The sequence below is a fragment of the Pristiophorus japonicus genome, chromosome 8 (genome assembly GCF_044704955.1).
Source record: "Pristiophorus japonicus isolate sPriJap1 chromosome 8, sPriJap1.hap1, whole genome shotgun sequence".
Classification (NCBI taxonomy): domain Eukaryota; kingdom Metazoa; phylum Chordata; class Chondrichthyes; family Pristiophoridae; genus Pristiophorus; species Pristiophorus japonicus.
Window position 1 is genome coordinate 187,112,936 of NC_091984.1, and position 288,358 is coordinate 187,401,293.

Consider the following 288,358-nt stretch of genomic DNA (forward strand, 5'->3'; position numbering starts at 1 on the left):
GTACAGCAGGCGGTGAAGAAGGCAAATGGCATGTTTGCCTTCATAGCGAGAGGATTTGAGTATAGGAGCAAGGAGGTCTTACTGCAGTTGTACAGGGCCTTGGTGAGGCCACACCTTGAATATTGTGTGCAGTTTTGGTCTCCTAATCTGAGGAAGGACATTCTTGCTATTGAGGGAGTGCAGCGAAGGTTCACCAGACTGATTCCCGGGATGGCAGGACTGACATATGAAGAAAGACTGGATCAACTAGACTTATACTCACTGGAATTTAGAAGAATGAGAGGGGATCTCAGAGAAACATATAAAATTCTGACGGGATTGGACAGGTTAGATGCAGGAAGAATGTTCCCGATTTTGGGGAAGTCTAGAACCAGGGGTCACAATCTAAGGATAAGGGGTAAGCCATTTAGGACCAAGATGAGAAAAAACTTCTTCACTCAGAGAATTGTGAACCTGTGGAATTCTCTACCACAGAATGTTGTTGAGGCCAGTTCGTTTGATATATTCAAAAGGGAGTTAGATGTGGCCCTTACACTAAATGGATCAAGGGGTATGGAGAGAAAGCAGGAATGGGGTACTGAAGTTACATGATCAACCATGATCATATTAACTGGTGGTGCAGGCTCGAAGGGCCAAATGGCCTATTCCTGCACCTATTTTCTATGTTTCTATGTTTAATGCCTGAGGAATCTTACCCCAGCAAGGGAGTCAAAGTCTTCATGACAGGAGAGGAGAGGGGAGAAAGCAGCAGGTTCAAATTTAAGATGAAAGGCACCCCCCTAAGGTCGAAAGAGTAAAAGAATAGATAAGGAAAATGAAGAAGTAAATGAGGAAAGCATGACTGCACATCATGCATCACTATATAGCTAACAACATGTGCATTAAAACCGTACTGGGCACAATGTAAATGGAGCTATCGCAGTATATTTATTACTGCATGATTCAGCATTGTGTTATTGCTTCGTGACTGCCTTATAATTAAACATTCATAACTTGATGATGACTTTTTTGTTTGCCAAATAGAAAGTAAAGCATTTACATATAACTATAATGGATTTGTGCTGTATTATTTATAAAGATTCCATTGCCCTGAGAGTTTTTAGATTAAATGGCTGTCCACATAAAGTAAGAGATCGGCAGGCACTACAGGCAAACACTTGGAATGCTGCTCTTTGTTCTGATTGATGATTACTTCCTGTGATAACCTTGATACCGTTGACAACACAATGATCATCCATTTTGTACAGGCTTATAAAACCCAAGCACGGCATTGTATTTATCATATCTTTTCAGCCTTAACAGTGTCTACTGGTAATTTCACATAGCTTTCTCATTTTTACAAATAAATGATTCAAATCATTGAAACAATAATTTGGGTTTATTGTCAGGGGGAGGCCCTTATTATACACCTCATGGTGTCAGGTGAGTTGCTACTCAACTGTCTCTGGATGACTTGTAACCATCTTGAAAACGCTCTTGGGAGAAATATTTCCTTCTCTGTGTCATGTGCAACAATATCATAAACCCATTCCTTATGAACTTCATACATGGGACTCAGAGAAAATCTTCCCCTTAGTAGAGAATTCAAACATGATATAAAAAGAACATGACATGCACAGAAGGTTGAAGAAAGACGACTGCGATGGTTTGGCCATGTTTCAAAAATGGAAACAGCTGGAATAGTTTTCGTGGCCCTGCAAACAGAGGTAGATGAAACAAGAGACCAAGGAAGACCAAGGAAGTGCTGGAGAGACAATGTCAAGAGGTGATTTGTCACAGAAAGGGATACAGATGACTGAGGCAGCTAGGCTCAATCAGAACCGGCCCCATTGTCACTGCTGAGCTGCAATAGCACTTGTCGTAAAAGTAAAGCATTCAGTTCAAAACGATTGAGGGAAACCAGAGTCCCAGTAACATTACATTTCACCCATTTGCTACAAAGGAATGTGACTTGCTGCCACTTCAAATATTATTATTTTGGGGAAAAACCTCAGTGGAAAATAGCTAAAAAAGCAAGAGAAATTAATTGTTTTGTTATGTTGCTGGCAAATGGAACATTTTTTTTATTGTATTAATCAAGCAAGAGTCAAGACCAAGTGCAGTATTCAGGTCAAATTGGGTTAAAGGGCATGGGGATAATTGGATCAAAGGGGAAGACACAAAGGGGATAAGAGGCGGATGGGATGGGAAGGACAAGCAGTGAGGGGGAGGGGAGGAATTAAATAAATTGCATTTAAATATCACCTTTCACGACCTCAGGATATCCCAAAGAGGGTAGCACACTCACCTCTGAGTCAAAGTAACAGTGACCTCAGTCTTTAATAAGACACTCCAGAGTGAGGAACAGGCCTTAGGGGCTGGCTTATATACAGTGCTCCCAAGGGATTCTGGGATCCCTTGGGACCTCAGGCGATGAGCTCCCTGATGGTGGAACATGGGAGTGCATGCTTTACAGATACACAACATCACTCCCCCCCAAAGTCAAAGTGAAAACTATTTACAAGGTGAGGTGGTTGGGAGCCTTTCTTTCCCTGGTGGACCGCCTCGGTACAAATGTCTGTTCTGGTGTGTTGGCTGTGCCCTCACTGGGCTGGTGTGTTGTTGGCCCTGCAGGGCTGCTAGGTGAGCCTGGCCTTGCTGAGCTGTTGGGCATGATGGGTTCGATATCCTGGTCCAGCGTGCTGTCGTTGATCCTTTGGGTGTGCGTTGTGGGCTCGAAAAAGGTGATGTCTGCTGCGGGTTGCTCAGGGCAGTCTGTGAACTGCAGCCTCGTTTGGTCCAGGTGCTTTCTGCAAATTTGTCCATTGTCTAGTTTGACTACAAACACCCTATTCCCTTCTTGAGCTATCACCGTGCCCGCGATCCACTTGGGAGCATGTTCATAGTTTAGCACATACACAAGGTCATTCAGATCAATTTCCTGTGACACAGTGGCGCGACCATCGTTTACATTTTGTTGCTGCCGCCTGCTCTCTACCTGATCATGCAGGTTGGGGTGAACCAGCGAGAGTCTGGTTTTAAGTGTCCTTTTCATGAGTAGCTCAGCCGGGGGCACCCCTGTGAGCGAGTGGGGTCTCGTGCGGTAGCTGAGCAGTACTCGGGACAGGTGGATTTGGAGTGAGCCTTCTGTGACTTGTTTAAGGCTCTGTTTGATGGCTTGTACTGCCCGCTCTGCCTGCCCATTGGAGGCTGGTTTAAACGGGGCTGAGGTGACATGTTTGATCCCATTGCGGGTCATAAGTTCTTTAAATTTGTCACTGGTGAAACATGGCCCGTTGTCACTGACCAGTATGTCAGGCAGGCCATGGGTGGCAAACATGGCCCTCAGGCTTTCAATGGTGGTGGTGGCGGTGCTTCCCGACATTATTTCACATTCAATCCATTTTGAAAAAGCATCCACCACCACCAGGAACATTTTACCGAGAAACGGGCCCACATAGTCGACATGGATCCTCGACCATGGTCTGGAGGGCAAGGACCACAAACTTAGTGGTGCCTCTTTAGGCGCGTTGCTCAACTGAGCACATACGCTGCATTGCCGTACACAGGACTCTAAGTCAGAGTCAATAACAGGCCAACACACGTGGGATCTGGCTATCACTTTCATCATTACTATACCCGGGTGTGTGCTGTGGAGATCCGAGATGAATGTCTCCCTGTCCTTTTTTGGGTAGCACAACACGGTTACCCCACAACAGGCAGTCTGCCTGAATGGACAGCTTGTCCTTTCGCCGCTGGAACGGTTAGCTCTTGCACTTCAACGGGGATGCTGGCCCAGATCCCATGCAGTACACAGTTTTTTAATAGGGACAGCAGAGGATCTTGGCTGGTCCAAGTCCTAATCTGGCGGGCCGTGACAGGTGATTTATCATTTTCAAACGCTTTCATGACCATCAACAAATCTGCGGGCTGCGCCACCATCAACAGGTTTGCAGGCTGCGCCATTTACACTCCCGTGGTGGGCAATGGTAGCCGACTGAGAGCATCCGCACAGTTCTCGGTGCCTGGCCTGTGGCAGATTGTATAGTTATATGCTGATAGCGTGAGTGCCCATCTTTGTATGTGGGCTGAGGCATTGGTATTTATCCCCTTCTTTTCAGCGAATAGGGATGTGAGGGGCTTGTGATCGGTTTCCAGCTCAGATTTGAGGCCAAACAGGTACTGATGCATTTTCTTTACCCCGAACACACACACTAATGCCTCTTTCTCAATCATGCTGTAGGCCCTCTCAGCCTTAGACAAGCTCCTGGAAGCAAAGGCGACAGGTTGCAACTTCCCCGCAACGTTAGCTTGTTGTAATACACACCCGACTCCGTACGATGACGTGTCACGTGCTAGCACAAGTTTTTTTACACGGGTTATACAATACAAGCAGCTTGTTGGAGCATAAAATGTTTCTGGCTTTCTCAAAAGCAATTGCTTGGTTTTTTCCCACACCCAGTTCTCATCTTTGCGCAATAACACATAGGGGCTCTAAGATGGTGCTTAACCCTGGTAGGAAGTTACCAAAATAGTTGAGGAGTCCCAGGAATGACCACAGCTCCGTGACGTTCTGTGGCTGAGCGCATTCCTGATAGTCTCTGTCTTGGCGTCTGTGGTCCGAATGCCGTCCGCCGCGATCTTTCTCCCCAAAAACTCTACTTCTGTTGCCATGAAGACGCATTTCAACCTCTTCAGCCGCAGCCCTACACGATCCAGTCACTGGAGGACCTCCTCCAGGTTTTGTAGGTGCTTGGCAGTGTCCCGACCCGTGACCAATATGTCGTCCTGAAAGACCACCGTGTGTGGTACCGACTTGAGTAGGCTCTCCATGTTTCTCTGGAAGATTGCTGCAGCCGACTGAATTCCAAACAGGCATCTGTTGTAGATGAACAGTCCATTGTGCATGTTGATGCAGGTGAGGCCCTTCGAAGACTCCTCCAGCTCCTGCGTCATGTGGGTCGAAGTCAGGTCGAGCTTGGTGAACGTCTTGCCTCCTGCCAGCATCGCAAATAGATCGTCTGCCTTAGGTAGCGGGTATTGGTCTTGTAGCGAAAAACAATTAATAGTTGCTTTATAATCGCCGCAAATCCTGACCGTGCCATCACTTTTGAGTACTGGAACAATCGGGTTGGCCCACTCGCTGAATTCCACTGTGGAGATGATGCCCTCGCGTTGCAGCCTGTCTAGCTCGATTTCCACTCTCTCCCTCATCATGTGAGGTACCGCTCGCGCCTTGTGGTGAATGGGTCGTGCCTCTGGGACCAAGTGGATCCGCACCTTCGCCCTGGAAAAGTTTCCAATGCCTAGCTCAAAAATGGAAGGAAATTTGTTAAGAACCTGGGTACATGAGACCTCATCGACATGTGATAGCGCTCGGATGTCATCCCAGTTCCAGCGGATTTTGCCCATCCAGCTCCTACCAAGCAGTGTGGGGCCATCGCCGAGGACAATCCAGAATGGCAGTTCATGCACCATGCCCTCGTAGGTGACCTTGACCATGGCACTGCCCAGGACAGTGATAAGCTCTTTGGTATACATTTTCAGTTTCGTGTGGATGGGGCTCAGGGCTAGTCTGAATGCTTTATTGCACCACAGTCTCTCAAACATCGTTTTACTCATGATGGATTGGCTAGCACCAGTGTCCAGTTCCATGGCTACGGGTAAGCCATTCAATTTTACGTTTAGCATTATAGGTGGACATTTCGTCGAAAATGTGTGCACCCGGTGTACTTCAGCATCTGCTTCCTATCTCTGAGGCTCGAAATTGCTTTGATCCACCATGGACCGATCTTTCTCTGCCACGTGGTGGTTAGCAGGTTTTGCAGAACTTGCAGCTCATTTGCAAGCTTGTTGGAGGTGCCCCATTGCTCCACAGCTCTTGCATACATACCCTTTGAAGCGGCATGAATAGGCTGAATGGAAGCCTCCACAATGCCAACAAGGTGTGAATTACCTTGCATTCATCCTTTGTTGGGGACTCTGAGTCATCTGGGTCACCTGAGGCCTGCTGGCAGTTGCAGACTCATGGTTTCTGCCCTGTACATTTCTGCTCGCAAACACAGTTCCAGTTAATTTATGAACATTGATAGCACTTGTGTGCTGAGAGATTTGTTTGGTGTTATCACTGATGGACATAAACGCCTGTGCTATCACAATGGCCTTACTGAGGGTCGGTGTCTCTACAGTCAAAAGTTTTCATAGGGTGGTCTCGTGGCCAATGCCCAGTACAAAAAAGTCTCTGCGCATTTGCTCCAGGTAGCCATCAAACTCACATTGTCCTGCAAGTCACCTTAGCTCGGCGACATAGCTCGCCACTTACTGACCTTCAGCTCGCAGGCACGTGTAGAACCGATACCTCGCCATCAGCACGCTCTCCCTCGGGTTAAGATGCTCCCGAACCAGTGTACACAGCTCCTCATACGACTTATCTGTGGGTTTCACCGGAGCCAGAAGATTCTTCATGAGGCTGTAGGTCAGTGCCCCGCAGACTGTGAGGAGGACCGCTCTCCTTTTTGCAGCGCTTCCTTCTCCATCCAGCTCATTGGCTACAAGGTACTGGTCTAGCCGTTCGACATAGGCTTCCCAGTCCTCACCCTCTGAGAACTTCTCCAAGATGCCAACAGTTTGCTGCATCTTTGCGTTGGATTTGTATACTCGTCGCCAGTTATTGTGTTCCTAACACAGATGAGACTGCACACAGGGAGGTTAAAGTAACAGTGACTTCAGTCTTTAATAAGACACTCCAGAGTGAGGAACAGGCCTTAGGGGCCGGCTAATATACAGTGCTCCCAAGGGATGCTGGGATCCCTTGGGACTTCAGGGGATGAGCTCCCTGGTGGCGGAACATGGGAGTGCATGCTTTACAGATACACAACAGGTTCAAGTCTCACTCCAGGGGCTTGAACACATGAATCTAGGCTGACACTCCAGTGCAGTGCAGAGGGAGTGCTGCACTGTCGGAGGTACTGTCTTTCAGATGAGACGTTAAACCGAGGCCCCGTCTGCTCTCTCAAGTGACGTAAAAGATCCCATGGCACTTTTTCGAAGAAGAGCAGGGGAGTTATCCCCGGTGTCCTGGCTAATATTTATCCCTCAATCAACATAACAAAAACAGATCACTGTTTGTGGGAGCTTGCTGTGTACAAATAGTCTGCCACGTTTCCCACATTACAACAGTGGCTACACTCCAAAAGTACTTTAAGGACAATCAGCATGGATTTGTTGAGGGGAAGTTGTGTCTGACTAACTTGATTGAATTTTTTGAGGAGGTAACAAGGAGGGACAATGAGGGTAGTGCATTTGATGTAGTGTATATGGATTTCAGCAAGGCTTTTGATAAGGTCCCACATGGCAGACTGGTCACAAAAGTAAAAGCCCATGGGATCCAGGGCAAAGTGGCAAGTTGGATCTAAAATTGGCTCAAAGGCAGGAAGCACAGGATAATGGATGATGGGTGTTTTTGTGACTAGAAGGCTGTTTCCACTGGGATTCCGCAGTGCTCATTACTAGGTGCCTTGCTTTTTGTGGTATATATCAATGATCTAGACTTAAATATAGGGAGTATGATTAAGAAGTTTTCAGATGATACTAAAATCGGTTCTGTGGTGGATAATGAAGAAGAAAGCTGTAGACTGTAGGACGATATCAATCAACTGGTCAGTGGAATTTAATCCAGAGAAGTGTAAAGTAATGCATTTGGGGAGGGCTAACAAAAAAAGGGGATACACATTAAATGGTAGGACACTGAGAAGTCTAGAGGAACAAAGGGACCTTGGAGTGCATGTCCACAGATCCTTGAAGGTAGCAGGCCAGGTAGATAAGGTGGTTAAGATGCCATACGGAATGCTTGCCTTCATTAGCTGGGGCATGGAATACAAGAACAGGGGGGTTATGCTTGAACTGTATAAAACACTAGTTAGGCCACAGCTAGAGTACTGCATGCAGTTCTGGTCATTGCATTACAAGAAAGATGTGATTGCACTGGAAAGAGTACAGAGGAGATTTATGAGGATGTTGCCGGGAATGGAGAATCATAGCTATGAGGACAGATTGGATAGGCTGGGTTTGTTATTCTTGGAACAGAGGAGGCTGAGGGGAAACATTGAGATGTATAAAATTATGAGAGGACTGGATATAATGGATAGAAAGGACTTATTTCCCTTAGCAAAGGGGTCAACAACCAGGGGGGCATAAATTTAAAGTCATTGGTAGAAGGCTTAGAGGGGATTTGACAGGAAATTTCTTCACGCAGAGGGTGGTGGGGGTCTGGAATTCACTGCCTGAAAAGGTGGCAGAGGCAGAAACCCTCACCACATTTAAAAAGTACTTGGATGTGCACTTGAACTGCTGTAACCTGCAGGGCTACGGACCTAGAGCTGGAAAGTGGGATTAGGCTGGATAGTCACTTGTAGGCCGGTGGGGACATGATGGGCCGAAATGGCCTCCTTCCGTGCTTTAAACTTCTATGATTCTATGATTGGCTGTAAAGCACTTTGATACGTGTGGTGGTCGTGAAAGGTGCTATATAAATGTAAGTCTTTTTTTCTTCAAAGTGCTTTACTACAAATTAAGTATTTTTGAAGTGTAGTCACTGTTGTTCAATAGGAAACATGGCAGCCAATTCGAGCACAGGAAGGTGCCACAAATAGTACTGTGATAATGACCAGATAATCTGTTCTAGTGATGTTGGTTGAAGGCTAAATATTGGCCAGGACACTGGGGAAAACTCCTCTGCTGTTCCTCCAATAGTGCAATTGGAGCTTTTACATCCCTCTGAGAGGGCAGACTGGGCCTCAGTTTAACATCTCATCGAAAGGGGAAATAGGGAAAGAGGAGAACAAAAGGAAGGGGGAGAGGGAAGAGAAGGTATGGTAGAAGAGGGGATAGGGAGAGGGAGATATAGTATGCAAGGAATGAAGGGAAAGGATGGGGAAGGGAGCTGCGGAAAATGGTAAGGGATGTTTGTACAAATGTAGAAAATGCTTCCACTAATTATGGTATAAAGGTATATAACCTGACCATTGATGGTTCTTCATACCCTTATTCACACTTGGGTTACAAACAGAATCATTCTCAGCGTTTCTCGCGCATAAATATTTTTCTTTTATCTCTGAGGTTGATGTCAGAATCAGTTTGGAGGCTGTGCAGGATAATTTCCAGCAGAGTTACTGGCAAGTTATTAACATCCATTCTTGAATTATTGATTTGAAATAAGGCAAAACAAATAGAGTTTGTAAAGAGTATTGTGTTGTGTTGTATTATTTTCTGCTATTGGACAGTGCATTGTGTGTCATTCATATTTCATTGATGTGGGCTGGACACTACAATCAGGAAAATGTTCTGTAAACTTGAAGAACAGATTTGATAAGCAGGGTGCCGTGTGCACACAGAATGACAACCAGGATCGAGAGGAAAAAATAAAATAGATATTTAAAAACATTAAAAATATATATTGACCCTGAAATTGTGCTGTTGGATAATACTGTATTAAAGCATTCATCTGAAATTGTTCTCTTATTTTTAAAATAAAATAACTCCACACTGAAATAGCAGAGAAAGGAATTCAGATAAACACGATGATGGGTGAATTTCCACAGAAGTTCTCTTTGTTTGCCAGAGAAATCCCAGCAAAAACAGTGCTAAATGGCGTTTACATCGTGCTTTCAGCAGCCCTTCTGCTGAAGCTACGGGGGATGAGCATGAGAACCTCAGCGGAAATTCAGTCCTGTTAAGCTTCTGTACACCGATATCGTGCAATGCAATTTCAGGACCATTGAAAAAGCTATCTAATAATCAGACAAGGAGATGCTGCACTGTAAGTTCACACTACTGCCAAGGACGGGTCCGCTCTATTCAAGGTTAACAACTCCCAGTTGGATGAATGAATTTTAAGAACATAAAACACAGCATTACAGGCCCTGCCTGCACAGGAGTCTGGTATACATAGATAGCCATGTCGGATCATTGCAGAGTCAATCATATTCAAAGTGTAAATCGGGGATGAAATATGCTGTCTTCACTGACTGACATTGCTTGTTCTCTTCAGAAGCAAGTTTACTCTTTTAATGTGACTGCAAAGATTGTTGAAATAAATTCTATGGCCCTGAGTTTCCTTGGTAGTAGAGGGATTTCCATGCAAGTTTCCTGGGTAAGTTCATTTGCATATAAAATGGTGTAGGTGCTGGTATAACTGTGTTCTTCAAAGCACTATGAGCAGCTTAGGCCCCAGGAAACTTCAGTGCAGAAGTGGTGCAGCCTATAGTTGTAACGGTTTCAGTCTTCATGAGAGCGCTTGGGGACAGTAAGGGAAAGCGGCAGAGACTTTTGCCTAGTCCCCTTTGTATTTTATCCACTCAGGGCATCTCCCAGCCTCAACTGTAGTGCCCCTTGCCAGAGCCAGCTGTGCCTACGGTGCATCATGACATGGCAGCCTCTCGCTCAAAGGCTGTGAATTTTTCACAGGAAGACCTCTTGGAAGAGGTGGAAGGCTGGAGGAACAAACCCTTGGATGTGCCAGGCAACATACTATCCAGGGCATCAGACTTGCCATCTGAAAGGAGACGGCCCTGGTGTTCACTGTCAACGTCTTCCGCCATTCTCGAATCCATGTGCGGCTGTTTCTCCTCTTCCCCATAAGGATGGCATAGAGAGGTATGCCCGTTGGGAATGCCATACCATCTTCAGAGTCGTTCTGAGTATGTGAGGATGGGGGGGGGGAGGGGGATTGGGTCGAAAAATGTATCGGTGGCCGATACTGTAGCACTGTGGGGGGAGGGGTTGAAGCCTCAGTGAACAAAACTGACAAAACTCTCAACCTCCTTAGTTCCATCTGAAGCAGGTGACTAAGGGAGCAGCAGCACCGGTTTCTATGGGTCATGATAAGGGAGTCAAGGGTTATGGGGAGCGGGCAGGGAAGTGGAGTTGAGGCCAGGATCAGATCAGCCATGATCTTATAGAATGGTGGAGCAGGTTGAAGGGGACAAATGTCCTATTCCTGCTCCTATTTCTCATGTTCATATGTTTCATATGGGTCTAACTTTCCCACAGCGCAGTAGTGGCATAACAACAACAACAACTTGTATTTATATAGCACCTTTAACATAGTGAAATGTCGCAAGGCGCTTCACAGGAGTATTGCAAGACAAAAAAAAATTTACACCGAGTCACATAAGAAGAAATTACGGTAGATGACCAAAAGCTTGGTCAGAGGTAGGTTTTAAGGAGCATCTTAAAGGAGGAGAAAGAGGGAGGTAGAGAAGCGGTGATGTTTAGGAGGGAGCTCCAGAGCTTGGGACCTAGGCAACAGAAGGCATGGCCACCAATGGAGCAATGATTATAATCAGGGATTCTCAAAAGGGCAGAATTTGAGGAGCGCAGATATCTCAGGGGGTTGTGGAGCTGGATGAGATTACAGAGACAGGGAGGATCAAGGCCATGGAGGGATTTGTAAACAAGGATGAGAATTTTGAAATTGAGGCGTTGCTTAACTGGGAGCTAATCTAAGGCAGAAAGCACAGGGGTGATGGGTGAGCAGGACTTGGAAATCAGAAAAATTCCCGGGCACAGTATCGCCAGGTGAGTGGTGCTTTTACTACAAGTGAGCTCCACGGACTTGGGCAGATGGACTTTGAGGAAACTCACGTCTAGCCCATTAATGGCGCATAAGTGATGTAATTCACTTACTGTAAATTTACTCAATCTTTTTTACTGCAATAATGGCATATATTCTGAAGATTTTGATGAGATTCAGAGCTCTGTTTTCTTTTTAAACCTATGTTTGGTTGTTTTTAGAGCTATGCACCCCCTCTGTCTTTCTCCTCAGACCCTGCCCCCCTGTCCCGTCCCATGCCGCACTTACCAGCTGTGGCTAAGGAGGTGGGCTACTTGCACCCGGGCTCCTCCAACACTGCTCTCATGCAACCACTGGTAGGCGTGCAAGAGCAGATCTTGCTCTGAGTCCCTGCTCCTGCCTATGTGAGGAGGCACATGTTGCTCTTCACCCAATAGCAGTGAGGTAATGATCGGGAACAAAGGAAATCAAACCTGCATGACGACGTGAGGCTAAACTTCATGTCCAACTAACAATTTTGTTGAAGCCCACACTTTGATGCTTTATCAACTGGTGATAAAAGTCGACTTTATAAACTGGTGCAGTTGTACACGAGTTGGGCATACATTTCGGGGATTCAGATGCAGTGGTCAGTGCACCCTACGCAATATTCCTTCTATTAAAATTAAAATAAACAGGCCTAAAACCTGTATCCCTATAGTGTAAGAATGGCCTTAATGTCATCATAAACTTCTTGCTTGCAAAATGATCATTAGTAGGGAGTCAAGTCCCCGTCTGTTCAGTAACACTGCTCCGAGGCAGTGGTCAGTAGTCAGTTCAGGTCCATAGAGATGCAACATCAAGTGAAGCTGTGACTGGCTTTCACTGTGAGATCTCCACTGCAAACATATTGATGGAAAGGACCCTAGTGGTTTTCATGATAAAACTCTGCAGCTGTGATCTGTCCAGTGCAATGACAGGTATTCCACTACATACAGATATCCCATTACTTTGTCCGCCTTGATTTCAGTGATCGAGTACAGCTGTACACATTGTATTTTTTAGTTTGCAAGCAATAATCGCAGCTCGTCCTAGAAACACAGGAGCAGGCATAGTACATTCAGCCCCTCGAGTCTGTTCTGCCCAAAGTGAAGAAATGTGATGCTTGCGAAGCAGGTGTGGAACAGACTAGTCTGAGATCCATTCTCTTCATGTTGCTATTCACTGCCACCCTGCGCCATGATCGGATCCCTCCTTTTACCTGTGAACTGAAACCTGCTGCAGCCCTGGCCACAGCCTTCCTGTATCCATCACCCAAAGCTGGCTTGTAACCCTTGCCACATCCCTCCCTGAACCTGCCTTCTGCAATGTGTGGTTCAAATGTTGCCATAAAATCCACCACTGCAGAGCAAGCCTACAATCCTGGCTGGCCCCTTATTTCCTCGCGTGATCCAGCCTGACCAGGTCCCTATCCCCACTCTCAATCCGGGCTGACCAGGTCCCTGTCCCTGCTCTCAATCCGGCCTGACCAGGTCCCTATCCCCACTGTCAATCCAGCCTGACCAGGTCCCTATCCCCACTCTCAATCCAGCCTGACCAGGTCCCTATCCCCACTGTCAATCCAGCCTGACCAGGTCCCTGTCCCTGCTCTCAATCCGGCCTGACCAGGTCCCTATCCCCACTCTCAATCCAGCCTGACCAGGTCCCTGTCCCTGCTCTCAATCCAGCGTGACCAGGTCCCTATCCCCACTCTCAATCCAGCCTGACCAGGTCCCTGTCCCCACTCTCAATCCAGCCTGACCAGGTCCCTGTCCCCACTCTCAATCCGGCCTGACCAGGTCCCTGTCCCTGCTCTCAATCCAGCCTGACCAGGTCCGTGTCCCTGCTCTCAATCCAGCCTGACCAGGTCCCTGTCCCTGCTCTCAATCCGGCCTGACCAGGTCCCTGTCCCCACTCTCAATCCAGCCTGACCAGGTTCCTGTCCCTGCTCTCAATCCAGCCTGACCAGGTCCCTGTCCCCACTCTCAATCCGGCCTGACCAGGTCCCTGTCCCCACTCTCAATCCAGCTTGACCAGGTCCCTGTCCCTGCTCTCAATCCAGCCTGACCAGGTCCCTGTCCCCACTCTCAATCTGGCCTGACCAGGTCCATGTCCCCACTCTCAATCTGGCCTGACCAGGTCCCTGTCCCCACTCTCAATCCGGCCTGACCAGGTCCCTGTCCCTGCTCTCAATCCAGCCTGACCAGGTCCCTGTCCCCACTCTCAATCTGGCCTGACCAGGTCCATGTCCCCACTCTCAATCTGGCCTGACCAGGTCCCTGTCCCCACTCTCAATCCGGCCTGACTAGGTCCCTGTCCCTGCTCTCAATCCAGCCTGACCAGTTCCCTGTCCCCACTCTCAATCCGGCCTGACCAGGTCCCTGTCCCTGCTCTCAATCCAGCCTGACCAGGTCCCTGTCCCCACTCTCAATTCAGCCTGACCAGGTCCCTGTCCCTGTTCTCAATCCAGCCTGACCAGGTCCCTGTCCCCACTCTCAATCCAGCCTGGTCAGGTCCCTGTCCCTGCTCTGGATCCTGTCTGTCTGTGACTCTCTCCTAACTGGTACCCCACACCCTCCATCATAACAATATGCCCTATGGCCACAGCCCACTCTCTTCTCTGCCTGACGAGTGCCCGAATTTTGTGTTGGCACCTAGCCCTTGGCTGCTCCCTTCCAGGCCGTGTCACCCTCAGTCATACCAGCAAGAAGCAGAGAGGATAAAACAGCAAAGGAGGACAGAGAGAAAAACATACAATGTCAAAGAGAGAGAAAAGCAGAACAGGACACAGACATACAAAAAGAAGCAGCAATATGAAGAGAACAGACCCCAGTAACCAAAACCTCTTGCTCCGATTTCCTGTGAACAACGCTGCATTAGTGAATGGGATATAGCTTCAAACTACAGGTACCATCAAAATATAATACCATGCTCATCCCTCTGATTTGAAAAGTATAAACAAACAGATTAAGCAAATACTTGACCAAAAATATCTGGATTTGGATTTCTGTAAAACAAAACAATGCAATAAACAAATGAGAAGCACAATAGTGTGAGAATATTTGTGGTGCAGACTGTAATAAAATAAAGTTTCTACAATTTCACATCTGTAAGCTGGGAGATTCTGCAGAATGAAAGGGAGCTGGTGCTGGGTCTGTTTGAAGATGAAGGAAATATTTCTATTGATCGTTTGAAAAAGAACAAGGCTCCCGGCATCGATAATTGAACTGCAGTTGTTGCAAGCGGGTGATGGGCATACTGTGAGCAGGATGCAAAATTTATGAAGAACTACAGGTACCTGAAGACTGGGGAAAGGCAATAATAATGGCTCAGATTTTGCGGTCGGAATAATGAAGGCTATCAGTGCTCACCATTAATAAGCAGTAAATCGGACAGCAACTTCCAGATTCTGCACATGCGCAGTTAAAGGCGGAAATCAGGAAATTGCTGTCTGATTTGCCCTATTCCTCCACAAGCTTCGCTACACCGGTTCCTCGCCGAGAGACACTGCATTAAAATAGATGAAGTTGTGGTATTCACCCACTGGATAACCACTAAACACGCCAGGAAAAATTAGGGTTTGTCCATTCCAGTGTAAGTTCATTTTTAACAGCGTGATAAGTTAATTACTGCCGAACAACCTCTCCGGCACTGAAAATGTACTGTTCGAAGTATGGAATCTCATTCCTTCAGATTTTAATTATTGTTGGAGATTGTTTTTTAATTTAAAATTAAAATAAAATATTTTTTCTTTACTTTTTCTTTCTGTCTCTCTTAATCCCATCTTTATTTCCCTTTTTTTATTTTGCTTTCTGTACATGATTTTACATTAAATTAAATATTCTAACTTACACATCCTTTTTTAGACTCAGCGTGTCTCAGTAAGGATTCTTCAGTCTGATTGGTTGAAGAGACATGCCATTGCTTGTCTGGTTCGCACAGGTCCCAGTTCCCCTGTAGAGGGCACTGCGCTGAAATGTCTCTCTAATTATCATAAGTTGCTGCAATATAGCCCACTGAAAGTCTGTGGATAGCTGTAAGCGTAATGAACGGCGAGTGCCTTTCATTCACCGCTGACCGTAAAATACGGGCCATACGCATCTTTAAAAAAGGAGACAAGAGCGAAAGCAGCAATTAAAAAGAATCTGCTCACTGAATAAATAAAAACGTATCTTACCAAGACACTGCAGAGGAGAATGAAAAGATACGAAGAAGTGATACTGCATGAAGAACAAGCTGGTTTTAGATTGGGATGACGTAAGTTAGATCAACTGCTTGTGATGAGTCAGATTTTGGAGACATTTATAGAACACAACATCTATTGTTACAACAACTTCATATATTTTAAGAAGGCGTTTGACAGAATATGTTGAGAAGGGATATGGCATGTCTAGAGGATGTATGGTGTTCCTGAGAAAGTGTCGCACTGATAGCAAACCGCTATGACAAGTCCCTGAGCACCGTTACAGTGGATAATAAACTGACAGAATGGTTTAGATCAACAGTTGGGGTGAGACGAGAATGCACACTGTCGCCTGATTTATTTAATCTAGTACTGGAAACAATAATGAATCTTGCATTCAATGATATTGTTGCAGCAACATCCTGATGTGGCAACATTTTAAACAATCTCAGATTTGCTGATGACATTGATCTTATAGTAAACATTAAAAACAGATTTGCAGAGAGTAACGGAGGAGTGGGGAGTAAAACATTTAGATTACAGATTAAGAAAAAGAAAGTCTTGCATTTATATAGCACCTTTCATGACCACCAGACATCCAAAAGCACTTTACAGCCAATGAATAAATTCCCACGCCACTCACTCAATGGTCACTAATGAGTAAAAGAATGACTTGCATGCATATAGTGCTTTTCACAACCTCAGGATGTCCCAAAGCATTTTAAAGCTAATGACCTAACAAATATTTTTGAAGTATAGTCACTGTTGTAAGGTAGGAAATGCAGCAGCCAATTTTCACACAGCAGGGTCCCACAAACAGCTGTGTGATAATGACCAGATAATCTGTTTTAATGATGTTGATTGAGAGATAAATATTGGCCAGGACACCAGGGATAACTCCCCTGCTCTTCCTTGAAACCATGCAATGAGATCTTTTACATCGATCTGAGAGTAGGCGGGGCCTCAGTTTAATATCTCGTCTGAAAGACGGCACCTCCAACAGTGCAGCACTCCCTCAGTACTGCATTAGAGTGTTAGTCTAGATTTTATGCTCATGTCTTGGGAGTGGGACATGAACCCACAACCTTCTGACTCAGAGGCGAGAGTGCTACCCACTGAGCCACTGGCTGACACACAAGATGATAAAGATCATGTCATTTGGGAAGCATGAGGAAGATTGCAGTTGGAGGGGATGCAAAAGAGAGATGGAAAAGTTTGTGTACCTGGGTGGGTTAGTGTCAGAGAATGGGAGTTGTACAAAAAGGATTGGAATTGCTTCTGCTGCTTTTGGAAGATTCAGCACGATGTGGAAATCTATAGATATTTGGGGAAAAACTAAGGTAAGAGTTTATGAAGCAATGGTTATCTCCATATTCTTATGCAGATCTGAGTGCTGGAACATGAGAAAAGTTGCCAAGCAAAAGATACTAACAGCAGAGATGAGTCAGCTGAGAAGAATACTAAGAGTATGCATAGAATCAAGAATGATATAATAAGAACATGGCTTATACAGAAGGTGCAAGAAAGATGACTGCAATGGTTTGGTTAAGTTTCAAGAATGGAAACAGCTGGAATAGTTTTCATGGCCTTGCACACAGAGGTACATGGAACAAGAAGCTGAGGAAGACCAAGGAAGTGATGGATAGACAATGTCAAGAGTGTCTTGTCACAGAAAGGGATACAGATGACTGAAGTGGCCAGGCTCAATCAAAACCAGCAATAGTGGAGTGAATTCATTGGGCCCCATTGTTGCTGCTGAGCTGACGGACAGGAGTTTGTAAGTAGTAGGCTGGGAGGTGCGGGGGAAACCAAAGAGACTTTTGACTAAAAGAAGAAAATAATTGCAGGTATCCCCCTGTCTTGGAACTCTTTCTGCAGTGCCAGGTAGTCCAGAAAGTGTGAACTGTGTGATCCTCCTGAGCTCTATGTAGATCTGTGATGGACTGGGGGTAGGGAGAGACCTGGGACTGAAATTTCCCCCCGCTGGAAATGGGGCACACACATCCTGTTTCTGTTGTTTTCACTACCGTGGTAGATGAGGTGGCACCTTGAGCGAAATTTCCCTATTTGGCTTTTTTTTCCGGAAGTCGCTCATAATGGGGGCGGAAGTGGGGTGGTGAGTACAGTAGTGGGGCAGAAGTTGGGGGCGAGAGGCGTGTCCGCCACTGTCAGCCATCAGCGTAGCGCTGATGACATCATCATGGTGCCACGTCACCACAGCTCTCTCCTTCACTTAAAGGGGAGAGCCTTTGCGATTTTTAAAGTTCGATCCACTGGGCCACCAGGGATGGTTTCAGTCCGGCCGAACCCGGGGCATAATTATTGGCCCGAGATGCCAGTTGGCTGACAAGAAAAAACATGGCGGCAGTGCGTCCTCCCCTTTAATGGGAGCCGGACCTCCATTGTAGAAGGCCACAGCCTCGCTCCACCATCGGGAAAAGCAGATTTTGGCACCACCTAGTGGAAGGAAGATTTTCTTGGCGGAATTTTGCTATCGGGGAGACATTGGCGGTGCGCAGTCTGATGACGCACTTAGATTGGATCGGCAGCAGTGAGCAGAATGGTGGGGAGCGGGTCACCGCTGGGATAGCACATGAGCGGAATTTTGATAATGGCGGCCATTACACGAAAAGTCAACAGCCATTGCACTCTAGAGCGTGGCCGCCGATTTCCGGTGGTAACAGGACTTAAGGGAAGGGGCAATATTGGCCCCAGGGGCTCCTCGCACCTTCTGCAAGTCACAGTTTCAAGCACCGCTACAAAGCAGCCCCTGACAGACCCTTCCCTGGTCAGCTTCTGCACAGAGTGATCACAGACCAAGGCCTGTTCCTCCCTTTAAGAGAAATGTGCAAAAGCACTTGAAATATCACATTAATTACATTGTACACTACCATCCGCTGCCGGTTACTTTGTTAGGTATTTTTTGCAGTGGCTCAGTTGGTAACACTCTTATTCTGAGTCAGAAGGTTGTGGGTTCAAAATCTGGACAGCATTCCAGTGCAGTACTGAGGGAGTGTTGCACTGTCGGAGGTACCTTCTTTCAGATGAGACGTTAAACTGAGGCCCTGTCCGCCCTGTCAGATGGATGCAAAAGATCCCGCTGCATTATTTCAAAGAGTTGCGGAGTTCTCCCAGTGCCCTGGATAACATTTATCCTTCAGCCAGCACCACCTAAAACAGTTGATCTGGCCATTTATCACAATGCTGTTTGTGAGATCTTGCTGTGCGCGAATTGGCTGCAGCCTTTCCGATATTCACTTCATTGGCTGTAACGCGCTTTGGGACGTCCTGAGGACGTGAAAGACACTACATAAATGCGAGTCCTTTCTATCAAACCGCGCCAGTTACTATTACTTTTTATTCTGGAGGATCGAGTGTGACAATAATTGCTTTGAGTTCTGTAATTTTACTGCACAATTTATGTTTTTTCCCCCCAAGTGAAGAAATCAGGAGAAAACACATTACAAGGAAAAATAATTGCAAATAAAGCCTGATTTGAGAAGCAGCTCGCTGGCAGGTGCAAACAGAGTCTGCAGCCTGGCGGTGCTTGCGGCTGATTGTCTTTTTCAAGCAGGTTTAAAGCCAGGCTTCCTGTCACATGCTCCCAGTAATAGGATCCCTCTCTCTCGCTCGCTCGCTCTCTCCCTCCCACTCCTCGGGCTCTGTCTAGGTGCCGCTGTAGTTAGAGATCAGAGGGCTGGGAGGCGGCACTAAACAGCGAACCTGACTTCCCAGCTTTGGAGTTGCCGATTTGCCACCTGCCCCCGGTCACCTCTCCCCTTGTACCGCCGCTCTCTCTCTCACTCGGTCTTGCCGCCTTAGCGATGGGTTACTGGGCAAAGGCGCTCGCCCTTTACATAGGATTCGGATGTATAGTCACCCTCGGATGGGCAGAGTTGAACACCGGTGAGTTATTTCGCTGCCGTGTCTGCACTTTTAGTTCTACTCGCGAGCAGGCAATTTCTGAGGGAGGGGAGGGCTCGGGGGGCGGGTAAGTTTATGTCTTTGATCCGTGAAGCTCAGAACAGACAGCACGGGTCCCAGCACTTCCCCTTCGTCCGGCAGTAGCTTCTATATAGGAAGAAGCACCAAGTGTGTACTGTACAAACCCGGACAGAGAGAGAGGCGAGCGCTCCGAATCGATCAGTGTCACTTCATGTTTACACGCTAGTTTCCTTCATTGCTTTAAACTTTGATAAAACAGTCGCTCTTCTGTGACCTTTGATAGGTAAATAGTTAACTATATAGATGGATAAAAAGCCAAATGTAGATAGATAAATGGATAAATATATCGATTCATCGATAGCTAAATATATAACTGGATAAATATATAGATGTATGAATATATCGATACATAGATAGCTAAATGTATAAATAGCTAAATAGATAAATAGATATATGGATGGATAAATATATCGATACATAAATAGATAGCTAAATGTATAGATGGATAAATAGTTAAATATATAAATAAATACACTTGTAGCTAAATGTAGAAATAACTCGATAATTAATGATATACATAGGTACCTAACTTTATAGATACATAAATAGTTAAACCTATAAGTAGAGAATGATATATAGATAGATAGATAGCTGTATAAATAGTTCTCTCCACAGATGCTGCCTGACCTGCTGAGATTTCCAGCATTTTCTGTTTTTATTCCAAATTCCAGCATCCGCAATATTTTGCTTTTGTAAATAGGTAGAGATATCGGTTGGTAAATAGGTAGCTAAATATATAGACAGATGAAGTAAATGGTTAAGTAGATGGAATAGATCGTCAAGCCTGCGATAAATCTCGCAAGCAATCGATAAGTGTAGTTACAGTAAGTGGATAGATCAACACGGCTGGACACAGGCGGCCTGATAGAATGGGTAATGCTGATATATGCGGCTTGTTGAGTATATTGCCGATATGCCGGTAAATATGGTCGGTCCGGATCGATAACCTGGCAGCATTGCGCTGTCATACAGAAGTCAGGAAGTTTTAGCGCGAACCCATTCTGGTGTTTTCTCACATCTGTCTGATAATCGTTGGTCCACTTCTGTTTATATTTGGAAACAATGAGGTAAAACGGCCTAAATATGTCATAATAAATATCACAGAGTGCCTAACGATTCTGATCGAACCCCATTCCAAGTAGATGGGGCTTTAGTGATCTGCAGATCCACTGTTTATGTTCTCGGCAGTGCCGGGAAAGTGTCCGTTTATGCTCGAGTTAAACATCTTGAAGCAGCTTTTTTTGCTTTTCAAAGCGTAAAGGGAAGCAAGCGTCTGAGGACCTTCTGCTGAAATGGTGCGTGCGAGAGTTTAATAAGGCCCAGAAAATACAGTTCTTTTCTTCTCCTAATTAAAGCCCCTCGCACTTTTCAAAAGTAAAATCTGGAGTCCCAAGCTTCGGTCTCATTAAGAAAAAACGGGTTTATTTTCCCGCCAACTGTGCCGCTCGCAGTTAATTAAGAATCCGCTTTCCATAGATGGTAACAGGCTGTCAGTCCCTGAACACCACCATCTGTGGACCAGCACAAGTGCGGTGCTCGGCACCCCCAACTTCTGCTCCCTGACACGCTGCCTTCCACCCACAGCCTGTTGTATCGTCCGTTCATTGTAGGCAGGCTGTATCTCAGAGCAACTCCTTTATACTGTCCAGAAATACACTCTGCCCTGTATTTAAAAAAAAACTCCTCCCCGGGAGTAAATCTTTCACGTACATTGGATATATACTTGAAAAGGAAACAGTAGCAGGGCTATGGGGAAAGAGCAGGGAAGTGGGACTAATTGGATCGCTCAAAGAGCCGGTACGGGCACGATGGGCCGAATGGCCTCCTTCTGTGCTGTAAGATTCCTTGATATAGCAGTCTTTAAGAAATGGAAAGGCCACCTTCCTTCCCCCGTGTCTCAGTGGGTAGATATACTGCACAGCAGCTGAAGATCCCAGGTTCTATCCCCAGCCTGCGTTGCACTCGGTCATTGCAAATATCCGCGGTGCTCCTGGGTCAAGGGATGATGGGTGCTGAGGGTGGAAATCAGCCCAGAATTCCCAACACAGAGCGCGAGCTGGCGATCCTGGCTCGACAGTACAGACATGTGTATGTCTGTGAGAAAACATCTCGCGCTGTGGGCGTTGCCTCCCGCGGTCAAATAGCCGACCGGCACTCACTTCCCAGGCGCGCACATGAAGAATGGGCACTCGGGTGAAGCGCTGAAACATACCAGTAAGATTCACGGCCTTGCGAACAGGAAGGGGGGGACATATCCTTGGACATAAAACCGGAATATCGTCTGCTGCTATACAGGGTAGATTGCTACATTACAGATGTGTGTCAAGGAAACGGACCCTGGCTGCAAAGTATCATCTGTATAATGCAGGAACAATTAGCTTAAGACATGAAAATGAAGAAAATAACTGCTGGTTACACTTTGGAAGATTCCCTCTGTACTGCTTAAGTAATTATTGATCTGCTAATCACAGCAAGACTTCATACTTGAATGCTAATTATTTCTTAAAGCGGCAGTGTCACAATCATTAATCGGGGTACGGTAATGCAGTGTTAATGTTACTAGACCAGTAATCCAGAGGCTAGGACCAATAACCCAGGAAATATGTTTAAATCTCACCATGGCAGTTTGAGAATTTGAATTCCGTTTTTAAAAACAATCTGGAAATAAGAAGCTGATGTCATTAAAAGTGACAATGAAGCTGTCGGGTTGGCGTTAAACCCCCCAACTGGTTCACTAATGCCCTCTTAGGGAAGGAAATCTGCCGTCTTTACCTGGTCTGGTTTATATGTGACTCCAGTCCCACACCTATGTGGTGGACTCTCACCTACCCTGTGAAGTGGTCTAACAACCACTCACTTGTATCAAATCGTTATCAGCAGTTCAAGAGGAAGGCCCACTACTACCTTTTGTAGAACAAGGAGAGATGGACAAGAAATGCCGGCCTTGCCAGCGATGCCCACATCCCTGGAATATCCACCAAATGCAGCTGCAATTGGTTTCCATTCTGAGAGCCACTGCTGCCATTAAAACCACAACCAATGCTGAGTAAAAACACCTCATCAAACACAGAGAGAGAGAGAGAGAAAACCATCAGACAACTGGAATGATTTCAAGGCAGTAATCTAATCTTGTGACTTTAGATCGTGATTATAAACTGCTTAAGCTTTGCTAGTGAAATATGTCATGTCATTGTACCCTTCAATTAGACTAGTGCCTTGTAATCGTTCCCAGATAGCCATTATTTCCTACATACCGCACACATGAATAAGAAGGAATGAGTTATTTTTCATTTAACCCTCTCTTCTTATCAGTGACCCTATTAAAACTCTGGTTCAATGGCATAATAATCTTGTTAAATATTGTTACTTCCTGTCATTGCATATGTTTGGGCTCAGTAAGGGGACTGGAAGAAACATTGGCCATCGGAGATATGAGTGAGATATGAGCTCCAATTGTAAAAAAGGCAGTTATCTGTCTACAGTAATACTTGCATTTATATAGCGATAGTGCCTTACCATCAACAATATTTGAAAGCAACTGTTGTTAGATAGCCCTATGGCAGCCATTCTTTGGCAGCACACCCCACAAGAAACAATTAGAAGTTTGACCAGTGATGTTGGTTGAGAGAGGAATGTTGGCCAGGACACCAGGAGAAGTCCCATGGGGTCTTTAACATTCATTTGACTAGGCAAACTGTGCCCAGTTGAACATCTCGTTCAAAGGATGCAATGCAGAACTCCTCCAGTACTACATTGGGTGTCAGCCTAAATTATGAGCTGAAACCCTTGTTATGGAGCTGAAACTCTTCTGAACCAAACCTAGAGTGCTTGGAACAGAGCTAAGGCCACAGTAATGAACAAGATTCAGGAGCATGGTCAAGGTTGTAGCATGCTCTCCATGTTCGGGTACCATTTATAAAACCTTATAAAACACTCCTAGCCATCTATTACTTCCTATATAACATATACTTAGTTGCCAGATAACATGCTGAAATGGATGTCTATTAGAACATGATGTAACCTATGTTTGCTTACATCAACATTTGTAATATGCTTTTCCTTGGGGGAGTCAGTAGCTTAGTGGGTTAGAAGTTTGTTCTTTCCCTGCTGGTTCCTGGGCTCAAATCCAGACCAGACAGGGAGAACAAAAGTCTTCTTTTCCTGCCAGCTAAATATGAAATTAGTCTGGTCATTTGGGCACTGGCTCACAGCACAAAGGTGTCCCTGGGTTGGCCTGAAAGTTCACCCCCTGTGGCAGAATTTTTGATGGGGTGCCGAGACCATTTACTGAAATGTCACTACCGGCTATAGGAAAATTCTTATTAGTTTCCTCCAAATTCCACCAGCCCAGGACTAGAGGAGTTCAATTTAATTTAAAAAAATAGAATTAATGATCTGATTCATGTATTTGGATAAATAATATGATGAGATGTTTCTGGTTTAATGCCGAGGTACATTTATAACTGGTAAGATACCCAATGTTAATGCCTCGTCAAACAATTTACAAAAAAGTTGAGAATAGTGAATGGTGACAGCCAAGTTTCACACTGCAAGACCTCACAAACAGTAAATGAGATGAATAATCCTTTAAACTGTTTGTTTTGGCCACACACCAGGTGAACTCCCCAGGGCTTTTGGCAGTGCCTGAAAATGGGTAGGAGTGGATTGGCCACCAGTCATACATCCCACATGAAATTGGCGCCCAATCCTGCACCACCTGTTACACATCCCACGTGAAACATGCTCGATCCTCCATCGCCCATTATACACCCCACAACAGGTTCCCAATCCTCCATTATACAGTCTGCCTGAAATGGGTGCCCGATCCTACATCACCCATTATACATCCCATGTGAAGTGGGTGCTCAGTCCTCCACCAACCATTTTCTGCCATCTGTTCTTTAGCTAATGCCATGGGATTATTTGTGTCCACCTTAACAGGCAGGTGGGGCTTCAGTTTAGCATCTTATTTTAAGAATGGTGTCTGCAACAATGTAGCATTCCCTCAGCACTGGATTGAAGTGCAAGCCTAAACCATGCACTCAAGTCCTAGAATCAGGCTTGAACCTACAACCTCCTTACTTTAAAGCAAGAGTACTACCACTTGAGCCAAGATGATACTTGTGCATCATGATTGGCTGCTACTTCTCATTATCACTAACAGGGTCATATTTTTGCAAATCATGCCTCTAAAAGGGTATGTTCCTTCAGTTTAATTAACTGGTTAAAGAACAGTAAAAAAATGAACACTAGAGCAAAATTGGCCCATTGCTACAGACTGATTATTTACCCTGATATATTCATAAATCTACAAATTCAGGCAATAATTCATAGGAAAGTTGATGGCAAAAAATATAAATGTATGTTTTTATCACCACAGTGGTTGTATTAACGTAGAAAGGTATTTCAACCATGGCAAGCCCACTTCCTGGTTATTCCTTTTTTCCCTCTGTATAATCACATAAAAAATGATAACCACAAATCCCTCCAGATATCAGGAACTTGTTTGAAACCCTTAAAGTTTCCTGCTTGGCTACCGATACTGGAAATTTGTTCCATATGTTGATCACCCTTCTACTAATTATTTATTTGCTTTAGGTTTCCTTATCTTGAATCTATGCCTCTAGTTCTGGAAATTTCAGAAGAATCATACCTCTTTCCAGCATATTGAACCCTTTCATAATCCTAAAATAATCTATTATGTCTTCCCATAGACTTCTCTTCTCAAAATAGCAAAGTCGCAAGATACAGACTCTGCACATTAACAATGGAAGGTGAATCCACTGCCCCAAATCCAGCATAACTTTACATTCGTTTACATTCAGTTGGTAATTGCAGTCAAATAGACCACCACGGTAATTGATATAGGAAATTAGATCGGGGAATGTTAGAGCTTCAGAGTAATTGCATGTTGTTAGGACCGTATGTGCTGGGACACTGGATGGGTTACCTTTCTATCAGACCTGTGCTATAACTGACTTTGGAGTGCTTTGTGCCATCACTGAGTGAAATACATCCATTCCCCAGACTGATATTTTTCAAGTGATGTTCACTGAAATTCACTGATTAAACATAATAGGACAAAGTGATTCCAAGGCTGCCACCAAAGTTCGAGATTCAGATGAAATTCATAAAATGCGCAATCTTTGCTCTCATTGTTAATGATGGCATTTATTAGATTACAGCCTTGGAAATGCTCCCAGCTATCCATTACACTGCATGAACTGAAATTCGTTCTAAGTGTATTAGGCAATATTGTATTAATAGAGGGTGCAATGAGCCAAATGTTTTAAAGGAGAACCATGCCGCGTGTTGGCTACCATTGACTATCACGTTAATCACCATTGACTATCATGTTAACTACCATTGTCTATCATGTTAATTACCATTGTCTATCATGCTAACTACCATTGATTATCACGCTAACTTCCAGTGTCTATCACACTAATTACCATTGTCTATCACACTAACTGCCATTGATTATCACGCTAACTTCGGTTGTCTATCACACTAACTACCATTGACTGCAAGCAGTTGATGCTGTAGATTTTTCTCTGGGCAATGTTATCAGTTTGGCACCAATCTGGGATCTCTTTTTTAAGGGCTGTTCTTAGGCTAAGTATTGTCTCACCCCAACCTGAGCATAGCTACTCCCAAATTGTTCTAGGTATTTCCCAGTTTCATATTAAGGGATGTTGCAAAATGTTTCTTCCATCTTTATTCTGAAACAAGCAGTGCACCATTGAGGCATTCTTTTCCAAATCAAAGCCATGCCTTTCCAATCACTAATATAGAGCACTGGCCTAATAAGGTATACCAAATGTTTCCACCCCTACATCCTGATTTTTTTCTAAGGTGTGTATAGGCAGGGAAAGATGATGGCACATTCTACTCATTTAAAACAAAATGAAAGAAAGTGTGTATGATGTTTAAAAATGTTAAAAGGATTTGATAAGGCAGATAAGGAGAAACTATTTCCTCTGGTGGTGGATTCAAGAACAAAGGAACATAAACTTAAAATTAGAGCTTGGCCATTCAGGAGCAAAATTGGGAAGCACTTTTTCATACAAAGGGTAGTAAAAACCTGTGGGCGAAATTGCCTCCGGGAGGCGCCATTGGGGTGCAACAAGGTTATCGCCCAGGGGAAGGGGTCGATTGCAACTCCGGGGAAATTGCCCCGGAGGTTTGGGGGGCATTATGTCGTCAGCACTGTGCCCCGTGATTTGCACCCAGGGATGATACACACACACTGATGACGTCATCGCAGTGTGTGGCAACCCCTCAGCGCCCCTCGCCGACCCCATTGCGCCCGTGGGGGAAATTGCCTGGCAGGCAGCGAAGACGGCGCCGGACGATGTCACCACCAGCTTTGCGGGTCGCGAACATCCGCCACCAGGGCGCCCCTTAAAGCGGGGACCATTTGCGCCGTGGGCTACCATATATTTCTGTCCACCGACTCTTCTGTCGGTCCAACAATGGCGCCCTCACCATCCTGCAGCCCGGCACTCCATTATGGGTGCCGGGCTGTTGGCCCGGTCAAGGGTATCCCTGGTGGCGACCGACAAAGAGACAGCGGCCCTCCCCTCAGTACTACATGGAGCATCCACATAGCATGGACGTTGCCGGCGGGACACTGGGCTCAGCGCTACGCTACTGCCCCAGGATCGCCCCTCCACGGACGCGAAGCATCTCTGATAGCACTTTACCTCCATTGAGGGGCGAATGGGCCGAATTCCGCACCGGGGTGGAACTTTCGGGCCGGCAATAAACGTCCCAGCCCCGGAAGGTTACCGCCTCCAAACGGGGTGTGGGGCAATTTCATCCCCCTGGAATTCTCTCCCCTAAATGGCTGTGGTTGCTGGGTCAATTGAGCGTTCAAGACTGAGTTAGATAGATTTTTGTTAGGTAAGGGCATCAAGGGATATGGCACAAAGATGGAAAAATAGAGTTGAGGTGCAGATCAGCCATGATCTATTTGAATGGCAGAGCAGGCCTGAGGGGCTGAATGGCCTATTTCCTGTCCCTATGATGCAGCTGGTTAGAACAACGTTGCTTCGCTACTATGAGTAAGATTCAAATCCAGGCTAGTCTGATGAAACGATGTGTTTGTAAGGATTGTACAATTGGAACAGTTTTGTGAGTTTCAAAATGGGGCAGCATTGCCACAGTTTAACACAGATTGCACTAAAGTAGCAGTCTCACTCATAAGGATAGGAAAATGGAAACTTTCACACAAGTGCAGTGGGGTGGGGATGAGGCACGTTGCTGAGAAAATGTTTTGGGAGTTTTACTTTGCAATAAATGTACTTTTCTTGGCCTGAATGTGCTTGATACTATCATTTGGTGTTCAAAGTGAAAAAATATTCTGTTCTTCAGCGCTAACATCATTTGACTTTATACGCACAAAGGAACCGTCAAAAATATCAATAAAAAGTTTAAATCAAACATACCACAACAGTTTGTGTTGTGTGTTTTTCATGTTTGACTCAATATATAGACCTAATTGTTCTTACTTAGGAATAAGCAGGTAGTCAAATGGCCTATCAGCGCAAATTGAACAGTTCACAGTTCAGAACTGGTTACATTTTTTAAAGGAAATTCTTAGTTTATATGTCCCAATATTGTATTTATCTATTATATTTCTGTATGTATGCAGTCAAAATTGTAACTGCAAAAAAATTGTGCTTATGGGAACCTTTAAGAACAAAAGGAGTGAATCGTAGAGAACGTGAGGGTACGTACAGATTTAAAAGGGTTGGAGTGTGGGTGACATAAATTAGCAAATAATTGTTCGGTGGCACAGGACCTGGGTTCTACAGTCCTGTAGGTTGTAGGAAGAAGGGAAGATTGAGGGAATTCCTGAGTGGACCCTGCAAGTAGTTAATCCACCAGTAAATATTACCTGCAGGCAGAAGCTCAATCTGGGAGTCCAATTACGATTGTGTAAAATATATATTTTATTGCAGTTTTTTCTGTTGTTCCAGTGTGTCTCAGCTTTACCTTTTGGAACCTCTGCCTAAACCTCTCTGCATCTCTTCTCTCTCATCTCTTCTCTCTCCATCTGCATAAAACCCTTCTTTGCAGCCAATGTTTCGGTCACCTCTGTCATTGATCCTCCCCCTTTCCACTTTTCTCTCTGAAAGCCCCTTTGGATAGTTGATACATTAAAAGAGTCATATAAATCCAAATTGTTGATGAATTAATTGCTGACTTGCAGGATAGATAGTGCAGGCCCAAAGGCTGTGAGTCATATCACAAAAATATGTACTCCAAATATTTTCTGTTCACGTTTATGTTTCACATTCAGTGAAAGTTAATTAGGCAAAATATTTATTTTTTTCCCTCACCAATTTCTCCATTTCTCCTCATGCCCTAAAGTTGTTGACTCCTGACAATGCCAAAAATTTGGATTTATATAGTGCCTTTATCAAAGTAAAAACATCCCACAGGACATAAGAACATAAGAACATAAGAAATAGGAACAGGAGTAGCCTGCTCCGCCATTTAATACGATCATGGCTGATCCAATCATGGACTCAGGTCCACTTCCCTGCCCACTCCCCATAACCCCTTATTCCCTTTTCGTTTAAGAACCAGTCTATTTCTGTCTTAAATTTATTCAATGTCCCAGCTTCCACAGCTCTCTGAGGCAGCGAATTCCACAGATCCACAACCCTCTGAGAGAAGAAATTTCTCCTCATCTCAGTTTTAAATGAGTGGCCCCTTATTCTAAGATTATGCTCTCTAGTTCTAGCCTCCCCTATCAGTAGAAACATCCTCTCTGCATCCACCTTGTCAAGCCCCTTCATAATCTTATACATTTTGATAAGATGACCTCTCATTCTTCTGAATTCCAATGAGTAGAGGCCCAACCTACTCAACCTTTCCTCATAAGTCAACCCCCTCATCTCTGGAATCAACCTTGTGAACCATCTCTGAACTGCTTCCAAAGCAAGTATATCCTTTCGTAAATATGGAAACCAAAACTGCACGCAGTATTCCAAGTGTGGCCTCACCAACGGCAGGTGACAGGTGACAGGTGACAGGTGACATGTGACCAAAAGTTTGGTCAAAGAGTTAGGTTTTAAGGAGAGACTTAAAGGAGGGTAGAGAGTTTTAGAGGTGGAGAGGTTTATGGAGGGAATTCAGAGCTTAGGGCCTAAGCAGCTGAAAACATGGCCACCAATGATGGAGTGATGAAAATCTGAGACCAGAATTGAAGGAGTGCAGAGATCGCAGAGGGTTGTAGGGCTGGAGAAGATTACAGAGATCGGGAGGGGTGAGGCCATGAAGGGATTTGAACACAAGGATGAGAATTTTAAAATCTAGGCATTGCCGGACCGGGAGCCAATGTAGCTCAGTGAGAACAGGGGTGATGGGGAAAGTTTTGGATGAGCTTAAGTTTACGGAGGGTGAAGGTGCAGCCAGGAGAACATTAGAATAGTTGAGTCTGGAGATAACAAAGACATGGATGAGGGTTTCAGCAGTGGCTGAACTGAGGCAAGTGATCAGCTGACTGGTATAAAGTTCCACAGGTGTGGCTACACCTTCTGCTCCCTCGTCTAAGTGGCTTTTACTCACGGATAAGCCTGGTCAGACAGTATCGGCATGATGTTGGGCCATGGTGAACGTCACAGCTGATCCCAATCATTCCCTCTCCTGGTGACTACACCTACATGCTGCCAGTAGGGGTCGCTAGATAGTAACCGGGAGTCCTGACCTACTTCCTCTCCCTTTCTCACCCCTCTCCCCGATTATAGCCTCTCAACTGTTGTTTCAGAATCTTACTGGGTAACCTGGGTGATTTTGTATTATATTTATATATGTCTAATTGTGTACCAGATTCTCCTGCTGATTGTGTGAGTTCTAATTTTATTATTGCCATGGTATGTGGGTGGTATATGTTTCAAGAAAAACTTTCAAAGGAAAGAATGATTAGAACATGGTATTTACCTACATAACAGAACCTCTCCAGTTCCAAAGTATTTCATTGAGTGAAGCACTTTGCAACATTTGATGTGGCAGGGTGCAAAAATAAATGTAAGTATTTTATCATTTTATTTTATCACAGGATTTTATAGCACAGAAGGAGGCCAATTGGCCTGCCTCATCTGTGCCGGCTCTCTGAAAGAGGCATCCACTTAAACGTCTTCCTCTCTTCTTGGTATATTCATTCTGCATTTATCTTGCAACACTTATTTAAAACAATGTCTTAACAAGCAAAAGTTTCAATGGCCTAGAAATCTTTCCACGGGCATTCGACTAAAAATAGGACAGAAGATGCGCACCTACGTTTTGGTCAAATGCTCACTGGAGGTCCTGGAGTCGAGGCCTCCTCTTTTTGCGCAATGGAGCGCGTTCATGTTGGGACGTGCGCAGGCCTGGAGCTGGAGTCACATGGCTCTGGGCAGCCAATCAGGTATAGTATATTCTCATTCATAATAATGGGAACTCCGTAAGTTGGAGTTCCCATTATTATGAATGAGAAACAGCCCCAAAAACACTAATATACAATAATAAAAGATAGAAAAAATCCACAACACAACATATTTTTATTAATTTAAATTAAAGTTATTTACGTATTTAAAAAATATATATTTTTCCGATTTTTACAAAAGTTAAAAAAATTATGGTTTCAAATAAACTTCCCGTAGTAGGGAGGGTTTCTAACAATAACATGTGTTTTAAAAATTTTATTTTACAATGTTTTTGTGTGTTTTAAAACTCTTACGCCTGTAAAAGTAGGCTATGCTCCTGCTTTTATCAGGCGCAAGAGTTTTGAGGACCATTTGCTGGGCAAGATATTCGTAAATCCCGCAATCTTGCCCTTGCAAATGTCCTCGCTCCCGATATGCACGCGATCTGTCAAGCCGGAAACTTAACAGATCGGAAAAGCCGATTTTCAGCGCATGCGCATTGTGCACTAAAAACCGGCTTTTCCGATGCCTTCCAGGTCCGTAGAAGCTCCGTACGGACCCAGGGAGGCTGGGATTTCTGGGCCATTGATTGTGGACAAAAATGGTCACTGCCTAATGACATGAGGTCTGTAAAACTAGAGGGATAATTTTCAACTGCTGGCTCCCGTTTCTTGCCCACCCAGTTAATGCCCAAGGCCTGCCTGCTGCAATTTTCAGATTTTAGTTTGCCTGCGGAAGTTCTGAAATTAATTTCTTCTAATGTGGAATCTGAAGCTGCTTATTCAAAAGCGACCATCTTCTGGCACATTTTTGTCATCTGTTTGTAAACACGGGACACAATGTTACAAATCGTCTCAATACACATTGGCCTAGAAATCCCGGCCGAGGTCTTCCCACGGGCAAACGACAGAAAAAGGGAAAAAAGATGCGCACCTACCTGTTCCTGCTGTGCCCACCAGCGATCCCGGTCCTGAGGCCTCCTCTCCCTGCGCATCGGAGCGCATCGGGACGTCCGTAAGCTGGAGCTGGAGTCACATGGCACTGGTACAGTATTTTCACATTCACAATAATGGGAACTCCGTAAGTAGGAATTCCCATTATTATGATTCAGAAACAACCCCCAAACACCCAAAACACTAATAAAAAAATAGAAAAAATACACCACGTAATTAAGATTAATTTAAATTAAAGTTATTAATGTCTTATAAAATAAATATATTTTTCCGATTTTTTAAAAACGTTTTTTTAATTAGGTTTAAAATAAACTTACTGTAGTGGGCAGGGTTTTTAACAATGAAATGTGTTTTAAAAATGTTACTTTACTATGTTTTTGTATGTTTTAAAACTCTTATGCCTGTAAAAGTAGGCTATGCGCCTGCTTTTATCGGGTGCAAGAGTTTTCAGGACATCCGCTGGGCAAGATATGGGTAAATACTGCAATCTTGCCCATGTGAATGTCCTGGCTGTGGAGATACATTGGATCTGTCAGCTTGACAGATCGGAATAGCCGGTTTTCAGTGCATGCGCATTGTGCGCTGAAAACCGGCTTTTGTGATGCCTTTCCGTGTCCGTACACACTCCGTACAGACCCGGGGAGACCTGGATTTCTAGGCCAATATCTCGTCAGGTGCACATAATGTCATTGTGATGTGTCACTTGTATCTTGATATCTGGCTCATCTTCCACTCTAAACAATAAAAGGTACATCTTTTATACTGTGATTCTTAAATCACGTGGTTCTTGCCCATGATCCTTTGTGTTGGCAAAAGTGCTCTTCATTGCTATGAAATGGTTCAACCTGTGCTGAGGAGAATGACAACAACTGTCAATTTTATAGCATCTTTAATGCAGTAAAATGTCCCAAGGTACTTCACAGGAGCATCATTAGACCAAGTTTGACTGTGAGCCACATAAAGTGATATTAGGGCAGGTGACCAAAAGCCTGGTCAAAGAGTTAAGTTTTAAGGAGCGTCTTAAATGCGAACAGAGATATAAATGTGGCGACACATCGGGAGGGAATTCCCGAGCTTAAAATATGGCGCCAGTGGTGGAGTGATTAAAATAGGGGATGCACAAGAGGTCAGAATTGACAAGCGCAGAGATCTCAGAGGGTTCTGGGACTGGAGGAGGTTATAGAGGGTGGGGCGAGGCATGGAGGGATTTGAATACAAGGATAAAAATGTTTTAAATCGAGGCCAATGTAAGCCAACAAGAACAGTTTTGCCATGTGTGGCTGGGATAGAAGACATATCACACATGGCTGGCTGCATCTTCAATGCTGCGGCTCACTACGCTATTAGGGGTCACACAATGTATCGCTATAAGTCACCCGCCGGTTTAGACGACAAAGGTGGTGCATTCCATTGAAATCAAAAACAATTGGGATTTATAGGCCCCGATATTTTACCATTGTAGAATTAGGTGGGGTGGAGGGGGGGGTGGCAGGCGGCGTATCATCAGCCATCATTCCTGATCCCGGTTGATTTTCCTGCTCTGGGATCATTAGTATAATTATAGTGCGCTCATCAGCTCCGCTGGAGAATCTTCCGGCAGGGATGGGTGGGTGGGGGGGATGGGAGCATTGAAAATACTGAGGCAATGCCTGCTTACCCTCTACACTGGTGGGTGAATCTACCGTGGGCAATGCAAATCGGACCTTTTATTGTACATTACAGGCACTGGTGCAGATAATTCTTTTAAAAGGGACAGCAATAGCCTAAGTATGAAATACCAGCATTGGCTGATTTAATACAAACTGGCCCACTTCAGGTTACTTTGGATTTGATACAAGACCCACATTCATCGCTCCCTGTTGATTATACCAAGTTATGAATCAGAACAGGAGTATTTGCAATATCAACTCATACTCCAAACCCCCACAACTCAGGGTGACATTTATAAGCCCCTCCAGCTATGGCCTCTCAGTTTTTGATATTTTCAGACCGTCTTGATTGTGTTACAGCTTTGTAAAGCTCTCCCAGCTATCTGCTATCCTCTATCTTAAAACCCAGTAATAATAAGTATATAATATACACACACACAGACACACACACACACACACACACACACATATATATATATAAATATATATAATATATATAAAAAGTCAACTTTAATATTTAACAAAGAGAGAGATGGTTGCGAGACAGTTCAAGGCTGTCATCCCGTCACAGGTTTCAAGTGTCATTTATAAACTACTGAAACGACTGAAAGCCTTGATCAAATTCCAGTCACTCACTTCAACTATCCATTATTCTGGGTGCATTCGAAAAATAAGCCACAAGTAATGGAGTTAAATGCTGTAACTCAATCAAAGGCTCAGGATGACATCTATAAGCCCCTCCAGCATTGGCCTCATAGTGACATCTTCAGGACCCCTTGATTGTGTTACATCTTTATAGCTCCCTCGCAGCTATCTGTTATCCTATATGTTATAAATAAGACTGAGTGAGCAGTTTAGGTTTTGACTTGACCTTTTGATGTGACTGTTTGATCTACTTGTTTCTTTTACAGTGGGAGTATTTTGCAGAATTTTCGCCTGAGCTTTTTTTGCTATGAGGGTGAATCTCTGAAGGTACTCAAAGTAACATTGCTGTGTCACAGATTAAAACAATTTTCCCTTTTAAAGGAGCTAACCCTGCTTTCATAGTTCTCAGCTTGGTTCTCTTGGTATCACTCTTGCCTCTGAGTCCGAGGTTGTGGTTTCAAACCCCACTCAGGATTTGAGCACAAGGCCTAGGCTGGTACTCCAGTTCAGTATCGTGGGAGTGCTGCATTGTCAGAGATGGTGCCCTTCAGATGAGACATTAAACTGAAGGCCTCGTCTACCTGTCCTGTAGGTCATTAGAGCTTCAAAACACTATTTGAAGGAGAATAGTTCCCATAGTGCCCTCGTCAAAATTATTCCCTCAGTCAACATCAGGAAAAACAGATTAACCAGTGATTCTTCTCATTGTTGTTTGTGAGAACTATACAAAATGATGCCTTGCTCACTTACATAACAGCAGTGATTGTATTTCAATGGCATTCATCATATGTGAAATTCTTTGGTATGTTTCAGAGAGGAGTAGCAAGGTGTTACCCCATAAAATCAAGGTAATTCTTCTGTACAACAGAAATTAGTCACTCTTTCTTTTGATTACAAGTGACCCTGCGTCATTCCTGTTGAATTCTGTCAAATAATGACATTAAGGTTTTGCTTTCTCTTCAGTTTTCTCTCCTGAAGATACTTAGTTCCTCACGGGTAATGGTTGGACAAGCAGCAGTCACCCTTTGGTACCTCCCCCAAGGTTCATGTGTGAACCTTGACAGTGAGTGTCAATGGGCTTCCTGACTGAGGAAGACGGCATAGCCAATCACCATCCTATTTTCACCCAGCGAGCACACATACTCGCGTCCAGTAGGGGTCACTGTTTAGCTATCAGGTGTAGGAACCCATGGGTCCTGCCACCAATTGTAGTGCCCCTTATCACTGCCCCAGCTGTGATCAGCAGAATTCAGTGCAGAGCAGGGCTTGAACCTGAGTGGTACTTGGTCTGTACGGTTCAGAGCTGGAGACTTTTTTATTGGGAAAATGTTCAGGTTGAACTGCTTACAAAGTGGATATTGTATTTTGTGATACCACACATTAAAGTGCCAATGCATGCCATCAAAGGTTGTGGAACTCTATTATGTTTTGTGTTTTTGTTGCACCGCTGTAGGAAGGTGGTGTGATATGTCCCTGCAAAGGGGTGGAAAAATCAGGTGGGTCTTTACTGGCCTACTTTCTCAGACCTCCTGGGAATGAGTTAGGTGCCAGTGATATAGGAACAGGTTCCCCACCTGCCCTGTTGGACACAGAACATGTGGAATCTGGGTGGGAGGGGCTTTCCTTTTGGGTTTCATGGCTTTTCTTTAATTAAAAAAAGGGGGAAGGAAGAAATATTTCACAGTGAATTTGTGTGTCTTTTTACTTCTGAGCAGTTGACTAAAAGAGAGTTACGTTTTATAAAACTCAACTCCACCTACCTGGTGATCTGAATAAAACTAATGTAGGCAGTCTCAATCCTGATCCCCATTACATTTGAAAAGCAACCAGTGGAATTCAGTACTAATTGGCACTGATTTGTCATCCTCTCCAAATAGCAGTTCAGGGCAATGTGGCAGATAAATGATTTGATGCTGAGTACAATGTTGTATACTGTGCAGTGTTGCAAGCCTGGAGTGCCATGGTCCTATACAGTACTGTACCCATCCATGGTCAGTTAGAATACCAAGGCTCTGATGATTGCAGCAGGCTGTGGCCCATGTTAGTGTAATTTGGGGAGGCTCAGTGTGGCATACCAGAACCGTGTGCCAGATTTGACATAGCTTTTGTGAAAAAAAAAGGTTTTCCAACTGGATGAATGGACAAGCAGGCAAAAATCAAAGCCCTTGACTCACTCGCTGCCAGCCCAGGCCAGCACAATACAAAGAAAAGGAAGTCATCTCTTCAAAGGCCCAACACACACCTGCATGAAGTCCGAGAAATGTGTTGAGCATGATTTTACAATGCTAAGGGTCCTCCAGATAGCTCTACACAGACATCGGAGACAAGCAGAGGAATTTAATAGCAGCTGCTCTGAGGTAAATAGATGGTCTTTGCTTTAGTTTTCTATTGTGATCTGATGGTGCTTTGAAACACAGAAGAGATGTTTCTAGGTTTTCAAAGAGCAACCTGGGCCTGAGGAATGCCTGGTGCTGGTGCAGTGATCGCTATCTCTGCAATTACATACCGGCAGACATAACAACAAGGGATGGCAGGAGAGCCTGACTGAGTACCACAGGAGCTCTATTCATACAGCATGTAAAACTTGACTGAAAGTTGACTACCTTCCTATCTGTTGTTTCAGAACTATCACCCTTCTGAGACTGAATGCTCGATCTAATCTAAACAGATTTTATCTAGTGGATTAGACTGATGTTTGCTTGTAATCCGATGATACAAGAGAAGTAGGAACTTTAAGCTATTCACTATCCATTACCAAAAATCTAGAGGTAAAGCTGTGTGCAGAGGATTATCTCTGTATATTGGAATTCAATCTGCTTGACTTGAGGTTGTACTAAAAGGATCATATTTTCACTTTCAGAACAGGGGATTTGTTTTACCAGAAGTTTTATATATCCAGATAGAACAGGCCAATCAGCAGTGGGGGTCTGGAGTGGAGCCTCCTCTTTCGCCCCACACCCCCCACACCCCCTAACCCCACTTCCCCCCCCCCCCAAATGTGGCCCAGTACAGCTGAAATAATTAGGTCCTTCTCACTTGTGCAGTTAATATGTGGTTTACCTTTTGTAAATTGAGAAATAGGATTGCCAACCCTCCAGAATTGCCCTGGAGTCTCCAGGAATGATAGATTAATCTCCTGGACACTGCTGTAAGCAACCCGGGAGAAAAATCATAGGGGCAGTAAAAAAAAAAATTGCCTAATTTTTCCATTTTCTTTGAACATTTATTTATTAGTTTTAAAATATTGGAAATGAGAAAAAAGACTGTTTGACTGGGCGGGGCAGCTGGAAGTGAAAGGTCATGCGATGAAACCTCCAGGAATACGTCGAACCAGAGTTGGCAAGCCGATTGAGAAACCTTGGCGAAGGCTCAAGGCACACAGTGCTGGGCACGACCAAGGCTGAAAATGTCGAGGAGAAGATGAGGTAAGTCAGCAGCAGCTGGGTGATACAAATCTGAGTATTCAAAGCTTGTAGATTGTCGGAAAAAGGGAATGTCGGGGGAGCCCTGGGGTTCCACAGCTTTGTGATCCTGGGAAAGTTGGAGTAGGAGGGAGAGCGCGTGGCCTGGCATATTTGGAGCTGTCAAGGAGCAAATGAGGAATGTTTAGAGTAGTAAATGGGGGAGGGGGAAGGGGGGAATTGAGATTTTTCTGAGGAAATGTGGGCTAATAGATGGCAGTGAGTTAGCAACCAAAATAGTTCTGAATGCTTTAAATTGCAGGCATTCAGCTCAAGTGCTTAATGAATGTCAACGGAAACTATGAACATTCACGGATAGGAAAAGATTCCTCTGGTCCATCCGGCCTGTTCTTCACAACTGTGATATCTTCTGCATTACAATGTATACACACCCCACTCCACATAGAAACCATGTAATCTCCTGGGAGAGATGAAAAACCAGATATAAATCCCGGCCAACTAGAGGTGAAAAATCTCTCCGCACCCTTAGGCGTTCAAAACTAGCCCGGGCGACCACTCGAGCCCTGATCGTTCTATGTTACATCTCTCTTTTGGAGGGTGTGATCTCTGCCCCAGCCCCAGAAACAGGTCCAGCTCTCAACAAATCTGTTTTCACCGCACAAGGCAGCAGGCTGTTGCACAGGGCCACGATTCCACCTCGTGACATCTAACCTAGTGGAGGCTGGCAGTGAGTTTTGGGTTTTTTAGGTCATTTTTGCTCTTTATAATATGAAGCTAATGATTTATTTAACACTCAATCACCAGAATGCTGAGCACAATAATGGCCGTATATTGTAATGAAAATGATATGAGACCTGAAGGTCGGTGAAATGATGCAACAGATACTTCAGTACTATCAATACTTTGTGGCATTAGTATTACTTTATTATATAATCCCATACGGTGCACAGTAAAATAATACCCAATATCATCACAACTAAATCATCCTGTGCAATAATATCAGTTGATGTCATATAATATATTCACATCGTAGAACAGCACAGGCTTCAGTTTCCCAGTGGCTCAGGTGTGATTCTTAATGAAGACTTTGCATCTGTTTTCACAAAAGAGAGGGGTGATGCAGACTTTGCAATGAGGGAGGAGGAGTGTGAAATATTAGACGAGATAAACATAGTGAGAGAGGAAGTGTTAAGGGCCTTAGCAGTTTTGAAAGTAGATAAATCCCCAGGCCCGGATGAAATGTATCCCAGGTTGTTAAGTGAGGGAAAAGAGGAAATAACAGAGGCTCTGACCATCATTTTCCAATCCTCTCTGGCTACAGGTATGGTGCCAGAGGACTGGAGGACTGCCAATTTGTACCTTTGTTTAAAAAGGGAGAAAGGGATAGACCGAGTAATTACAAGCCAATCAGCCTAACCTCGGTGGTGGGAAAATTATTGGAAAAATTCCTGAGGGACAGGATAAATTTTCATTTGGAAAGGCACGGATTAATCAAGGACTGTCAGCATGGATTTATCAAGGGAAGGTCATGTCTGACTAACTTGATTGAATTTTTTGAGGAGGTAACAAGGAGGGTTGATGAGAGCAGTGCATATGATGTAGTGTATATGGATTTTAGCAAAGTTTTTGATAAGGTCCCACATGGTAGACTGGTCATGAAAGTAATAGCCCATGGGGTCCAGGGCAAAGTCGCAAGTTGGATCCAAAATTGTCTCAGAGGCAGAAAGGAAAGGGTAATGGTTGATGGGTGTTTTTGTGACTGGAAGGCTGTATCCAGTGGGGTTCCGCAGGGCTCAGTGCTGGGCCCCCTGCTTTTTGTAGTATATATCAATGACTTGGATTTGAATATTGGGGGTATGATTAAGAAGTTTACAGATAACACTAAAATAGGCTGTGTGGTTGATAATGAAGAAGAAAGCTGCAGACTGCAGGAAGATATCAATGTACTGGTCAGGGAGCAGAACAGTGGCAAATGGAATTCAATCTGGTTAAGTGTCAGGTAATGCATTTGGGGAGGTCTAACAAGGCAAGGGAATACACATTAAATGGTACGACACTGAAAAGTGTTGAGGAACAAAGGGACATTGGAGTGCAGGTCCACAGATCCCTGAAGGTAGCAGGCCAGGTAGATAAGATGGTTAAGAAGGCATATGGAATACTTGCCTTTATTAGTCGAGGCATGGAATACAAGAGCAAGGAGGTTATGCTTGAACTGTATAAAACAATTGTTAGGCCGCAGCTGGAATACTATGTTCAGTTCTGGTCACCACATTACAGGAAAGATGTGATTGCACTGGAAAGGGTGCAGAGGAGATTTAAAAGAATGTTGCCTGGACTGGAGAATTTTGGCTATGAGGAAAGATTGGAGATGCTGGGTCTGTTTTCTTTTGAGCAGGAGGCTGAGGGGATTTGGCCGGCTCAGCGCCGGCCCCGGAGTCCCTCCAGCCGGGTCAGTGCCGGTCCCGGAGTCCCTCCGGCCGGGTCAGTGCTGGTCCCGGAGTCCCTCCGGCCGAGTCAGCGCTGGTCCCGGAGTCCCTCTGGCCGGGTCAGCGCCGATCCCGGAGTCCCTTCGGCTGATTGAATGCCAGCTTGGAGTCCATTCGGCCGGTTCAACACCGACCCCGGAGTCCCTTTGGCCAGGTCAGCGCCGGACCCGGAGTCCCTTCGGCCAGGTCAGCGCTGGCCCCGGAGTCCCTTCGGCCGGTTCAACACCTACTCTGGAGTCCCTCCGGCCGGGTCAGCGCAGGCCCCGGAGTCCCTTCGGCCAGGTCAGCGCCAGTCCAGGAGTCCCTTCGGCCGGGCCAGCGTGACCCCGGAGTCCCTCCGGCCGGGTCAGCGCCGGTCCAGGAGTCCATTCGGCCGGGTCAGCGCCGGTCCAGGAGTCCGTTCAGCCGGGTCAGTGTGACCCCGGAGTCCCTTCGGCCAGGTCAGCGCCGGTCCAGGAGTCCGTTCGGCCGGGTCAGCGTGACCCCGGAGTCCCTTTGGCCGGGTCAGCGGCGGCCCTGGAGTCCCTTCGGCCGGGTCAGCGCCGGTCCCGGAGTCCCTTCGGCCGGTTCAACACCGACCCTGGAGTCCCTTTGGCCGGGTCAGCGCCGGCCCCGGAGTCCCTTCGGCCAGGTCAGCGCTGGCCCCGGAGTCCCTTCGGCCGGTTCAACACCTACTCTGGAGTCCCTTCGGCCGGGCCAGCGTGACCCTGGAGTCCCTCCGGCCGGGTCAGCGCCGGTCCAGGAGTCCATTCGGCCGGGTCAGCGTGACCCCGGAGTCCCTCCGGCCGGGTCAGCGCCGGTCCAGGAGTCCATTCGGCCGGGTTAGCGTGACCCCGGAGTCCCTTCGGCCAGGTCAGCGCCGGTCCAGGAGTCCGTTCGGCCGGGTCAGCGTGACCCCGGAGTCCCTTCGGCCGGGTCAGCGCCGGTCCCGGAGTCCCTTCGGCCGGTTCAACACCGACCCTGGAGTCCTTTTGGCCGGCTCAGCGCCGGCCCCGGAGTCCCTTCGGCCGGGTCAGCGCCGGCCCCGGAGTCCCTTCGGCCGGGTCAGCGCTGGTCCCAGAGTCCCTTCGGCCGGTTCAACACCGACCCTGGAGTCCATTTGGCCGGCTCAGCGCCGGCCCCGGAGTCCCTTCGGCCATTGAATGCCAGCTCGGTGTCCCTTCGGCCGGTTCAATGCCGACCCTGGGCAGAATGTTTCACAGTCGGAACATCCCTCAGAACCCCAGCTGACAGCTGACCTTCCTAATGCCTGCCCCCCAATCAAGCCTCGGGCCATCTACCATCAATGGCGCTACTCGGCGCCGAGCTTGCGGCCAACATCTCGCCGTAGGCAATTAGGCTTATACAGCAGTGCTTGGTCTCCAGTCGTCTTGGGCCCCCTTGCCACTGCAGCAAGACCTTGCTCAGCTAAGCCCGTGTGGTTGCCAGTGTGCAGCAGCCACCCCATGTTAAAAGAACTCACGCACAGGCATCTTCCACTTCACTAATATGAAGTTTGGGACCTGGAACGTCAGGACCCTCATGGACAATTCCAACAGCAACAGGCTGGAATGCCGCACAGCCATAGTTGCCCAGGAACTTAGACATTATGACATTGACATCGCCGCCCTAAGTGAGAGCCGGCGGGCAGGGGATGGCCAGCTCAAGGGACATGGTGGAGGTTACACCTTTTTCTGGAAAGGAAAACCAGAGGAAGAATGCCGCCTTCATAGAGTCGGCTTCACCGCCTCAAAGACTCCCGCTGTGGGGTTAACGAATGCCTCATGACTCTTCTCTTTACCCTATCCCGGAACCAATGCGCCACAGTCATCAGTGCGTACGCCCCAACACTCGATGCAACAGATGAGGCTAAAGAGGGTTTTTATTCCAACCTTAAGACATCCCTGATCCGCGTCCCCACGGGCGACAAATTGATCCTTCTAGGTGACCTTAATGCCAGGGTCGGCAAAGACACAGCCCTCTGGGGAGGCGTGATTGACCGAGAGCGGGTAGGGAAAGCCAACTCCAGTGGTACCCTACTCCTGACAAAATGTCTAGAACATGAACTCCTCATCAGCAACACCCTGTTCTGTCAGAGGGACAAATACAAGGCATCATGGCAACACCCTCACTCCAAACACTGGCACCTGCTCGACGATGTCATCGTCTGAGCCAGGGATTGCAAGGATGTGCACATCACCCCATGAGAGGAGCTGACGACTGCTGGATGGACCATCACCTAATCCGATCCATCATCGATATAAACATAGCCCCAATACAGAGGGGACAGCAGAAGGCTTAAATACCCAGCTAAGAGACCCCTATATAGCCAGCGCCTCACAGATAATCTGGCATGCCTTGATGACCCTGAGATGCTGAATACCCACAGCACTTGGTCTGCCCACCAGGTCTCCATAACCAGTGCCTGTGAAGAGACATTTGGTTACTCAACCTGAAAACACCAGGACTGGTTTGATGAAAATGATCAGGAGATTCAAGAACTAATAGACCGTAAGCGCAGAGCATTTCTGAGCCTCAAGCACCAACCCAACTCGGGAGCTGCAAAGTAACGTTACAGATGGCTCAAGGCTGAGGCCCAACAAAAAACCCAGGATCTAAAGAACAGGTGGTGGATGGAGAAATCACAGGAGATACAACAACTAGCCGACAGCCACGATATGCGAGGATTCTTCATTGCAGTCAAGGCCACCTACGGTCCAAACTCCTGAAGCCCCACCCCACTCCTGGCCAAGAACGGGGAAACACTCATCAAGGACACCGAGGCTGTCGGGGCCCGCTGGAAGGAGCACTTTGAAGATCTCCTCAATTGAGACTCTGCCTTTGACTTGAGTGTTCTCAACTCCATCCCGCAGATTGCGACCCGCCACCACCTCAGTGAAACCCCAACGCTGCACGAGGTAGGCAAAGCCATAAAACAGCTCAAGAATAACAAGGCTACAGGTGCGGATGGAATTCCTGCTGAGGCTCTAAAGTATGGCGGAGAGGTGCTGTTGGTGCAGATACATGAAATACATGGATCAGAGGCATGGCCGATGTACAGAAGACACCTCAAGTCGGTGGAGATATATCACCAACGATGTCTCTGCAAGATCCTGCAAATCCCCTGGGAGGACAGATGCACCAACATCAGTGTCCTCGCCCAGGCTAACATCCCCAGCATTGAAGCATTGACCATACTCGATCAACCTCACTGGGCAGGCCACATAGTTTGCATGCCAGACACGAGACTCCCTAAGCAATTGCTCTATGCAGAGCTCCGTCACGGCAAACGAGCCAAAGGTGGGCAGGGGAAACGTTACAAGGACACCCTCAAAGCCTCCCTGGTACAGTGCGACATCACCACTGCCACCTGGTAGTCCCTGGCCTAAGACCGCCCGAGGTGGAGAAAGTACACCTGGGAGGACGTTGAGCTCTTCAAATCTCAATGCTACGAGCGTGAAGAGGTCAGGCGCAGGCAGCGGAAGGAACGTGCGGCAAATCAGTCCCACTGCCCCCTTCCCCCGATGAATGTCTACCCCATCTGTGACAGGGTCTGTGGCTCTCACATTGGACTGTTCAACCACCAAAGGACTCACTTTAGGAGTGGAAGCAAGTGATGATGAATGTACAAGGCTCTGGACCAAGAGCTGGAAAGTGGGAATAGGCTGGATAGCTCTTGGTCAGCCGGTGGGGACACGATGGGCTATAAATTTCTATGATTGTATGATTCTATAACTAGTACTAACACTGCCCACAGTGCTACCGAGCTTTATAAATCAGAATGTCCCAGGTTCAATCGCTGTTCTCTGTTGAGATAGCTGATTTCAGCTATGACAGCAATTAGAGTGCTACAATTGGCCTGAATGTCTTGGGCTCGGGAGGGGAAATAAATCAGCCAGGGCACCTGTTTCTGCACATTATCCAGTGACCACTACACGTGTGGATATTGGGTGAGGACAGGATCAGGCTGAATCCCCTACCATTGAGTAGATCGGTGGCACTCACACGCAATAAAATGTTCACTTGAGTGAGATACTTGCGGGACGGAGACCAGCGCCTGGGTACCCTTGCTCATGATACATCAGAGCCTTCATGAGAGATGGGAAGAAAATCAACGAGGGGAAGGAGAAAATCTCCACTCTGCCCCAACAATAAAGGGGGAAACATCTCACACTGCCTCAACTATCCAATGGTTAAACCTAGCCCCATCAGGTATCCAAGTTTCCTTTTGTGGGTGGCGATGATTTGCTGACTTCATAGGCTTAATATATCAATGGAGATGGGTCACTGCAAATTGCTGTCTTAACAACATTTTCCCATTTAAGCTAATGACGTGATAAGGACAATACAGCAACATTTATATGTGCATCACCAAATCAAAATATCCTTTCTTAAAAAACCGGATCTTCCTTTCAAACAGTTAGAACATAAGAATTAGGAGCAGGAATAGGCCATTTGGCCTCTTGAGCCTGCTCCGCCATTCACTGAGATCATGGCTGATCTTCTACCTCAACTCCACTTTCCTGCACTATCCCCATATCCCTTGATTCCTTTACTTTCCAAAAATCTATCGATTTCTGTCTTGAATATACTCAAAGACTGAGCCCTCTGGGATAGAGAATTGAAAAGATTCACCACCCTCTGAGCGAAGAAGTTTCTCCTCATCTGAGTTCAAAATGATTGACCCCTTATTCTGAGACTGTGACCCTTGGTTTTAGACTCCTCAGCCAGAGGAAAAATCCTCCCTGCACCTACCCTGTCAAGCCCTGTAAGAATTTTGTATGTTCAATGAGATCACCTCATTCTTCTAAACTTCAGAGAATATAGGCCTAGTCTACTCAATCTCTCCTCATAGGACCAATCCCCCCATCCCAGGAATCAGTCTGGTGAACCTTCGTTGCACTCCATCAATGGCAAGTATATCTTTCCTTAGGTAAGAGGACCAAAATTGTACACAATACTCCAGGTGCGGTCTCACCAGGGCCCTATATAATTGCAATAAGACGTCTTTACTCTTACACTCAAATCCTCTTGTAATGCTGTACCTGCATGTTAACTTTCAGTGATTCATGTACAAGGACACCCAGGTCCCTCTGAACACCAACTTTTCCCAATCTCTCACCATTTAAAAAATATTCTGCTTTTCCATTTTTCCTACCAAAGTGGATAACTTCACATTTCTCCACATTACATTCCATCTACCATTTTCTTGCCCACTCACTTAGCCTGTCTATATCCCCCTGAAGTCTCATTGTATCCTCCTCACAACTTACATTCCTACCTAGCTTTGTATCATCTGCAAACTTGGATATATTACAATTGGTCCCCTCATCCAAATCATTGATATAGATTGTGAATAGCTGGGGCCCAAGCACCGATCCTAATGGCACCCTACTAATTACAGCCTGCCAACCTGAAAATGACCAGTTTATTCCTACTCGCTATTTTCTGTCCGTTAACCAATCCTCAGTCTATGCCAATATATTACCCTCAATTCCATGAGCCCGAATTTTGTTTAATAACCTCTTGTCTGACACCTTATCGAATGCCTTCTGAAAATCCAAATACACCACATCCATTGGTTTGCCACTTACCTATTCTGCTAGTTACAACCTCAAAAATCTCTAACAGATTTGTCAAACATGATTTCCTTTTCATACATCCATGTTGACTCTACCCAATCCTATTATTATTTTTTAAGTGCCCTGTTACAACTTCCTTAATATTGGATTCTAATATTTCCCCTATTACTGATGTCAGGCTAACTGGTCTGTACTTCCCTGTTTTCTCTCTCCCTCCTTTCTTAAACAGTGGGCTTACATTAACTACCTTCCAATCTGTGGGAACCATTCTAGAATCAATGGAATTTTGGAAGATGACAACCAATGCATCCAATATCTCTGTAGCCACCTCTTTCAAAACCCTAGGATGTAGGCCATCGGGGCCAGGGGATTTATTGGCTTTCAGTCCCAGTAATTTCTCCAGTACTATTTTTTTACTTTTACTAATTTCTTTCAGTTCTTCATTCTCGCTAGACCCTTGGTACTCCACTATTTCCGGGAGGTTTTTCGTGTCTTCTTTCATGCAGACAGACACAAAGTATTTGTTTAATTTCTCTGCCATTTCCTTCTTCCTCTTTATAATTTCTCCTGTCTCAGCCTGTAGGGGACCCACATTTGCTAATCTTTTCCTTTTTACATACCTATAGAAGCTTTTACAGTCTGTTTTTTTGTCTCTCACTCGTTTACTCTCATATGCTATTTTCCTTTTCTTTATCAATTTCTTGGTCCTCCTTTACTAAATTCTAAAATCCTCCCAATCCTCAGGCTTACTGCTCGTTTTGGCAACATTATAAACCTCCTCCTTTGATCTAATACTATCTTTAACTTCTCTTGTTAAGCCACTTTTCCTGTGGTGTTTTTGTGGCTTAAAGGAATGTATGTTTGTTATAAATCATGTATGAATTCATTAAATGCTAGCCATTGCTTGTCCACCGTCATAACTTTTAATGTAGTTTCCTAATCTACCTTAGCCCTCATACCTACGCAATTTCTTGTTTTGATTTAGCTTCGGATTTAACAAAAACACTTTCAAACTTAATGTAAAATTCTATCATATTATGGTTACTCCTCCCTAAGGGCCCCTTTATACAAGGTTTTCACCACAGAGATTCCGAGATCTCGGTGGGCAGCTTTTTTCGAGGTCAGATCGCCCTCGCATCATCACTGAACACAAATTACGGGCCATTGTGCAGTGGGAGCTAACAGACTGCTTGTGGGAGTGAATGACACTACTGAACGAGAGCAATTATTTATGGCAGACCTGAATTCGTAAGGCTGAACTTTAGTTGTGTCCTCAGTAGAGCAGGACTCCATCCAGCCCACTGATCTGACAGCATTTGGGGGACATTTTACATTTCTGTTTTAAATTGCTGTGTCCCATAATTCTTTGCTGGACCAGATGTCTCCTCAGCTCTTTCGGCTTGTAAATTCAATTCCTTGTTAATAATATCCAGTTTAACCACTGCCTCTTGCTGTCACTAGCACAAAAAAACTAGGTTGCAACCTTCGATGTTAAGAGCTCGATTTTAACTCTCGGACCGGAACTTGGCCTAGCGATTGGTCGGCCCGTCTGGGGGTGGTAGCAGGCTGGCTCATCGATTTTGACAGCTGGGCCTCATCAACATACTTCCAGACCAAAACAGCCCGGAAGTCGGCAGGATGCAGTTGCCAGGGTAAGTGCTGTGGGAGGTGGATCCCAGCAAAGGGGAAGCCCAGGGCAGGGGAGGCCCAAGGTTTGCTTGTTTGATCCAGAGGAGCACCTCTGCTCTTCCTGGCACACCAGGAAACATTAAAAAAAAATGTAAAAACTTGCCTTGCCCTCTCTGGCCCTGGCTGCTGTTCCCAGCAGGTTTTGCCTGGTGGGGAAGCCACCACTGCTCCGAATTGGCAGATCGAGTTCTGTTGGTGCCAGTCAGGGGTGTAAAAATAGTCCCCTTAGAGTCAGATTTCCTGACTGAAACATGTGAGCACTATAGCATAGAGTCAGTGCAGACCTTACTATTGATACTCTATTGTCTGCCCACCTCACCCCATTATCTGCCCATCTTACCCCATTATCTGCCCATCTTACCCTATTATCTGCCCAGCTTACCCTATTATCTGCCCATCTTACCCCATGATCTGCCCAGCTTACCCTATTATCTGCCCATCTTACCCCATGATCTGCCCAGCTTACCCCATTATCTGCCCATCTTACCCCATTATCTGCCCATCTTACCCTATTATCTGCCCAGCTTACCCTATTATCTGCCCAGCTTATCCCATTATCTGCCCAGCTTACCCTTTTATCTGCCCAGCTCACTTTATTATTTGCCCAGCTTACCCTTTTATCTGCCCAGCTCACTTTATTATTTGCCCAGCTTATCCTATTATCTGCCCAGCTTACCCTTTTATCTGCCCAACTCACTTTATTATCTGCCCAGCTTACCCTATTATCTGCCCATCTCACCCCATTATCTGCCTAGCTCAGTACGGCCAATTGTAGCATCACAATCCTAGAGGTGAGCTCACTCAGCACAGACCAGGAGGTGAGGTTGGGAATTTCCTGGTTCCGCACGGGCAGCGCATATGCCAATGCCATGTAGCGAGCTCATGATCTCTTTGTTCTAACTAAATGAGTGCAATCATGTTAACATTTCAGAGGTCGAGACAGATTTACTCATCACCAATCTGCTGTGTAACGAGGACAGTTACAACAGCAGTGAACTAAATCAGAAACAAATTGGGAGTTCAGCTACATCAAAGAAATGAAAGCTGCTTGCTTTGCATCTGTCCCAACATGCTGAAACTCGAGGCTGCTGCTCTCTGTCCTTATTAACATCTAAAATAGATTGAAAAAACAAGAAGGATGCTTTGATTTTTGAAGTGGTAGAATTATGTAATGTGGAGGGTGCTGAATTTTGGCACATTTATTTAAGCAACTGCAATAGCTGAGTGTAAGTACTGCCTGAATTACTTTGTTAAGCCCAATGTTACGACCCCTGATATTCTGTGCCACTATATATCTCTCAGCGCTCCATCAAATAACCGAGCCGTCATTACAGCTATTATTATTGAAGATGCTGTAGGGTAAGTTTCCATGGTGCATGCTTCAACATGGAGCCGCACCCACTGGGAAACTGTGTGGAGTCCGTGATTCACCATGGCATCTATACCTCGGGAGCCTATTATCAACAAGATCAGACATTGACGACGGGATTCAACACCGCCTCCACTGCGCCAGTGCAGCCTTTGGCTGCCTGAGGAAAAGAGTGTTTGAAGACCAGGCTCTCAAAACGGCCACCAAGCTCATGGTCTACAGGGCTGTAGTAATACCTGCCCTCCTGTATGGCTCAGAGACATGGACCATGTACAGTAGACACCTCAAGTCGCTGGAGAAATACCACCACCGATGTCTCCGCAAGATCCTACAAATCCCCTGGAAGGACAGACACACCAACAATAGCGTCCTCGACCAGGCCAACATCCCCAGCATCGAAGCACTGACCACATTTGATCAGCTCCACTGGGCAGGCTACATTGTTCGCATGCCAGACATGAGATTCCCAAAGCGAGCGCTCTACTCAGAACTCCTTCACGGCAAGCGAGCCAAAGGTGGGAAGTGGAAACGTTACAAGGACACCCTCAAAGCCTCCCTGATAAAGTGCGACATCCCCACTGACACCTGGGAGTCCTTGGCCAAAGTCCGCCCTACGTGGAGGAAGTGCATCCAGGAGGGCGCTGACCTCATGCATCGGTCATCGCCGAGAGCATGCAGAAATCAAGCACAGGCAGCAGAAAGAGCGTGCAGCAAACCTGTTCCACCCACCCCTTCCCTCAATGACTATCTGTCCCACCTGTGACAGGGGCTGTGGTTCTCGTATTGGACTGTTCAGCCACCTAAGGACTCATTTTAAGAGTGGAAGCAAGCCTTCCTCGATTCCGGGGGACTGCCTATGATGATGATGATAACAGATGGAAGACCATGAGCACGTGATGTTTCCTGATGGGTGAAGCTCCATGCCGGGAGCATGCAGTCAGAAAATATACCCACCCCTCAGTGTAGTACCTCAGTGAGGGAGTGCTGCACTGTTGGTGGTATCATCGTTCAGATGAATCGTTAAACCAAGACCCCGTCTGCTCGCTCAGGTGGATGATCTACATCCCTTGGCACTGTTCGACAAAGAGCAGAGGAGTTCTCCCCAGTATCCTGGCCAATATTTCTCAATCAACGCTGCCAAAACCCCCCCAGATTATCTGGTCATTATCTCATTGTTCTTTGTGGGGGCTTGCTGTGTGCAAATTGGCTGCTGCATCCGCCTGCATTGTAACAGTGACTACACTTCAAAAGTATTTAATTGGTTGTAAAACACCTTGGGATACCCTGAGGACATGAAAGGTGTGATATAAATGTAAGACTTTTGTTTACTTCCAATATAAAACAAAATGAAAAACTCCTTAAGTTCGATATTGTGTCATATAAATGGTACAGAAGAAAGAACTTGCATTTATGAATCTGGGTGGGGAGGGGCAGTAGATGCTGCCGCATTACAGGAAATGCAGTAACCGTTGCGTTTCAGTGAGCGGCGCTCAGATGATGTTTAAATGCAGCCAGCTATCAGTTGGAATAACAATAGGACGTGGCTGAGGATCTGGAGCAAGGACATGTGTCTCACAAAGTTGATCTTCATGGTTCCTAAGAACATAGAAAGAAAGGCCTGAAGAATTCACGCTGGGCACCAAGGGGCAGTTGACAGTGCCATATATCTTTGGTCTGCAGCCAGTGCCAGGCAATGGTTTCAGCAACCCAGCCACCTCCAGATATTGCCAACGGCTTTGGGCAGATGAGCCCCTGGAGAAGGGGAGCGGGACCCCCAATGGGCGAACTGCCATCAGCATGCGGTTGAGATAATCCTTGAGTTAGTCAAGGCTGCAGCCGTGACGCAGCTGCAGAACAGAACAAGCAAATAAAAGAGCGACCGTGGACAGTCAAAAAAACGCAACACCAGAGTTCAGGTTCCTGACTTCAAAGAGAAATGGAGGATGGTCAGAGGAGCTCCAATGATAGATGACCAATGATGATGGGACAGACTCCAAATAATACCCGGGACGATTGCATGCTCCAGCCTCCCGAGTTTAGAAGACAAATGCTTGACTCTGCTTTTAAATCCCTTCATTACAAGGGACGGGGAAAGGCCTGCACACTTCCGGAGGGAGGTGTGTGAAGCCATGGTGCTGGGATTCCGTGCCATCCTGTGTTATAATCGTGGGAAGAACTGCCAACTGCTGGCCCGAGTGTGAGAACCAACTCATTCAAACTCCAAACACGGTGGCCATAGTATCCCTCTCTTGTTTGTGAAGGGGGTGGGAATTACTCTCAGCGATGACCACGAAAAAACATCACAGCAATGGTGGCAATCACTGGTGGAAACTATGCTGCCGTTCACGGATATTACCAAGTGTGACCAAGGGGAAGCAAAGGACACTTTTTTGATTATTCAATCAATGATTACATTTGGGGAGGGCTTCCTGGTTCGTGGATGCTATTTTGCTGCCTCTCTCACACAGAAACAATGCCCATTTTGTCTGCCTGGATGTGAGCCTCTCCCCCTTGGCTAAATGAACTTTCAATTCCCCATTCTGTAGCCTTCCTCCTCCAGCTGGGAGCCTACGCACACAGGGTCCCAGAACTCTCTGCCGCCTTTGTTACAGGATTTGCTCGCTGCTTCAGACTGGCAGGGGGTGATGTGCACCCATGCAGCAAGATGGGCAGGATGCCACCATTTAAAAAGCAAAAAAAAACCTTGGAGCTCATTATGCAGATTAGAATGCATCAGCCTTCCACCATAACTCAAATGTGGGCAGTGAAGGCTTCTTTGGTCTGCGGCTCGCAACCCGCTACCCGCCCCGCCACCCCCCACCTCCCTCACCCCCATCTTGGAATGATTTTTGTAACTCGCCTTCTTAAAGGGGTAGTCTTTCAACCAGGCTCGGAGACGGGAACAGCCATCAAAAGCCAGCTACAGAGCTTTCATATTTGGCACTGTAGTAAGTTTGCTGTGCAGCCGATGCTATTAACTTCTCTGGCGTGAGGTTGTCAATGCAATTTTAATTTATTAATAATAAATATGTAGAAGCTGCTCTGTGTATAAATACAGAAAAGTTCTTGCCATGGTATGGTGATGCTGGCCCTTTAAATATATCATCCTTTCTTTCTATTTCTGCTGGGATTGGTGCTCAGGGGGCTGTCAGTGCTGGGAATGGTGTCATGTATTCAACTATCACTGTAACCCATGTGTAAGCTGACCTAAGTTGTACACCTTAAGAACATTGACCACAAGGGGTGAGCTTGTGGGAGACTCTCCTAACTTGGACTTTCAGGTATAAAAGGGGAAGCTCCACCCACCTTCATTACTTGAGGTCTTGGTAATAAAGGTAACTGGTCACAGAGTGACCTTCTCTCAAGTATGGGCCTCATGTGCATTTATACTGTATAGTAAGGACGTATCATTCGCGAGAGTGGCCACGAGCAGCACAGAAGAGAGGTACTGTGTTGGTGATGATTGGGACGACTTTATTGAGCGACTACAGCAAAGTTTCGTCACTAAGGAATGGTTGGAACAGGATTCGGCCGACAAACGCAGGGCTCATCTCCTGACGGTTTGTGGATCCAGAACGTACTCCCTGATGAAGGACCTTCTAGCGCCAGAGAGCCGGCGGACAAGACGTTCGAAGAGCTCAGTAAATTGATCGGGGAACACCTTAAACCGGTGAGCAGCATGCACATGGCGAGACACCGGTTTTACACGCACCGGCGGCGAGAAGGGCAAAGCGTTCCAGACTTCATGACCGATCTCTGGCGACTGGCGAGCCTATGAAAGTTCCCAGATGCATGCAGAGCGGAGATGCTGTGAGGGCATCGGGCATGCTGGGGTTTTCAGGAAACTGATCGAGACCAAAGACTTGACCTTGGAAGCGGCGGCTCTGATAGCCCAGACATTTATCTCAGGGGAGGAAGAGACCAGAATGATGTATAACAAAAATCTTGGCTCAAATGCGGCAAACGACCAGGGAGTCAACATTGTTAACACGGCACACAGTTCTCTAGGCAGACAAGGGCAATCGGACATGCCCCAGCATGTAGTCGAACCCAAAGGGGGAATTCAACAGAGACAATGGCTAGCTGAACGGCGATTCATGCCATCGCAATGGACAATGCAGCCAGTAACGGGGCCATCAACACCTGTTAATGATGCGCTTAAGGACAGTTACAGAGACAGTCAGAGACGATCGACTGGTAATGGACCTTTTGTTTCCAACAACGGAGTCTCCAGCTCATGCTGGAGGTGTGGAGGCAAACACCCAGCCAGAGCTTACAGGTATCAGCAATATACCTGCAGAAACTGCAACGTCAGTGGTCACTTGGCGCGTATGTGCAGGAAGCCTGCAGCCAGGTTGATGTACGAAGAGGACGGGCGCGATGTAAGCCCTACGAGGCCAAATGAATACTGGGGGAAATCGCTGGAAGCTGAAGTTCAGCGAGTTCATGTGGAGCACATATACAGTTCATACACCAGTTCGCCACCGATAATGATGAAAGTGCTCCTCAATGGCATCCCAGTATCAATGGAGCTAGACACGGGGGCCAGCCAGTCCCTGATGAGTATCAAACAGTTCGAATGTTTGTAGGTGTCCAAGGCCAGGAGGCCAAAATTATTGCTGATTGACGCACAGCTACGGACATATACAAAGGAGATCATTCTGTTGCTAGGCAGCGCCACGGTAGTCGTGACCCACAAAGATTCAGAGAACAGGTTGCCACTCTGGATTGTCCCGGGGGATGTTCCTGCATTACTGGGGTGGAGTTGGCTTGCTGTCATAAACTGGAAATGGGGCAATATCAATGCAATTTCTTCTGTGGAGTGAGTATCATGCTCACAGGTCCTGGACAAATTTGACTCATTATTTCAACCCGGCATTGGCACTTTCATGGGGGCCAAGGTAGTGATTCACATAAACCCAGATGCCAGGCCAGTACACCACAAGGCCAGAGCAGTGCTGTACGTGATGCGGGAAAAGATAGAATGCGAATTGGACCGCCTGCTGAGGAAAGGCATCATCTCACCAGTCGAATTCAGTGACTGGGCGAGCCCGATCGTGCCGGTGCTCAAGGCGGATGGGTCGGTCAGGATATGTGGCGATTACAAGGCCACCATCAATCGGGTGTCACTCCAAGACCAGTACCCGCTACCGAGAGCGGAGGACCTCTTCGCGACGCTAACCAGTGGCAAACTTTTTTCAAAATTGCACCTGACCTCAGCTTACATGACCCAGGAGCTGACGAGTGAGTCGAAGAAGCTGACCACCATCATGACACACAAGGGGTTGTTTGAGTATAACAGATGTCCATTCGGGATTCGTTCGGCCGCCGCGATCTTTCAGCAAAATATGGAAAGCCTCCTCAAGTCGATTCCAAGGATGGTGGTGTTTCAAGACGACATCCTCATCACGGGTTGTGATACTGAAGAACACCTCCACAACCTGGAGGAGGTGCTACGCAGACTAGACCGGGTAGGACTGCGACTGAAAAAGGCGAAGTGCGTCTTCTTAGCTCCAGCGGTAGAATTCCTGGGGAGGAGGGTAGCAGCAGATGGGATCAGACCTACTGCGTCCAAAATGGAAGCGATCCGGAGAGCACCCAGACCCCGTAACTCGACGGAGCTGCGTTCGTTCCTGGGGCTCCTGAACTATTTTGGTAACTTTCTTCCCAAATTGACCACGCTGTTAGAGCCGCTACCCATGCTCCTACGCAAAGGTCGCGATTGGGTGTGGGAGGACAGCCAGGAAAGGGCTTTTGATAGAGCACGCAATTGTTATGCTCCAACAAACTGTTAACATTATATGACCCATGTAAGAAACTTGTTTTAATGTGCGATGCGTCGTCCTATGGGGTCGGGTGTGTGTTGCAACATGTGAATGCCAATAGTCAGTTACAGCCGGTAGCTTATGCCTCCAGAAGTCTGTCCCAGGCAGAAAGGGGCTATGGGATGGTAGAAAAGGAAGCGCTAGCATGTGTATATGCAGTAAAAAAAATGCACCAGTACCTGTTTGGCAGGAAATTTGAGCTGGAGTCAGATCACAAATCCAGAACGTCCCTTTTGACCAACAACAAGGCCATAAATGCGAATGCATCGGCCCGCATACAGAGGTGGGCATTCACGTTAGCCGCCTACGACTACACAATTCAGCACAGACCGGGCACTGAAAACTGCGCCGATGCACTCAGCAGGCTCCCACTAGCCACCACTGAGGGGGCAACCGAGCATGATGCTGAGATGGTCATGGCTGTTGAAGCTTTCGAAAGCGAAGGCTCACCTGTGACAGCCCGTCAGATTAAAGTCTGGACAAATAAAGACCCGCTACTGTCTTTAGTCAAGAAATGTGTCCTGAATGGGGACTGGACAGCCACGTACGGGGCATGCCCTGAGGAATTCAAACCGTTTCATAGGCGCAAGGATGAATTCTCGATTCAGGCCGATTGACTACTGTGGGGAAACCGAGTAGTTATGCCCCAGATGGGCAGAGAGGTGTTTATCAGAGAACTTCACAATGAGCACCCGGGCATTGTCATGATGAAGGCAATTGCCAGGTCACACGTTTGATGGCCAGGGATAGATGCAGACCTGGAACTTTGTGTTCGCAGGTGCAACACGTGTGCTCAGCTGGGCAACGCACCCAGGGAAGCCTCCCTTAGCCCCTGGTCCTGGCCCACCAAGCCATGGTCATGCATCCATGTGGAATATGCAGGTCCTTTCATGGGAAAAATGTTTTTGGTTGTAGTTGATGCCTTCTCCAAATGGATTGAGTGTGCCATTTTAAATTCAAGCACATCCTCTGCCACGTTAGAAAGTCTATGGGCAATGTTTGCCGCCTATGGTCTACCGGATGTCTTGGTCAGCGACAATGGCCCGTACTTCACAAGCACTGAATTCCAGGACTTCATGGCAGGCAATGGAATCAACCATGAGAGAACGGCACTGTTCAAGCCGGCCTCAAACGGCCAAGCAGAACGAGCATAATCAAACAGGGGATGCTCAGAATCCAAGGGGGTTCCCTACAAAGCCGCTTATCACGCCTCCTGTTGGCCAATAGATCCCGACTACACTCGCTCACAGGGATTCCACCCACAGAGCTGCTAATGAAAAGGACACTCAAAACCAGGTTATCCCTCATACACCCTACTATGAAAGAAATTGTTGCGAGCAGGCGTCAGTCACAATGTGACTACCATGACAGGAATGCGAGGGCGCGATGTATTGATGTCAATGACCCTGTTTTTGTCCTTAATTATGCTGCAGGGCCTAAATGGCTTGCAAGCACTGTGATTGCCAAAGAGGGGAATAGGGTTTTTGTAGTTAAACTTACCAATGGACAAATCTGCCACAAACACGTGGATCAAACTAAAAGGAGGTTCAGCATTCCCATAGAAGAAGCAGAGGAAGAACATGACGTAGAGTTTACTCCACCACAGGTGACCGAACACCGGAACCAAGTGGAGGAGAGCCCAATCACTGTGGGCAGTCTGGACAGGCCTGAGACACTGCAAACAGCAGACACTCAGGCCAGCGCCCAGCAACCGGAGCCCCAACTCAGGCGCTCTACAAGGGAATGTAAACCACCAGAGAGACTTAACCTGTGATCCCAATAAGACTCTGGGGGGGGAGGTGATGTCATGTATTCAACTATCATTGTAAGCTGACCTAAGTTGTACACCTTGAGAACATTGACCTGTTGGGAGCTTGTGGGAGACTCTCCTAACCTGGACTTTCAGGTATAAAAGGGGAAGCTCCACCCACCTTCATCACTTGAGGTCTTGGTAATAAAGGTAACTGGTCACAGAGTGACCTTCTCTCAAGTATGGGCCTCGTGTGCATTTATTCTGTAGAGTAAGGACGTATCATTATAGTAAGGACGTATCAAATAGTTTTTCCAATTTTAACACTCATTCACAGTGCGCTTCTGCACTCAGCTCCGCAGAAAACTCGTCCTACTGCTCACGTGTGACATTTCTAGCACCAGGCGTCCTTCTTCCCTCGGAGCGAGACTGTCAGTTTAATGTCAATTAGTGTTGTATTATGAGCAGTTTTGAGCTTCAGACTTGCTCCGACTAGAAACTGGCTTGAGATTCCTTGTACTCATTTCACAGAGTATTTTAACAGCCAGCAGAGAGAGAAGACTTTAACCCCATCCGTCTGGGTTAGATTTGAATCGATAACACCCGTACCCTTTTTAAAGGTCACATGTCACAAAGAATTCTGATCAATTGTAACATGCATTTAAAAAATTTGGATTCTGTAAATGAATTGCATGTTTCCCTTTTGCAATGAAACAACTGGCACTTTCAAAACTGGGATCGTTAGATTTTTGTTGGGTCAGGGTATCAAGGGATATGGAACTAAGGCATTTAAATGGGATTGAACTACAGATCAGCCACGATCTAATTGAATGGCGCAACAGGTTTGAGGAGCTGAATGGCCTCCTCCTGTTCCTATGTTCCAGTGACCCTTGCTAATGTTGTTTGGAGAAGTGATTTAGAAAAGCTACTGAGCCATGCAACACGATGCAGGTTGTATTCCCCTGAGTATAGCAGATTGAGGGGTGATCAAATCGAGGTGTTTAAAATGATACAAGAGGGTAGGTACAAAGTAGCTATTTCCTCTGGTGAAGGAACCCAGAACAAGGGGGCACAGTCTTAAAATAAGATCCAGGCCATTCAGGAGCGAAATCAGCACTTTTTCACACAAGGGGTAATGTGGAATTCTCTACACCAAGGCTGTGGCTGCTGGGTCAAGACTGAGATTGACAGATTTTTATTCGGTCATCAACCGGGTGACAAAAGTAGTAGAACGGTCTGCATTTTTTTAAAGGGTCCCAAGAATTAGCTTTTGTTTTAGGAGTGAGCCCTTCACCCAGCGTGGCCCATTTTGACTTTTGTGCGATAGTGCAAAAGGGGTGATAGCGCATTGGCAACCCGCTTTACAAATCTCCCGATTTTTATATATCGGGAGAGATACAAAGAGACAAAAATGGGGAGAGATGTAAACGGGCTGGCGACTTGTTATCACCTGTTTTACACTATCACAAAAAGTTAAAATTACCCCCAAAGTGTGTCTGTGATTGGCGGCTCAGCGGGGAGTGAAGCTGGAAGAAGTGCATTGCGGGAAATTGCAGCTGTGCGGCCTCGATATCCTGGGACGGACTTCCTCCCAGCGCTGCTCCTCGCTGGAAGCTCTGCATGGTGTAATCGCCCCTATTTAAGGTCATGCTGTAACAGTCCAACCATGAGCCAGGAAAGAATGGCAATCCCTTCAGCATTATTGGCTCCTATATTTTATTCTTTGTTCGAAACAGGAGAGGCAGATGCGTGCAATTACATAGGGACTTAATTTCCTCTGAGAAGGTGGTGGTAAGCTGCCTTCATGAACCGCTGCAGTCCTTCATAGAAACATAGAAACATAGAAATTAGGTGCAGGAGCAGGTCATTCGGCCCTTCGAGCCTGCACTGCCATTCAATAAGATCATGGCTGATCATTCAACCTCAGTATCCCTTTCCTGCTTTCTCTCCATACCCCTTGATCCCTTTGGCCACAAGGGCCATATTTATCTCCCTTTTGAATATATCTAACAATTCCACAAGTTAACCACTCTCTGAGTGAAGAAGTTTCTCCTCACCTCCGTCCTAAATGGCCTCCCCTTATTCTTAGACTGTGATCCCTGGTGAAAGTACATTCCTTCACTGTGCTTAGGTAGGAAGTTCCAGGATTTTGACCCAGTGACAATGAAGAAACAGCTATATATTTCCAAGTCAGGATGGTATGTGACTTGGAGCGGAACTCGGAGGTGGTGATGTTCCCATGCGCCCGCTGCCCTTGTCTTCTGTGGTCAGAAAACTGCCTGACTCTACAGATGCTCCCAGTGCTAGCCCGGAAGGAGTCCAGGGGCTAACATTAAGGGCCATACTGACTTTCTTGGATGCTTACCAATCCTCTTCTCTCAAAGCCAGTGCTAGTGGAGCTTTGCATGAATTCCCAGAGTGCACGAGAAAATTTGCAGGAGCTCACATTTAAATTAAAACTCTAGCTTTTTACATTTCGGCCTCTCCAGTGAAGTGTTGTCCATTGAGTCACATGAATGCATGGAATGAGCAACTCATCACTACAGTAACAGGTTCATGTGGAGTATAGACCAGTTGGGCCATATGGCCTGTTTCTGTGCTGTAAATTCTAACTTCTATGTAGAAAAGGGACCTAGAGTATTAGATGCATCACTCTGCCTGGCCTAATTGGCACACCACACCAACTGAATGAATTAACACTCGGAGTAATTCATTCAGCTATCTTGTTTGTGTCGGGAAACGGATGGTAACTGAGTGCTGTACTACATTCCAAGCATTGTTAGTTACCCCACCACCCCCCCTCCCTCACCCAAAGTTTCCAGAATAATTGTCACCTGCTGCATGCTCCATTGTGCCAATGCTGGCTCTTTGAAAGAGCTACCCAATTGGTCCCACCCCTACTTGTTCCTCGTAGCCTTGTAAATTTTTTCATTTTCAAGTATATATTGAATTCCCTTCAGATAATCAGGATGGCAAAGTCAGGGCAGAGTAAGAGGGTGAAAATAGCAATGAGAGATTAGCAGTGTGATCAGCAATGCAGTACTAAAGCAAGTGCTCTACTCGGAACTTGTCCACGGCAAACGAGCCAAAGGCAGGCAGAGGAAACGTTACAAGGACACCCTCAAAGCCTCCCTGATAAAGTGCGACATCCCCACTGATACCTGGGAGTCCCTGGCCATAGACCGCCCTAAGTGGAGGAAGTGCATTCGGGAGGGCGCTGAGCTCCTCGAGTATCGCCGCTGAGAGCATGCAGAAATCAAGCGCAGGCAACGGAAGGAACGTGCGGCAAACCAGGCTCCCTGCCTACCCTTTCCTTCAATGACTATCTGTCCCACCTGTGACAGAAAATGTGGTTCTCGTATTGGACTATACAGCTACCTAAGAACTCATGCTAAGAGTGGAAGCAAGTCTTCCTCGATCCCATGGGACTGCCTATGATATGATGACTAATTCCTGATGCCTTCCAATGAGTGCCACAGTAACAAAGTATTTAAAAGGGGCAAACCACATGCGTGCAAGAAATTTACCACCGGCATTAAACTTAACGCCAACAGCAATATCTGGGCAGTCACCAGATGTTGGCTGCATTTAGCATTCTGACTCTCCAAGTCTACCAATCAGGCCTCTGTGAGAACAAAGTGCAAGGAAACATTAACTCCTTTAGGAATTGTTATTTGAAAAAATACATCGGAGTGAATTCAAATCAGAAATTCCATCATAGGCCTCATTTGACAGTTTTACCCAGCAGTGCTGTCAGGCAGGTATTAATGGTGCACTATCCTAAATAGATCGGGTTTCTATCTGGCTATTGAAATGTCGCCATGTAAAAATTTAGAAAAATAAATTGGACTTCTTCAAAAGCAAAATAAATTTGACATTATCTCTGCCACCAGAACTGGAGCAGGTCCCTTTCAAGCAGACACTTTAATGAACTTCTTTCTGTATCATTTATAGAGTGCTATACTGCTAATGGTGCTGACTACCGAGGCTGCCAGAATCGAACCTCACACCAAGGAGGAAAACCCTGCTTGTATTGGAATGAAACCTTCCAGCACCCTTACAACACCCTCAAGTACCCCAATGGAGAAGGAGGCCTTGGGAATCATAACTATTGCAGGTAACAGATGCTCTACGTTTACCCTTTGAGTTTCTTTACTCTTTGTAATTGGTGTGGCTTCCTTACAAAAATAGGAACATAGGAACAGGAGGAGGCCATTCAGCCTCTCATGCCTGTCCTGCCATTCAATTAGATCATGGTTGGTCTGTTTCTTAACTCCATCTACCCACCTTGGTTCCAAATCCCTTAATACCATTGCCTAATCTTCAATTCACCCCTAGCCTCAACAGCTTTTTGCTGGAAGAGAGTTCTAGATTTTCACTACCCTTTGTGTGAGGAAGTGCTTCCTGGCATCACCCGGGAAAGTATGTTTTGTTATCTTCGGCTTAGCAAGAAAAACAAAGTACTGGCAGATGCTGGAAATCTGAAACAAGTATGGAAAATGCTGAAACGCTCAGCAAGTCCGTCAGCATCAGTGGAGAGAAGTGACAAGTTAATGGGGATGAAATCGACCCACAAACCGATTAAGGGCGGTAACCTTTCCAGGGCCGTGACTTTTATCGTCCTGCCCAGAAGTCCTGCCCCCGACGCGGAATTGGGCCTTACGTCCCTCAACGCTGTTTCCGGTGCTCCGCTTCCTTTGAGGGGCGCTCCCGGGATGTGCTACAATGCCCCTCCACTTCCATTAAAGGGGAGGGCTGCTGCGCACTCTGCAGGCCCTTTGATGGCCACCATTGGGCCACCAGGGACGCGTGAGACCAGGCCAGCAGCCTGGCACCCAGACGGTGTGCCGGGCTGCACGATGGTGACCCGGTCCACGCTAGGGCCGCCATGGTCAGGCTGAACAAAGAGTCGGTTGGCCAACAAAGATCACGGCCCGGGGCGCTGCAGACCTCGCCTTTAAACAGCGCCCCGGGAGCGGATGTCCACCAGCCTTGCATTCTGTGGGGCGTTAAGGGGTTGGCGCGGGGTGGTGAGGGCTCGCCGACATGATGTCATTGGCGGTTACATGGCGGCCCGGGGCACTAACCGCTGGGTGCGGTGCTGTCGGCACGGCGCCTGCCAAACCTCTGGGGAGATTTCCCGGGAGGCAGTAGTGTCCCTCTCCCCCAGGCGAAAACTTACAACACCCATTAAATTAGCAATCTCAATCAGGGAGACCATAGGGTAACTGTTGTGAGTAATGGAAACTGCCTCACTGATACGGGTGCTATTCTGAGGTTGAGGTGGAGATATATTGGGGTAGATTTCCAACATTGCCACCATAAAACTGGCACCTGTTATTAAAAAAATCACCCAATTTTTATTTTCATTGAAAATCTAGCCAATTGTTAGGACTGAGCAGAGGAAGCTTTGCTCTGTATGTGCTATACCTGACTTTGGGTTGCTCGGTGCTGACACTGGGTGGGGTGAAATTGCCCTGTGCCCCGACTGGGGGAGATAACCTGCTCGGGGCGGGACTTCCTGAACCTGGCCTGGAATTCCCACCCCGGCTGCTGAATTGGGCTTACCCCCCCCCCCAAAGGAATTGGAGTGCAATCTCAGTGCTCCTTTCGGGGTGGCACCAGCGGCGCTAATGGGCGTGATTGGGATGGTTATGCGGATGCTCTGTGTAGTTCTGATGCACTTCATTGCCCCCCCTCTTTGCTTAAGGTGAGGGCCGCTGCGCACTCTGCAAGGCCTCTACTGGACCACCAGGTCAGCGTGTAGCACGGCACCTTAAATGAAGTACCAGGCTGCTGGATCATGGCCTGGACCACGCAAAAAAACAGATAGGTTAGTCGACCTGAGAGTCCGCAAAATGTCTAAGATGGCGGCGCGGGGCGTTGGCAACCTTCCTTTAACTTCCGCCCCGTGAGCAGATGTCTGCCAGCTTTGCGACCCGTGAAGTTGGCATTGTCACCTGCTCACGCCAACTTCGTGGTTCAATATCCCCCATGGGGAGGAAAGGGGTCATCGTTGGTTCCGTGATAGCCGGGGGCGCTACCTGCGGGGCGCAATTACCCGGGAGCCGGTAGAGGCGCCCCCCCCCCCCAATTTGCCTCTGAAAAAGGGGGATGTTGCCCCTGGGTGCTGAAAGGAGAGAGTGTTCCATTTCCCAGCAAGATTTTCCCTCAATTAGACCAAGATAACATTTCCTCAAGAATTGGACTTACAAAATACCCAAAGTCTACATGCTGTCCTGGTTATTAATACCAATAGATTGCTTTTCTTAAAGTAAAATTAACTCCTTTTCTTACCCAATAAAACAGGCAGGCACTTTATTTCACCTGATTGTGGCAGTGGCTCATGAATATTAATATGCTGATAAATTATGCGCATAGACTATAAATTCTGCAATCAGTGCAGTGTTGGATTCATGAGAAGAAGAAAACTTCAAAACAGAGGAAGCAATAAGCATTTTTATCACAATAATCTTAGGGGAACTGTTCACAGCACAGAGATCAATTAGCCAATAACGCTGACTATCAGAAAGTAGATTCAACAAAAAACTTATAAGCCAAGTGCGCATCTCATTCCCTGCTGTTCTCTGAATGGACTAATTTCTATTTATTGTACCTAATTTGGTGCAGAAATTTGAGCTCTCAAATTTTTACTGATAGCATTCACTAATAATAAAGTGATGGGAAAGAAAGAACTTGAATTTACAGAGTGCCTTTCACCTCATTACAATGACCCAATGTGCTTCCTGGCCAATGAACTGCTTTTGAAGTATAGTTACCGTTGTTATGCTTGCCTGTTTTATCGGGTAAGCAAAAGAGTTAATTTTACTTCAGAACAGATCTAGCAGCTCAAAACCGGGCATCCATGGGGCGCTGTGGGTCATCAGCAGCAGCAGAATTGTATTCGCCACAATTGGTAACCTCCTGGCCTGGCGTATCCCTCACTCTACCATTACCATCAAGCCAGGGGACCAACCTTGGTCCAATGAGAAATGTAGAAGAGCATTGCCAGGAGCATGCTTAGTGCTTGCTCTGTTTTGCTGTTTTCTTCTTCTGGTGAATCCAACACTGCATTGTTTGCAGAATTTTCAGTCTATGTGCATAATGTACCAGCTTATTAATATTCATAGAAATTCAAAAAACCTGGGGAAGCCTCAACACAGGACAACGTGCATTCCTAAAAGCAGAAGCAGCATGCCATAGACAGAGCTAAGCAATCCCACAATCGACGCATCAGATCAAAGCTCTGCAGTCCTGCCACATGCAATCATGAATGGTGGTGGACTATTAAACAACTAACGGGACAAGGAGGCTCTATGATGGTGGAGCCCAGCACGTGAGTGCAAAAGACAAGGCTGAAGCATTTGCAACCTTCTTCAGACAGACGTGTCGAGTGGATGATCAATATCAACCTCCTCCTGAGGTCCCCACCATCACAGAAGCCAGTCTTCAGCCAATTCAATTCACTCCACGTGATATCAAGAAACGGCTGAGTGCACTGGATACAGCAAAGGCTATGGGCCCCGACAACATCCCGGCTGTCATGTTGAAGACTTGTGCTCCAGAACTAGCCACACCTCTAGCCAAGCAGTTCCAGTACAGCTAAAACATTGGTATCTACCCATCAATGTGGAAAACTGCCCAGGTATGTCCTGTCCACAAAAAGCAGGACACATCTAATCCAGCCAATTACCGCCCCATCAGTCTACTCTCAATCATCAGCATGGTGATAGAAGGTGTCGTCAACAGTGCTATCAAGCGGCACTTACTCACCAGTAACCTGCTCACCGATGCCCAGTTTTGGTTCCACCAGGACCACTCAGCTCCAGACCTCTTAACAGCCTTGGTTCAAACATGGACAAAAGAGCTGGATTCCAGAGGTGAGGTGAGAGTGACTGCCCTTGATGTCAAGGCAGTATTTGACAGAGTGTGCCTTCAAGGAGCCCTAATAAAACTGAAGTCAACGGAAATCGGGGGAAAATTCTCCACTGGTTGGAGTCATACAAAGGAAGATGGTGTGGTGTTTGGAGGTCAATCATCACAGCCCCATGTCATCGCTGCAGGAGTTCCTCAGGGCTATGGCCTAGGCCCAACCATCTTCAGCTGCTTCATCAATGACCTTCCCTCCATCATAAGGTCAGAAGTGGGGATGTTCTCTGATGACTGCACAGTGTTCAATGCCATTTGCAATTCCTCAGATAATAAAGCAGTCCATGCCCGCATACAGCAAGACCTGGATGGTATTCAGGCTTGGGCTGATAAGTGGCAAGTAACATTCATGCCACACAAGTGCCAGGCAATGACTATCTCCAACAAGCAAGAGTCTAACCACCGCCACTTGATACACATCAGCATTGCCATCGCTAAATCCCCCACCATCAACATTCTGGGGTTACCATTGACCAGAAACTTAACTGGACCAGCCACATAAATACTGTGGCAACAAGAGCAGGTTAGAGGCCGGGTATTCTGTGGCAAGTGTCTCAACTTCTGAATCCCCAAACCCTTCCCACCATCTACAAGGCACAAGTCAGGATGTGATGGAATACAAAAGCAAAATACTGCAGATACTGGAATCTGAAATAAAAACAGAAAATGCTGGAAATCTCAGTGGGTCAGGCAGCATCTGTGGAGGGAAAAGCAGAGTTAACATTTCGGGTTGACGACCCTTCGTCAGAACACCCTTCGTGTGATGGAAATCTCTCCAGTTGCCTGGATGAGTGCAGCTCCAGCAACACTCAAGAAGCTCGACACCATTCAGGACAAAGCAGCCTGCTTGATTGGCACCCCATCCACCACCTTAAACATTCAAGCCCTCCATCACCAGCGTACCGTGGCTGCAGTGTGTACCATTTACAAAATGCATTGCAGCTACTCACCACAGCTTCTTCGGCAGCATCTCCCAAACCCACAGGGGTTGACTTATGAGGATAGGTTGAATAGGTTGGGCCTATATTCATTCGAGTTCAGAAGAATGAGAGGTGATCTTATTGAAACTCATAAGATAATGAGGAGGCTCGACAAGGTCGATGCAGAGAGTATATTTCCACTCATAGGTGAAACTAAAACTAGGGGACATAGTTTTAGAATAAGGGGCCACCCATTTAAAACTGATGAGGAGAAATTTCTTCTCTCAGAGGATTATAAATCTATGGAATTCTTTGCCCCAGAGAGCTGTGAAGGCTGGATCATTGAATATACTTAAGGTGGAGCTAGACAGATTTTTGAATGATGCGGGAGTGAAGGGTTATGGAGAGCTGAGTCCATGATCAGATCAGCCATGATCTTATTAAATGGTGGAGCAGCCTCGAGAGGTCAGGTGGCCTACTCCTGCTCTTATTTCTTATGTTCCTATGTTCCTACCACCTACAAGGACAAGGGCAGCAAGCGCATGGGAACACCACCACCTCCACTTTCCCCTCTAAGCCACACACCATCCTGACTTAGTAGTATATCGCCCTTCCTTCATCGTCACTGCGTCAAAATATTGGAACTCTCATCCCCAATATTTGAGGAGCATTTTGAGGAGGCAGCTCACCACCATCTTCTCAAGGGCAATTAGGGATGGGCAATAAATGTTGGCCATAAATTTTTAAAAAACACAGCAGCCAATTTGCACACAGCAAGGTCCCACAAATGGCAAATTAACTAAATGCGAATTAACCTGTTTTTGGTGGTGTTCGTTGAAGGATAAATGTTGAGCGGACTTCCCTGCTATTCTTCGAAAAAGAGCCGTAGGATTTTTTTATGCCCACTTGAACAGGTAAACAGAGCCTCTATTTAAGGCCTCATTCAAAATGTGGCACCTCCAGTAACAGGCTGGATTATGTGCTGAAGCCCTGGAGTGGGTCTTGAACCCATGACCTTGTGAAATACAGTGAAGAGCACTACCACCTGAGCTATGTTGCCACAAATGGATTAATGCTTCCTATGAAACTCTTCCATCTGATATTTTAGCAAAGAAGTTAATCCATTTATTTTAACACTTTCATTAAAGTACCAGAGAGCGAAATTTCCTACAAATACATCATGCCCTATGACAGCACATTATTCCAGTCCTCAGCTTTTATAAGATTGATTTTAGAAGTGTTCAAAAGGAATATTGCACTTGAGGCTCTATTTAAAAAAATATATATATCTCATCAAAAATACAAAGAAATATTCTCTTTTGTTTCAAATTGCTCTTGTCAATTTCAAAACAGTTTCATAAGTCAAATTTACCCGACTAATGACCTCTTTTCAGGGTCAGTTTCCTTAGTTTGTCTGTGAGTATATACATTAGTTAAATGAAGCAACAATCACTTTACAATTCAAAACACAAGGTTAGGGAAGTAATTACAGGGATCCCAAATGGGGGAAACTGATTGATTTTTCTGCAGTTTCTCAGGGTGTAGAGACTAACACCTGAGTTAGTCTTCATTTTGGATTGCTCCTAGTTTCGGGTGACCATATTTTCAAAACCAAATCCGGGGACATACAGGCAACGTCCCCTCGCAATTTTTTTCTGGGTGCACAGCCCCTTTAACAGTATATCCTTCCTACGGTGTGGTGCCCAGAACTGCTCACAGTACTCCAGGTGTGGTCTAACCAGAGTTTTGTATAGCTGCAGCATAACTTCTACCCTCTTGTATTCTAGTCCTCTAGATATAAGAACATAGAACATAAGAACATAAGAATTAGGAACAGGAGTAGGCCATTTAGCCCCTCGAGCCTGCCCCGCCACTCAACAAGATCATGACTGATCTGGCCGTGGACTCAGCTCCACTTACCCGCCCGTTCCCCATAACCCTTAATTTCCTTATTGGTTAAAAATCTATCTATCTATGATTTGAATACATTCAATGAGCTAGCCTCAGCTGCTTCCCTGGGCAGAGAATTCCACAGATTCACAACCCTCTGGGAGAAGAAATTCCTTCTCAACTCGGTTTTAAATTGGCTGCCCCCGTATTTTGAGGCTGTGCCCCCTAGTTCTAGTCTCCTCGACCAGTGGAAACAACCTCTCTGCCTCTATCTTGTCTATCCCTTTCATTATTTTAAATGTTTCTATAAGATCACCCCTCATCCTTCTGAACTCCGAGTAAAGACTCAGTCTACTCAATCTATCATCATAAAGTAACCCCCTCATCTCCGGAATCAGCCTAGTGAATCGTCTCTGTACCCCCTCCAAAGCTAGTATATCCTTCCTTAAGTAAGGTGACCAAAACTGCACGCAGTACTCCAGGTGTGGCCTCATCAATACCCTGTACAGTTGCAGAAGGACCTCCCTGCTTTTGTACTCCATCCCTCTCGCAATGAAGGCCAACATTCCATTCGCCTTCCTGATTACCTGCTGCACCTGCAAACTAACTTTTTGGGATTCATGCACAAGGACCCCCAGGTCCCTCTGCACCGCAGCATGTTGTAATTTCTCCCCATTCAAATAATATTCCCTTTTACTGTTTTTTTTTCCAAGGTGGATGACCTCACACTTTCCGACATTGTATTCCATCTGCTAAACCTTAGCCCAGTCGCTTAACCTATCTAAATCTCTTTGCAGCCTCTCTGTGTCTTTTACACAACCCGCTTTCCCACTAATCTTTGTGTCATCTGCAAATTTTGTTACACTACACTCTGTCCCCTCTTCCAGGTCATCTATGTATATTGTAAACAGTTGTGGTCCCAGCACTGATCCCTGTGGCACACCACTAACCACCGATTTCCAACCCGAAAAGGACCCATTTATCCCGACTCTCTGCTTTCTGTTAGCCAGCCAATTCTCTATCCATGCTAATACATTTCCTTTGACTCCGCGTACCTTTATCTTCTGCAGTAACCTTTTGTGTGGCACCTTATCGAATGTCTTTTGGAAATCTAAATACACCACATCCATCGGTACACCTCTATCCACCATGCTCGTTATATCTATTAGTCCTTTTGATTATTTTCCCTTTGATAATGTTCATGACATTTTAATGATCTATGTACCTGGACCCTCAAGTCTTTTTGGGCCTCCACTGTTTTTAGCTTTTCTCCATTTAGAAAGTGCCCTGTTCTATCCTTTTTAGGTCCAAAGTGGATGACCTTACATTTGCCTACATTGAAATCCATTTGCCACAGTTTTGCCCATTCAATTAATCTATCCATATCCCTTTGTAATTTTATGCTTTCATTTACACTGCCTGCAATGCCATCTATCTTTGTGTCATCGGCAAATTTGGATATGTGGCTTTCTATGCCATCATCTAAATCATTAATAAATACTGTGAATAGTTGAGACCCCAACACAGATCCCTGCAGGACACCACTAATCACATCTTGCCAATTAGAGTACCTGCCCATTATCCCTACTCTCTATCTCCTGCTGCTCAGCCAATTTCCTGACCAGGCCAATAATTTGCCTTCAATTCCATGGGCTTCTACTTTAGTTAACAGTGTCTTGTGAAGGACTTTATCACATGTCTTTTGGAAGTCCATATAAATAACATCCATAGACATTTCCCTGTCCACTACTTTAGTCACCTCCTCAAAAAATGCAATCAAGTTTGTCAGGCATGACCTACTTTCCACAAATCTTTGAGATGTTCACTCATCCTATCCTTAATTATAGACTCTAGTAATTTCCCGACAACAGATGTTAGGCTAACTGGTGTATAATTCCCTGGTTTTCCTCTCTTGCCATTTTAAAATAACGGAGTGACATGCGCAATTTTCCAATCTAAAGGAATGTTTGACATTCCCAAATCCGGGGACTGTCCCCGGAAAACGAGGACATCTGGTCAGCCTATCCTAGTTTTACAGTATTGCTGGCATATGCAAAGGTGAGCACTTTGCCATGATGCAGATTGACCTCAATGGAAGATCGTGCATGCGAGCAGAGCGACGTAACTTGAGTTACTTGCTCAAATGAAACAGTCCTCTTCGTGGCAAAGAGAAGAATGATTCTCTGGAATTGAGTTCATGGATTGAGATTTTGAAAGCTTGGGTGCCCATTTTTCAAGCAGGGGCACGTTAAGGGACCTTTCAATTTCATCCATGCAACCGAATCCAAGAAATTCAGATAAAGATGAATTGAATAGAAAGAGACTATTGGAGATTTCAGGTTGCAGAATCTCGTAGTTGTGCTACATTTTTCACTGCAGTATTGAACAATAGATTTAATTACATGTACAGGGATAATAGGAGAGACCTTGTGCAGGCCCAATAATCTCTTCACAAATTTTGCTTTCAATATTGGGTTATGAAGGCTTGAAAGGTAAGATTTATTAAGAAGGGATACTTATCCTTTTACCCCCTCCAGCATTGCTTGAGTAACCTTTGACTACCACTGCAACCTTTAGGATTTGACAACTACTTGGTTACACTCATATAAAGTTAAAGGGAAATGTATTAATTTGTTAAAAGAAGCACGTGTGTGTTGATTTTGCAATGTAATTGTTTACCAATAGCTTTCCAGATCTAAAAATTCTCCCATTGACATATGTCATGAAATATATGAGCCCCGAACGATATCCAATCCCATCCCCCCGTCACCAGGTGACTTCATCCAGTACAGAAATAAACAATCTGCTTTGACAAAACAAAGTAACCCCTGATTTAAATTCACTCTTGACTTAACCCTAATCCCAACCCTATTCCTAAATCCAACCCTAACCCTAAAAGCTACCCTCACCCTACACCCAGCTCTAACACTAAATTCAACACTAATCCTAAACCCGAGATGCCCAACCACAACCCAGGAAGATTTTATGGGAAGTTGGATTTCTCAATACCAGTGGAAAAATGGGTAAAGTTGGTGGCAACAATATTGGGAACAAAGCTGGTAGGATTTGCAAAAAGTGGGATCATGGAAGGAAGTGGGATCACGTTTGGTGTTCTGGCAGACGTCTCTGGTGGTAAGGCAGAAGAATTTAGTGCCATGGTGGGAGGATTTAGTGTTGCGGCTGTCGGGTTTGGCCGTGTGACAGGGGAGTTTGGCAGTATTCCAGGAGAAGTATGGCGGGAGGGTTCAGCAGCAAGATGACAAGAGGGTCCAGCAAGGACAGGCAGAAAGCTGAGATAAAAGGATAAAAAGATAAACTTAACCTGTACTTATATCAGGAAATCACTGGCCTGAGAGTGTGCGGCAGTAGGATTGAAGCTGGCATACAAAAGGCTTTCCCTAATCCAGGGAGATCCAGCTGCTAATGAAGAAAGGCCAAATTTGGGAATCTCCTGAGAATATCAAGAGTCAGTTCTATAAGTAGCCAGTGAGAAAATAACTGCTCTGGCTCACTTTAAACCCAGCGGGCAAGGCACAGTGACCAAGAAAAGGGGATTTTTTTTCTTCTAAAGGTGTAGTCTCAGTTCCAAGACAGTAAGGTTGAGAAGCTTTCACACTCCAAAGGTTCGATAGAATGGGCTGTGGAACTTTTCTGGCCTTGTTTTATCCTACATTGCTTTGTCCCTTATAAAAGTTAATCCTGATCCTATAATCACTAACTAACATTATACCACCTCTTATAGTGAACCAAGAATGAAAATAAGAAAAATAGTAAAAATTATGGATACAGAATTGTTTTAATTTCAGCCTAAAAAGTAGTTAATTGATCTGGTCTGTTATTTTTGATGTACATTTGCAGGGAGGAAGGAAGTTCGGTCTAGCTTAATATCACTTCCAATGATATCATCTGCAAAACGGCCCTTTAAAGCTGAATGGTTCAAAAAACTCGGAAATGTGGGGAAGGTTCCAGAAGCTTATCTATGAAGAATAATTGAACTGAAGGTAGTGGTGTAGTCAATACTATCACTTACTGCTCCAAGCCTTGTCATTGGAAGGCAGTTCTGCATCAATCCAATGTGTTCAATGATACAAGACTACAGTTGACTAGGCTTAGTGATATAACCATAAGATTCAGACACCTATAATTTATACCATGCACAATCACACAATGTCTTCAAAATATTATTGCTATTGTATACATACCATTTGAATTGTCTCAACTGAGCACGAATATACAGCATAGAACTTCTTGTGTTGTTGGCACTAAATTGTCAATTTCACAGAGCCACAAGGATGGTTGATATGGAAAGTTTACATTAGTGCTTTACTAGTAGTGTCAGCTGTGGCTCAGTGTGTAGCACACACACCTTTGAGTCAGAAGGTTGTGGGTTCACTCTAGGGACTTGAGTGCAAAAATCTAGGCTGACACACCAGTGCAGTGCTGATGGAGTGCTGCACTGTCGGAGGTGCTGTCTTTCAGATGAGATGTTAAACCGGGGCCCCGTCTGCTCTCAGGTGGATGTAATAGATCCCATGGCACTATTTCGAAGAAGAGCAGGGGACTTATATGGTCAATATTTATCCCACAATCAATATAACAAAACAAAACAGTTTATGTGGTTGCTATCACGTTGGGAATTGGCTGCTGCAATTCCTATGTTACAACAGTGACTGCTCTCCAAATGTACTTCATTGGCTGTAAAGTGCTTTGAGACTTCTGTGGTTGTGAAAGGCACCATATAAATGTAAGTCTTACTAGTATTTTCAACTGGCTTCACAGGTCATCAGGGTGTGGAAAAGGGCTGCCACTTCTGCACAGTCTCTCTCTCCTTTTTTCATTTATCTTACACCCCTCCCCCGACCACCACCAATGCCTACCTCGGTGTTGCAGTGGGAAGAAATCACCAAGCGGAATAGAGTACAGGTAAAAGACTTACTGCTCATGCCATTTGGGCGGCACTATGGTGTGGTTCTGAATGCATGCCAGACGAGTATGTAAATGGCTGTTCAGATCTTCACCCTTTCGTGCCTACTGCATTGACCAATTGGATTAAACACAAACTTTTGCAGCAGAACACATGAGATTCCAGCAACAAAGTCTAATACTAATATTAGCATTCTGCCAAATGTCATGGGTGACTTTGTTGTAATAAAGCTGGTTAACATTCAGCACATCGCCTTTTAGGCTATCTGCAAGGCCTGATGTTCTTGGAGCAAAAAAGCCACATATGTACCATGTAGATATCAAGCAACAGCGGGTGCTCTCATTAATATTCATAAGTTTTGCATTCATTAATGTGCTTAATTAATGAGATGCACGGTTGCTTCACCACCTGAATAACAATATTGGGTTTGTTTTGTTTTGTCCCATCCAAAGTGAGCATAACAGAACATGACAGCAACATAGTACTTGAAGTGTATTCAAGCATCTTTGTAATGGTTTATTAAATTGTTGTATTTGATCCACTTAAACTTAATTGCAGCCCACTTTTGTTGCTGGGTATTTTTATGATGTTATTGAAATAGTCAGCTTGTGCTGTGGAGTTTTGGTGCCAATGTTCCCTCCATGATGAATTTATTGGGCATAATTTTAAGGCAATTGACAAAAGAACCACAGGCATAGAAAAAATTATGCAGCATGTTGCCGTGATCTGGAATGTACTGCATTAAAGTGTGGTAGAAGCGCATTCAATAATAACTTTCAAAAGAGAATTGGATAAATACTTGAAGTGCAAACATTTGCAGGGCTATGGAGAAATAGCCGGAGTGTGGGACTAATTGGATAGCTCTTTCAAAGAGCTGGCATAGGTACGATAGGCTGAATGGCCTCCTTGTATGCTCTATCATTCTATGAGGTGCAGACTCCGATTGTCACCAGTGCATTTCTATACGAGATGGGAAGGAATATCGGAGACCCAGACACTCTTGGGCTGCTCCCGAGCACCTGGAAGTATCAAGTTCAAGGTCAGCACTGCAATAGTCTCCTGTCCACTCTCTCAGCCAGGGAACGGTTCTTCCCATAAAACACCTGAAGGGGGGGGAGAAAATAAAGAAGAAATTGGAATGGTCAAATTAGATAGGCCAGAATAGTGGATAAATGCGTTGTGACGCTGAACCTTGCCGAACAGGAACATCCGAGATAATATCCCATTGCCGTGCTCTGTGAGCAACTAACCGATCTTATTGTCTTCGGATTAAATCAGCCGAGGATCCTGATGGATAATTGTAGCTGTGCAAATTTTGGATGAAGACAAGTTGCCTTGGCTCTAATAACCCTCGAGGTTAGATAGGTCACCAGCATATAGTCAGGGCTCATGCATGAAGGATGGTCAACTTACATAAGAGAGGCTTCAGCGAACCAATGCGATCCATGGAATTGTATCCCAGTGGGAGTCAACACCTGCAGGAGAGGATGGGATAGAGTGGAGAAGAACAATATCGGTGGTAATAAGGTGACAGCACTTGCTTAAATCAGGAACAAAATGTTTGAGAGCCTGAATCCATTTCAATATAATGGGGTTGAGACATGAGGGAAGTTTAAAAAATCTCAATCTCTATAGCTGAGAGAGGATGGTTCAGGGGGGAGACTGATTAGAATATATAAAATACTAAATGGCTTAGATAAGGTAAATCCTGAATATTGGTTGGAGCAGAGCTCATACATGTAAACCAGTCAAAAGTAACTTTCGATCACATATCAGATTGTGTCACACAATTGCTGCTAAATGCTTGCAAAAATCTTCCCGCAGGAGAATAGAGACACTGGCAGGAATTTTAAGCCCCAAAAAAGATTGAGTTTGTTTCGGGTGGAAAGTTTAAAAAGTTGAAACAGGAACCCAACCCGCCTCGAACCCATTCACTTCTGGTTTTAACAGAGGTGGGACGAGGGGCGGGTGACCAATCCACTCGCATAAGGCGGGTTATTCATTTAAATATTTTAATGGAGTTACGTGCCTTCATTTTAGCAGGGATTCTATTTTTAACCACAGTCGGCCAGGTTGCCCGTTTTTTGAGAAACCCGGCAGGTACAAGGAGGTGCGAGGGGCTGGATCAAAGAGGAAAGTGCCTTTACAGCATTGCTTGTGGGCCAGGAGGAGCAGTAGTGTTTCCTCCAGGTACCCAGTAAAACCCCCCTCCCCACAATTTGTCTGCTCCACTCCTCCCCCCCCCCCCCCACCCTACGATCAGACCTCCCACCCATGATTGGGCACCTTCCCCCACCCCACGGTCTCTCCCAACCCCCACATCAGACCTACCTGCTCTCAGCCCAGCTCGGCTGCAGCCTTGTATTGCAGCCTATCAATCAGGCTGGCTGTGCAGGGGAAACCTACAGAAAAAAAATTAAAGATGTCCTTCAGTTAAAAACTGTTTTGAGGTTGGGAAACCAGAAGGACCCCCCTGCCTCTGAACTAATATACAGCCCACTGACTCTTGAGCTCGTTCAGTCACATTTGATGACAGGTTGGGTGAATTAGAACTCTGGATGCTATGAGCATTGATGAGCGAGTGGCGGATTAACTTTTCTTGTGTCCTTTTGTAAGCATTATATTGAAGATAGTGTCATTGCAAATGTTTTTTAAACTGGGTTTTGTAAAAAGGCTTCTTTGTACATGTTGGCCTCAATCTGAAGAAGACTATGGGATTATGAATAGCACCTTCCTGCATTGTTCAAAATAATTGTATAGAAAACAGCTCTTGGTGCCACATTCTCATATACCTGACACAGTTCTCAGCAAGTAAACTGGCTGACCTCTATACCTAAGAGTTTTTATACTGTACCAGCGATGCTGCCGAACAATTTCAAAGGTGTGATCTTCATAATGGAGCTTTTATTCTTGCAAATCAGCCATCGCTTCCAGCTACATAATGTAGGGCACCAGACAGGGCTGCATTGCTTGTGAGGGTTTATTAAACAATGACACTGTTGATGTCACCAACACTCAGCAGACCAATGATTTTATTGTAACTTCAACTGCAGGAGTGACTGTGCTGAATAACACTCACCGCACCTCATGATGAGCCTTTGCAGGACAGCTCTGCTACACGCTGTCTGCACTTGCCATTGTTCCTTTATGTCATTGTCCCTGACGAAAGCACAACACTCACTGGAATTGATGCACGAGTTTTGCACTGTTGGAGGTTGCATCTTTCAGATGCGATGTTAAACCGAGGCCCCATCTGCCCTCTCAGCTGGATGTACAAGATCCCATAGGACTATTTCGAGGAAGGAGCTAGGAATTCTCCCCTGTGTCCTGGTCAATATTTATCTCTCAACCAACACATATTACCTTGTCATCATCTCATTGCTGTTTATGGGAGCTTGCTGTACACCAATTGGCTGTCACATTTCCTATAGTACAACACAACAAAAATACTTCATTGGCTGTAAAGCACTTTGGGATGTCATGAAGTCAGGAAAGGCTCTATATAGATGCAAGTCTTCCATGTTTTACTCATTTTTTTTCCTTTTGTGATGTTCACCATTCCTTTGCTCAGATAAATGAAACCCGGGCCCTTTTCATTGAAACAATGAAGCTTAAAGGGAGATTTCAAAATTATGAGCAGCTTTGATCTGGTTGATCGGGTGCAACTAATGCTACTAGTTAATGAATCAATAGAATACAGAAATAGTCGAGTCTCGAGGTAACAAATGCATGGATGAGGGTTTCAGCAGCAGATGAGCTGAGGCAGGGACGGCGAAGGATAATGCTACGGAGGTGTAAGTAGGGGACCTTGGTGATGGAGGGGATACATAAGAACATAAAAACATAAGAAATAGGAGCAGGAGTAGGCCATAAGGCCCCTCGAGCCTGCTCCGCCATTCAATAAGGTCATGGCTGATCTGATCATGGATGCAGCTCCACTTCCCTGCCTGCTCCCCATAACCCCTTATCCCCTTATTGTTTAAGAAACTGTCTATTTCTGTTTTAAATTTATTTAGTGTCCCAGCTTCCACAGCTCTCTGAGGCAGTGAATTTCACAGATTCATAACCGTCTGAGAGAAGAAATTTCTTCTCATCTCAGTTCTAAATGGGTGGCCTCTTATTCTAAGATTATGCCCTCTAGTTCTAGTCACCCCAACAGTGGAAATATCCTCTCTGCATCCATCTTGTCAAGCCCACTCATAATCTTATACGTTTCGATAAGATCATCTCTCATTCTTCTGAATTCCAATGAGTAGAGGTCCAACCTACTCAACTTTTCCTCATAAGTCAACCCCCTCATCCCCAGGATCAACCTAGTGAACTTTCTCCACAGCAAGTATATCCTTTCGTAAATATGGAAACAAAAACTGCACGCAGTATTCCAGGTGTGGCCTCACCAATACCCTGTACAGCTGTAACAAGACTTCCCTGCTATTATACTCCATCCCCTTTGCCATAAAGGCCAAGATTTTATTGGCCTTCCTGATCACTTGCTGTATCTAGAAACATAGAAACATAGAAAATAGGTGCAGGAGTAGGCCATTCGGCCCTTTGAGCCTGCACCGCCATTCAATGAGTTCATGGCTGAACATGCAACTTCAGTACCCCATTCCTGCTTTCTCGCCATACCCCTTGATCCCCCTAGTAGTAAGGACTTCATCTAACTCCTTTTTGAATATATTTAGTGAATTGGCCTCAACAACTTTCTGTGGTAGAGAATTCCACAGGTTCACCACTCTCTGGGTGAAGAAGTTTCTCCTCATCTCGGACCTAAATGGCTTACCCCTTATCCTTAGACTGTGACCCCTGGTTCTGGACGTCCCCAACATTGGGAACATTCTTCCTGCATCTAACCTGTCTGAACCCATCAGAATTTTAAACGTTTCTATGAGGTCCCCTCTCATTCTTCTGAACTCCAGTGAATACAAGCCCAGTTGATCCAGTCTTTCTTGATATGTCAGTCCCGCCATCCCGGGAATCAGTCTGGTGAACCTTCGCTGCACTCCCTCAATAGCAAAAATGTCCTTCCTCAGGTTAGGAGACCAAAACTGTACACAATACTCCAGGTGTGGCCTCATCAAGGCGCTGTACAACTGTAGTAACACCTCCCTGTCCCTGTACTCAAATCCCCTCGCTATGAAGGCCAACATGCCATTTGCTTTCTTAACCGCCTGCTGTACCTGCATGCCAACCTTCAATGACTGATGTACCATGACTCCCAGGTCTCGTTGCACCTCCCCTTTTCCTAATCTGTCACCATTCAGATAATAGTCTGTCTCTCTGTTTTTACCACCAAAGTGGATAACCTCACATTTATCCACATTATACTTCATCTGCCATGCATTTTCCCAGTCAACTAACCTATCCAAGTCGCTCTGCAGCCTCATAGCATCCTCCTCGCAGCTCACACTGCCACCCAACTTAGTGTCATCTGCAAATTTGGAGATACTACATTTAATCCCCTCGTCTAAATCATTAATGTACAGTGTAAACAGCTGGGGCCCCAGCACAGAACCTTGCGGTACCCCACTAGTCACTGCCTGCCATTCTGAAAAGTCCCCATTTACTCCTACTCTTTGCTTCCTGTCTGACAACCAGTTCTCAATCCATGTCAGCACACTACCCCCAATCCCATGTGCTTTAACTTTGCACATTAATCTCTTGTGTGGGACCTTGTCGAAAGCCTTCTGAAAGTCCAAATATACCACATCAACTGGTTCTCCCTTGTCCACTCTACTGGAAACATCCTCAAAAAATTCCAGAAGATTTGTCAAGCATGATTTCCCTTTCACAAACCCATGCTGACTTGGACCTATCATGTCACCTCTTTCCAAATGCACTGCTATGACATCCTTAATAATTGATTCCATCATTTTACCCACACCGATGTCAGGCTGACCGGTCTATAATTCCCTGTTTTCTCTCTCCCTCCTTTTTTAAAAAGTGGGGTTACATTGGCTACCCTCCACTCGATAGGAACTGATCCAGAGTCAATGGAATGTTGGAAAATGACCGTCAATGCATCCGCTATTTCCAAGGCCACCTCCTTAAGTACTCTGGGATGCAGTCCATCAGGCCCTGGGGATTTATCGGCCTTCAATCGCATCAATTTCCCCAACACAATTTCCCGACTAATAAGGATTTCCCTCAGTTCCTCCTCCTTACTAGACCCTCCGACCCCTTTTATATCCGGAAGGTTGTTTGTGTCCTCCTTAGTGAATACCGAACCAAAGTACTTGTTCAATTGGTCCGCCATTTCTTTGTTCCCCGTTATGACTTCCCCTGATTCTGACTGCAGGGGACCTACGTTTGTCTTGACTAACCTTTTTCTCTTTAAATATCTATAGAAACTTTTGCAATCCATCTTAATGTTCCCTGCAAGCTTCTTCTCGTACTCCATTTTCCCTGCCCTAATCAAACCCTTTGTCCTCCTCTGCTGAGTTCTAAATTTCTCCCAGTCTCCGGGTTCGCTGCTATTTCTGGCCAATTTGTATGCCACTTCCTTGGCTTTAATACTATCCCTGATTTCCCTTGATAGCTACGGTTGAGCCCCCTTCCCTTTTTTATTTTTACGCCAGACAGGAATGTACAATTGTTGTAGTTCATCCATGTGGTCTCTAAATGTTTGCCATTGCCCATCCACAGTCAACCCCTTAAGTATCATTCGCCAATCTAGCCTAGCCAATTCACGCCTCATACCTTCAAAGTTAGCCTTCTTTAAGTTCTGGACCATGGTCTCTGAATTAACTGTTTCATTCTCCATCCTAATGCAGAATTCCACCATATTATGGTCACTCTACCCCAAGGGGCCTCGTACAACGAGATTGCTATTTAATCCTCTCTCATTACACAACACCCAGTCTAAGATGGCCTCCCCCCTAGTTGGTTCCTCGACATATTGGTCTAGAAAACCATCCCTTATGCACTCCAGGAAATCCTCCTCCACCGTATTGCTTCCAGTTTGGTTCGCCCAATCTATGTGCATATTAAAGTCACCCATTATAACTGCTGCACCTTTATTGCATGCACCCCTAATTTCCTGTTTGATGCCCTCCCCAACATCACTACTACTGTTTGGAGGTCTGTACACAACTCCCACTAACGCTTTTTGCCCTTTGGTGTTCTGCAGCTCTACCCATATAGATTCCACATCATCCAAGCTAATGTCCTTCCTAACTATTGCATTAATCTCCTCCTTAACCAGCAATGCTACCCACCTCCTTTTTCTTTTGTTCTATCTTTCCTGAATGTTGAATACCCCTGGATGTTGAGTTCCCAGCCCTGATCATCCTGGAGCCACGTCTCTGTAATCCCAATCACATCATATTTGTTAACATCTATTTGCACAGTTAATTCATCCACCTTATTACAGATACTCCTTGCATTAAGACACAAAGCCTTCAGGCTTGTTTTTTTAACACCCTTTGTCCTTTTAGAATTTTGCTGTATGGCCCTTTTTGTTCTTTGCCTTGGGTTTCTCTGCCCTCCACTTTTCCTCATCTCCTTTCTGTCTTTTGCTTTTGTCTCCTTTTTGTTTCCCTCTGTCTCCCTGCATTGGTTCCCATCCCCCTGCCATATTAGTTTAACTCCTCCCCAACAGCACTAGCAAACACTCCCCCTAGGACATTGGTTCCGGTCCTGCCCAGGTGCAGACCGTCCGGTTTGTACTAGTCCCACCTCCCCCAGAACCGGTTCCAATGCCCCAGGAATTTGAATCCCTCCCTGCTGCACCACTGCTCAAGCCACGTATTCATCTGCACTATCCTGCGATTCCTACTCTGACTAGCACGTGGCACTGGTAGCAATCCCGAGATTACTACTTTTGAGGTCCTACTTTTTAATTTAGCTCCTAGTTCCTTAAATTCGTTTCGTAGGACCTCATCCCTTTTTTTACCTATGTCGTTGGTACCAATGTGCACCACAACAACTGGCTGTTCTCCCTCCCTTTTTAGAATGTCCTGCACTCGCTCCGAGACATCCTTGACCCTTGCACCAGGGAGGCAACATACCATCCTGGAGTCTCGGTTGCGGCCGCAGAAACGCCTATCTATTCCCCTTACAATTGAATCCCCTATCACTGTCGCTCTCCCACTCTTTTTCCTGCCCTCCTGTGCAACAGAGCCAGCCATGGTGCCATGAACTTGGCTGCTGCTGCCCTCCCCTGATGAGTCATCCCCCCCAACAGTACCCAAAGCAGTGTATCTGTTTTGCAGGGGGATGACCACAGGGGACCCCTGCACTACCTTCCTTGCACTGCTCTTCCTGCTGGTCTTCCATTCCCTATCTGGCTGTGGACCCTTTCCCTGCGATACGACCAACTCGCTACACGTGCTACTCACGTCATTCTCAGCATCGTGGATGCTCCAGAGTGAATCCACCCTCAGCTCCAATTCCGCAACGCGGTCTGTCAGGAGCTGGAGGCGGATACACTTCCCGCACATGTAGTCGTCAGGAACACTGGTGTCGTCCCTGAGTTCTCACATGGTACAGGAGGAGCATAACATGTGACCGAGCTGTCCTGCCATGACTTAACCCTTTGATAAACAACAATGCTAAAGTTTACTCACTGTTATAGAAGAGAATAAAACTATACTATGCATACTATCCTTTTGTGTTTCATGCACAAGTACTCCCAGGTCCCGCTGTACTGCAGCACTTTGCAATCTTTCTCCATTTAAATAATAACTTGCTCTTTGATTTTTTTCTGACAAATTGCATGACCTCACACTTTCCAACATTATACTCCATCTGCCAAATTTTTGCCCACTCACTTCGCCTGTCTATATCCTCCTGCAGCCTCTTTATGTCTTCCTCACACATTGCCCTTCCTCCCATCTTTGTATCATCAGCAAACTTGGCTACGTTACACTCAGTCCCCTCTTCCAAGTTGTTAATATAGATTGTAAATAGTTGTAAATATGAAGAGGAAGCTCAGCTTCGCATCAAATAGGACGCCATGGTTGCGAACGGTCTGGTTCGGCCTCAGACAGCGGCCAGAGAACGGAACGGAGTTTGTGACAGGAACCAAAAACAATGGCTTTGGTCTTTCCAATTTATAATTGGAGGAAATTTCTGCTCATCCAATACTAGATGTCAGACAAACAAAGTGACAAATCAGAGACTGTGGAGGGGTCGAGAGAAGTGGTGGTGAGATAGGGCTGGGTGTCATCAGTTTACATGTGGAAACTGATGCTGTGTTTTCGGATGATGTCACCGAGGGGTAGCATGTAGATGAGAAATAGGATGGGCCCAAGGATAGATCCTTGGGGGGATTCCAGCCGTTGAAGGAGATTTTCTGGCTACAACTGGATAAATAGGAATGGAGCCAGCTGAGAGTAGCCCTACCCAGATGGACAATGGAGGAGAGGTGTTGGAGGAGGCGACAGTCAGGTCAAGAAGTATGGGGAGGGATAGTTTGCCATGGTCACAGTCACATAGGATGTCATTTGTGACTTTGATTAGAGCCGTTTCAGTGCTGTGTCAAAGGCAAAAACCTGATTCGAGAGGTTCAAATATGGAATTGCAAGAAAGGTGGGCACAGATTTGGGAGGTGGCAACATGTATACGGTCTGTTCCAGTTCACTGTATAAACAGCCTCTGCTGATCAGGAGGCGTGCACTGTACTTCTGTCTGCACGCTATTCACAAACTCTTCTCTAGACCCCTACGATTATCTAGCCAGACATGTGGAGCAGAGATTGGGCAAGTCCCAATCAGGAGCAAGACAGTGAGTCATCCTGGGTCAACCTTGTATGCCTTGGCAGCTAGAGAACTGAGAAACAATCAGTTAGGAGCAGGAAAACATCTAAACAAAGAAATAATGAATGCAGCAATCGAGGCTAAAGGGCAGCATAAAAAACAAGTATTGCTCTTGTCAAATCCAATGGGACAGGGGAAGATCGTGCAGTAGCATCTCCACTTTTGAATATTCAGAGGATTCGATTCAAGTTTTACAGACAGGAAATCCCACTGTAGCTGTCTGAGCAAGCACGTCGATGAATAAAGAACTACCCAATGTACAAAGAATCGATTTCAATCTACATAACTAGTTATGTAGCTGCTCAGCCCTGGGAATAAGTCAGGGTCACCATTTGTTAGTATACGATGCTCAGTCCAAAAGTTAATTTAAATCTCAGTGGGGGCAATTTTGACTTTTGGCAATAGTGTGAAGCAAGCAATATCTGATCGTCCACCTGTTATACATTCAATGGAAATGAAAATCGGAAGAGGTGTATAACGGGCAGCTGATCCAATATCGCCCAATTTTATACTATCCTCAAAGGTTAAAATTACCCTGAGTATGTGGGATTGATAACTTTTGTCAGTCCTGAAAAGAAAGAAAGAAAGACTTGCATTTATATAGCGCCTTTCACGACTATCAGACATCTCAAAGCGCTTTACAGCCAATGAAATACTTCTGGAGTGTAGTCACTGTTGTAATATGGGAAACACGGCAGCTAATTTGCACACAAACAAGCTCCCACAAACAGCAATGTGATAATGACCAGATAATCTGTTTTTGTTATGTTGATTGAGGGATAAATATTGGCCAGGACACCGGGGATAACTCCCCTACTCTTCTTCAAAATAGTGCCCTAGGATCTTTTACGTCCACTTGAGAGAGCAGACGGGCCCTCGGTTTAACGTCTTATCCATAAAGACGAGTAGATTGTCATGTTGCTTTGTGTGCAGCTAATGTCAGTTTGGTTTAGTTGGTAGCACTCTCACCTCTGCGTTCGAAGGTTGTGGGTTCAAGCCTACCTCCAACACTTGAATGGATAATTAAATGCAGCACTGCATTGTTGGAGCTGCTGTCCTTTGAATGAGATGTTAAACCACAGACCTGCTATCTGTTCAGCAGATCCAGTGAATGCAAAAGATCCCTTGTGACTATTTGATAGAAGAGCAGGGAGTTCTCTGGGTATCCAGCCCACAGGCCTCACCCAACTAAAGACAAGTGGTCATTCATCTCATTACTGATTGACTTTGAGAAATTCTGACGATAGGATAAGCAACTATACAAATGTAAATTATTTCTTGCTTCCAAGTATTTAGTTTCTCAGGTTTCTCACCCTGCTGTTAATAGGTCAGTAATGGCCTCAAAATGGAGTTGGTAGCCTTGTCACCCTGTTAGCACTGTACCCAGTTTCTCGCAAGACCTTAGACCTTAGACCTTAGAATGGAGTTGTGCGGGTGATCAGGACAACAGTTTTTGTTCATGTTATCACATGACTAAAATATCAACCAAAGCAGAAGGCACACCGTCATCAGGCACAAGGTGGCATTTGTGAGACAGAATTACAAGGCACGTAGAAAGTACCTAATTTTATTGTGGAATTTGGATTTCGCAAACCAATCATTTGGAAAACAAAGGGTTGGAAGTTATGCTAGAGTTGTATAAAGCTCTGGTTAGACTACATCTTGAGTACTGCGTTCAGCTCTGGGCACTGCACCTCAGGAAGGATATATTGATCTTGGAGAGGGTGCAGCGCAGATTCACCAGGGCCAAAATAATTAAATTATGAGGACAGATTGCATAGATTATTTATATACCCTGGGGTATAGAGCAATAAGGGGTGATCTAATTGAAGTATTTAAGATGATTAAAGTCGTTGATAGGGTAGATGGAGAGAATCTATTTCCTCTGGTGGGGGAGTCCAGAACAAGTGGGCATAAACTTAAATTTAGAGCCAGGCCATTCAGGGGGTGATGACAGAAAGCACTTCTTCACACAAAGGGTAGTGGAAATCTGGAACTCTCCCCCCAAGAAGCTGTTGAGGCTGGGAATCAATTGAAAATTTCAAAAGTGAGATTGATAGGTTTTTGTTAGGCGAGGGTATTAAGGGTTACGGAGCTAAGACAGATAGATGGAGTGGAGAGAAAGATCAGCCATGATCTTATTGAATGGTGGAACAGGCTCAAGGGGTTGAATGACCTACTCCTGCTCCTATTTTCCAATCATTCTAATTGGAGTAACACCAGCTGTTTTAAAAGCTATTTTGCCTTCTCCAGAGGTTTCTGTTAGAACTCAATTGCTTGAATATCTTCGGCTCCCAGGATCTGAATTCAAGCTTCAGAAAGCAAATTAAAAAAATCCGACATCTGTCTTTAAAATGTGCTTCAGGCCATTTAGTTGCAGTCAAAGCTGAACTTTTACTATTAATTCCAACCATTTAACGTGCCGTGCCAAACTACTGTTTGGCTGTACCTGTACCAGTATCAAAGTTTACTGTGTTCTGCTTCAGATGCTTGTACCCAACCTGTGGGTGCTTGATGATGACATCGAGGACAAGAAAGTATAAATGTGTTCCAATTTAGAAACATAGAAACATAGAAAATAGGTGCAGGAGTAGGCCATTCGGCCCTTCTAGCCTGCACCGCCATTCAATGAGTTCATGGCTGAACATGCAACTTCAGTACCCCTTTTCTGCTTTCTCGCCATACCCCTTGATCCCCCTAGTAGTAAGGACTTCATCTAACTCCCTTTTGAATATATTCAGTGAATTGGCCTCAACAACTTTCTGTGGTAGAGAATTTGGGTTGCCAACTCTGATTGGATGTGTTCCTGGAGATTTTGTCACATGACAGCTCAACGCCTAACCCCTCATCCAGTAAAACTGCCTTTTTTACAATCTCCCATATTGTTACAACTAATCAACAAATGTGGTCAAAGAAAATAAAGATGGCACAGAGTTTCCGTAATGCCCCATACGATCCATCTCCCGGGTTGTTCACAGCAGTGTCCAGGAGACTAATCCTTAATTCCAGGAGACTCCGGACCAATCCTGGAGGGTTGGCAACCATAGTTCCAATCATTAAGTGTACCATATAGGGTAGGGGTAGAGTTCCTTGGGGATTTCCCTGTTCCGCCCCCGCAGAAGTTCGGTAGTAACCCAGTTTACATGTGTAACTGAGGTTTCTCCCTAAGCTTCTGCCAAAACTGCCTTTGTGAACACAATAAGGTGATTCACCGACAAAATGAAAGCCGTAGGTATATCCTCTTCATGTCATTCAGCAGCAGACAGGATTTGTTTTGGTTGGAGTTTCCCAACATGCCGTTATTTGTAGCTGGATCCAAAAGGGGGCGCTGTTTACAATTTACCTGTGTTGGCAGGAAATTCTTTTGCATACTTTGATGGAGCAGTAAGTGGACTTTGTTTTTAAATGGATATATTTGCTGTCCCTCGTAAAACTCCTTATGCTGTGGTATTTGAATCTGCAAAAAGTTTTGTCAGATAACGAAATTTCGGAATTCAATAGGAGGAAAAGAGAACCATCCAGAAATATCACATGTTGCAAGAGATAGGAATCTTACATCTATGCATAACAGTCATGTAAAGCAACCACGACAAACTCACAAAACTTTGTTTTGTTTGTAGGCAGAGATCCTTATTAGGCTTGCCCACACCAAGGATTAATTTACTGGAAGAATGTAAATATTATCAGTCGCCTTGTAGTTTTCCAAGCGCCTATAAAGGCAGCCCTGTCATCATCTTAATCTAAAATGAATTCAGCACAGGCCTGGCGTTGTGAGTTTGTCGAGAAGGATTAATTGCACAGCAGTGGCAGGCTATCAAGTTTCACATCACCCTGTAGGAGTTCTGACTGTGTGCAGTGGGCAGCAGCCAATTTGACAACAGTTGGGACCCGCACAGTGCCCCATTCTCACTGCGTAAGGTAATCGGTGCTCCCACAAGCAGTTCGGCATTTCATTGCCGTCCAAAGCGCAGCTCAGATGTGCCGTGGAATAGGGCCCATCAGACTTCTCTCAACAAATGTAAGGAATATTTCGGTAAAATACTAATCTCCACCCAATGCACCGGGTAGAATGTGGGTCAGCCTGTCTTACTAAACAAAAAGACACAGTAGCCCTTTTGTTCGACTTACACAGAGTCAACGGAACCCTTAAGGGACAGCAGTGGTATCTATGCACCATGTGGAAAAATAATACAAGATTAGACTGTGCTTCCTTAAAGATGAAATAAGTAGGGGGTAAACAAAGCAGCAGTTAAACCTACCAGCAGACTTCTGAAATATTGTGGATGCCCAAAGGGGACATACATCCCAGATCACTGGTACCAACTGGTTCTGCACCTGTAGCTTTAAGTAAAGCCGAGAATTTTGTTTTGTGCTGAAGTGGGTGAATGGAACTGATGGGAAAACCCTAGCAGTATTGTTGCACGGCTGACTGCATCTGGAGGTAGTGTATCTCCAATCGTATATTGTTATGTAAGATGTGTGTTGTCAGCTGTATCCAATTCTGACGTGAGAAACGCTTCTTTCTGAAAAGCACAATTGAGAAGCACAACCTATTTCCACAAAGCAATTACATAGGCAGAGCAGAAGAATCCATTTGCAATATCATTCAGGTTCATTACATCAATTAAAACTTGTTGTGTCTGTAATACTCTTATGAATGACTCCACGAGGTCTAGTATTGTACTTTAGCTGTTGTGGCCTTGGTCCCATTAATTGTAACTCCAGAGTGAGGCACAAGTATGGTGGGTAGCCTTTTATACTGGGCCCTGCACACCTATGCAGGTGATCCTCAGGTCTCCCACTGCAGTGCACACCTTATGTGACCTTATGGTTAGTATACATGGTTTACATACATGACATCACTTCCCCCCAAATCTTTAATGCAAATTGACTCGTACATTGATGGTGACCTGGGCTTTGATCTCCCTGGTTGATCATTGGAGGGTTGCTTCTAGCTTGGGTGAGTTGGTAGTAAGATTTGTTGCCAGTGGAGGTCCCAGTGGTTTCTGGTTGTGAGTCCATAACTACTCCATTCTCCCCCCCCACACAGAGATCATGCGAATGGCCCGTTATATGCAAGTTGCACTCAAGTTCAGCACATGGGTTTTACATTTACATCTTGGTACATTTGTTGGGTGGATTACAGTTGCGTTTCTTATTGTGTGGTACATTTACATGATCAGTACAGGTTTATCAGTACAGGTACACAAGGACAGTCTAGTTCCAGCTCGGCCGGATGAGATCCGGGTCGTCTGGTGGCGACGCAGCGCCCCATGCTAGTGGGTCAGTGGGCGAGGTGAGTTAATTTTGCTCGAGTTACCGGAGCTCAGGGCTCTTGCTGTTACTCCTAGTGTCGGGCAGGCCCAAAGATAGCTGATGTGTCTGTGACCTCCCTGTCCTTTTCATTTGCACAGTGTCGCTGCTGCTCCCTGGGAAGCAGTCTGAGAGAGTGAGCGTTTCATCTAAGCGACGGTGGGGCTGCCTCGTCTTGTCTATCAGTTTGCAGGGGACTGCTGATTCACTTTCCTTGAGGGCACCGTTATGAGCACTCTCTAGTTTGGGATCCTGGATGGTCTAGGTCCCGTTCGGAGGAGCCGTTGCGGGTGACCCTTCGCTTTTGGGCATTGCTGTAGTGGCGAGTGGATTTGTGGGCTGCACCTTTCCCACCCGGGTGGTGGGTGATGGTAGCCGAGTGCGAGCATCGGCGCAGTTTATTGTTTCTGACCCGTGGCGGTTCATGCCATCGGGTGCCTGCAATGTTAAACTGATCCGAGGCAGGGTTTCATTACCAGTGCCTCTGCTCTCCAGGGATCGTTTAGTCTGTGGCTTGTCTACTTCTGTCAGCTGTGGGGACACTTTATGATACATTGTTCTGATCCTGGGGTCGCAGGCTTCAGCATTGGGTAGCCTGCTGGACTTGTAGGTGTTAGGTGTTCGCCTACTACATTGGATGATTGCAATTTGCATCCGACATTGCTCAACATTTTGCTCATTGCAGCTGGACTTTGACATTGGTTACCAATTTCAAGCAGTTCATTCAAAAATGGCAGGTTGCTGGCCTCCTTTAAAATGGCCTTACTACTTTTACCCCAAACACCCTCCTTGCGTGGAACCACATGTCATTGCTCCATTAGCGCTGCACCTCATGGTTTGGACGCCATCTTTTCCCTGTCCATGATGGCGACTGCTGCGATCTTCTTTCCCAGGGATTCTGCCACTGAAGCTGGGAAGGCGCCCTCGGATCCAATCTCCCTCCCCAGGAGTCCTGCCACTGAAACCGGGACGGTGCATTCGGGTCGTCTTGGCCGTATCATTGCCACGCAGTCGTGATGAGCGGTCTGTGCTTTGGGGGCTGCCCGATCTGCTCTCCGGTGCCTGGTCCAATCGAAGGTGGGGGTTTGCTCTGCCTCTGAGCACGGGGAACGTCGATCGCTGGAAGGATGAAGTCTTCCCAGTTCGAATGAATCTTCCCCATCCATCTTCTTTCAATTAGCATTGGTCCATCACCTGAAACAATCCACAATGGTAAATTGTGCACCGTGCCATCATGGGATACACTTACATCCGCACTACCAACAACTGATATCAGTTCCTTGGTGTAGGTGCGCAGCTTTGCCTGAACCAGGACCAGCTTGGGTCATTCAGCTTGATCGTTCCATAGCCTCTCAAAGGCTTCCTGGCTCATTACTGACTGACTCGCCCTCGTGTCCACTTCCATGAAGACTGGAATGTCATTTATCTCAACTTCCATTATCACTGGAGGACAATCTGTGGTGTAGGTATATACTCCATATACTTTGTCCTGGGACTGAGCTGCCTCTCCAGCCATCTCCTTGTAATCCACGCTGGGTTCACAGCCATCTGCTGACTTCTCTTCCACGCGGTGAGTCACAGCTCTTTTGCACATTCGCTGGAGGTGGCCCTTTGTGCTGCAGCCTTTGCACACGTAATCTCTGAACTGACACTGATGAGCCCTGTGATTACCTCTGCAACGCCAGCATGGTGCTAATCGACTTACGTTTGCACCCCTCGGCGGACTCTAAGTTAAAGGACTCGGGGGGGGCCTGTAAGCTCTGCCCTGGGCAGATTCATGTTCAACAGTTCTGCCTGTGAAAGGCGCCATTTTATTTACAGTACTTGCCGGGTTTGAGTACTGAGAGAGAGTCATCATCTGCTTGGAGCTGCAGCTTGAGGTCATGAACGCCTGGCTGATGCTGATGTCCTTCTGCAGAGTGCTGGTGGTTTCAGCAGACAGTAGCTTGTGAAGAAGGGCCTCATGACCAATGCCAATTACGAAGACATCCCGCAACGCATCGGCGAGGGATGCGCTGAATTCACACAGTCCTGCCAGCCTCCTGAGCATACTTCACGATTTCCTGATCCTCGGGGCGCCGGTGTGTATAAAATCGATGCCTGGCCGTGAAGATGCTCTCCTTCAGTTTGAGTTGGTCCCGAATTAGCACTTTCAGATCCTCGTAAGACTTGGTCGTTGTTTTCTCTGGTGCAAGCAAGTGAGGCCGTAGACCGCGGGCCCACAACTGGTCAACAGGATAGCTCTGCGCTTATCTGCCAGCGTGGCCAGATCATCGCCTACCAGGTCGTTTGCTACGAAATATTGGTCGAGCTGCTCCGTAAAGGTTTCCCAATCTTCACCCTCTGAGAACTTTTCTAGTGCACCAACATTAGTCATTTTTGTGTGAAAGTTCATAATCTCGTCGCCAGTTGTTGTGTCTGTAATACTCTTATGAATGACTCCATGAGGTCTAGTATTGTACTTGAGGTGTTATGACCTTAGTCCCATTTATTGTAACTCCAGAGTGAGGCACAAGCATGGTGGGCAGCCTTTTATACTGGGCTCTGCACACCTCAGGTCTCCCATCGCAGTGCCCTCTGGTGACACACCTTATGTGACTATACAGTTAGTATACATGGTCTACATACATGACTAAAATGATCTTCGGTGAAAGCAGAAAATGAGCGATGGTATATTACAGCCCATTTTACACCCAATGAAAATCGGGTGTGGTATTAAACAGGCTGCGATTTGCTATCACACTTGGCCAAAGTCAAATTTCCCCATGGCATAATTTCCAGATAGTGTCTGACTTTGAGGATATTGTTCAGATTGTATATTAAAGCTTTTTTTTATCCTGACGCAAGGTTTGGCTAAATGATTCTTTACAAAAATTTACATATTCTGTCATTTCTGCATTATATTGGCAGAAATGGAAAGGGCAGTCAATATGCAGGCCACAAACTGTAGTGTACCTACAACCATTAAAAGGCACAATTCACAGTATTTTATTTTCTCCCCCACCCCCCTCCTCATTCTCTCCTGATGGAGGTGTCTCTTGCTGAGTGCTGGCATCCCTCCGGTATCTTACCCAATTGACTACTCTTTATGTGTCAGCCCAGAAAGTAACTATTCGATATGGTGAGCAGGGTGGGAGGAAGCACATCCTGTTCTCACCCGAGGTCCCTACACATGCACTCTATAGCCAGGATGATCATTCAGTGACAATCCTGGTAACTGCACTGACAATTCAACCTGTCACTTTTGAAGCCAGTAGCTGACTCATCCTTCAGGGTTTTAAGATAGGACATCCGAATGTCACTCAGTAAAAGTATGTTTCCTGCATTTTTTTCTTTTGATTGATTATCCCATTATGATAAGAGACAGTATTTCACTACTGCCGAATGGAACCCCATTTGCACTCACCCTCTGCATCAAGCAGTGCCAGACCTGATGCAAGATAACAATGGCTCGAACAATGTGCCCTAACCTCAGCCTCTCAGAAGCACACATTGCTGCGCCAGTGTGAAATTTCCAGTTCCTGCATTTTACATCCTTATCTCTGAATGAAATTGCCAGTGTTATGCCAATTTATCCAGTACGTTTGGCCCCTTAGAGTGATTTAAATCCCATTGAGGCACAAATTGGTATGCGTTGCGCCTGTTTTTCGGGAGTAAACGGGTGCACAGTATAACAATGTAACAGTTGGATGGCCTGTGAGCATAGAGCACCTTTAGTGCAGCCTGGCCTGCCTGGCATCTCTCCATAGTCTCATTGCTAAATTTCTGGGGACCATTTTTGAAGTATCCCAGGCAAATGCCTAAAACAGGTATGTTAATGAAGGGCCTATTGCCTGTAAGAGGACTCCGTTGTAAAATGAGTTATCCTGCTCAGGATTCTTCAATGGCCGCCAATGAAAAGTAAGTGTTAGGGGCGAGAAATTGCCCTTCGCCACGATTGGGGTCGGTAACCTTCCGGGGCTGGGACTTCCTGCACCCGACCCGGAAGTCCCGCCCCTGATGCGGAATTGGTCCGTACGCCTTTCAAAGAAAGCGGAGCGGTAATGCGGCGCTGCGTCCAGCAGGCCAGCACTACGCGGATGTGCTACAATGCCCCGCCCCTTCCATTAAAGGGGAGGGCTGTTGCATACTCTGCAGGCCCTTTGGTAGCCGCCACTGGATCGAGCAGCCCGGCACCCAAAATGGAGTGACGGACTGCACGATGGCGGCCCAGTCGACGCGAGGGCTGCCATTGTCGGCCGACAAATAAAGATGGCGGCCCGGGGCACTAAAGGCCTCCCCTTTAAGGGGGCGCCCCACGAAGCTGACGTTAACATCCGCCTGTGCCAGCCTCATGGTCGGCACAGGGCAGTGAGGGGTCGCCGCACACCGCAATGACGTCACCACCAGTTGCATATTGGCCCAGGGCGCGAACTGTGGTTTGCGGCGCTGCTGGTACAGCATCCCTCAAACCTACGGGGCAATTTTCCGGGAGGCGGTAGGTGCTATTCACTTAAAAAAATTTAATTTTCCCTAAAACAGGCCCAGATTAACTTCTGCCCCATTTGAATCATATTTTCATGCGCCACTGCTGGCTGACAATTATCTGTTGCTACATGTTTGGAGAGACATTTTTATCTTTTAACAAGCATTGCATCTGGTGTTATTTTAGCAGTGGTGAGTCGTGCTTATTATTACTGAGTCTTTACTGAGGGGATTGTCGCAGATGCACAACAGCAGGACAATGGCATTAAATTGTTGGTAGTTTCTGCAGTAAAGCTGGGATGGAATTGAATTCTGGAAAGAATTCCTTCCAGGAACTAAAGTGTGACGTCTAATCATCTCCATTAAACATCCAAAACATTTCGTGGAATTTAAATGTGATGTAAAATAAAGGACCTTTAAATGGTCACTTGATCCCCAATTAAGGAAATCATCAACTTGTTAACCAAGCTTTAATAAACTTAACTTCACAGTGACAAGATGTTAACTACAATGAGCCAATGATGTAACCAGATTGCATATCATTTTAACAGTCATCAGTCTAGGTTCGGTTGACAAAAGGGAATGCTAAGTCCTTGAGGAAGGCCTGCTGGTTTGTTTCTTCAGGTGATATCCCACCACTGGAATTCTATTAGTTGATTGTTTTAAAAGAAAAATCTGATTGCTTGAGAGAGCAGGCTGTAATTTGTAGAACAGGGTCACAGCCCAGTGCAACTCATCAAAAATGGCATCACAGAACTGGCTCACAGTTACTTCTGTTCAACCTGTTCGCCTCACTATAAATATCCCAGTGTGTTTTATGTTGAATTAGAGGACCACAAGCTGATTAAAGCACTCATCTGACCCTTTGTGTAGTTATCCTGTGGTTAGATCCATTCTCACTTAAGTGCACACTTTCCAGCTGCTGACTTATTTTTAGCACATATTTCCCCGAATAAAATAACTTGATTAGGTAAAATTGAGTCTGTAGTTTGCTTTGGCTTTCTTATCTTCACGCTGCTTTTTCCTTCCGTTGAACTGCGTTCAGCTGTGTTTAGCAGACTTTTCACTGTATTTGATGTAAGTTGACTGAATTTAGCCGTGTTGATTTGATTTGATGGACCTTGGCACATTTCTACTTCAATTGTAACTCCTATCAATCATAATGTGTTCTCATCAGAAACACCAATAACACTGGGTAAATCCATGCCAAGTTGTTGATAAGTTATGTAACCCTCAGAGATATCCTACAGGTGAAAAGATAAAGCACTTCAAAACAGTAAGGCTCTTGTACACAGATCCAGAATCTTTAAAAAAATAGGAGCAATTGGGTGCACGTGCGCCTCCCATTAGTGTCCCCAATGAGGCGCAAATGAGTTAACGCCCGAGCACGGCGCTGTTAATAACTTACACCATATTGGGCAAGAGTTTAGCGGCGGTGCTATGGCTTTGCGCCCCGATCTCCTGCGCCCGGAGATTGTGATGTAATCGCGCACCTTTTCTTTTTTTTCCAACTGGCCATTGTGTCAGTTGTTCTAATTTTGTTCCATTCCCTACACCACCACCACCTTCACTGTGGGCCAATCCCACTACTTCATGTGTTTCGAAGAAGAGGAGGACCTATGGAGAGATGCCAGGCTGCACCAGAGGTGCTCTATGCCCACTGGCCGGTACCTGTGTCCAAACTGTCGCATTTACATACAGAGGTGAACAAGCCTTTGGCAGATAGTTAGAACAGACAGAGGCTCTTATTCCCAAAGGAAACTGCAAAGTTGGATGCTTCCTCGAGAGCACCTCAATCATAGCTTTGATGGCACGACATAAAAGATGATGTAGAATAGTCTGATTGGCACTACCCACCAAAGTGCCACCAACCCTCTGTGCAGGAAGTGATGATAACCATGGGAACCATCTTCACAGGGTCTAGGTCAACAAGAGAGGCAGATGCAAAGCTGGGCCATCTACATCTAGGACACCTGCAGCTACAATGCAGCATGGGCAGACATTGCTAATGACCGTATGGCAGTTATGGCCTTCCATCTGCTTCTATATTCCTGGGGGCTTGCTGCAACAATAACCAGAGGACATGGTGCCTTGGAGTAGCAAAGAGGGGCATCCTTCTTGTAACCAGCTCATGCAGCAACACCTCCACCTCACCAGTCAACAAACAGGGTCAGGTCCTGGGCTGCTCTGTCACTTGCCTGCCACCTCGTGCCTGCACCCTGGGTTTCCTTTCCCTTCAATTTTGCCTGTGGCGTCATAGTCCTCTTCCCCCTTCAGTTTTGGCAAGGGTGCTAATGGGTGGAGATGCCTTTTGAGCCTCACCCAAAGCTTTCAGAGTTGTTGCCATCGTATTCTGCCACCTATCTTTTAATTGCCCCAATCCCTTTAAATTTAATTTCTGCGCAGTTTTGCACTCCTTTAGAGGTCTGCACGTAGAGCTACAGCTACTAAGCTGCCTATGGAAAACTGGGTGCAAGCAGCACATTTGTATTTGAGTCTGTCAAAAGCCCACTTCGATTCATATCAGGAAACCAAGGGTTGGGTGCTCCCTCCACAGGAGAGGCGGGCCCAGAATTGACCCTTCAGCACCCAGGTGTAAGATCTCTACATGCTGGGAGCGCCTATCACAGCCCATGATTTTCCTTCCATTAAAGTCTCCAATGGGTTGTTTTCCCCTACATCTGGTCAGCTGACCAACTGTACCATGGGGGTGGTGGTGGGGAGGGCTGGCCTATGAATGTTTCCCTGATGTATTATGTCTCTTTCTCTGGCCTGCTGGCTGCCTTGCACATCAACAAATTGTGAAACAAAGAACTGGATGGTATCAAATGAAGGAGCATACCATCCAAAAATACATTTCTAATCTCTTGTCAATCAGTTTGCATTACTGGGAACTGGAAAGGCTTTTGAGTCTCTCATCAGAACTACAGTGTCTCTTCTCAGGTAGTAAATGGGAAGTTTAGTGCATCTTTGATTGCATTAACTCTCTCAATTTTGCCCATGTACATCTGTGCTTATTGACGTAGCTCCCTGAGTGGCTGGGTGACAGCCTGTCAGTTCTTGGAGCACAGTATTGGATTTGCTCCAATTCTTTAACAGGACATTGAGGCTGTGGTAAATTGTTGGCATCAATATCCAAGGATAGATTCAATAATTTCTGTTGACTCTTAAAACATTTGTTTGTAGATGCCAGAATATGTCAGCTGTTTTATAAAGTAAGTGCTTGTTGACCCTTTTCACCACTTGTTCACGATAAATTTCCAGGACATGTATCATATTTAAGCCTCAGCCGTGGCTCCCTGGTAGCTCTCTCTCCTCTGAACCTGCGTACAGTTTTGCTCTCCGTATTTAAGGAAGGATATACCGGTAATTGCATTGGAGACTGTTCAGAGAAGGTTCACGAGGTTGATTCTAGAGATGAGGGGTTTGACTTATGAAGAGAGGTTGAGTAAGTTAGGCCTATACTCATTGGAGTTCAGAAGAATGAGAGGTGATCTTATCGAAACATATAAGATAATGAGGGGGCTTGACAAGGTGGATGCAGAGAGGATATTTCCACTCATAGGGGAAACTAAAACTAGGGGGCATAGTCTCAGAATAGGGGCCGCCCATTTAAAACTGAGATGAGGAGGAATTTCTCCTCTCAGAGGGTTGTAAATCTGTAGAATTCTCTGCCCCAGATAGTATATTTAAGGCAGAATAGACATATTTTTGAGCAATAAGGGAGTAAAGGGTTATGGGGAGCAGGCAGGGAAGTGGAGCTGAGTCCATGATCAGATCAGCCATGATCTTATTAAATGGCAGAGCAGGCTCAAGGGGCCAAATGGCCTACTCTTGCTCCTATTTCTTAAGTTCTTATGTTCTTATGAGTCAGAAGGTCATGGGTTCAAGTCCTACTCCAGAGACATTACTCCGGAGACACTCCAGTGAATTATTTTGAGTGAGACAGTAAACCGAAGCCCCGTTAGTTCCCTCAGGTAAATGATCCTATAGCACGATTTGAAGAAGAGCAGGGGAGTTCTCCTCGGTGTCCTGGCCAATATTAAACAAAGGCCCCAAGTTTGTGGGAGCTTGCTGTGTGCAAATTGGCTGCCGAGTTTCCTACATTATACTGTAAAAGTTTCTATATAATGCAAAAAGGAAAAGATTAGAGAAAGTAAGTGTGGGTCCCTTACAGACTGAGACAGGAGAAATTATAATGGGGAATAAGGAAATGGCAGAGAAATTAAACAAATATTTTGTGTCTGTCTTCACAGAAGAAGACGCAAAAAACCTCCTGGAAATAGTGGCGAACCAAGGGTCTAGCGAGAATGAGGAACTGAAAGAAATCAGTATTAGTAATAAAATCGTACTGGAGAAATTAATGGGACTGAAAGCCGACACATCTCCTGGTCCTGGTGCCCTATATCCTAGGGTTTTGAAAAAAGTGGCTGTCGAGATAATGGATGCATTGGTTATCATCTTCTAAAATTCCATACATTCTAGAACAGTTCCTGCGAATTAGAAGGTAGCAAATGTAACCCCACTATTTAAGAAAGGAGGGAGAGAGAAAACGGGGAACTACAGAGCAGTTAGCCTGACATCAGTAGTAGGAAAAATGTTAGAATCTATTATTAAGGACACAGGCACTTAGAAAAGAGTAATAGAATTGGGCAGAGTCAACATGGATTTATGAAAGGGAAATCATATTTGACAAATCTTTTAGAGTTTTTTGAGGTTGTAACTAGCAGAATAGATAAGGGGGGGACCAGTGGATGTGGTGTATTTGGATTTTCAGAAGGCATTTGATAAGGTGCCATACAAGAGGTTATTAAACAAAATTATGGCTCTTGGGATTGGGGGTAATATATACTAGCATGGATTGAGAATTGGTTAATGGACAGAAAACAGAGAGTAGGGACAGAGAGAGGGTTGGCAGACTGCAACTAGTGCTTGGGCCTCAGCTATTCACAATCTATATCAATAATTTGGATGAAGGGACCAAATGTAATATATCCAAGTTTGCTGATGATACAAAGTTCGGTGGGAATGAATGTAAGTTGAGCGGAGGATGCAAAGAGGCTTCAAGAGGATATAGACAGGCTAAGAGAGTGGACAAGAACATGGAAAATGGAATATAATGTGAAGAAATGTGAAATTATCCACTTTGGTAGGAAAATAGAAAAGCAGAGTATTTTTTAAATAGTGAGAGATTGGAAGATGTTGATGTGCAGAGGGACCTGAATGTCCTTGTACATGAATCACGAAAAGTTAACATGCAGGTACACTACAGCAACTGATTAAGAAATAAAATGGCATGTTGGCCTTTTTTTACAAGAGGATTTGGGTATGAGATTTGAGTTAAGGGAATGGTAGCATAGTGGTAATGTCACTGGACTAGTAATGCAGAGGCCTGAACTAATGATCTAGAGACAGGAGTTCAAATCCCACCATGGCTGCTAGGGAATTGAAATTCAGTTAATTAAATAAATCTTGAATAAAAAGCTAGTATTATTAATAGTGACCATGAAACTACTGGATTTTGTCGTACAAACGCATCTTGTTCACTAATATCCTTCAGGGAAGGAAATCTGCCATCCTTACCTGGTCTGGGTTATATGTGACTCCAGTCTCTTATACTGCCCTCTCAAATGGCCTAGCAAGCCACTCAGTTGTACACAACCACTACGAAAAACAATAACAAGAATAAAACCAGACAGACCACTCGGCGCCGGCATCGGACACGACAACGTCACACCAAACCTGCAAAGTCCTTCTCACCAATATCTGGGGACTTGTGCCAAAATTGGGAGCGCTGTCCCTCAGACTAATCAAGCAACAGCCTGACATAGTCAAACTCACAGAGTCATACCTTTCAGCCAATGTCCCAGAATCCTCCGTCACCATCTCTGGGTATATCCTGTTCCACTGGTAGGCTAGACACGCCCGAGGTGGCGGTACAGTCGGGAGGGAGTGGCCTTGGGAGTCCTCAACATTGTCTCCGGACTCCATGAAGTATCATGGCTTCAGGTCAAGCATGGGTAAGGAAACCTCCTGCTGATTACCACCAACCGCCCTCTCTCAGCTGATGAACACCATTTGGAAGAAGCACTGAGAGTAGCAAGGGCACAAAATGTACTCTGGGTGGGGTACTTCAATGTCCATCATCAAGAGTGGCTGAGTCCTGAAGGACTTAGCTGCCAGACCGAGCAGGTGATGAGAGAACCAACATGAGGGAAAAACTAACTTGACCACCTCCTCACCAATCTACTTGTCGCAGATGCATCTGTCCATGACAGCATTGGTAGCAGTGACCACCGCACAGTCATTGTGGAGATGAAGTCCTATCTTCACACTGAGGACACCATCCATCGTATTGTGTGGCACTACCACCGTGCTAAATGGGATAGATTCAGAACAGATCTCGCAACTCAAAACTGGGCATCCATGAGGTGCAGTGGGGCAGCAGCAGAATTGTATTGACCACAGTCTGTAACCTCGTATATCCCTCACTCTACCATTACCATCAAGCCAGGGGACCAACCATGGTTCAATGAGGAGTGTAGAAAAGCATGCCAGGAGCAGCGCCAGGCATACATAAAAATAAGGTGTCAACCTGGGGAAGCTGCAACACCAGACTACATGCATGCTAAAAAACGGAAGCAGCATGCTATAGAGAAGGCTAAGCGATCCCACAACCAATGGATCAGATTAAAGCTCTGTAGTCCTGCCACATTCAGTAGTGAATGGTGGTGGACAATTAACTAACGGGAGGAGGAGGCTCCGTGAATATCCCCATCCTCAATGATGGTGGAGCCCAGTACATGAGTGCAAAAGACAAGGCTGAGGCATTTACAACCATCTTCAGCCACAAGTGCCAAGTGGAAAATCCATATGGGCCTCCTCTTGAGGCCCCCACCATCACAGAAGCCACTCCACCTAATATCAAAAAACAGCTGACCGCACTGGATACAGCAAAGGCTATGGGCCCCTGACAACATGCTGGCTGAAGACTTTTGCTCCAGAACTAGCCGTGCCTCTAGCCAAGCTGTTCCAGTACAGCTACAAAACTGGCAAAGTGATGGGAGGTGTCACTGACAGTGAGATCAAGCGGCCATTACTCACCAATAACCTGCTTACCGATTCTCAGTTTGGGTTCATTACAGCCTTGGTCCAAACATGGAAAAAGAGCTGAATTGCAGAGGTGAGGTGAGAGCGACTGTCCTTGACATCAAGGCAGCATTTGACCGAGTGTGGCATCAAGGAGCCCTGATAAAACTAAAGTTAATCAGGGGGAAAACTCTCCACTGGCTGGAGTCATACCTAGCACAAAGGAAGATGGTTGTGGTTGTTGGAGGTCAATCATCACAGCCGCAGGACATCGCTGCAGGAGTTTCTCAGGGCAGTGTCCTAGGCCCAACCACCTTCAGCTGCTTCATCAATGGCCTTCCCTCCATCATAAGGTCAGAAGTGGTGATATTTGCTGATGACTGCACAGTGTTCAGCGCCATTCGCAACTCCTCAAAGAATGGAGCAGTCCATGCTTGCATGCAGCAAGACTTGGACGACATTCAGGCTCGGGCTGATATGTGGCAAGTAACATTCAGACCACATTGGTGTCCAGCAATGACTGACTAATACGGGGGAATCTAACCACCACCCCTTGACATTCAACGGCATTACCATCGCCAATCCCCCAACATCAACATCCTGGGGGTCACCATTGACCAGAAACTTAACTGGACTGGCCACATAAATACTGTGGCAAAAGAGCAGGTCAGAAACTGGGTATTCTGTGGTGAGTGTCTCACCTCCTGATGCCCCAAAGCCTTTCAACCATCTACAAAGCACAAGTCAGGAGTGTGTTGGAATACTCTCCACTTGCCTGGATGAGTGCAGCTCCAACAACACTCAAGTCGCTCGACATCATCCAGGACAAAGTAGCCCGCTTGATTGGCACCCCATTTACCACCTTAAACATTCACTCCCTCCATCACTGATGTACCATGGCTGCAGTGTGTACCATCTACAAAATGCACTGCAGCAACTCGCCAAGGCTTCTTCGGCAGCATCTCCCAAACCCACAATCTCTACCCTAGAAGCACAAGGACAGCAGGTGCATGGGAACACCACCACCTCCATGTTCCTCTCCAAATCACACACTATCCTGACTTGAAAGTATATAGTCGTTCCTTCATCATCGCTGGGTCAAAATCCTGGAACTCCTCCCTAACTGCACTGTGGGAGTACCTTCACAACATGGGCTGCAGCGGTTCAAGAAGGCAGCTCATCATCATCTTCTCAAAGGCAATTAGGGATGGGTAATAAATACTGGTCTTGCCAGCGACAGCCACACCCCATGAAAGAAAAATAAGAGTAAAGATATCTTACTACAATTATATAGGGCCCACTTGGAGTATTGTGCACAGTTTGGTCTCCTTACCTAAGGAAGGATATACTTGCCATGGATGGAGTACAATGAAGATTCACCAGATGGATTCCTGGGATGGGGGGATTGCCCTATGAGGAGAGATTGAGCAGACTAGGCCTATATTCTCTAGAATTTAGAAGAATGAGAGGTGATCTCATTGAAACATACACAATTCTTACAGGGCTTGACAGGGTAGATGCAGGGAGGATGTTTCCTCTGGGTGGGGAGTCCAGAACCAGGGCTCACGATCTCAGAATAAGGGATTGGCCATTTAGGACTGAGATGAGGAGAAATATCTTCACTCAGAGGGTGGTGAATCTCTGGAATTCTCTATCCTTGAGGGCTATGGAGGCTCAGTCATTGAGTATATTCAAGATATAGATTGATAGATTTTTGGATATTAAGGGATATGGGGATAGTACAGTTAAGGTAGAAGATCAGTAATGATCTGACTGAATGGGGGAATAGGCTCGAGGGGCCGAATGGTCTAGTCCTGCTCCTACTTCTCATGTTCTTATTACAACAGTGACTACATTTCAAAAATACTTAATTGCCGGTAAAGCACTTTGAGACATCCTGAGGTTGTGAAAAGTATTACATAAATACAAGTTCTTTCTTTCCTTTAGGATCGATTTGTTTGGTCTCCAAAAGCCTTATCGCTTTTCTGCAGTGTATTATTTCCTCCAATGCTCATAGATGGTCTGCGATAGCTTTTTGATGTCACTTTGTGCATAGTGCAGGCCAGCGGTCCGCTCTTAAAGATATTAGATGATCAAAAGATAGGTGGGATATTGAGTGATATGCCTCCTGGAATCCATTTCCGATGAGAGTCAAGAGTCAGTCAGGAACTTCCCAGAATTTCTTTTCTCCTGAGGAAATAGTTTATCTTTACCTATCGAATTCTTTTATCATTTTAGACAACAAGATTAGATCACCTCTCAATCTTCTGTACTGAAGGGAATAAATGGCAAGTTTATCCAACCTATTCTCATACTTCATAGAAACATAGAAACATAGCAAATAGGTGCAGGAGTAGGCCATTCAGCCCTTCAAGCCTGCACCACCATTCAATATTATCATGGCTGATCATGCACGTCAGTACCCCATTCCTGCTTGCTCTCTATACCCTTTGATCCTTTTAGTCGTAAGGGCCACATCTAACTCCCTTTTGAATATATCTCACGAACTGACCTCAACAACTTTCTGTGGTAGAGAATTCCACATACTCACAACTCTTTGAGTGAAGAAGTTTCTCCTCATCTCGGTTCTAAATGGCTTACCCCTTATCCTTAGACTGTGACCCCTGGTTCTGGACTTCCCCAACATCGGGAACATTTTTCCAGCATTTAACCTGTCCAATCCCGTCAGAATTTTATATGTTTCTATGAGATCCCCTCTCATTCTTCTAAATTCCATTGAATATAAGCCTAGTCGATCCAGTCTTTCTTCATATGTCAGTCCTGTCACCCCGGGAATCAGTCTGGTGAAACTTCGCTGCACTCCCTCAATAGCAAGAATGTCCTTCCTCAGATTAGGAGACCAAAACTGTACACAATATTCAAGGTGTGGTCTCACCTGTACAACTGCAGTAAGACCTCGCTGCTCCTATACTCAAATCCTCTCGCTATGAAGGCCAACATGCCATTTGCCTTCTTCACCGCCTGCTGTACCTGCATGCCAACTTTCAATGACTGATGAACCATGACATCCAGGTCTCGTTGCACCTCCCCTTTTCCTAATCTGTCACCATTCAGATAATATTCTGCCTTCCTGTTTTTGCCACCAAAATGGATAACCTCACATTTATCTACATTATACTGCATCTGCCATGCATTTGCCCACTCACCTAACCTGTCCAAGTCACCCTGCAGCCTCTTAGCATCCTCCTCACAGCTCACACTGCCACCCAGCTTAGTGTCAGCTGCAAACTTGGAGATATTACACTCAATTCCTTTGTATAACTCATTAATGTATATTGTAAATAGCTGGGTGCCCAACACTGAACCTTGCAGTACCCCACTAGTCACTGCCTGCCATTCTGAAAAGGACCCGTTTATTCCTACTCTTTGCTTTCTGTCTGCCAACCAGTTCTCTATCCACGTCAATACATTATCCCTAATACCATGTGCTTTAATTTTGCACACTAATCTCTTGTGTGGGACCTTGTCAAAAGCCTTTTGAAAGTCTAAATACACCACATCCACTGGCTCCCCCTTGTCCACTCTACTAGTTTCATCCTCAAAAAATTCTAGAAGATTTGTCAAGCATGACTTCCCTTTCATAAAGGGTTCAACCCTTTTAACCTCGGTATCAGTCTGGTGAATCTACACTGCACCTCTTCCAAGGTCAATATTTCCTTCCTGACAAGTGGTGCCCAGAACTGAAGGCAGAACTCCAGAGGATGTCTGACCAAGGCTCTGTACAACTGAAACATAACTTCCTCACCTCTGTATTCTAACCCCATTGAGATAAAGACCAACATTCCATTAGCCTTTTGATTGCTTTTTGTACCTATTCACACAAATCTCTTTGCTCTTTTACAGTTCCTAGTTTCTCACCATTTAGAAAATAATCCAATTTATCTTTCTTGGATCCAAAGTGGATAAGCTCTCACTTCTCCATATTGAACACTAGTTCCTTTGTAACTTCCTGCTCCCGATTTAGTGGCTCTAGGCTAGAATTTCCCCAAAGCCTGCCAGCGTCCGATTGCCGCCCAAAAAACCGCTAAGGCTGGGAAGATAATTGCCGGCGAAAACTTCTCAAAAAACATTTTTTAAATCCACCTGGCGAAAAATATGGGCCTTGCACCCCAAATCTGGGCGGAGAAGTACAATTTTGGCTAGATTGGGCGGTGCCTAAAGAAAATGGGCAAAAAATGTAAAAATCTATGAAAAATTACCCTGAGGCTGCATGTTGGGCCCAACACCAAAAAAAAATAAAATAATTTTTTAAAAACCTAATTTAAAAAATCCAAAAAACATTCCCAAGATAGTTTTAAATTAAATCATCCCAACAGATTTTGAAAATAAATAGTAAAAAACTAATCACTTTACCTTTTTCTTGCAAACTTACTTACCTATCGCCCAGCTCCGCTGATTCTCGTGTGCGGTTTTAAAAATTTTTTTTAATACTTACCTACGGGTCCCCGCTCAGCCAAATACCGTGCCAGGGCATTCTGTGGACGATGCACGCTGATGGTCCGCTCCCCAGCGGTACTTCGAAACCACCGGCGTGCCTCAGCTGGGCAATGTTTCGCTGACCCGGTTTTCGCCCAAAACAGCCAACACCGCCGAAAAAAACGGGTGAAAGAGTGCAAATTCTAGCCCATAGAATCATAGTGTAGAAATGTGTCTCAGATGGTGGCGCAAAGGAGGCTGTATCAGATTAGCCGGCCGTTATATGCCACCGTTATACTCTCCGGGGTGAAATTGCCCCTTTATAGAGCCCCGTTAGTGCCTCCAGGGGGCGCTAAAGGGGTAGAAGAGACTTTTTGCCCGAGAAAGGGGGGTGCAACTGCCTCCTGGGAAATTACCCAGGAGTTTGCGGAGGCAAGCCCTGCAGTTATCGCCCCGGACCACCGTGCGACCGGTGATGACATCACCGCTGTGCACGACGACCCCTCACTGCTCCACACCTAACCCATAACGTCCTGTGGAGAAATTGCCCCGTGGGTCACGAAGCTGGCCGACATCTGCTCTTGGGGTGCTCCTTAAAAGTAAGGGCACCAGTGCCCCGGGCCGACATCTTTTTTTGATTTCCGACTCTCGGGTCGGCTCTACAACGGTGGCCCTAGCGTGGTCCGGGCCGCCATCGTGCAGCCCGGCACTCCCACACTGTCCTGGTGACCTGGTAGAGGGAAGCGGAATTGCAGCACGTCTCCGCAAAGCACATCCCTCAGTTCCCCAGTAGCACCCCAGTAACCGCCCCCAAAGGAAGTGGAGCGCGTGAGATTGCGCTCTGCTACCTTTGAGGGGTGTTAAGCCGAATTCAGCAGCGGGGGCGGGACCTCTGCACCGGGCACAGAAAGTTACGGCCCCAAATAGTTACTGCCCCCAATCGGGACGCAGGGCATTTTGCCCCCTCTGTCTCCTACCCCCCAACCAATTTCCTAACCATGTCATAAGGACGCTTCCAATTCCGTACGCGTTCATATTTACTAATAATCTCTTGTGCGGAACCTTATCAAATGTCTTCCTGAAATTCATTTGTATTCTGGAAATCCATATCTATCCCTTATCCACCATCCTAGTGACCTTCTCAAAAAAGTGCAGCTAAATTAATCAGGCATGCCATACCCTTCACAAATGCAAGCTGACTCTCTCAGATCAGCTCAAATGTGTCCAAGTGCTCAGTCACAATGACAGATTGTAGTAATTTCCCCACAACTGATGTTAGACTGACAGGGCTACCTGAGGGCACCTGCGGGACCCAACCTCAGTGAGCCTTTACTGCCTTCAGCAAAGGAGGCAAGAACATTGGGGAAAGAAAATCTTTAAACTACATGTTTAGTTATAGATCGAGTTAGTTCTTGGCTATATATGGGCACAATAAAGAATAAGATGAGTATAAACTATATTTTACTGACCATTTTTGTGTTGTGCCGAGTGAAACTTGACCACAGTGTGCTTCAGCACAGGCAGTGTCCTCACATTGCTCAAGTCTTGTCGCATTACTCATGCTGTATCAATTTTAATGCAGCCATTAACAGAGTGATGTATTGCACTTAATTCTGGCCCTGCTCTCAACTGGTTCTCACAGCTGGAATTTTAGCTTGCGATTGGGAAAGGGTCCAGCAACATTTCAGGGCAGATGTTGTGGTTTTAAATACATTGGGCTCAATTTTCCTGGGTTATTTGCAGCATGCTTTTGGCGTACGCAGATTTTTTTGGCGTAGGTATTTAAATCAAAGTTTCCCCCAGGAATCTGCACCGGCGTAATTGAGTTAGTTACGATTTTTTTTACGTTAGGTGTTTTTGACGTTCCCTCATGTCTGCGCCAGTTTTGATGATTTTTCACAGTTTGGACAAAAAAATATTCTGCCAGGTTGGCGTATCTGGCCACTCCCGAAAAAACTTCTGGTGAGTTAACAGAAGGCAGTGCACATTGAGAAATTGGCGCTGAAAGTTGCCATAGTTTTCCATCGAAGTTTTTGGAGGGAGTCAAAAACACTTTAAATATCCATAATAAAGATGACATTTTTTAATCTTTCAATTGAGTTTCATGGAATTCTGAAGTTTACATATTTTTTTACTCACACGCCACCATCGAACATCTTCAAACAGGGCAGGAGGGTCCTAGCATCGGCCGGCAGAATCGGCCCCGCGCCCGGACACAGGTACTTGGGGCTCGGCTGCAAAACAAGCCCGGGAGGGGAGGAAGTTGGCGATCGGAAGATTGCATTAGGCAGCAAATAAGCCCGGGAGAGAAGTCACAAGAACATAAGAACATAAGAAATAGGTACAGGAGTAGGCCATACGGCCCCTCGAGCCTGCTCCGCCATTCAATAAGATCATGGCTGATCTGATCATGGACTCAGCTCCACTTCCCTACCCGCTCCCCATAACCCTTTATCCCATTAACATTTAAGAAACTGTCTATTTCTGTCTGAAATTTATTCAGTGTCCCAGCTTCCAAAGCTCTCTGAGGCAGAGAATTCCATAGATTTACAACCATCTGAGAGAAGAAATTTCTCCTCATCGCTGTTTTAAATGGGTGGCCCCTTATTCTAAGATCATGCCCTCTAGTTCGAGTCTCCCCCATCAGTGGAAACATCCTCTCTGCATCCATCTTGTCAAGCCCCCTCATAATCTTATACGTTTTGATAAGATCACCTCTCATTCTTCTGAATTCCAATGAGTAGAGGCCCAACCTACTCAACCTTTCCTCATAAGTCAACCCTCTCATCCCTGGAATCAACCTAGTGAACCTTCTCTGAACTGCCTCCAAAGCAAGCATATCCTTTCGTAAATATGGAAACCAAAACTGCACGCAGTATTCCAGGTGTGGCCTCACCAATAGCTTATATAGCTGTAGCAAGACTTCCCTGCTTTTATACTCCATCCCCTATACAATAAAGGCCAAGATACCATTGTCCATCCTGATCACTTGCTGTACCTGCATACTATCCTTTTGCGTTTCATGCACAAGTACCCCCAGGTCCCGCTGTACTGCAGCACTTAGCAATCTTTCTCCATTTAAATAATAACTTGCTCTTTTGATTTTTTTCTGCCAAAGTGCATGATCTCACACTTTCCAACATTATACTCCATCTGCCAAATTTTTGCCCGCTCACTTAGCCTGTCTATGTCCTTTTGCAGATTTTTTGTGTCCTCCTCACACATTGTTTTTCTTCCCATCTTTGTATTGTCAGCAAACTTGGCTACGTTACACTCAGTCCCTTCTTCCAAGTCGTTAATATAGATTTTAAATAGTTGGGGCCCCAACTCTGATCCCTGCGGCACCCCACTAGTTACTGGTTGCCAACCAGAGAATGAGCCATTTATCCCGACTCTCTGTTTTCTGTTAGTTAGCCAATCCTCTATCCATGCTAATATATTTCCCCAACCCCGTGAACTTTTATCTTGTGCAGTAACCTTTTATGTGGCACCTTGTCAAATGCCTTGTCAACACTGCAATGAGCCCGGGGGGAGGGGTGCTGGGGGGGCGGGAAGAAGTCACAAGACTTCTGATACCTGGGTGTGGTCCATACAGACCTTGGGGAGAGACAACAAAGAACCTGTCCTGCCTTCCTGCTATTTTGAGCTTCTTGCAAAGGTAAAATTTAACCATGGGGGCAATATTGACAAAGCCACATTCCTTGTGCGAACCTTCTGCATCATGGTGCTACGGAGGTGACAATGATTCAACGTCATCGCATGAAGAACCTCAGAGCCCGTAGGGTGCTGGACACCGGAGGTCTTATCCACTTCGGGTATATCGAGACAGGCGTTCGTACCTCCACGTGACTGATGCAGACTGTATTAGAAGGCTGCGTTTCTGCAAAGAAGTTGTAACTGAGATCTGTGAGTTGGTGAAAGCAGACCTGCAACCTAGAAGCGTCAGGAGGACTGCTTTGTCAGTTGAAGTGAAGGTTACAGCTGCATTTTCATTCTATGCCTCCGGATCATTTCAAGCTACAACTGGGGAAGTGTGTACCATTTCTTAACATGCAACACATGTCTGCATTCGGCAGGTGACAGCTGCACTATATGCCCAGAGGAATGATTACATAAAGTTCCCCATGACCGCCCAGAGAATGCGTGACAGGGCTGTGGGCTTCTCCAGGATTGCTGGCTTCCCAAAAGTACAGGGTGTTATGTATGCATGTTAATGTATGTACTATAACACCTGACCACTGAATGTACCTTCACCCTGTACACACTATACCTGTACCACCAGAGGGTGCTGCTGCTGGAGACATAAGGGTCACTTGTACACTGTAGGTAACCAAGTATAAAAGGGAGCTCACCTCTTGGTGTCCTCACTCTAGGGGCTGCAATAAAGGGCTAAGGTCACTACTATTCAAGTACTATACCCTTACCTCGTGGAGTTATTTATTTGAGTGCTTGCATACCCAACAACTGGCGATCAGGTTACGAATTTCCACGCACAACATGTCTAACTTAAGCAATTTCCCACAATTCGCTGATGGGAAAGATTGGGATGTCTTTGTGGAAAGGCTAGAACATTTTTTCATTGAGAACGACCTGGCTGGGGACTCACCGACCTCGCTGGCGGACAAGCGCAGAGCCATCCTGCTCAGCAGCTGTGGGCCCACTATTCATGGCCTCATTAGGGACCTGCTAGCCCCAGCGAAGATGACAACCAAGACCTATGCGGAGCTCGTAACTTTAATACAAGACCAACTCAAACCCAAAGAGAGCATCCTCACAGACAGGCACTGGTTCTACACCCACTGGCGGCCCGAAGGCCAAGAAATTGCTAAATATGCTACAGATCTGAGAAGATTGGCTGCACCGTGTGATTTTGGTGACCACCTCACCGAAGCACTAAGGGACATCTTCGTTATTGGAATCGGCCACGAGGGCCTCCTCCATAAACTGTTCTCTGGGGATACTACGGTCACCCTGCAGAAGGCAATCAAAGTGAGCCAGGCCTTCATGATTTCAGTTTGCGACTCCAAACTCATGATGATTCACACCCAGGACTCTAACCCGGCGAGTACAGTGAACCAAATGGCAACTTTCAGAGGCAAGAATGCTGCCCCGAATCCTGCAACCCTGAGTCCGCCACATGGGGCCAACCGGCTAGCCCTGTGCTGGTGCTGTGGAGGAAACCACAGGGCTCACCAGTCTGATACAAAGCCTATACCTGCAAAGGCTGCAACACTAAAGGTCACCTTCAGTAGAAGAAGTTTTACTCACCGAGTCGCTGAAGAGTTGGCCGATCACCTGGGCTCCAGCGCTGATGAAGACGAAGCTGCTCAGTCCCTGGAAGAGGCATACAGAATATATAGCTGCTCCACCAAGAAAATGGAAGTGGAAATTAACGGGGTTCCATTCTCGATGGAGATCGACACAGGGGCGAGCCAGTTGTTGATGAATCAGATGGCCTTTGAGAAACTCTGGGACAACCCCGCCAAACGACCCAAAATGTCCCCAATCCAGGCAAAGCTGCTCACCTACACAAAAGGCACCATCCCAGTCGTTGGCAGCGTGGAGATCCAGGTGTCCCATGGCGGCGCGATGCTTGTGGATCGTTGCCGGTAATGGTCCAACGCTCCTGGGAAGAAGATGGATGAAGCAAGTCCAAATCTGTTGGAGCGACGAAGGCCTCCGGGCCCTGGCGATCGACATCCTCTGCGCCCCAAAGTTGGATCCAAAGCAGCACCGGAAAATCCTACCGTCCGACTCGACTGCGCAGCGATGACACAGACTGCACAACTCAACGGTGAGATGAACCAACCTGAACGACCAGACCTCACCTTTCGGGCTCCAGTGGCAGGGACTCCGAGGAAAGAAGATCGGCGCAGAAGGTAGATTCCCCGCGTCCGTGGCAGAACCTGGGGAGAGGAAGAAGATGGCGCCCGCACCACGAGGCGAAGCACCTGGAATCAAGATGGCCGCGACAAGACCACGAGGGGCAGCGCTGAGGGAGCAACATGTGTTACCGAGCGGTGAACTGGTTTGGGGTAAAGATTGCAAGGCCCTCTTAAAGGAGACTGGCAACCCAAAATAATTAAAAGGACAGTTCCACTCTTGGCACAGTGATATTAAAGATAAAAGTGTATTAATTAATGCAGGTATATAAATGTACTGTTGAATGATGATGCCGGCAATGTTAATGGGAGAAATGTAACAAACAAAGGCAGGTATCCAAATGTAACCTTGTACAGAGATACTGATAGCACACAAGAAAACGTTGTAAGTGACAAATGTGAAAGTGTAAAGAGATATAACAATGTCGAGTTGGCTAGTTGCGATCGGAGCCAATGTATCATGTATGCTAATGATAGAATGAGAAATGATACCGGGTTCTACATGTATACTGACAATGCCAAAGATAACCCCCCGTGGGAAACACTCAGGTCCAGCGGGCTACCCGATCATGGGACCAATGTGATGCCTCAGGAAGGGTTCACACACACCAAGTGGGGGCATACCCACTGTAGAGACAGTGGTCAATGGGCAGCACAGCCACCACCACTGGCAACCTGCCCCCGATCAGCCCTAACCACCCCCCCGCCCCCCGGCCACCAGGGCCAACACTGGGAGCAAGAGGCTAGTACCCTCCAGCTTTCCCGGCGGAACCTGGAATGACCAGACTTCCAACACCAATGGAGGACAAGGAGGCCACACCACCCTGTGGCCCTGCCCACCACTAAATGCCACCACCTACCCATTCAACAATGTATGTGCCTTACCCATAACAACAGGTACTTGCTCCACCACTGCGGAATCCTCCAACAGTGACACCCACATGGTCTATCTATGGGGGGGGGGGGAAATGGATGTGGCAGCCACGAACACATGGATCACACCCGGCACCCACACAACCCTCACCACAACCCCCCTCCGTCCACTACTGATCATCTCCCCATGTCATGGCGATAAGGACTTGGGAAAGTCTTAGAGGGGAGTGTTGTTATGTATGCATGTTAATGTATGTACTGTAATACCTGACCACTGAATGTACCTTCACCCTGTACACACTATACCTGTACCACGAGAAGGTGCTGCTGCTGGAGACCTAAGGGTCATCTGTACACTGTAGGTAACCAAGTATAAAAGAGAGCTCACCTCTTGGTGTCTGTCCTCACCTTAGGAGCTGCAATAAAGGACTAAGGTCACTACTGTTCAAGTACTATACCCTTACCTTGTGGAGTCGTTATTCGAGTGCTAGCATACCCAACACAGGGCTGCATTGATTGTATTCAGATCGTCTTGCGAGCACCTTTGGAGGATTCAAAGATGCAGAGGAACAGAAAAGGCTTCCACTCCATTAATGCATAGCTCGTGTGTGACGACATGCATCGCATCATGTCAGTCGATGCAAGATACCCTGGGAGCACCCATGATGCATTCATCCTATGCAAGAGCATTATATCAGCCATGCTTCAGCAGCAGCCAGAAGGGCAGAGCTGGCTACTGGGAGACAAGGGTATGGCCTTGCCACCTGGCTCATGATGCCCCTACGCGTAACCCGGACGGAAGCTGACCGGGAATACAACATGTCGCACATTGCGACGCGCAGTATCATAGAGAGGACCATTGGCATATTGAAACAGCGTTTCCGATGCCTGGACCATTCTGGAGGCTACTTGCTGTACTCCCCCAAGATTGTCGGTCAGTTCACTGTTGTGTGCTGCATGCTGCATAACTTAGTCATTATGAGGCAGCAGCAGCTGATAGGAGAAGATCCACCTGTGGTGAGAGACTGATGATAATGATGAAGAAGATACAGATGATGAGCAGGAGGAGGAGGATGAGGACGAGGAAGCCATGCAAGAACCTGAACCCGAAGCATGACGGCGGAGGAGGGCGAGCCATCGTGCCCCTTTAACGATTGCTCGAGTCTTGTGCCAGCAGCTCATCCGTGAACGCTTTGCTACCTGAAGGCTCAGTGACAACTATTCCACGTGGACCATGTTTACTGTTTGGACCTGTTCCGTAATGTTGTGTTGTTTTAATGGAACAAATGATGGAAATGATTCTTGTTTACTTCAAAAGTTGTGTTAATAATCAAACAAATAATGGAAATAATTCTTCTTGAGTTCCAAAAGTTGTCATAATGATGGAACAAATAATGTAAATGATTCAATTTTAATGAAAAATATATTTTATTCAAAAGTTTAACAAACAGTTCTTTGTACTTAACTTTAATAAAATTATTCTTGTATCAAACTTTGAAGCTTTCAGTTACATTTCAATTAATCACTTACAAATGTTAAGATTAATTACAAACTCTAAGATCACTTAAAAACTTCAAGATCACTTACTAACTTTTAAACTTGTAAATTTACATAACTTACAAAAAACTTTTAATTTGAGAGCAACAGTTACAACAGCAACAATAATAATAATAACAACAACAGCAGCAGCAATGAAAATCTGTACCCATCTCTCCTCCACTTTATTCTAAGACCGCCCACCGCGCTTGTTCTCGGTGATTCCACCACCCCTGCCCACAGGCGGTGGCACAGTGTTTCTGGGGTTGGTACCAAGCTTATTCTTTCTAACATCTCGGGTAATGCGCACCTGTTGAGGGGGGCGGAGCAGGCGGCAATGTGGTGGGCATGGTTGGTGTTATGTAATGATGTGTGTATCGTCCCAGTACCTTCAATGTAATGTAAGCACTATGCCACACCACAGAGGGCGCTGTGGTGGGAAACCCTGGTAGTACCTGCAACAAGGGCTATATAAGGCGACCACCACACCTGAGAGGCACTCTGGAGCTGTTCAATAAAGGACGAAGGTCACAGCAGTTAGATTTACACCAGACCGTGTGGAGTCAGCGATTTGTGTGCTACATACACCACATTGGCAACGAGGAAGCGGATGAACTCCACGCAACCATGGCTACTCTGGGCTCGCTAAAGATTTTACCGTGGGCAATGATTGGGAGGCCTTTACGGAAAGGCTCGAGTACTACTTCACAGCAAACGACCTGACGGAGGACACATACGCACTGAGAGAGAAGCGTAAGGCAATATTGCTCTCCAGTTGTGGAGATGAGGTTTACTGTCTCGTCAGGGATTTGCTGGCACCTGGGAGCACCAGGGACAAGTCATACGAGGAGCTGACTGAACTCATTCGTGACCAGTTGAAATCGAAGGAGAGCATCCTCACGGCCAGATACAAATTTTACCATCACTGCAGACCCGAGGGCCAGGATATCACCAAATATGCTGCAGACCTCAGGAGACTCGCGGCGCCTTGTGATTTTGACGCACACCTTGACGAGGCTTTGCGGGACGTTTTCGTTATGGGGCTTGGCCACGAGGGCCTCCTTCACAAGTTGCTAGCCACGGAACCCACAGTCACTCTGACAAAGGTCATCACCATCAGCCGGGCACATATGACCTCGACTTGCAGCACCAAGCAAATAATCCACACAGTCTCGAACCCGGCAGGCACTGTCCACAGGATAGCGCCCACCACGGACAAAACTGCAGAACGTGGCTCTGCCCGGGGCAGAGAGCACAGACCTCGGGATCCTGGAACTCAGAGTCCGCTGAGGGGGGCCAATCAAGTAGCACCATGCTGGCATTGTGGAGGAAGCCATGGGGCTCACACCGGTGCAGGTTTGCGGAATACATGTGCAATACCTGCCACACGAAAGGTCACCTTCATCGTATGTGTAAAAGAAATCAGACTCACCATGTGGCTGAGGAGATGGGGGATGATCCACTGTTCAGTGAGGAGCAGGTAGAAGATGATGAGGTGTTTGGACTGCACACGTGTACCGACGATTCGCCCCCAATGATAAGGGAAGTAAAAATCAACGGAGTCCCTGTGAGTATGGAAGTGGACACGGGCTCGGGTCCGTCGATGAGTCGGAGAACTTTTGATAAACTGTGGATTAACCCAGCTGCACGACCCAAGCTGGTCCCGGTCACGGCGAAGCTGCGTACCTACACCAGGGAACTGATACCTGCTCTTGGCAGAGCGATGGTGCAGGTATCTCACGGGGACGAGACGCACGGTTTACCTCTGTGGGTCATTGCAGGCGATGGGCCGACACTCCTCGGCCGGAGGTGGATGGGGACGGTCCGTGGGAGCTGGGAAGACTTCACCACTCTACAGGCTGCTGCTCCCTGGGGTGCTGCCATGCCCCGGGTCCCCAGAGAGCAGCGCCGACCGAGCTGGAGCTGCAGCCTCAATCCCCCCACAGGCAAGTCCCAGGCCTGGACCTCACACCGAGATCCTGCAGCCTCAATCCCCACAGGCAAGTCCCAGGCCCAGACCTCACACAGAGACCCTGCAGCCTCAATCCCCCCACAGGCAAGTCCCAGGCCCAGACCTCACACCGAGATCCTGCAGCCTCAATCCCCACAGGCAAGTCCCAGGCCCAGACCTCACACAGAGACCCTGCAGCCTCAATCCCCCCACAGGCAAGTCCCAGGCCTGGACCTCACACCGAGATCCTGCAGCCTCAATCCCCACAGGCAAGTCCCAGGCCCAGACCTCACACAGAGACCCTGCAGCCTCAATCCCCCCACAGGCAAGCCCCAGGCCCGGACCTCACACACAGATCCCGCAGCCTCAGCCCCCACAGGCAAGCAGCCCTGCACAGAGGGGCCTAGTGGGGGGAGTGAGCCGACGGGGTGCAAGGGATCCAGGATGGCCGGCAGTTCGGAAGAGCCCCGCCGAGGAGCTGTTAGCGTCGGGCGGCGGCAGCAGCTGGAGGTCGGCGGCCACGGCGGCCACAGGGGAGGCGGCTACGGAGGCCGCAGGGGAGGTGGCAAGTGCAGCCGCTGGAGAGACCACGACGGCCGCAGGAGAGGCGGCAAGTCAGGTGGCAGCGGAGGGGAGCGGAGGCTGCGACGGCGGAGGGCATCCGGAGCGACGGAGAAGAAGATGGCGGCGGCATCGTGTTGGAGCAGCAGAGCATCAAAGATGGCGGCGCCCAAGGCGAAGCCTCGTGGAATCCTCCTGCATCAAAGATGGCGCCTTAAAAAGGAAATGAACCCGGGAGTCTTAAAAGGGCCTTACCAAGAGGTGGTCCTCACAAAGGACTTCTGTAAGGCAGAGCGAGTCCAAAATGAGCTATGTTAATGTGAGATGGCGAATTTATAATAAGAATTAATTTTTTAATGCTGAATGGTCACTGTATTTGTGTAAAATAATGGATGAAGTACAATTAATGATAACGGCTAAAAAGGAAATCAAGGATCCATTACCAGTCAATAACTAGTTAATGTACCAGATAATATGTACCATACTAACGCACTGTCTATGCCTACCTACCTTTCGTTGGACAAGTGTGATGTTTTGTAATGATGTGTGTATCGTTGTCCTGCGTCCTGGTGGGTGGGGGGGGGGGGAGGTGATGTTATGTAATGATGTGTGTATCGTCCCAGTACCTTAAATGTACTGTAAGCACTATGCCACACCACAGAGGGCGCTGTGGTGGGAAACCTGGTAGTACCTGCAACAAGGGCTATATAAGGCTGACCACCACACCTGAGAGGCACTCTGGAGCTGAACAATAAAGGACGAAGGTCACAGCAGTTAGATTTACACCAGACCGTGTGGAGTCAGTGATTTGTGTGCTACATACACCACAGTTGGGGCTCTTCAGAGGCTGTTCTGGGCATTGGAGTGGAATGACAGTTGATTCTGTCAATGGGCACGGGGTCTGGGCTTGTTCCCTTATTGCAGCAGCTAACTCCAAAATACCATCCCTCATGCATTCTGACAGTGTCTCAACGACCTGCAACATTCCCTCCCTTATGTTCACTGACAGCGCATCAGCTACCTGTGACATTCCCTCCCTCATGGCCACTGACATGGTTTCAGCTGATTGAGATCTTCTCTCACTCATGGTCCCAGACATCGTTCCCATTTCTTGTGAGATTGCTGTTACCTCTCTTGACAGTCCCGCTACCTCATCATCCACCCCACTGATGGTGTCCAGGAGTGACCACATAAGGTCAATGCTCTCCTCATTCATTGCCATCATCTGATCTATTAGATCCTGCACCTCAGGGGAGCATGGCCAAGCTCTCCTTCCCCTCCTCCCCACGAGTGTTGCTCATTCCCCACCACTGGGACCCTCAGCCTCAGAAGGTGGGGCCCTGGGTGTGCCTTGCTGCACCCCACCACTGGAACATGCAGTCTCGGAAGGTGGGGCCCTGGGTGTGCCTCGCTGCACCACACCACTGGGATCCACAGCCTCGGACGGTGGGGCCCTGGGAGTGCCTTGCTGCACCCCACCACTGGAACATGCAGTCTCGGAAGGTGGGGCCCTGGGTGTGCCTCGCTGCACCACACCACTGGGATCCACAGCCTCGGACGGTGGGAAACCATGGAATGTCCCACAACACTCAAACCACTAGTCACGGAAGGGGCTTCACCTCAATGGGTAGCACCTGCACCTCCTCCAAAGTCAGTAAAACAGTGGGGGCTTCATCCATCTCCGTCCCCATCTCCTCCACCTCACTCCCATGGCCTTGGTCTGGAGGGTGGGATTGAAAGATGTTCCCCTCTTCAGGCTCGTCCACATCTGAATCTTCTTCTGCATCGTCATAGAGTTGGCCTCAAGTTCTGCAAAATATAAGAACACAGACAAATGGTTAGCAGCAGAGGAGGGGGCAGGGTGGGTGGCATGACTAGGCTCACACAGTGCAGGCAGCAGACTGATTTCAAGGACCACGATGAATGATAGCACATTGCATCAACTGAAGCGTAGCTGACGGAGACATCCCCATGAACCGAAGCATAGCTAGCCCGCGCAGTACTTAACATTTAGCAAAGCCAGACTGTGGAATTTTCAGGACTTACCCTCTCCCTCGAGTGTGGGCCCAGCTTGTGCCGTGGTAGTTGCTTTTCTCCAGGCAGGACCCATCAAAGCAGCAACCCTCTCTTCCAAGGATGTCAGTGGGTGCAGATTTGCCGGGCCTCTTGTTCGAGTTCTTTCCCTTTTATTATGTGCCACCTTCCTCTGCAAAGATGAAAATGCAACGTTTTAGAGAGGGTGTCTTTTTGCTGGGTGGGACATATACAGCTGGTCACATTTACAATTGCAATTCCATTGAATAAATGAAAATATTACTTACACGAACTGCTTGACCAAGGTCCTGCCACTTCTTTTTACTCTGGCTTCCAGATCTCGGGGTAGTCACCATTGCACAGTAATCTTCTGCAACTTGGTTCCAGCGTTTCATCATTTCTTTGGGTGGAACTTTTATGTGACCTCTGCTGGTGTCCAGTTCCTGCCATCTACCCTCAATCACAGTAACTAGTGCCTCCACTTCATCCTGTAAGAAATTTTTGGTCCTTGCACCACGTTGCATCTTGTATTGCAGCTCCGATTTTTCCAATGCTCTCACACAGCAATCAACATTCTCGCACACACAACTGGCTCTTTAAAAATGGCCAATTGCAGACCCATAGCTGTAATGCGCATGCTCGCCCATTGGGATCACGTCAAAAACTTTCTTTTTTTCCCCGCGCATGCGCAGAAGATGCATCATTGTTTTTTCGGCACAGACAGCAGGCTCCACCCTTCCGAGGCGACTGGACACGCTGCGCGGCCCCAAGTTTGAAAAATACATCGGGGCAACTTTGTACAAATACTTTTGGCGCATTTCTGACCTAGAAAAAGGGGGCGTAACTCTGGCAATATGTCAAAAAATGGGCTTGGGCAAAATTGATCCCATAGAGATCAACGGTGAAAAAGTTCAGCAAATGAGCAAAAAATGCAATAGCATGTTGGCCATTAAAAACAGGTAGTGCTGTGGTAGACCATGGGGGTTGGCCATATATGTGTTACCTATGTGTTACACATGTTACGTATGCGTGTAAAGGGGAACATGTTGTTGACTCCTTTTCTGTATGAGTCGTACAAGCCAAAGGATTACTGAATTCTGCAATCACCGAGGAAACCTCTTGCTCCACCACATGTTCCGGTCATGAAGATATGAAGACATCCTCAGGCTGGACCAGCTTGCCTTGCGCTGAAGGAAATCACAGAGGCGACAAGAAAAATTGGGGGTAGGGAAGTTGAGCAAGCCAGTCAATGAGTGAACCTCCTGAGAGATGCTCCCTCTTGACAGTGCTAGCGTAAGAAAGAACTTGCATTCATCTATCTCCCGTCATGTCCTTGGGAAATCCCAAAGCACTTTACAACCAATGTATTACTACTGAAGTGTGGACATTATTCTTGTGTATTCCAGTTAACTCTTTTCAGCACTTGTCTGTAGATCAGTTATAGACGGGAATTTTAACCTCCAACCATTGTTTGGTTTGTTTGGATCGGGTGGGATGTAAAAACATTTTATAAAACAAACCCAAATCCAACTCACCTCGAGCCCGCCCACTTCTGGTTTTAATGGAGGCGGAACAGGAGGCGGGAGGGTAGCCAACTTGCTCCCAGGAGGCAGGTCACTCATTTAAATATGTTAATGAGGCTGCGTGACTCAGAATGATATCTCCAGTTTAGGTTAAACCCTCTGGCCGGGTATCCCAGGCCTCGGGAAACCCAGCAGCTAATGGGAGACCAAGACTGCTGCACCGAAGAGGTAATTGACTTTCCAACAGTGCTTGTAGGCCAGGAGGAGCAGGAATGCTTCCCCCCAGCCCCTCATGCTAACCTGCTTCCCTCCCCATATTTGGACCCCACCCCCTTCTGCGATCAGACCCCTGCCACAGTCGGACTTCCCATCCCCCCCCCCCATCACCATCCCATGATCAGCGATCCCCCAATTCCCCATCTCTGCTCCCGATCTGTCTCCGACCCCCCACGATCAGCCCCGCCCCGACCTAACAAGCCACTCTGTACGCACTCCCCCCACCCCCCCGCCTCCATGTGCGATCTCTACCCCGGCAGCACAAACTTACCTGCTCCTGGACTGCGGCCTCTGCTGTAGAGTCCCTGCCTGATAGGGAGCTAAGCCTGTCAATCAGGCTAAGGGCGGGGACCCTGTTTCAAATCAAAGTATGCATGCTGTGCATTCAAAACTCCATGTGGCCGAAATTGCCCCTTCCCTTAAGTCCTGTTACTGCCGGAAATCGGTGGCCACGCTGCGGAGTGCAATGGCTGCCGATTTCTCGTGTAATGGCCGCCATTTTTTAAATTCAGCTCCTGCGGTATCCCGGCAGTGACCTACTCCCTCCACTACCGCTCCGTTGCTGCTGATCCATCTTAAATGCATCATAAGAGTGCGCACCGTGGATGTTCCCCCGACCGCCGATGTTCCCCCCCCCCGGTGGTGAAATTCCGCTGAAAAAATCTTGCTCCCGCTGCGCGGTGCCAAAAGCTGCTTTTTTTCTGCCAGTGCAGTGAGGCTGTAGTCCTTGTAAAATGGCGGTTCGGCTCCCATTAAAGGGGAGAGCGTACTGCTGTTGCCACCATGTTTTCTTTGTCGGCCGACTGACATCTTGGGCCGACAATTATGCCCTCAGGTTCAGCCGGACCGCCAACAGGCAGCCTGGCACCCCCTCTTGGGCCAGCCGAAACCCTCCCTGGACCGAACTTAAACAATCGCGCAGGCTCTCCCCTTTAAGTGAAGGGGAGAGCCATGGTGACGTGGTGTCGTGATGACATCATCAGCCCTACTCTGATGACTGACAGCGGCGGCCCCTCAGCCCGTCCCCAACCTCCGACCCCCTTGACTGCGAACTTCTGCTTACCGCTGCATATCCGCCCCCATTATGACTGACTTCCGGGAAAAAAAAGCCAAAGAGCAGAATTTCGCTCAAGAGGCACCGCATCCACCACGCCGGTAAAATCAGCAGAAACAGGGTAGGTGCGCTGCGTTTCCAGTGGTGGGCAATTTCAGCTCTTATTGATCAGGACTCCTTACCCCCAGATTGGAAATCTCGCCCCATTAAATATCGGGGCCACAGTAATTATATTTGTCCATACTCTCATTTCAGTTGCTAGGATTTTTTTACCAGGACTAGGAGTGAAACATTGATTTTTATTAATAAATGTCATTAAAATTGGTACTGACAACTAGTGCCGTTAAATAGGTAATGGCCTCTCTGAAATGTCACCGTATTCTTGAAATAACATACCAACATACAAAAATGACAGTCAGGAAAAGACCCAATGCTCCATCTAGCCCGTCCCATACAGTTGTGATGTCTTATGCATGAGGATGCAGACACTCCCCACCCACTTGAATCCAAGTGATCTCCTGGGAGAGGTGAAAAACCAGGTTAAAAAACCGGGCCAATTGGGGTGGAAAATATCTGGAACATTCCTCTCCGAACCCATCAGGCAATCAAAACTAGCCCAGGAGACCACATTGACCCTGAGTTATATTACATGGTACCTACCGCTTGTATGGGGTGATTCCCACCTCAGCCAGGAACAGGGCCAGTACTTGAAGGAATATAGAAAATGAGCATTCATTGCACGAGCCAGAAACTTGTTCCAGTATTCTATAGGAAATAGGGTTTTAATTAAAATATTTGCATGCTGTCCATTGCCAATGATAACATTATTTTAATTAAAAAAATGTGGAGAGTGTAAAATATGTTTTATTTCAGGCACCATTAGACAGTCATTTAATCCAATTACTGCAAAATACATTTTGGACCCTACTTAGAGGAGCTGTCAGTAGCTGTATTAATTAGTGCTTCACTCCTGGCACCATCATCTTTCCTGTTAACTCTGTTCATTCTTCCTCTCTGCTTCTTCTGAATTTTCTTGCGCCTAATTGTGGCACTTTTATGATACATGTCATTTTATTATTTTTTTTTAAGGACTTATTTTTTCTGTGTCTCTTTTTTCCTTCTCTGACTCCTTTTATTTTTCTGTCCTTATCCGACACTTTTGTTTCTTGCAGTTCAAAGCAACGGATCTGGTTATATGGTACATCCCATTCCATCAGGGATGGGAGGCCACCTGTTTAAAAAAAACAGAGCGCAGTACTACACGATGGTGGCTTTGAGATCGCATTGCATGGCGCTCCCAATGCTACAGGCCTAGTCACAATACCAATGTCTTATAGTGGCACAAAACAGAGGTTTGTCCGTGTGAGGTAGCAGGTGCCGATGGACCCAGTCCCTGGCATCGATCAGGAAAGGAGGTGAGAAAATTGGGCAAGCTCATGTAATGCTGCTTCAAAATCAGCAGTGGCCAGGGATATAAATATAAAGTTTGGCATTGATACAGAAAATGTTCAATCTAGCAGCAACTTTCTGGATTTGGCCCTATTTAATAACGGAACGCTTATGTCTATGCAGAGAAGGAAGTTACTTAAAGAGGTGCTCTGTAAATGTAGCTTTCAGGAGGTAATCTCAAAGGCCTTTGTTGTGCCAACTTATCTATACTCTTTGAGAGTGATTTGCGCTTATCTTCCTTGTGCACTGGGCTCACGTTGCCAGGCAATATTCGCAGCCTGTTACACAGAATGTGTCTCACAGCTTCATCAGTTGTACACTCTTAGTCAGTGAAGTCTCCATTCTCAATGCTGACTTTCTCACCTTGCCTTAACCTTCTAGCTGCAGCAAATTTCCATAAACCGCTCTCAGTTTCTTTTCTTCCTCTCACGCTGTCCCACAATCTCTCTCTCATGAATACAAAGCTCGGTGAAGGCCAAGAATTGCATTGGTTTTTTTTTCAGGATGGGCAAAAGTAAAAGTAGGGCTTCTTTTTCCTTTCCTGGCCCAAGTTGAAATGTGCACAGGGCAGATAGAATTTACAGAACGAACTTGGATTTATATAGGGCCTTTCATGATCTCAAGATGTCCTAAGGTGCTTCACAGCCAATTAAGTACTTTTTGAAGTGTACAAAAGCAAAATACTGCAGATGTTGGAAATCTGAAATAAAAACAGAAAATGCTGGAAATACTCAGCAAGTCAGGCAGTATCTGTGGTGAGAGAAACAAAGTTAACGTTTCAGGTTGATGACGTTTCATCAGAAGTCACTAATGTAGGAAACATGGCAGCCAATTTGCGCACAAACAGCAATGTGATAATGACCAGATAATCTGTTTTAATGAAGATGGTTGAGGGATAAATCTAGGTCAGGACACGTCCCCTGCTCTATTTTGAAATAGTGCCATGCGATCTTTTACATCCACCTGCGATGGCAGGTGGGGCCTTGGTTTAACATTGGCACCTCTGACAGTGCAGCACTCCCTCAGTACTGCACTGCCATGTCAGCCTAGATTTTAGCTCAAGACTTGAACCCACAACCTTCTAACTCAAAGGCGTGAGTGCTGCCAACTGAGCCACAGCTGACATCTTACTTTAGTACCACAGATTATCAGGAATCTCTCTACCTTCTATGTGCGGACATAAAGGGATAGTTTTTCAACTTGTTACTCAGGTGTAAAACTGGCTTCGCGGATCAGCCGCCCGTTATAAAAACCCGTCCAATTTTCATTTCCATTGATTTCTATGGTGCCAAAAACCGAGGTTTGATCCAGGTGGATGTTGAAGATCACATGGCACTAATTGATGAGGAGCAGGGAATTCTCCCTGATATCCTGGCCAACATTCTTCCCTCAGCTAAAATCAGCAAGTCAAACGAATTTATCATTCATCTCTTTGTGGGACATTGCTGACACAAAATGGCCACCAGATTTGCCTACACAACAAATCATTCCAAAAAAGAAATTCAACAACAGGAAGAAAGGGATATGGGAACAGGTCAGGCACATGAGATTAGGACTACTGCTCATGTGAAGGTTAAACACCCACACGGCTCTGTGACCTGTTTCCATGTTGTAATTTCTATGTTATAGACTATGCAAATTCAAATATTTATTTCCACTGTCAGATGGCCAATTTCCATTATCCATTAAGGGAGCTCAGCCGTTTTTTCAGGTTCCACCGCAATAAAAAATCTTGCAGAAAATTTCCTTCTGAATAAATACAGGAATGATCTTAGCACCATATGCTCGAGAGGAGAAATGTTGTGGTTTAAACGGGCACTGTCTTCATGAAAAAGCAATTGGGTAAATATATTTTGTTTGTTTGTAAGCACATGATGTGATGATAGGAATCTTGTTAAAATCATTATTGTGTCAATTGAGCATGAAAGCATTAACACTAAAAGAATTTTTGGTTTTATTTGGTTCTTGGGATGGGCGACACTGGCAAGGCTGCATTCATTGCCCCGTGCCTGGTTGGCCTGAGAAGCTGGTAACCCGACTCTGAGCTGTTGCAGACCTTGTGGTGATACTACTCTCACCATGGAGTCAGGTTGGGAATTCCAGGATTTTGACCCAGCTACAATGAAGGAAGGGCGACACTTGTCCAAGTCAGGATGGTGTGTGACTTGCAGGAGAACTTGGAGGTGATGGTGTTTCCACAACACCGCTGCCCTTGTCCTTCTCAGTGGTAAAGGTCACAGGGGAAGGAAGGGCTGTTGAGTTGATGCAGTGCATCCTATAGATCGTACACACGGCAATGTACCGGTGGAGGGGTGGATATTGGACCCAATGGTGGGGGTACTAATCAGGTATTTTTCAGCCTTTTAGCCCCCCATAGATTTTTTTTATGTCCCATTAAAGGAAATGACTCAGCGTTCAGACTAACAGGTTGCCCTCAAAACTGTTCTGTATAAGGAAACCACAATGAAAGCCACAGAGTGATTGACCATGACATACCCTAATGGATAGTCTCTTGCCTCTCCAGGAACCCAGACAATGATGTGAGGCCATGGTGTTACATTGCTGAGTATGAAGATGGCGTGTATTGGAAATACTGCGACATACCAACATGTCACAGTGAGTAGGAGGCACGTTTATTGGGAAGGCATTGCGACACCTCTGCAGCCTTGTTGTGTGTACAAATGTTTTAATGGTGTAGCTACCTCATGTACAAAGACATTCTGGGGTTGATTCTGCGTTAACGCTCTCCCAGCAAGGGGGGGGGTGGGGGCGGCACATTCACAGGGAGCGTGGGGCATGGAATCGGGGCTACAATGTTGTAGCCCTATCTCCCATCCATGCTACTGTGAGCACCCTTCCCTGCTGACCGTGTAGAATCATGGAATTACTCTTAATAAGTAGCTGTGGCTGAATTTTTTATTTTTAAAATGTATTTACGGGATGTGGGCATCGCCGGCAAGGTCGGCATTTAGAGCCCATCCTTAATTGCCCTTGAGAAGTGGTGGCGAGCTGCCTTCTTGGATTTCAGTTACGTGGATAGACTGGGGAAGCTGGGGTTGTTCTCCATAGAGCAGAGAAGGCTGAGAGGAGATTTGATAGAGGTGTTCAAAATCATGAGGGGCCTAGACAGAGTAACATAGAAACATAGAAAATAGGTGCAGGAGCAGGCCATTCAGCCCTTCTAGCCTGCACCGCCATTCAATGAGTTCATGGCTGAACATGAAACTTCAGTACCCCCTTCCTGCTTTCTCGCCATAACCCTTGATCCCCCGAGTAGTAAGGACTTCATCTAACTCCCTTTTGAATGTATTTAGTGAATTGGCCTCAACTACTTTCTGTGGTAGAGAATTCCACACGTTCACCACTCTCTGGGTGAAGAAGTTTCTCCTCATCTCGGTCCTAAATGGCTTACCCCTTATACTCAGACTGTGACCCCTGGTTCTGGACTTCCCCAACATTGGGAACATTCTTCCTGCATCTAACCGGTCTAAACCCGTCAGAATTTTAAACGTTTCCATGAGGTCCCCTCTCATTCTTCTGAACTCCAGTGAATACAAGCCCAGTTGATCCAGTCTTTCTTGATAGGTCAGTCCCGCCATCCCGGGAATCAGTCTGGTGAATCTTCGCTGCACTCCCTCAATAGCAAGAATGTCCTTCCTCAAGTTAGGAGACCAAAACTGTACACAATACTCCAGGTGTGGCCTCACCAAGGCCCTGTACAACTGTAGCAACACCTCCCTGCCCCTGTATTCAAATCCCCTCGCTATGAAGGCCAACATGCCATTTGCTTTCTTAACCGCCTGCTGTACCTGCATGCTAACCTTCAATGACTGATGTACCATGACACCCAGGTCTCGTTGCACCTTCCGTTTTCCTAATCTGTCACCATTCAGATAATAGTCTGTCTCTCTGTTTTTACCACCAAAGTGGATAACCTCACATTTATCCACATTATACTTCATCTGCCATGCATTTGCCCACTCACCTAACCTATCCAAGTCACTCTGCAGCCTAATAGCATCCTCCTCGCAGCTCACACTGCCACCCAACTTAGTGTCATCCGCAAATTTGGAGATACTGCATTTAATCCCCTCGTCTAAATCATTAATGTACAATGTAAACAGCTGGGGCCCCAGCACAGAACCTTGCGGCACCCCTCTAGTCACTGCCTGCCATTCTGAAAAGTACCCGTTTACTCCTACTCTTTGCTTCCTGTCTGACAACCAGTTCTCAATCCACGTCAGCACACTACCCCCAATCCCATGTGCTTTAACTTTGCACATTAATCTCTTGTGTGGGACCTTGTCAAAAGCCTTCTGAAAGTCCAAATATACCACATCAACTGGTTCTCCTTTGTCCACTTTACTGGAAACATCCTCAAAAAATTCCAGAAGATTTGTCAAGCATGATTTCCCTTTCACAAATCCATGCTGACTTGGACCTATCATGTCACCATTTTCCAGATGCACTGCTATGACATCCTTAATAATTGATTCCATCATTTTACCCACTACTGAGGTCAGGCTGACCGGTCTATAATTCCCTGTTTTCTCTCTCCCTCTTTTTTTAAAAAATGGGGTTACATTGGCTACCCTCCACTCCATAGGAACTGATCCAGAGTCAATGGAATGTTGGAAAATGACTGTCAATGCATCCGCTATTTCCAAGGCCACCTCCTTAAGTACCCTGGGATGCAGTCCATCAGGCCCTGGGGATTTATCGGCCTTCAATCCCATCAATTTCCCCAACACAATTTCCCGACTAATAAAGATTTCCCTCAGTTCCCCCTCCTTACTAGACTCTTTGACCCCTTTTATATCCGGAAGGTTGTTTGTATCCTCCTTAGTGAATACCGAACCAAAGTACTTGTTCAATTGGTCTGCCATTTCTTTGTTCCCCGTTATGACTTCCCCTGATTCTGACTGCAGGGGACCTACGTTTGTCTTTACTAACCTTTTTCTCTTTACATACCTATAGAAACTTTTGCAATCCGCCTTAATGTTCCCTGCAAGCTTCTTCTCGTACTCCATTTTCCCTGTCCTAATCAAACCCTTTGTCCTCCTCTGCTGAGTTCTAAATTTCTCCCAGTCCCCAGGTTCGCTGCTATTTCTGGCCAATTTGTATGCCACTTCCTTGGCTTTAATACTATCCCTGAATTCCCTTGATAGCCACGGTTGAGCCACCTTCTCTTTTTTATTTTTACGCCAGACAGGAATGTACAATTGTTGTAATTCATCCATGCGGTCTCTAAATGTCTGCCATTGCCCATCCACAGTCAACCCCCTAAGTATCATTCGCCAATCTATCCTAGCCAATTCACGCCTCATACCTTCAAAGTTACCCTTCTTTAAGTTCTGGACCATGGTCTCTGAATTAACTGTTTCCTTCTCCATCCTAATGCAGAATTCCACCATATTATGGTCACTCTTCCCCAAGGGGCCTCGCACAATGAGATTGCTAATTAATCCTCTCTCATTACACAACACCCAGTCTAAGATGGCCTCCCCCCGAGTTGGTTCCTCAACATATTGGTCTAGAAAACCATCCCTTATGCACTCCAGGAAATCCTCCTCCATCGTATTGCTTCCCGTTTGGCTAGCCCAATCTATGTGCATATTAAAGTCACCCATTATAACTGCTACACCTTTATTGCATGCACCCCTAATTTCCTGTTTGATGCCCTCCCCAACATCCCTATTACTGTTTGGAGGTCTGTACACAACTCCTACTAACGTTTTTTGCCCTTTGGTGTTCTGCAGCTCTACCCATATAGATTCCACATCATCCAAGCTAATGTCTTTCCTAACTATTGCATTAATCTCCTCTTTAAACAGCAATGCTACCCCACCTTCTTTTCCTTTTATTCTATCCTTCCTGAATGTTGAATACCCCTGAATGTTGAGTTCCCAGTCCTGATCATCCTGGAGCCACGTCTCCGTAATCCCAATCACATCATATTTGTTAACATCTATTTGCACAATTAATTCATCCACCTTATTGCGGATACTCCTTGCATAAAGATAAACATAGAAACATAGAAACATAGAAAATAGGTGCAGGAGCAGGCCATTCAGCCCTTCTAGCCTGCACCGCCATTCAATGAGTTCATGGCTGAACATGAAACTTCAGTACCCCCTTCCTGCTTTCTCGCCATAACCCTTGATCCCCCGAGTAGTAAGGACTTCATCTAACTCCCTTTTGAATATATTTAGTGAATTGGCCTCAACTACTTTCTGTGGTAGAGAATTCCACACGTTCACCACTCTCTGGGTGAAGAAGTTTCTCCTCATCTCGATCCTAAATGGCTTACCCCTTATCCTCAGACTGTGACCCCTGGTTCTGGACTTCCCCAACATTGGGAACATTCTTCCTGCATCTAACCTGTCTAAACCCGTCAGAATTTTAAACGTTTCTATGAGGTCCCCTCTCATTCTTCTGAACTCCAGTGAATACAAGCCCAGTTGATCCAGTCTTTCTTGATAGGTCAGTCCCGCCATCCCGGGAATCAGTCTGGTGAATCTTCGCTGCACTCCCTCAATAGCAAGAATGTCCTTCCTCAAGTTAGGAGACCAAAACTGTACACAATACTCCAGGTGTGGCCTCACCAAGGCCCTGTACAACTGTAGCAACACCTCCCTGCCCCTGTATTCAAATCCCCTCGCTATGAAGGCCAACATGCCATTTGCTTTCTTAACCGCCTGCTGTACCTGCATGCTAACCTTCAATGACTGATGTACCATGACACCCAGGTCTCGTTGCACCTTCCGTTTTCCTAATCTGTCACCATTCAGATAATAGTCTGTCTCTCTGTTTTTACCACCAAAGTGGATAACCTCACATTTATCCACATTATACTTCATCTGCCATGCATTTGCCCACTCACCTAACCTATCCAAGTCACTCTGCAGCCTAATAGCATCCTCCTCGCAGCTCACACTGCCACCCAACTTAGTGTCATCCGCAAATTTGGAGATACTGCATTTAATCCCCTCGTCTAAATCATTAATGTACAATGTAAACAGCTGGGGCCCCAGCACAGAACCTTGCGGCACCCCACTAGTCACTGCCTGCCATTCTGAAAAGTTTACTCGTACTCTTTGCTTCCTGTCTGACAACCAGTTCTCAATCCACGTCAGCACACTACCCCCAATCCCATGTGCTTTAACTTTGCACATTAATTTCTTGTGTGGGACCTTGTCAAAAGCCTTCTGAAAGTCCAAATATACCACATCAACTGGTTCTCCTTTGTCCACTTTACTGGAAACATCCTCAAAAAATTCCAGAAGATTTGTCAAGCATGATTTCCCTTTCACAAATCCATGCTGACTTGGACCTATCATGTCACCATTTTCCAGATGCACTGCTATGACATCCTTAATAATTGATTCCATCATTTTACCCACTACTGAGGTCAGACTGACCTGTCTATAATTCCCTGTTTTCTCTCTCCCTCCTTTTTTAAAAAGTGGGGTTACATTGGCTACCCTCCACTCCATAGGAACTGATCCAGAGTCAATGGAATGTTGGAAAATGACTGTCAATGCATCCACTATTTCCAAGGCCACCTCCTTAAGTACTCTGGGATGCAGTCCATCAGGCCCTGGGGATTTATTGGCAGAAGGGGCGAGAACCAGAGGACACAGATTTATGGTGATTGGCAGAAGAACCAAAGGCGACATGAGGAAAACGTTTTTATGCAGAGAGTGGTTATGATCTGGAATGCACTGCCTGAGAGCATGGTGGAGGAAGATTCAATCATTGCTTTCAAAAAGAAATTGGTTGCGTACCTGAAGGAAAAAATTTGCAGGACGGGGAGTGGGACGAGCTGATGTGCTCTTGCAGAGAGCCAGCGCGGGCTCAACAGGCCAAATTGTCTCCTTCTGTGCTGCAACTATTCTATGATTCTATGATTCTAACTGCTGAAGGTACTCCCACTGTGCTGTTAGGTCGGAAGTTTCTGGATTTGGACCCAGCGACAATAAAGGAACATGTTATATTTCCAAGTCAAGATGGTGTGTGATTTAGAGGTGAACTTGGAGGTAGTGGTGTGCCCATGCGCCTGCTGCCCGTGTCCTTCTAGTTGGTAGAGGTCACGGGTTTGGGAGTTGTTGTCGAAGAAGCCTTGGTGAATATGTGTAGAAGTATTGCTCTGTTAATCCTCTGATGGCTCAGTTGATCTGAGCACTGTCCAAAGTGGAATTGTGCGATGCAGAACAGCAAAGTTTCAGGTTCAATCCGCAGTCTGTGTTGCGTTACTGATCCTCAGCTGAGGTAGAAGTTGGGAGAGTAACAATTGGGTGCAGTACCATTGAGTCAGCCAGGTGACCCTTGCTGGAAAGTGCATGTGGGTAAACTTCAGATGAGGCCAGAATTGGGCTTGGCTTTGACGCTTCTACAGTAAAACCACCCGCTAGCACTCACTCATCAAATATAGCCACCTGAGTGGGGTACCTGATGTTGCCCGACGCCCATGGACGATCGTGTAAATTTCAAGATCCTGTTCCCCCAGTAGCAGCTGCACTCATAGGGAGTGCCAGTCAGTGAATCAAGACTACAGGATACAGCCTCATGTCAGACCAGTGTAGGATTGTGGAACCTACCCTTATATTCCAGCATGAATTGGCTAAGGTAGATTGGGAAATTAAGTTTAAAATGTATGACAATAGCTAAGCAGGGCGGGCATTGACATCGGCTCATGCCAGCCTTGCGTTCCGCGGGGCAATTTCCCCTGCAGGGCACAAAGGGGTCAGCGAGGGGTGGTGAGGGGTCGGCGCGCACGGCGATGACATCATCGTCAAGTGTGTGCCGGCCGGGCCACAAATCGCAGGGAGGGGGGGCGGGGGCAGGGGAGGGGGGGGGCGGGGCGGTGGCGCAAACTCCATATCGTCCCCCAAAATCTCAAGGGCAATTTCACCCCAGGCACCACCGTCGCCCGCCCCCGGGCGAAAGGCAATTGCGCCCATTAGTTTCTACCCTCGGTGCTAACGGGACCCAAAAAAAGAGACAATTTCAGCCCCAAGAAATTAATATTAGTAGAGAAAAAGCACTTGAGAAACTAATGGGACTGAAAGCCAACAAATCCCTTGGATCTGATGGCCTACATCCCCAAGGTTCTAAAAGAGGTGGCTGTGGAGACAGTGAGTACATTGGCTGGAATCTTCCAAAATTCCCTAGATTCTAGAACGGTTCCAGCAGATTGGAAGGTAGCAAATGTAATCCCACTATTCAAGAAAGGAGGGAAGAGAGAAATCAGGGAACTCCAGGTCAGTTAGCCTGACATCAGTCGTCGGGAAAATGCTGGAATCCATTATTAAGGAAGTGATAACAGGGTACTGAGAAAATCATATGGTTAAACAGAGTCAACATGGTTTTATGAAAGGGAAATCGTGTTTGACAAATTTACTAGAGTTTTTTGAGGATGTAACTGGCAAGATAGATAGATAAAGGGGAACCAGCGGATGTAGTATATTTGGATTTCCAAAAGGCATTCGATAAGGTGCCACATAAAAGGTCACTATGCAAGATAAAGGCACATGGGGTTGTGGGTAATGTATTAACATGGATAAAGCATTGGTTAACAGACAGAGAACAGAGAGTCGAGATAAATGGATAATTTTCAGATTGGCAGGCTGTAACTGGTGGAGTGCTTCAAGGATCAGTGCTGGGCCTCAGCTATTTACAATCTATATTAATGACTTAGATGAAGGGACCAAATGCAATGTATCCAAGTTTGCTGACGCTGCACTGCTAGGTGGAAAATAAGATGTGAGGAGGGCACAAAGAGCCTGCAAAGCGATATAGAAAGATTAAGTAAGTGGGCAATACGGTGACAGATGGAGTATAATGTGGGGAAATGGGAGGTTATTCACTTTGGCAGGAAGAATAGAAAAACAGAATATATTTTAAATTGGAAGAAACTATTAAATGTTGATGTTCAGAGAGATTTAGGTGTCCTAGTACAGGAAACACCATAGGTCAGAATTTTCCTTACCTTGGCAAGTCTGGTGCGGCCGGTGTTCTTGGTGGTTCCCGACCCCGCTGCTGACTCCATCCGACTGTAAAGAATGAACTTACGTTAATGGGGCCAATTAAGCCCGCCCAGCGTGTTACTTTGCCCAATTAGATGGACCGCGTCTGGTGATGTAATTCATGACACATTTTAAGCCGGGATCCAAACGGACCCTGGCCACATTAAATTTTAAGCTCAATATAACATAGTGGGTGTTGAATCTTTACTGTACAATAATATAATAAAAGTTATATATGAGTGACAAAGAAATGAGGTGACTCCATCAACAAATACGATCAAGAACATAATTTAAAAAGTACATTCATTGTGAAGTTATTGGGGCTTCAGTCACAACTCTAGAGACTTTGTATCAGTAGCTAGTACAAATAAAAGATGTGTGTGTATAGGGAATACATAAAATTAAGCAGATTATAAATATAATTGTAAAGGTGTGGATTTACAATCTTATGCAAGTTCAGAGCTGCGGAATCCTGGACAAACAGTGTAAGTGGTGCTTACAGTGTGTTTCTGGGATCTCTGCAGCTCTTTTGTTGAAGTTAACAATGGACAAGTGAGAGAACCTCTGCAGAAATTCACCCTAAAGTCTCGGACTGAAAATTAAATAAGTCATATTCAGGGACTGAAAGCAAATTGAACCAGTGGAATGAGTGATGAGAATGTAATTGTTGCGGTTGATGACTTGATTTAATGTTTAACTGGACAACCAAAGTACACTGTGAGAAAAAACCTGACCAGAAACAACACAAAAATGTATTTCAATAGTATATGCCATTTTTTTATAATGCAGAGCAATTCACTGTAATTACTGTTCAGTTGGAAGGCAACAGCTGAGAATAGCCAGTGAAAATTTTACGTTTACCAGTAGTTGTTCAAGTAGAACAATCTCCATCAATTTGTTAGCTGATGTAATCAACATGTTTTTATTTTGGTTTGTTTTCCATGCTGTCAAGTAATCAGCTGGAGTAATGGCCACAGAAATCACATCTTAGGTTGACAGATATGGTTCCCGCACTGTGTGAATCCCATGGCCATGCAGGGAAATGTAAAAAGTAGAGGGGAAAAGGCTGTTAAATGCCGGTATATTACCTCATAATGATTTCAGTTGGGTCCCCCGCCGCTGCAAGTCAGGTTGGCTCCATGCTGACAGATGCACCTGTAGGAAAGGCGTGTGGGAGTGAATTGACAGCAGGTTCCAGACCCAGTGGCAAAAAAAACAACTTTCCCACCTGACCTGCCATCGATCACGGCCACTACCAACATTGAAAATTCAGTCCAGAGAGTTAGTATGCAATTCGGAAGACAAATGGCGTGTTGGCTTTTATTGCTCGAGGGTTGGATTCAAAAGTATGGAAGTCTTGCTACAATTGTACAGGGCTCTGGTGAGACCACACCTGGAGTACTGTGCACAGTTTTGGTCTCCTTACATAAGAAAGGTTATACTTACCTTAGAGATGGTGCAAAGAAGTTTCACTAAATTGATTCCTGGTGTGAGAGGGCTGTGCTATGAGGAGAGATTGAGCAGATCGGGTCTATACTCCCTGGAGTTTAGAAGAATGAGAGATGATCTCATTGAAACATATAAGACTCTGAGAGGGATTGACAAGATAAATGCTGAGAGATTGTTTCCCCTGGCTGGAGAGTTGAGAACTAGGGGGCTTATTTTTAGAATAAGGGGCTGGCCTTTTAAGACGTAAGAGGAGGAATTTTTTTAACTCATAAGGTTGTGAATCTTTGAAAATCTCTGCCCACAGGGCTGTAGATGCTGAGTCGATGAGTATATTCAAGGTTGAGATAGATAGATTCTTGGACTTCAGAGGACTCAAAGGATTATGGGGATAGGGGAGGAAAGTGGAGTTGAGGTCGAAGATCAGTCATGATCTTATTGAATGGTGGAGCAGGCTTGAGAGGCCGTATGGCCTACTCCTGCTTCTAATTCTTATGTTCTTAACTTCTTCTGGAGAGAAGGGGAGAAAACAAGGGTTAAAGGAAAGCACTCCCGGATGCTCTTCCTCAATTTGTGTGGTCTTGGGCCAGGGCTTCCCAGGTGCCGGTGGGAATGTTTATCAAGGAGGCTTTGAGGGTGTCCTTGAAATGTTTCCTATGCCCACTTGGGGTTCGCTTGCCATGTCGAAGCTCCAAGTAGAGCGCTTGCTGAGGGAGTCTCGTGTCGGGCATGTGGACGATGTGACCCGCCCAACGAAGCTGGTCGAGTGTGGTCAGTGCTTCGATGCTAGGGATGTTGGCCTGAGCGAGAACACTGACATCGGTGCGGCGTCTCCCAGTGGATTTGCAGGATCTTGCAGTGGCAGCGCTGGTGGTACTTCTCCAGCACCTCGAGTCTCATCGCCAATAGCATGCAGAAATCAAGCATGGAAGGAAGGAGCATGCAGCAAACCAGGCTCCCCACCCACCCTTTCCTTCAACCACTGTCTGCCCCACCTGTAACAGAGACTGTAATTCCCGCATTGGACTGTACAGCCACCTGAGGACTCACTTTTAGAGTGGAAGCAAGTCTTGAGGAGGACACATAAAATCTGCAAAAGGACATAGACAGGCTAAGTGAGTGGGCAAAAATTTGGCAGATGGAGTACAATGTTGGAAAGTGTGAGGTCATGCACTTTGGCAGAAAAAAAATCAAAGAGCAAGTTATTATTTAAATGGAGAAAGATTGCAAAGTGCCGCAGTACAGTAGGACCTGGGGGTACTTGTGCATGAAACACAAAAGGATAGTATGCAGATACGACAAGTGATCAGAAAAGCCAAATAGCTTGGCCTTTATTGCAAAGGGGATGGATTATAAAAGCAAGGAAGTCTTGCTACAGCTATATAAGATATTGGTGAAGTCACACCTGGAATACTGCGTGCAGTTTTGGTTTCCATATTTACGAAAGGATATACTTGCTTTGGAGGTTCACTAGGTTGATTCCGGGGATGAGGGGGTTGACTTATGAGGAAAGGTTGAGTAGGTTGGGCCTCTACTCATTGGAGTTCAGAAGAATGGGAGGCGATCTTATCGAAATGTATAAGATTATGAGGGGGCTTGACAAGATGGATGCAGAGAGGATGTTTCCACTGATGGGGGATGTTGCGTATCTATAAAGCATGCACTCCCATGTTCCGCCACCAGGGAGCTCATCCCCTGAAGTCCCAAGGGATCCCAGCATTCCTTGGGAGCACTGTATATAAGCCAGCCCCTAAGGCCTGTTCCTCACTCTGGAGTGTCTTATTAAAGACTGAGGTCACTGTTACTTTAGCCTCCCTGTGTGCAGCCTCATCTGTGTTAGGAACACAATAACTGGCGACGAGAATACGAATCCAACGCAAAGATGCAGCAAACTGTGGGCATCCTGGAGAAGTTCTCGGAGGGTGAGGACCGGGAAGCCTATGTCGAATGGCTAGACCAATACTTTGTAGCCAACGAGCTGAACGGAGAATGAAGCACTGCAAAAAGGAGAACGGTCCTCCTCACTGTCTGCAGGGCACCGACCTGCAGCCTCATGAAGAATCTTCTGGCTCCGGTGCAACCCACATATAAATCGTATGAGGAGCTGTGTACATTGGTTCGGGAGCATCTTAACCCAAGAGAGAGTGTGCTGATGTCGAGGTATCAGTTCGACACGTGCCAGCGATCTGAAGGTCAGTAAGTGGCGAGCTATGTCGCCGAGCTAAGGCGACTTGCAGGACAATGTGAGTTTGATGGCTACCTGGAGCAAATGCTCAGAGACTTTTTTGTACTGGGCATTGGCCACGAGACCATCCTACAAAAACTTTTGACTGTAGAGACACCGACCCTCAGTAAGGCCATTGCGATAGCACAGGTGTTTATGTCCACTAGTGATAACACCAAACTAATCTCTCAGCTCACAAGTGCTAGCAATGTTCATAAATTAACTGGAACTGTGTTTGCGAGCAGAAATGTACAGGGCAGAACCCACGAGTCTGCAACTGCCAGCAGGCCTCAGGTGACCCAGATGACTCAGAGTCCCCAACAAAGAATGAATGCAAAGCAATTCACACCTTGTTGGCGTTGTGGAGGCTTCCATTCAGCCTATTCATGCCACTTCAAAGCGTATGTTTGCAAGAACTGTGGAACAATGGGGCACCTTCAACGAGCTTGCAAATGAGCTGCAAGCTCTGCAAAACCTGCTAATCACCACGTGGCAGAGGAAGATCGGTCCATGGTGGATCAAAGTAATTTCGAGCCTCAGAGACAGGAGGCAGATGCTGAAGTACACGGGGTGCACACATTTTTGACAAAATGACCACCTATAATGCTAAACGTAAAATTGAATGGCTTACCCATAGCCATGGAACTGGACACTGGTGTTAGCCAATCCATCATGAGTAAAAAGATGTTTGAGAGACTGTGGTGCAACAAGGCATTCAGACCAGAACTGAGCCCATCCACACGAAACTGAGAACGTACACCAAAGAGCTTATCACTCTCCTGGGCAGCGCCATGGTCAAGGTCACCTACGAGGGCACGGTGCATGAACTGCCACTCTGGATTGTCCCGGGCGATGGCCCCACACTGTTTGGAAGGAGCTGGCTCGGCAAAATCTGCTGGAACTGGGATGACATCTGAGCACTATCACATGTCGATGAGGCCTCATGTACCCAGGTTCTTAACAAATTTCCTTCCCTTTTTGAGCTAAGCATTGGAAACTTTTCGGGGGCGAAGGTGCGGATCCACTTGGTCCCAGAGGCACAACCCATTCACCACAAGGCGCGAGCGGTACCTCACATGATGAGGGAGAGAGTGGAAATCGAGCTGGACAGGCTGCAACACGAGGGCATCATCTCCCCAGTGGAATTCAGTGAGTGGGCCAGCCCAATTGTTCCAGTACTCAAAAGTGATGGCACGGTCAGGATTTGCGGCGATTATAAAGTAACTATTAATCGTTTCTTGCTACAGGACCAATACCCGCTACCGAAGGCAGATGACCTATTTGCTACGCTGGCAGGAGGCAAGACGTTCACCAAGCTTGACCTGACTTCGGCCTACATGACACAGGAGCTGGAGGAGTCTTCGAAGGACCGCACCTGGATCAACACACACAAGTGACTGTTCATCTACAACAGATGCCCTTTTGGAATTCAGTCGGCTGCAGCGATTTTCCAGAGAAACATGGAGAGTCTACTCAAGTCAGGACGACATATTGGTCACGGGTCGGGACACCGCCGAGCATCTACAAAACCTGGAGGAGGTCCTCCAGTGACTGGATCGCGTAGGGCTGTGGCTGAAGAAGTCGAAATGCGTCTTCATGGCAACAGAAGTAGAGTTTTTGGGGAGAAAGATCGCGGCGGACGGCATGTGGCCCACAGACGCCAAGACAGAGGCTATCAGGAACGCGCCCAGGCTACAGAATGTCACAGAGCTGCGGTCATTCCTGGGACTCCTCAACTATTTTGGTAACTTCCTACCAGGGTTAAGCACCCTCTTAGAGCCCCTACATGTGTTATTGCGCAAAGGTAAGAACTGGGTATGGGGAAAAAACCAAGTAATTGCTTTTGAGAAAGCCAGAAACATTTTATGCTCCAACAAGCTGCTTGTATTGTATAACCCGTGTAAAAGACTTGTGCTAGCATGTGATGTGTCGTCGTACGGAGTCGGGTGTGTATTACAACAAGCTAACGTTGCGGGGAAGTTGCAACCTGTCGCCTATGCCTCCAGGAGTTTGTCTAAGACCGAGAATGTCTACAGCATGATTGAGAAAGAGGCATTAGCGTGTTTGTTCGGGGTAAAGAAAATGCATCAGTATCTGTTTGGCCTCAAATTTGAGCTGGAAACCGATCACAAGCCCCTCACATCCCTGTTGGCTGAAAACAAGGGGATAAATACTAATGCCTCAGCCTGCATACAAAGGTGGGCACTCGTGCTATCAGCGTATACCTATACCATCCACCACAGGTCAGGCACCGAGAACTGTGCGGATGCTCTCAGTCGGCTACCATTGCCCACCACGGGGGTGGAAATGGCGCAGCCTGCAAACTTGTTGATGGTGGCGCAGCCCGCAGACTTGTTGATGGTCATGGAAGGATTTGAAAATGATAAATCACCTGTCACGGCCTGCCAGATTAGGACTTGGACCAGCCAAAATCCTCTGCTGTCTCTAGTAAAAAACTGTGTACTGCATGGGAGCTGGGCCAGCATTCCCGTTGAAATGCAAGAGCCAATCAAGCCGTTCCAGCGGTGAAAGGTGAAGCTGTCCATTCAGGCAGACTGCCTGTTGTGGGGTAACCGCGTAGTGCTACCAAAAAAGAGCAGGGAGACGTTCAGCTCGGATCTCCACAGCACATACCCGGATATAGTAATGATGAAAGCGATAACCAGATCCCACGTGTGGTGGCCCGGTATCGACTCTGACTTAGAGTCCTGTGTATAGCAATGCAGCGTATGTGCTCAGTTGTGCAACGCACCCAGAGAGGCACTACTAAGTTTGTGGTCCTGGCCCTCCAGATCATGGTCGAGGATCCATGTCGACTATGCCGGCCCGTTTCTCAGTAAAATGTTCCTGGTGGTGGTGGATGCTTTTTCAAAATGGATTGAATGTGAAATAATGTCGGGAAGCACCGCCACCGCCACCATTGAAAGCCTGAGGGCCATGTTTGCCACCCACGGCCTGCCTGACATACTGGTCAATGACAACGGACCATGTTTCACCAGTGCCGAATTTAAAGAATTCATGACCCGCAATGGGATCAAACATGTCACCTCGGCCCCGTTTAAACCAACCTCCAATGGGCAGGCAGAGCGGGCAGTGCAAACCATCAAACAGAGTCTTAAACGAGTCACAGAAGGCTCACTCCAAACCCGCTTGTCCCGAGTACTGCTCAGCTACCGCACGAGACCCCACTCGCTCACAGGGGTGCCCCCAGCTGAGCTACACATGAAAAGGACACTTAAAACCAGACTCTCGCTGGTTCACCCCAACCTACATGATCAGGTAGAGAGCAGGCGGCAGCAACAAAATGTAAACAATGGTCGCGCCACTGTGTCACGGGAATTTGATCTGAATGACCCTGTGTATGTGCTAAACTATGGACATGGTCCCAAGTGGATCACGGGCACGGTGATAGCTAAAAAAGGGAATCAGGTGTTTGTAGTCAAACTAGACAATGGACAAATTTGCAGAAAGCACCTGGACCAAACGAGGCTGTGGTTCACAGACTGCCCTGAACAACCCACAGCAGACACCACCTTTTTCGAGCTTGCAACACACACCCAAAGGATCAACGACACCACGCCGGACCAAGAAATCGAACCCATCACACCCAACAGCCCAGCAAGGCCAGGCAGCCCTGCAGGGCCAACAACACGCCAGCCCAGCGAGGGCACTGCCAACACACCAGAACAGACATTTGTACCGAGGCGGTCCACCAGGGAAAGAAAGGCCCCCGACCGCCTCACCTTGTAAATAGTTTTCACTTTGACTTTGTGCGGGGAGTGATGTTGTGTATCTGTAAAGCATGCACTCCCATGTTCCACCACCAGGGAGTGCATCCCCTGAAGTCCCAAGGGATCTCAGCATCCCTTGGGAGCACTGTTTCTAAGCCAGCCCCTAAGGCCTGTTCCTCACTCTGGAGTGTCTTATTAAAGACTGAGGTCACTGTTACTTTAACCTCCCTGTGTGCAGCCTCATCTGTGTTAGGAACACAGTAGGGGAGATTAGAACTAGAGGGCATGATCTTAGAATAAGGGGCCGCCCATTTAAAGCAGAGATGAAGAGAAATTTCTTCTGTCAGAGGGTTGTAAATCTGTGGAATTCGCTACCTCAGAGAGCTGTGGAAGCTGGGACATTGAATAAATTTAAGGCAGAAATAGACAGTTTCTTAAACGATAAGGGGATAAGGGTTATGGGGAGTAGGCGGGGAAGTGGAGCTGAGTCCATGATCAGATCACCCAAGATCTTATTGAATGGCAGAGCAGGCTCCAGGGGCTGTATGGCCTACTCCTGCTCCTATTTCTTATGTTCTTATGTTCCTCGATTCCGAGGGACTGCCTATGATGATGAAAGGAAAGCTTATTGTACACCTTCGACTTTTAAGTTCTGAATTGAACTCTTTATATCAAAGTAGGATTATCATTCAGTTGCAGCCAGTCAGGCTAACTCGGCTAACCAGAGTCACCATAGCACCTCTGCCCTCCCAGCTCCCACAGCTGTCTGCTCATTGTCATTTCTCCATGCAGGTCTTTCCCTATATATAGTCACACCATCTTATCTTTGGTCTTTCGTTTGTTTTTCCCATCTGGGACACATTCCATCACCTTCCAAGGGGTCTTCCTTGAGCGATGGAGCACTCTCATTCTCAGACCAACAAAGCCATCAGATCTACACACCTGCTCTGGCCTCTTTTGGCATGACTGTATTGTAACTGCATCAGTTGCAGAGAAGGATAAAGAAAGGTTCAAGGGCAGCTGGTGAAGACACATCGCAGTATGGTGGGCTGGCAGCAAATGGATTTATACCCAGTTTCCCAAACAGTGGGTTCTCAATATCAGCCTGGTCCACAGGGAGCAGAAGCAAAGTATTTCCCCGCAGGGGAGAATGGGAGTGAGACAAGCTGGGCTTCACATGCGCACCTCCTAGCAACTGCATAGCAACAGTCTTGGGAAAATCAAAAATAACCAATTAGACAGTGGAGTCAGAGCCAGCAAGAAACGTTATTGTAATGTTACACCACAGAATTAGTAGAAAGGGTTTTACTTACTTTTTTTGCTGACACTGGAGTGGGAATTGAACTGTGTCCCGCAACATTATAAATGCTTTTGTGAATATGTTCTCCCTTTCACATTCCTAGTGAGAGCATTAATGTGTTCTTTTAGAACCCGTCGATTCCTTTAGAAGTAACGACCAGGGAAAAATCATCACAAACGCATTCACAGCACTGCGTTTGTGTGGTCTCTGTAGATCACGGGCCAAAAATTGCGGTCGGAAGTTTCCCGCGGGCGGATGCCTCCGGCCCCAAAAAAATCCGACTGTACCTGGTGGTCCCACTCCAATGAACACTTTGGGTACGAGGCCTAACTACACAGCCCAGCGCAGAGGCCCACACATCCCCGGAGCGTAAGCGCTTCCTGGGGTCATGTGGGCCTAGACCACCAATCACAATATAGTATTCTCATTGAGAGCTCCCATTATCATCAATGAGAATACCCCTAAAATCAAATAAAACACAAACATAAATTTAAAAAGTACTTCACTGTTTTAAAATTAATAGAAATTACATTAAATTAAATGTTTTAGAGAAAAAAAAATTTGAAATTAAAAAAAATGTTTTAATAGTGTTAAAAATAAACTTACCTTCATAGACAGGGTTTTTAACTCTAAAAATAAATAACCAAAATAATTTTTTCTATATGTTAAATCTCTTACATTGGTAAAAGCAGGCCTTATGCCAGGCGTGAGAGTTTGAAGGACATTCGCTGGACAAGAGTTGGGCAAATAGCCCAAATCTCTGCCCGCGAAGGCCCTTCTCCTGGGGATGCGTGCATTCTGTCAAAAGACATTTCAGGCGCACACCCGAAGAGGCTGCAATTTCAGGGCCGATATATGATGACGTTCACACTAACTGGTTCATAATTCGAATACAATCACTACAAGTGCATGGAGTGATACTGCACAACTGGTAGGATGAAACAACCGGGCAGATTGTGCGGTCTGATCCTTCCAGCAGGAGGTGGCACTTGGAGAGAACAAATCTTGGCAAATCACAGGTGGGCAGCCCATAAAATCAATGGATAGAAAAATGACAGGCTGCGGGCCACTGTGAATGTCACTTCTTACTGGGGCACTGGATCATGGAGTCACCCATAACACAGTCAGTTCATATTAAAATGGGTTAAAAATCAATACCCTTTAGAGGGATAAGGGTGATTATTCGGATAACATTATATAGGCAACTCTTGATTATCTGTACACGATCCAACGGAAAACCGTTGTAACGGGATTTAAAATTCTGTTGCTAACAGAAAAGACAGCCCCAAATAATTTGGAAAAATCACCTTCCAAACACTGTGCTCATTTGTATTTGCTCATTCTTTCTCTCACACAATCTCTCTCTCGCTCTCACACTCGCACATTCTCTCTCTCTCACACACTCTTTCTCTCTCACTCACCATAAAAATCACCCTCCTCTGCCCTTGCTTTGCTGGTGTGTGTGTGTGTGTGCGTTGCTGCAGCCGCTGTCTCTTGCGGCCACCGCTGACGTTGGGAACAGGGGCAGAGCCGGCACCGGGTTCCAGGCACAGAATCTGTACATGCATGCTGATAATGTCCATCTTTTGTTACTGTTTGTAGCTGATTGTATAGATTCATTAAAGTTTTAACTTGTAAATGTAAACTCGCCCTAACAATTGAATTAATTCATTAAAGTTTTAACTTTAAAATGTAGATTCACCTTAACTGAATAATCGTTTACCCTGAATAGCCCAATCCCCGAGGGACCCGGATAATCGAGAGTTGCCTGTATAAGATATAGTGATCTTTAATTCATTAATATGGTTCTGCTTCTGCCAAAATGTATTGTATTTATATACAATTATGTTCTGTGTCTTATTATTGCAGTGAATTTTTTTGACATTGGTTTCATGGCCCAGTAATAAAATTATAGTTTCTGCAGCTATTTGGTGTAGCCTTTGTGATGAAAAGTTATTGTAAAAAGATGTTTTTTTTTAAATTCTCGTCCCAAAAATCTGATCGTGAAAACGTGGCTGGTAACCATTGCCTTTGTCATTTAACAAAAGCCGTTTAACTTGTCTTGCTGTGTTTTCACCTAGTTTCTTAAGGTATAATTAAATTGCTAGCTGGTAGCTTGTTGGGTCAGTGTGTTGAGCTAATAACACACTGCATTACCACGACCTCATGCACAGGATTCCAATGCACAACAACCTCCTGATCGCGACTGGCATTTTTCCCCCTCTATATTTTGTCCCTTTCTTTCCAGGTGCTGTGCATTGGGTGAGCGAGCAATTGAGAAATCTACTTCTGAGCCTTTGCCACCTTGTAGAAGTTTGGCCAGGAGTGAGCCTTTGGCTTAGTGGTAGCATCCCCGCCTCTGAGTCTGTAGCTGCAGGGTTCAAACCCCACTCCAGCAAGTGGAAAATGAAGCTCTGACTCTGAATATTGGGACATTCCACCCACCCCCCCCACCCCCCCCACCCCCCACTCCACCCACCTTCAACATATGGGTTGTGAAAATGTGCAAACCCTCCTGTACAGATCAATTATAAAGATGGCTGTGGTCTGTCAGACTGTTAATGAATGCTTCCACTACTCCATACTGAAAATACAACAACAATGGAGGGAGGGTTGTTACTTCACCCCCTCTCAGTGCCTGCTTCAGGCATGGTGCTGTGTCCCATTAATTCCTGGCAGTTACTGTTCACCATTGTGCCTGTAAAAAGATGTTCCGCATGTGTGCGAATTGAGATTTCTCTGCACAGTCAACATTCAATTCCACTAATTGTGATTGAGTCCTTGGCCATACTCATTTATATTGTTAGAGGGGTTTGAGCTCATAACCTAGACTAGCACACAACACCAGCAAAAACAGATTAACTGGTCATTCATCTTATTGCTGTTAAATGGTTTTTACATTTCACAGAATGGCTGCCACATTTGACTCCATAACAACAGTCACTGCATCTCAAAAGTAATTCATTGTATATGGAACACCTTGAGACGCTTCTGACAGAAATGATGATAATATATTAATGCAAGTCCCTCCATTTTTTTTGCTTTATCTCTCTCTCTGTCTCTCTTTCATTCTCTTTCTCTCTTTCTCGTACTCCCATTTCATGCTTCCCCATTTCTAGATTAAGTCACAATGGCTTTAGTTTGAATTAAAACAATCATGAGCTGTAACTGGCTGCTGCACCACTGAGGTGTTAGATTTGGCATATTCTTTTGTGATTTATTAGGTATGTTTCAGTTGCCAGATTAATACAAACTATGCATTGGCTAACAACAGGTTAAGGGTAAATTAAAATGGGCAACTACCTCCTCCAATATACTCCACATATCTACTGCTACTGTCTACGTTAGAAAAAATACTTTTTGAAAAATTCCCACCAATTTATTCCCTCTTGTACTGAAGCCACTTACTTGTCCTGAGGTACAGTCTTTGGTGTCAGTTCAGGCGTTAGAACCTGCTATCCTAATGGCAGTAAATGGCAGGGAAGTAGAGCTGAGCCCATGATCAGATCAGCCATGATCTTATTGAATGGTGGAGCAGGCTCGAGGGTCCAAATGGCCTACTCCTGTTCCTAGTTCTTATGTTCTTATGTGCTACATGTTGCTGGTCAATATCAAATGCTGGCTGATGGTTAAGTAATCCGGCTACCTCTAGAAAGTATCAATGGTTCCACCCCGTAATAAAAGTGATGGGATATGCCTGATAAGTTATGAGGAACCCATGAACCACTGCTGTTTCAGCTATCTCCTTGTCGTCACGTGACCCAAGGCCTATGTGTAAGGTTGTTTATCTCCTGTCTGCTTTATTGAAGCTCTGTCAGTTTATTTTAAGTCACTGGCCAACTTTTGCAGGTTTTACAGGTTGGTATGTATAGGAATAGGAGTAGGATATTCAGTCGCTCAAACGTGCTCTGCCTTGCCATTAGATCATGGCTGATTTGTACCTCAATTCCATTTACCCGCCTTAGCTCCGTATCCCTTGATACCCTTATCCAACAAAAAGCTATCGATCTCAGTCTTGAAACTTCCAACTTTCCCCACATCCACAACCTTTTAGGAAGAGTGTTCCAGATTTCTACTACCGATTGTATGAAAAACTGCTTCCTGATTTCCATCCTATTTGGTCTAGCTCTCATTTGAAGATTATGCCCCCTTGTTCTTGATTCCCCACCAGAGGAAATAATTCCTCTGTATCTACCCAATCGAATGCTTTTCACATTTGAAACACCTCAATCAGATCTCTCCTCAACCTTCTATACTAAAGGGGATACAAGCCAAGTTTCATAGAATCATAGAATGGTTACAACACAGAAGAAGGCCATCCATCCCATCGAGCCCTTGCCAGTGCTCAGCTAATCCCATTACCCGGCCTTTCCCCCAAGTTTATGCAACCTGTCCTCATAATTTAACCCTCTAAGCTTCGGTATCATTACAGTAAGTTTCAGGGGTGTCTTTAAAATACACCTTTAGAATCATAGAATGATACAGCACAGAAAGAGGCCATTTGGCCCATCGTGCCTGTTCCGGCTCTTTTGTAGAGCTGTCCAATTAATCTCACTCCTCTGCCCTTTCCCTATAGCCCTGTAATATTTTCTCTTCAGGTATTTATCCAATTCTCTTTTGAATGTTACTATTGAATCTGCTTCCACCATCCTTTCTGAAAGTGCATTCCAGATCACAACAACTCATTGTGTAAATAAAATGTTGCATGTCACCGCTGGTTCTTTTGCCAATCACCTTAAATCTGTGCCCTCTGGTAACTGACACTTCTTCCACTGGAAAAATAGCTCCTCCTTATTTACTCTTGTCAAAACCTTTCGTGATTTTGAACACCTCCATCAAATCTCCTCTTAACCTTCTCTGCTCTAAGGAGAAAACCCTCCACCTCCAGTCTCTCCAGTGTCTCCACATAACTGGAGTCCTTCATCCCTGGTAGCATTCTAATTAATCTCTTCTGCATCCTCTCCAAGACCTTTAGAACAACAAATCCACTGGACAGTGGAATCCATGTCTGAGGGAGTTGCTCAGGTAACGTTCACTATTGAAGACAGTAGGCTTTAGATAAAAGTGCATCACTCGATGTTGCTGAGTAAAATCCAACAGCTGCTTTGCAAGCTGAATCTACTCTATAATCTGTTAATCATTCGAATCTCAATCTTGCAGTGAAGTTGCCTGTCAAGTAATATGTGTATTTATTGATTGCTGTGTAGTGCAGGCATGTATTTAACTGTATCTAATCAGTCAGTCTGAGAAAGAAAGCAATCTGGGGATATTATGAAAGAGTTTAATTGAAGTTAAATGTGATAAGGCTCTGGAGTGATGTGGGTTTTAGAATATCTCTGACAAATTGAATCTATCACTTTGCCACTCAGTGGAGAAGGTTAACAATATGAACTAATTTTAGTACAAATGGCTACTTAAAATGTTTGGCCCATCTTGTGTGGATAGCAGAAACAGTGGGGTAGACCTTGACTCTGCGATTGTGTAAAACAGTGATAGTGAGTCGGCAGCCCATTTTACATCTTCCGATTTTTTAATATTTCCTTTGATTTCAACGACTAGGCTCATATTCCTTTGAGTGTAGAAGATTAGGATGTGATCTAATTGAGGTGTTTAGAAGATTAATGGATTTGACAGGGTAAACGGAGACAAACTATTTCTGCTGGTTGGGGAGTCCAGAACAAGGGGCATAACTTTAAAATTAGAGCTAGACCATTCAGGGGTGCTGCCAGGAAGCACTTCTTCACACAAAGGGTAGTGGGAATCTGGAACACTCTCCCCCAAAAGGCTGGGGTCAATTGAAAATTTCAAAACTGAGATTGATAGATTTTTATTTAATCTAAAATACAAAACATTTTTGTTAAAAATAATCTGAAACCTCTTACTTACTGGTTGTCTTCATTCTTGTGGCGTTCTCTGTTCATTTTGAAGGTGGGAGCAAGTTAGGAGAACCTGGTGTTTATTAGCTGAAAAACAGCATTAAGGATGCATTTTTAAGCCAATTGAAACAACACATTTGAAATATTGATCTGGTTGCATCATAAATTGAACCAGCTTGACCTTTGACTCTTTGTGACACATCAAGCTAGAAAGTTGGCTATCGTACAAGCAAAGCCATCAGAGGCCCTCGGATCCTGGCAACATGTAAACTCATTCATGGCTTTCAAAGGGTTAAACAAATACAACCAGGTTTTTAAAAAAACACAAATATTTCACATGCATAATGGGGTTTCAATTTCTCTGGTGCATACTGGTTAACATATACACAAAAAAAAATCACTGTTTTAACACAATTGTTTAAAAGAAAAGACAGATATAGCGCCTTTCATGGCCTCGGGACATCCCAAGGCGCATTACATCTAATGAAGTACTTTTGAAGTGTAGTCACTGCTGTAATGCAGGAAACGCAACAGCTAATTTGCTGTCCCAAAACAGCAATTTGATAACGACCAGATAATCTGTTTTAGTGATGTTGGCTGAGGGATAAATATTGGCCAGGACACTGGGGAGAACTCCCATGCTCTTCTTCAAAATAGTGCCATGGGATTTTTTACATCCACCTGAGAGGGCAGATGGGGCCTCGGTTTAATGCCTCATCCAAAAGATGCATCTCCCGCTCCATATGGAAGCCCAGGTTTTAACTTGCTTAGTACTGCACAAGTGCCAGCCGAGATTTTGTGCCCAAGTCTCTGGAGTAGGAATTGAAACCACCACTGTCTGACTCGCAGGCAAGAGTACTCACTGAGCCATAGCCAACACCTGCTCATGACTCACTCCAAATAATTTCAAAGCCAAGACTCTGGCTATTAAGTATTGAGAGGGTCTCACTCATCTCTTTTCATCAGCACACTCACCATTTGAAGTGTTTTATTTGGATGGGGCACACTTTATTAATTAAAACTAAGAAAAAAAATCAGTGTAATTATTGAGCCCTTTGGTAGCTAATTGCACCCATGAGACTGAAGTAATTGGAATTTCCCCTGTCAGATCTTTCTCAATCCATATAAAAAGATGAGAAATTATTTGAAAAATAGCCAACCCTTGAAAATCACTTTTAAATGTTTCTTTTCAACTATTTTATCATTTCTCTAAAAGCTATTAAAGATTCTGCTTCCAGCACTGTTTCTGGTAAATCATTCTCAGGGAATGTTAACTCCCCCCACCCCACCCCACCCGGTGGGAACGCTGTAGGCGAGAGGGATTAAGATACCGCAGAGGGGCGGGGTTGTGCCGTGTCCCAGCCCACCCACCCTTTTAACCAGCTGGAAATCAGGAAGGACGCCCACCTCAGAGGAGCAGGGGCCTAATTTAAATGGAAAACTCACGTCCCGATTACATCATCAGGATGTGTAAAACCATATTAACTGTGGGTCTGACTAAGGGCCACAAGGTTTCAAATCCACCTGTGAAAGAAAGGACCCTGGCTGCAGGAGGCCCAGGTAAGTTTAATTTGTTTAAAGGTTCCTTGTGGACCAGGAGGAACAGGAATGTCTTTGGATTGTGGACTTCCCCAATTCTCCTCCCATCCCTTATTTACCTTCCCATGGTACCCTGGCGGCAGCCAGACCCCAGGAATTTTGATGCCCACCCACTGGTGATGTCATTCCCACTGGCTTTGGAGGGGAGTCAGTATCGGGAGTGCCCAGGTGTTAAAATCTCCGGGAGGCCAGACAATTCTTCCACCCGAAAACCCCGATTTCCACCCGTTAAAATCGGGGCTTCTATATGCTAACTTTTCCATTTTTCAGATGAAACATTAAACTAAAGCTCTGTTTGCCCTGTCAGATGGATGTAAAAGATCCCATGGCACTATACAAAGAAACATAAGAAATAGGAGCATTTGGCCTCTTGAGCCTGCTCCGCCATTCAATAAGATTATGGCTGATCTGATCATGGACTCAGCTCCACTACCCTGCCCGCTGCCCATAACCCTTCACTCCCTTATCATTCAAAAATCTGTCTATCTCCACCTTAAATATATTCATTGACCCAGCCTCCACAGCTCTCTGGGGTAGAGAATTCCAAAGATTCATGACCCTCTGAGAGAAGAAGTTCCTCCTCATTTCTGTTTTAAATGGATGACCCCTTATTCTGAAACTCCTCTGCCCTTGCCCCGTAGTCCTGCAATTTTTTTCCGTCACATACTTATCCAACTCCCTTTTGAAAGGTAAGATTGAGTCTGCCTCCACCACCCTTTCAGGCAGTGCGTTCCAGATCATAATCACTCGCTGCGTAAAAAAGTTTTTTCTTACGTCACCCTCGGTTCTTTTACCAATCACCTTAAATCTGTGTCCTCTGGATCCCGGCCCTCCTGCCAATGGGAACAGTTTCTCTCTATCTACTATGTCTAGACCCCTCATGATTTTGAACACCTCTATCAAATCTCCTCTCAACCTTCTTTGCTTCAAGTCTATATTAGGATAGTTGAAGTCCCCCATTATTACTAGACTATAGTTCTTTCACCTCTCTGTAATTTCTCTGCAAGTTTGCTCCTCCATATCTTTCCCATTATTTGGTGATCTATAGAATACACCGAGTAGTGTAATGGTTCCTCTATTATTGCTTAACTCTAGCCATATAGATTCAGTCCTTGATCCCTCCAGGGTATCCTCTCTCTCCAGCACTGTAACACTCTCCTTAACCAATACTGCCATATCACCTCCTATCTTTCCTTCCCTATCTTTCCTGAACACCTGGAATACTTAATAACCAATCCTGCCCTTTTTTGAGCCAGTTCTCAATTATTGCTACAACATCATATTCCCATGAGGCTATTTGTGCCTGCAGCTCACTTACCTTGTTTATTACGCTTTGTGCGTTCACATACATACACTGTAAATCCATCTTAGACCATCCTGTATTCTCTCTTATAAAAACAAAAAATGTTGGAAATCTCAGCAGGTCAGGCAGCATGTGTGTGGAGAGAGAAACAGAGTTAATGTTTCAGGTCGATGACCCTTCAGAACTAGCAATAGTTCGAAATGTAACAGATTCTTAAGGAAGTACTGGGGTCCTGAAAGGGAGAAGAGGTGGGTGGGTGGGGGGCGGGGGAGGGAAGAACAAAAGGGAAGGTCTGTGATAGGGTGGAAGACAGAAGAGATTTGAGAGACAAAAGTGATGAGGGCCAAATTGAGATCGTAATAGTATGAGTTTGGAAACAAAAAATGAGTCGAGATAGGGTGTGAATGGTGGAATAATTACCAGCTGCCATGGAAAACAGAGAAACAAAATAAAAATAAAAATGGGAAGGAGGGGGAGTTTTTGTAAAAAAAAACGGGAGGAAAGGGAACAAAATAGGGGCAGAGGTTATGGTCTGAAATTGTTGAACTTGATGTTGAATCTAGAAGGCCTAAACAAAAGATGAGGTGCTGTTCCTCAAGCTTGCATTGAGCTTCATTGGAACAGTATAAGAGACCACGGATGGAGAGGTCAGAATGGGATTGGAATAGAGAATTAAAGTGACAGGCGACCGAAAGCCCTTGCGGACCGAATGGAGGTGTTCCGCAAAGAGGTCACCCAATCTGCGTTTGGTCTCCCCAATTTAGAGGAGATCACATCATGAGCAGCGAATACAGTATACTAAATTGAAAGAAGTACAAGTAAATCACTGTTTCACCTGGAAGGAGCATTTGGGGCCCAGGATAATGGGAAGGGAGGAGGTAAAACGGTAGGTGTTCCATCTCCTGCGCGGGAAGGTGCCATGGGAAGGGAGGGGATGTGGGGGTGACTGCGGAATGGACCAAGGTGTTGCGGTGGGAGTGGTCCCTTCAGAATGCTGAGAGGGGAGGGGAGGGGTAGATGTTATTGGTGGTGGGATCACGCTGGAGCTGGCGAAAATGGCGGAGGTCTCCACATTCAACGCTGGACCCCACCTAATACCTTACTATTTCTTACTTTAGTGCTCTCAACCTTTCCCAATTCTTTGAGCATTTTATTTCCCCTTTCTAATGTTACATCCTGGTGCCCAACACCCTGCCAAATTAGTATAAACCCTCCCCAATGTTGAGGTGCAACCTGTGCGGCCTGTATCGATCCCAATTCCCCCAGAGCCAGTCCCAATGCCCCAGGAATCTGAAGCCCTCCCTCCTGCACCATCTCTCCAGCCACGCATTCATCTGCTCTATCCTCCTATTTCTATACTCACTCGCGCATGGCACCAGGAGTAATCCAGAGATTGAGGTCCTGCTTTTTAATCTCTTTTCTAGCTTCCTAAAATCTGCCTGCAGGACCCCATCCCTTTTTCTACCGAAGTCGTTGGTACCAATATGGACCACGACCTCTGGCTTTTCACTCTCCCCCCTCTGAATGTTCTGCAGCCGCTGAGTGACATCCTTGATCCTGGCACCAGGGAGGCAACACACCATCCTGAAGTCACATCTGCGGCCGCAGAAATGCCTGTCTGCTCCCCTAACTATCGAACCACCTCCCACTATTACTCTTCTTCCTCCCCACCCCCCCCCACCGCCCCGTACAGCTGAGCCACCCATGGTGCCGCGGACTTGGCTTTGGCTGTACTCCCCAGAGGAACCATCGCCCTCACCAGTACTCAGAACTGAATATTGGTGGGAGAGTGAGATGCACTCAGAGGACACCTGCACTACCTGCCTAGCCCTCCTTTTCTGTCTGGCGATCACTCATTCCCTCTTTGCCAGTGCACCCCTTATTTGTGGGGTGACCATCTCCTGAAACGTGCTATCCATGAAGCTCTCAGCCTTGCGGATGCACCACAGTGATGCCAGCTCCTGCTCAAGCTCAATTGTCCCAGCATCCATTGAGGAAGAGAGTTTCAAATTTCCATGGCCTTTGTGTGAAAAAGAGCTGCCTGATTTCACTCCTGAATGACCTGGCTCTAATATCGTGCCCCTTTCTTCTTGATTCCCCCACCAAAGGAAATACTTTCTCTGTATCTACCCTATCGAATCCTTTTAACATTTTAAACACCTCAATCAGATCATCTCTTAATCTTCTATACTCAAGGGAATGCAAGCCTGGTTTCGCTAGTCACTCTTCAGCACAAATGCTCTTATTTCTGATATCATCTTTGTGAATCTCTTCCATACCCTCTCCATTCTCTTTCAGCACGTCCACTCTTAGCTCTGGGGTCAGTGGATTTTTACCAGTCCCTAATGTATATCCGTAACAGCACAGCGATGCTGGGTATGCGTCATTCCCAGCTCCTTCGCACTCATATGCTGCAGAAATGCTGCGCTGTTGCTAATTGGGGATTAAACTAACTGCACAGAGTTTTTTTGAATTTTAATTAAAATCTGCCTTCCATCTGTCTCTGTCTTACTGGGTGCGGGGCCAGTCAAACTGTGTGTCGTTTACTTACAGTGCCGTTCGAGCAAAGATCAATCTGGGGTGTGCTGTCGGAAATAAGAAACCATAAGGAGTGGGGTTTTATCAATGTTTCTGTGACTGTTTTGTTCACATGTGCACTTACAATCAAAGTTTAATGCATCTGTGCTTTCCCCAGTACCTCAGTGGGTAAATGCACTGCCTATGCAGAACTAGCCCGTACAGACCTGTAGGCCCAGCTCTGATCCCTAGTCTGTGTTGAGTTGACTGACCTTTGCTGGAGCAGTACTTGGGGTCACCCTTGGGCTAAAGACGGGAAAAAACAGCTCCAGGGTCCTTCTCCTCAGCACTGTGAAGATAGCTTTGTATGTATAAACACAGAGTGGGACCAGGATTGGGCTCTAATGGTGGATTAGCCTACATCACACATGACAGAAAGAAAGATTTGTATTTATATAGCATCTTTAATGACCTCAGGATGTCCCAAAGCACTTTGCAGCCAACAAAGTACTTTTGAAGTGTAGTCAGTGTTATAATGTAGCAAACTCAGCAGCTCATTTGCTCACAGCAAGGTGCCACAAACAGCAAGGTGATAATGACCAGATAATCTATTTTAGTGATGATGATTGAGGGATCATTATTGGCCAGGACTCTGTGGAGAACTCCCCTGCTCTTCTTTGAAATAGTGGCATGGGATCTTTTATGTTCACCTATGAGGGCAGATGGGGCCTCGGTTTAACGTCTCATCCAAAGGACAGCACCTCTGACAGGACAGCACTCCCTCAGTACTTCGCTGGGGTGTCAGCTTGGATTTTGTGCTCAAACCTTGGGAATGGGACTTGAACCCACAACCTTCTGACTCAGATCTGAGAGTATTACAAGCCTGCAAGTACTTGTGGAAGTGTGCTGAAGCATGAGTTATTGCCTTTGGGAAAGTGGGTGTTGGGAGTGGTGGGGTGGCAGTGGAATTGGGGACAGGGAAGGAAATTAAGAAAAGGAAAAGTTAAAAGGTTCTTTCTCCTCATGCCAGCAGAATCAGCTGTGTTCTATATTTCTGCCCCAGCAGTTTGTGCCAATAGTCTCGGACTCAGATTCACCAGAATGGGAATGATCACGGTGATTATGTTTATAAGGAGGATAACAGCATCCTTGGAATTTGTAGCGTGCGGGCCAAACAAAGGGATACTGAGTTTTAATCAAGGTGGAACATTAGGAAGAAGAGGAGGCCCTTCAGCCCCTTGAGCCTGCTGCGCCATTCAATTAGACCATGGCTGATTTGCACCTCAACTCCATTTTGCCGCCTTTGCTCCATGTCCCCGGATACCCTTACCTAACACAAATCCATCATCTCAAATGAAGGGATATCAGTTTTAATGAATGAAACACGAATGGACAACTCCTGTTGCTGTGTCTCGAATGTGTCGTACTTAGGGCTGATTTAATTTGTTGTGTTGTTCCGCAGTGCCGGGCTACCTGGGCTGTTTTAAAGACAATGGCGATCCGCCACCTTTATCGGGCAGCAGCGAAACCTCCAACAAGCTGACCATCCAGACCTGCATTACGTTTTGCAGGAGTAAGAGATTCAAGGTAAAGGGTGAACGGGTGATTTTTAAAAATGAATTTGAGTAGACTACTGAAGTGAAAATGTAAGAAAAGAAGTTTAAGGCGGAATAAAACATGTGACAGTGCGACAGAGTGGCATGTAAGCCTGAGACTCAAACCGATGCTGACACCATTGGGATTCTGGGTCACTCTGTATAACAAATTCATACCACACATGGCCTGAGAATAGGGGGTTGAGGGGGAGATGTTTATTTCCTTCTCCCTTCCTCCCAACGTTTTTGTAAAAAGGGACATTTGTTTTATAATTAGCATTTTGAACCTATGGTTTAAATGGAGCATTTTGTGAGCCGACGCTGTGAGGTGCACTCTAATCCATTTATCACCCGTTCCATTCTGCCCCACTTGTGGAAGATGATCGTCTGAAGGCAATGGTTCTCCATCTGTGTTGGTCACGACCTTCTGTGACAGGGCTTGCTGTTGCTGGGTTTTCCACAAAGCCGGTTTCCGACTCTCGCTCCTTCCTGACGCTGTCACTGATCCCAGGAATGAATTCTCTGCTGCATGTTTGGGGTGGAATCCCTGGCCTTGGGATGGGAGTTTGCCTGACCAGGAAATCCAGCCTGCAACATACGACAATGAGTCTGTTCCCGGGACAAGATGACGGCGATGAGGAGCTCGTCGGAGAGTGAGGCGCGCCTCAGGTTGATAGTGGGACCAAGAGGCACATCGGGGGAGGGGGAGAGGAACGCAGTGAGCCATTGGTGTTTAATTAGTCACTGATATATTTTGGTTAATGGTCCCAATGTAATAAGGCTGAAAACCATTGCTTTCAAGTAATGCATTAAAATAATGAGAATTCAGTCTGTGAGACTGGAGGCACATGGGCCATCGCATAATGAGGATGCTGGTTCATGGAGTGTTTTAAATGGGTGTTTGATTCCTCAGTGGTGAATCTTTGGACCACTTTCATCCTTAGAAGATTGAGGTGTAGTGCTCCCTGAAAGCTCAGTTAGGTGCCCTACCACATTGAACACCACGGGCACATTTGTAGGGGAGCATCCGTAATATCTGAAATAACATGAGTATTTCCGGAAAAAAAATTCCCTTCATTCAAGCAAGTTTACTTTTACCAGTTTTTATTAAGCAACATTCTATCAATCTGCTGCCAGTCAAGCCTGCCTCCTCTATACCAAACTGATTTCACTGTCACTCCCCTTTAATAGGGAATGGGGAGAGGAGGGAATTGAGAGAGGCAAAGAGATCAAGACAAAGAACAACTTGGATAGTAAGCAATTCTAAACAAAAAACATATTGGAAAAGATGAGTTGCTCAACATCTGGCTGCCTCACTGTTCTGCGAGAAATATCGTCTCTATGTTTGCCTAAAACGACTGCAGCTGTTATGTTTTATATCTGTATTAATTTGTTGTTGAAGCTTGCTGGCATGGAGTCCGGGTATGCTTGTTTCTGTGGGAACGATGCTGATTACTGGAGACACGGAGAGGCGAACAGCACGGAATGTAACCATGTGTGCTTTGGCGATCACACCCAGCCCTGTGGAGGAGATGGCAGGATAAATATCTTTGACGGTGAGTATCGTGGAATAAGGAAATGCATCTGTAGGGGTCCCGGGCCAGGGAATCAAGGCAACCATTCAGACCTCTTCCACACCCTCGATTTCCATCACCCCACCATTGGCGACCGTACTTCAGCGGCCTCAGCACTAAGTTGTGGAATTCCATCCCTAAACCTCTCCGCCTCGCTACCTCTCTTTCTGCCTTTATGATGCTCCTTAAAACCTACTTCTTTAACCAAGCTGTCTTAATATCTCCTTATGAGGTTCAGTGTAAAATCTTGTATTCATAGCACTCCTGTAAAGCACCTTGGGATGTTTTACTATGGTATTATTGTTGTTGCTGTTGTACCTCGATAGTAGTCCCTATCTCCAACTCATGCTCGCTGTCAGCATGGCTCCCCATTGTAAGAGCAGGAGCTACTGGTCTGTATCTGACAACAGGCCAGCGTGACAGGCAATGCCAAAATCAATCATGTTCCTCAAATCAAAAACAAATCCAGCCTAACATGCAATGAAGACTCAACTATTTAAAAAACAACTTCAATTCCCTTGCTTAACTCCAATTTTCATTTCCTCAAAAAAAGGAAGGCATGTCCCATTGTTGCTAGCTTGAAGAGATAGGAAATGGAAGCCTGTTAAGAAATTTGAGTAAGTGTTCCGAATAATGCACTGGATTTCCGAGTACATAAAGCGATCTTTCCATTTTTTTTCCTATTTTAAGTAAAGCAACTTTTAAATAAGCTACATTTATTTATTTCTGTTTTGTGCCTGGATGAGTGTCCTACTCAGTCTTGGAACTCCAAAGTTGCTGACTTGTTGGAGCATTGTTCCATGTGTCCCAATCATTCTCTGGTACCTCATCTATGTCACATGTGTATACATTGTTCCCTGGTATCTTGACCCAGTTCCATGGGCACTGCCCATGCTCAGGTACCTTGTTCCCGTTGCATGGCACTGCTGATTCTCTGGTACTCTGTCCCAGTTCCATGGGCACTGCCCATGCTCAGGTACCTTGTTCCCGTTGCATGGCACTGCTCATTCTCTGGTACTCTGTCCCAGTTCCATGGCTGCCGATGATTCTCTGGTACCTTGTCTTCGTTTCTTGGGTGCCAATCATCTCTTGAACCTTGTTTTGCTTCCACATGAGCTGCTGAACATTCTTCTTGTGTGAGCTTCGATTGTGACTGCTCGCAGACTCCTTAACCATGATAGCCTGGCTCTGTCCCCAGCCCTGTCCTCACCCAGTCTACACTCACGTCCCAGCCAGGGTCACTGGATAGAAATATTAGGCTAGAAATTCCCAGCCTGTCGTTATTTGATAAATAACGACATTTTTGAGAAGAAATAAAAATGTTGCCATTTATTAACGGGGTAAATTTGGCCACAAAATACGCCTATTGTTAAAAAACGGCAATAGGATTCGCGGTGGAAACCGCGATCTCATCAACTTTAGCCGGAGCCCTATCAATGCCAAAAATGCAGGCCTGGGGAGGGGAGAAAACACACACAAGAAAATTGCAAAAAACAAAAAATCAAAAATCACAAAACATTTACAAAACTAAGTAATCGCGGCAAAAAGAATTAAAAAATAAAAACTTTAACTTACTTTTTTTGTAGGTCTTCCTATTTATCGACGTTTCTGTGGCTGCAACGCCTGCTTTTCTCATGTGTTGTTTTGTCACCCGAGTCATTATCATAGGCAGTCGAGGAAGACTTGCTTGCAGTCTTAGCATGAGTTCTTAGGTGGCTGTACAGTCCAATACGAGAACCACAGTCTCTGTCACAGGTGGGACAGATAGTCATTGAAGGAAGGAGTGGGTGGGACTGGTTTGCCGCACGCACCTTCCGCTGCCTGTGCTTGATTTCTGCATGCTCTCGACGACGGGATTCGAGGTGCCCAGCGCCCTCCCGGATGTACTTCCTCCACTTAGGGCGGTCTTCGGCCAGGGTCTCCCAGGTGTCAGTGGGGATGTTGCGCTTTGTCAGGGAGGCTTTGAGTCACCCGAGTGCGGTCAAATTTAGGCAGTGCATTTTTTTTCCGTGTTGCACCTTGACGATCCGCTTTCTGCCGATATTTCAAAACCGCCATTCTTAGCCTTTGGGGAATTTTGTGAAGTTTGTTTTAACGACAAAATAAGCACTTTTAACACAAAAAAAATCGTGTTAAAATGTGCGTTAGGTTGGCGAAAATCTGGCCTGATAGTTTTTTTCTAGTTGCAATTTGGGAGTTTTTTTTAAATATCAGGACTGTTATTTCTTGACGCAATGCTCCATAAAACATTGTAAAGCCTTTAGTATTTGAATATTTGGGAAAAGTTAAAACTTACTGTGCAGTGGTTGGCCTTCTAGTGGTGATGGGGAAGAGGCAACATGTGTAGGGGCACCATGGGAATGGGTGCCATGGGAACAGGCACCATGGACTGCTGGGCAGCATTAATAAGGCTGGCACTAAAACACAAAACAGATGAAAAGAAAAATCATGAATGGCAGAGCTCTAAAATGAGAACAGAGAATGCTGAAAATACACAGCAGGGCAATCAGAATCTGAAAAAGAGTGAAACTGTGATGAAGAGTCCCAGCAGATAGGTCAAGCTATCTTTCTCCTTCAGATACAGACTAGCCTGATGTGCATATCTGGCCATTTCTGGGTTGCTTTAAACGACACATCTTGACTTGTCCTTGGCTTGCAGAGACCATCGTTGCTCCACACAAAACAATGAACATGATGTTCCAGCCTTGTGCTGCTTTCAATTATCTCCTTTCCCAAAGCAGAGCGCAGAGTGCTCCAAGAATCAAGTCTAAGCGTATGAAAAAACTCCAACACCAAGTTAAACGTGGAGAGAATACCTGGGAGCAATTACCGGCCAACAGACCAGTAACGAGTTTCAGATGATGTCATACACCGCAAAAAAAAACAAAGATTGTTGCCTGCAAACCACTCCGGGGTATCTGTTATTTTTTTTAATAGCGTATCTTGGAAACTTTATGAGACGGTTTTATTCAGCTTCGAGTCTGTTTTCTATTGCCAGTTGCACCAGTTACAAGTGCTAATACCAGCCATCAGCATGCTTTGTACCACTGATGCACATTAATAATGCCACTAGTGAAAGTTTAATGGCACTGGGCTAGAAATTGACCAGCCTTGTGCCTGTTTCTTTGCTGATATTTTGCCTTTTTTGATGCTAAAAGGTGCTCACCTAAATTGGCCAAATTTGTGCGCCGGCGGTTTTGAAATACCGCTGAAAAGCAGACCGCCGTCGTGCAACGCCAAAAAATGCGATACCGCTTTAAATTGGCCCGTTCGGCGCACCTGTATTGTGCGCAGAAAAACCGGCAGGTAAAAAGCTGTGTTGCAACCCCAGAAACAGTGGTAAGTACGAAATTGCAAAAAAGGTAAGTTAAAGTTTTTATTTTTTAATTCTTTTGCAAGTTAAGGGTCTTGCAGATGTTTTGTGATTTTTTATTATTTTTTGCTATTTTTTGGGAGGTTTCCCCCCTCCCAGGGCCTGTCTTTTTAGCGGTTACCGGCCTCGGGCTAAAGTTTCCGAGGACCGCGGTTTCCATCGCGAATCCTCGTGCGACGACAATTTTGTTGCCAATTTTAGCCCTTTAAAAAATTGCGGGATTTATAACGGTATTTTTGCACAAAAATGCCAAAAAAATACGGCTATCGGCAAAAGTTCAATTTTTAGCCCATTGAGTTCATTTGGCTACAAGTTTATCAATAAGTTATTTCTAGTTGACTATGAAGAATCTCTACGAGCAAGATTTATTAGGTTTTTTTGTGCCAATTTTGTGCTCATTCCTGTAAGGACTGTTCATGCTGGGGCACAGAAAATGATCCCATTTTGAGCATCAAGCTTTCCCAGGTCAGGGTACTGCACAGTTAGGTGCAAAATAAAGCCCCCTCTGCTCTATCCCAACAATGCGGCTCAGATCCAAACTCGGAAGACCATTGTGTGGCTCCACCAGAAATGAGTGTTATTGTGATTGGTGAGGGTGGGTCACAAGGTTACACCTCATGGATTGAGTATCGAGCTCCCTGATGGCCTTTCCTTGCCCTTTTTTTCATAAGTTCATATATACTCACTACACCAGCGAGATCTTTTTCCATTTCCTATAACCAGCTATCCTGTGGCTTCTCCGAATGAAGAGAAATATCTACCATCATATTTCTTTTGGAGACAGTTCAGGTACTAATACTTGGTGAGTATTTCTGCCTTGGGTATCTAAATAGGGTTATGCCCCAGCATTATTGGAATATTTATCTCTGCTTTCGGTGTCATGAGGGGTCTCTGAGTTAAAGCTAACTCTTTGGTTAATGGAACTTGCTATGTTATTTCTGCACGATTGAAATTTCTCCAGTAAGAAGTTATTTTTCTTTTGAATTGTCCCCCAACATCTCCTCTTGGACCAGACTCTTGCTGGAGTCTGGTTCCATAGGTGCTAGACATTCTTCTGGTACTTTACCCGAAAGGCTATTCTTCACATGTCAGCCTGGGCAGTGACTTGAGCACAGAATCGAGGCTGACACCAGTGCAGTGCTGAGGGAGTGCTGCAGTGTCTTTCAGATGAGACATTAAACCGAGGCCCCGTCTACTCTCTCAGGTGTACGTAAAAGATACCATGACACTATTTCGAAGAAAAGCAGGGGAGTTCTCCCCGGTGGCCTGGCCAATATTTATCCATCAACCAACATCTATAAAGCATATTATCTGGTCATTACCACATTGCCGTTTGTGGGAGTTTGCGTGCAAATTGGCTGCCGTGTTTACAACAGTGACTACACTCCAAAAATATTTGTGAGGTCATTGGCTGTAAAACGCATTGGGACATCATCAGGTTGTGAAAGCATGCAAGGTTTTTTTTACTCATCAGGCCATTGAGTGAATGGGAGTTTATTTATTTAATCACCCTTTTTCTGAAAGTTTTTCTGAAAAAAATTCAATTTGCAAGCAAAGTTATCAGCTGTTAAGAGTGTGGCACTAATCTTACCCTGGAGGACTCAAGCTCAAATTTCTCCATCCTTCCTATGAGTTACCCGATCTCTGCTCACTGTGCCTCTCTGATGCCAAGCCATTGCTGGTGGCTTGCCAGCTGGGGAACTGCGAAGGCGAACAAGCATCCTAGCATTCATTCCGTGTGCACCGCCATACAATGTGACTTCCGTTCACTTAGTTTTTCCCATATGGCAAGTTGTTAGGCAGGACGTGAAGCTGAGGGACCTGGAATTGGTTGGGAAATGCAGCTTGATACCAGCTGAACTAAGCCGCACATTAACTTTAGTCATATCGAAGCCACAGAGTCGCAGTTCCTTCAGAAACCAACAGCTCAATTCCAAGCACAGATTCTTTCATACTTTCAAGAAATACGACCAACAAATTTGCTTGTCCTGATGGAGTCATCCAAAAGATGTATTTATTTTCCCTCCTCCCTGTTCCTTGCCCCTAGATGTTTTGGATTTAATCCCTTCCCAATTTTCTTCTGTTTTTTTAAAACTATTTTGCCATTAAAAAACCGCTTCTTCTGACATTGTTCCAATCAATAAGTAATGAATGAATTAGAGACTTCGGAAGGCATCCTTAATTGACCTTATATTTTCTCTCTCTCTCTCCTGCAGCAATGATTGGGGCGTGTGGTGGGAATTATTCGACGGACGCGGGCATCATTTACTCTCCCGATTTCCCCGACAACTACGCCAGCGGCAGAGTGTGTTACTGGACCATCCAGGTGCCGGGCGCTTCTCTCATACGGTTTGACTTCACCCTGTTTGACATCAGGGACTCCAGTGACATGGTGGAGTTTCTGGATGGCCGCAGCAATGACGTCCTCGCCAGGTTTGATGGGAGAAACCGACCGTATGACAGCCTCAACGTGTCGGCCAGCTTCGTCATTTTGTACTTTTACTCCGACCGGGTTAACCAGGCCGAAGGATTTGCCGTCCTGTACAAGGGTAAGCAGGCATTGGATTTCATTTACCGTCTTTGTAGTTCATTGCTCCCCTTCTAAACACGTGTCCTCTCACCCTCCTTATTGTGAGCAGTTGTGAAATTACTGATTGAAGCAAAAGAAATTGTCAGCTTCAGGTTATTCATTGTCGCGGCTTTACATCTACTACCCTTCTGTCTAATGATGCTATCTCTGTAAAGTATGAACAACATGCTGTTGATCGAGAGGTTTCCATGTGAGAATAATTACACGTTTAAGGAGACAAGCTTTTCTGAACACAAGTGTTTGGCAAACCTTTTCTTACCTTTTAAACACACACACGCTCTCATTCACACACACGCACCCACACATGTGCACTCACCCACATGCATTACACACACGCACTCATACACATACACTCATTCACACCCACAAACACACTCATTCACACACACACACCCCTTCACACACACATTCACCCACACACATACTCATTCACACCCACACACACACACACTCATTCGCACACATACACACACCCCCACACACACACTCATTCACACACATTCATTCACACACACACACACATGCGCAATCACCCACACACACACCCACACGGAAACTCACCCACACACACTCACACACGGAAACTCACCCACACACACGCTCTCATTCACACACATGCACACACATGCATCCACACACACACGTACTCACCCACACACTCATTCACAGTCACTCACTCACCCACACACACACTCATTCACACTCACTCACCCACCCACACGCTCTCATTCACACGCACTCACCCACACACACGCTCTCAGTCACACGCACTCACCCACACTAGTACTCATTCACACACATGCACACACACACACACACCCACACACACGCATTCACCCACACATCCGCTCTCATTCACACACACGCACTCACACACACACTCATTCACACACACACACACACACACACTCATTCACACACACACACATACACATACACACTCATTCACACACACGCACGTACACAAACGCACTCCTTCACACGCACCCAGCCACACACACACACTCATTCACACACACACTCCCACACACACGCACTCATTCACACACACCCACCCACACACACACACTCATTCACACACACGCACCCACACGCATGCACCCACACACACAAACTCATTCACACACGTGCACTCGCACTCACACTCGCACACACACTCATACTCACACACGTGCGCACTCATTCACACACACGCACACCCGCACACATGTACTCATTCACAGACATACACCCACACACATGCACTCATTCACACACACACACACATACACTCATTCACACATACCCACCCACAAAGACACGTGCACAACTCAATGATGTCAATCATGCTATCTTGTGTAATGCCTCTTTGGTGAATATTATGTGCAGCATTTTTTATCAATGAGCAGTGTTTCCTTAAATTCTTCAAAAGTAGTGTTATTGAAGGGGTGGCCGTGCATTCAGGCAGGGCGCTGCTATTGGAATCGATAGTCGTTTCATTATTTGAAACTGCTGCAACAATAATTACCCATGCCACCGCCAAGCAGCAGAACAAAAACAGTTCCTTGTGTGCATCTCAAGCACTTAGGGGTTGAAATTCGGTTGATAACACATGCTGATAACGCTGGTGTTAACTGGGAATAGGTGTCTGGGAGTGGCGCTCGGTGCTGTTCACGCCTGATGCGAAATTAACTTGAAATTTTTTGGGGGCATAAAAACATAACGTCCCGCCAGCTAATGCCATGGAAACCATGACGTCAGTACGTGTACAATGCCTCCTTGGTGCCCTTCTCGCCACATTCACTTTTGCTGCCTCACTTAACGGCTGGTGTTGATGTCGCCTGAAAAAGTTGGATTGCACAAGGCGGAGAAAAAAATCAGGGGTATTATTTAAAGGGAGCTGCAGCCAGAGCTCAGTCATCGCGGTCAGTGCTGAGTTTGATGCTTGCACAGACGTAGGGTCGCACTGCTGCTGCCTCGCAGATTGACGACTAGTATCTGGGACACATTGGCTGCCATCTCGGCTACTTTGAAATCGCGCTGTGACCTGTGCCAAGTCATGGGGGCAGTGATCGCATGTCATGACGTCCTACGGCGCTGACTTGCAAGGCACCAGCTGCAGAGACAGTCCTCAGAGGAGACACCCCAGATGGGGCAGGAGGCCATACACATGCAGGATTTACCGTGCGCATTACTCTTACCTTGAGATGTCCGAGGAGCAGTGCTTACGAAAGCTGAGGTTCCGCAAAGAGGTGGTGATGGAGCTGTGCCACCTCCTGCAGACATACCTGGCAGCTGACACTGGCACCAGGACCTCGCTGTCATTGGCAGTGAAAGTGACAGCAGCACTGAACGTCTATGCTACCGGCTCCTTCCAGTCTTCTGTAGCCAATGTAAGCAACATCTCGCAGGTTGCAGTACATTGCTGCATTCGCCAGGTGACCAACATTCTCTATGGCAAACGATTGGACTACATCAAGTTCAGCATGTCAAGGGAAGACCAGGATGAGCGCACCTGTGGCTTTGCCAGGATAGCGGGCTTCCCCAGGGTTCAAGGGGCCATTGATTGTACTCATGTGGCATTGAGGGCCCCGCCCCACAATGGAGAGATCTTTTGGAATCGCAAGGGATTCCACTCCCCCAACGTACAGCTGGTCTGCGATCACAGGCAGGTGATCCTCGCTGTCGATGCCCGATACCCTGACAGCTGCCACGATGCCTTAATCCTGCGGGAGAGCAGTGTTCCCAGGCTCTTCCAGCCACTGCATGATGGCCATGGCTGGATCCTGGGTGACAGAGGATATGGTGTGGCCTCCTGGCTGATGACACCCCTCCACAAACCCACCACCCCTGCCGAGCAGCGCTCCAACACCAGCCATACCACAACCCGGGCCATTATCAAGCAAACTATCGGGATTCTGAAGCAGCGTTTCCGCAGTCTTGACTGCTCTGGAGGGGCATTGCAGTACTCACCTGACAGAGTCTCCATGATCACCGTTGTCTGCTGCATGCTGCACAACCTGGTCATGATGAGGGCCCAGCCATTACCAGCAGGGATGGATGAGTCACCTCAGGAGGAGGATGATGATGAGGAGGAAGACGAGGATCCTCACCGAAGAAGGAGGCAGCCTGACACTGCTGCAGCTGGAAGGGCTGCTCATCAGAGACTCATCGCTCAGCGATTCCAGTGAATGGGTCTTGATGTTCCAAATGGCCAGCCTATACACCTGGGCATCAACTCAACACATTGCTACACACCCTGCAGCCCTCCGTCTTAAATAATCAGTGCCTCATCATGTGAACAATCCAAACTTGCTTTATTGCAAACATAAATCATGTGTGGTGAAATCATCCACAAGACAATAACTTCATCCCCAACACATCACCATACCCACAAAACCTCTTCAAACATTCTCATAGACATCCATAAGGACCTATTGACATCAGTTCATTTTGTGACAAGGTAGCCATCTCTGGTGAGAACCAAACAATTGTTGGATCGTTCATCCAAGTGCAACAATTTACATGAGCTCACATTGCAACAACCTAGCCACCTCTGTTGACTATGAACCAAGTGTTTGGTGCGTCATCCAAGTACAACTAATGTTAAAAGCTCATATCTTCACAAGGTCAGCATATGTGGCCACCTTCAGAAAGGTATTTACTTTGTCTTAAAGAGGGCTTTACCATTCTTTCCCTTCTCCCCCCTCCCACGCCTACTGCTCGTCCTCAATGGGGTGTCAGGGCCTTCAGCAAAGCTGGTAGTAAGTTGCTGACCTTGATTCTCAGCCACACAAGATGGCCTAGCACAATGTCCACAACCTGCTCGGGCCCTGGAAGACCCGGCTGCGGACTGCATTACCTCAGCATGGCTGGAAGCACTCTGTGTGGATGGGGTGCGGAGAGTGGTAGCTGCGAAGGCGGAAAGATATCATTCTGAGAAAGGACATCATGGCCCAATTGGCCCAACAGGCTGCTACTCCCCCGGGTCAGAGCATCATCAGCAGCAGAAATCTGGGTGAGGTCAGACTCCTGCGGTGGGTCGGCAAGGTTAGGTCCCCGTCCAACTGATGGGGCCCCAGACCGGATAGCAGCGGTCAGTGCGTTCATTGAATTGATTTGCCTCTGCATCCAGAGTATCTGCGACTGCAGTACACCAGAGAGCTGACTGAGAACATCACGCACTGATGACATTTGCATATGGAGGGCTACAATAGCATCAGCCTGGTGCTCAATGGCCACTGCAACGTCAGCCATAGCCCATGCCACCATGTCTGGGACCCCATGGTCACTGTTTGCATCCAACTTCCATTGATATCTACCAAGGATGGGCTCAATAGGCTGCTGAGAGGCATGAGCAACAGTTGAGGCGGACTCCTCCATCCTCACAGCTAGTGCATCACTCTGTGGCACACTTACTAGTGCATCCAGCAGATCAACTATAGGGATTGTCTTGTGACAACCTCTAGGTCGGGCTCATCGTCTGAGTGCTGCTGAGCATCACTCAGGTACGCACTCACCCTCCGCCCCCGGACTTCCCCTCCTCCATGGCATTGCTGGAGGCCACTGGGTCCCGGAGCCTCACCTACCTCCGCCTCCCCCAACACTCCTTGGTCAGCACCGCTGCTGGCCCCGCTCTCCGATGGTGTATCCTCCTGCGTGAGTGAGGTCGAAGGAGCCAATGTCCGAGGGGGAGTGTTTGCTAGTGCTGTTGGGGAGGAGTTAAACTAATATGGCAGGGGGAAGGGAACCAATGCAGGGAGACAGAGGGAGACAAAAAGGAGGCAAAAGCAAAAGACAGAAAGGAGGTGAGGAAAAGTGGAGGGCAGAGAAACCCAAGGCAAAGAACAAAAAGGGCCACTGTACAGCAAAATTCTAAAAGGACAAAGGGTGTTAAAAAAACAAGCCTGAACGCTTTGTGTCTTAATGCAAGGAGTATCCGCAATAAGATGGATGAATTAACTGTGCAAATAGATGTTAATAAATATGATGTGATTGGGATTACGGAGATGTGGCTCCAGGATGATCAGGGCTGGGAACTCAACATCCAGGGGTATTCAACATTCAGGAAGGATAGAATAAAAGGAAAAGGAGGTGGGGTAGCATTGCTGGTTAAAAAGGAGATTAATGCAATAGTTAGGAAGGACATTAGCTTGGATGATGTGGAATCTATATGGGTAGAGCTGCAGAACACCAAAGGGCAAAAAACGTTAGTGGGAGTTGTGTACAGACCTCCAAACAGTAGTAGTGATGTTGGGGAGGGTATCAAACAGGAAATTAGGGGTGCATGCAATAAAAGTGCAGCAGTTATAATGGGTGACTTTAATATGCACATAGATTGGGCGAACCAAACTGGAAGCAATACGGTGGAGGAGGATTTCCTGGAGTGCATAAGGGATGGTTTTCTCGACCAATATGTTGAGGAACCAACTAGGGGGGAGGCCATCTTAGACTGGGTGTTGTGTAATGAGAGAGGATTAATTAGCAATCTCATTGTGCGAGGCCCCTTGGGGAAGAGTGACCATAATATGGTGGAATTCTGCATTAGGATGGAGAATGAAACAGTTAATTCAGAGACCATGGTCCAGAACTTAAAGAAGGGTAACTTTGAAGGTATGAGGCGTGAATTGGCTAGGATAGATTGGCGAATTATACTTAAGGGGTTGACTGTGGATGGGCAATGGCAGACATTTAGAGACCGCATGGATGAACTACAACAATTGTACATTCCTGTCTGGCGTAAAAATAAAAAAGGGAAGGGGGCTCAACCGTGGCTATCAAGGGAAATCAGGGATAGTATTAAAGCCAAGGAAGTGACATACAAATTGGCCAGAAATAGCAGCGAACCCGGGGACTGGGAGAAATTTAGAACTCAGCAGAGGAGGACAAAGGGTTTGATTAGGGCAGGGAAAATGGAGTACGAGAAGAAGCTAGCAGGGAACATTAAGGCGGATTGCAAAAGTTTCTATAGGTATGTAAAGAGAAAAAGGTTAGTAAAGACAAACGTAGGTCCCCTGCAGTCAGAGTCAGGGGAAGTCATAACGGGGAACAAAGAAATGGCAGACCAATTGAACAAGTACTTTGGTTCGGTATTCACTAAGGAGGACACCAACAACCTTCCGGATATAAAAGGGGTCAGAGGGTCTAGTAAGGAGGAGGAACTGAGGGAAATCTTTATTAGTCGGGAAATTGTGTTGGGGAAATTGATGGGATTGAAGGCCGATAAATCCCCAGGGCCTGATGGACTGCATCCCAGAGTACTTAAGGAGGTGGCCTTGGAAATAGTGGATGCATTGACAGTCATTTTCCAACATTCCATTGACTCTGGATCAGTTCCTATGGAGTGGAGGGTAGCCAATGTAACCCCACTTTTTAAAAAAGGAGGGAGAGAGAAAACAGGGAATTATAGACCGGTCAGCCTGACCTCAGTAGTGGGTAAAATGATGGAATCAATTATGAAGGATGTGATAGCAGTGCATTTGGAAAATGGTGACATGATAGGTCCAAGTCAGCATGGATTTGTGAAAGGGAAATCATGCTTAACAAACCTTCTGGAATTTTGTGAGGATGTTTCCAGTAAAGTGGACAAGGGAGAACCAGTTGATGTGGTATATTTGGACTTTCAGAAGGCTTTCGACAAGGTCCCACACAAGAGATTAATGTGCAAAGTTAAAGCACATGGGATTGGGGGTAGTGTGCTGACGTGGATTGAGAATTGGTTGTCAGACAGGAAGCAAAGAGTAGGAGTAAATGGGTACTTTTCAGAATGGCAGGCAGTGACTAGTGGGGTACCACAAGGTTCTGTGCTGGGGCCCCAGCTGTTTACATTGTACATTAATGATTTAGACGAGGGGATTAAATGTAGTATCTCCAAATTTGCGGATGACACTAAGTTGGGTGGCAGTGTGAGCTGCGAGGAGGATGCTATGAGGCTGCAGAGTGACTTGGATAGGTTAGGTGAGTGGGCAAATGCATGGCAGATGAAGTATAATGTGGATAAATGTGAGGTTATCCACTTTGGTGGTAAAAACAGAGAGACAGACTATTATCTGAATGGTGACAGATTAGGAAAAGGGGAGATGCAATGAGACCTGGTTGTCATGGTACATCAGTCATTGAAGGTTGGCATGCAGGTACAGCAGGCGGTTAAGAAAGCAAATGGCATGTTGGCCTTCATAGCGAGGGGATTTGAATACAGGGGCAGGGAGGTGTTGCTACAGTTGTACAGGGCCTTGGTGAGGCCACACCTGGAGTATTGTGTACAGTTTTGGACTCCTAACTTGAGGAAGGACATTCTTGCTATTGAGGGAGTGCAGCGAAGATTCACCAGAATGATTCCTGGGATGGTGGGACTGACCTATCAAGAAAGACTGGATCAACTGGGCTTGTATTCACTGGAGTTCAGAAGAATGAGAGGAGACCTCATAGAAACGTTTAAAATTCTGACGGGTTTAGACAGGTTAGATGCAGGAAGAATGTTCCCAATGTTGTTGAAGTCCAGAACCAGGGGTCACAGTCTAAGGATAAGGGGTAAGCCATTTAGGACCGAGATGAGGAGAAACTTCTTCACCCAGAGAGTGGTGAACGTGTGGAATTCTCTACCACAGAAAGTAGTTGAGGCCAATTCACTAAATATATTCAAAAGGGAGTTAGATGAAGTCCTTACTACTCGGGGGATCAAGGGGTATGGCGAGAAAGCAGGAAGGGGGTACTGAAGTTGCATGTTCAGCCATGAACTCATTGAATGGCGGTGCAGGCTAGAAGGGCTGAACGTCCTCTTGCTCCTCCTTGTCCTTTGGGTCATCACCACCAGCTGCACCCATGGAAGGCGCCCAAGAAGTCCCCGGTGGATCTCGCTGGTCATCTGAAAGCACAAACACAGAACAGCGGTCACCTGCAGGGGAGGGGGTCAAGATTGGGAAAGCACTTGTGAATGCCAGTCTCATGGAAATAGCTGGATATTGATATTGTCAGGGCTAAGTGTCCTGCAGGTTGCTGCAAAGGAACTCAACATACCGTCACTGTCCCGAGGGGGGTCGGCAGCACCCACTGCCATTTGAACTTGACAAGTGACACTGGAGGTAATCTACCCTGTTGACTACAGTAGCCAGTCTTAGGATGCACCTGTTCTAAGCTGAACATTCTTGGACCCGTTCCAATTACTAATCCCGAAATATCTTCGAAGTTGAACAAACTATATGAGCAGATACTTGGAAAGGGAAGTATTTTCTCTTCACTTCCACCAAGCTTTCTCCCCCCTTGCTCTGATGGCACAATGTCTTGCTGGAATACAGTTCGACAGTCACTGCCACCTGCTTGCTACCTTAACCAAGCGGTCAGTCTTCATTTGTGAACCTAGAGAGGGGTCGGAAATGTCCTCAGTCTGCTTCCGCTCCGCCGCTGTAACCTCGCCCGTTTGCGTGTGTAAACGGGGTTTCCGCTGCATTTCCACCAGCCTCTTCCATGATGTCACCTTGCGGGAGTTCTATACAAAATAGCTGCTTTTGAGACTGCCTCTAATTGGCATGTTTCACCATATAAAAGATTGAGACTGCAGTTATACTGCCACCGATGTGCACTAGCATGGAAGGGATGGAGTCTGGACCTGATCTGACTCCGGAATACAGAATGGTGTGAGGCCCCACTCACCCACCATGTGGAGTATAACTCCTGTGCAGCAGGGTGTGTAAGCACGCAGCAGTGCCCGTTCCTGGAGGGTGAGGCACAGCTGGCAGTGCAACATGGGACTTGTGTGCCAACACTACATACTATACAAAGACCAGCCTCGGACTGAGGTAGCCCCGATAATGGCACACCTCTCTCCCTTTGTAGCGCTTAGGATTCCCCTTTCTAATTTCAGTTTATACCTCAGAAAAGACTTGAGCCTTTGGCATTTGAGATCCATGATCGACTTGATAAAGTTCAAGAATAATTGAAAAATGACTAAAAGATCATTTCTCCGTCTGAGGTAATTGAAAGGATTGTTAGGGAGGAAGGTTTGAATTTAAAGTGCCCTATTGTGAGGGCGAATTAGACCTCGAGACAAAAGAAGAGAAGGCTTTCAAGTGGTTTATTACAGTTAATCTTTCGGAGGAGATGTTTAAAGAATGTTTATTGCGTGCTTAAAATGGATTGCAATTCTCCCTCTGCTGACTGCCACCATCTCCACAGCTATTAAAGACAATCCTCGCTCACAGCCTCCGGCAAGCAAGAATGCTCCGAACACATCGGATATGATGACGGAGAGGGTCGGTCCTGGCACCAACGCGGCACGGTCATCAAAGATCCTCTACTTCATCACGGCAAGCCCCAGCCAATCGAACCAGAACATGCCAGGTAGCTACCGCTCGTCCACCGGACAGTACCATTCTGTGTAACCTCCCCGCTCTCTACTAACCATCACTGCGCTTATTTACAGTGTGGACTATCTATGCCCTGGCAGCTCTGCTAACACTGACGGCGATAGCGATGGTTTCAAAGATTCTTCTTCATCTCACAGTAAAGTAAGTTTTGAGCAGCTTCCATCTTGTCGTAAAGCAGATGGTTTTTATTCCAAATAAATGTAATGGGGGCTCCTCTGTCCAGTGGCTCCATTGGTAAAAGCGCTGTGAGGCGAGGCATTGAGTCCTACAGCCCAGGAAGGTTGCAGACTCGGGGCCCAATCTGTGCTGAGTCAGCCTCGGTGTCCGATAACTGGACCAACTGGTGCAGAGTGTAAATCAGTGACTTGCAGTCAATTGACTCCTCTAGTGTAGACGTTGCCAATGACAATCCAATAATACATTCTGGATTCTTTCTGAGTCACCTGCTACTAGTTTTGTTCCATTTGCTTAGCACGTACATTGTGCATTATTATGTCCAAGGTACAACACTTTGCATCTGCCAGTATTATATTTCATCTGCCATCTGGCTTACCATTTGCATAAATGATCCAGAATCTGCCTCAGTTCTTTAGTTGCATCTGCAGTCGTTACTGGGCTCCCATTCTTTCTGTGATCCGAAAATTTGTCATTCTCCAGAATCCAAGTTATTTACATAAACGGGGAAATGTGGAGCCAATCTGTGTGTAGTTCATCAAGTGTTACCATGCAGTTTATGTCTAATCACACTATGTTACCACTGGTAGTAATGCAGTACTTAAACAGTAATTACCACTGCTCTGCATTCTCTGTGATATCTTTGTACAAGTCGTATCGGAATACCACACATTGGCCAAAATACCAATTGTTGGAGAATCGATAGAGCATAAGAACATAAAAATTAGGAGCAGGATTAGGGTATGAGACCCCTCGAGCCTGCTCCGCTATTTAATAAGATCATGGCTGATTTTCGATCTCAACTCCACTCTCTTGCCTGATCCCCATATCCCTCGATTCTCCTAGAGTCCAAAAATCTGTCTATCTCAGCCTTTAATATACGTAGTGACTCAGCATCCACAACCCTTTGGGCTGGAGAATACCGAAGATTCACAACCCTCTGAGTGAAGAAATTCTTTCTCATCTCAGTCTTAAATGGCCGACCGCTTATCCTGAGATTATGCCCCCTATGTTTCTCCAGCCAGAGGGAACAGCCTCTCAGCATCTACCCTGCCAATCCCCCTCAGAATCTTATATGATTCAATTAGATCACCTCTGATCCCTCCTCAGTTTAGGAGAGCAAAATTGTGCACAGTACTCCAGGTGTGGACTCACCAAGGCTCTGTACAATTGTAGCAAGACTTCATCACTCTTGTATTCCAACCACCTTGCAATAAAGGCAAACATGCCATTTGCCTTCCTAATGGCTTGCTGTACCTGCATGCTAACTCTCTGTATTTCCTAAATGAGGACACCGAAATCTCTCTGAACACCAACATTTAATAGTTTCTTCCCATTTAAAAAATATTCAGGTTTCCTATTCTTCCTACCAAAGTGAATAACCTCACATTTCCCCACATTATACTCCATTTCCCATCTTATTGCCCACTCACTTAACCTGTTTATATACCTTTGCAGGCTCTTTGGTCCCAAAGTTGGTGAACTGTAAGGCCCGCCCATTTTTTGGCGGTCCCCGGGCGGCACCTACCTGTTTGAGGCCCGCTGCCGCTGGGGCCAGGCAGGCGCGATTTTCATCGCAGTTGCGTCGGTGACAGCGGCAGCGGCAGGCAGCAGGGGTCGGCAGGTGCAGGCCTCACGAATCGGAAAACTTCGGAGGCCGTGCCCCGCACATGCGCGAGACTTTTTTTTTTGTAGTTTTATTAAGCAGCTGACATCAGATTTGCCGTGATTGGACCTGCCGGGACATCTGCGCCTGCACTTAAATTCTGCTCACTGCCTTGCAATTGCCAGTTGGAGAGGGGAGAGTGTTGGAATTAGAAAGGCCCAAATTTATCATCATTCATCCATCAAGAGAATTAAAATGAGTGGACAAGAGGCTTCAAAGAAGACTATTAAAACCAAGGCCAGAGCTCCCTGGTTTAATGATGAAGAACTGGAGAGGCTTGTATCAGAGGTCGAGCGCAGGTATAAAGACCTCGGCCGGGATAGTCGTGGCAAGCCTCCGCCACCACAATACAGACGGATTTGGAGTGACATTGGCGAGGCCGTGTCCTCAATGGCCAACATTGTGCGGAATGGAGACCAGTGTAGCAAACGTTGGAACGCTGTCTTGGTGTCAGCAAGAGTGAGTAACCATTTATTGACGGCCTCCCATAGAACACCAAAAGGTTCTGTGCCAGGTGTAGCTCTTTGTGTGTGTGTATGGGGCATGAGCAAAAGGGGTCAAGGCTGGCACTTTTCTTTCTGCAGAAGAAAAATACATCCAAGGTAGCAAGCTTGAGTGCCACGGGAGGGGGCCCAACAGAGGTGATTGAGTTGAGCAGCCTGGAGGAGTGTGCCTTGGCATTGGTGGGTGACCACCAGCATGCAACCACAAAGGATGATGCAGATCCCGTGCTAGAGCATGGTAAGGTTATACTAATCTCTGCTGTGCATAACGCTGATGGCATGAAAGCTCATGCAATGTTAAGTCAAATGGGATTTCTCGCACATTTTGTCGGCCATTAATGGTGTGCCCATGTAGAGCTGGAACTCCTTGATGGCACAATGTGAGATGGGATGCCTCAATGTCAGTGTCACCAATCCCACCCCCACACCCCCACACCCCCTATAGCTTGAAATGTTGGCCTCTACTTGCAGATGGTGATTCGGACAGCACCGAACAATGTTACCTCTGGCACACAAAGGAGGAGTGTGGCACCAACTTCTCCCACCCTGACGTTGTCCCCAGCCCAAGACAGCGGCTCCTTCTTCCATCCCACCGCCCCCCCCCAAGATCACCCATATCCACCACACCCAACTCCGCCACCCAGAGTCCGGACGAACAAGAGAGATGAGGTAGAAGGGCCCGTGGTTGTGCCACTTGAGTTAGAGGAGCTGGAAGAGGAGGATAGCAGCCTCCTGACTTGTGTGGCACTTGTCCGGAGTTCCTCGGCGTCGGGGTCCGAATTCATGGGCTTTGAACCGGAAGAACCAGGAACAAGTGCTGGCAGGCGCAGAGGCCGTGGCTCTAAATCAGCCAAGGTGCGTGAACCCACAACCACCCTTCAACCACCTGAGGATGCAGGACGGCTCGCAGCTATTCACGAGATGGTGCAGCTATCGAGGGTGAGCATGGAGATAGGTCGCGACCTGCTGCAGACCATGGCTGGGGTAGCTGCCACCATCGAGACTTTTGCTCAGCACCATACTGACAGGATGGAGCAGCTCATTAGTGCGTTGGAATGCACCAGCGAGTCTGTTGAGGCGATGAGGCAAGCAATGGCTTCTGGCCAGGTCGTGCAAGCTCCCGAGCCCACACCCTCAAGGCAGACGGATCCTGAGGAGCCGGAGATGCCGGCGCCTTCAGTCACATCACCTACCTTCTCACCAAAACGGACACGTCTGCAGAGATCCGGCTGCCCTCCTGCACAACCTGCTCAAGCAGAGACGCTGAGGGGCAGGGGCACGGCACACCGTGTTGAAGGCGGGGCAAAGAAGAGGACCATGAGCCGCACATTAAGCGGGGGGGGGGGGAAAGAGAGGTGGTGGTAGCAGGTAGAGGGTTGGGTGTTGGTGGTGCAAATGTTTTTCATGTTATTAGCCTAGAAATCCCGGCCTCCCAGAGTCCGTACGGAGTGTGTACGGACCGGGGAAGGCATCGCAAAAGCCGGTTTTCAGTGCACAATGCGCATGCGCTGAAAACCGGCTTTTCCGATCTGTCACGCTGGAGCTTGACAGATCCTCCGTATCTCGGGAGTGAGGACATTTGCATGGGCAAGATTGCAGGATTTAGCCATATCTTGCCCAGCAAATGTCCTCAAAACTCTTGCGCCCAATAAAAGCAGGGGCATAGCCTACTTTTACAGGCGGAAGAGTTTAATACATACAAAAAATAATAAAATTAAATTAAAGAAACACATTTAATTGTTAAAAACCCTACCCACCATGGTAAGTTTATTTTAAACCATAATTTAAAAAACTTTTTTAAAAATCGGGAAAAAAGAATTTTTCGAAGACATTTATTAACTTTAATTTCAATTAATTTTAATTATGTGTGAGGTGTGTTTTTTATTTTTTATTATGGTGTTTAGTGCATTTGGGTTTTTTTTCTCATTAAAAGCTATGAGAACTTGTAGATACGTAGAGTTCTCATTGCTATTAATGAGAAAGCTGTGGAATACTGTACCAGATTGGCTGAGCAGTTTATATTAATTGGCCGACCGGAATTTCAGGGCCAATATGTTCTGTCACTTTTGGTATGCTGGGATTTTCAATACAGTCACATTGTTCATCCTCTCTTGGTCAGTGTCTCATTTTTACATAATGTGTGGTGCCTTCTGAGAAAAACACAGCTCTCCCTCAGGTGTTCTGCTCTAAGAGGAATATCTTGCCCTACACATATGACTGCACTTTTGAATGGGTCCTGTCATCAGGCCATAACGAAACGACAAGTAAGGGTTACCAATACTGGAAGACTACCATTTAATGCCAGTCAGTTGAACTACTTGTAGGGCACACATTAAGGCTTACACTTCAATCCACTTTTTATTATGACATACATCGTGGAGTGCCAGCCCTGAGATGATATGGTCATCAGTGACATTGCAATCCATTATATGTATTTTTCCGTCTTCCAAACCTCATGTCATGCTGTTTCCACTATCACTTGCAGTGTGCTGCTATAGCTTTACATCTTCTAACTTTTTTTAGAGAGGAAGCAAGTCTGAGGGACTGCCTATGAATGGAATGGACATATTCTAACAGTTGCTTATTCACTCTGACAAAAACTCATACCATCTGCGCAGTCACTAAATATGGTCCGCCTGAAATGGTGTCAACACTTTTGTAGGGCATCTCCATTGAGCCTTTAACATCTCTCGATAGTTATTGCCACTTCCCCTACCACACCTTCCCTTCAACGGAGTCACATGGATTTACATTCCTCAACTGTCTGTGTGCAGGTTAAGGTCCATCCCATCAAGATTTCAGAGCCACTTATAATTCCCCAGCACCTGGATAATACCCGGGATGTGGAGCGCTACAGGACTCTCAGCGTTTCTCCCTGCCGCCTGACTCACAGCCAGCTCAGACCAGCTTTTTTCCAGCGGTCCTTCTGGCGGGCAACAGGGCGATCTTAGTGGATCGTGCCTGAGGAAAATGCCAGATTTCCCGCCTCCGGCATGGATGGGCAGCAATACATCGCTCTGGTGGAACCTCCACGGCCAATCTTCCGCCGGCCGGCAAGTGGCTGGCAGATGGGCAGTTCCAGAGGAATCTTTGAAAAAATGTTTATTTCCGGCGAAACCTCGGTGGCTGTGGGCGGCCCCACTGTGAACTCCTCACAGCTTACTGTCCCACCTAGCTTTGTATCGTCAGCAAATTTTGATACATTGCACTCGGTCCCTTCATCTAAGTCATTAATATAAATTGTGAATAGCTGAGGCCCAAGCACTGATCCTTGTGGCATCCCACTAGTTACAGCCTGCCAACCAGAAAATGACCCATTTATCCCTACTCTCTGTTTTCTGTCCATTAACCAATCCTCTATCCATGTTAATATAGTACCCCCAACCCCATGAGTCCTTCTCGAATGTCTTTTGGAAATCCAAATATACTACATCCACTGGTTCCCCTTTATCTGCTAGTTACATCCTTGAAAAACTCTATTAAATTTGTTAAACGCAATTTCCCTTTCATAAAACCATGCTGATTTTGCTTAATCATATTACGTTTTTCTAAGTGTCCTGTTACCACTTCCTTAATAATGGATTCCAGCGTTTTCCTGATGACTGATGTCTGGCTAATTGGCCATAGCTCCTGGTTTTCTCTTGAATAATGGGGTTACATTAGCTACCTTCCAATCTGCTGGGACTGTTCTAGAATCTAAAGAATTTTGGAAGATCACAAGCAATGCATCCACTATCTTTTAGAACCCCAGGATCTAGGCTATCAGGTCCATGGGATTTGTCAGCTTTTAGTCCCATTAATTTCTCAAGTACTTATTCTCTATTGATATAAATTACTTTAAGTTCCTCACTCTTATTAGCCCCTTGGATTCCCACTATTTTGGTATGGTTTTTTGTGTCTTCTACTGTGAAGACAGATACAAAATATTTGTTTGAAGTCATTTCCTTATTCCCCATTATAATATCACCTGTCTCAGCCAATAAGAGACCAAAGTTTACGTTTGATACTCTCTTTCTTTTGACATACTTGTAGAGGCTCTTAAAATCTGTTTTTATATTTCTTGCTAGTTTACTCTAATTCTATTTTCTCCCTTTTTTACCAATTAGTTGGTCAACCTTTGCTGGTTTCTTAAGCTCTCCCAATCCTCAGGCTTACTATTCTTCGCAACATTAGGAGCTCTTTTTTAATCTAATATGTGTTTCTGCTCCAAGGTGGAATGCAATGACATCATTAGGGTCTCCATTTCACTCTGAATGTTTTCATTGGGCTGCTATCAATGCTCTTGACATCATGGCGGCAGATGCATGAAACTGGCTCTGGATGCATAGTGGGCCACAAACAAAGCCAGTGAATCTGGCAGCAGCTCACCGGACCCACAAATGCATTCTGCTGCTGCCGGAGCACTGAACGGCGGATCAATTATATTGCTTGCATGCTGCTGATGGTGAGAGAAGCGCTAGTTTGCTGCTGGTTGGGCTCTGGTAAAGCCGAAGCTCCTTGTGTAATTATCGTAACATAGGAACAGAGGTAGTCTCTTCAGCCCCTCGTGCCTGCTCCGCCATTCAGTTAGATCATGACTGATCTGTACCTCAACTCCATTTTCCCTCCTTTGTTCCAAATCCCTTCATACCCCTACCCAACAACAATCTGTTGATCTCAGTCTTGAAAGCTCTAATTGTCCCAGCATCTACAGCCTTTTGGAGGGGAGAACTCTAAATTTCTTCTACCCTTCGCGCGAAAAGGTGCTCCCTATTTTACTCCTAAATGGTCGTGCTCTAATTCTAAGGTTATGTCCCCTTTTTCTTGATCCCCCACCAGAAGAAATAGTTTCTCTGTATCTAATCTATCAAATTCGTTTATCATTTTAAATACCTTGATCAGATCAGACCTTAATTTTCTGTATTTGAGAATACAAGCCAAGTTTATGCAACCTGTCCTCATATTTTAATCCTCTGAGCCTCAGTATCATTTTGGTGAATCTGCTCTGAACGCCTTCCAATGTTAGTATATCCTTCCTGAGATGTAGTGCCTGTGATATCTTTATACAGAGACCTCTAACAAGCACACATTACACAAGGTGGCTCCTGAACAGAAATTGTCATCATGTAACTTTGCCACATGACCTTTTATTATTAATATATCAGTAGTTGCATTACATTAGTAGTCCACTAGGTGGAACTCTATTACACTTCTCCTTCCTTATTGAAGAAGTAACCATAACAAAATAATTATTGTACATAACTTGCATGGTATACACAGCAAAAGATATGGACTTATTTTGCCATATTTGCAAATCAAACTTAGCCAGTGGTTTTCTGTTTCGAAGAGGATACCTTCATTCTTGAACAGAACTTTCCAATCTTGTTTTAGGGCTTAGACTCATTCTAGGCTGAGTCTGAGGAGAGTTTTTCTTCAAGGGCTGACCTTGATCTACGTTTGGACTCTCTACAACTTCGGACTGTTTGCCTGACTGACTCATACTCAGACTTAAATTCTTGGACTTGTTTCTAGTACATCTGATGAAGGATTTGCTACTGATACTCTACCTGTAACAAGACTATCTGACTCATCAGAAAGAATCAAATCATTCCAACTTTCAACTCTTCCACATCTGTAGGTAAAATATGTTCAATGTGAACAAACCTAACCTTTCCATTGATTAAACATCTTGACCAAATATGGGCGAGGGCCACATATCTTCACCACTCTTCCTGGTAACCACTTTAACCATTTAAAGTGATGGTTCTTCCCCCTAACCTTCTGATTCAATGTCACACTTCTCTCTCTTACTCTATCTCTATCATGACTCTCTTTCTGTCTTGATTGTTTCTCTTCTACTGACTGTGCCAAGTTTGGCTTTAACAATGAGAACTTGGTTCGTAGCTGTCTTTTGAGAAACAACTCTGCTGGTATTCTACCAGTAGTTGTATGAGGAGTATTCCAATAAGTAATCAGAATATTTGTCAGTTTATGGTCCAACGTCAACTGCCATTTCTTTGGATTTGGATCCAACATTTGCTTGATGAGGGCAAGTTTTACAATTTGTATGTGCGCTCTGCTGCACCATTTGAAGCAGGGTGCTGTAGTGGAACATTGGTATGTTTCACACCGGTTCTGTTCTGAACAAAATTGTGGCCCATTATCAGACACAATTTCTTCTAGGAGACCATATGAAGAAAACAATCTCCGCAAATTGTTTAGTGTTTTATTTGTTGTTATTTTCTGCATTGAAAATACCTCTACCCACTTCAAAATGTCTTTCAATCACTATGAACAACTGTTGTCCTTCTAGCTCAGCAAAATCTACATGTGACCTTTGCCACACCCTTGGAGGCCATTTCCATGGCAGTAATGGTACTGATGGTGGTTTCCTGCTCACTGATTGACATGTTGTACACTGACTGACTAAGCACTCTATATATTTATCTAAACCTGGCCACCATAAGTAACTGCATGCAAAACTTTTGGTCAAGCACATTCCCAGGTGCTGGTCATGAAGTTCTCTTAACAATTTGGACCTGAACTTATTTGGGATAATTACTCTTGCACCCCACATGATACAATCTTTATCCACTGACAATTCATTCCTATGAACGAAGTATGGATGATTATCTTCCTCTGATACCTGGTTTGCCAGTCATTTGCTATGTAATCAAAATACACCTTTGACATAACTGGGTCACGTTTGGTTGCTCTACCAATCTCTTCAGCTGTGGCTGTTAGTTCATCAATGTATGAAAAATAAAACACTTCTTCCCTATTGGGTGTAACTTGTGATAGGGATGGCTACCTGGACATAGCATCAGCATTACTGTGATCAGCATTACTTAGATCTACCTTAAAGATAATGTTCTCAGTTTCTAGTCTTTTGAGTTCTTGCTCAACTTTCTGCTTGAGTGCGTATAGTACGAGACGTGGCTTGCAGTAAACTGGTCTAGCATCCTTCTGCATTTTGACATTCGCCTTGAAGTCTTGGATCGGACTGCCGGTTTCACAGAACACCTTACATACTGCTTGATGATGTCATGTTTCAATGCAAATTTTGTTTCCTCATGAAAAATCTCATTCCAATCCAGCTTCAGTGATCCCAACTAATTCCTACCTATCAAGGCAGGCTTGTCTCCTGCCATTACTATGAAAGGCAAGCTCTGAAACGGATCCTTATATTTCACCGGTATGGTGATACTTGCTACAACAGGGATTTGCTCTTCCGAGTAGCCTTATAGCTCTATCTTCGATTTTGCCAGTCAAAAATCACGCAACTTGACGCAATAAAGTGATTCCAGTACTACGCTCATGGATGCACCAGTGTCGATTTTCATGGATGACGATACTTCACGAATCGCTGTTAGATACCCTCATGCTCCTGATGACGTGTATCTCCAGAACCTTCTCATCCTGTTGCTTCTCTTCAATGCTATGTAATGTCTGCCGATTTCTACTTCTAACCTTGAAAGTCGGTTTACTCTTTAGTTAGCACGCCATCACAAGATGGCCAGTTTTCTTGCAGCAGAAACACATTGCTCAAAGCTGTCACTATGTAAAGGCAATGTGTTTTCTCAGGCACCGATAGCACGATTTCAACGTACTTTTGCCTTGGCCAGTTGCTGAGGCCTTGGGACCCAACTGCGTTTTACTTTTAACCTGCAGGCGATTCACTTCAATTGTCTGATGACTAGAAATGGCACGAAACGTTCGGGAATATTGGTCGTCCATATCCATTGACATAGCTGTTTGACAAGCTAAATCAATAGTCATTTTAGTGGTTGTCAACAACTTCCTTCTAATTGCTTCATTTTTCATCCCACAAACAAAGCGGTCACGTAATGCTCGGTCCTGAAAGTTTCCAAAATGACAGTGAATGGATAGCTTTTTTAAAGCTACAATGTATTTACTGATACCCTCGTCAGTTAATTGATTTTGTGTTCCAAAACGATAACTTTCAGCAATTTCCAGGGGCTTGGACTGTAATGCTGTTCCATCAGTGGTGTGTCCTTTGACTTGACGGGAACAAACAAGATTTTCAGGGTTTCGTACAGCTCGGGGCCTGCTTCAGTCAAGAAAATAGCCCGCTTCCTGTATAAAATTGCCCGGTTATGGTTTTCATCATTGGGGACTTCGGCGATACTATTTGCGGTGAAAAATATTTCTATCTGCTCCACATATGCTCCAAAAGTCTTGCGGTCATGATGGAACTCACCCGAGCGCCTTATTATTCCCATAAGTGCAGCCATCTGGACTCTGGCAATGTTCACAGTTCAGCCAAGTGTGCTTGAAATTTACCTTGGACTATTAGTTATTCTGCAAAACAAAGAACCTCTCAAAGTCTGTCTTTCAGTTGCAGGTTTATCCGCCGACAAAAATATCAGCTAGGGAATCCAAGTATCCTATCCTCATGGCCAGTATCTGATATCTTTATACAGAGACCACTAGCAAGCACACACTACACAAGATGGCTCCTTAACAGAAACTGTCATCATGTATCTTTGCCACATGACCTTTTAATATTAATACGTCAGTAGTTGCATTACATCAGTAGTCCACTAGATGGAGCTCTATTAGAGTGCCCATAACTGAATATAGTACTCCAGATGGGGCTGACCAAGGCTCTATGCAACTGAGGCACAACTTCCAGAGATGAGGGGGTTGACTTATGAAGAAAGGTTGAGCAGGTTGGGCCCATACTCATTGGAGTTTAGAAGAATGAGAGGTGATCTTATTGAAACATATAAAATACTGAGGGGGCTCGACAAGGTAGATGCAGAGATGATGTTTCCCCTCATGGGGGAATCTAGAACTAGGGGGCATAGTTCCAGAATAAGGATTCGCCCATTTAGAACTGAGATGACGAGGAATTTCTTCACTCAGAGGGTCATAAATCTGTGAAATTCTCTACCTCAGAGAGCTGTGGAGGCTGGGTCATTTAAGGTGGAGATAGACAGATGTTTGAGTGATAAGGGAGTTAAGGGTTATGGGGAGAGGGCAGGGAAGTGGAGCTGAGCCGAAGATCAGATCAGCCATGATCTTATTGAATGGTGGAACATGCTCGAGGGGCCAAATGGCCTACACCTGCTCCTATTTCTTATGTTCTTATGTTCTTCCCCATCTCCCTAACCTCCTCCAGCTCTCCAACCCTCCTAGAACTCTGCCTTCCTCTAATTCTGGCCTCTTGTTCATCCCCCACTCCCTTTGCTCCACCATTGAGGTCGTGCCTTCAGCCCCAAGCACTGAAATGAGGACACCTCACCAACTCTTCTTCTCTCTCTCCTTTGCTAAGCTGCTCCTTAAAATCTACCTCTTTGAACAAGGCTTTGGTCATCTGTGTTAATGTCTGCTTTGGCTTGGTGTCAATTTTATTTTGCTCTGATTACACTCCTGTTAAACACCTTGGGACATTTTACTCCAGTAAATGTCTTCTATAAATGCAAGTTGTATTTAAAAACAGAACTCAACCAGAAGCTGCTAAGACTGATGGTAACAGTTTCAGTTTATAGCACTCTTGCCTCTGATTCAGAAGGTGAGATTAAACTTCTAACAGTGTTCTGGACTTCAGGCACTTATTCTAGGCTGAAACTTCAGCTGAGAGAGCGCCATATTGTTGGAGGTGTTGTCTTTCACATAAGGCGTTAAACAGAGATCCTGGCCTAGAAATCGGATGGCGCCCGGATTAGGGTGCAATCCCAGTGCCGTGCATGCGTCTAATGAGGCTGGCGGCAGGACCACGGCAAATTGGTTCCCCTGCCTCATTTGTTTCTTGCTGGTGAGTTAGGGGTGCTCATCACAGCCACAGAGGCAGCTAACCAATCGCGGGGTGGTAGATAAATGAACCGAATTGGTTGCCAGCTGAGGTACGAGAGAGAGAGAGAGAGAGAGAGAGAGGGGGGTGGGGACACCAACGTAGCCAACAGTGGACCGCGGATTTAAGATGAGTCCGAGAGGGGCGCTCCTGCTTTTGCCGCTTCCACAATAGCGCAAGTATAAAACTTAAAACTTAAAATTTACCTTTCTAGTGGCAGCCTCTAGTAGTCCCTTTAAGGATGGCTGGCTTGGCTACTGAGCACCTGAAGAAACTGACCTGCAGCACGCATGCCGAGGTCATTCTCAAACAAATTTCGCAAATTGAGCCTGAAACAAGTGCCCGGCCCCCGATTGGTATACGCAAAGATACTAACTCCAGTTTCAGGCACGTGCCCTGGAATCTGATGGAGGAGCTCTAACCAATATGGAGGTGGTGCACTTCCGCCATACTGGTCCCTTAGGTGCCTGTTTAACACCTGTAAAATGGGGGCAGTGTGATCCAATTTGCAGGCCCCTGTCTGCTAGGTCAGGTGGATTTATAAAATGCCTTGGCACTATTTGAAGAAGTGCGTAGAGGTTTCATGGGTGTCCTGGCCAACATTTCTTTCTCAACCACATTACCAACAGTGGGTTATCTGGTCATTCATTTGCTGTCAGTGCAATCTTGCTATGCACACGTTGACTGTCATGTTGGTTTGCCTACATAACTGCACTGCAAAACTTGCTGCACTTCACAAGTTATTCATTGGTTGTAAAACACTTTGGGATGTCCTGAAGACTTGATGAGTGACGGCATAAATCCAAGTTCTTTCCTTATAATGCACGTTCTCATTGAAGAGACAGTTTTAGCATCAGGAGCTCTTCTATATTTTAAATTAATTTTATGTTTGCGAGTGCTGGGAAACAGAGTAATTCTGCACCTATTATTGGCATTGAACGTTCCCAGGTCACAGGTAGGCCTCTGCTCTGTCCCAACAATACACCGTGACCTAAATCTCCTTATGGACAATCCAAGCCGACACTATCAATTGAGTGGCCATCGGTGCTGAATGATGGTATATTTGTGCTGTGCCCTTGTGCTTGGGAAGTAGGTTGATGAACTATTCCCCATTGTTTTCCACCAGAAGGGGACTTTTATCCCATTAGTATGGGCTAGATTAAAACACAAGTTCCAGAGAAAGGGTCCACTACTCAATCTATAGGACAATATATTTATGGATGCATCTCTATGTACTAACTGAAATGCAGCCATTTCTCTGATTGGCTCTCCAGACCTATCGCTGATTGGTCCCCTTGAAGGATAAGCCACACCCTGAAGTTCCTCTGGAATGTGTAACTGGAACCGTCTATCCCAAGTTCTGAGTGAATTTCCAATTTATAATTTGATCCATTTTGACTTCAGAAGCCACAGAGGATAAACCTCCCCAAAAGCCACCAAGTTCCAGCTGAAGTGCATTACCCCAGCATAAGTCTATCCCTCTGCCAGCTGAAGACCCTTACCCCAGCAATTCCTCCGCCAACTGAAGACCCTGATCCCAGCAATCCTTCTGCCAGCTGAAGACCCTAATCCAAGTGCAGGACCTAACCCACCACCCCCTCCCCTCCCATAGATGGGGCATTGTGTACGGATTGTTAACATATTTATTGGGTATGAAATGAATAGTGAGTGTCGTGACTTCTGGATTTCATCCACCCCAACGATGTTCCTTGTAACACACGCACTGAGCTTGCACGCATCAGGGGGTAGGAAGAATGTGATCCATCTGAGTTCCCTCTCTCCCCTACAATCTCCCCCCAAACCCCCCCTGCCAGGCTCTCTCTCTCTCCCCACGCCCAAACTCGCTCGCTCTCTCCCCCCCAAGCTCTCACCCCGCCAAGCTCTCTCTCTCACCCCCCCAAGCTCTCTCTCTCTCCCCCCAAGCTCTCTCTCTCCCCCCAAGCTCTCTCTCTCCCCCCAAGCTCTCTCTCCCCCAATCTCTCTCCTGCCCCGCAATCTCTCTCCCCCCAATCTCTCTCTTCCCCCCCCCAAGCTCTCTCTTCCCCCTCCCCAAGCTCTCTCTCTCCCCCCCAGATCGCTCTCTCTCTCCCCCCTGCCAAGCTCTCTCTCGCCATGCACCGCCCCCCCCCAGCACCAAGCTCTCTCTCTCTCTCTCTTCTCTAAAGCTCTTCTCCCCCCCGAGCTCTCCCTCCTCCCAAGCTCTCTCGCTCTCTCTCCCACCCCCAAGCTCTCTCTCCCTCCCCCCAAGCTCTCTCTTTCTCTCTCTCCCCCCAAGTTCTCTCTCTTTCTCTCCCTCCCCGCAAGCTCGCTCTCTCTCTCTCCCTCCCCCCAAGCTCTCTCTCTCTCTCTCCCTCCCCCCAAACTCTCTCTCTCTCTCTCTCTCTCTATCTCCCCAAGCTCGCTCTCTCTCCCTCCCCACAAGCTCTCTCTCTCTCTCTCCCCCCCCCCCCCCCAGCTCGCTCTCTCTCTCCCTCCCCCCAAGCTCTCTCTCTCTTTCCCTCCCCTAAGCTCTCTCTCTCCCCTCAAGCTCTCTCTCTTCCCCTCCCCCCCAGCTCTCTGTCTCCCCTCCAGCTCTCTCTCCCACCCAAGCTCTCTCTCTCTCCCCCCAGCTCTCTCCCCCTCTCCCAAGCTCTCTCTCTCTCTGCCCCTCCAAGCTCTCTCTCTCTCCCCCCAGCTCTCTCCCCCTCTCCCAAGCTCTCTCTCTCTCCCTGCCCCCCCAAGCTCGCTCTCTCTCCCCCCAGCTCTCTCCCCCTCTCCCAAGCTCTCTCTCTCTCTCTGCCCCCCCAAGCTCTCTCTCTCTCCTCCCCACCCCAAGCTCGCCCCCTCCCGAAGCTCTCTCCGCTCCCCAAGCTCTCTCTCGCTCTGCCCCCTCCCAAGCTTTCTCACTCCCACCCCAAGCTCTCTCCCCCACAAGCTCTCCCCCTCCAAGCTCTCTCTCTCTCTCTCTCTGCCCCCTCCCAAGCTCTCTCACTCCCACCCCAAGCTCTCTCCCCCACAAGCTCTCCCCCCTCCAAGCTCTCTCTCTATCTCTCTGCCCCCTCCCAAGCTCTCTCTCTGTCTCTTGCTCCCCGCTTCTCGCTCTCCCCACCTGCTGCCCGCTCTCCCTGGCACTGTGGGAGGCTTGGGGTCCGCTCAGGGCTCAGCGCTATGGGAGGCTCGCGGATGCATTCGGCTGCTCAGTGGAGGCAACATTGTGTTGGACACACGAGCAGAAAAGGGTTAGTAGGAATTGCACGGGCGGTGGTGGGAGCGGGGGGGGGCGCGGAGTTGATGATATTTGTCCTAACTCTTGCTTCTGCACATGCATCAGGAGACACATGCGCAGAAGGGAGACTTAGTACAAATAGTTACTGCGTATATTTATTTGGGCAATACTCTTGAAGTTTGAATACTGAATTGGATTTGTGATTCAAAGCATGTGATCTAATAGAATTATACAGCACAGAAAGAGGCCATTTGGCCCATCGTGCCTGTGGCAGCAAAAAGCTACTCAATCAGTCCTACTTCCCTGCTCTTTCCCCATAGCCTTCATTTTTTCTGTTTCAAGTACATAGCTAGAACATATGGGAGTGATCCAATTATAGTTATTTCATGATAACAACATACTGTGACAATAAGGAATGAATCTGGCTCCTAATTTAAAAACCTTTACTTAATTAGAAAGAACCACTCTAAACAAAGTCTGGCATGTTATTTATCTGCGCTCAGCACGATCACCGCTAGCATCCTTCACATGCAGATCAGGACATGATTGTCGATTTCCCTTTGAGGTTTGAGGTAGACAGTGCCGTCGGGTCTTGTTAAGTGAGTAAACTGCTCTCTTGCACTAATACAAAAAGAATTCAGAGCCTTGTCTGCCTGTTTATTATTTAACAGCATATATTCCCCGAGCGTGGCAGCTGAGTTTAATTTTGCGGATGCTGCTGGCTGGGGAGAAGAATTTACTGTTTTTACTGCGGGTTTTGCAGCAGAGGTTGGTCTGGCTGCATTGATGATGTGGCCATGTCAACCTTCACGACCTAAGCTATAGTAGGCTGGAAGAAAGGCTTTAACAGTTGGATTTCCAGCCAATTAAAACTCTCTGTTATAGATAAAAATACAAAGTTGCTTCACTTTCAAAGCGAACAGTGGGAGCAGGGAGGCAGGAAAAGAAACATAAATAAAATTTTGAAATGCAAATAAAAGGAGCAGACTAAGTAGAAAAGAGAAAACAGATTGTCAGGTCAGTGTTGTTTGTGGAATTTCACTGTGCACAAAATGGCTGCCACATTATTACAACCGCCGTCACTGCACATCAAATTTATTCATCGTGTATGAAGTGCTTTTTGGGACATTTCTTAGTGATGTGATAAGGCGCAATATGAGTGGATGTTGAACATGAATGGAGGGCTGTTGTTGTACATTAAAGGATCATGTAGTATAAAATGGAAGTCTTTCTAATCTTAAAATTAAAATAAAGGCCAGAAAGAATGGACACAAAAAAATCAAGACAACCACGGATAACGTGTTTACATTTTGATGGATTGGAGTGTTTTACTGTTTAGTATTTTGATTTAACGTAAATATAACAAAGGTATCCCTAATGTTCGAGTACCTGCCGTATTGGCCTGGATTTTTCAGTAAAGGAAATAGTGAAGCTGTCAGCGTCCGCACATGTGCAGTTAAATGTGGAAATCAGGACGTTGCTGTCTAATTTGCCCTGCTCCTCCAAAAACGTCACCAGAACCGTATGTCGCTGTGAGACTCGGCATTGAAACATATGGAAGGGTGTGAAATTGCTGTAATTATGTGATAGTTACCCACTAAGCTCACTAGAAAATGTTAGGGCTTGCCCATTCCAGTGTAAGTACATTTTTAACAATGTGGTAAGTCTTATTTACTGCCAAACAACCTTTCTACCATTGAAAATTAACTTTTACAAGTGTGGAGTCTCCTTCCTTCAGTTTTGAATTATTGTTGGAGACTTAAAGAATTTTAAATCTTTAATAATTTTTTAAACTTTATCTTTCTGTCTCTTTTATCTAGCCTGCTTAATCCCATCTTTCTTTCCCTCTCTTTATTTTGCTTTCCGTACATGATTTTATATTAAATTAACTATTCTAAGTTACACTTCCTGGTTCAGACTCTGCATGCCTCAGTAAGGATTCTTCAATCTGATTGGTTTAGGAGATACACAGTTGCTTTCTCTGTTCACACAGGTCCCAGATCCCCTGTAGAGAGCGCTGCACCGAAATACCTTTCTAATCATTGCAAGCTCCAGTGCAAAAGCCCGCAGCAAGTCTGTGGGCAAGTATAAGTGTATGAACGGCTACTGCCATTCATTCACTGCTGACCATCCGGGCCGTTATTCGTTCTTTTACTGTTGCCATATGTCATCTGAAAACAAGCAAAACTGGTCAACCCCAGAGCTTCCCTAAATATTTTGGTATTAGTCAATTTTTCTCAATGATTCTTCTCTAATAACTTCCCACCCTTCTGCCGTTTTCTGAAGGTGAAGACAACTTCCTGAGGCACAGCTCCACAGACACGATTCATCCTCGGGTCCCTCTCCCAAGTAACCATTCTTTTTGTGAGCCTCGACAATAAACCTTTTTTTTACCACGGGGACCATCGCAGTCAAGCAGGACCCAATTCTTCGATCGACCTCTGCACTTTCAGCTTTAAAATGATCCAAAGTATGAACCTTGGTCAGTTTGTTCTTCCTTAACCTAGGAGCACTGAGACCAATTATCAAGAAAAATATATTCCAGTGAGGCGGAAAGGGTGTAAGAGAAAAGATAGCCATCCGTGGCTAACTAAAGAAATAAAGGACGGTATCCAATTAAAAACAAGGGCATACAAAGTGGCCAAAACTAGTGGGAGGGCAGAAAACTGGGAAGCTTTTAAAAGCCAGCAAAGAACGACTAAAAAAATGATTAAGAAAGGGAAGATAGACTATGAAAGTAAACTAGCACAAAATATAAAAACAGATAGCAAGAGTTTCTATTGGTATATAAAAAGAAAAAGAGTGGCTAAAGTAAATGTTGGTCCCTTAGGGGACGAGACCAGGGAACTAGTAATGGGGAACATGGAGATGGCAGAAACTCTGAACAAATATTTTGTATCAGTCTTTACGGTAGAGGACACTAACAATATTCCAACAGTGGATAGTCAAGGGGCTATGGGAGGGGGGAGGAACTTAACACAATCACAATCACTAAGGAGGTGGTACTCAGTAAGATAATGAGACTAAAGGCAGATAAATCCCCTGGACCTGATGGCTTGCATCCTAGGGTCTTAAGAGAAGTAACGGCAGGGATTGTGGATGCATTGGTTGTAATTTACCAAAATTCCCTGGATTCTGCAGAGGTCCCAGCAGATTGGAAAACTGTAAATGTAACGCCCCTATTTAAAAAAGGAGGCAGACAAAAAGCAGGAAACTATAGACCAGTTAGCCTAACATCTGTTGTTGGGAAAGTGTTGGAGTCCATTATTAAAGAAGCAGCAACAGGACATTTGGATGAGCAAAATTCGGTCAGGCAGAGTCAGCATGGATTTATGAAGGGGAAGTCATAACGAACAGGGTGCATAAAGGGGAACCAGTGGATGTGGTGTATTTGGACTTCCAGAAGGCATTTGACAAGGTGCCACACAAAAGGTTACTGCACAAGATAAAAGTTCACGGGGTTGGGGGTAATATATTAGCATGGATGGAGGATTGGCTAACTAACTGGAAACCAAGAGTCGGGATAAATGGTTCATTCTATGGTTGACAACCAGTAATAGTGGGGTGCTGCAGGGATCAGTGCTGGGACCCCAACTATTTACAATCTATATTAACGACTTGGAAGAAGGGACTGAGTGTAAGGTAGGCAAGTTTGCTGACGATACAAAGATGGGAGGAAAAGCAATGTGTGAGGAGAACACAAAAAATCTGCAAAAGGACATAGACAGACTAAGTGAGTGGGCAAAAATTTGGCAGATGGAGTATAATGTTGGAAAGTGTGAGGTCGTGAGGTCATGCACTTTGGCAGAAAAATCAAACAGCAACTTATTATTTAAATCGAGAAAGATTGCAAAATGCTGCAGTACAGCGGGACCTGGGAGTACTTGTGCACGAAACACAAAAGGATAGTATGCAGGTACAGCAAGTGATCAGGAAGGCCAATGGTATCTTGTCCTTTATTGCAAAGGGGATGGATATAAAAGCAGGGAAGTCTTACTACAGCTATATAAGGTATTGGTGAGGCCACACCTGGAATACTGTGTGCAGTTTTGGTTTCCATATTTACGAAAGGATATACTTGCTTTGGAGGCAGTTCAGAGAAGGTTCACTAGGTCGATTCCAGAGATGAGGGGGTTGACGTAAAAGGAAAGGTTGAGTAGGTTGGGCCTTTACTCATTGGAGTTCAGAAGAATGAGAGGTGATCTTATTGAAATGTATAAGATTATGAGGAGGCTTAACAAGGTGGATGCAGAGAGCATGTTTCCACTGATGGGGGAGACTAGAACTAGAGGGCATGGTCTTAGAATAAGGGGCCACGCATTTAAAACAGAGATGAGAAGAAATTTCTTTTCTCAGAGGGTTGTAAATCTGTGGAATTTGCTGCCTCGGAGAGCTGTGGAAGCTGGGACATTGAATAAATTGACAGTTTCTTAAACGATAAGGGGATAAGAGGTTATGGGGAGCGGGCGCGGAAGTGGAGCTGAGTCCCTGATCAGATCAGCCATGATCTTATTGAATGGGGGAGCAGGCTCAAGGAGCCGTATGGCTTACTCCTGTTCCTATTTCTTATGTTCTTATTGTTAAGTATGGAAGAACTCCACAAGACTGAGTACTGTGAGCTAAAACTGATGTGACCTTAGTCTCTTTAATACAATTCCCAAGTGCCTAAGCAGCATGGCAGACGAGGTGTGCAGGTGACCCTTGGGCCTCCAACAGTTGTGCCCTCTGGTGGCAAGTCTTACACAGTTACAATGTTTACATACATAACATCACTCCCCCCCAAAGTCTTTGATACAAATTATTTATGCGTTGAGACGATGCGGGGCCCTATGCTCCCTGGTTGATCGTCTGAGTTCAAACTCTGGCATGGGTGAGTTGGTCGGACCATTGCTGCACTGCGGCGTGGCTGGTCTGACAGGGCTGTTGGAATGGTGGGTTCATCTTCTTGTTTGACAGTGAAGTCGATTGCTGGTTGGGTGTGTGTTGTTGGATCGATGATGGTGATGTCCTCTTCAGGTTGTTTCTGGTTGCCGGTGAACCGCAGTTTGGTCTGATCCAAATGCTTTCTGCATGTTTGTCCATTCAATAGTTTGACTATAAACACTATTCCCCTCCTTGGCCAAGACACTGCCAGCGACCATAATTAAGGACAAACACAGGGTCGTTAACATCAATGTCACGCGATACAGCCGCGCAAACGTGGTACATATTTTGCTGGTGACGCCGGGTTTCCGCATGATCATTTAGATGCGGATGGACGAGTGAGAGCCTGGTTTTGCGTGCTCTCTTCATTAACAATTCTGCAGGGGGATCCCCAGTGAGTGAGTGGGGTCACGTCTGGTAGCTGAGCAGAATCCGAGATAAGAGAGTCTGCAAGGAGCCTTCCCTCATGCGTTTCAAGCTCTGCTTGATAGTTTGGACTGCCCGTTCCGCTTGATCGTTGGATGTGGGCTTAAACGGGGCAGACCTGACATGCTTGATGCCATTGTGGGTCATAAACTCATTGAATTCCGAACTGGTGAAACACGGTCCATTGTCACTGACAAGGACGTTGGGCAAGCCATGGGTGGCAATCACAGCCTGGAGGCTTTCAATGGTGGCAGTGGATGTGCTGGATGACATGATTATGCATTCAATCTATTTAGATTAAGCAGCCACTACAACTAAAACATCTTTCCAAGAAAGGGGCCAGCAAAATCTACGTGGATCCTGGACCACGGTTTGGAGGGCCATGACCACAGACTCAATGGAGCCTCCCTTGGTGCATTGCTCAATTGTGAACACTGGTGTACGCATGACTCTAAGTCCATGACTCTAAACATGCAACCTAGCTATAGCCTTCATTATGACTATGCCTGGGTGGGTATTGTGTCAGTCATGTATAAATGTTTCCCTGCCTTTTTTTGGCAAAACCACGCGATTACCCCATAAGAAACAATTTGACTGAATGGACATTTCATCTTTGCGTCAGTGAAATGGCTTAATTTCATCTTGCATCTCCCCGGGAACAGTCAACCAGCTCCCTTTGAGGACGCAACTTTTTACAAGCGATAGCACAGGATCCTGGCTGGTCCAGGTCCTGATCTGGTGAGTAGTGACAGGTGGCCCCTCGCTCTCAAAAGCATCCATGACCAGAAGCAAGTCTGCGAGCTGTGCCATTTCCACCCTGGTAGTGGGTAATGGTAGCCAACTGAGGGCATCAGCACAGTTCTCCATGCCTGGCCTGTGGCGGATAACATAGTCATAGGCGGACAGTGTTAGTGCCCATCTTTGGATGCGGGACGAAACATTTGTGTTTATACCTTTGCTTTCTGAAAACAGCGAAATGAGCAGTTTGTGGTCGGTTTCAAGCTCAAACCGAAGTCCAAATAGGTATTAGTGCATTTTCTGCCACCCTCGCTCAGACCAACAAATTCAGCACAGATAGGTTTCAAACATGGTATCTTCATATTTTGTGCAGATCAGCTACTCGCTGGATAAACTTACTGAACTATTGAGGAACTTGTAAGGGTTAACATCAACTTGCTGAACTCAGGGTACATTGCTAAAATAACAAAACCGTGCATTATTAAAATGTCACTTGCTGTAGTTAAAGCAAGGGTGTACAATAAACCCGTTTACCAGTGAGGTACACATTGGAAATAACACTGGCCTAGAACGCTCTGATCACTCTGACTGACAGACAAATATCACTCTGGCAAATTATGTATTTCAGGCTACAAACTATGAATCAAGTTTATTCAGATGTAAAATTAAATGTAAGCAAGAACAAAAACAGCAGATTGCACTAGGTTACAATAGCTCATGGAAGTCAGTGGGGGGGGGGGGGGTCATTTTCACTCGCCACCCGCATATAAAACCGTCGTTGCAGATCAGCCGGTTGTTATAAAAACCACCCAGTTTTCATCTCCATCTAACTCAATGGTAATGAAAATCAGGCAGTTTCTATAATAGACAACATCAGTTTTACACACAAGTCGTAAATCTATCCCAGCGTCTCTTTCAAAATACTAAAGTTAGGAACCCTTTTAGCAGCTCTCTGCCGTACTTTAAACAATTTACTGCTGAAATGATTTTCCATGAGAAAGACAAATTCAGGATTGCTACCAGTGTCACGTGCTAGTCAGAGTAGGAATCGCAGGATAACTCAGATGAATATGTGGCTTGAGGAGTGGTGCAGAAGGGAGGGATTCAAACTCCTGGGACATTGGAACCGGTTCTGGGGGAGGTGGGCCCAGTACAAACCGGACGGTCTGCACCTGGGCAGGACTGGAACCAATGTCCAAGGGGGAGTGCTGTTGAGGAGGGGTTAAACTAATATGGCAGGGGGATAGGAACCTATGCAGGGAGACAGAGGGAAGTAAAATAGGGGCAGAAGCAAAAGATAGCAAGAAGAAAAGTAAACATGGAGGGCAGAGAAACCCAAGGCAAAAATCAAAAAGGGCCACATTGCAGAAAAATTCTAAAAGGGCAAAGTATGTTAAAAAGACAAGCCTGAAGGCTCTGTGCCTCAATGCGAGAAGTATTTGTAATAAGGTGGACGAATTAACTGCACAGGCAGCAATTAATGAATATGATATAATTGGCATCACGGAGCCATGGCTCCAGGGTGACCAAGGCTGGGAACTCAACATCCAGGGGTATTCAACATTCAGGAAGGATAGGTAGAAAGGAAAAGGAGGTGGGGTAGTGTTGCTGGTTAAAGAGGAAATTAACGCAATAGTAAGGAAGGACATTAGTTTGCATGATGTGGAATCTGTATGGGTGGAGCTGCAGAATACCAAAGGGCAGAAAACACTAGTGGGAGTACCACCAAACAGTAATAGTGAGGTTGGGGACAGCATCAAACAAGAAATAAGGGATGTGTGCAATAAAGGTACAGCAGTTATCATGGGTGACTTTAATCTACATATAGATTGGGCTAACTGGTAGCAATACGATGGAGGAGGATTTCCTTGAGTGTATTAGGGATGGTTTTCTGGACCAATATGTTGAGGAACCAACTAGAAGGCTGGCCATCCTAGACTGGATGATGTGTAATGAGAAAGGACTAAATAGCAATCTTGTTCAAGTCCCCTTGAGGAAGAGTGATCATAATATGGTAGAATTCCTCATTAAGATGGAGAGTGACACAGTTAATTCAGAGACTAGGGTCCTGAACTTAAGGAAAGGTAACTTTGATGGTATGAGACGTGAATTGGCTAGAATAGACTGGCAAATAATACTTAGAGGGTTGACGATGGATAGGCAATGGCAAACATTTAAAGATCATATGGATAAACTTCAACAATTGTACATCCCTGTCTGGAGTAAAAATAAAACGGGGAAGGTGGCTCAACCGTGGCTAACAAGGGAAATTAAGGATAGTGTTAAATCCAAGGAAGAGATATATAAATTGGCCAGAAAAAGCAGCAAATCTGAGAATTTAGAATGCAGCAGAGCAGGAGAAAGGGCTTAATTAGGAGGAGAAAATAGAATATGAGAGGAAACTTGCCAGGAACATAAAAACTGACTGCAAAAGCTTCTATAGATATGTGAAGAGAAAAAGATTAGTGAAGACAAACGCAGGTCTCTTGCAGTCAGATTCAGGTGAATTTATAATGGGGAACAAAGAAATGACAGACCAGTTGAACAAATACTTTGCTTCTGTCTTCACGAAGAAAGGCATAAATAACCTTCCAGAAGTACTCGGGGACTGAGGATCTAGTGAGAAGAAGGAACTGAAGGATATCTTTATTAGGCGGGAAATTGTGTTGGGGAAATTGATAGGATTGAAGGCCGATAAATCCCCAGGGCCTGATAGTCTGCATCCCAAAGTGTTAAGGAAGTGGCCCTAGAAATAGTGGATCCATTGGTGATCATTTTCCAACAGTCTATCGACTCTGGATCAGTTCCTATGGACTGGAGGATAGCTAATGTAACACCACTTTTTAAAAAAGGAGGGAGAGAGAAAACGGGTAATTATAGATTGGTTAGCCTGACATCAGTAGTGAGGAAAGTGTTGGAATCAATTATTAAAGATGAAATAACAGCGCATTTGGAAAGCAATGACAGGATCGGTCCAAGCCAACATGGATTTATGAAAGGGAAATCATGCATGAAAATCTTCCGGAATTTTTTGAGAATGTAACTAGTAGAGTGGACAAGGGAGAACCAGTGGATGTGGTGTATTAAGGACTTTCAAAAGGCTTTTGACAAGGTCCCACACAAGAGATTGGCGTGCAAAATTAAAGCAGAGTATTGGGAGTAATGTACTGACGTGGATAGAGAATTGGTTGGCAGACAGGAAGCAGAGAGTCAGGACAAACGGGTCCTTTTCAGAATGGCAGGCAGTGACCAGTGGGGTGCCACAGGGCTCAGTGCTGGGACCCCAGTTATTTACAATATACATTAATGATTTAGATGAAGGAATTGAGTGTAATATCTCCAAGTTTGCAGATGACACTAAACTGGGTGGTGTTGTGAGCTGCGAGGATGACGCTAAGAGGCTGCAGGTTGACTTGGACAGGTTAGGTGAGTTGGCAAATGCATGGCAGATGCAGTATAATAAATATGAGGTTATCCATTTTGGGGGCAAAAACACGAAGGCAGAATATTATCTGAAAGGCGGTAGATTAGGAAAAGGGGAGGTGCAACGAGACCTGGGTGTCATGGTAAATCAGTCATTGAAAGTTGTCATGCAGATACAGCAGGCAGTGAAGAAGGCAAAATGGTATGTTGGCCTTCATAGCTAGGGGGTTTGAGTATAGGAGCAGGGAGGTCTTACTGCAGTTGTACAGGGCCTTGGTGAGGTCTCACCTGGAATATTGTGTTCAGTTGTGGTCTCCTAATCTGAGGAAAGACGTTCTTGCTATTGAAGGAGTGCAGCGAAGGTTCACCAGACTGATTCCCAGGATGGTTGGTCTGACATATGAGGAGGGACTGGATCAACTGGGCCTTTATTCACCGGAGTTTAGAAGAATGAGAGGGGATCTCATAGAAACATATAAAATTTTGAAGGGACTGGACATGTTAGATGCAGGAAGAATGTTCCCGATGTTGGAGAAGTCCAGAACCAGGGGACATAGTCTAAGGATAAAGGGTAAGCCATTTAGGACTGAGATGAGTAAAAACTTCTTCACTCAGAAAATTGTTAATCTATGGGTTATGGGGAGCAGGCAGGAAAGTGGAGTTGAGGCCAAGATCAGATCAAACCAATTGGCCGCCTACTGTTCCTATTTCTTATGTTCTTATGTTATCAAGGTTCCTCAAATGCCACAAGCATGCATGGGTGAGCAATGGGCTTGCCGCCCCCCATTTTCCAATGCAGACTTGCAGTGATGCCAGTTACCTCAACCCATATGAGATCTGAAACTCGATCCTTAAAAATATTACACCGATTACCAGGCTTTTCACAGGAAAATACTTCAGCCCTGCTATCATTTTGAGTGACTGAGGGTCAATTTGGAGTGCCTGGAGCACATGGAGAATGCAGCAGGCCACCTGGACAGGGGTGCTCCCTTTGAAGTGACTTCAGTACGGGATAGTTAAGATGTACTTTACGTACATACCACAAGCTTGCTTCCAGCAAGCAGTATCAACATGAAATTAGCTACCAATATTTCATGAAGACCTACTAAAATTTTAGGTTCTTCTATCATTTCAAACAAGACAGATCTCAAGCTCATCACGAGTTACATCCTGAACTTAAACTGATTTTTGTTTTGTGCTTAAAAAGCATGGGGTTTGTTAAGCAAATACCATATTAATTTAAACAAAGTAGAGTGTGATTTGAACAGTTGTGCACAGGGACATAGAGCAGATTAAGTTAAATGATATGCAAAGCTTCTTTTTTATTTTAAAACCACACACTGATGAGGAGGAGATGGAAGTAAATGAACATTCAAATTTTCTGTTTTTGCTATAGTAACGATTTAAAGGTGCAGTGTTACTGGCAGCTGTGTAATCCGGGGATCACTGCTGGCCTACTGGTAGAAGTGGTATCCACATGATATCGCTCACATCCTGAGTGTTCAAACGCAGAGAAGACATTGGTGCTTGGTGATGACACTATCATGCACGATTGTTTAGTGTTAGAAGGAAGAAATAAATACATTCAGTTCTGGGCACCACACCTCAGGAAGAATATATTGGCCATGCAGTGCAGATTTACCAGAATAATACCAGGGCTTAGAGGGTTCAATTATGAAGACAAGTTGCATAAATTCGGTTTGTTTTCCCTTGAGTTTAGAAGGCTGAGACATGATCTGATCAAGATGTTTAAAATGTTAAAAAGGATTTCATAGGGTAGATACAGAGGGCTCAATTTTCCCCAATGCCGTTTCTTTGCGTATTGCCAGAGTTACGCCCATTTTTTTGGCCCCGACTACTCCAAAAAAATAACTAGCAAGTTTCCCCGTTCTATTTTGTGAAATTGGCGCCGCGCAGCCTGTCCTTTAGCTTCGGAGGGTGGAGCCTAATGTCCACACCGAAAAAAACGATGCTCCCCCTTCTGTGCATGTGCGGGAAAAAAACAATGCTTTTGACGTGATTGCTATGAGCGCGCAGGCGCAGTACAGCTCCCGGTCTGCATTCAGCCATTATTAAAAAGCCAGTTGTGTGTGAGAACTTTAATTCTCATTGGAAAAATCGGAGCTCCAATACAACATGCAACATGGCTAAAGGACCAAGAATTTCTCACAGGATGAAGTGGAGGCACTGGTTACTGTGATTGAGGCTAGATGGCACGAGCTGGACACCAGCAGAGGTCACATAAAAGTTTCACCAAAATAAATGAAGAAATGCTGGAACCAAGTAGCAGAAGATTACTGTGCAATGGTGACCACCCCGAGGTCTGGAGGCCAGTGCAAAAAGAAATGGCAGGACCTTGGTCAAGTAGTTAGTGTAAGTAATATTTTCATTTATTCAATGGAATTACAATTGTAAATGCAACCATCTATAAATGTCCCACCCAGCAGAAAGACACCCTCCCTAAAAAGTTATATTTTCATCTTTGCAGAGGAAGGTGGCACATAACAAAAGGGAAAGAACTCGAACAGGAGGAGGCCCAGCAAATCTGCAGCCACTGACACCCTTGGAAGAGAGGGTCGCTGCTTTGATGGGTCCTGCCTGGAGAAAAGCACCCACCACGGCACAAGCTGGGCCCACACTCAAAGGAGAGGGTAAATCCTGCAAATTCCACATTCTGGCTTTGCTAAATGTTAAGTACTGCGCGGGCTAGCCATGCTTCAGTTCACGGGGATGTCTCCATCAGCTACGCTTCGGTTAATGCAATGTGTTATCATTCATCGTGGTCCTTCAAATGAGCCTGCTGCCTGTGCTGTGTGAGCCTACTCATGCCACCCTGCCCCCTCTTCTGCTGCTAACCATTTGTCTGTTCTGTTACATTTTGAAGAACTTGAGGCCAACCCTGACGAGGTTGAAGCCGATGCAGAAGATTCAGACGAGAATGAGCCTGAAGAGGAGAACATCTTCCAATCCCACCTTCCAGACCAAGAACATGGGGGTGAGGGGGAGGGGGAGGTGATGGATGAAGCCCACCCTGTTGTACTCACTCTGGAGAAGGTGCAGATGCTGCACATTGAGGTGCCAGGCCCTTTCCTGAGTGGTACGAGCGTTGGGACATTCCATGGTTTCTCACAGTCCGAGGCTGGGGATTCCAGTGGGATGCAGCGAGGCACACCAGGGCCCCACCGTCCCCGAGGCTGCGGGTCCCAGTGGGATGCAGCGAGCCACACCCAGGGTGAGGAGGGGAAGGAGAGCTTGACAGCGCTCTCCGGAGGAGCAGGATCTAACAGATGTGGTTCAGATGATGGCAATGAGTGGGGAGAGCATTGACCTTACACGATCACTATCAGTGGGGTGGGTAATGAGGTATTGGGATTGTCGGGAGAAGTAACAACACTCTCACGAGAAATGGGAACACTATCCGGGCACATGAGGGAGGGAATGTCGCAGGCGGCTGATACAATGTCGGTGCATATGAGGGAGGGAATGTCGCAGGTTGCTGATGCTCTGTCAGTGAACATAAGGCGGGGGGTATATTGCAGGTAGTTGACATACTGTTGGTGAACATAAGGAAGGGAATGTCACAGGTAGCTGATGCACTGTCGGCGAACATGAGGGAGGGAATGTTGGAGGTAGTTGAGACACTGTTGGGGCACATGAGGGAGGGAATGTTGGAGTTAGCTGCTGCAATAAGGGAACATGCCTAGACCCCGTGCCCATTGACAGAATCAACTGCCACCCCCACTCCAATCCCCAGACCAGCCTCTGAAGAGGCCCAAGCCGGGCCTTCCACATTACCGCCTCCCCTTCCCCGCCCCCCCCCACTCCCCCATCAAGAAGTGCGCATTACCTGAGATGTTTTAAAAAATAAACTTGGTACCAACCCGAGAAATGCTGCTCCACCACCTGCGGGCAGGGGTGGAGTCAACAAGACCAAGCACAGCGGGCAGTCTTAGAATAAGGTGGAGGAGAGATGGGTGCAGTTTTTCTTTGCTGTTGTTGTTATTATTATTGTTGTTGTTACTGTTCTCAAATTAAAAGTTTTTTGTAAGTTATGTACATTTACAAGTTTAAAAAGTGTAAGTGATCTTAAAGTTTGTAAGTGATCTTAACTGAAAACTGATACAAGAATATTATTAAAGTTAAGTTAAGTCCAAACAAGTGTTTGTTAAACTTTGAATAAAATATATTTTAAATTATAACTGAATCATTTGCATTATTTGTTCCATTATTAACACAACTTTTTGAATTAAAGAAGAATCATTTCTATTATTTGTTCCATTAACACAACACAACATTATGGAACAGGTCCAAACAATAAACATGGTCCATTTGGAATAGTTGCCGCTGAGCCTTCAGGCAGCAAGGCGTTCATGGATGAGCTGCTGGTGCACAATGGCCCGCCCTCCTCTACCGTCATGCTCCAGGTTCAGATAGTTGCATGGCTTCCTCATCCTCCTCGTCATTTGCGTCTTCCTCATCATCATCAGCCACTCTCACCTCAGGTGGATCTTCTACTACCAGCTGCTGCTGCCTCATGATGGCTAAGTTATGCAGCATGCAGCACACAACAGTGAACTGACCGACAATCTCAGGAGAGTATTGCAAGTAGCCTCCGGAATGGTCCAGGCATCGGAAACACTGTTTCAAGATGCCAATGGTCCTCTCTATTATGCTGCACGTCGCAATGTGCGACTTGTTGTATGCCCGCTCATCTTCTGTCTGGGTTACACATAGGGGTGTGATGAGCCAGGTGGCGAGGCCATACCCTTTGTCTCCCAGTAGTCAGCTCTGCCCTTCTGGCTACTACTGAAATATGGCAGATATAGCGCTCTCACGTGGGATGAATGTATCATGGGTGCTCCATGGGGATCTCGCATCAACTGACATGATGCGATGCATGTCGTCACACACGAGCCGCACATTAACGGAGTGGAAGCGTTTTCTGTTCCTGTACATCTCGAAATCCTCCAAAGGTGCTCGCAAGGTGATGTGGGTACAATCAATGCAGCCCTGTACCTTTGGGAAGCCATCAATCCTGGAGAAGCCCACAGCCCTTTCAGGCATTGCCTGGGTGGTTATAGAGAACTTTATGTAGTCATTCCTCCGGGCATATATTGCAGCAGTCACCTGCCGAATGCAGATATGTGTTGCATGTTGAGAAATGGTGCACATATCCCCAGTTTTGGCCTGGAATGTTCCTGATGCATAGAATGAAAATACAGCTGTAACCTTCACTTCAACTGACAAAGCAGTGCTCCTGACGCTTCTAGGTTGCAGGTCTGCTTTTACTAACTCACAGATCTCGGTTACTACATCTTTGCGGAAACGCAGCCTTCTTACACAGTCTGCATCACTCAGGTGCAGGTATGAATGCCTGTCTCGATATATCCGATGTGGGTAAGGCTTCCTGCCCATCATCCTGATGGTTCCTCATGTGATGACATCGAATCAATCGTCTCCTCTGCAGCACCATCATGCAGAAGGTTTGCACGAGGTATGGCATTGTCAGTATTGCCCCCATGATTAAATTGTACCTTTGCAAGAAGCTCAAAACAGCAGGACAAGAAGTCTCTTAGTTCTCACTCCCCAAGGTTGACCCTAGTATGGATCACACCCAGGTCTGTGCATGCAAAATAGATTTGCTTAGAACGGGAAGCTGGGCATTCAAATGAGGACATTTGGGGCAACGAACTCTAATGCAATTCCTTAATTTTAGATTTTTTTTCAAAATACAACCCTAACACCGAAGGAACGTCCCATCACCGGGTTCGAGGGATGGCCGGCAGAATTGCTCCCTCGCCCGGAGACAGGGGCTCGGCAAACACCCACCAGGCTGCTTTTGATGCTGCTGCATAGTGTAAGGGTTCTCATCCCTTCAGTTCGACTTCCACCCCCCCAGGCTTCTTTTCAAGCCAAGCCCTGAGCCCGTGCCCAAGCAAGAGACCGATTTTGTCGACCGACGCTCCGACCCTCGAGCCCGATTTGGAGACGTCCGCTACGTTTTAAGTTTGAAAAAAATTAAGCTTCATAATGCATATTTAAAGTGTTCCTCATTTGAATGCTTAGCCCTCCAAAACTTTGCCATAAACAATGGCGTCTTTCTGTGCCGATTTTTTTAATGTGCGCTGGTTTTTCTTAAGTGCCCGGAAGCCTTTTTGGGAGTGGTCAAATACGCCATCCTTGGAAAAATGTAAATGTGAAAAACTGTCGGAATATTCCCACAGTGGATATTCTAGGGGCCATAGAGGGGGAGGAACTTAACACAATCACAATCACTAAGGAGGTGGTACTCAGTAAGATAATGGAACTAAAGGCAGATAAATCCCCTGGACCTGATGGCTTGCATCCTAGGGTCTTAAGAGAAGTAGCGGCAGGGATTGTGGATGCATTGGTTGTAATTTACCAAAATTCCCTGGATTCTGCGGAGGTCCCAGCAGATTGGAAAACTGCAAATGTAACGCCCCTATTTAAAAAAGGCAGCAGACAAAAAGCAGGAAACTATAGACCAGTTAGCCTAACATCTGTGGTTGGGAAAATGTTGGAGTTCATTATTAAAGAAGCAGTAACAGGCCATTTGGAAAAGCAAAATTCGGTCAGGCAGAGTCAGCATGGATTTATGAAGGGGAAGTCACGTTTGACAAATTTGCTGGGGTTCTTTGAGGATGTAACGAACAGGGTGGATAAAGAGGAGCCAGGATAAAGAGGATGTGGTGTATTTGGACTTCCAGAAGGCATTTGACAAGGTGCCACATAAAAGATTACTGCACAAGATAAAAGTTCACAGGGGTGGGGGTAATATATTAGCATGGATAGAGGATTGGCTAACTAACAGAGAACAGAGAGTTGGGATAAATGGTTAATTCTCTGGTTGGCAACCAGTAACTAGTAGGGTGCCACAGGGATCAGTGCTGGGACCCCAACTATTTTCAATCTATATTAACGACTTAGAAGAAGGGACTGAGTGTAACATGGCCAAGTTTGCTGACGATACAAAGATGGGAGGAAAAGCAATATGTGAGGAGGACACAAAAAATCTGCAAGAGGACATAGACAGGCTAACGAGTGGGCAAAAATTTGGCAGATGGAGTATAATGTTGGAAAGTGTGAGGTCATGCACTTTGGCAGAAAAAAATCAAAGAGCAAGTTATTATTTAAACGGAGAAAGATTGCAAAGTGCCGCAGTACAGCGGGACCTGGGAGTACTTGTGCATGAAACACAAAAGGATAGTATGCAGGTACAGCAAGTGATCAGGAAGTCCAATGGTATCTTGGCCTTTATTGCAAAGGGGATGGAATATAAAAGCAGGGAAGTCTTACTACAGCTATATAAGGTATTGGTGAGGCCACACCTGGAATACTGCGTGCAGTTTTGGTTTCCATATTTACAAAAGGATATACTTGCTTTGGAGGCAGTTCAGAAAAGGTTCACTAAGTTGATACCGGGGATGAGGGGGTTGACATGAGGAAAAGTTGAGTAGGTTGGGCCTCTACTCATTGGAATTCAAAAGAATGAGAGGTGATCTTATCGAAACATATAAGATTATGAGGGGGCTTGACAAGGTGGATGCAGAGAGGATGTTTCCACTGATGGGGGAGACTAGAACTAGAGGGCATGATCTTAGAATAAGGGGCCTCCCATTTAAAACAGAGATGAGGAGAAATTTCTTCTCTCAGAGGGTTGTAAATCTGTGGAATTTTCTGCCTCGGACTTTGCTGGGACTTTGAACAAATTTAAGACAGAAATAGACAATTTCTTAAACGATAAGGGGATAAAGGGTTATGGGGAGCGGGCGGGGAAGTGGAGCTGAGTCCATGATCAGATCAGCCATGATCTTATTGAATGGCGGAGCAGGCCGCGGGGGACCTTATGGCCTACTCCTGTTCCTATTTCTTATGTTCTTATGTTACGTTCCTATGATGCAAAAAAAACCCTAAAAAATCGTAGCTAACTAAGTTACGCTGGCACACAATTTTGGGGGAAATTTGGATATTTCAATTTTGGCCAAACAAACGGCGCAGATAACTGGAGAAAATTGAGCCCAATAGAAACTACTTCCTCTGATGGGGGAATCAAGAATGAGGGAACATTATCTTAAAATTAGAGCTAGGTCATTTAGGAGGGAAATTAGGAAGCACTTTTACACACAATTCTCTCCCCCAAAAGCCTATGGATGCTGGAACAATTGGAGCAATCAAGACCTGAGATTGATAGATTTTTGTTAGGTAAGGGTATCGGGAGGAAAGGTGGTAAAATGGAGTTGAGGTACAGATCACCCATGATCTAATTGAATGGTGGAGCAAGCCCCAGGAGTTGAATGGCCTACTCCTGTTCCTATGTTCCTAAATGATGGTGAACCCTTAATAATTGTCAGGGTTTTCAAAAAAAAACTCTGGGAACGGATTTTAATATTAGTTGAACACTTCTCAAAGGGGCTTGGTTAACTTAAAAAAAGTTAATGCCATTACTTTCTAGTTGTATTATTCAATACACTTACTCATTAATCATAGGCAGTCGCTCGGGGTCGAGGACGACTTGCTTCCACACGAAAAATGTGTACTCAGGCGACTGATGAACTCATTTTAAACAGTGGAAGATGCCTGTGCATGAAATCTTTTAACATGGGGTGGCCGTTGCACACCAGCCAGCACACAGGCTTGACGGAGCAAGAACTTGGTCCAGTGGCAGGGGGATCCAAGACGACTGGAGACCAGGCTCCGCCGCATGTGCCAATACGTACACACACACAGACATAGACACACACACACACACACACAGACACACCCGCAGACAGACACACACACACAGACATAGACACACATACACAGACACACACACAGACACACACGCAGACAGACACACACACACAAACACAGACAGACACACACACACACACACACACACACACACACACACACACAGACATACACACACTCACAGACATAGACACACACAGATTCCCAGCTGTACCCAGTCCACCCAATAGGTGGACTCACTCCTGTCTCAAAGCAATGCCCGGGTCTCTATCCCCTCTAAGTTATTCCCCACACCTCCCCGCCATGAGTACCTATCGATCACATCTCAATATAGACTCCTCACACTGCTGTGGCAAGGGCGCAGAGAGTCTGATTCTTTGAGCTCTTCATATAAAAGCCCTGAAGTGAAGAGAGGTACAGGGGGGTCGAAATTGCCCGCGCCCCATCCGGGGCTGGTAACCTTCTGGGCCAGGGTCAGGTATTGCCCCGGCGTGCAGTCATACCCCTGCCGTGGAATTGCCCTTTGCACCCCTCAAAAGAGACAGAGCGCTGACTCAGGCACTCCACCCCGTTGGAACAGGTTCCCACTGGTTCTGTAGTTTAGTTCCACTCCAGCGGGGAGCTTGTTGAGTGTGAGGTGGAGCATGGCAGCGAGGAAGATCGAGAAAAGGGTTGGCACGACGAGGCAGCCCTGCTTGATCGCGGTCCGGATGTGGATTGGGTCTGTGGTGGATCCATTGGTCAGGATCATGGCCTGCATGTCATCGTGGAGCAAGCGGAGGATGGTGACAAACATTTGGGGGCAGCCGAAATGGAGGAGGACGCTCCATAGTCCCTCACGGTTGACAGTGTCAAGGGCCCACCCACCCTTCCCTTCAACGACTGTCTGTCCCACCTATGGTTCCTGTATTGGACTGTTCAGTCACCGAAGAACTCACTTTTAGAGTGGAAGCAAGATTTCGAGGGACTGCCTATGATGATGATGGCCTCATTGGAAGGGTGTCCCGAGGTGTCAGTGTGACATTGAGGTCAGTGCGACGTGAAGAGGTCAGCGCTACGCAGCAGCTCCACGTAGCACTGACGCCCCAAGATGCCCCTCCCCTTCAGTTAAAGGGGAGAGCCACTACGAACTCTGCATGGCCCTTTGGTGGGCCACCAGGAACAATCTCGACCGGGCCAGCGCCCCGGAACCCAAAGCGGAGTGCTGGGCTGCATGATGGCAGCCCGTCGAGACGAGGGCCGCCATTGTCGGGCCGACGGAAGAGTTGCAGGAGTCGCAACGCAAATCGCGGGGCGCGGCCCTAACTTCAAATCTCCCCCAAAATCTCGGGGGCAATTTCGCCCCAGGCACAACCGCCGCCCGGCCCTGGGCAAAAAGGCTAATTGTGTCCCGTTTGCACCTCCTGGCAAAAAGGGGCAATTTTGGCCCCAGGGTCTTTAACAGGATTTGGGACAACATTTGTTAGCAGCCTGCTGCTAGCTTGTTGTATCATTTTATAAAAAGAAAAAAAACACATGCACATCTCGAAGAGATGACCTTTTTGTTCCCGTTCTGGGGCCAAGACCATCAGACTCATGAGCACCAGTAGTGACTTCTTATCTCGCTGACAGGAGGCAAGTCCCAGAATACTTGGCAGCATCAGCCCAACATCAAAGACTCACAGCATTTTGCTGCTGTATTCATTCTTCAGCTGCACTTATAGGGAGTCTTATGATGTGATGCCACATAGCTGTCAACTATTTTTTTACCGCTTTGGCAGCTATCAGAATTATTAGCTAAATGTAAAGGAGGTTGTTCCAATGTCCTCGGGTGACTGTCGGACCTTTTTCTACTCTCTTTTTCTCTCATGTTTATAATTATTGGCTCTGAAATTGCACAAGTCTCTACCGTAGTTCCGGTGGGATTCTGGCTGGAGCCACACGAGTGTTGCTCGTTTTTTGGTATCACTCTCAATGGCCATTCTTCATGTGTGAACCCTGAGGTGAATGTCAAAACCTATTTGAGGATGGGAACATCTCAGCCAATCCTGATTCTATCCTCATTTAATATCCAGGGGACAACTGGATAATAACAGCCTTGGCTCAGTGGTAGCACTCTCGCCTCGGAGTCAGAAGGTTGTGGGTTGACATCCCACTCCAGAGACTTGAGCACAAAATCTAGGCTCACACCCCAGTGCAGTATTAAAGGTGTGCTGCATTGTTGGAGGTGTTGTCTTTCAAATGAGATATTAAACCGAGGCAAATTCTGCCTTCTCAGGTGGATATAAAAGATCCCACGGCACTATTCGAAGAAGAGCAGGGAGTTCACCCCGGTCTTCTGGCCAATATTTATCCCTCAATAAAAACCTCAAAACAGATGATCTGGTCATTAAAATCTGCTTGTGGGGGCTTGCTGTGCGCAAATTGCCTGCCGTATTTCTTGCATTGCGGCAGTTACTACATTTCAAAAGTACTTCATTGGCTGTAAAGTGCTTTGGGACATCCCATGGTCATGAAAGGCGCTATAGAAATGCAAGTCTTTATTTTTTACCTGTCTGCAATATTTTTCCCTTATCCTCGTCCAAGGGTACTGAGGGCAATTATAGTGCCCCTGTAATTGCTCTGGTTGAAGTCCGTTAATTCAGCACAGATTGAACTTTGCATGGCTTGGCTGCTCACTGGCTTAAAAAGCTGGGTAATCAAAGTCAATAAAAGTCCATCTTCTCCACTTTATTTGCTGTATCAAGAGGCAGTAATTGTTGAGTTCAGTAATGTTTTCAGTTATTTTTTTATCATCGGCAAAGCAAGCCTGGGAACACAAGCTCTGATCCTCAACCCGCCCTGCCTCGCCCTCCAGTCTCTGTTCTGTTCCGCTCTTATATTTGGACTTGGTAAAAGGTGGCACTCTGCCTATGCCGGAGCTGAGAGGCGGCTGGCTCTGTTAATCCTGCTGTTGAAGTGGTTTCTCGGAGGCGGGCCAAGGCAACTGGGGCACAAATCACGTGCGCTTCTCTTGTCACTTTCTGATCCCTTTTTAATTTTTGTTTTTGTTTTATCTTGGCCTCTTCCTCCGAGTTGTAGGTACTTGTTCGCAGAAAGATTCCCGCCTTTGCTCATGTTAGAGAAAAGGTGAATGGCCCTGACGCCTCACAAGGTTGTACTCCCAGTCTGGTTTTCAGGCATTTAGACCACTTCCCCGGGGGCCCAACTACCTGCTGAAGTTACGGTGGAAAATTGGGACAGCCCCCATGGATCTTGAGGCCAATGGGAGCAGATATAGAGGTGGAAAGTGAATTTTTGTGTCTGATTTTTTTAAATTTTAGGGTGAGTCTTTATTTGAAAAGTACCAGCTAGCAATGTGCCTGTGATAACTTTATGAAATTTCCTTTGGTCCTTTGCAAAGTTCGTCTATGGGTGGCCAATCTACATGGCTAGCCCATGTCCAGTTATTCAATGTGGATGTCTGGCCTAAATATATTCTAGTTTTATATCCAGGTCTGGCTGCCCACTTATGTTTCCATAAGGCCATTTTACATAAATTCATCTTGGTGATAGAAGCCTGAACATATAGGCCTAGGTTTTCCGATTGTGTGTGTGAGGGCGGAGGGAGAGGAGGGGGGGGGGGGCGGGGTGGGAGGGGGTGCATTTCTAGCAGGTTGGGACTTCTGCCTGCCTTGGAGATGTCCCTCTGACCACAGCCAACTTTCAAGCCCTGGAGCCATTTTCATCCTTGAGACAGGCTTGTGTCATGCAAGACTACGGGTCCTGAGTCCTGCCCTACTGCGAGGAAGAAGGCAGCCACTGAACTGCCCGAGGAAAATTATTTTCTTCAAGAAAGCTTCTCCTGTTGTTGCAATAGCCTGTGCACAGATGTGCTCACAGAGCACTCACATGGTTCTCTCAAGATCATTGTACTGAGGCCTGTCCGTCAATCACTGAATGCTGGCTGTTTGTGCCTAACTTGCAGCCCCTGCATACAGTGCTCAAACAGGGCAACTGATGGAAATATGGCAGGGACAGTGTCTCCTTCATTGGCCTAAAGGTTACTATACTCCCCCACCATATGCCAAGGCCCCCGCGGAGCGCTCCATGGAAACTGCAGGAAGGTAGGGAATGTGGCAGAGATCTTGCCCAAGTAGCTTTCCATCCCTCTCCACCCCTTGCCCTACCTCTCCCCTACCTCTCCTCATCCCCACCCCTCCCCTACCCCTCTCTACCCCTTGCTCTACCTCTCCCCACATCTCCCTGTCCCCACCCCTCCCCTACCCCTCTCTACCCCTTGCTCTACCTCTCCCCACATCTCCCTGTCCCCACCCCTCCCCTACCCCTCTCTACCCCTTGCTCTACCTCTCCCCACATCTCCCTGTCCCCACCCCTCCCCTACTCCTCTCTACCCCTTGCCCTACCTCTCTCCCACCTCTCCCCATCCCAACCCCTCCCACCCTAGCTTCCCGCATTCCTCCCACACCCCACGCTCTCCCAGACCTCCCCAACATAACTTTCCCTCACCCTTCCCCCAGCCCTACCTCTTTCCAACCTCTTCCCATCCCCACCCCTCCCCTACTCCTCCCCACTGACCCTTCCCCACCCCTCCCCCAACCCAGCTCTCCCAGCCCTCCCCAACACCACTTTCTCCACCCTTGCCCCAACCCGACCTCTCCCCATCCCTGTCCCTCCCCACCCCCACCCTAGCTTCCCCCACCCCTCCCACAACCTTATGCTCTCCCAGCCCTCCTCTAATACCACTTACCCCCACCCCCCAACCCTACCCTCAACCATAAGAACATAAGAAATAAGAACAGGAGTAGGCCATTTGGGCCCTCGAGCCTGCTCCGCTATTCAATAAGATCATGGCTGATCTGATCATGGACTCAGCTCCACTTCCCTGCCCGCTGCCCATAACCCATTACTCCCTTATCACTCAAAAATCTGTCTATCTCTGTCATAAATATATTCAGTGACCCAGCCTTCACAGCTCTCTGGGGCAGAGAATTCCATAGATTTACAACCTTCTGAGAGAAGAAATTCCTCCTCATCTCAATTTTAAATGGGCGGCCCCTTTTTCTAAGACTATGTCCTCTAGTTTTAGTTTCTTCTATGAGTGGAAATATCCTCTCTGCATTCACCATGTTGAGCCCCCTCATCATATTATGTTTCAATAAGATCACCTCTCATTCTTCTCAATTCCAATTTATACAGGCCCAACCTACATAACCTATCCTCATAAGTCAACCCCCTCATCTCCGGAATCAACCTAGTGACCCTTCTCTGAACAGCCTCCAATGCAAGTATATCCTTCCTTAAATACGGAGACCAAAACTGTATGCAGTACTCCAGGTGTGGCCTCACTAATACCCTGTACTGTTGTAGCAGGACTTCTCTGCTTTTATACTCTATTCCCCTTGCAATAAAGGCCAACATTCCATGTGCCTTCCTGATTACTTGCTGTACCTGCATACTAACTTTTTGTGTTTCATACACAAGGACCACCAGGTCTCTCTGAATTGCAGCACTTTGCAGTTTTTCTCCATTTAAATTAAAATTTGCTTTTCTATTATTTCTGCGATACCCACCCCTCTCCACCCTAGATTCCCCCACCCCTCCCACAACCCAGCTAGCCCAACATCTGTGGTTGGGAAAATGTTGGAGTCCATTATTAAAGAAACTGTAGCAGGACATTTGGAAAAGCAAAATTCAATCAGGCAGTGTCGGCATGGATTTATGAAGAAGAAGTTATGTTTGACAAATTTGCTGGGATTCTTTGAGGATGTAACGAACAGGGTGGATAAAGAGGAGCCAGTGGATATGGTGTATTTGGACTTCCAGAAGGCATTTGACAAGATGCCACGTAAAAGGTTACTGCACAAGATAAAAGTTCACGGGGTTGGGGGTAATATGTTAGCATGGATGGAGGATTGGTTAACTAACAGAAAACAGAGAGTTGGGATAAATGGTTCATTCTCTGGTTGGCAACCAGTAACTAGTGGAGTGCCGCAGGGATCAGTACTGGGACCCCAACTATTTACAATCTATATTAATGACTTGGAAGAAGGGACCGAGTGTAATGTAGCCAAGTTTGTTGACGATACAAAGATACGAGGAAAAGCAATGTGTGAGGAGGACACAAAAATCTGCAAAAGGACATAGACAGGCTAAGTGAGTGGGCAAAAATTTGGCAGATGGAGTATAATGGTGGAAAGTGTGAGGTCATGAACTTTGGCAGAAAAAAATCAAAGAGCAAGTTATTACTTAAATGGAGAAAGATTGCAAAGTGCTGCAGTACAGCAGGACCTGGGGGTACTTGTGCATGAAACACAAAAGGTTAGTATGCAGGTACAGCAAGTGATCAGGAAGGCCAATGGAATATTTGCCTTTATTGTAAAGGGGATGGAGTATAAAAGCAGGGAAGTCTTGCTATAGCTATACAGGGTATTGGTGAGGCCACACCTGAAATACTGCGTGCAGTTTTTGTTTCCATATTTACGAAAGGATATACTTGCTTTGGAGGCAGTTCAGAGAAGGTTCACTAGGTTGATTCCGGAGATGAGGGGGTTGACTTATGAGGAAAGGTTGAGTAGGTTGGGCCTCTACTCATTGGAATTCAGAAGAATGAGAGGTGATCTTATTGAAACGTATAAGATTATGAGGGGGCTTGACAAGGTAGATGCAGAGAGGATGTTTCCACTGATGGGGGAGACTAGAACTAGAGGGCATGATCTTAGAATAAGGGGCCACCCCTTTAAAACAGAGATAAGGAGAAATTTCTTCTCTCAGAGGGTTGTAAATCTGTGGAATTTGCTGCCTCGGAGAGCTGTGGAAGCTGGGACATTGAATAAATTCAAGACAGAAATAGACAGTTTCTTAAACGATAAGGGGTTATGGGGAACGGGCGGGGAAGTGGAGCTGAGTCCATGATAAGATCAGCCATGATCTTATTGAATGGCGGAGCAGGCTCGAGAGCCATATGGCCTACTCCTGTTCCTATTTCTTATGTTCTTATAACCCCACGCTCTCCCAGCCCTCCCCAACACCACCTTCCCTCAACCCTACCCTCACCCACCCCAGCCTCATCCTCAACCATAACCATCCCTCCTCCACCCCTGCCCCTCCTGTTCCCACCCTTCCTCCACTGCTACCTTCCCCCACCCCCGCCCTCAACCCTCCCCTCCCCCAACTCCTTTCCCCGCTCCTCTCCTCTTGCCCCCATATCTGATGAAACATCTATGGGAGTTTGAGAGCAGTAACCCAAGGATGTAATTTCTGACTGCTGTCGGTTTTTAAGACCAGGCCCACTTGCCGAGGTGCGCTGTCACACAGGATCTCTCCCTGCACTTCACTGACGTGATGAGTCGGGCACTGGTCGCCAGTCAGGCGATTGTGGGTTAAAATCAAATCGGGGTCCTAATTACATCATAGTCCCCGATGTTTATATATTTATGAGGCCCTCACCTGCCAGTGCGAGTATCTCACGTGTGGCCCAGAATACACCAGTTACTCTGGTGGCGGGAGATCGCTTTGTTTGTGTGACAAGAGGCTCTTGATCTGACAGTAGGTTCAGGGGCCCAATGTTTCACGGGCCACTGGTTCTCTTCAGATCAGGTTGTTGATAATTGATCTTCAAATAAAATAAGCTGGCAGAGTATACAGTTTAATACATGCGGGCATGAAAGAAAACAATTCAGATTATTGTACCACGTGCTCGCGTTTGTTGCTGGCCTTGGCCATGAATGCAAATTAAAATATTTTTGCAAAAATTAAATAAAAACACTGCAACTCTGAATTAGCAAGCAAAATAAATGCGGTTTTATTCCCTCAATCCACTTGTGTGGGTAAAGGTTGGTGCAGGGAGGGGAAGAGCAACCGAGAGTGAGAGAACTGTTGCTTGCTGTTGGCTGCCCTCTCCTAACGTAAAAGTCGTTATTGATAACCATATTTACTTATCTCGGTTACACAGCTCCAGAATTCCCATTGTGTTTACTCGAATAGTTGAAATTCCAGTCTGTCAAAAAAGAGCCCTACAAAGTAGCTGAGTGCTACCTTGTTAATAATTACAGACAGGCAATGCTCACAGCACAGCAGTTTTTACTTAAATCAAATATGTATTTGATGATGGCACTCAAAGAGGGAACAGAATGGTCTGGCTTTGCATAGGCTGTCTGCAGGTGCACTCATTCGGAGAGAGAACTCTCCTGTCTGGGCATGTGAGAAACAGATGGCCAATGATAGGCGTATTCGTGATAATGCCAGGGTCCCACTGTAAAGCATTGCGAGGTACAGTGGGTTAGGAGAAGAGAACAATCGCTCCCAAACCTGTGGGTAAAGTGCACTTATAATTATTACTGTGAGAAGGACATTCCTCTTTGCCGTGACTGGATAAAATGTCTTAAAATATACTTTAACAAGATGGGAGTGCCCCTTGAAAGAGATTTGTAAGAAAGCGACTTCAGCACAAACAGTCATATCGTTCTCATTATGAAGCGTGGAGCAGATTATCGAAATCTTTAGTGCAGTGAATCAGTTAAAAAGGCAATTCTTCCCTTCATAAAAAGAAGGGTGAGGAAGGACTATCAGGCCCACTAATGCATTAAAAAGGCAGTGTTTGTCCCAGAGAGCTGTTGGCAACGTTTTTCTTGTTACTGTTTCATTGTTGTAACATTTATATTTTGGTGCAGTTGGGACCCAGTGGAACATTTAAGTTCCATGGGCTTTACCTGAACAATGTTCAATTGCCAAATTTCTGCTTTAAGGCATTTTTGTTTTCAACCTGCACACTAGAATTCCTCCACATTGCTGCTGGCAGTCTGATTTGTATTTCCTAAAGGTAATCGCTACAGAACCCAATCTATTTGTAATTATAAGAAAGGCTAAAACTGGTCTTTTTATAAAACGAAACATTGATTAATTAATAAAATGATTTTTTTTAAAGGCCTCTTTTAATACGACTTACTGCAAGAGTGAGATAACTGGGTAGTGCAGAAGCATTTAAACAACATACCGACACCAAGTCACATCAAACCCGGTGCTCTGTGTAGACACCCTACTGGCCTTGGTCGCACTGTCCCTCGGGGATGGGGGAGGATGTGGGGCACGAACCGGTAATGAGACAGATCGGGCTTAATTGGCATTGTGTGGACTCCAGGTGTTGCACTGGGACTGACACAACATGAACATGTGCTCAGACCCTCCCTTTTAAATGGGTACGAGGAGGAAGGAAGCAACAGAATTCAGTAATACCCTGTTATGTAACCACTTCGGCCTTGAATTTCTGCCAAGACCAGGTAGGCTTGGAGCCAAATTGTTAGCATAACAGCGTAATTCTCTCCTTCAGAATGAAAGGCAAACTAACCAATTCTCAACCTGTACTGTCATGACCAGGAATAAACCCTCGCCAATGTCTGGAGCAAACACACCTGTAGCTTGGCCATTTATTTCACTATTTGCTACATTGGCCACAATTTGCATCCTAATCACTTCCATGCAATAATATTTTGCATCAGAAGCACTTAGTAAAAAGAACCAACAACAGCAACTACTACAACTATTACTGATACTACTACTGATACTATTACTTACATTCGTACAGCATCTTCAGCATAGTAAAACCTCTCAATGTGCTTCACTGTTGGGTTGAACACAAACAGGAATGGGAGGGAAGATTAGGGAAAGTGGGCAGAGATGTGGTTGAAGAGGTAAGTTTTAAGGAGGGTTTTCAAGTTAGTGTGGGGGAGGGGAGGGGAGCGTATGTGGATGGGGGGGGGCGTCATGAATCCTGGGTTTAAGGGAGTGATTTGCAAAGTGCGGAGGAAAGATGACTGAAGATTGACGGTAAGAGGTGTTGATCAGCATAGGTTTACAGCCATAATCTATTATTGTGATAAAGGGATAAACTGCTACCCTACATTGGGTTTAATGGGGCGCTAATACAGAGGTCACGTATTGCTGCTGCCCGAGAGTAACGTTTGCCATATTAACTAAGGCCTGTTGCCCGGAGGACCATGTGTTCCTGATGTCTAGCCTTAGCGAATCAGACAAGTCAATAAAAGCAGCTTGAATCAACAACACCACCCTGCAGATCAAAGAACGTCTCAGAGTGCTTTATAATGGGGGAGGAGATGGGGCAGATTAAGGGGGGAGCGGACACCAAAGGCTATCTCCAAGGGAGAAGCTGTTAAAGTGGCTTTTGAAGGAAGGGAGAGAAGGACCAAGGTGGTGGATTTGGGAGACACTTCCAGAAGATCATGAGCTGTGCATAAACAGCCATAATGTTGGCACAAAAATCATTCACTACATCAGTAGCAATTTTTTGTTTTGTAGGAACTTTTGGCTTTGCTTGAGTTACCCTCAGGAGGTGCATGACAGCACCCTGGAATGGGTCACTGTTACAATGACTGAGATCAGGAACTTGCACACCTCCCAACCTGGAAAGTTAACTAAAGCTGACGAGCAGTCTCAAAACAGCCCAGAACCATCGGCCTATGGTTGGTAGTTACACTGAAAGTGCACTGTGTGATACCTTATAAAGCAGGTCTACCCAACACATGTTTAGTGGCATTGTTCTTCATTTCTTTAGGAGAAATAACAGGTTAAGGTGGATATGTTTTTGTACTCTCTGCTAAATCAGTCATTTTTTTTTACATTGTATGTAAGGTTGTCACAGAAAGGCCTATTCCCCTACCCACCCCCCACCCCGCTCCTCCTCTCCCAGTTCATAGGATCACAGAGATACTTACAGTTGAGGATGGCCACTCAGCCCATCTTGGCACATCCATCCTGAAAGACCCTACAGACCCGCATAGCTGCAACAATTTGTTTTTTTGTGATTTCAGCTCTTTCTCCTCCAGAACTCAATTGAAAATGTTGATCACTCTCTGCGTGAAGAAGAACTGCCAGTTATCAGTCCTACATTGGCACCTTACTAGCTTGAACCTGAGTTCCCTTGTTTTAATCTAGCAATTTAATATAAAACAGTACTCTGCATTTATCTTTTGCATTCCCTTAACTATACCTTAATAAGATCACCTCTTAGCCCTCTTCCCACTCCGCCCCACAGTTCATTCAGGTGCTCTTGTCCTTCAATCGCTTCTCCCCCACCCGAGGACTGCTCCTGTCTCCCACATCTTGCTGCTTATCAAGGGAATTGAATGTTGCTGCTGCATCCTCTGGGCAGAAATTCTGGAACTCCTGAGAATTCCCATCCACTATGTTCATTGGTGTTCAATTCCCTGCAACAGCAACAAAAGTTAGGAGCTGTGAGTGGCGCTGAGGGGAATAGCCAGAAATGCGAAGGTATACATATCAGGAAAAGATGAACAGATGGGTCTCTTTTCTCTTGAAAAAAGAAGGCTGAGGGGTGACCTCATACTTCAAAATTCTGAAAGGTTTTGATAGAGTGGATACAGAGAGAATGTTTCCACTTGTGGGAAAGAGCATAACTAGAGGCCATCAATATAAGATAATCACCAAGAAATCCCACTAGGGAATTCAGAAGAAAATTCTTTACTCAAAGAGTGGCGAGAATGTGGAACTCGCTACCACAGGAAGTGATTGAAGCGAATAGTATAGATGCATTTAAGGGGAGGCTAGACAAGCACATGAGGGGGAAGGGAATAGAGGGTTATGCTGATAGAGTTAGATGAGGAAAGATGGGAGGAGGCTCGAGTGGAGCATAAACACCGGCATGGACTGGTTGCGCCTAATGGCCTGTTTCTGTGTCGTATATTCTATGTAGTCAAAAGAATTGCTGGGAGAGGTTGTCAGGAGTGGTGTCAGAAGAATCGCCAGGAGCGGTGCTGAGAGGAATAGCAGGGAGTAGCGCTGAAGGGAGTAACCAAGAGTCATGTGTGAGAAGAGGAGCCAAAAATAGGGCTGAGCGGAGCAACAGGGAGCAGCACTGAGAGGAATAGCAGAGTGCAGCACTGAATGGAGTAACCAGGAGTGACAATGAGAGTTGTAGCCAGTTATTACAAGGGGGATAGAGTATAAAAGCAGAGAAGTCCTGCTACAAATGTATAGGGTATTGGTGAGACCACACCTGGATTACTGCGTACAGTTTCGGTCTCGGTATTTAAGGAAGGATATACGTGCATTGGAGGCTGTTCAGAGAAGATTCACTAGGTTGATTCCAGAGATGAGGGGGTTGACTTATGAGGATAGGTTGAGTAGATTGGGCCTATACACATTGGAGTTCAGAAGAATGAGAGGTGATCTTATTGAAACATATAAGATAATGTGGAGGCTCGACAAGGTGGATGCAGAGAGGATACTTCCACTCATAGGGGAAACGAAAACTAGGGGATATAGGGCCCAAGTTTGCCCAGGAGTTGCTCCGTTTTTTTGGAGCAACTTGATTTTTCTGGAGTATCTTAAAAATCCCCATTCTGTGCATTTAATTTGCGCCAGTGTAAGTGAGTTAGTTAGGATTTTTTTTAGTTTCGTTTTTTTTTTCAAAATGGGGCATTACCAGCCACCTACGCCTGTTTTGGCCATTTAAGCCAGTTTGGACAGCCAATAATTGCTCCAAACTAACTTAGGCCAGCGTATATGGCCACTTGTGGCCGCACAGAAAACTCTTGCGGAGAATTAAGAAATCAGCGCGCGTACCATCAATAATAATAAATAAATCAATAAATAATAAATAAAAAATAAAACTTAAGTTCTACCTTCATAACTCGGCCCGCGAAGTCAGCGGGCCGGCTGGTGCGAGAGGCCACTCTGTTGGGGATAGGTGCGGATGGGTGGGATGCCCGGGCAGGAGAGAGAGCGCAGGGAACTGGCCACACACAATACACAGCAGGCTGGGCTCGCAGATCACGGAGGCTGCAGGAGTCAACTCTTAGGGGCTGGTGGACTTCCTGCTCTGAGGACTGCTGACTCCACCCCACTCCCCGATCAAAACACTCTTTCCCCCCCCACCTCCTCCCCGATCAAAACACTCTTCCCCCCACCGCCCCCGATCAAAACACTCCCCCCCCCCACCCGGATCAAAACTCTTCCCCCCCCCCCCCCAATCAAAACTCTCCCCCTCCCCACCCCTCGCCCCTATCAAAACTCTCCTAACAAAGCATAATCGTCAATAAATAAAAAATAAAACTCAAGTCCGACCTCGGCCCGGAAATTCAGCAGGCCGGCCGGGGATAGGTGCGGGACTCTCTCTATGGCATGCAGCAGCCTGGTGCATGTCGTGACACCACTCGGCCTGGGATAGGGGTGGGACATTAGGTTCCATGCTGCAGAGGAGCTACTGCGCATGCGCAAAACCTCCAGTGCGCATGCATTGAACTGTTGCCACTCTTTTGAGCGCAGGGCCCTAGCTCCGCCCCCTAATTCAAGTGCCACGCCGCGCCAAGCACAAGGACAGTTAATAGAGCGGGGAGAATATGGGGATATCTTTTCGGAGCCAAAAGATTTAAAACTGAAATGAAGAGGAATTTCTTCTCTCAGAGGGTTGTAAACCTATGGAATTCTCTACGCCAGAGAGCTGTGGAGGCTGGGTCATTGAATATATTTAAGGTGGAGATAGACAGATTTTTGAATGATAAGGGAGTAAAGGGTTATAGGGAGCGGGCAGGGAAGTGGAGTTGAGGCTAAGATCAGATCAGCCATGATCTTATTGAATGGCGGAGCAGGCTCGATGGGCCAAATGGCCTACTCCTGCTCCTATTTCTTATGTTCTTATGAGCAACACTGAGGGGAGGAGCAAGAAGGAGTGTTGAGAGTGTGGGGGTAGGTGGAGAAGTGAGTGGTGCTGAGGGGGAAGAGCAGCAAGCGGTGCTGAGAGGAGTAACCAGGAGTGGTGCTGATTTTCATCCATAAACATGTATAAGTGGATACTGCCCTGAAAACATTGTCCATATGTCGTGTATGTGGAGTATGAAGCAATGAACCCATGTACTGCCACCCTGCTCCTAGACTCAAAGCTCCCCTATTTGTGACAAATCTCTCAAATTATTCTTGTTGCTGCCTAGATGGCACAGTGGGCAACCCCACTTTCTGGTGTGGTGGTAAGCTGTACTGAACATTGTTGCCAGCTGTGATACCCCTCCCTGGTCTAATAGCCTCCTGGACCTCAGGGCTAGATTTTCCTCCCCTTCATCGCATGTTTTCCTTCACTGCCACTTTTGTTGATGCCAGACATCTGGAACACTGTTGCATTCCCAATTCCAGGAGGGAGAGGGGCAATAATTTAAAGGGTCACTTTGCCTGAGGCTATTGATCACTCTGGGGTTGCTTGTGCTGGTCAAAGCAGCAGGTCTAAAACTTAAAATCGATTTTGTTGATCTTTAACCAGCAGTGCTGCAGCAATTTCTCCTTCTCCTCCCCAACCTAAGGCGATTGTGTTGTTGGTGCCATTGGATAGCAAGAATCTAGAAAGCGAATCTGTAAAACAGAGGAAACAGGGCTTAGTATGTAGTAAGCAAGGAGGTCTTCCTATGCTGAATTGTATACACTTTAATGCAAGGAGTATAGCGAATAAGGCGGATGAGTTAAGAGCACAGGTAGACACTTGGGAATATGACATTATAGCCATTACAGAAACATGGTTGAAAGAGAGGCAGGTTTGGCAGATCAGTATTCCTGGCTACAGGATCTTTAGACAAGATAGAGAGGGGGTAAAAAGGGGGTGGGGGGGGGGGAGTTGCGGTACTGATTAAAGAAACTATTACAGCGGTGAGGAGGGATTATATGTTAGAGGGATCATCAAATGAGGCTATATGGGTCGAATTGAAAAATATAAAAGGGGTGATCACATTACTGGGAGTGTATTATAGACGACCAAACAGTGGGAGGGAGATAGAGGAGCAAATTTGTAGGCAAATTGCTGTGAAGTCCAAAAATCATAGGGTAGTAATAGTAGGGGATTTTAACTATCCAAATATTGATTGGGACAAATTTAGTGAAGGGTATAGAGGGTGCGGAATTCTTGAAATACATTCAAGAGTAGTTTTTTAGTCAGTATGTAGCAAGCCCAACACAAGAGGGGGCAGTCTTGGATTTAGTTTTGGGGAATGAAGCTGGGCAGGTTGAAGGGGTACTAGTGGGAGAGCACTTGAGTGCCAGTGACCATAATTCAGTCAGATTCAAGTTGGTTATGGATAAGGACAAGGATAGGCCTGGAATAAACGTTCCGAATTGGGGAAAAGCTAATTTTGCTAAGTTAAGGAGTGATTTGGCCATAGTGGACTGGAACAGCTACTTGTGGGTAAATCAGTGTCAGAACAGTGGGAGGCATTCAAGGAGGAGATCCCGATGGCTCAGGCCAAACATGTGCCCTTAAAGTAAAAGGCTGGGAAAAATAATTCTAGAGCCCACTGGATGTCTAGGGACTACCAGGGGAGGGTTAAGAAAAAAAGGGATGCTTATGTCATATACCAACGGCTAAATACTATAGAGTCTTTAGAGGAATATAGAAAGTTAAGAGGCAAAATTATAAAGGATATTAAGAATGCTATGAGAGTGCACGAGAAATTCTTGGCCAGTAAAATTAAGGAAAACCCTAAGATGTTCTGTAAATATATTAAGAGTAAGAGGGTAACTAAAGAAAGGGTAGGGTCTATTAGACACCATGAGGGTAATCTTTGTGTGGAGGCGGAAGATGTTGGTTGGGTTCTGTTTTCACAAAGGAAAGGGGCAATGCAGATATTGCTATCAAGGAGGCGTGTGATATTTTGGATTAAATAAATATAGTGAGAGAGGAAGTATTAACGAGTTTATCAGCTTTGAAAGTGGATAAGTCTCCAGGCCTGGATGAAATGCATCCCAGGCCATTGAGCGAAGTAAAAGAGGAAATAGCAGAGGCCTTGACCATCATTTTCCAGTCCTCTTTGGATCTGGGCCTTGTGCCAGAGGGTTGGAGGACTGCTAATGTAGTACCCTTGTTTAAGAATGGAGAAAGGGAAAGGCCAAGTAATTACAGGCCTGTCAGCCTAACCTCAGTGGTGGGAAAATTATTGGAAAAAATTGTGAAAGACAGGAAAAATCTACATTTGGAAAGGCAAGGATTAATTAGGGACAGCCAGCATAGATTTGTTAAGGGAAGGTCTCGTTTGACTAAACTGATTGAATTTTTTGAGGAGGTAACCAAGAGGGTCAATGAGGGTAGTGCGTATGAAGTAGTATATATGGACTTTAGCAAGGCTTTTGATAAGGTCCCACATGGTAGACTAGTCATGAAGGTTAAAGCCCATGGGATAGAGGGCAAAGTGTCAAGTTGGATCCAAAATTGGCTTGGAGGTAGGAAGCAAAGGGTAATGATTGATGGATGTTTATGTGACTGGAAGGATGTTTCCAGTGGGGTTCCGCAGGGCTCAGTACTGGGTTCCTTGCTTTTTGTGGTAAATATCAACGATTTAGATTTGAATATAGGGAGTATGATTAAGAAGTTTGCAGATGACACTAAAATTGGCTGTGTGGTTGATAATGAAGAGGAAAGTCATGGGCTGCAGGAGGATAGCAATCTATTGGTCAGGTGGGCAGAGCAGTGGCAAATGGAATTTAATTCAGAGAAGTGTGAGGTGATGCACTTTGGGAAGGCGAATAAGGAAAGGGTATACATATTAAGCGGTAGACCACTTAATTGTGTAGATGAACAAAGGGACCTTGGAGTGCTTGTCCACAGATCCCTGAAAGTAGCAGGCCAGGTGGATAAGGTGGTTAAGAAGGCATACGGAATGCTTGCCTTTATTGGATGAGGCATAGAATATAAGAACACGGAGGCTATGCTTAAATTGTATAATACTTTGGTTAGGCCACAGCTGGAGTACTGCATGCAGTTCTGGTCACCGTATAATAGGAAGAACGTGATTTCACTAGAGAGGGTACAGAGGAGATTTATAGGATGCTGCCTGGAATGGAGAATCTTAGTTATGAGGACAAATTGGATAGGCTGGGTTTGTTCTCATTGGAACAGAGGAGGTTGAGAGGAGACCTTATTGAGGTGTACAAAATATTGAGGAGCCTGGACATAGCGGATATTAAGGGCCCATTTCCATTGGTGGAGGGGTCTATTGCGAGGGGCATAGTTTTAAGGTGGTTGCTGGTAGGTTTAGAGGGGATTGGAACGGGGGGGGGGCGGGGGGGAGGCTTCTTTACGCAGAGGGTTGTGGGGATCTGGAACTCACTGTCTGGAAGCGTGGCGGATGCAGAAACCCTCACCACTTTTAAAAGATAGTTGGATGGGCACTTAAAGTGCAGTAACCTGCAGAGTTACGGACCTAGAGCTTGTAATTGGGATTAGACTGGATGACCTTTTGTTGGATGGCGCAGATATAATGCTAAGTACGGCAGGGAATAGAATATAGCCAGGGTGATCTCCTGGACTAATTTCAATTGCCTGGATGGGTCGGAGAGGAATTTTCCTAGATTTTTTCTCCCTAAATTGGCCTGGGTTTTTATCTGGTTTTTGCCTCTCCCAGGAAATCACATGGCTCCAGTTGGGGTGGACTGTAGAATGTTTCAGTATAAGAGATGTCACAGTTGTGGTAAGGTGGACTGGTTGGGCTGGATGCTCTTTGCCTTTTCGTCATTGTTGATAGGTTTATATGTAACCCTTCCGGGCTGCTGACCAAGGGCCGTGCGGCTCTTTGTCGGCTGGCGTGGACACGATGTGCCGAAATGGCCTCCTTCTGCGCTGTAAATTTCTATGTTTCTATGTTTCTATTAATGACCTCAGCACCTGTACTTGCTATGTACATTACATTGGCCCCAGGAAATGGGCTGAGGATACGGGTCCAGGCAGAAGTCCTGCCCTGCCAAAGATCTACCCCCTGTTGCAACACAAGGGGAAACACTGTCTAGACTCACTCATTCTTCATTGTCGCTGGGTCAAAGTCCTGGAACTCCCCCGCCCGCCAGTGCACTCTCCCCACACGGACTGTAAACGTTCAAGAAGAGAGACTTTCTCGGCAGCAACTAGGGATGGGCAATAAATGCTGGCATTGCCAGCGACGCCCACATCCCGAGAATGCGAAGAAAGATAAAGAACAATGGGTGCTGGTACAAGGTACCACAAGGCTGCTGGCAGCAATAGAACAGTCTCCAAGCATCAGTCAGTGACTTCTGGAGAGAAGGATTGGAGGTTGAGGAGAGGCGATGAGGATGAAATTCTAGAGAAGAATGTGATTAACATTGGGGTGAACTCATAGAGTGGGGTGCTCCCCGGGGTTCTCAACTCTGATTGGTTGTATTCCTGAAGGTTACTTCACATGACCTCCCACCCAATCAAACAGCCTTTTTTTTCTCCTCCTCTCCAATATTTTTAGGTCTAATAAACAAAAGTATCAATGAAAATGGGAAAAAAAACACACCATTATTAAAAATTGCTGTTTTGATTTTTCTCCCGGGTTGCTTGCAGCAGTATCCAGGTGATTAATTTTCAATTCCTTGTGCATTGGTAATCCTAACTCTCTCCCTTTCCATGCTAGCCATTTTATCAGGTTTGTAAACACTTAACAAACAACAGTGTCCCTTTAAGGCTTTGAGAGAATTAAGTTTTCTGGTTCATGAAGCTCTCAGTAGTAAGATGGGTTCCTGCTGTTTTATAACCACAACATATCATTAGTTGAGTTGATATTCTGTGCAATGTTTAGTATACTGTAGCATGACCGGAAACCAGGCTGAAAAAAATCTCATTAAAATTTGATTTGATGAAAGTTAATTCTATGGAGAAAAATAATCAAAATCTCCCCAGCTGTAAAACAGCATTAGTCGTGAGACATAACTTTGGATTCTATTTGGAAATAAGATTAAAGGAGCAGCAAACTGCGGTAAATACTTGGAATGTAAATTAATTACCTCTAGATGTGTTCCATGTGTTTATCTCATCCACTTGTTTTGAAAACTGCAGAGCCCAGAAGGCGCCTGCTCCCTTCATGGTGAGGTCAAGAGAATAGCATTTGGTAATGTCAGCCAATTGGATCTCAGCCGAACATATCCATACCAATATCACCATTGTACTGTCCTAGAGCCATCAGCGGCAATTGTCTGTTATTTCTGTTATATTTACCAATCACCCTACAAAGGGAACTGAACAGAGAATAAGTTTTCTTCTTTAAATTAAAGAGAGAATCCCAGTTAGCGTGCTATAGCTTGCCAGCCGTGGCTCAGTTGATAGCACTCTTGCCTCTGGGTCAGATGGTTGTGAAGTCCAACTCCACTCCAGAGATCTGAACGCTTAATCTAGACACGTACTCCCGTGCAGTACTGGACATAAGAACATAAGAACATAAGAATTAGTAACAGGAGTAAGCCATCTAGCCCCTCGAGCCTGCTCCGCCATTCAACAAGATCATGGTTGATCTGGCCGTGGACTCAGCTCCACTTACCCGCCCGCTCCCCGTAACCCTTAATTCCCTTATTGGTTAAAAATCTATCTATCTGTGATTTGAATACATTCAATGAGCTAGCCTCAACTTTTTCCTTGGGCAGAGAATTCCACAGATTCACAACCCACTGGGAGAAGAAATTCCTTCTCAACTCGGTTTTAAATTGGCTCCCGCGTATTTTGAAGCTGTGCCCCCTAGTTCTAGTCTCCCCGACCAGTGGAAACAACCTCTCTACCTCTATCTTGTCTATCCCTTTCGTTATTTTAAATGTTTCTATAAGATCATCACTCATCCTTCTGAACTCCAACGAGTAAAGACCCAGTCTGCTCAATCTATCATCATAAGGTAACCCTCTCATCTCTGGAATCAGCCTAGTGAATCATCTCTGTACCCTTTCCAAAGCTAGTATATCCTTCCTTAAGTAAGGTGACCAAAACTGCACACAGTACTCCAGGTGCGGCCTCACCAATACCCTATACAGTTGCAGCAGGACCTCCCTGCTTTTGTACTCCATCCCTCTCGCAATGAAGGCCAACATTCCATTCGCCTTCCTGATTACCTGCTGCACCTGCAAACTAACTTTTTGGGATTCATGCACAAGGACCCCCAGGTCCCTCTGCACCGCAGCATGTTGTAATTTCTCCCCATTCCAATAATATTCCCTTTTTGCTGTTTTTTTTTCCAAGGTGGATGACCTCACATTTTCCGACATTGTATTCCATCTGCCAAACCTTAGCCCATTCGCTTTACCTATCTAAATCTCTTTGCAGCCTCTCTGTGTCCTCTACACAACCCGCTTTCCCACTAATCTTTGTGTCGTCTGCAAATTTTGTTACACTACACTCTGTCCCCTCTTCCAGGTCATCTATGTATATTGTAAACAGTTGTAGTCCCAGCACCGATCCCTGTGGCACACCACTAACCACCGATTTCCAACCCAAAAAGGACCCATTTATCCCGACTCTCTGCTTTCTGTTGGCCAGCCAATTCTTGATCCATGCTAATACATTTCCTCTGACTCCGCGTACTTCTATCTTCTGCAGTAACCTTTTGTGTGGCACCTTATCGAATGCCTTTTGGAAATCTAAATACACCACATCCATCGGTACACCTCTATCCACCATGCTCGTTATATCCTCAAAGAATTCCAGTAAATTAGTTAAACATGATTTCCCCTTCATGAATCCATGTTGCGTCTGCTTGATTGCACTATTCCTATCTAGATGTCCCGCTATTTCTTCCTTAATGATAGCTTCAAGCATTTTCCCCACTACAGATGTTAAACTAACCGGCCTATAGTTACCTGCCTTTTGTCTGCCCCCTTTTTTAAACAGAGGCGTTACATTAGCTGCTTTCCAATCCGCTGGTACCTCCACAGAGTCCAGAGAATTTTGGTAGATTATAACGAATGCATCTGCTATAACTTCCGGCATCTCTTTTAATACCCTGGGATGCATTTCATCTGGACCAGGGGACTTGTCTACCTTGAGTCCCATTAGCCTATCCAGCACTACCCTCCTAGTGATAGTGATTATCTCAAGGTCCTCCCTTCCCACATTCCTGTGACCTGCAATTTTTGGCATGGTTTTTGTGTTTTCCACTGTGAAGACCGAAGCAAAATAATTGTTTAAGGTCTCAGCCATTTCCACATTTCCCATTATTAAATCCCCCTTCTCATCTTCTAAGGGGCCAACATTTACTTTAGTCACTCTTTTCCGTTTTATATATCGGTAAAAGCTTTTACTATCTGTTTTTATGTTTTGCGCAAGTTTACTTTCGTAATCTATCTTTCCTTTCTTTATTGCTTTCTTAGTCATTCTTTGCTATCGTTTAAAATTTTCCCAATCTTCTAGTTTCCCACTAACCTTGGCCCTCTTATACGCATTGGTTTTTAATTTGAAACTCTCCCTTATTTCCTTGGTTATCCAAGGCTGGTTATCTCTTCTCTTACCGCCCTTCTTTTTCACTGGAATATATTTTTGTTGAGCACTATGAAAGAGCTCCTTAAAAGTCCTCCACTGTTCCTCAATTGTGCCACCATTTAGTCTGTGTTTCCAGTCTATTTTAGCCAACTCTGCCCTCATCCCACTGTAGTCCCCTTTGTTTAAGCATAGTACGCTCGTTTGAGACACTACTTCCTCACCCTCAATCTGTATTACAAATTCAACCATACTGTGATCATCATTCCGAGAGGATCTTTTACCAGGAGATCGTTTATTATTCCTGTCTCATTACACAGGACCAGATCTAAGATAGCTTGCTCCCTTGTAGGTTCTGTAACATACTGTTCTAAGAAACAATCCTGTATGCATTCTATGAATTCCTCCTCAAGGCTACCCCGTGCGATTTGATTTGACCAATCGATATGTAGGTTAAAATCCCCCATGACTACTGCCGTTCCTTTTTCACATGCCTCCATTATTCCCTTGATTATGCCCGCCCCACCATGAAGTTATTATTTGGGGGCCTATAAACTACGCCCACCAGTGACTTTTTCCCCTTACTATCTCTAATCTCCACCCACAATGATTCAACATTTTGTTCATTAGAGCCAATATCGTCTCTCACAACTGCCCTGATATCATCCTTTATTAACAGAGCTACCCCACCTCCTTTCCCTTCTTGTCTATCTTTCCGAATTGTCAGATATCCCTGTATGTTTATTTCCCAGTCTTGGCCCCCCTGCAACCACGTTTCTGTAATGGCCATAAAATCATACCCCTTTGTAATGATTTGTGCCGTCAACTCATTTACTTTATTTACTGAGGGAGTGCTATGCTGTCAAAGGTGTTGCTTTTGGGTGAGACATGAAAATCTGCCCACTCAGGTGGACATAAAAGATCCCATGGCACCAATTTGAAGACGATCAGGGGAGTTCTTCCCGGTGTCCTGGCCAATAAATATTACTTAACCAATATCACTAAAACAGATTATCTGGCCATTAACACTTTGCTGTTTGTGGGAGCTTGCTGCGCGCAAATTGTCTGCCGCACTTCCTACATTACAACAGTGGCAACACTTCAAAATATTTGATTGGCTGTAAAGCACTTTGGGACATCCTGAGGTTGTGAGAGGCACTATATAAATGCAAGGTCTTTCCTTTTTTCTTTCTTCTTACGTTCCATTGACATCATTGGAAAGTAAAATTGGGCAGAGTGTAGAACGAGCGCCTGATCTGAATCTGTCAGTTCCCCACCGGGTGGGTTAGGTTAGTATTGCCCCTGTAGAGTCAGATATTATAGCACAGAGCAAAGACTCAGGAGTTTTGCATGAGTGACAGTGCCAGCTCTTCAGCTTGAGCTGTCTACTTTAAGCCCATGTTTCTACCCTTTAGAACCATATAAATTACAAATTGCAGGATAAAATATCGAGATAAACAGCATACTCAAGAATTTGGAATAGATCTGCCCACCCAGACACCCTGAATGGTGTTGTGTTGGTGCGGGTCTAATAACTCATTGTTCCAAGTGTGAGGCCACCTATAGCTGCAGGGCCAATACTCGCAAATATGTACAAAATAAAAATGTATCTATGCAACTATAGAATTGGCTTCAGCTCATGCAGTTTACTAGTATGAGCATTTACACTGGGACACAAACCACCTTCAATTTGGGGTGGGGGAGTTGATGGGGATAGAGAATACTCAGTACCCCATGTTTGGAGTTGGAGTGAGAACTTTTGGGAGGAGCTGCAAGTTGTTTATTTCTAATTTCTTCCTGGCATTTTGTGCTGATAAGTATCTATCCCTTGTACATTCTCCAAGAGGTGGCTTGGTAGAAAATCCGACAATTACAAAAGTGTAATTGGGCAAGTTGCAACAACACAGCCCGATTGAAGATGTTGCATTGGAACGTTGGAAAGGAGTGTTTAGTAATCTTACATTTGCATCAGTGACACCTTTTAACTGCAAATGGCTGGCTTTCTACCTTTTTGTCTTATGAAAAATAAATGTGAAAGATCGTACATTCAAAATACAGAGCATTTCTGAACTCGGCCTTTGGTGGTGCTCTGTGGATTGGCATGACTCAACTGTTTCCATGGCAACACCTCTCTTTATTTTCATCTTCAGAAATTGGAAGAGAAAAAGCCTTAAAGAAAAATGACTGTCAGCTTATAATTATACCTGATAATGGAGCTGAAAGCCTCTGGTGTTCCTGCAACTCTTTTCTGCTCACAAATGCCCCCAAACCAGCCATTGACCACAGCAGCCACTGATGAACTTCTGGCATTTGAACAGATATTATCATCAAAGAATGCAGTGGCCTCGTCAAGTCATTGATCGCTTTAAAGTTTAGAATCAGAACAGTTGATTTTCCAAATCTGTGGCTCAAAGCGTTTCAGAGAGATTTTCCATTTTCACCATGAGGCAGATCTCTGTTATTCATTCTGGTCTGGACCATGTACAGTAGACACCGCAAGTCGCTGGAGAAATACCAGCAGCGATGTCTCCGCAAGATCCTGCAGATCCCCTGGGAGGACAGGCGCACAAACATTAGCGTCCTCGTCCAGACCAATATCCCCAGCATTGAAGCACTGATCACACTTAATCAGCTCTGCTGGGCAGGCTACATTGTTCGCATGCCAGACACGAGACTCCCAAAGCAAGTGCTCTACTCGGAACTCGCCCACGGCAAACGAGTCAAAGGCGGACAGAGGAAACGTTACAAGGACACCCTCAAAACCTCCCTGATAAAGTGCGACATCCCCACTGACACCTGGTAGTCCTTGGCCATAGACCGCCTTAAGTGGAGGAAATGCATTGGGGAGGGCACTGAGCTCCTCGAGTATCGTCGCCGAGAGCATGCAGAAATCAAGCGCAGGCAGCGGAAGGAGTATGCAGCAAACCAGTCCCACCCACCCTTTCCGTCAACGACTATCTGCCCCACCTGTGACAGAGACTGTGGTTCTCGTATTGAACTGTACAGCCACTTAAGAACTCATGCTAAGAGTGGAAGCAAGTCTTCCTCGATTCCGAGGAACTGCCTATGATGATGATGATTATGTTTTATTCCAGGTGTGAGGCAAACTACAGCTGCAGAGCTAATAAGCATAACTTGTAAGCAGTGTCTACCGATAGATAGACAATGAACAGTTGAATGGGTTGGGGTTAGATTCAGTCGCAGCACAAATTAACTTGCATTTACTCAGGTTATTATGTTTGATTTCTCAGAAAAGTTTATTGCTTCATTATTTAACTATTAATTTAAATCCAGTTTCTTTGTCAGCCTTGGCTCAGTGGTAGCATTCTCGCTTCTGAGTTAGCAGGTTGTGGGTTCAAGTCCCACTGCAGAGACTTGGAATTGAAGCTGGGATCTTCCCGGTGAGAATAAGAACATCAAGCCTGCTCTGCCATTCAATAAGATCATGGCCAATCTGATCATGGACCCAGCTCCACTTCCTGCCTGCTCCCCATCACCCTTTATTCTCTTATTGCTCAAAAATTTGTCTATCTCCGCCTTAAATATTCAATGACCCAGCCTCCAAAGCTCTCTGCGGCAGAGAATTCCATAGATTTACAACCCTCTGAGAGAAGAAATTTCTCCGCATCTCAGTTTTAAATGGGCGGTCCCTTATGCTTAGACTACGTCCTCTAGTTTTAGTTTCCCCAATGAGTGGAAATATCCTCTCTGCATCCATCTTGTCGAGCCCGCTCATTATCTTATATGTTTAAATGAGATCACCTCTCATTCTTCTGAACTCCAATGTGTATAGACCCAACCTACTCAACCTATCTTCATAAGTCAACCCCCCCTCATCTCCGGAATCAACCTACTGAAGCTTCTCTGAACAGCCTCCAATGCAAGTATACCCTTCCTTAAATACGGAGACCAAAACTGTACGCAGTACTCCAGGTGTGATCTTACCAATACCCTGTACAGTTGTAGCAGGACTTCTCTGCTGTTATACTCTATCCCACTTGTAATAAAGGCCAACATTCCATTTGCCTTCCTGATTACTTGCTGCACCTGCATACTAACTTTTTGTGTTTCATGCACAAGGGCCCCCAGGTCCCTCTGTACTGCAGCACTTTGCAATTTTTCTCCATTTAAATTATAATTTGCTTTTCTATTTCTTCTGCCAAAGTGGATAACCTCACATTTTTCCACATTATACTCTGTGCCAAATTTTTGCCCACTCACTTATCCTGTCTATATCCCTTTGCAGATTATTTGTATCCTCCTCACAATTTGCTTTCCCACCCATCTTTGTATCATCAGCAAACTTGTCTACATTACACTCGGTCCCTTCATCCAAGTCATTAATATAGATTGTAAATAGTTGAGAACCCAGCACCGAACCCTGTGGCACCCCCTAGTCACTGTTGCCAACCGGAAAATGACCCATTTATCCTGACTCTTTGTTTTCTCTGTTAGCCAATCCTCTATCCATGCTAATATATTCCCCCCAACCCCGTGAACTTTTATCTTGTGCATTAACCTTTTATGTGGCTACTTATCGAATGCCTTCTAGAAATCCAAATACACCACATCCACTGGTTCCCCCTTATCCATCGTGCTCGTTACATCCTCAAAGAACTCCAGCAAATTTGTCAAACATGATTTCCCTTTCATAAAACCATGCTGACTCTGCTTGATTGAATTATGCTTTTCCAAATGTCCCATCATGCTTCCTTAAAAATGGACTCCAGCATTTTCCCAACAACAGATGTTAGGCTAACTGGTCTATAGTTTCCTGCTTTTTGTCTGCTTCCTTTTTTCAATAGGGGCGTTATATTTGCGGTTTTCCAATCCACTGGGACCATCCCAGAATCCAGGGAATTTTGGTAGATTACAACCAATACATCCACTATCTCTGCAGCCACTTACTTTAAGACCCTAGGATGTAAGCCATCAGTGCTATACCCGTCGGTGGATTCATTGCCTGAGCAACCTGGTCCTTGAATTAATGTGTTAACTGTCATTGGACTACACAAAGAAACTACCAGAGCTAATGAAGGAAGGGTTGGTGATTCGGAGGGAAATGCTAAGTTCTTGTCCCACCTCTTAGGCCGATGTCAACTTGAATATGGATTGTAGGATTATTAGACTTGCTTCAGACAGTGTGGGCAAAGGTTTAACACAGTGGCATTAAGATCAGTCAGCTGATTTGTTTGATTGGATCAGGAGCTTCAAGTAGATTGCTGCCACTCTCTGTATATTAGGCCACATCAGCACAGCCTGTGTGCCATTTAACCAGTTGTAAGGGAATAGATACTATGGCCAAGTAGTTCACCTCTCCTAGCTAATGAATTACTTGTGATGAATGTGAAACATTGTTAAAAATGAACGTAATGAAATGCAAAAAGCATCCAATAATTAAAGATCAATGAAACTTTGTACTTAAAAGGTCAATTTATTTTTCTTTAGGTCTCGTAGAATTCCCGCACAAGACAGCTCAGAGAACTGCAGCCAATCATCTCCGTCTGAACCCTGGGTCATCACCTACAAACCCTCGACTATTTTATTCTTTAAGAAAAAGCTGAAGGACCAACATGGAGATCGAAGTCCACTTGTGGGTGACTAACTTGCAGCAACAGGGACCTAACACCACAAGAACTTCCACCACATGTCCTCAACATGGAAGCTCCTTTAAATTATCTTTCAGTTGCAACATCCAGCACTTTGATACCTCAGCGTGAAGGCGGCTTGAAACTCACCGAATGAAGCACTTCACAACGGACACACGCATTCACGCACGCCCATTCGAAGCACCATCAGACCAGCTGGCCGGCATCGCCAAAGCCAGAGTCCAATAAAAATACAAGTTCTTGGCAACTTTTGTACACTATGCTCTTACAGTTTAACAAGGAGGAGGCTGCCACCAGCATGAGTCTATACATTATATTGACTGGAATTCTATTGGGCTCTAATAAGGGACGGACACTTCACTTGACTTTCAGTATCCTTCTAGAAATAGATGCGGACTGATGTTGATTCCATCCTTCAAGTTAGGACACTTCAGCAGGTGACTCTTCTGCTACATTCATGCAATGACCATCCAGCCCTTCTGGCCATGGTTGTCTGCACTATCTAACTGAACTCTACGGGTGATTTTGTAACAGTTGCAGAAGATCAAAAATCTTTAACACCAAACCTGCTCTTAAATTCTCAAATCTAATCTACAATCAATGTTGTAGGTAAGGAACATGAGGAAGAGTTTTCTGATTGTCAGAAAACCATTGTCAAATCCGCAGTGAATGTTGAATCTATTTCAGCTTCTGAAGCCTTTATTGCTGTCTCACAGAACCAGAAATAGGCTCAAATCAATAAATCCATACCTGTAATCCATTGAGAATAATGAACTCAAGGATGGGCTTATCGATGTTTTAGTGCAGGGAATGTCAAAGTTCATCCTGTGTTAAAAAGGTTCCCAGTTTGCTAAAACCAGTCCTAAATGTAGGCCTGAGTGAGCTGGTGATGGTTCAGTTTTGTTAGGGTTCCCTCCATTCAGCCAAACCTAAACTTTAAACAAGCCTCTCCTGCCTTTTCAGAAAAGCTTAAGTCCAAAATAAGTAGCGCCTTGTGCGTGCAGAATTTAATTTGTATTTATTTATACTCTCCCCTCTAGTTTTGGTTGTTTACCTCTCTTTGGGGTACCCTTCACATTGCACAGTTGCCTGGCATGAAGCTGGCCAGTGACTTGATGCCAGTTCTCTGCCAACGCTGGTGTGTAACTGGACAATAGGGGGCCTGTGTGAGTGGCCAAGATCGATTTCCCCTCGGACCTTATAGGAAAGCATTTAACCTTTGTTCAGCATCTCCTTTGTCTCTCTCTCTCTCCCCCCATCCCCATAACCCAATCGAGATTGGGAACTCAATGTGTACTAAATAATGATCGTAAATCTGCTAATTCAGCTCTGTGGCAAAGCACTTGTATAACCAAACCATTGGGGCTGGAAAGGAGTTTGGATTGGGTTGGATTGGCTGATTGAAATCTTCAATGAACTTGGCTTGAGAACTACGCAAAATGTATGTTACAGAGAGAGGGAGAGACCCTGTGCATTCTGCCAGCACTGTCAAGTCCAACGGTGGCATAATGGTTATGTTATTGGACTACTAATCCAGAGGCCTGGCCTAATGATCCAAAGATGTGAATTTAAATCCCACCATGGCAGCTGGGGAATTAAAATTCAGTTAATTAAATCAATCTGGAATATTAGCCAGTATCAGTAATAGTGACCATGAAACTATCGAATTGTTGTGAAAACCAATCTGGTTCAATAATGTCCTTCAGGGAAGGAAATTGGAATTTTGCTGTCCTTAGTGGTCTGATCTATATGTGACTCCAGACCCAGAGCATTATGGTTGACGCTTAACTGCCCTCTGAAATGGTATAGGAAGCCACTCAGTTGTCAAGAAGGTGGCTCACCATCACCTGCTCAAGGGGCATTTAGGGATGGTCAAAAAATGCCAACTTTGCCAGTGATGCCCACATCCCATGCATGAATATTTTTTAAAATGGAAGTAAATCCCTCCCCAATAGTCGTAACTTCCCATCCTGTCTCCAAGCAACAGGGCAGACTTGTCAGGTAACTTATGGTAAATAAGGTCATTTAGGGTGCACCAGTTTCAGGAACAAAGGCTGTGATGCGGCAGCAATGCACTCCCAAACCGGGAGGCCCAAGGCCGGCCTATAATTAGGCCTGGTGCCTCATTAATATTAATTGGCTGAGCTGCCGGCAGCTGTCGCTCCTCCACAGGCAGCTCGCCTGATTGAAGAATTGAATTTTGGCCGCTTGCCTTGCCAGCAAGGTAAGTCCTGGGAGGTGGGCTATGGAGCAGTAACAGGGCCGGATGGGGGTTTGGCCGGGGGGGGAACGGGACGCGATCAGCGTACTCGGGAGGCGTGCAAGCACTGCTGCTCACCTTGGCTCCACTGCAATGGTTGTTTTGTATTTTTCTTTAAAACACGTACCTTTTGGTGGCAATTGCCCAGGGACTGCTTACCAATCCTGTGTGGAGCAGCCCTGACTCCTATCACATTTTAGTCCCCAAACTTGGCCTATGTTACGCTTGTTTTACCCTGCAGAACAGGCGCACGACATCCATGTTCTACCCCTTAGTGTCAGCGCACCTGCTATTCTCAACTTGAATAGAAGATTCCAAGATCGGGATTAACTAAAAAAAAGCCAATCCAGACTCAAACCTGGTATCGACAGAGTTGCTCCAGATTCTGACTTTAAATGGGAGCGCAGTGCCAGGAAGGCTATTTTAAAGAGTTTCCCTGTTAGAGAAGAATACCGCTTATTGCAGAGGCTTCATTACAGAACCTGAAAGGAGAAAGCAGTGGCAACTCCTCAGAGCAGAGGTAAACGGCAGTATGTGGAGCTCTGGGCTAGTGATGCATGAAATTACAGCCTGCCAGACATTAACGATAGACCAAAGCTAATCAACCTCAGGCTAAATAGCTCATATATCTGCCACAAACAGCCAACCTATTCAATACATCAAAGGCCAAAATAAATGTTGCTGGTCGGTAAAAATACTCCCTTTTGTTGTGTATATATAGTGACAGGATTAAGGAAAATATTGTTTTTACCCCAAAGTAACGTTAATTATGAATAAACTGAAATTGAGCAAGATTGAAAAAAATTGTTTGAAACCAATAATTATAATACATTAGCAGCCTGCAGCTCCCTACACAACTTCAGAGCCACAGTCTAATCAGACTTTCATGAGTGACATGTAACTAATCAGAATGGTGATATGCCAGGCTCCTCCTATCGTCTTAAAGCCTTGCTGGGTAATTTTTTTTAGGATTGCTAGTTTACAAAGATACAATACAGAGTTCAGTGGAAATGGAACAATATCCAACTTAGGTGATCTGTGAGAAATGTGTTTAGCAAAAGGTGTGAAAAGCATATCAAATTGAAAGCAAGAACACAGCTTCCTTAATACTCCAACTCACAAGTGTGTATGAAGGTGTGTCTAGTTGTACAAGTCACTACAGATTGCTAGGCCAAACATGGGTTGGTTTATTAAGTACACAGATATAGTACGATAAATCAGTTAGTTAGGATAAGTACAAACAGAACCAACACTGTGCTGATCCAGACTGAAGCATGGCTGAGATCCCTCAGGATCTCTTTATTATCCACTTCTCAGAATTGGCTTGACTTTTAGAAACTGAACAATGTTTAGCCCTTAAAGGGACCACTATTTCACGTCAAGCCAGTTGAGTTCAGTTCGGGCTTTGCAGTCGTCCTTTATACGGGTATGTCATTGTGGAAATATATGACCCACCAAATTGTGAAGCGTTACCGAAGGGGCTTTCTGGACTTTTCTTCAAAAGGTCCTGCGTACAATACAGGGGTTCTCATATTTCAACACGGGACTTATAGCACTGCTGAGGGGTTCCAGTTTTAAGTTACACATTAATGATATGTTTCAACGGTTACATTTCTGGAAGGGTTTTTAATTACTTTTGGTAGTTAAGGAGCCACATGAATTTTCAAGCTTTTTGAGTATGAATGAGTCTGCATACTTGCCGTGTCCTTACATGCACAGCTCAATCTTCTGTCAAAACAGCCTTTAATTATGATAATTGAGTAGAGATAATTAAAGTGGGACTAGGTCTTATCTCTTACGTTGGGCGTTGTCTATTTTTTTAAGATTATAATGAGGGGAAATACGTTCTATTGGAGCAAAATCATTCTCTTTATCAGAAACATGGCCATAAGAGAACTTTTATTGATTAGATTATCATTTCAGGTCTGGTGATTGTCCGCTCAGTTTTTTCACTTGAGGTCTTTGTCCCTGCTTTTCCCACAATGCCTGCTGCCTTCCTGCTGTCCTCCTTTGACTGAGAGGATGGCGTTGCCTAGGCCCCAGGCTTCTTCAGTTTGACTGTCATTAAGTGATCAGTATATATATTGATGTGGTCAAGCGAAATACATTTCAACAAAATGAAATATTCTGTTGTTAGGAAGCACTCCAGATGGAGGTCTGACTGACCAACTTATGACTGATCCATAATGCAGTGCGGCATTTCTGAATTGTGGGCACTGCTGGGTATTTATGCCCACTACTGGACATTTAAGAGGCGAGTGCTTAAACGTGTAGACCACTGTACTACTGGTAGACACAGACAGTTTTACTTTGCTTTATTTTATGACTGCACCCGTTATGATTTCTTCATCACCCACGTGTCCAGCTTTGGTCCAATGCTGAAGGAGGAGCATCAGAGAAATTCTATTTCGCTCCTGTCCTGAGCTCTATAATTGCATGTTACTGCTTTGCCAGCTCTGCACAGGCCAGAACCTTCAGATTGGATGGATAAGGGTGATTGACTGGTACCGTAAAATCTAGTGTATAAGCCATACCTGTGTATAAGCCACACTCTTAATGTGCATTGCATAGATCATATTGGTATTCAAATTACACTGGTATATATAAGCCAATTCCACATTTTAGCTTCAAAATTGGTATCCAATAGTGATTCATATACTGGATTTTAGTGTGACCATTGTATAGATGCAACCTGTATTTGCATTAGTCAATCATTTGTCCATGTTTGTTGGTTTCAAACCTTTATCTTTGGTAAGGCTTCTGTGCCTTCAGGATTGTTTTCAGCTTTGTTTCCTGTAAGTTCAAAGAGCATGCTGCCTGCCAAGTTGCATCTTGTGCTCATCACAATTGGAATAAGTTTTCTGTACACCCTACGATCATACCCAGGTTATCTCTTCCCTTCTGTTTGGGCCAGGGTGATCTATGAGAACTCAGTATGCAAAGCCACTGTTAAGTGTAGATTAGCATAGCCAGACTTTCCAACTGTCAAAGGTTCCCATTTTGTACGTGCACTTTTTGGAGCCCGTAATCCGATTAATGCACCCTAACATCCTTCCCCCTGCCCCCTATCAAAAAGTGCCCTTTGCAAGCTTGCACTTGCAATATGTCCGTGTGATTGCAGGGAACATTACCCATAAAAGTTACCATAAATCCAGAACAAAATGGGGCAGAAAACACATGGTGCATTTTATACCACCATTGTGAAACTCTGCAGCTTTAATATGAAGGACGGTTGGGAAGCATTTAGAGACAATCCTTGAATTTAGGAGAGGATTGCAGTCTCTGGTGTGCTGGGAATCACTGCCAGTAAAATCCTTCACCCTTCATTGGTATTACTGCCAGAACCCTAATGCAAGTATAAGCAAGTGGAAAGAGTTCCTGTGGGAAAACAATTCCTCTATAAGAACATAGGAAAATGGAATTAAGTAATTTCTCTGACAGGAATTCCCAGATATATTAATATAAATCTTCCACAAAAATGCCAGTTACCAATCCTATCTGAATATCTTCTATAAACATTATACACTTGCTATGAAATATTAAGGGAATATAATGGGATTGTGAGAAAAGGCTTTCCTGGAAAGAGGTTACAAAATGTGGAATTTATTTTATTGAGAAATGTGTTTTTTGAATACATTAATATTTCTAAAACATTTAGAAATTGAAATTGTCTTCATTTATACCTGGTCACACTTTGGGAAAAGAGACAAGTACAACAGGATATGTGCTGTAAAACTGTATTCTGTTAAAAAAGAGTTTTTAAGCTATTTTAGTGTCTCCCATTCTCCATAAGAAAGTGGAATTATATATGAAGATAGTATAAGCAATAATTTGTACAGTAAATTATTCTGTTTTTTCTATATGTATGGGATGTCAATATTTACAGACTTAAATTATGAAGAGTACTGTAGTTTATTAAATCTGTGTTTTAATAAATTTGCATGTCTTAAAATATAATGTTTTGCAATTTCTACTAAACATTGTTTTAATTCCTATACAACTTGTGGAAATAGAATTGCACATTGCTTGATTTAATCACGTTGATTTAATCACATGGCCCAGTTTCCCTCATGTCTCCCCTCCCATGACTTACGCACTGACCTCCAGAACCCTTATCATCAGCTGGCAAAGCAGGCACCCAGGTGTAGAGCAGATTGGTCTGTGCCAAGTCACATGTAGCTGTGTGCACTTTCTGTTGTATAACAATTCCTGTCACTGCCATGCTTTTTCTTTTTGCTGTCACAGTTACACTTTTGCTGTCATACTTTGCCAATTAGCTGGAAGTAAAGCAGCAGGTCAAAGCTATACAGGCAAAGAACGTACAATTTGACACTGAGGAAAATGAACCAATTGAATAACACAAAATGCTTTTTGGGAGGAAAACAAACTCTGCTTTTTTTCTTCAGTAATTGAAATGTTAATGTCCAAATAAGGTTCTAAATAAAACAACATCAAAAAATACATATTTAATGATACCCACTGAATTGGCTTTTTATAGCGTTATTGAAATTTGCACTTTAAGGCCCTCGGCCTGCATCAAAGGCCTAGACACAGGATTGGACATATTTTCTCCAGCACAATTGAAGGGATCACCCAACTGCTTCTGAGCATGTGCAGTATGTCAAATTACCCAGCATGCATTAGTTGTTTTTTTCTGAACTGAAGTAGACGTCCCTTATTCTATGAGGATTAGTAAGCTTTTAACTTCCAAACAAACTGCAGATTAAATACTCAAAGCTTTATTTCAGGTAAATTTTGCATTTTAAATATTAGCAACTGCTCCCTTTTTGCTAATTGCTGAATTAACATTTAGACAGTATCAGTGATTAACAGCACCTATGGTTCCTTTTAAGATTGTTGATTGAGGAGCTGCAGACTCAACAGAGACTGATGCCTACACAGGTAAGTGTATGGGGGTCTATATGTAGGTAAAGGAAGCCTTTAACTAGGCCCTCTCCATCCAGTGCCACTACTCTGGACTACTACCATCTGAAACACGTTGCGATCTTGAGAAGTGAAAGTGGTGGATGGGAAGGAATGGGCTGGGGACTTGACATGCTGTGCCAGCCTAGATTCTGTGCTCAAGTCTCTGGAGCGGGACTTGAACCCACAACTTTCTGACACTACCAGGATCTCTTTGAGTGATGGACAAATAATGCTCTATCAGATTTTGTATCTCAGGATACAAATAACAAATTGTTTACCAAGAAGATTAACAGCAGATTGAGTTACAGTCAAATAATACTAGTTTTGTCACCCGCACTTTGAAACTGTTTCAAAACAATGAGTCCAAAAAGCATAGTGATTCTTGACATTTTGATTATGCGTCTGTGTGGAAATGCTTTACACAAGACTGAACTCCCATAGCAGCAGAGCCAGGCATGGCAACACTTTGGAATCTACACTGTTCACCCAGGTTAAATGTTTTTCTACCCTTTGAAGTGCAAGTTATGACAAAGGAAGATCAAAATGTATGTCATGCAATTAAATTCAACTTGTTGCCAGTTAAAGTTTACGTCGATTGATGTTAAGTTGTATTTAACCCTTTCACGGTAAGGAATCACCAGTGTGTAACAGACCAGCTATCTGAGATAATGTGCAACAAGGTTATGTTCAATAACAAAAGTTTAATACCAACATTGGTCTGAAATCATAAGTAACACAGCCAATAAAACATCCACATCCTACTTTTTCCACCATTGACATAAAATCACATGGTCAATATGTCCAGCAACACAAAATACAAAGGCAAAGCAGGAGCGTGGTCCCCAGCCCCCATACATTGCAACAAATTGCATACACCCAGATGGAGATATAACACAGCCATCACCTGCGAACATGCATCTCACTTTCCTTCCCCCCTCTCCTTCTCCCCACCTCTATCCCTTCCCCTCCTCGCTCCATGGCGCCTGGCCGAGGAGCTCCTCAGGTGGTGCCTCATTGGGGGGGATGAAGGCAGATGCATTGGTTGAATGGGTACGGGAGCAGGGAGTGCCGAGGGGGCAACATTCTCTGATGCAGAAGCAGGATCTTGGTCCTTGCTCACATCTGTCATTCGCAGTGATGGTGCGGAACCTAGGGGTGGAGTGCCGTGCTCTGGGATCATTGGGAGGCCTGTGGCAGCAGTGTTCCTGGCTATTGCATCCAGGGACTCCGCCATGCGTGGAATGTACTTGGATATGGTGGCCAGGTGTCGGGATATGCACCCCAATGCTTCGATGAGCTGGTCACCAATGTCTATAGTCCTCCAGGACAACTGAACCAACTCTCCGCTGTCATTTCACACTTGTGGAACAGACCTGCCGCGTCCATGAGGCCTCCGCTGGATCGGTGTCGTCCTGGGGACAAATGGGGTGTCCTTTGGAGAGGTGCTTGGGTCCGGCACCTCCAGAATGGAGGCGGGAATGACTGGAGGACCACTAGAAGGCCTTGGGGTGGAATGGGTTCTCGAGCGTGGCGATGCAGGTTCCTCGAAGTCCGCGCTCTCATCCATAGTAGGATCGTCCGCCGACTCCTGCCCCGAGCCCCCACCTTCTGACCTCTGGGGCCTTGCCTGGGGCCGCACTGCTGGCTGAGCTGCAAGACACAAATGAGGTTATTAGAGGAGAAGGGGGTGCTAGGGTGACAAGGTGAGTGCAGCGTTACACGCAGCATATGCACGACAAAAGCATCAACGCTCTCAAAATCATTGCAGACATCACATTTCATGACCATCAACACATTGTGCATGGCAATGATTTTCATTAGGCCAGCATTATTTCTATGACACTTTTAGAGATCATCTATCATATATGATTGTTCGGATATGAGTTGGTGTGGCATCTATTGACTTTACATCATGCAATGGTGTAAGCTTTACTCAAGTGGTTTCATTTCACGGTCTGCAGATGCGTCCGTGGCTGTCCAGGTGCTTCCCCATGGGTGCGAGCACTCGCTCCTCCATCTCAGTGATGTCGTTGGGGACTGGTGGCCCCCCACCCTTTCGCCTCTGCATGGACCTCATCGTCGATAGTTTCTTGTGTAAAAGGTGACAGGACGACATGGCATGAGATCATTGTGTGATATCATTGCTAGGTACTGTCACAGAGACTGATACAACACATAACCGACAGATGTACATGATTATTATGATTATTATCATTCTTTACCTAAAGACGTACACCGTGACCACAGGCTTTGAGTGAAACATTCCCGGTAAAAGTGAAAGACCTCACATCTGCTGATAGTCATTCATGACTGTTACAAATCAAATGATATAAATACATAAGTACATGTAAATCAATGTAATACTTACTCTTGCGGATCCCACAAGGTCGTTCCATCGTTTGCAGCATTGGTTGCCCTCACGCACCTCGTTGGTCGCCGATGAGACCACCTCTGCTATCACGGTCCATATCCTCTGGTCGGCCTTTGGGGTGGGCTTCCCACGCACTCCCTGTGTCAAATCACCCCAGCATGACTCGACCTCCTGCAGGAGGAAGGCATTTGCCTGGTCCGAGAAACTCCTGGCTCTTTTGCAGCCTCCAATGTGCTCCTCTTCCACCTCACTGCTCTCTCCAGCATCAGTCTCCACAGTGTGCTGTGATGCCTCCTCCTCTCCCTCCATTATAGGGCAAATTCAGTCAAATATGTGGCTATTAACAGCTACTTTTTGTTTGCTTACTTGCTGTGACGCTCTAAAGTCTCCCTCCTTCCTCCCAAAGCAGCCACACCACACCCAGCCACGCCTTCAGTCCCTCTGAGTTCCCTCTCTCTCTGTTTCCTCTTCTCCGCATGTCATGGTGACCCTTAACCTCCAGAATCATGGGAATCAAGCGTTGCCATGCCGTTGCTAAGGACGGCCACACTTTACGGCAGAAATTTAACGCTACCGCCCATTTGATATCGCTCACGGTAACGCCCATTTTTAAAAATGTAAACTAGGTGTTTTGAGAAAGGGCAAGAAGCCGGCGATCTGAAAACCCTTTTTTTAACCGCCCATGCAGGAAATAACGCCCATTTTTGGGTGATAAACTCAAAAGTAGAGGTTCTAGCCCTTTGACTATGGTATCAGATATTCATTGACAAGCCTCTTGGGTACAGGGGTAATTCTGCCATTCAGCCTCATTGGCCAGGATTATGAGTCACAAGCAGGGCTATAACTATGAGATTGATTCTGTGATCTACACTCCTGTTGAGTGAGGTTCCATGCCAAGAGCAAAATTAGAATCACAGAATGGTTAGAGCACAGAAGGAGGCCGAGAGGCGGGAGTGCGTGGTGTCGGAGCGGCCTATAAAGGCCCAGGTGCGTGGAGAGATGGCGGCAGTCCGAGAGGCAGGAGTGCGTGGTGTCGGAGCGGCCTGTAAAGGCCCAGGTGCGTGGAGAGGCGGCGGCAGTCCGAGAGGCGGGAGTGCGTGGTGTCGGAGCGGCCTGTAAAGGCCCAGGTGCGTGGAGAGGCGGCGGCAGTCCGAGAGGCGGGAGTGCGTGGTGTCGGAGCAGCCTGTAAAGGCCCAGGTGCGTGGAGAGGCGGCGGCAGTCCGAGAGGCGGGAGTGCGTGGTGTCGGAGCGGCCTATAAAGGCCCAGATGTGTGGAGAGGCGGCGGCAGTCCGAGAGGCGGGAGTGCGTGGTGTCAGAGCGGCCTATAAAGGCCCAGATGCGTGGAGAGGCGGCGGCAGTCCGAGAGGCGGGAGTGCGTGGTGTCGGAGCGGCCTATAAAGGCCCAGGTGCGTGGAGAGGCTTGTGCAGCTGCAGCGGGGAGAGAAGGCAAAAAAAAGTAGAAAGAAATCAAAAGGTGACGACGCAGCCAAGGTGGTAAGTGATTGGCTGGTGATTGGTGATTAGCTTTTCTTTTTCTTTTTTATATCAGTAAGTAACCTGTTAATATTGTTGTTGCCAATTTAAGTTAATCTAAGGGTTAAGTCATGGCAGGAGAGCTCGGTCATGTGATATGCTCCTTCTGTACCATGTGGGAACTCAGGGACACTTCCGGTATCCCTGACGACTACGTGTGCGGGAAGTGTATCCGCCTCCAGCTCCTGATGGACCGCGTTGCGGATTTGGAGCTGAGGGTGGATTCACTCTGGAGCATCCACGATGCTGAGAATGACATGAGTAGCACGTGTAGCGAGTGGTCTTAACGCAGGTGAAGGGTCCACAGCCAGCTAGGGAATGGAAGACCAGCAGGAAGAGCAGTGCAAGGAAGGTAGTGCAGGGGTCCCCTGCAGTCATCCCCCTGCAAAACAGATACACTTCTTTGAGTACTGTTGAGGGGGATGACTCATCAGGGGAGGGCAGCAGCAGCCAAGTTCATCGCACCGTGGCTGGCTCTGTTGCACAGGAGGGCAGGAAAAAGAGTGGGAGAGCGATAGTGATAGGGGATTCAATTGTAAGGGGAATAGATAGGCGTTTCTGTGGCCGCATCTGAGACTCCAGGATGGTATGTTGCCTCCCTGGTGCAAGGGTCAAGGATGTCTCGGAGTGGGTGCAGGACATTCTAAAAAGGGAGGGAGAACAGCCAGTTGTCGTGGTGCACATTGGTACCAACGACATAGGTAAAAAAAGGGATGAGGTCCTACGAGACGAATTTAAGGAGCTCGGAGCTAAATTACAAAGTAGCACCTCAAAAGTAGTAATCTCGGGATTGCTACCAGTGCCACGTGCTAGTCAGAGTAGGAATCGCAGGATAGCGCAGATGAATACGTGGCTTGAACAGTGGTGCAGCAGGGAGGGATTCAAATTCCTGGGGCATTGGAACAGGTTCTGGGGGAGGTGGGACCAGTACAAACTGGACGGTCTGCACCTGGGCAGGACTGGAACCAATGTCCGAGGGGGAGTGTTTGCTAGTGCTGTTGGGGAGGAGTTAAACTAATATGGCAGGGGGATGGGAACCAATGCAGGAAGACAGAGGGAAACAAAAAGGAGACAAAAACAAAAGACAGAAAGGAGATGAGTAAAAGTGGAGGGCAGAGAAACCCAAGGCAAAAAACAAAAAGGGCCACTGAATATAAAGGGGCTGCAGGAGGGGTCAAAACTAGAAATCATGGTTTAAAAACTAGGATTAAAACACTCTACGTAAAAGCACGCAGCATTCGAAATAAAGTAAATGAGTTGACGGCACAAATCATTACAAATGGGTATGATTTGGTGGCCATTACAGAAACATGGTTGCAGGGTGGTCAAGACTGGGAATTAAACATACAGGGGTATCTGATGATTCGGAAAGATAGACAAGAAGGGAAAGGAGGTGGGGTAGCTCTGTTAATAAAGGATGATATCAGGGCAGTTGTGAGAGACGATATTGGCTCTAATGAACAAAATGTTGAATCATTGTGGGTGGAGATTAGAGATAGTAAGGGGAAAAAGTCACTGGTGGGCGTAGTTTATAGGCCCACAAATAATAACTTTACGGTGGGGCAGGCAATAATCAAGGGAATATTGGAGGCATGTGAAAAAGGAACAGCAGTAGTCATGGGGGATTTTAAACTACATATCAATTGGTCAACTCAAATCGCACAGGGTAGCCTGGAGGAGGAATTCATAGAATGCATACAGGATTGTTTCTTAGAACAGTATGTTACAGAACCTACAAGGGAGCAAGCTATCTTAGATCTGGTCCTGTGTAATGAGACAGGAAAAATAAACGATCTCCTAGTAAAAGATCCTCTCGGAATGAGTGATCACAGCATGGTTGAATTTGTAATACAGATTGAGGGTGAGGAAGTTGTGTCAGAAACGAGCGTACTATGCTTAAACAAAGGGGACTACAGTGGGATGAGGGCAGAGTTGGCTAAAGTATACTGGAAACACAGACTAAACGGTGGCACAATTGAGGAACAGTGGAGGACTTTTAAGGAGCTCTTTCATTGTGCGCAACAAAAATATATTCCAGTGAAAAAGAAGGGCGGTAAGAGAAGAGATAACCAGCCGTGGATAACCAAGGAAATAAAGGAGAGTATCAAATCAAAGACCAATGCGTATAAGGTGGCCAAGGTTAGTGGGAAACTAGAAGATTGGGATAATTTTAAACAACAGCAAAGAATGACTAAAAAAGCAATAAAGAAAGGAAAGATAGATTACGAAGGTAAACTTGCGCAAAACATAAAAACAGATAGTAAAAGCTTTTACAGATATATAAAACGGAAAAGAGTGACTAAAGTAAATGTTGGTCCCCTTAGAAGATGAGAAGGGGGATTTAATAATGGGAAATGTGGAAATGTCTGAGACCTTAAACAATTATTTTGCTTCGGTCTTCACAGTGGAAGACACAAAAACCATGCCAAAAATTGCTGGTCACAGGAATGTGGGAAGGGAGGACCTTGAGATAATCACTATCACTAGGGGGTAGTGCTGGACAGGCTAATGGGACTCAAGATAGACAAGTCCCCTGGTCCTGATGAAATGCATCCCAGGGTATTAAAAGAGATGGCGGAAGTTATAGTAGATGCATTCATTATAATCTACCAAAATTCTCTGGACGCTGGGGAGGTACCATCGGATTGGAAAACAGCTAATGTTACGCCTCTGTTTAAAAAAGGGGGCAGACAAAAGGCAGGTAACTATAGGCCGGTTAGTTTAACATCTGTAGTGGGGAAAATGCTTGAAACTATCATTAAGAAAGAAATAGCAGGACATCTAGATAGGAATAGTGCAATCAAGCAGACGCAGCATGGATTCATGAAGGGGAAATCATGTTTAACTAATTTACTGGAATTCTTTGAGGATATAACGAGCATGGTGGATAGAGGTGTACCGATGGATGTGGTGTATTTAGATTTCCAAAAGGCATTCGATAAGGTGCCACACAAAAGGTTACTGCAGAAGATAGAGGTACGCGGAGTCAGAGGAAATGTATTAGCATGGATAGAGAATTAGCTGCCGAACAGAAAGCAGAGAGTCGGGATAAATGGGTCCTTTTCGGGGTGGAAATCAGTGGTTAGTGGTGTGCCACAGGGATCGGTGCTGGGACCACAACTGTTTACAATATACATAGATGACCTGGAAGAGGGGACAGAGTGTAGTGTAACAAAATTTGCAGATGACACAAAAATTAGTGGGAAAGCGGGTTGTGTAGAGGACACAGAGAGGCTGCAAAGAGATTTGGATAGGTTAAGCGAATGGGCTAAGGTTTGGCAGATGGAATACAATGTCAGAAAGTGTGAGGTCATCCACCTTGGGGAAAAAAAACAGTAAAAGGGAATATTATTTGAATGGGGAGAAATTACAACATGCTGAGGTGCAGAGGGACCTGGGGGTCCTTGTGCATGAATCCCAAAAAGTTAGTTTGCAGGTGCAGCAGGTAATCAGGAAGGCAAATGGAATGTTGGCCTTCATTGCGAGAGGGATGGAGTACAAAAGCAGGGAGGTCCTTCTGCAACTGTATAGGGTATTGGTGAGGCCGCACCTGGAGTACTGCGTGCAGTTTTGGTCACCTTACTTAAGGAAGGATGTACTGGCTTCGGAGGGGGTACAGAGACGATTCACTAGGCTGATTCCGGAGATGAGGGGGTTACCTTATGATGATAGATTGAGTAGACTGAGTCTTTATTTGTTGGAGTTCAGAAGGATGATCTTATAGAAACATTTAAAATAATGAAAGGGATAGACAAGATAGAGGCAGAGAGGTTGTTTCCACTGGTCGGGGAGACAAGAACTAGGGGGCACAGCCTCAAAATACGGGGGAGCCAATTTAAAACCGAGTTGAGAAGGAATTTCTTCTCCCAGAGGGGTGTGAATCTGTGGAATTCTCTGCCCAAGAAAGCAGTTGAGGCTAGCTCATTTGAATGTATTCAAGTTACAGATAGATAGATTTTTAACCAATAAGGGAATTAAGGGTTATGGGGAGCGGAGGGTAATTGGAGCTGAGTCCACGGCCAGATCAGCCATGATCTTATTAAATGGCGAAGCAGGCTCGAGGGGCTAGATGGCCTACTCCTGTTCCTAATTCTTATGTTCTAATGTTCTTATTCGGCCCATCGAGCCCTTGCCAGCTCTCTGCAAGAGCACTTCAGCAAGTCCCACTCCCCTGCCCTTTCCCCATAGCTCTGCAAATTGTTTTCATTCAGGTACTTATCCAATTCCCTTTTGAAAGCCACAATTGAACCTGCCTCCACCACCCTTTCAGGCAGTGCATTCCAGATCAGAACCATTCACTGTGTAAAAGGTTTTTCCTCATGTTGCCTTTAGTTCTTCTGCCAATCACCTTGAATGTGTGTCCTCTAGTTCTCGACCCATCTGCCAATGGGACCAGTTTCTCACCATCTACTCTGTCTAGACCCCTTATGATTTTAAACACTGCTATCAACTCTCCTCTCAACCTCCTCTGCTCCAGGAAGAACAATCCCAGCTTTTCTCGTCTATCTACATAACTGAAGTCCTTCATCTCTGGAACCATTCTTGTCAATTTTTTCTTTATCTCTCTAAGGCCTTCACATCCTTCCTAAATTGCGGTGCCTTGAATTGGACACAATACAGCTTCATCATAACTTCCTTGCTTTTGTACTCTGTGGGCTAGAAATTCGGTTTTCAGCGAAAACGGTATTTTTTTTGCCAAAATTACTCTTTACGCTTTGCTACCGATATCAGGCTGCAAATTCAAGCTTTAATTTGCACACCGGTAAAAATCGGCGTTGCACGACGATTTGCGGTGCAAACCGCGGTCCTCGCCAACTTTAGCCCGAGGCCGATACCGCTGCAAGTTGGGCCTTGGGAGGGGGGAAAACACCTCGAAATAAATTGGAAAAAACAAACAATAAAAATTCACAAAACATTTGCAAGACATTTATCTATCTGAAAAAGAATTAAAAAATAAAAACTTTAACTTACCTTTTTTGCAGTGCTCCAAGGGCTGTAATGCAGCTTTTTATATGTCGGTATTTTTCATACGAAATACGGGTGCGCACAAATTTTTGGCGAAAACGTTATTTCGGGTCTTGCATGGTGGCACTCCTCTCACCAGCGGTACTTGAAAACCGCCACTGCAAAATGTCACCGAAATTCCCGCCAACTGGTTTTTCACCAAACATGGTGAAATATTGCCCAAAAAACGGTTGCAAAGTCGCCGAATTTCTAGCCCTATGCCTCTATTCGTGAAGCCCAGAATCCCGTATGTTTTTTTAACCACTTTCTCAACCTGTCCTGCCACCTTCAACGATTTGTACACATGTAACCCCCCAGGTCTCTATGTTCCTGCACCCCCTTTAGAATTGTCTCTCTTTGTTCTTCCTACCAAAATGTATAATTTCACATTTTTCTGCGTTAAATTTCATCTGACACGTGACCGCCCATTCCACCAACCTGTCTATGTCCTCTTGAAGTCCATCAATATCCACTTCACTGTTCACGATACTTTCAAGTTTTGTGTCATCCGCAAATATGTAAATTGTGCCCTATACACCCAAATCTAAGTCATTAATATATATCAAATGCAGTGGTCCTAGTACCAACCCCTGGGGAACAGCACAGTATACCATCCTCGAGTCCAAAAAACAACCCATCATAGAAACATAGAAACATAGAAAATAGGTGCAGGAGTCGGCCATTCGACCCTTCGAGCCTGCACCACCATTCAATATAATCATGGCCGATCATGCAACTTCAGTACCCCATTCCTGTTTTCTCTCCATACCTCTTGATCCCTTTAGCCGTAAGAGCCACATCTAACTCCCTTTTGAATATATCTAACAAAGTGGCCAAAACAACTTTTTGTGGTAGAGAATTCCACAGGTGAGTGAAGAAGTTTCTCCTCATCTCGGTCCTAAATGGCTTATGCCTTATCCTTAGACTGTGAGCCCTGGTTCTGGACTTCCTCAACATCTGGAACATTCTTCCTGCATCTAACCTGTCCAATCCCGTCAGAATTTTATATGTTTCTATGAGATCCCCTCTCATTCTTCTAAATTCCAGTGAATATAAGCCTAGTCGATCCAGTCTTTCTTCATATGTCAGTCCTGCCATCCTGGGAATCAGTCTGGTGAACCTTTGCTGCACTTGCTCAATAGCAAGAATGTCCTTCCTCAGAATAGGAGACCAAAACTGTACACAATATTCAAGGTGCAGCCTCACCAAGGACCTGTACAACTGCAATAAGACCTCCCTGCTCCTATACGCAAATCCTCTTGCTATGAAGGCCAACATGCCATTTGCCTTCTTCACCACCTGCTGTACCTGCATGCCAACCTTTAATGACTGATGTACCATGACACCCAGGTCTCGTTGCACCTCTCCTTTTTCTAATCTGTCACCATTCAGATAATATTCTGCCTTCCTGCTTTTGTCACCAAAGTGGATAACCTCACATTTATCTACATTATACTGCATCTGCCATGCATTTGCCCACTCACCTAACCTGTCCAAGTCACCCTGCAGCCTCTTAGCATCCTCTTCACAGCTCACACTGCCACCCAGCTTAGTGTCATCTGCAAACTTGGAGATATTACATTCAATTCCTTTATCTAAATCATTAATGTATATTGTAAATAGCTGGGGTCCCAGCACTGAACCCTGCGGTACACCACTAGTCACTGCCTGCCATTCTGAAAAGGACCCGTTTATTCCTACTCTTTGCTTTCTGTCTGCCAACCAGTTCTCTATCCACGTCAATACATTATCCCCAATACCATGTGCTTTAATTTTGTACACTAATCTCTTGTGTGGGACCTTGTCAAAAGCCTTTTGAAAGTGCAAATACACCATATTCACTGGTTCTCCCTTGTCCACTCTACTAGTTACATCCTCAAAAAATTCTAGAAGATTTGTCAAGTATGATTTCCCTTTCATAAATCCATGCTGACTTGGACCGATCCTGTCACTGCTTTCCAAATGTGCTGCTATTACATCTTTAATAATTGATTCCAACATTTTCCCCACTACCGATGTCAGGCTAACCAATCTATAATTCCCCGTTTTCTCTCTCTCTCCTTTTTTAAAAAGTGGGGTTACATTAGCAACCCTCCAATCCATAGGAACTGATCCAAAGTCTATAGAATGTTGGAAAATGATCACCAATGCATCCACTATTTCTAGGGTCACTTCCTTAAGTACTCTGGGATGCAGACTATCAAGCCCTGGGGATTTATCGGCCTTCAATCCCATCAATTTCTCTAACACAATTTCCTGATTAATAAGGATTTCCTTCAGTTCCTCCTTCTTGCTAGACCCCCAGTCCCCTAGTATTTCCAGAAGGTTATTTGTGTCTTCCTTAGTGAAGACAGAACCAAAGTATTTGTTCAATTGGTCTCCCATTTCTTTGTTCCCCATTATAAATTCACCTGATTCTGATTGCAAGGGACCTACATTTGTCTTCACTAATCTTTTTCTCTTCGCATATCTATAGACGCTTTTGCAGTCAGATTTTATGTTCCCTGCAAGCTTACACTCATACTCTATTTTCCCCCTCCTAATTAAACCCTTTGTCCTCCTCTGCTGAATTCTAAATTTCTCCCAGTCCTCAGGTTTGCTGCTTTTTCTGTCCAATTTATATGCCTCTTCCTTGGATTTAACACTATCCCTAATTTCCCTTGTTAGCCACGGTTGAGCCACCTTCCCCGTTTTATTTTTACGCCAGACGGGGATGTACAATTGTTGACGTTCATCCATATGATGTTTAAATGTCTGCCATTGCCTATCCACCGTCAACCCTTTAATATCATTTGCCAGTCTATCCTAGCCAATTCACTACTCTCTCTTTCCTGTCACTTAGCCAATTTCGTATCCATGCTGCCATTGCCCCTTTTATTCCATGGGCTTCAACTTTGCTGGCAAGCCTATTATGTGGCACTTTATCAACCGCATTGCCCTCATCAACCCTCTCTGTTACCTCATCAAAGAACTCAATCAAGTTGGTTAAACATGATTTTTCTTTAACAAATCCATGCTGGCTTTCCTTAATTAATCCACACGTGTCCAAGTGACTGTTAATGTTGTCCTGAATTATCATTTCTAAAAGCTTCCCCACCACCAAGGTTAAACTGACTGACTTGTAGTTGCTGGGTTTATCCGTACACCCTTTTTTGAACAAGGGTGTAATATTTGCAATTCTTCAGTCCTCTGGCACTACCACGTATTTACGGAGGATCGGAAGAGTACGACCATTACGTCTGCAATTTCCACCTTTACTTCCCTCAGCATCCTAGGATGCATCCCATCCGGCCCTGGTGACATAATTTAAGTACAGCCAGTACCTCCTCTTTATCAATTGTTATCCCATCCAATATTTCTACTACCTCCTCTTTCATTATGACTTTGGCAGCATCTTTTTCTTTGGCAAAGATAGATGCAAAGTACTCATTTAGTACCTCAGCCATGCCCTCTGCCTCCATATGTAGGTGTACCTTTTGGTCCCTAATTGGCCCCACTCCGTCTCTTACTACCCATTTACTATTTATATGTCTATAGAAGACTTTTGGTTTCTCAATAAATCTTTCATCAACTCAAAACATCCTGACTACATGTAAGGAAGATGTATTTTAATGACTTTGTTTCCTTCTTTATTTTGCCAGCATTGTATTTTCCCAGCAAAGGACAGCTCAGGATTGGATCCTAGGCCATTCTAGAATCTATTGAAATGAGTGGGATCTCTAAGACATAGGTGACTCCTTCCCATCGGTAGCCTACAGAGGAGACCCAAAATTTCAAAGACATATTATTATAGGAACTTAAGAACAGGAGTAGGCCATTCAGCCCCTCAAGCCTATTCCGCCATTCAATGAGATCATGGCTGATCTGCGACTTAACTCTATATACCTGCCTTTGGCCCATACCCTTTTAATACCTTTGGTTAATAAAAAGTTATCAATCTCAAAGTTAAAATTAACAAGTGATCTAGCATCAATTGCCATTTGCGGAAGAGACTTCCAAACTTTTACCACCCTTTGACGGAATCTTACCAGCCCTGTGAGTGCGGGTTTGGAGATGGGCCCGCTGTCAAATGGCCATGATCCCACTCTGAACCCGCCTCCTTGTCAGTTTCCCAAGTGCGGGATCTGGCTGCAGTTCACTAACCCGACACCAAGTGGCAGACCAGCCAGTTACCATCATTAAGAGGTATTTTAAAGGTATTTAAAAATTTTACTAGGTAATTACCATTTTTCCAACATCTTTTAGGAGCTTCCCATCGCTCAGGCTTCACGTCAAGTAAGTGTGTCGTGTTCTCAATGACTCTCCATTGCTTTGACTAGTTGACAGCTGCAGAAGTGGTATAAAAGCTACCATTTCACAACTGTTCACTTTCCAATCTCAGCAACTGAAGCCTTCAGAATTTGGAAGACACTTTTGAGCTGTATGCAGTTTGGAAGTGTTTGCAATGAATCTCTATCCACTGTCACCTCCTTGGAGCAATCTCTCTCACCATTGACAGATCGCTTCTGTCATCTCAACTTCAGCTGCCATTTACTCCATCAGCATCGGTTCCCTTAAGAATATCTACCTTGGTCCTCAGAATCCCACCACGATCAGCCCCAACACTAACAATACTAAACACACCAGCATCACCACCACCAACAATACCAACCTTCTCCGCAATCATCTGATGTTGCACAAGACATAAGGCATCAGCACCCGACCACATTGCTGCCCGGGACGTCAGGGATGGCTTCACCATGGGCATATTTACTTCACTTGACGCTGTACACCCTGACTGCCAGATGATGAACCAGGAAGGCACCACCCCACACCAACACCATAGATCATCCCTGCAATGCCCCTGTCATTCCTTTCATATGTATCACCATTGTGGGAGGTACGTTATGTCTCACCATTCACTGCAACTCACTAAGCCACTTCCAAAGGTTCACACAAATCTGTCCAAGAAAACAAAGTGTTCAAAATAAAGATTACAATGTTTGACAACACATTAGCAGAAACTCTACATGATCATTGGCTAAAAGACCCAAGTGCCTACCCTTGTGTGTTGTTAGTTGTTATGAACGGACAAGAATGAGGGTGAGAATGAGGTGTGACTACTGAGACGGGGATGTGATAATGTAAATAGAGAGAGAGGGATGAGTGGAGGTGCAAGGTAAGTTGGTGTGAGTAAGAATGTGCAGGAGTAGGGTAGGGAAGGGAGAGTGATGGGGATGTGACGAGTGGCACAGCAGGGTGAGGTTGAGTGTGGCTTTGCAGTAACATTTTGCGATCCACTGAGATCATTGAAAGGTTTGCGCCACTGCAGCCAGGTCCCCCTGACAACATCACTGCTTGTGTCCTCCTGCGCAATGTGCAAGCAGAATGCATGGTCTCCTGGAGAGGTCTCTTCTGCCCATTAGAAGGGAAGAGAACCTCCCTGCGTGCTGTGACTCCCTCCATAAGCATCTGGAGGGAGTCACGGGAGAGCCTGCAGCCATACACCTCTGTGTAGTGCTTGTCAGTGATTGCTGCAGAACACTGACAGAACAAGTGTCAAAATGAATGTGGGCATGGTCCTTTTAAGGAAACCGGCTGATGACGCATGATCAAATGACGTCATCAGACCCACTTCCTTTTAATTGGCCGGGAACCTCACAGGGTGAACTTAACAAGCCCCATCAAGGGCAGATTCTTCACACAGTGCGGGCTGGAGACAAGAGCAGGGTCGCCAGCCACCACCGACCCCTGCCAGCCTGGATGCTTTGCCCGCAGCCTTTGTATGTAGAAGGGTTTCCTAATTTCACTCCTGAAAGGTCTGGCTCTAATCTTTAGACTATGCCCCCTCGACCTAGAATCCCCAACCAGCGGAAATAGTTTCTCTCCATCTACCCTATCAGTTCCCTTAATATATTGAAAACTTTGATCAGATCACCCCTTAACCTTCTAAATTCTAGGGAAGACAGCCCTAATTTGTGTAATCTTTCTGCGTAAATTAACCCTTGAAGTCCGGGCATCATTCTGGAAACCTACGCTGCACTCCCTCCAAGTCCAATATATTCCTCCGAAGGTGTGGTGCCCAGAACTGCTCACAGTACTCCAGATGTGGTCTAACCAGGGCTTTGTATAGTTGCAGTATAACTTCTACCCCCTTGTATTCTAGTCCTCTGGATATTAAAGGCCAGCATTCCATTAGACTTTTTGATTATTTTCTGTACCTGTTCATGATATTTTAGTGATTTATGTACCTGGACCCCCAAGTCTCTTTGGACATTCACTGTTTTTAGCTTTTCACCATTTAGTGCCCTGTTCTATCCTTTTTAGGTGCAAAGTGGATGACCTCACAATTGCTTATACTGATATCTATTTGCCACAGTTTTTGCCCATTCACTTAATCTATCAATATCCCTTTGTAATGTTATGTTTTCATCTACAATGCCGCCCATCATTGTGTCATCGGCAAAGTTGGAAATATGATTTTCTATGCCATTATCTAAGTCGTTAATAAATATTGTGAATAGTTGAGGCCCCAACACAGATTGCTGTGGGACACCACTAGTCACATCCTGCCAATCAGAGTACTTATCCATTATCCCTACTCTCTGTCTCCTGCCACTCAGCCAATTTCATAACCAGGTCAATAATTTGCCTTCAAGTCCATGGGATTCTACCTTAGACAACAGTCTCTTATGTGGGACTTTATCAAATGCCTTCTGAAAGTCCATATCAATAACATCCATAGACATTCCCCTGTCCACTGCTTTAGTCAACTCTTTAAAAAAATTCAATCAGGTTTGTTAGGCATGACTTACCTTTCACAAATCCATTCTGGCTCTCTCTGATCAACTGAAAGTTTACGAGGTGTTTAGTCACCCTATCCTTAATTATAGACTGTAGCAATTTTCCGGCAGTTGATCTGATTGTGATCTGGAGTGCACTGCCTGAAGGGTGGTGGAAGCAGATTCAATAATAACTTTCAAAAGGGAATTGGATAAAATCTTGAAGGGGAGACAATTGCAGGACTATGGGGAAAGCGCAGGGGGAGTGGGACTAACAGGATTGCTCTTTCAAAGAGCTGGCGCAGGCACAATGGCCAAAAACCCTCTTTCTGTGCTATGACATTCTATGAAAAGTTATGTGATTGAAGTACAACGTTCAAAGTATTTGTTACACATGCTAAACATCTTTGAAAACCTACAAGATGGGAAGCCAGTGATTTCTTGCTGTGCTGTTCATAACCTTAAGGAGGAGCCAGATCTTTGCAAGCTGCTGCCAAACTACTTGGAAACAATTGCCCACTAATTAACCTCAGGACATGCATAAGAGGAATGGGTCTCTGATTAAGTTGAGGATGTATCTATTTACAGTACATCTTCATTGCCACAAAGGAAAAAAATTAGCAGCAGAATAATAAATGGCACATGCCTCTGCTACACTAAAACACCGTAGCCACTGACTTACTGGGAGCATTGCCACAAGAGGTCGGCTGCTATATTTTACATAGACACTAGGACAGTACTTCAAACAAAAATTACTCCCCTTCGATCTTACTTTCCCTTGAGGCATCTAATGGCTCCAAGGATGGCCTTCACTTTAATGGCAAACATAATCCTTTGCCAAATGCTCTTAATGAAGGACCGATCCTGCTTGTAATTATTTTTTTTAAATCAATTTAGGATGTTTTTGTTGGGACTAGGGGAGGGGATGGCCCTTCTCGCAGTGCATTCTGTTCACCGTACCCAGCTTGTGTCCTGTAGCTATACTGCTTCTAACTTTCCATATCGTCATTGGTTCATAAAAAAGTAACACACATATTTCATTTATGAGGCCAAGTGAAAGTTGCTTTCCCTGGCTCCCCTACACAGTTCAAGTTGGTTACAGTGATGTCATGCTACCTAGAAAGCACAGCAAGTTGCCAAGCCACCTGTGTCTACCTGCTCCAATTCCACAGTGCAAATATACAATGACTTTACAGGCGTTAAAATGCTAACAAAGCAATTAATTCACTGTTGATAAGTTTGTAGCCAATATTTTGAATTTTAAAGAAAGATTAATGTAATGTGAAATGATTTAGATGAAAACTCTCTCGGTTTGTAAATGGAAATGCACCATGATTTGCATTGTCATCAGATCATCTTATCACTCATGGATGTGCTCATGTTTATTAGAGGTTTTATTTAAAAATCATAAGAAAACCGCACACAATAGAACATATTAAAGAAGATGGAGAATCCACTATAGTATGAACATTCCAAACTAATATCTCGTTAAGTATAAGATTCGTACAGTTGGTAGCATCTTGTAAGTTTAAGCCTGGATCATGGATACAAGCTTCACTCTGCGGCTTGTGTAGATAATCCAGGCTTAAACTTGCATGTAGTCGTGAGGCAATGATGCAGTGTTGGAGGTGCTGGGCTTCAGATGAGATGTCATGCTGAGGCTCCGGTATCCTGTTCAGGTGGATATCACATTCTGGGAGGCGCTGAGTATAGATTGCCTCCCAGCAAAAAAAAGGAAGAATCAAAGTGAAGTATTATGCCCGGAGTGGTCCATACATCTTCTAGTGGTGGGCTACAGAGGGCACTGACAATAACCTGAGAGCATGCCATGCACGTGGCCTCTCAACTTCAGACTGAGTAGATCACAAAAAGGGATAAAAAGCATAAAAATAACTGGTAAACTCAAATACCTGCTAAAAAAATAAAGTAAAAAAAAAATTGAAAATTGCAGATCCTCCAATGATTCCATTGGTAAGTTCATTCTCCAGTGTGGTATTGAGCCATGCAACAACAACAACAACTTGTACTTATATAGCGCCTTTAACGTAGTAAAATGTCCCAAGGCACTTCACAGGAGGGTTAACAAAAAAACTTTGACACCAAGCTGTTGTGTACGCATAAATAACTGACACATTGAGCCAGGAGTAAAGTAACTTAACTTAACTGTGCTTTTATACAATCCAAAATGGTGTCCCAAACCGGCATGAACCAGAATGAATACAGCAACTTTGAATAGCTCCCGCAGGGTCCTAATGCCCATCCAGTGAGCTGTAACAAATAAATAGAGTATGAACACAACATAGTTCCCCCCCTTTTAAAACCACAGTCTATGTACAGACAAAGTCCTTGAGATAGCCAGGTCATGTTCTCATACTCTGAGACCGGCGTGGAGCTTGCGGTGTTTGATCGAGGTTTTCAGTTGGGAAACAGAACGGTGCCTCTGTTCCATCCTGCTGGTCTGTTGGCCTGTGAGGTGGGATCAGTCTAAGAGCGTTCCATCGAGTTCCATCATTGAGCTCGTAGGTGTGAGGGCTGAACTATCGCCCAATCTGTTTCGGAGGTGAAAGCGAAGATGCGAGCTTATAACTAAAGTTTGGGCGCTTAACTCTGATCCAATCTCCGTTCTTCAGTGGGGGATTTTGAACGCGTCGTTTTGTGTTAGTGTACGACTTCACTTTTCGTTGGCGTTCCAAAATCTGGGATGTGAGTCTGGTTATCTTTGTGCTAAGTTTGGCTGGGGGTTTGAGAATATCCAGCAGCCAGCAAAGATTCCGCCCAAGCATGAGCTTAGCGGGTGTCTTCCCCGTTAGTGAGTGTTTTGCTGAACGGTATGTGCGGAGAATGGTTTGAACCGCTTCGTCGAATGTTTGGCCTGCTGTGAGGCTGGCTTGCAAACCCTCTTTGATGACGCGGTTAAAATGCTCAACACCTCCATTGCTTTGAGGATTGTACCGAGCAGTAAGGCGATGCTCGATAACATGACAAGTGAGGAAATCCGCGAACTGGTTGGACACAAACTGTGGTCCATTTTCAGTGATGATGATCACTGGGAGTCCCCAGTTCGTGAACATACACTGTAGAATAGTGAAGATCGTTGATGAGGTCACTAAACTTGTTGTAGCGATTTCGGGCCATTTGGAATGCAGGTTATGTACTACAACAAAGAAACACTGGTGTTGTGGAGCTGCTTCAACTGAACCGAAGATATTCAACTGAAGTTGTTGCCATGCTCTTTGTGGCCATGGAATGGGCTTCATTGGTGCTGGTCGGATGTTTGTGGCCTTTTTGCTCAGGCTGCATGCTTCGCAGTGTGAGACAAACTCCTTGATGTGAGTGTCAATCCCAGGCCACATCTCTGCTTCATATGGACAATGCCAGGGTGTCCATCGTGTGCCAATGAGAGAACACGCTGTTGAAGTGACTTGGTAATTACTGCTCTATCACCACGAGCTAGGCAGTCAATGTTCCAAACGGAAAATTCATCTCGAAGTCTGTGGAAGGTTTTCAGCTCTTCCGGAATTTGCTTACGCCATTCAGTCTGGAGCGCAGCATCACTCTATGATTCGGTTTTGAGTTCGTCGCAGGAGACCCCAAGCATAAATACATAACATCCCCTTTCAAGATCTTAATATCAGTCTTTTTACAAATTAAGACAGTATGGGACTTTCCGCTCATGAGTTGATCGTCTCAGTTCAACTTCAGTTCTAGGCGAGTGTTCTGAGTCAGTTGTGACTGAAGGCTGAGTAATCAATCTGATGGGAGTGGTAATGACCACATCAGAGACTAGAGGTCCAGTTTCAATAATGACAGCTAAGTCCTCTGATGAATGAACATTGATTGGTTGGTCGTTGATTGCATCTTCCTCAAGCGGTTCCAGTTCATCTGTGTGCCACAGTTTTATCTGATCAACATGTATCCTGCATGTTTGCCCATACTTGAGCATGACAATAAACACTCTGTTACCCTCCTTGGCTGTAACAGTACCGGCGATCCACTTTGGACCTTGACCATAGTTCAGTACATAAACCTAATCGTTGACAGAGATATTACGTGACACAGCAGCACGATCATGATACCCTTGCTGACTTTGATGTCTGTTTTCAACACGATCATTCAAATCGGGATGAACAAGAGAGAGCTTGGTCTTGAGATTTCTCTTCATCAGTAGTTCAGCAGAGGAGACCCCAGTAAGTGTATGAGGTCTGGTCCTGTAACTGAGCAGTATATGGGACAAGCGAGTCTGCAGTGAACCCTGAGTTACACGTTTCGTACTCTGCTTGATCGTTTGAACCGCACGCTCTGCTTGACCATTAGAAGCAGGTTTGAATGGGGCTGACCTCACATGTTTAATACCATTGAGTTTCATGAACTCTTGAAACGCCAGACTTGTGAAGCAAGATCTGTTGTCGCGCACAACAATATCAGGCAAACCAGGAGTAGCAAACATGATACGAAAATGGTAGCTGTAGATGTACTGGATGACATAATAATACACTCTATCCACTTTGAATATGCATCCACCACAACAAAAAACATCTTTCCCAGGAAAGGGCCCGCAAAATCGATGTGTATCCTCGACCATGGTTTAGATGGCCATGACCAAAGATTCAGCGGAGATTCTGCCGGTACTTTACTTAGCTGCATGCAAGTATTGCACTGATGCACACATGATTCCAGATCAGAGTCAATTCCAGGCCACCATACATGAGCCCTAGCAATGGCTTTCATCATGACAATACCAGGATGAGTGCTATGTAGTTCACATACAAATTTTTCTCCACCTTTCTTAGGCATAACAACACGATTACCCCACAGTAAACAATCTGACTGAATGGACAGTTCATCTTTGCGACAGTTGTAAGGTTTTGATCTCATTACAAATTTCCACACGTATTGCAGACCAATCACCCCTGAGGACACAATATTTCACAACCTATAAAATAGGGTCATAGCTGGTCTAGATCCTAACTTTTTGAGCAGTGACAGGAGTTCCTTCACTCTCAAAAGCATCCATTACTAACAGTAGATCTGCAGGTTGAGGCGTCTCCACCTCAGGTGTGGGCAACAAACAGAGAATAGTAAAAGTGGAGGGCAGAGAAACCCAAGCCAAAAAACAGCAAAATTCTAAAGGGGCAAAGTGTGTTTAAAAAAAACAAGCCTGAAGGCTCTGTGCCTCAATGCGAGGAGTATTCGGAATAAGGTGGATGAATTAACTGTGCAGATAGCAGTTAACGGATTCGATATGATTGGCATCACGGGGACATGGCTCCAGGGGGACCAAGGCTGGGAACTCAACATCCAGGGGTATTCAACATTTAGGAAGGATAGACAGAAAGGAAAAGGAAGCGGGGTGGCATTGCTGGGTAAAGATGAAATCAATGCAATTGTAAGGAAGGACATTAACTTGGATGATGTGGAATCGGTATGGGTGGAGCTGCGGAATTCCAAAGGGCAGAAAACGCTAGTGAGTGTTGTGTATAGACCACCAAATAGTAGTAGTGAGGTTGGAGACAGCATCAAACAAATAAGGGATGTGTGCAATAAAGGTACAGCAGTAATCATGGGCGACTTTAATCTACATATTGATTAGGCTAACCTAACTGGTAGCAATGCGGAGGAGGAGGATTTCCTGGAGTGTATTAGGGATGGTTTTCTAGACCAATATGTCGAGGAACCAACCAGGGAGCTAGCCATCCTAGACTGGGTATTGTGTAATGAGAAGGGACTAATTAGCAATCTTGTTGTGCGAGACCCCTTGGGGAAAAGTGACCATAATATGGTAGAATTCCTTATTAAGATGGAGAGTGACAAAGTTAATTCGGAAACTAGGGTCCTGAACTTAAGGAAAGTTAACTGCGACGGTATGAGGCGTGAATTGGCTAGAATAGACTAGCAAACGATACTCAAAGGGTTGACGATGGATAAGCAATGGCAAACATTTAAAGAGCACATGGATGAACTTCAGCAAATGTACATCCCTGTCTGGAGTAAAAAATAAAACTGGGAAGGTGGCTCAACCATGGCTAACAAAGGAAATTAAGGATAGTGTTAAAGCCAAGGAAGAGGTATATAAATTGGCTAGAAAAAGCAACAAACCTGAGGACTGGGGGAAATTTAGAATTCAACAGAGGAGGACTAAGGGTTTAATTAAGAGGGGGAAAATAAAGTACGAGAGGAAGCTTGCAGGGAATATAAAAACTGACTGCAAAAGCTTCTATAAATATGTGAAGAGAAAAATATTAGTAAAGACAAACGTAGGTCCCTTGCAGTTGGATTCAGGTGAAATTATAATGGGGAACAAAGAAATGGCAGACCAATTGAACCAATACTTCGGTTCTGTCTTCACGAAGGAAGATACAAATAACCTTCCGAAGGTACTAAGGGACAGTGGGTTTAGTGAGAAGGAGGAACTGAAGGATATCCTTATTAGGTGGGAAATTGTGTTAGGGAAATTGATGGGATTGAAGGCCGATAAATCCCCGGGGCTTGATAGTCTGCATCCCAGAGTGCTCAAGGAAGTGGCCCTAGAAATAGTGGATGCATTGGTGATCATTTTCCAACAGTCTATCGACTCTGAATCAGTTCCCATGGACTGGAGGGTAGCTAATGTAACACCACTTTTTAAAAAAGGAGGGAGAGAGAAAACAGGTAATTATAGACTGGTTAGCTTCACATCAGTAAGTGGGGAAAATGTTGGAATCAATCATGAAGGACGAAATAACAGCGCATTTGGAAAGCGGTGACAGGATCAGATCAAGTCAGCATGGATTTATGAAAGGGAAATCATGCTTGACGAATCTTCTGGAATTTTTTGAGGATGTAACTAGCAGAGTGGACAAGGGAGAACCAGTGGATGTGGTGTATTTAGACTTTCAGAAGGCTTTTGACAAGGTCCCGCACAAGAGATTGTCGTGCAAAATCAAAGCACATGGTATTGGGGATAATATACTGACGTGGATAGGGAACTGGTTGGCAGACAGGAAGCAGAGAGTCGGGATAAACGGGTCCTTTTCAGAATGGCAGGCAGTGACTAGTGGAGCGCCGCAGGGCTCAGTGCTGGGACCCCAGCTCTTTACAATATACATTAATGATTTGGATGAAGGAATAGAGTGTAATATCTCCAAGTTTGCAAATGATACTAAACTGGGTGGCAGAGTGAGCTGTGAGGAGGACGCTAAGAGGCTGCAGGGTGACTTGGACAGGTTAGGTGAGTGGGCAAATGCATGGCAGATGCAGTATAATGTGGATAAATGTGAGGTTATCCATTTTGGGGTCAAAAACACGAAGGCAGAATATTATCTGAATGGCGGCAGACTAGGAAAAGGGGAGGTGCAACGAGACCTGGGTGTCATGGTTCATCAATCACTGAAAGTGGGCACACAGGTACAGCAGGTGGCAAAGAAGGCAAATGGTACGTTGGCCTTCATAGCTAGGGGATTTGAATATAGAAGCAGGGAGGTCTTACTACAGTTGTACAGGGCCTTAGTGAGGCCTCACCTGGAATATTGTGTTCAGTTTTGGTCTCCTAGTCTGAGGACGTTCTTGCTATTGAGGGAGTGCAGCGAAGGTTCACCAGACTGATTCCAGGGATGGCTGGGCTGTCATATGAGGAGAGACTGGATCAACTGGGCCTTTATTCACTGGAGTTTAGAAGGATGAGAGGGGATCTTATAGAAACATATAAGATTCTGACGGGACTGGACAGGTTAGATGTGGGAAGAATGTTCCCTATGTTGGGGAAGTCCAGAACCAGGGGACATAGTCTTAGGATAAGGGGTAGGCCATTTAGGACTGAGATGAGGAGAAACTTCTTCACTCAGAGAGTTGTTAACCAGTGGAATTCCCTGCTGCAGAGAGTTGTTGATGCCAGTTCACTGGATATATTCAAGAAGGAGTTAGATATGGCTCTTACGGTTAAGGGGATCAAGGGGTATGGAGAGAAAGCAGAAAAGGGGTACTGAAGGAATGATCAGCCATGATCTTATTGAATGGCGGTGCAGGCTCGAAGGGCCGAATGGCCTACTCCTGCACCTATTTTCTATGTTTCTATGTTTCTATGACCACTCAGTGCATCAGCACAATTCTCAGTACCAGGTCTATAATGAATAACATAATCATAGGCAGACACTGTCAATGCCCACCTCTGGATATGGGATGATGCATTGGTATTAATACCTTTGTTTTCTGAAAAAAACGAAATGAATGGCTTGTGATCCATTTTGAGTTCAAAACGAAGACCAAACAGATACTGATGCATCCTTTTGACCCGAAACACACAGGCCAAAGCTTCTTTTTCTACCATGCTGTAAGCTCTTTCTGCCTTTGTCAAACTTCTCGAAGCATATGCAACAGGTTGTAGCTTACCCGACTCATTTGCTTCTTGGAGTAAACAGCCAACCCCATATGATGAAGCATCACAGGCCAATACAAGACACTTACACGGATAATAATGAACAAGCAACTTGTTTAAACAGAGCAGATTCTTAGCTTTCTCATAGGCTCTATCTTGAGACACGCCCCAGACACAGTTGTCGCCTTTTCTGAGTAGCATGTACAGTGGCTCTAACAAAGTGCTCAATCTGGGTAAGAAATTACATAACACCGAATGCGGGGGATCGTTGTATTCTCAATAATTTGATCCCTGATCATTTCCTCTGTGAGTGCTCCAAAGTTACACGTAGCGGTCAGTTCAGTCAACAAAATGATGTACTGTTTGATTGGTTCACCGTTCCCTTGCCCCCTTTTACGAAATTGGTTTCTCTCCATCATGATACTTTTCTTTGGCCCAAAATAGTTCTCTAGGGTGCTTACCATTTTGTCGTAGGACTCCGTGTCTTTGATTTGGCCAAAGATGCATTGGCCTTCAGTGCCAAGGCAGTGCATAAGTATTGCATGGCAGCGAGCTGGTGTTACGTTGTCGCCCTCTAACTCACTCGCTGTGATGTATGTAGAAAAACTTTTTATCCATCACGGCCACGGGATTGGAGGGTCCTTGAGTGTGGCGAGGAAAGGCTGGAGGGCGGAGGGGAGGGGGGTGGGTGTGCAGGGGGCGGTAGGGATGTTAATTTGATTCATCCTCATCGCCAAATTATGTTGTCTACGCGTAAATAACTGACAAACTGAGCCAGGAGTAAAGTAACTTAACTTAACTGTGCTTTTATACAACCCAAAATGGTGTGCTAAACTGGCATGAACCAGAATGAATACAACAACTGTGAATAGCTCCTGCAAGGTCCTAATTCCCATCCAGTGAGCTGTAACAAATGAATAGAGTATGAACACAACACAAGCCACATAAGGAGATATTAGGGCAGTTGACCAAAAGTTTGGTCAAAGAGTTAGGTTTTAAGGAGTGTCTTAAAGGAGGAAGGAGAGATTTAGGGAGCAAATTCCAGAGCTCAGGGCCTAGGTAGCTGAAGGCATGACTGCCAATGTTGGAGTGATTAAAATTGGGGATGCTCAAGTGGCCTAATTGAGTAGCACAGATACCTTGGAGGGTTGTAGGGCAGAGGAGGAAGGTCCTAGGTTTGATCTTCCGTCTGCGCTGGGACAGCAGTAGAAGCGCTACAAATTACTTCAGCAACTCTAGCTTCGGAAGCTGAAAAATCAGCCAGCGTTCCCATTGCTGATTGATGTATTGTTAAGTGTGCACGTGTGAACATGGACTGAAGGTATGACCCTAGCTATGGTCCCTCACGCTGGTCTGACCTGCTTATATCTGTTGTTCAAGCACACATACTTAGGTGATATATTAGTGGGGTAGCCATTGCCCATGGAAGCAAACCAAAAGTAGTAGTGGGTTACTTTTGAAGCTTGGTCACTGTTGCTAGGCAGGCAAACGCTCCAACCAATTAACACAGTCGGGCCCTATACACAATAAAGGAATGAATAATCAGGTAATCCATTTATTTTGGTGAAACTAAACAGAAAATTATGTAAAGTCTCAGCAAAAGCTCTTCTGTACCAAAACGTTGATATTTGTTCTCGCCACCTGAAACTGCTGAGTGCTTCCAGCATTTTCTGTTTTTGTCTCAGATTTCCAGCATCTGCGGTATTTTGCTCTCTGTTCAGTTTTCGGTTGCGTTGGCAAGGACACTGGAAGGACTCTCTATGATATTTCACATCCATCTGAAGAGGCAGAGAGGGCCTCAGTTTAACATCTTGTCTAAAAAAAAACAGCACTTCACACAATGCAACACTCCCTCAGTACTGCACTGGAGTATCAACCTAGTATTATATGTTCCTGTCTCTGGAGTGAGGCTTGAACCCTTCTGACTCAGAGCTGAGAGTGCTACTAATGGAACCAAGCTGAGGAAAGGCAAAGGTTGTGGATGGGCAAATATGTTCAAATAAAATGTCCCCCTGGATATTCCCATCCCGCAAACTTAACAGAATTATGCTTTGACAGAATGTTGTGCAATCGTTTGGCTTCGTGCAAAAACCATATGCTTTATGGTGCGAAATGCAAGTTTGATGCCAACTCTTGAAACTTATGGCAAAAACATCTACTCTTACGCAAGAATTGCTCGAAGAAAAAAGACCAAAGTCCATCTAGTTTGCTTTCTACCATCCTGCTGGTCACGTGATACAATGATAATGGAGTTGTTGACTAATCATAGCAATCAATCGCTATCAATTGGTCCACAACAGACCCAGACCAAATGTCTCAAAATACTCATATACTGTATCCCCAAATGTTATTTTCTGCAAGAAATCTATCTAATTTGAATGAATCAATGCTAACTGCTTCCACCATCTCCCTAGGGAGCCTGATCCATAGACTGACCATTCGCTCATTGGGGGCAATTTTAACCTATCCTGCCCATTGGGGACCTGTATTGAAGGGAGAGTAATATCGAGTGTGGTGTAAAACTGCCATTCCACCCAATCCCGTGGGTTTCCCGCCAGGTGAATTCGGTTAAAATTGCCCCTAACGTTTCCGCAGATTCATTTTGAATTTACCGTGGCCCCCCTCGCCCCCCACCCCCCCAACACACAGGCTGCTGACATTTTCTTCTAAGTGTTAACTTGATTTATGGGTTGAAATTACACTGTGCGATATCAGTAACGAATGCATTAACATATTGGTATGAAATTCCTCTGGCCATTATGGATTGTTAACCCATTTAAAATAGACAGGTTAACACCTTAGTCAAATGAAGGAATCTCTCGCAGACTTGTTAAAAAAAATCATCGTTAATATGGTACAATGTGACCCCCTGACCTGACTAGTTTTGTACGAATGAAGCTGGGAATGCACAACACATGGTTCAAAATATGTGGCGCAGGATTGTGTTTGTGAAGAAACTATTTAAATTGACCTTTCAAAAAAAATAGGGTCAAGTTAAACGATAGAGAATGGATGAGGCCCAAAGATGTTTGAGCAGTGAGCATAGAAGCCCCATTGAACAGACAGTGTGTGGTGCCTTACAATGATGCTTTGGTTTGGAGAGGATTACTTCTGTGGGATTGTGAGAGCAGTGCCAGTTTCTGATAGGAATAAATAGGATCTTGCTCCACACTGAAATTTCTGGTATGGGGAAATGTTTACCATGTCTTGTTGGGAAGTGTGGTTGAAAGAGGGCAACATGCAGATAAAGAGAACAGGAAGTAGCAGCAGTTTGTATGTTTATTTCTCGCACACACACACACAATCCCTGACTTCTCTCCTCCTACAGCCCAACTAAGTTGAGCTCCCGCTTGCTAATCAATTAACACATTACATCTGTCCAAGGGAACGAAGATTCCTCAGAAGTATTCCCAAAGCTTCCTGCTCAAACTGTTTCAGATTACTGCGAAGGCTGAATAAAATTGTTAGTTCATCTTCCAGGAATTCCACCAATTTGTTTTGCCACATGAGAGAAAAATGTACTCCTCAAGCAGACGGAAAGTGTTGAGGGAGGCCCGGGCTATTTTTAGCGCTCGGTCTTAAATGGAGCTTCTTCACACATTGCACTAATTAGGTTGGAGTTTTCAAATTGGCCTCTGTTGACGGCTGTGTATTTTTATAGAGCTGGATAAAATTTGACAAGTAATTGTTTTATGATAAAGCAGTTCCTGCTAAATTGATTATGAACTGCAATCAACTTTGCACTATACTGTAAGTAGACTATTTCACTGGACGCAGACATAGAGGACACGGATGCAAAATGAATTAGTCTCATGCAAGACTATCGATCAGGAGTATTTTTTTCCCACAGAGAAGTGGGCTTGTGGAAAGCATTCTCACTGAAGGCAGTTGATGGTATAGCCCAAATATTATTGTTGGTGATATGAGGATGCAAACATGTCTTTTTCTTCTGTACCAGGGTTTGTTATGAATTTAGCCTGGGTCTGGAGTGGCAGCAAATATATGCTTGCAAGTAGATAAGGAACAATCAATCATTGAATTTGCACAGGTAGCCTTCATGGTTCATTTGGGACCATACTGTCAGGGGTTGATGATTCGGCCTCCCTGGGGACCAGTGTTGGGAGCTTGTCTGGAACTCAGAGATTTGGGCCTACCTCTGGCTCTGATTTCACATCTATTACAGGATGATCTCAGTCAAGGTCTACAATTAGCTCCAGTGACATGGGTTAAAGGAGAAGAAAATACAGTGTTCTCACTCCTGATCATCATCCAGTGTATGTCTGTGGGCTTCAGGATCAGGACTGCTTATAATGCATTCCTCCACTATAACCAAATGATCTGTCAATACTCACCGTCAAAGTTCATGTGAATAATGGGTGCTTGGGCAAGTCACTGGAGGGCAGGGATGCTCAGGCATCTTTGGGAGAGGAGAGAGAATCAAATAATCAAACCAACTGATAGTGGCACAAAATTCAAAGGGACAAATTCACCAGCTTGCACTCACAGCGGGGAGCTGCACCTGAAAGGAATTCTTGTTGAATATAGGACACTGTAGCACTGATTCCCTGACACATAGGGCTAGAATCTCCACTTGTGTGCTTATTGCCCAAAAATGGGCATTATTTCCGGCGTGGGCGGTAAAAAGGGTTTTCAGATCGCCGGCTTCTCGCCCATTCTCAAAACACCTAGTTTACATTTTTGAAAATGGGCGTTACCGTGAGCGATATCAAATGGGTGGTAGCGTTAAATTTTTTTGACCTTCTGCCGTAAAGTGTGACCGTCCTTAGAAACGGCATGGCAACACTCGATTCCCGTGATTCAGGAGGTCAAGGGTCACCATGACATGCGCAGAAGAGGAGACAGAGAGAGAGGGAGCTCAGAGGGACTGAAGGCGTGGCTGGGTGTGGTGTGGTTGCTTTGGGAGGAAGGAGGGAAACTTTAGAGCTTCACAGCAAGTAGGCAAACAAAAAGCAGCTGTTAGCAGCCACATATTTGACTGAATTTGCCCTATAATGGAGGGAGAGGAGGAGGCATCACAGCACGCTGTGGAGACCGACGCTGGAGAGAGCAGTGAGGTGGGAGAGGAGCACATTGGAGGCCGCAAAAGAGCCAGGAGGTTCTCAGACAAGGCAAATGTCTCCCTCCTGCAGGGGGTCGGGTTACGCTGGGGTGATTTGACACAATGAGGGCGTGAGAAGCCCACCCCAAAGGCCTACCAGAGGATATGGACCGAGATAGCAGAGGTGGTCTCGTTGGTGACCAACGAGGCGCGTGAGGGCAACCAATGTGATCGGATTTCCGTTTCTGATGGATGGGAGTCCTTGTGGGATCCGCAAGAGTATTACATTGATTTACATGTACTTATGTATTTATATAATTTGATTTGTAACAGTCCTGAGTGACTATCAGCAGATGTGAGGTCTTGCACTTTTACCAGAAATGTTTTACTCAAAGCCTGCAGTCATGATGTATGTCTTTAGGTAAAGAATGATAATAATCATAACCGACAGATGTAATCATGATTATTATGTGTTGTATCAGTCTCTGTGACAGTACCTAGCAATGATCTCATGCCATGGCGTTTTGTTACCTTTTACAGAAGAAGCTATCGACGATGAGGTCCGTACAGAGGCGAACGGATGGGGGGGCCACCAGTCCCCAGCGTCCCCAGAGATGGAGGAGCGAGTGCTAGCACTCGTGGGGAAGCACCTGGACAGCCACGGACACATCTGCAGACCCTGCAGTGATACCACGTGAGTAAAGCTTACACCATTGCGTGATGTAAAGTCAATAGATGCCACACCAACTCGTATCTGAACAATCATATATGATAGATGATTTCTAAAAGTGTTACAGAAATAATGCTGGCCTAATGAAAATCATTGCAATCCACAATGTGTTGATGGTCATGAAATGCAATGTCTGCGATGATTTTGAGAGCGATGGTGCTTTTGTTGTACATATGCTGTGTGTAGCGCTGGACTCATCTTGTCACCCTAGCACCCCCTTCTCCTCTAATAACCTCATTTGTGTCTTGCAGCTCAGCCAGCAGCGCAGCCCCAGGCAAGGCCACAGAGGCCAGAAGGTGGGGACGCGGGGCAGGAGTCGGCGGACGATCCTACTACATCTGGTGCTGAGGAGCTCTGATTGTCGCCCGTCAATCAGCTGGGTCTGTTCTCCACGGATGAGAGCGCGGACTTCGAAGAACCTGCATCGCCATGCTCCAGAACCCATTCCTCCCCCAAGGCCATCTAGTAATCCTCTGCTCATTCCTGCCTCCACTCTGGAGGTGCCGGCCCCAAGCACCTCCCCACAGGGCACCCCATTTGTCCTCAGGATGGCGCTGACCCCGCGGAGGCCTCATGGACGCGGCAGGTCTGTTCCACGGGCGCGTCATAACAGCGGAGAGATGGTACAGTTGTCCAGGAGGACTGTAGACATTGGTGACCAGCTCATCGAAGCATTGGGGGTCATATCCCGACACCTGGCCACTATGACCGAGTACATTCCACGGATGGTGGAGTCCCTGGATGCGGTAGCCAGGAACACTGCATCCACAGGCCTCCCAGTGGTCCCCGAGCGTGGCACTCCACCCCTAGGTTCCGCACCACCACTGCAAACGACAGATGAGAGCAAGGATCAATATCCTGCTTCTGCATCAGAGAATGTTGCCCCCTCAACACCCCCTGCTCCCGTACACATCCAACCAACGCATCTGCCTTCATCCCCCCCAATGAGGCAGCGCCCGAGGAGCTCCTCGGCCAGGCACCATGGAACGAGGAGGGGAAGGGGTAGAGGTGGGGAGAAGAAGGAGAGGGGGGAAGGAAAGTGAGGTGCATGTGCGCAGGTGATCACTGTGTTATATCTCCATCTGGGTGTATGCAATTTGTTGCAATGTATGGGGGCTGGGGACCACGCTCCTGCTTTGCCTTTGTATTCTGTGTTGGTGGACATGTTGAACATGTGATTTATGTCAATGCTGGAAAAAGTGGGGTGTGGGCGGGGGTTGGGTGTTATTGGCTGCGATACTTATGATTTCAGACCAATGTTAGTATTAAACTTTTGTTATTGAACATAACCTTGTTGCGCATTGCCTCAGATAGCTGGACCATTACACACTGGTGATTCGTTACCATAAAAGTGTTAAATACAACTTAACATCAATCAACGGAAATTTTAACTGGCACCAAAGTGATGGGCACCATTGATGTCTGAGCTGCACACACACAGTAGTGTCAGCGTTGTCACTCACATTAGCGCTCTTTCAGTCAAATCTTTCTGATATCAGCTCCTTGCGTAAGAGTGGGATTTAACAAATGGCAACCACAGCACTGGTGTTCGTTCCGGTTAGTTCCACTTTTTGTGGCCGTTTTTTTGAGCGAGTGATATTGTGGGCAATATGTGTGCGAAGTGGTGAAATTGAAGATGGGCAATCTCCATGGCCGCTAGTTTAGGTAAAAATGCTCCTTACAACAAAAAACAGTTGGCGGGCGTTAATATTGAATCTCAGCATTCATTTTGTGTGGAAAGTAACGCTGGGCGATATTATGGGCATTTTGAATTCGCCCATTCTGCTGATTCTGCCCCCAAAAAGTGGGCGGGCGGTGATATTTTTTCTCGGCGTTAAGCCCATTGGGAAAATAATGCTCAGCGATAAGTCTCCTAAAAAAGCCTGTCAGTTTCCATTTTGTGCCAGAATGGGCGATATGTGGGCGTTATGTCATTTCAGCGGTAAAATGGGCGTTAAGTGGACATTAAGCATATAAAAAAAGTGGAGTTCTAGCCCATGATCCCTTCGAGCAAGGCTCCCCACTGGGAACGTGGGATTGGTGAATTTTCCTTCAACTTTCGCACAATCTTAATCAGTTTGTAATTTTTTTAAGACGAGATTCTGGTGAAGCTCCCCTCCCCCACCTTTCAATGCTGTGTCTATGGACTGGAGTGCAGCAAAACCTCAATTGAAACAATAAAGGATTCTTTGTTCAATATGCATGTTATTCTCAAGGCACTTGAGTATAAAACAATGAGGGGCTTCTGCAATAAAGGAGGAGAGAGTTGGAACACAGCCCTGCCACATTGGGACTAGGTTTGATTGCGGCTGAGATGGATCAAGTACAAAGTGAAAACAGAAAAGGCTGGCGAGGTTTCCCCCTTTCTGGAGTGGTACTGGAATTCACAACCTCCTGACTCAAGAGACAAGACTGCTACCATGGCTGACATATTTTTGGGTTTCGGTCCAGTGCACATTCAGTGAGGAGGAGGCTCTGGTCTGTGATTAATCAGTGTGAATGTTGATGCCAATACTCAATGGCTAAAGTAAGGGAAATAAAATGTTTTCTTTTTTTGCTGTTGACATTCTTTACCTGAGGACCAAACACAAAATTCACCAATTGTCGAAAATAAGTGAACAGACCCCCAAAGAATCTACTGTCGATAAGTTTTCATTTCCTTTGGGACCTCTCTCTTATCTGATCCCAACCTATGCAATCAGGAAGATTACTGTTGCTGTCTGAATTGTGAGTATAAAAACCTACAGTTTTATTGCTGGGGCCTATGGCACCTGAAGGGCCATTACAAAAAAGTTCAGGATGAAGGTAGGCCGTTCAGTCCATTGAATTCCTCATTCTAGTACTCCAACTCACCCAGCCCAGCATCCTTCCACAGGGTAGGATTTCCACAGCGGAGGATTTCCACAGCGGATCTCTCAATCTCCCACTGTAACTTTGGTGGAGAATCGGCAGCAATGATGTAAATTTATCTGTCAGTCCTCTGCTGATATAAGATTATCGGAACATAGGAACAAGGGTAAGCCATTGAGCCCCTCGAGCCTGTTCCACCATTCAATAAGATCATGGCTGATTTGTGACCTAACTCCATATACCCGCCTTTGACCCATATCCCTTAGTACCTTTAGTTAACAAAAAGCTATCAATCTTCGATTTAAAATTAACAATTGATTGAGCATCCTGCCAGCGACCCCCTTTCTGACTCCCGCGGGAAATTTGCCTCGTGCAGAATTGCCCTGCGGGAACAACCATCACCGGTCAGTGTCACTGACAGCTTTCCTCTGCAGGAAGCTGTGTATGCGTGGGTGACATATCCGCCCTTAAAGGGGTGGGCGCACTCCCGCAGACGGCATCTTATTTTAATTGTCAGCTGACTCTGAGGTCAGCCCGACAATGGCACCCACAAGTTCGGCCAGGCATCCTGGCACCCTCTCTTGAGTACCGGGCAGATGGCCCGGACGAAACCCTCCCTGATGGCCCAGTGGGCGCCACTTAAGTAGCTGCAGAGTTCCCAGTGACCCTCCCCTTTAACTGAACGGGAGGGACGCTGCAACACGTCAGCGCGGCGCTGATGACTCCGAGCGGCATTCAACCCGTTCCACACGCATTTCCACCCCGCAGCTGACCAGAACACCATGGATTGGGGCGGAGAAAATTCTTCAGAAACAGTAGGTGCACCTACTTTCAGTCAGGGGGCAATTTCGGCCCCTTCGAATCCCCAACCAGCGGAAACAGTTTTTCTCTATCTACCCTATCTGTTCCCCTTAATATCTTGAAAACTTAGTCATCTAAATTCCAGTGAATACAACCCTAGTTTGCATAATCACTCCTTGTAATTTAACTCTTGGAGTCCAGGAATCGTTCTCGTAAATCTACACTGCACTCCTTCCGAGGCCAATATATTCTTCCTACAGTGTGGTGCCCAGAACTGCTCACAGTACTCCAGGTGTGGTCTAACCAGGGCTTTGTCTAGTTGCAGCATAACTTCTACCTCCTTGTATTCTAGTCCTCGAGATTTAAAGGCCAGCATTCCATTAGCATTTTTAATTCTTTTCTGTATCTGTTCATGACATTTTCATGATCTATGTACCTGGATCCCTTTGTAATTTTATGGTTTCATCTACACTGTCATCAGAAAATTTGGATATATGACTTTCTATGCCATTATCTAAGTTGTTAATAAATAGTGAATAGTTGAGGCCCCAACACAAAACGTGCTGCCTGTCTCCTGGCAAAAGCTGGGAGAACTTTCAAATAATATACTTCCTTAACAGTGTCAAAACCTAAATATTTAAAGTAAATATTTCTCACACTCAGGAAAATAGTTTTGTAAAGACTCTTCTAAAGGCACCTGTAGGGGTAAAAAGGAGGCTTCTCTCCCTCGGGGTGGATAACTGATATAGTTAATCGACACCTCGCCCAGCTCCCACTGTATAACAACCATGGAAGTAAACAAACGAAACCTCAGGTTTACCGGCTTTATTTCGAGCAATGCACGGGAAGATTCAGTCTAAACGTTCGAAATACAAGATTTTTCAAGTATAATTTATACCGGTTTTGGAGAGGAGCTACCCTCCTACAAAATCATCGATAGGTCTATTGCTGTCAGCGGAGTTACATTGATTTGTCAACTCTTATCAGACTGGGTCTGAGTGGTATATACAACTGTCCACCTCCCATCATTGTGTTGTTCCATTATTTGCCCTCTACCCCAGACTGCCTGGAGTAACTGTACAAAATACTCGCTTCCTTATCTCTTCCTCAGAGACTTTTAATCCAAAACTGCTGACTTTGACTGTTTAAGTGTTACTAAGGTTAAGGATACAGTTTAATGTGTTATAAGTGTGTTTTACCTATATAAGCAAGTGTTACAGATATAGGCAATTTCTCAGACCCTCTTAATACTGATTAGTTCACTACCTTCAGCATAATTCTGGCCACCTATTTGCATCTCTTACAATTTATCCCTTACAGCATCTACTAACTGATACTTTGTGGAAGCAGAGTAACTTTATTGAAATTGAGTGCCGGGATCCTAACCCAACATGTTGGTTTGCATTTGCTGAGTATTGCGTAGTTTTGCTGTGCAGGTGTCAATTGAGAGCTATCTTCTCCTTTTGAGTCAAGGGTTGTTGGAGATGTAGGGTGTGGGGGCAATTGCTTTACATTGAGCTCCAAATATCTTTACCTTCCCCTTCAACCTAAATCCCTTGCTTTCAGGTTTTCTATATTGAAATTACTGCCATGCACTTACAATGCCCCTAATGAATCTATTAGCTTTACTGGTAAATTATTCCAAACTTACAGCACACTTTGAGTAAATATTTGTTTTATTTGATCCTGATTTTAACCACCCCCTCCCCCCCCGACCCAAAGCCCAACGAGAATGGGACATATGAGGGAGGGGGGTTAAAATAGGACGGGGAACCTACTTGCCCACTCGCTCTTCACTCCCATCGGCTGATATTTTAACTATTGGGTTTCGGGAGGCATGCGAGGTTCTCACCACAGTCAGACAAGGGCCTTATAAATATTCATTCATTAGGTGGCTGATGTGCAACGTTAAAAAAATCCATGCACAGGCATCTTCCACCCCCTCAACTGGAGTTCAGGACTGGAACATCGGGTCCTTCATTGAAACATCTGTGAATTCATGTGGAAGCAACAAGTCATCCTCGTTCGAGGGACCGCCTAGGATGATGATGATGATATAAATATTCATTAGCTGGTGTCCCATTTTTTTTAAGTTCTTTGCGTAACACGTTGACAGCCCCACCTAATAATGTAGTACCTTTGGAATCCTGAGACCACTCATCGTTTTAAGTATGTAATAAATATATGTATCTTGTTTGTGATATAAGTATTGGCTTCAAAACCATAGACCATCATGATTCTTTCAAAGTGTAGAATTTGTTTCAATTCCAGATGACACATCTCATTTAATAAGTTCATGTACCGGAGTGATGTTATTAATATCAATTAGGGCAGTGCGCCTGCAATTCATCTGTTCACATTCATCTCCATTTACTGTTGGGGAGAGGAAGATGGAGACCTCTCTGTTACGTGCTCCAGCACAATCAAGGCCATCAACAAGGCGACCAAACTCTGATCAAAGGCCTCCAGGTCCAAAAGCAACATATTCGACTGGATGGTACAGGACACAAGCTTTCGTTTCCTATTCCAGCTCTTATTTGGGTTTGGGGAAGGTAATTGGGCCTCTAAACTGGAGAGGATGTGAACTTGGAACCAGAGATTTAAACTGGCCCTGTCATTCTAAAATCTCATTTCTGAGCTCTGATAGAATTCTGCTATTCTCTCACGATTTAATGTTGGTTTTTAGTTAAATCTGCAACATTGAGTGAGATGTTAGTATCAGGCATAGAAATGAAGTTCTGCCTGGTATGATTTGCATCTGAAGTGAATGAGATTATACATCGAGGGATGAGACTCACGGGATCTGGGATCCTGAAACTGACTGGCTGAGGAAGTTGGAATATTGGGACTGACTGAGTGGGAAGGATTAGAATAATCTGTGTGAGGAAGTCACTTAAACTAATGACTGTGAGTGGCAGCTGGAGGAAAATGAAGATTTGGACTGTCTGCATGTGGAAATCATTGACTCTGACTGGCCATGGGAAAAACAGGGATGCATACTGAGGAAATCAGGGATTCTGTTCGATTGAAGGGGGCCGAAATTGCCCCTGCCTAAAATGCACCTCGCTTCAAAGGTTTTTTACCACCGTGGTGGTTAAGGTCGCCTCTTGAGCGATATTCCGCTCTTTGTTGGTTTTTTTCATTCTGATCCGGAAGTCGCTCTTAATGGGAGCAGTTATGCATGGTGATCGGGGCCCAGGAGAGGCGTGAGTTCGGGGCCAGGGGCCCTGGGGCAGCACGGGCCAGCCCACACTGCGATATGTGTGCGCACTAGGTCCGTGCAGCAGAGCAGGTCGTCTTGGGTAATCCTTGCCACTGGACCAAGACCTAGCTCTGTCAAGCCCGTGTGGTGGCTGGTGTGCAACGGCCACCACACGTTAAAAAAATCCACGCACAGGCACCCTTCAGGATGTAGTTCGGGACCTGGAATATTAGGTCCTTCATTGAAACACCTGTGAACTCATCCTTTTTTGGCGTGGAAGCAAGTCATCCTCGATATGAGAGACTGCCTATGATGATATGCGGTGGTGGCAACACTGGAGGGGTGGAGTGGCCTCATGGTGTCATCATGGTGCCATGTCACCACGCTCTCCTCTTCACTTAAAGGGGAGAGCCTCCGCGATCTTAAAACGTCGGTCCACTGGGCCACCAGGGAGGGTTTGGGCTGGACCAGCGGCCTGGCACTCAAAAGGGGGTGCCAGGCTGCCTGTTGGTGGCACGGCTGAACCCTGGGGTATAATTGTCGGGCCAACACAGCAGTCGGCCGACAAAAAAAAACATGGTGGCAGCGGCAGTGCATCCTCCCCTTGAAGGGAAGCCACACCGCCGCTGCAGAAGGCCTCAGCCTCACTGGACAACCGGGAAAAAACAGGTTTTGGCATCACCGGGCGGGCCGAAAATTTTCACAGCGGTATTTCACTGTCGGGGATTAGATCGGCGGTGCGCACAGTGATGACACACTTAGCATGGATCGGCAGCAGTGGAGCGGTGGTGGGGGAGCCGGTCACTGCCGGGATAAAACAGGAGCGGAATTTTGATAATGGCAGCCATTACACAAAAAGTCGGTGACCATTGCACACCGCAGCATGGCCGCCGATGTTGTGTATTGCTCTGGTACATTAAATGTATGATAAGTACAATGGTGCACCACAGAGGGCGCTGTGGTGGGAGACCTGAAAGTACCTGCACGAGGCAGTATAAAAGGCTGCCCACCACACCTGTGGAGCACTCTGGAGCTGTTCAATAAAGGACTAAGGTCACAGCAGTAAGATCAACACCAGACCGTGTGGAGTCAGTGATTTGTGTGCTACATACATCACATTGGCGACAAGGAAGCGGACGAACTCCATGCAACCATGGCTACTCTGGGCTCGCTAAAGGATTTTACCGTGGGCAATGATTAGGAGGCCTTTACGGAAAGGCTCGAGTACTACTTCACAGCAAACGATCTGACGGAGGACACGAACGCACTGAGAGAGAAGCATAAGGCGATATTGCTTTCCAGTTGAGGCGATGAGGTTTACTGTCTCGTCAGGGATTTGCTGGCACCCGGGAGCGCCAGGGACAAGTTATATGAGGAGCTGACTGAACTCATTCGTGACCAGTTGAAACCGAAGGAGAGCATCCTCACGGCCAGATACAAATTTTACCATCACTGCAGACCCGAGGGCCAGGATGTCACCAAATATGCTGCGGACCTCAGGAGACTCGCGGCGCCGTGTGATTTTGGCGCACACCTTGATGAGGCGCTGCGGGATGTTTTCGTCATGGGAATCGGCCATGAGGGTCTCCTCCACAAGCTGCTAGCCACGGAACCTACAGTCACCCTGACAAAGGCCAGCCAGGCACATATGACCTCGACGTGCAGCACCAAGCAAATAATCCAAACAGTCTCGAACCTGGCAAGCACTGTCCACAGGATAGCGCCCACCATGGACAGAACTGCAGAACGTGGCTCTGCCCGGGGCAGAGAGCACAGACCTCGAGGTCCTGGAACTCCGATTCCGCTGAGGGGGGCCAATCAAGTAACACCATGCTGACGCTGCGGAGGAAGCCATGGGGCTCACCGGTGCAGGTTTGCGGCGTATACGTGCAATACCTGCCACATTAAAGGCCACCTTCAGCGCATGTGTAAAAGAAATCGGACTCACCATGTGGCTGAGGAGATGGGGGATGGTCTACTGTTCAGCGAGGAGCAGGCAGAAGATGATGAGGTGTTGGGACTGTATACGTGCACCGACGATTCACCCCCAGTGATAATGGAAGTAAAAATTGATGGAGTCCCAGTGAGTATGGCAGTGGATACAGTATCGGGTCCATCGTTGATGAGTCAAGGAACTTTTGATAAACTGTGGGGTAACCCGGCTGCACGACCCAAGCTGGTCCCGGTCACGACAAAGGTGCGTACTTACACCAAGGAACTGATACCTGTTCTCAGCAGAGCGGATGTACAGATATCTCATGGGGGCGAGACGCACGGTTTACCTTTATGGGTCTTTGCAGGCGATGGGCCGATGCTCCTCGGCAGAAGATGGATGGGAAAGGTCCGTGGGAGCTGGGAAGACTTCTTCACTCCCCCACAGACTGCTGCTCCCCGGTTTTCCAAAGGGGAGCGGCAACCGAGCTGGAGCTGCAGCAGCAGCCCAGAACTCCTGGCCCCAAGCAATCCTGCAGCCTTAGCCTCCACTCAAGGCTACAGGTGCGGGCCCATTGCTGGGGTGTGGGCCAGCGGGGCGCTGCGGTCCATTGTTGGCCGGGGGACCCACGCAGCGGAACAGTCGGGTGGTGGCAGCGGCCGCGATGGTGGCGGCCACGGAGGCAGCAGGAGAGGCGGCCATGGAGGCAGCAGGAGAGACGGCCACGGAGGCAGCAGGAGAGACGGCCATGGAGGCAGCAGGAGAGGCGGCCACGGCGGGAGCGGCAGCAAGCAAACCGGCGCTGCCGCTGATGGTTGTTGTTCCTCATGCTGTAACGAAACACCGCACCGAGTTTGAGAGCGCCAGCATTGAGTATGTCCAGCAGCGCCAGAGAAAGAGAATCGTGGACAAATTCTTGAAACCTTTCCCGCAGATCACTGCAAAATTCCCTCTCCCCACCTTCTGTGTTTCCCTTTCCCTCCTTCCGTGTTTCTTCATCTTCTTTCTAGGCCAGCTGAACACCTAAGATGGCGGTGCCCAACGGAAGCCTCGTGGGAGCCACAAGATGGCGTCTTAAAAGGGAAATGCTCCAGGGCATCTTAAAAGGGCCTCACACCACTGCGGTCCCCACATAAAGACTTTTGGACTTTTGTAAGGCTAGAGCGAGTCTAAGTGTGCCATGTGAATGTAGGATGATGGATTTATGACAAGAAATAATATTTTAATGCTGGGTGGTCACTGTGTTTAAAATAATGGATGTGAATTGCGAATTACGACAAGAGTTAATATTTCAATGCTGAATGGTCACCATGTTTAAATTCAGTGACGTGGATCCATGACCAACATTACCAATGGGCCAATGCGTTTTTCGATTTCGGGGATTCAAGCAATGGCTTTTTGAACTGGGTGTGGCAGTGATGTTGTGTATAGCTCTGGTACATTAAATGTATGATAAGTACAATGGTGCACCACAGAGGGCGCTGTGGTGGGAGACCTGAAAGTACCTGCACGAGGCAGTATAAAAGGCTGCCCACCACATCTGTGGAGCACTCTGGAGCTGTTCAATAAAGGACTAAGGTCACAGCAGTTAGATCAACACCAGACCGTGTGGAGTCAGTGATTTGTGTGCTACATACATCACAGCTGATTTACGGTGTTAAGAGGCCTTAAGGAAAGAGGCAATATCGGCACCAAGAAGTCAAAACAAATGTATGAGGAAGTCAGGGATTGGGGCTGATTCTGGAAATTAGGCCCAACTGGTTTCTGCAGCCAATCATGGATTGTGATTATTTTGCATTGCTTAGTAAGAGGACTGTACCTTTTTTAAAGGAAGAGGAGTCAATTTGTAATGGTGCAAGATTGATATGAAAGCATGCTACAGGAGGTGGGTAGAATCAGCTGATGTGTTCCCAGTATCACTATGATTCAGACATTATACGTTTCTTCTCGCACTATAATTCCCATTTTTAGGATGTCTTTCTGAACTATTCTGTGCCACCAGTATGTAATATGGTTAGTCTATTTTTTAACAAAACACCAGATTCACTCTTAAGACTTGCAGCCTGCTCTTTATAGATTTTTTGTGCCTGATATCAGTTAGCACTTGTAGTGCCTTCCCCCACCCTGATGTTCTTAAAATGACAGTTCTCTTGCTACAGTCTGGCTCGATGAGCAAGTGATTGACACTGAGTGTATGAGGAACACTGGAATTGAACTGAAGAGAAGCAAATGGGAGATGACTGCATAAGGAAAATTCAGTTTGGGACTTACTGCATGAGAGAAACGGGAACTCGGACTGAATGTAGGAGCAAGTCATGAAATGGGACAAAAACATGAGGGAAGAAAACGATTGAGACTGGGTAAGTGAGAAAGTGATCAGCAACTGGAATTCCCATACGAGAGAGAAATGAGGTTGGCTCCTTAAATAAATTGGGACTTTCCACTTGCTGCTCCATGAAGGAGATGGAGATTAATATTAACTGAGATGGAAGTTGGAGACTGGGCTGAAAAAAACTATTCAAAACCTCAGTGTCCTGTTCAACCTTGATCAGAGATTCCCAGCCCATGCAAAGACCACCTACTTCCATCTCCAAAGCATTAACAGCATCCGCCCCCCTCAGCTCATCTACTAATGGAAGCCTGATTCACGCCTTCGTCACCTCCAGACACGATTACTTCATAGAATGATATAGCACAGAAGGCCATTCGGCCCATCGTGTCTGTGCCGCTCTTTGAAAGAGCTATTCAATTAGTCCCACTCCCCTGCTCTTTCTCCACAGCCCTGTAAATGTTCCCCTTTCTAGTATTTATACAATTTCCATTTGAAAGTTATTATTGATTCTGTTTCCACCACCCTTGCAGACAGTGCCTTCCAGATCATAACCACTTGCTGCATAAAAAAAAACTTTCATCTCGCCTCTGATTCTTTTGGCATTTACCTTAAATCTGTATAGTCTAGTTATTGACTCTTCTGCCACTAGAAAGAGTTTCTTCTTATTTCCTCTATAAAAACCCTTCATGATTTTGAACACCTCTATTATATCTCCCCTTACTCTGGTGCAGTGCTGAGGGAGTGCAACACTGTCAGAGGTGCCTTCTTTTGGATGAGACGTTAAACCAAGGCCCTGTCTGCTCTCTCAGGTGAACGTAAAAGATCCCATGGCATTATTTTGAAGAAGAGCAGAGGAGTTATCCTGGGTGTCCTGGCCAATATTTATCCCTCAATCAATATAACAAAAACATATCTGGTCACTAGTAATAATTTTAAAGTTTTCAATGTATTAGCCCATCCCTCATGTCATTATAACAATGGCTGCACAAGTAGCAATGGCTTTCCGATAGTGCTGACATGCTGTACATCCAGATTAGTGATTAGAATATTAATCACAATGCAACCAGACTACCAACAAATATAAAGTGCTACAGTTCTTTAGTTCAAAAAGAACAAAGACAGATATGCTTATTTTCAACTTCAATCACTTCTATTAATAAACATTGTCTTCTTGAACCAGGACACCCCACCCCCAATGTAACATGTCAGAAATGTAACACTTATTCACAAGTGCAGAAAAACACATAGTAAATTTGCAAAGTACGTGCGCTGCTCAGTCCTCAGGAACGGATTACACGTGCCTGGAGTGGACCCTCACCCATCTCTCCATATCCCTCTTCCATTGTCTTTCTCTCTGCCCCTCTTTCCCTCTGTGTCATAGAATCATAGACATTTACAGCACAGAAGGAGGCCATTTCGGCCCATAGTGTCCACTCTGGCCGAAAAAGAGCCATCCAGCCTAATCCCACTTTCCAGCTCTAGGTCCGTAGCCCTGTAGGTTATGGCACTTCAAGTGCACATCCAAGTATCTTTTCAATTTGGTGAGGGTTTCTGTCTTTAACCACTCTTTCAGGCAGTGAGTTCCAGACCCCCACCACCCTCTGGTGAAAAAGTTTCCTCTCAAATCCCCTCAGAATCTCCTACCAAACTATTTTAAATCTATGCCCTGGTTGTTGACCCTCTGCTAAGAGAAATAGGTCCATCCTATCCACTCTATCTAGGCCCCTCACAATTTTATACACTTCAATAGGGTCTCCCCTCAGCCTCTTCTGTTCCAAAGAAAACAAACCCACCCTAAAAATCCTGCCTCACAGCTAAAAATCTCCAGTCCAGGCAACATCCTCGTAAATTTCCTCTGTACCCTCTCTGGTGCAATCACATCTTTCCTGTAATGTGGTGACCAGAACTGCAGCTGTGGCCTAACTAGTGTTTTATACAGTTCAAGCAGAACCTCCCTGCTCTTGTATTCCAAGCCTCGGCTAATAAAAGCAAGTATTCCGTATGCCTTCTTAACCACCTTATCTACCTGGCCTGCTACCTTCAAGGATCTGTGGACATGCACTCCAAGGTCCTTTTGTTCCTCTACACTTCTCAATGTCCTAACATTTAATGTATATTCCCTTGCCTTGCTAGCCCTTCCCAAATGCATTACCTTACACTTCACTGGATTGAATTTCATTTGCCACTGTTCTGCCCACCTGACTAGTTCATTGATATCTTACATAAGAACATAAGAATTAGGAACAGGAGTAGGCCATCTAGCCCCTGCTCCGCCTTTCAACAAGATCATGGCTGATCTGGCCGTGGACTCAGCTCCACTTACCCGCCCGCTCCCCATAACCCTTAATTCCCTTATTGGTTAAAAATCTATCTATCTGTGACTTGAATACATTCAATGAGCTAGCCTCAACTGCTTCCTTGGGCAGAGAATTCCACAGATTCATAACCCTCTGGGAGAAGAAATTCCTTCTCAACTTGGTTTTAAATTGGCTCCCCTGTATTTTGAGGCTGTGCCCCCTAGTTCTAGTCTCCCCCACCAGTGGAAACAACCACTCTGCCTTTATCTTGTCTATCCCTTTCATTATTTTAAATGTTTCTATAAGATCACCCCTCATCCTTCTGAACTCCAATGAGTAAAGATCCAGTCTACTCAATCTATCATCATAAGGTAACCCCCTCATCTCCGGAATCAGCCTAGTGAATCGTCTCTGTACCCCCTCCAAAGCCAGTATATCCTTCCTTAAGTAAGGCAACCAAAACTGCATGCAGTACTCCAGGTGCGGCCTCACCAATACCCTATACAGTTGCAGAAGGACCTCCCTGCTTTTGTACTCCATCCCTCTCGCAATGAAGGCCAACATTCCATTCGCAAACCTGATTACCTGCTGCACCTGCAAACTAACTTTTTGAGATTCATGCACAAGGACCCCCAGGTCCCTCTGCACCGCAGCATGTTGTAATTTCTCCCCATTCAAATAGTATTCCCTTTTTTTGTTTTTTTTCCCAAGGTGAATGACCTCACATTTTCCGACATTGTATTCCATCTGCCAAACCTTAGCCCATTCGCTTAACCTATCTAAATCTCTTTGCAGCCTCTCTGTGTCCTCTACACAACCCGCTTTCCCACTAATCTTTGTGTCATCTGCAAATTTTGTTACACTACACTCTGTCCTCTCTTCCAGGTCATCTATTAATATTGTAAACAGTTGTGGTCCCAGCACCGATCCCTGTGGCATACCACTAACCACCGATTTCCAACCCGAAAAGGACCCATTTATCCTGACTCTCTGCTTTCTGTTAGCCAGCCAATTCTCTATCCATGCTAATACATTTCCTCTGACTCCGCGTACCTCTATCTTCTGCAGTAACCTTTTGTGTGGCACCTTATCAAATGCCTTTTGAAAATCTAAATATACCACATCCATCGGTACACCTCTATCCACCATGCTCGTTATCAAAGAATTCCAGTAAATTCGTTAAACATGATTTCCTCTTCATGAATCCTTGCTGCATCTGCTTGATTGCACTATTCCTATCTAGATGTCCCGCTATTTCTTCCTTAATGATAGTTTCAAGCATTTTCCCCACTACAGATGTTAAACTAACCGGCCTATAATTACCTGCCTTTTGTCTGCCCCCTTTTTTAAACAGAGGCGTTACATTAGCTGCTTTCCAATCCGCTGGTACCTCCCCAGAGTCCAGAGAATTTCGGTAGATTATAACGAATGCATCTGTTATAACTTCCGCCATCTCTTTTAATACCCTGGGATGCATTTCATCAGGACCAGGGGACTTGTCTACCTTGAGTCCCATTAGCCCATCCAGCACTACCCCCCTAGTGATAGTGATTGTCTCAAGGTCCTCCCTTCCCACATTCCCGTGACCAGCAATTTTTGGCATGGTTTTTGTGTCTTCCACTGTGAAGACCGAAGCAAAATAATTGTTTAAGGTCTCAGCCATTTCCACATTTCCCATTATTAAATCCCCCTTCTCCATCTAAGGGACCAACATTTACTTTACTCTTTTCCGTTTTATATATCTGTAAAAGCTTTTACTATCTGTTTTTATGTTTTGCGCAAGTTTACCTTCGTAATCTATCTTTCCTTTCTTTATTGCTTTCTTAGTCATTCTTTGCTGTCGTTTAAAATTTTCCCAATCTTCTATTTTCCCACTAACCTTGGCCACCTTATACGCATTGATTTTTAATTTGATACTCTCCTTTATTTCCTTGGTTATCCAAGGCTAGTTATCCCTTCTCTTACCACCCTTCTTTTTCACTGGAATATATTTTTGTTGAGCACTATGAAAGAGCTCCTTAAAAGTCCTCCACTGTTCCTCAATTGTGCCACCGTTTAGTCTGTGTTTCCAGTCTTCCTGCAGTCTACAGCTTTCTTCCTCATTATCAACCACACAGCCAATTTTTGTATCAACTGCAAACTTCTTAATCATACCCCCTACATTCAAGTCTAAATCATTGATATATACCACAAGAAGCAAGGGACCTAGTACCGAGCCCGACGGAACCCCACTGGATACAGCCATCCAGTCACAAAAACACCCATCAACCATTACCCTTTGCTTCCTTCCTCTGAAGCAATTTTGGATCCAACTTGCCACTTTGCCCTGGATCCCATGGGCTTTTATTTTCGTGATCAATCTGCCATGTGGGACTTTTTCAAAAACCTTGCTAAAATCCATATAACGCAATACTCTCATCAACCCTCCTTATTACCGCCTCAAAAAATTCAATCATTAGTCAGACACGACCTTCTCTTAACAAATCCATGCTGACTGCCTTTGATTAATCTGTGTCTAAATGAATATTTATTCCGTCCCTCAGAATTTTCTCCAATAATTTTCCCACCACCGAGATTAGGGTGACTAGCCTGTAATTACTCGATCTATCCCTTTCTCCCTTTTTAAACAAAGGTACAACGTTAGCAATATTTCAGCACCATGCCTCAAGCCAGAGAAGATTGCAAAATGATGGTTAGAGCCTCTGCTATTTCCTCTTTTGCTTCTCTTAACAGCCTGGGATACATTTCATCTGGGCCTGGGGATTTATCCATTTCCAAAGCTGCTAAACCCCTTAATACTTCCACTCTTGCTATGTTTATTTCATTTAATATTTCACACTCCTCCTCCCTGATTGCAATGTCTGCATCGCCCCTCTCTTTTGTGAAAACAAACGCAAAGTATTCATTAAGAACCATACCCACGTCTTCCGCCTCCACACACAAATTACCTTTATGGTCTCCAATAGGCCCTACTCTTTCTTTAGTTATTTTCTTGCTCTTAATGTATTTATAAAACATCTTTGAGTTTTCCTTGATTTTACTTGCTAAATTTTTTTCATGCTCTCTCTTTGCTTTCCTAATTTCCTTTTTAATTTCACCCCACACTTTCTGTACTCCTCGAGGCTTTCTGCTGTATTGAGCCCTCGGTGTCCCTGTCTCCCCCTCCTTCTGCTCGTCTCAGTCTCTCTCCCCCTCTGCTCCTGTTCCAGTCTCTCACTCCCACTGTCTCCAGTCCCCCTCTCTCTCCCTCTCTCCTAATCCCTCTCTCTCTCTCCCTCTGTCCCAGTCTCTCTCTCCCACTGTCCCAGTCCCTCTCTCTCTCCCTCTCTCCTAATCCCTCACTCTCTCTCCCTCTATCCCAGTCTCTCTTTCCCACTGCCCCAGTCCCTCTCTCGCTCCCTCTCTCCTAGTTCCTCACTCTCTCGCCCACTTTCCCAATCCCTCTCTCTTCCCACTGTCCAAGTCCCTCTCTCTCTCCTTCTCTCCTAGTCCCTCACTCTCACTCCCTCTGTCCCAGTCCCTCACTCTCTCCCTTTCTCATAGTCCCTCTGTCTCTGTCTCTGTCCCAGTCTCACTCTCTCTCTTTCCCCAGTGTCTCTCCCTCTCCCCTTTAAATCCTCGATCTTCTCCCTACCACCCCAACAGATCCAAGCACCTTGTTGCAAAGTGTGGCCTGTGCTGCAAGAAGCAACAGTGGGGCTACTGCACGTGTGCTACTTTGGCAAAACTGCACTTGTGCAAAAAGGGATCGGGTGTGCATGCACGGCTCTGCAACACCATGCATGAGCTGAGGGCCGCAAAGACGTTGATGTTTTGATGGAGCCGCTTCCCCGCTCCAGCTGCTGTCCTGCTCTGTGCAGCAGATGGGGAAGTGTCCCACAGATATTTCAGTCATGTCAGTTGTGGGGAGGGCTGCATTCCATCCTGGTGGGGGGGGGGGGGGGATGGGGAGTGGGGGAGAATGCACTTTCCTTTAACTAGCAACAAGAGGTGAACTAATCTGCATATAATTTGGTGCTCATTCCTCCATTGAGCGAACCCAGCAAGTCCAGGGCTGCGGCTTTTAATTTTATGACACAACACAAAGATATTGTAATTTAGGAATAGACCAACCCGGAAAAAATATCCAGTCAGGTCTTTCTATATTCATGGACATATGGGGCCAATTTTCCACATTGCCAATTTTTGGTGCAGTTGCAGAGACACGTCCGATTTTTTAGTGTCCGACTGTGGCAAAAAAAAATTACAAGTTATGTTGGAATACATTTTCATTTTGGAGCGGCGCAGATTGTCCTTAAGCTCTGTGGGTAGAACTTCAGGTCTGCGTGAAAAAATTGAGATTGCCAGGGTAATGAGGGACACACTGAAGGGCTGATGCTGCAAAGTGAAACATACAAGATGCAGCAAGACATAAGAAATTGTAGAGCCCCGGTGCTGCTAATATCCCAGGCCGAATGGTCCCCCTCCCCCGGTGCCGTTGCTATCCCAGGCCGAATGGTCCCCCTCCCCCGGTGCCGTTGCTATCCCAGGCCGAATGCCCCCGGTGCCGGTGTTATCCCGGGCCTAGTGCCCCCCCGGTGCCGGTGCTATCCTGGGCTGAATGCCCCCGCCCCCCTCCTCCGGTGCCAGTACCGGTGCCGCTAAATTTATCCTGTAGTGCCATTGCTGATTTTTTTCTCCCCAGCAACTTCTATTTTCATAACAGGTGTAAGCATTCCAAGAGCCTAATTTTTAAACATTGATTTGTCTCTTTCTCAACCATGACCCCGTGATGTGAATATAATATGGAGGATGCAACGGGCCAGAAAGATATGGCAGAAAGACTGGTTGTGACATCTCAAAAGCATCCTAGAGGTTCTCTTAATTACACCTGTAGTGCACCAATGTACCTAATAGTTTTCCTCAGTGGCTTGTACGAATTTACAGTCCGAGCCAGCGGTGCCGCTGCTATCCTGGGCCAAAGGACCCCCACCCCCATTGCCGTGTCTTCAGCTCCACCAGAACAATGGCGTCTTCTCTGCGCCGATTTTCTTAAGTTCAGGTAAGGTTTTTCAGAACGGTGCACTGCGCCATTTTTGAAAAAATCCTAGTTGGACAAACTCGTTTAAATGGCCAGAAATGGCGCAATGGCGCAAGTCAAGTCAAAAAAGCAGGAACTAAAAAAAATCGGCTATAAGTAGTTTGGAATGGTGCAGAAACTTTGATGAAACTTGCAGATTTTAGTCTGTTCCAGAACAAACAGTGTGCGCAAAAGAAACGGCGCAGAATGGTGGCGAAAATTCGGCCCATACAACATACATTTAACCAATCTTCTCCATAACATGCAGCTAGGAGGAAAGCAGGAAGATCTCGATGGAAATGTGAGGTAATGCATTTGGGGAGGTGCAACAAGGCAAGGGACTACACAATAAATGGGAGGACACTGAGTGGTGTGGAGGATCAGAGGGACCTTGGTGTGTATGTCCACAGATCTTTAAAAATAGCAGGACAGGTCGATAAGGTAATTAAAAAGGCATACGGAATGCTTTCCTTTATTAGCTGAGGCATATAAGAGCAAGGAAGTTATGATAGAATAGTTATGATAATAGAACTGTATACAACACTAGTTAGAGTACTATGTGCAGTTCTGGTCGCCATTTTACAAGAAAGATGTGATTGCACTAGAGAGGGTACAGAGGAGATTTACGAGGATGTTGCCAGGACTGGAGAATTTTAGCTATGATGAAAGATTGGATAAGTTGGGTATGTTTTCTTTGGAACAGAAGAGACTGAGGGGAGATATATTGAGGTGTCTAAAATTATTAGGGGCCTAGATAGAGTGGATAGGAAGGACCTATTTCCCTTAGCAGAGGGATCAATAACCAGGGGGCATAGATTTAAAGTAGTTGGTAGAAGGATTAGAGGTGAGATGAGGAAAAGAATTTTCACCCAGAGGGTGGTGGAGATCTGGAACTCACTGCCTGAAAGGAAGGTAGAGGCAGAAATCCTCACCACATTTAAAAAGTACTTGGATGTGCACTTGAAGTGCCGTAACCTTCAGGGCTCTGGACCCAGTGCTGCAAGATAGGATTAAGCTGGTAACTCTTTTTTGACTGGCATGGATATGCTGTGCCGAACAGCCTTCTGTGTTGTAATTTTTCTATGATTGTAAGGTACACTGTGTAACGCTGCAGTCATACAGCTGGTACTGTTTTCACACTGGTGTGTAACTACATTTAAGGGGTAACTTTGTGAGGTGTGGAGCCTCACTGGATGATGCCATGGGTTAGAGATGGGGCTTTAACACTATATTGACGGTTCTGCGATTCCTTCTAGCGAGGCTTCCTGGTCCCTTTTAGAGTGGTGCAGGTGCGCATTACTGAGTTTTGCTGCAGTGCTTGTCCTGTGCTGTAATCAGGAGAAACCAGAGCTCTGTACACATGTGCTTACAGATGTGAATGGAACTCTGCGAGCTGTCTGGGCAAATGCAGTGGTGCAGTATCTCCTTCCGGTACTTGTACACCTAAAGTCAAGGCCCCACTTGGGGCTGGTTCAGCTGCGGTTACACCGACTTTTGTGATTGTTGCGGAGCAAACACCACTTTGCAGTGAGGCAGAATGTGCACTTTCAATCCTAGTTATTGTGAACGTGTTATTCTGCCTATTTTAATGTTGCCATTTCACTACAAATCACTGAGTTCTTCAGGGCAATTTTTAAAGAAGACTACGCTATGAATTGTGGACCTTATAGCAAGGACCAAGAATTGACCTTGGTCTAAATAAATTATTAGCAAACTGCTTCGATCAAAACATTTATGTGTGATGAACTGTTTGATTTCTACACTGTAAATGGTGCTTATTATAAATGACTGGATATAAATTTGTACCTCATCTCAATTACATTATAATTGATTTGAATGAATTAAATGTGAGGCATCTGTCTTGCTGTACTGTACATGTACATTTTCGATAAAGATCTAAATTAATTTTTAAATTGAATTTTCTCTGGCTTTCACCTGTAGCCCGAGGCAGTCAGTGCACTGACACTTTAATTGAACTGTCAACTACAGTGACGGACAGTCAGTCAAGGTTGTCTGAATATTGCTTGTATCTCCCTCCCCCAGTCCAGTGTTGGATACGTGAATAGACTCTCAGTGCTCGCAGTGTGTCATTTGGTAGACCTCTCACTCTGATCCGAAGGTTTGAGCCACGCACCAGGTTTGAACTCAGAATTTGGGCTGAGACTCCATGGCAGTGCCGAGGACGTGCTGCGTTGTTGGATGTGCTGTCCTCGAAAGGCGACAAATTAACCAGTCAGTTGTCTCATGGCTGGTCATGGGACATTGCTAGGGCAGAATGGGTGATAAGTTTGTCTATAGTCGCTGCACTTCAGCACTTGTGAACTGCTTTGTGATATTTCAATAGTGAACATTAACAAAGAATTGTGAGGCTGTGAAATTCAATTCCAGGGTTAGTGGTTAGCACATAGGAAATAGGAGCAGGAGTAGGCTATACGGCCCCTCGAGCCTGCTCCACCATTTAATACGATCATGGCTGATCTGATCATGGGCTCAGGTCCACTTCCCTGCCCGCTCCCCATACCCCTTATTCCCTTATTGATTAAGAAACTAATAGTTGCGGCTGAAACTATGGCCTTTTCCAAACGACAGGCGGGAGAGCAGCAGAGAGGGCGAAGGCTTGAACAGTTAAATGGGCAAAACCTGATCCCAACGTGCACGTGCCCGCCATCGCAAATATCAGGTGTCTGAGTGTCCCGCCGTGGAGAGGAGGGTGAGTCATTAACATGGGTAAATCGGGCTTCTATATAATGCAATTGGGAGCCCGATTTGAAATTAACGGCTGCTGCACGGGTTGAGAAACTCAACAGTGAAACTGGAGTGAGATTGAGCTGCACTTGATTGGGGTGGATATAGGTCAGGAGGCCACATCAGTGCTCATAGCTGCTTTCTCAGCTCACTCTGGTACACAGTCTGGTGAGAGGACCTGGTGTGAGAGAATCAGTTGCAGAGTTTTGAGTTGTTCAGACAGAGAAGCTCATGATGGCTGGTGCCATGGCTGGTTTGGATTGGACTTGGGAAGAGGAGAAGAATGAGGATCATCAGCAGCAAGGTTCTTTTGTGGAGGGAGCTGCAGTTGGCCAGCAGAGTAGGGAGCAATAGAGGTGTCGAGGTCGCAGGAGGCACTACCTCCCTAACGGGGTGTACAGACAGAGGCACAGCTTCCCCAACCTGTCAGAGAAGCGGTGCTTACAAAGACCAAGGGCTGGATTTTCCAGTCTTTGTGTGTTTTTTTAGGTTTTTCCACCTCCCCCTCCCCACCCAAGGGGTCTCTCGGAGCACTCCCAGACCGGCTCTTTAGCTCGGAAGTTTCCCATCCGTGCACCAAGAGAGGTGTACAAAGCCTCCCTTAGCGCCGTACCCCCTGACTCAGGGCCCAGATGCCCAAACTTACTTACTGAGGCGCAAAATATTCCTGGCCGCTAACTTTCCCGTTACTCCGCCATTATCGCCCCAAAAACATAAAAGCCTAAAATCCAGCCCTGAGATTGTCACGCCTGGTGGTGGCAGACATCTGTAGCCTCCGAGAAGACCTGCTACCTGCTGTACCTTGTGGCCACATTACCAGTTACTGT

The 288,358-nt window shown here is 45.7% G+C and overlaps 1 protein-coding gene across 4 annotated transcripts; it reads left to right on the forward strand.

The window, feature by feature from the left end:
* The first annotated feature begins 19,450 nt into the window (after window positions 1-19,450).
* Window positions 19,451-231,566, forward strand: kremen1 (kringle containing transmembrane protein 1). 4 transcript variants are annotated; one of them, XM_070887681.1, is made up of 9 exons: window positions 19,451-19,658; window positions 60,478-60,640; window positions 122,911-123,002; window positions 151,873-151,997; window positions 153,408-153,561; window positions 159,169-159,501; window positions 168,693-168,857; window positions 168,940-169,024; window positions 229,157-231,566. In XM_070887681.1, exons 1-9 carry the CDS (start codon window positions 19,577-19,579, stop codon window positions 229,311-229,313), a joined length of 1,356 nt encoding a protein of 451 aa, XP_070743782.1. In that variant the 5' UTR covers window positions 19,451-19,576; the 3' UTR covers window positions 229,314-231,566. The 4 variants fall into 4 exon arrangements, with proteins under 4 accessions (XP_070743782.1, XP_070743783.1, XP_070743784.1 ...); XM_070887682.1 differs by lacking the exon at window positions 122,911-123,002 and having other exon boundaries at window positions 19,568-19,658; XM_070887683.1 differs by lacking the exons at window positions 19,451-19,658; window positions 122,911-123,002 and adding an exon at window positions 37,784-37,846.
* Window positions 231,567-288,358: the final 56,792 nt, after the last annotated feature.

What these genes read in the sequence shown, in the direction of transcription:
- kremen1 (XM_070887681.1), top strand. Translation starts at nt 19,577, where the DNA reads ATGGGTTACTGGGCAAAGGCGCTCGCCCTTTACATAGGATTCGGATGT. An exon ending in GCAGGAGTAAGAGATTCAAG is followed by an intron (nt 151,998 to 153,407) that starts GTAAAGGGTGAA and finishes TTGTTGTTGAAG; the next exon opens with CTTGCTGGCATGGAGTCCGG. An exon ending in ATCGAACCAGAACATGCCAG is followed by an intron (nt 168,858 to 168,939) that starts GTAGCTACCGCT and finishes GCTTATTTACAG; the next exon opens with TGTGGACTATCTATGCCCTG.